The sequence below is a fragment of the Bos indicus x Bos taurus genome, chromosome 21 (assembly GCF_003369695.1).
Source record: "Bos indicus x Bos taurus breed Angus x Brahman F1 hybrid chromosome 21, Bos_hybrid_MaternalHap_v2.0, whole genome shotgun sequence".
Classification (NCBI taxonomy): Eukaryota; Metazoa; Chordata; class Mammalia; order Artiodactyla; family Bovidae; genus Bos; species Bos indicus x Bos taurus.
This window is the reverse complement of record NC_040096.1, coordinates 5,562,953-5,851,310: the sequence shown is the minus strand read 5'-3', so window position 1 is coordinate 5,851,310 and position 288,358 is coordinate 5,562,953. Positions and strand designations below refer to the sequence as shown.

Sequence of the window (288,358 nt, the reverse complement as noted above, 5' to 3'; positions counted from 1 at the left end):
CCCTCCAGGCACACAAGGCGGCAGGAAGCCGGGCTGGGTGGGGCCTCCTAGAGGCAGGGGTGGTGCAGGGGAGACAGGCTGACCTGGCTCCAAAGCTTGGCTCTGCCGCTTCCTAGAGGTGTGCTCCGTGCCAAGTGCTCTCAGGAAGGTGAGCCTCGGTGTGCTCCCGTCGACAGCGGGACCGCAGCACCCAGCTTCAGGGATGAGTGAGACTTGCGTGTGCCTGGGCTAGCAGCAGGGAGCCCTCCCCACACCCTCCTTGGTTGGTCCTGATTTTCCCTCCCCACCTTGCACGCTTTTGGCCTCCAGTGATGCCCACCATCATACTTACCAGAGATCCCCACACAGCTAAGAAGGGTGTACTCACGGGACTCTCCCTGGCCGATCGCCACCTACTTCTGGAAGCTCTCTCTCCTGCTTTTCCTTCTGAGAGCCGCCAGCCAGTGTCTACCAGTGTCCAGGCCCGGGAAGGGCGGGAAAGAGGAAAGGCTGGGGCAGGCGGGCAGGGCGGGAGTAGGCCACCTTCTCTTGGCCTCCCAGAACACCCCTGCAGCAGCTCTGAGGACAGGCTGGCGCTGCACACAGCACACTTTGCCTCTTCACTCCCAAGAGTCGGGCGGTCTTGACAGACTGGGAGAGCAAGCTCCTCAGGACCTGTGAGCTGGGCAGTGTCTTTGTGGGGATTAGACAGTCTCTGTCTGGGCAGCAGCAGCCTATGGGCATGGTTTGACAGGTGGGCTGCAGGCTTGGCCATGCCCCGGGGGTGGCTGACCAGCTCAACAGAGCGGAATCACACCCACCGAGTCCAGAACTCTGACCTTCCCCACCGTCACCTGTGCTCACCGCACGGTGCTGCTCGCCTGCAGCTCCGTCCAGCCCAGTGGGGTTTCATTTGACCCGGAATGCCTGCCCTCAGTTGAGGTTCTCAGTTCCCCCTGTGCTTGGCTTCTTGAGCTTCAGAGCTTGGCTGCAGCCAGGATGAATGGCTCCTCAGAGCTCAGTTCATCCCCACTCTCCGCAGGGCTGGGGGGTTCTGGAAGAGGTGTAAGTGCTCACTGCCACACCTCAGGCTCCCGCTGGAGAAACAGGAGTATTGCGGGCTCCACTGTGTGGCCTTGACCTCACAGCACGTTTACCCCCACCTGCCCTGGGCGATGCGTTCCCTCAGGGTGGGTTTGGTGGCCCTGCCACACCTCTCTGAGGAATGAGAGCTCATCCACGGTTCACAGGTGAGGAAACTGGGAGGCAAAGGAAGAGAAGGGGCAGGCTTGCCCCAGATCTCTAAGGGACCTTTGGCCTCTGTGCCCCCTGTTTCTTTCTCCACCTCCCACCCTGGGTCTCGCCACCGTGGATGTGAATGGAGCCCAGATTCTGAGCGTCCAGCATGCCTTCCAACAGAGGCTCCCGGTGATGTCCTGACCATCCTTCCGTGCATCTGCGAGGGCCACCTCTAGAGCCAGGTTGACTGGTGACCTAATATCTATGCGCTTCTATTTTCTCATCTGCAAAGTGCAGGTGGCTGTAATTGCACCCAAGCTCTTTGAGAGCTGGAGAGAAGATCCCAGCTGGCACACATGAAGACTTTAGAAGCAGCAGTTATGAGGCTCATGGGTTGCAGCATCCATCCTCAGGCAGGCATTTTCATAGCAAGGACTCCCTGGAATATTCCCTTTATAAGGGTTTCTCCTTAAATTGGTTCTCCCTCTTAATATGCCCTAGTGACTTCCTTTGCCTCATAGTCGAATATGTTTCCTCTCATAGAATCTACTAAGACTTTCATGGATCACCATCTTGTAAAATGAACCAGCGGATGAATAGATAAACAAAATGTGGTCTACTCATACAATGAATGCTATTCAACCTTCTAAACGAAGGAAGTTCTTACACATGTTACAACATGGATGAATCTCAAGGATGTTATGCTGAGTAAACTAAGCCAGTCACAAAAACATAAGTCCTGTATGATTCCACTTATAAAAACAGAATGTAGAATGGAAGTTTCCAGGGACTGAGGGCCAAGGGAATGGATATTTATTGTGTCAGTTCAGTTGCTCAGTCGTGTCCGACTCTTTGCGACCCCATAAACTGCAGCACGCCAGGCCTCCCTGTCCATCACCAGCTCCCGGAGTTCACTCAGACTCATGTCCATCAAGTTGGTGATGCCATCCAGCCATCTCATCCTCTGTCATCCCCTTTTCCTCCTGCCCCCAATCCCTCCCAGCATCAGAGTCTTTTCCAATGAGTCAACTCTTCACATGAGGTGGCCAAAGTACCGGAGTTTCAGCTTTAGCATCATTCCTTCCAAAGAACACCCTGGTCTGATCTCTCTTAGGATGGACTGGTTGGATCTCCTTGCAGTCCAAGGGACTCACAAGAGTCTTTTCCAACACCACAGTTCAAAAGCATCAATTCTTCTGTGCTCAGCTTTCTTTGCAGTCCAACTCTCACATCCATACATGACCACTGGAAAAACCATAGCCTTGACTAGACGGACCTTTGTTGGCAAAGTAATGTCTCTGCTTTTTAACAGTGGACACAAAAGAGTTTTGGTTTTGCAAGATGAGAAGAATTCTGTGGATGGGTGGTGGTGGTGGTCACACAATGATGCAAATGTACTTAAAACTACTGAACTATACACTTAAAAATTGTTAAGATGGTTACATAATAAATTTGACGTTAACTATATTTAAGCACAATAAAAAACTTTGTTACATATATTTAGCTGCAATCAAAAAATTTTAATGATTTCTATAATAAAAAGAAAGAATTGTCCCTCCCCCCTCAATCCTAAATTTGGTAACACATAAGTTTGGAGATTTAAGAAGCTCAACCAACTCCTGGAAAAACAAATACAAAGAAAGTCAAGCCAGGATACAACATAATCAATTTTTTGAAATCTAGTTTATTAAATAGAGAATCTAAAAAGCCAGAAAACAAAGAAACAAACAAACACGTTTTACATACAGGGAAACCAATGTCTGAATTATCACAGACTTCTCACCAGAAACTATGGAGACCAGAAGGTATTTAAAAGTTTTTAAAAGAAAAAATGGTTAACTCGGAAGTTTATGTCCAGTTAAAATATCTTTCAAGAATAAAGACAACATAGATGGGAATACCAGACCACCTGACCTGCCTCTTGAGAAATCTATATGCAGGTCAGGAAGCAACAGTTAGAACTGGACATGGAACAACAGACTGGTTCCAAATAGGAAAAGGAGTACATCAAGGCTGTATATTGTCACTCTGCTTATTTAACTTTTATGCAGAGTACATCATGAAAACGCTGGGCTGGAAGAGGCACAAGCTGGAATCAAGATTGCCGGGAGAAATATCAATAACCTGAGATATGCAGATGACACCACCCTTAAGGCAGAAAGTGAAGAGGAACTCAAAAGCCTCTTGATGAAAGTGAAAGAGGAGAGTGAAAAAGTTGGCTTAAAGCTCAACATTCAGAAAACGAAGATCATGGCATCTGGTCCCATCACTTCATGGGAAATAGATGGGGAAACAGTGGAAACAGTGTCAGACTTTATTTTTGGGGGCTCCAGAATCACTGCAGATGGTGATTGCAGCCATGAAATTAAAAGACGCTTACTCCTTGGAAGGAAAGTTATGACCAACCTAGATAGCATATTCAAAAACAGAGACATTACTTTGCCAACAAAGTTCCGTCCAGTCAAGGCTATGGTTTTTCCAGTAGTCATGTATGGATGTGAGAGTTGGACTGTGAAGAAAGCTGAGTGCCGAAGAATTGATGCTTTTGAACTGTGGTGTTGGAGAAGACTCCTGAGAGTCCCTTGGACTGCAAGGAGATCCAACCAGTCCATTCTAAAGGTGATCAGTCCTGGGTGTTCTTTGGAAGGAACGATGCTAAAGCTGAAACTCCAGTACTTTGGCCACCTCATGTGAAGAGTTGACCCATTGGAAAAGACTCTGATGCTGGGAGGGATTGGGGGCAGGAGGAAAAGGGCACGACAGAGGATGAGATGGCTGGATGGCATCACCGACTCGATGGACGTGAGTCTGAGTGAACCCCGGGAGCTGGTGATGGACAGGGAGGCCTGGCGTGCTGTGATTCATGGGGTCGCAAAGAGTCAGACATGACTGAGCGACTGAACTGAACTGAACTGAACTGAAAAACGTCTTAAGATAAAAGAAAATTAAGAGACTGTATTGCCTGCAAAAGTGTAATGTAAGAAGTGCTTTAAATTTTTTTTCAGAAAAAAAGTTCTTCAGGGACTTCCCTGGGGATCTAGTGGTTAAAGATCTGCCTGCCAGTGCAGGGGACACAAATCCAATCCCTGGTCCAGGAAGATCCCACATGCTGCAGATGTACAAAGCCGGCGTGCTGAGTAGCTACTAAGCCCATGCTCTGGAGCCCGCGAGCCTCATCTGTTGAGCCTAGATGCTGCGACTACTGAAGCTCGTGCACCTGGAGCCTGTGCTCCACGAGAGAAGACCCTGCAGGGAGAAGCCCACACACCACCAATGAAGAAAAGCCCCTGCTGGCCACAGGAGGAAAAGCCCACGCACAGCAAGGAAGACGAGCCTAGCTCTCCCCTGCCCGGCCCCCATGCCGGAAAACTTCTACAGGCGGAAAGGAAACAATACTAGATTTAAAAAATTGAATCTTTAGGAAGGAATAAATGTTTAAAAAATGATAAATATAAATACTTTTTTCCTCTTAATTTTTTAAAATAAAACTGTCTAAAGCAAAAAGTTATTATACTGTATGTGGGGCAATAGATGAAGAGATAGAACACACAGCAGCCACAGCATGAAAGAGAAAGAAGTGGCAAGTGAGCCTACTCAGCTGCAAGGTTTCTATATAAGTAGTACAATGTTAATAGGAAGTAAACTGCAAAGAGTTAAGAATGTATAAAGTAATCCCTAAGACAATATATGAAAACACAGAGATGTAGCAGAAAGCCAATAGATGAACTGAAAATAAAAAATTAAATACTTAACTCACAATTTTTTAAAAAAGAGAGGAGGAACAGATGAAAAAATTAAAGAGAAAAAGCCCTAAACAATTAAGGGGTAGATCTAAATCCCACCTCAACAATAAATGTAAACAAAAGAAACAGATGCTGAATAAAAGAGCAAAATCCAACTATATGCCATTTCTAAGAGATACAATTTACACAGAAAGACACAGATAGGTTGAGAGTATATGGATGAAAACAGATGTACTGATACCATGCAGCCAGCAAGCACAGTAAGATTGGCATTGTTGTATGAATATTGGGTACAACAGAATACAAGACAAATAGTATTATCAGAGATAAAGAAAGACACATCACAACAATGAAAGGGTGGGTTCATTGGAAACAATAATAATAGATTTGATTATGCCTAGTAACCAAGACTCAAAATATAAGGAGCAAAAATTATTAGAATTAAAGAGAAAATGAGATAATTCCACAAACAAAATAGAAAATCTAGACTAAAAAAAAATCAGTAAAGATATAAATGATATGAATAACGTATCAGCCTTTTTGATACAATTGATATTTTTACAACAATGTACTTTAAACTTCAATATACCTAAACTTTTTATTAAGTTCACATAGTTTACTCATTAAGATAGACCATGCGAGTGTGTGTTAAGTCACTTCAGTCATGTTCAACTCTGCAACGCTATGGACTGTAGCCCACCAGGATCCTCTGCCCATGGGATTCTTCAGGCAAGAATACTGGAATGGGTTGCCATGCCCTCTTCCAGGGGATCTTCCTGACCCAGGGATTGAACCTGCATTTCTTTATGTCTCCTATATTGGCAGGTGGGTTCTTCACCACTAGGGCCACCTGGGATCCCAGGCTTGGTCATAAAACAAAGCTAAATAAATTTACAAGGATTTAAATCACATGGAATATGTCTTCTGATGCCTATGGAACTAAATTAAAAATCAATATGAATAAGATACCTAGGAAAACCCTAAATATTTGGTAACAAATAACATACTTCCAAAAAATCCATGGGTCAGAGAGTAAATCACAATGAAAGTTTCAAAATACTTCAAACTGAATTTTCTTTTTTAGAAAGCTACTGATTAAAGTTTGAGATTCAGCTAAAACACAGTTTAGAGAAAAATTGGAGCTTTAAAGGAAAAAAAAAAGATCTTAATGATCTGAGATTTCACCTTAAAAAGCAGAAAAATAATATCAGAAAAAGTGAGTAGAAGGAAATACTAAAGAGTACAACTGAATGAAATAGAAAATGATAGAGAAAAAAGTTTAAAGTCAAAAAGTGCTTCACTAAGAATATCAACAAAATGGTAAATGCTAGCAAAATTTATGGGAGAAAGAGAGAACACAAATTACCAACATATGAATATCAGGAGTGAAAGAGGAGACATCACTACAAATCCTGCAGATATGCAAAGAATAATAAGGAAATGTTATGAACAGCATCATGCCCCAAAATTCAATCACTTGGATGAAATAGAGAAATTCTTTGAAAAATATGACTAATGAAAACTAACACAAGATGAAACAAAAATTCCAAATAGCCCTATGTTAAAGAAATTGAATTCTACCCATAAAGAAAACTCCAGGCTCATATGGTTTCACTAATTCTGTCAAACATTTAAGGAAGAAATAACCTTATGCAAACTTTTGAGAAAATAGGAGGAAACACTTCCAAACCCACACCTAACCCACGTAAGTTCATCTACAGAGTCAATGTAATCCCTATTAAAATTCCAGAAAGCTTATTTTAAAGAAATTGACAAGCCTCTTCTAAAATGTATATGGAAATGTCGTATCATTAAAAGAGCCAAAGAAATCTCGAGGAAAGGAGAACAAAATGTAGGACTTATCTTATCTGATTACATTTCTTTTGAAGCTATGGTAATCAAGATTATGTGTTACTTGCCCAAGGACCCACAGATAGATTCATGAAACAGAATAGAGTTCAAAGTAGACGCACATTCATCTAGTCAATTGATTTTTGACAAAGGTACCAAAGTAATGCAACAGGAAAAGAAAATCTTTTCAAAAATGGTGCTGGAATAATTGGAGATCTATCTAGGGGGAAAAAAATGAACCTTGATCCGTGTCTTCTAGCATACAGAGAAATTAATTTTAAATGGACCATAAATTATTACAGGCAAGGTGTGACAGAATATTCTCATGTCTTGAGAGAAGGTAAAAGTTTCTTAGACAAAGCATAAGGCAGAACAATGAAAGAAGAAACTGATAAATTAGACTTTTTAAAATTAAAGTCTTCTTCTGAAAAGATATGGCAAGGAAAGTAAACAGGAGACACAGAATTGGAGAAAGTATTTACAATATATATATCTGACAAGAACTAGAACACTTAAGGTACTCCTACAACTTAAGAATGGAAAGACAAGTTAACTTAAAATGGGGACACATGTATCCCACTGTTCATTGCAGTGCTATTTACAATAGCTAGAACATGGAAGCAACCTAGATGTCCATTGACAGACGAATGGATAAAGAAGTTGTGGTACATATACACAATGGAATATTACTCAACCATAAAAAGGAACACATTTGAGTCAGTTCTGATGAGGTGGATGAACCTAGAACCTGTTATACTGAGTGAAGTGAGTCAGAAAGAGAAATGTGAATATTGTATTCTAATGCATATATATGGAATCTAGAAAAAATGGTATTAAAGAATTTAATTACAGGGCGGCAATGGAGAAACAGACATAGAGAACAGACTTACGGACATGGGGAGAGGGGAGGAGAGGATGAGATGTATGGAAAGAGTAACATGGAAACTTACAGTACCATATGTAAAATATATAGCCAAAGGGAATTTGCTGTATGGCTCAGGAAACGCCAACAGAGGCTCTGTATCAATCTAGAGGGGTGGGATGATGGAGAAGGCAATGGCACCCCACTCCATTACTCTTGCCTGGAAAATCCCATGGACAGAGGATCCTGGCAGGCTGCAGTCCAGGGGGTCGCTAAGAGTTGGACACGACTGAGCGACTTCACTTTCACTTTTCACTTTCATACATTGGAGAAGGAAATGGCAACCCACTCCAGTGTTCTTGCCTGGAGAATCCCAGGGACAGGGGAGCCTGGTGGGCTGCCATCTATGGGGTCGAACAGAGTCAGACACGACTGAAGTGACTTAGCAGCAGCAGCAGCTGCAGAGGGATGGGATGGGGTAGGAGATGGGAGGGAGGTTTGAAAGGAAGGGGATATATGTATACCTATGGCTGATTCATCTTGAGGTTTGACAGAAAACAACAAAATTCTGTAAAGCAATCATTCTTCAATAAAAAAATAAATTAATAAAAAAATGGACAAATATGAACAAAAGGAAAACTAGATTCAAAATAACACCATAGAAAATAAAATTTAGAAAACAAAGTAAAAGTATTAATATAAAGAGCTACATTTAATACTAACAAATGAACAATACACCTACAGGGAAAAATAAACAAATCCACAATTATGGTAGATGTTGGCACACCTTCAAAAACTGAAATACCAACTAGACCAAAAACTACAAAAGGATATAGAATGAATAAAACAATTACAAGCTTGACATAACTTTGCATCCAACAAAGAAAAATCACATAGAATAGTTATAAAAAATTGATTGCACATCCGGTCAAAAATAAAGTCTCAACACATTCCAAATATCCAACATCATACAGACTATATTCCCTCTTCATGGTACAATAAAATTAGGAATCAGCATCAAAAAAGTTAGCTGAAAACATCTCATGCTTTTAAAATAAGACTCATAATTTTAAGTAAACCATGGATTAGAAAGGAATCATAATAGAATTATAATTTTTCAACAAAATGAAAATAAAACTATTAGCTATCAAAAAATATGAGATACAGCCAAGAGTTAAAGAGGAAATTTTACAGTTTGAATATACTTAGTAGAAAATAAGACCAAAAAAATTGAAATTAGAATAAAAAAGGGGCATAAATTAACAAAGTAAATAAGGGTGAGAGAAGCATAGATAATAAATAAAACCAAAGGTCCTTTGAAAAGACTAATAAGATTTTTAAAAAGTCATTTAAGTGGACTGATTGAAAAAGAAAGTAAAAAAATCTGGCAATTAGAAACAGAAATAACTACAGATACAGAAAATATTTTAATCAAGAAAGATATTATGAGTGATAGAATCTTTAAGATGTTTTTCTTTCTGGCTTACTTCACTCTGTATAATAGGTTCCAGTTTCATCCGTCTCATTAGAACTGATTCAAATGTATTCTTTTTAATGGCTGAGTAATACTCCATTGTGTATATGTACCGCAGAATATATAATGTATATGGGACACACACGGATTACAAAATGAAATTGCAGACCTTGTGAAAAGGATGATGGCAGGATAGATGATTCAGAATGGAATGATTTGAATATCAAAGGATAAGGAGAGGCCCTTGGGAAAATTGATGAAGGTCTATAATGTTTTGCAAAAACTCTGAAAATTGAAGATGAAAGAAAGACTGATTTATGACTCTCAGACAACTTTATCAAAAGAATTATGCCCAAAATAAAATAAAGTCTACCCTTAATTAAAAAAAAGATATTATGAACAACTATATGTTAAAGCTTTTGAAAAAATAAAGAAAATATAGACCTTAAATTGCCAAAATTGACCCAAATGATGGAAAGTTTAAATGAATCAATAACAATTAAGAAAATCAAGTGGTAATCCACAACTTCTTACTAATTTTTAGGGTATAATTTAATCAAGTTGTCAAAGAACAGATACCCTCTATTTGTACAAGTTATTTCACATGATCAGAGAAGGCAATGGCACCCCACTCCAGTACTCTTGCCTGGAAAATCCCATGGACGGAGGAGCCTGGCAGGCTGCAGTCCATGGAATCGCTAAGAATCGGACACGACTGAGCAACTTCACTTTCTCTTTTCACTTTCATGCATTGGAGAAGGAAATGGCAACCCACTCCAATGTTCTTGCCTGGAGAATCCCAGGGACAGGGGAGCCTGGTGGGCTGCCGTCTATGGGGTCGCACAGAGTCAGACACGACTGAAGTGACTTAGCATAGCATTTCACATGATAGAAAATGAGTAAATCTGTTCATTTATTTTTGAAGCAAATATAATGTGGAATAAAATAAGAACTAGATAACTTCCAAAAGAAGATAAAATTGCAGGCTAATCTCACTGAGGAATATAATTGTAAAAGTTCCAAAGAAAATATTAGCAATTATAATTCAGAAGTGCACTAAAATAATAGTTTGTCATGACCAAGTCAGGCTTTTATACTAGGAATGCAAAGACAGCTCTGCCAAAAGAATAAGTGTAGATATTAATATAATGTATCTTATTAGTATGTTAAACAAGAAAAATCATAAGATCTCTCAAAACATACAGAAAAACATTCGATAAAATTTAAAATCCATTCACGAAAAAGCCGATAGTACTAAACATTGGAAGAAATGTCTTGAAAATGAGAAATTGGTAGTTATCAAAACTTACTGCACACAACATAGCTAATAGTGAAACAGCACATTTAATAGTCAAAAAAAAAAAAAAGCCTATTAATGCCACTACTCTTTTGTATAGTACTGGTGTTCCTAAATGATGCAATAAGCTAAAACTAGAACTAGAACTAGAAAACTAAGAACTAGAAAATCATACAAAATTATAAATGATATAATCATCTACATAAAGAAAGAAAAGATCAACAGATAAAATAATAGGATTAGTAAAACAGTGAAGAGAGGTATAACAATACGTGCCTAATCTCTTCAGTCCTGTCCTACTCTTTTGACTCTAGGGACCCTAGCCTGCCAGGCTCCTCTATCTATGGGATTCCCCAGGCAAGAATACTGGAGTGGGTTGCCATGCCCTCCTCCAGGGGATCTTCCCAACCCAGGGATTAAAGCCACATCTCTTATGTCTCCTGCACTGGCAGGTGGGATCTTTACCATTAGTGCCACCTGAGAAGCCTGGTATAAGAATACAAAGGAAAATTATAAAAATCAATAATGTTACTTTAAATGCACAATAAATAACTAGAAATGTAAAATTTAAAATTTCACAATTGCAAGGACTTCCCTGATGGTCCAGGAGACCATCAGATGGAGAATCTGCCTTGCAGTGCATGTGCTGCAAGCTGATTCCTGGTCAGGGAACTAAGATCCCACAGGCCACAGAACAACTAAGCCTGAAGGCCACAACTTCTGAACCTGTGTGCTCTGGAGCCCATGCACCACAGTTAGAGAGTCTGTGCGCCACAGAGAAAGATCCCGCATGGTGCAGTGAAGATCCTGGGTGCCACAACTAAGACCCAACGCAGCCAAATAAATAAATAAAGATTTTAGAATAATAAGCAAATAAAATTTCACAACTGCAAAGCAGGTATATAACACCCAGAAATAAAGAAATATGTGCCAATCTCTTATGGAGATAGTTACAAAGCTCTGAAAGACATGAAAGAGAAAAACAGAGAGTTCATACATAGAAAGGTCACTGTTCGTACATAGAAAGGCTCAATATTAACAGAGATCTGGTCAATTTGTGCAGGCTTCCTGGTGAGAGGGGCTCGTGCCTGCCCATTGGTGGGTAAAGCTGTGTCCAGTGGACAGGGCTGCATCTAGGGGTGTGCCTAGAGGGGGCTGTGGGCTTAGAAAGTCTTTGGGCCACCTGTCTCCTGATGGGTGGAGCTGTGTTCCCTGCTGTGGGTTGTTTCGTATTCCAGCACTGGAGCCTACTGGCTACTGGGTGGGACCAGGTCTGGGTGCCAAAATTGTGATCCCTGGGAGAGCTCACTTCAATGAATATTTCCCGGTATACCCACCACCAGTGTCTTTGTCTCTACACTGAGCCACAGCCACCCTCTGCCTCCCCAGGTCCTCTCCAAGACCAGCAGGTAGGCCTGGCCCAGGCTCCTATGAAGTCACGGCTCTTGCCCTGGGTCCCAGGGCACACAAGACCTTGTGTATGCCCTTCAAGAGTGAAGTCTTTGTTTTCTGCAGTCCTATGGAGTTCCTGTGATCAAGTTCCCCCGGTATTCAAAGCTCAAAGCTCTGGGGATTCCTCTTCCCAATGCCAGTCCTCCAGGATAGGAAGCCAGACATAGAGCTCAGAATTCTCACTCTTGTGGGAGAACTTCTGCAATATAATAATTCTCTAGTATGTGGGTTGCCAACTCATGGAGTATGGGATTGACTGATTATATTACAAGTGTACCTGTCCTACCATCTCATTGGGTTTCTTCTTTATGTCTTTGGTTGTAGAATATCTTCTTTGATAGGCTCCAGTCTTTTTTCATTGGTTGTTGTTCCGCAGTTAGTTGTGATGTGGGTGCTCTCATAGGAGATGAGTTCAAGGCCCTTCTACTCTGCCATCTTGTCCCTCCTCTAAGATTCTAAAATTCACATAAAACAGTAAAGGAATTTGAATGACCAGATCAACTCTGAACATTGTCATCGAAGCAAACCTCACCCTACTGGACATTAAACCACTGTACAGTCAGTGTGGTGCTCATAGAGACACTGAAGAGTAGAGCAGCGGAATATAATGGAGAAGTCAGAAAGAGTGTGGGCATTTATCGGAAGGCAGTGTTTGACAGGAGCAGCCTCCTGACAGCTGGGGTATAGCCACTCATTTACAGAAAGACAAACTTCAGATGAATGCTGTGAAGGAAAGAAGGGCAGTGGCTGGAAGCAGATGTGGGAACAAGATATTTTTGTTACAGGGTGTGTGTGTGTTTTAATGACCTTTTAAGGGCAAAAAAGCCAGGTCCCAGGTGGGTGGCAGGATGTGAGCTTACTAGAGGGAAAGGATGATTTCTAGGCTAACTTTCTGGAGCACTTGGGAGAGGGTGGGAGGAGGGCAAGTTTTCACCTGGTCCAGGAAGAGGAGGCACTTTCTGTCTCTTTATTCACCACTGTTGCATGAACATTTTGTATAGCACCTGTCTACACTTTAGCACAAAGATAGGTAATTTCCATGGGAGACTTCTTGTCTGTGAAGGTCAAACTCAGGGAACTTACCAACTGCTGCCACTCAAGGACAAGGGCCACAGAGGAATCATCAGCTCCAAAATAAGAGAGGAAGGCTGCAAAAATGGAGATTATCACACGATGCATTAAAAGCCTGCCCAGTTAATAACCTGTCTACATGTGAAAAGTAACTCCACTCTCACATAGTAAAATGAAATGCATTCAGCAAGGGGCAAGGTACATTACTGGATTGGATTTAGCCTGGGGCAAGGACCCTTTAAAGTATGATTCTGCTGTAGGGGTAAGGTCTCAGACTAGCCCCACACATCTCTCCAATGATCATTCATTTTTTAAACTAAAATGAAACAAATATATAGAGTAAAAAAGACTGGGAAGACATCTGGTCTTCCTGCCTAAAGGGAGAATCAAGCTGGACCAAAGAGGTGGGGGACAGATGGGGGCTTTGGGGAGACAAGGGGAGATAAGTGATCCAGGGCAGTGTTTTGGCAAAAGTTTTAGTTTTGTTGTAGTTTCGAAGGATTCATTAACAAAAGAAACCATTTGCTGCACACACGATAAGTAATTTCAGTTATTTAATAGAGGATTATGTGACTTAATTTAAGTATACAGTCATTAAAAGAAAACAAATAGAAACCATTTGTGACAGGAGGGAAAGGGGCAGGGCACAACTTTTGAAAGAAGGACATAGCCCAAGGACACAACATCAACTGATTGGAATCCAATGGGACCAAGATGGCAGACAAGACGTGATCTTGATCCTCAATTAGCAAGTGAAATGACACACCCAGAGGGGCCATGACAGTTCTGAGGCACTGCTAAAAAACCAAGGAATGGGCAGTGGCCCAAATCCTGGAAATCTCCACCCCGCCCCACAATAGTTGAAATAATCCTCACATTGATTAACATATTAAATTACCTAACCTATAAAAACTAACCACGCCACATTTCAGGGCTGCATTTGCCCTCTGCTATGATGGCCTGCACTCTGTCTGTGGAGTGCTCTTCTCTCTGTATCTTAATAAATCCACTTCTTACTATCACTTTGTCTCTCACTGAATTTTTTGAGCAATGAGACATCAAGAACCTGAGCTTCATTAGATCCTGAAACCAGGTACTGTGGGTTTTGTCTGGTTTCAAGTCCCAGCCACATGGGTTCAAGTCCCAAGCAGGGTTTTGCTGGGTTTGAGTCCCAGGACATGAGTTTGAATCCCAATCTGTGATAAACAGTTTCATACTGTGAGAAATAACATCACCAAATTGGGCTGAAACCTACACCCAGACTTGAACAGTACAGGAACTCCCAAATGACAGCAATCTGGAGTCCCCAGTTGGGAAAGGGTCCCATGCAGTGTGTCCACTCCATGGATGAGATTTCAGTTTGCAGCTCTAGGAGCTCCGCTTACCATCCCAGGCCGAAAATTGGTATTATCATCAGTTTGTGTACAAAAACACAGCTCTGGTTTTCCTTTAACTTTTACAATGATGTTTGTTTCACCTGAGGGTTGGGAGGGGTGGCTGCCTAGGCCCCTAGGGGCTTAAGAAATCTCAAGACCCACTCCTTTTCTTATCTAAAGTGCTGCCTGACTTGCTGGAGACAATTGGTGCACTTGCAGGCAGGCATGTAGTTCAGGCAAGGTCAGAAGTCAGTCAGAGGCCTGCTCCCCTACTTCTGAAACCTGAACAAGACTGCTGCTGCTAAGTCACTTCAGTCGTGTCTGACTCTGTGCGACCCCACAGATGGCAGCCCACCAGGCTCCCCAGGTCCCTGGGATTCTCCAGGCAAGAACACTGGAGTGGGTTGCCATTTCCTTCTCCAATGCATGAAAGTGAAAAGTGAAAGAGAAGTCGCTCAGTTGTGCCTGACCCTCAGTGACCCCATGGACTGCAGACTTCCAGAATCCTCCATCCATGGGATTTTCCAGGAAAGAGTACTAGAGTGGGGTGCCATTGCCTTCTCCATGAACAAGACTACCTCCATTTTAATTTCTCTAACAGGCAGACATAAAGAATTGAGGTAGGGAGTGAGTGAAAGCAAAACCAAGTCCTAGAATAAGCCCCAGGGTCAAAAATCAGGCTGACCATATGAATTATTCTATCTGAACCGTGGGCAGAGAGACCGGAGATGGATAAGCAGGACAGGAACATGGAGGAGGCAGAGAGGAGATTCTGGGCTTCAGGGTGGGCAGAGGGCATGGGCCCAGGGCTTTCTTGTTTCCATCTGGCCAGCCAGACAGGCTTGGGTGAACCTAGTAGAGAGGCAGAGACTAAGAGGGGCATGCAGCGTCAAGTGAACGGAGAACTGAAGACACAACTTACTCTGTGGGCAAAAATCTGCGGTATCTGGAGCAAGATGACAAACCAGTGGCTGTTTGCAGTCCAGGAACTATTATAAAACCTAAGCATCTGTTAGGACTCAGAGTTAATTTGGCAGTGTCAACTGTGGCCCCATGGAGGCAGGAGGCGGGGTGTGTGTTTGAGTGTGAGTCAGGGTTTGAGTGTTGCTGGGATCCTCAGATGACATCCCCAAACCAAGACTCCTAGGCCTGCCTGTGGAAGACGTAATTGCTGTCCAGGAGGCTGAGTGTTCTCTGTGCTGGTCATGCGCTTTGGCCATTGTATCTGGGCTCTAATGACTACGAAAAAGTTTCAAAACACTCCCACTGTACAAAAGATCCCTGGTCTTTGGAGCTAGATTGTTTCAGACCTATAGGAGAGGTGTTGGTGCCCTGGAATGAGTTTTGTTTTCTTTGACAAAAAATCCAGCCACCATGGATTGTTTTTATGATTATCTCTTTAATTATCACAATTGGCAGATGTAAAAATTTTCCTCCAAGCAAACCGGGCCTAGAACTAGTGGGTGTGTCCCACCAGCCCCTGGCACCAGGTGTCGGGTGTCGGTTCTTGCATACCTGAGCACAGCCTGCCTGGCACAAGCAGAGCCCTGAGCCTGGGGTCTAATGATCAGCATGTGCTTTCTCTGCTCTTAGGTGCCCAGGAGCCCAGGGGATGTAAGCAGTGTCAGGCCATTCAGCTGAGGCCTGGGAGCACTGGCGCTGACAGGACTTCAGGTGCCCCAGTCACTGTGGGCAGAAGTTAGCCTCTGGCCTCCTGCAGGATGCCCAATCCGGCAGGCTCACTCTCCACTCAACAATGGACTACTGTCCCCAGCTGGTGGGCTGCTCGGCCATCTGCCCAGGTCAACGCCAGACGCGGAGTAGGAATCCCACAAGCCCCTCCAGCACTGCTGTCTCCTGAGCCCAGTTAGGGAGGTGGCCTAGGCCTCCAGGGGCCACACTGCATGACTGGCCCCACTTCCCAGGCCTCTTTCCCACCACGCACCAGAGATGACAGGGTTAGAACCCACCTCCCCTTAGTCATCAGCACTGGTTAATCTCAGGTGTCCTCGGATGTCCCCTCTACCTGTGTTTGTTTTTGTGTTTATCCCTACAAGCAGGCCACAGCATTTCCTGTGATGCTGAAAAAGGCAGGGCAGCCCACAGCCTGGATTTAACAACAACCAAGTAGAAGATGTCCAAGCTGGGTTTAGCAAAGGCCAGCGAATCAGAGATCAAATTGCCAACATTTGCTGCATCATAGAAAAAGCAAGGAAAGCCAGAAAGACATCTACCCCTGTTTCATTGACTACACTAAAGCCTTTGACTGTGTGGATCATAACAAACTGTGGAAAGCTCTTAAAGAGATGGGAATAGCAGACCATTTTACCTGTCTCCTGAGAAACCTGTGTGTGGGTCAAGAAGCAACAGTTAGAACCCTGTATGGAACAAATGATTGGTTCAGGATTGAGAAAGGAGTATGACAGGGCTGCCTGCTGTTACCCCGTTTATTTAACCTTTACGCTGAGCACATCATGAGCAATGCTGGGCTGGATGAGTTACAAGCTGGAATCAAGATAGGTGGGAGAAAGATTCACAACCTCAGACATGTGGATGATACCACTCTAATGGCAGAAAGCAAAGAGGATCTAAAGAGCCTCTTGATGAGGATGAAGGAGGAAAGTGAAAGAGCCGGCTTAAAAATAATATTAAAAAAAACTAATACCATCGCATCTGGCCCCATTACTTCATGGCAAATAGAAAGGGCAAAGGTAAAAGTAGACAGATTTCCTCTTTTGGGGTTCTAAAATCACTGTGGATGGTGACTGCAGCCATGAGATCAGAAGACGATTGCTTCTCAGCAGGAAAGTTATGACAAACCTAGTGTGTTGAAAAGCAGAGGCATTACTCTGCTGACAAAGGTCCTTATAGTCAAGGCTGTGGTCTTTTCAGTGTCACATACGGTTGTGAGAACTTGACCATAAAGAAGGCAGAGCACCAAAGAATTGATGCCTTTGACCTCTGGTGCTGGAGAAGACTTCTGAGTCCCTTGAACATCAAGGAGATCAAACCAGTCAATCTTAAGGGAAATCAACCCTGAATACTCATTGGAAGGACTGATGCTGAAGCTGAAAGTGAAAGTCGCTCAGTCATTTCTGACTCTTTGTGACCCCATGGGCTATACAGTCCTTGGAATTCTCCAGGCCAGGATACTGGAGTAGGTAGCCTTTCCCTTCTCCAGGGGATCTTTCCAAACCAGGGATCGAACCCAGGTCTCCTGCATTGCAAGTGGATTCTTTACCAGCTGAGCTACCAGGGAAGCCCAAGAATATGGGAGTGGATAGCCTATTCCTTCTCTAACAGATCTTCCTGACCCAGAAATCAACCCGGAGTCTCCTGCATTGCAGGAGGATTCTTCACCAGCTGAGCTACCAGGGAAGCTATGTTGGTTATCTCATTCAAACAGCCAACTCATTGGAAAAGTCCCTGATGCTGGGAAAGGTTGAGGGCTGAAGGAGAAGAGGATGTCAGAGGATGAGATGGCTGGATGGCATCACTGATATAATGGACATGAATTTGGGCAAACTTGAGTGATGGTGAGGGACAGGGAGGCCTGACATGCTGCAAAGTTCATGGGGTAGCAAAGAGTTGGACATAACTGTGCGAATGAACAACAACAATAAGTAGGAAACAAAACAAATGAAAAAGCTCTCATTTTAGAACCCAGTAACCAGTGTCTAGATAGTACCAGTGAACACAAAGGCACTCCTTGGTCAGCTAGCTTTGAACAGAAGGCAAAGTTGTCCTTACAGCTAGCACAGCTGGGCCAGTGCAGAGAGCCATGCCTGCCTGCCCCTTTGCAGAAAGTGAAAGTGAAAGTGAAGTCACTCAGTCGTGTCCGACTCTTTGTGACCCCGTGGACTGTAACCCACCAGGCTCCTCCGTCCATGGGATTCTCCAGGCAAGAATACTGGACTGGGTTGCCATTTTCTTCTCCAGGGGATCTTCCTAATCCAGGGATTGAATCCAGGTCTCCCGCATTGCAGGCAGAGGCTTTAACCTCTGAGCCACCAGGGAAGCCCACCCCTTTGCAGAATGGCTAGAGTGAGCAGCCATTTCGTCTGACGTTGGCAGCAATAGATCAGGTGCATTTCAGGGGCCCAGGAGGGTCTCCGATCCTTACTTGTCTCTGAAAACAGATAACTGGCACAGAGGACAGGACGAGGGAATAGAGGTTCGGCTCTGAGGTTAGAGGGCACCATTCCCAGCAGAGCCAGGCGGTGCTCAAGCTGCAGTTGCCACAGAGGTAGGTGCGGCTCAGACACCAGTGCCGGGCCCAGTGCAACCCCAGCAAGTCCTGGGCTTGGTTGGCTAGGGGCTCCTGTCGAGTGTGGCCCTCTGTGCACAACAGGCTAGGAGCTCCCTGCCACATCCAGCAAGCAGGACAGCAGTGAGCATCTTGGGGCCTGACTGCTCTCTTTTCCTACCACACAAAAGACCTATTGATTTCATTAGGCAGTTTCCACCCTTGAGTTTAATGAAGCTCTTTAAGGCCAATTCTCCAAGCTGTTTCTTGAGCAGAACTTAAGAATATGTGCTACAGCTTTCACCGGCTAATTACATGTGCACAAAGATCTGTGAGCTTGAAGCTTCCTGTGGCCCTTATAGTGAGTCCAGGGTATTTGTTTGTCCACCCTGGGTAACTAGTGGCTGAAGGCACCCAGAGGTCACTAAGAGCCTCCAGGGGTGAGAGGCCCATTTCCGCCGGATTGGGTGTTTATTAAGGATGTCAATTCAAGCTCCTGCTATTTTGAGGCAGTGGGTCCTTTATGAATAAAGACATTATACTCATTTATAGGGAGAGTAAACCAACCTGGGAAATAATGACTGGAGTTTCCAGGCTCTGGATGAACTTGGGATATCAGACCAGAAGGCATTATTTCCTGTCAACAATTTAAACTCAGATCCACCCAACCAGGAACATTGCGAGTAAACACATAGGGATTGGTAAAACATGGAACTGTGGGTGAAAGTGAGTTTATGGCTTCTCAGGCCAGGTATCAGATGTTCACTTCCCAGGCTGTGGGAAACCTGGTAAACAGCCACTGGGGAGAATCCTGCCCTTTTAATTGGAATGGTTCTTGATGTAGATATCTAATGTGAGGGAGATATGGATGACAGCTCTGTGACCTCTGGCCCTTAAGACTGAAATAATGGACAAGGCTCAATAGGTCAACCCACTGGGCCTTGAATCTTCTACATGAAGTGGCACCTTAATTAGTTTACAAACTTTTGGCATAACAAATGTTAGGTAGGTAGAATAGGAAAATGAGTTCAAAATGGCGGTGGCTAAAAGACAAGGAAGGTCAAAGGAAGGTCCAAGGACCGGAGTGAAGACTTCAGGCAGAACAAACAGCACTCCTGGCTAAGCCCAATTTGCATAGGGCAGGCCCAGGTGGAGGAAAAAAACATATAAAAGGAGGAGCCAAAGCGCTTTCTCACAGACTCTCTCTGCCGCATGCGTGCGCTCTTTCTCTCTCTCTCCCCCTCTCACTCTCTCTCTCTCTCCCTCCCCTGCGTGCTCCTCCATTCTCTTCTCTTCGAGTCTTGGATCCTCCTGCTATCTTCTAAATAAAATGGAGCTGTAACACTAATTTGCCTAAGAGCTGTAGCACGGTTTGTCCAAGACCCGAGAGCTGTGACGCGCTGAGGGCTTTAATGTCCGTTGCTCCAAATCTTTGTTGTGACGAGACAAAGAACCGAGGAACATATACTCGAGTGACAATAAAGAAATTTTAAATGTTATTAGAAGTGTTGTTTTCAAGTCAGATTCTAACAATGCTTAGAAACACTTTTCTGAAATGATATTTTCAGTCTGCTCTCTAAACTTCACTTCTCAGAGCCTGACACATAGGCAAAAAGCTCCTTAAAAAGCTCCTTTCTCTTCCCTGAGTCCCACCTTTACCCACCATGGCCAACACCCATTATACTTATACTTGCTCACTTGGGAGACTCTGGAAAATGCACATCCCAAAACTTGTCTCAAAATCTGTTAACCTGCATAAGACTGCAGGTAAAAGCAGAGCTTTTACAGTTTAGTTTGAAATTTGCTAGTGTTTAGTCTGTCCATGGGCTTTCCTGATGGCCCAGCAGATAAAAAATCTGCATGCAATCCAGGTTCAATCCCTGGGTGGGGGATATCCCCTGGAAGAGAAAATGGCAATCCATTCCAGTATTCTTGCCTGGAAAATCCCATCCCCAGAGGAGACAGTCCACAGGGTCGCAAAGAGTCAGACATGACTGAGCAACTAAGCATGCAGCAGTAGTCTTTCTGTGGAACTGGAAAAGGACAGAAAGAAATAATGGTATAAGAGAATGAATCAATGCACTGAAAAACAGAAAAAATAGATAAAATCAATGAAAGTCAATATGGTTCTTTGAAAAAGTCATTAAAATTAATTAACCTTTAGACAGATACCAAGAAAAAAGATGGAAGAAACAAACTACCAATGTGCAGCTGGGGTGGTGGTGGGGTTTAAAGACATCAGAAGGATGATAAAGAGATACTATGAACAACCCATGAACACAAATTTAGTAACGTAGATGAAATGGACCAATTTCTGAAAAGCCACAAACTACCAAAATTAAATCAAGAGGAGATAGATTATCTAAATAGTTATATGTATATACCAAAGAAATTTAATTTCTAGTTTAAAGACCTTCCAAAAAGGCAAACTCCAGGCCTGTAAAGGAGAAATAAGGGTAATTCCTCATAAACTCTTCCATAAAATAAAAAAGTGGAGCCCTTCACTTCTAATTCATTTTAGAAGGCCAGTGTTCAGTCCAATTCAGTTCAGTCACTCCGTCCTGCCCGACTCTTTGAGACCACATGAACTGCAGCACGCCAGACCTCCCTGTCCATCACCAATTCCTGGAGCTTGCTCAAACTTGTGTCCATCAAGTTGGTAATGCCATCCAACCATCTCATCCTCTGTCATCCCTTTCTCCTCCCGCCTTCAATCTTTCCCAGAATCAGGGTTGTTTCCAATGAGTTAGTTCTTCACATCAGGTGGCCAAAGTATTGGAGTTTCAGCTTCAGCACCAGTCCTTCCAATGAATATTCAGGACTGATTTCCTTTAGGATGGACTAGTTGGATCTCCTTGCAGTCCAAGGGACTCTCAAGAGTCTTCTCCAACACCACAGTTGAAAAGCGTCAATTCTTCACATTCAGCCCTCTTTATAGTCCAACTCTGACACCCATACATGACTACTGGAAAAACCATAGCTTGGAATAGGTGGACCTTTGTCAGCAAAGTAATGTCTCTGCTTTTAATATGCTGTCTAGGTGGGCCATAGCTTTTCTTCCAAGAAGCAGTGATTTTGGAGCCCCCCAAAATAAAGTCTCTCATTGTTTCCATTGTTTCCCCAATTATTTGCCATGAAGTGATAGGACCGGATGCCATGATCTTAGTGTTCTGAAAGTTGAGCTTTTAAGCCAACTTTTTCACTCTCCTCTTTCACTTTCATCAAGAGGCTCTTCAGTTCTTTTTCACTTTCTGCCATAAGGGTGGTGTCATCTGCATGTCTAAGGTTATTGATATTTCTCCTGGCAGTCTTGATTCCAGCTTGTGCTTCATTCAGCTCGGCATTTCACATGAGTACTCTGCATATAAGTTAAATAAGTAGGGTGACAATATACAGCCTTGAGGTACTCATTTCCCAATTTGGAACCAGTATATTGTTACATGTCCAGTTCTAACTGTTGCTTCTTCATCTGTATACAGATTTCTCAGAAGGTAGATAAGGTGGTCTGGAATTCCCATCTCTTTAAGAATTTCCACAGTTTGTGGTGATACACATAGTCAAAGGCTATGGTGTAGTCAGTAAAGCCAAAGTAGATGTTTTTCTGGAACTCTCTTGCTTTTTCTATGATCCAATGGATGTTGGCCATTTGATCTCTGGTTCCTCTGTCTTTTCTAAATCCAGCTTGAACATCTGGAAGTTCACAGTTCATGTACTGTTGAAGCCTGGATTGGAGAATTTTGAGCATTACTTTTCTAGTGTGTGAGATGAGTGCAGCTATGCAGTAGTTTGACCTTTCTTTGGGATTGGAATTAAAACTGTCCTTTTTCAGTCCTGTGGCCACTGCTGAGTTTTCCATATTGGATGGCATATTGAGTGCAGCATTTTCAGAGCATCATCTTTCACGATTTGAAAGAGCTCAGCTGGAATTCCATCATCTTCGCAAGCTTTGTTCGTAGTGATCCTTCCTAAGGCCCACTTGACATTGCATTCTAGGGTATCTGGCTCTAGGTGAGTGATCACAGCATTGTGGTTATCTGAGTCATGAAGATCTTTTTTTGTACAATTCTTCTGTGTATTCTTGCCACCTCTTCTTAATATCTTCTGCTTCTGTTAGGTCCACACAGTTTCTGTCCTTTTTTGTGCCTGCATGAAATGTTTTTGCATGAAATGTTCCCTTGGTATCTCTAATTTTCTTGAAGAGATCTCTAGTCTTTCCCATTCTATTGTTTTCCTCTATTTCCTTGCACTGATCACTGAGGAAGGCTTTCTTATCTCTCCTTGCTATTCTTTGGAACTCTGCATTCAAATGGGTGTATCTTTCCTTTTCTCTTTTGCCTTTCATTTATCTTCTTTTCTCAGCTATTTGTAAGGCTTCCTCAGACAACCATTTTGCCTTTTTGCATTTCTTTTTCTTGGGGATGTTCTTGATCCCTGTCTCCTGTACAATGTCATGAACTTCCGTCCATGGTTTATCAGGCACTCTATCAGATCTACTCCCTTAAATCTATTTCTCATTTCCACTGTATAATCATAAGGGATTTGATTTAAGTCATACTTGAATGGTCTAGTGGTTTTCCCTACTTTCTTCAATTTCAGTCTGAATTTGGCAACAAGAGTTCATGATCTAAGCCACAGTTGGCTCCTGGTCTTGTTTTTGCTGACTTCATCTTCAGCTGCAAAGAATATAATCAATCTGATTTCAATATTGCCCTTTTGGTGATGTCCATGTGTAGAGTCTTCCCTTGTGTTGTCGGAAGAGGGTGTTTGCTATGACCAGTGTGTTCTTGGCAAAACTGTGTTAGCCTTTGACCTGCTTCATTTTGTACTCCAGGGCCAATCTTGCCTGATACTCCAGTTATCTCTTGACTTCTACTTTTGCATTCCAGTCCTCTATAATGAAAAGGACATCTTCTTCTTCTTTTTTTTTGGTGTTAGTTCTAAAAAGTCTTGTAGGTCTTCATCAAACTGTTCAATTTCAGCTTCTTCAGCATTAATGCTTGGGGCATAGACTTGGATTACTGTGATATTGAATGATTTGCCTTAGAAACAAGCAGAGATGATTCTGTCGTTTTTGAGATTGCACCCAAGTACTGCATTTCGGACTCTTTCGTTGACTATGATGTCTACTCCATTTCTTCTAAGGGATTCTTGCCCACAGTAGTAGATGTAATGGTCATCTGAATTAAATTTGCCCATTCCAGTTCATTTTAGTTCACTGATTCCTAAAATGTCCATGTTCACTCTTGCCATCTCCTGTTTGACCACTTCCAGTTTACCTTGATTCATGGACGTAGCATTTAGGTTCCTATGCAGTATTTTCTTTACAACATTGGACTTTATTTCCATCACCAGTCACATCCACAATTGGACGTTGTTTTCACTTTGGCTTCATCTCTTCATCCTTTCTGGAGTTATATCTCCACTCTTCTCCAGTAGCATATTGGGTACCTACCAACCTGGGGAATTCATCTTTCAGTGTCATATCTTTTTGCCTTTTCATACTGTTCATGGGGTTCTCAAGGCAAGAATACTGAAGTGGTTTGCCATTCCCTTCTCCAGTGGACCATGTTTTGTCAGAACTCTTCACCATGTCCCATTTGTCTTGGGTGGCCCTATTCAGCATGGCTCATAGTTTCACTCAGTTAGACAAGCCTGTGGTCCATGGCATCATTTTGGTTAGTTTTCTGTGGTTGTGGTTTTCATTCTATTTGCCCTCTGATGAATAAGAATAAAAGGCTTATGGAAGCTTCCTGATAGGAGACACTGTGGGGGAAACTGGGTCTTGTTCTAATGGGAGGGGCCATACTGCGACGAACTGAGCGGCAGAAGCACGCCAGCTGCGACGGACCTCGCAGAAGCATGGTGCAGAGGAGCTATCCCACATCCGAGGCCAGGGGCTGCAGCTGGGAGGAGCTACCCAACGCCTGAGGCCAGGAGCTGCGGCCGAGAGGAGCAACCCCACATTCCAGGAGCGGTGGCTGCGCGGGCACAGGAGGGCCAAGAGAAGCTACTCCATGTTCAAGGTCAGGAGGGGCGGCAGTGAGCAGATATCCCTCCTCCAAGCTAAGAAGCAGCAGCTTTGCTGGAGCAGCCATGAAGAGATAACCCACATACAAGGTAAGAGAAACCCAAGTAAGATGGTAGGTGTTGCAAGAGGGCAACAGAGGGCAGACACACTGAAACCATACTCACAGAAAACTAGTCAACCTAATCACACTAGGACAACAGCCTTGTCTAACTCAATGAAACTAAGCCATGCCCCGTGGGGCCACCCAAGAGATCAGTGCTACTGGAGATCGATGGAGAAATAACTCCAGAAAGAATGAAGGGATGGAGCCAAAGCAAAAATAATACCCAGTTGTGGATGTGACTGGTGATAGAAGCAAGGTCCGATGCTATAAAGAGCAATATTGCATAGGAACCTGGAATGTCAGATGAATCAAGGCAAATTGGAAGTGGTCAAACAGGAGACGGCAAGAGTGAACGTCAACATTCTAGGAATCAGCGAACTAAAATGGACTGGAATGGGTGAATTTAACTCAGATGACCATTATATCTACTACTGTGGGCAGGAATCCCTCAGAAGAAATGGAGTAGCCATCATGGTCAACAAAAGAGTCTGAAATGCAGTACTTGGATGCAATCTCGAAAACGACAGAATGATCTCTGTTCATTTCCAAGGCAAACCATTCAATATCACAGTAATCCAAGTCTATGCCCCAACCAGTAATGCTGAAGAAGCTGAAGTTGAATGGTTTTCTATGAAGACCTACAAGACCTTTTAGAACTAACACCCCCAAAAGATGTCCTTTTCATTATAGGGGACTGGAATGCAAAAGTAGGAAGTCAAGAAACACCTGGAGTAACAGGAAAATTTGGCCTTAGAATATGGAATGAAGCAGGGCAAAGGCTAATAGAGTTTTGCCAAGAGAATGCACTGGTCATAGCAAACACCGTCTTCCAAAAACACAAGAGAAGACTCTACACATGGACATCACCAGATGGTCAACACTGAAATTAGATTGATTATATTCTTTGCAGCCAAAGATGGAGCAGCTCTATACAGTCAGCAAAAACAAGACCGGGAGCTGACTGTGGCTCAGACTATGAACACCTTACTGCCAAATTCAGACTTAAATTGAAGAAAGTAGGGAAAACCACTAGACCATCCAGGTATGACCTAAATCAAATCCCTTATGATTATACAGTGGAAGTGAGAAATAGATTTAAGGGCCTAGATCTGATAGATAGAGTGCCTGATGAACTTGGAATGGGGTCCATGACATTGTACAGGAGACAGGGATCAAGACCATCCCCATGGAAAAGAAATGCAAAAAAGCAAAATGGTTGTCTGAGGAGGGCTTACAAATAGCTGTGAAAAGAAGAGAAGTGAAAAACAAAGGAGAAAAGGAAAGATATAAGCATCTGAATGCAGAGTTCCAAAGGATAGCAAGAAGAGATAAGAAAGCCTTCCTCAGCAATCAATGCAAAGAAATAGAGGAAAACAACAGAATGGGAAAGACTAGAGATCTCTTCAAGAAAATTAGATACCAAGGAGACATTTCATGCAAAGATGGGCTCGATAAAGGACAGAAATGGTATGGACCTAACAGAAGCAGAAGATATTAAGAAGAGGTGGCAAGAATACACAGAAGAATTGTACAAAAAAGATCTTCATGACCAAGATAATCACAATGGTGTGATCACTCACCTAGAGCCAGATATCCTGGAATGTGATGTCAAGTGGGCCTTAGAAAGCACCACTATGAACAAAGCTAGTGGGGGTGATGGAATTCCAGTTGAGCCATTTCAAATCCTGAAAGATGATGCTGTGAAAGTGCTGCACTCAATATGCCAGCAAATTTGGAAAACTCAGCAGTGGCCACAGGACTGGAAAAGGTCAGTTTTCATTCCAATCCCAAAGAAAGGCAATGTCAAAGAATGCTCAAACTACCACACAATTGCACTCATGTCACACGCTACTAAAGTAATGCTCAAAATTCTCAAAGCCAGGCTTCAGCAATACATGAATCGTGAACTTCCAGATGTTCAAGCTGGTTTTAGAAAAGGCAGAGGAACCAGAGATCAAACTGCCACCATCTGCTGGATCATGGAAAAAGGAAAAGAGTTCCAGAAAAACATCTACTTCTGCTTTATTGACTACCCCAAAGCCTTTGACTGTGTGGATCACAATAAACTGTGGAAAATTCTGAAAGAGATGGGAATACCAGACCATCAGACCTGCCTCTTGAGAAACATATATGCAGGTCAGGAAGCAACAGTTAGAACTGGACATGGAACAACAGACTGGTTCCAAATAGGAAAAGGAATACATTAAGGCTGTATATTGTCACACTGCTTATTTAACTTATATGCAGAATACATCATGAAAAGCGCTGGGCTGGATGAAACACAAGCTGGAATCAAGATTGCCAGGAGAAATATCAGTAACCTCAGATATGCAAATGACACCACCCTTGTGGCAGAAAGTGAAAAGGAACTAAAAAGCCTCTTGATGAAAGTGAAAGAGGAGAGTGAAGAAGTGGCTTAAATCTCAACATTCAGAAAACAAAGATCATGGCATCTAGCCCCATCACTTCATGGGAAATAGATGGGGAAACAGTGGAAACAGTGTCAGACTTTATTTTGGGGGGCTCCAAAATCACTGCAGATGGTGATTTCAGCCATGAAATTAAAAGACGCTTACTCCTTGGAAGGAAAGTTATGACCAACCTAGATAGCATATTCAAAAGCACAGACATTACTTTGCCAACAAAGATCCGTTTAGTCAAGGGTATGGTTTTTCCAGTGGTCATGTGTGGATGTGAGTGTTGGACTATGAAGAAAGCTGAGCACTGAAGAATTAATGCTTTTGAACTGTGGTGATGGAGAAGACTCTTGAGAGTCCCTTGGACTGCAAGGAGATCCAACCAGTCCATTCTGAAGATCAGTCCTGGGTGTTGTTTGGAAGGAATGATGCTAAAGCTGAAACTCCAGTACTTTGGCCACCTCATGTGAAGAGTTGACTCATTGGAAAAGAGTCTGATGCTAGGAGGGACTGGGGGCAGGAGGAAAAGGGGACGACAGAGGATGAGATGGCTGGATGGCATCAGCGACTCAATGGACGTGAGTTTGAGTGAACTCTGGGAGTTGGTGATGGACAGGGAGGCCTGGCATGCTGCAATTCATGGGGTCACAAAGAGTCAGACATGACTGAGTGACTGAACTGAACTGATACTCAGTAAATCTTTAATCCAAATCTGTCAATGGATTGGTCTGTGTTCCTTCCTTGTTGTTTGGCCAAAGGCCACCAAAGACTCCCACACACTCACAGACAATTTGGCTCAGTTTCCCACTGGCCTCCAAAGTCAAATTACCTGGGGGTTCTCAGTCCCTTGCTAGATCCCCAGGTTGGGAAATCTGTTGCGGGTCCTAGAACTTTCTTAACAGAGAATTTATTTGGCATAATTATTCTGCAGTCTGTGGGTTGTCTGCTCGGTGGCTCCATGGTGGGGCTAATGGTGACCTCCTCCAACATGGCTTCTGCCACAGGCTTTGTGACCCAGGTCTGCTGCAGCCAGAGCCCCTGTCCCCATGGCAGGTCACTGCTGACCTGTGCCTCCACAGGAGACACTCAAACACTCAAAGGCAAGTCTGGCTCAGTCTCTGTGGGGCCTCTGGGTCCTGGTGTGCACAGACCATCCAAGTGTCTCTGCTGGCTATGGGGTTCGATTCTGTCGACTAAAAACAGATGTACGAGTTGAGAGTTGTGAGTTAAGTTTTACTTGGGCCAAAATGAGGGCCACAGCCTGGGAGGCAGCATCTCAGATAGCTCTGAGAGAGTGCTCCAAAGTGGCAATGGGGGAAAGTCAATATACACGGTTTTGGTGAAGGGGGAATTCAATGCTATGAAGCACTCATTTTACAAAAGGTTTTTGTTAGTCATGGGGATCTGAGGTCACCATTTAGGGATTTAGTGTTTCTCTAGATATGAAGAGATTGAGATCATAAAATCTGTTTCTAAAAACACCCAACTATCTAAAGACCTGTCCCACCAGATTCCCTGGAGCACAGAGGGCCTCACTCCACCCTGAACTCTCCTGTGGATGGTTGTTCAATATCGAGTTGCAATTTTGGAGTTCTCGCAGGAGAAGATGAGTGCATGTCCTACTCTGCCATCTTGTTTCTTTAATATTCATTAATAGTCCAAAATATTTTTAGTTTTTCAGTAAGAGGAAGCCAGTGTTTAGTAATTCTTTCAGTACTTTATTTTATTTGGGAATGACCTGGTTATTTGATAAACTTCCATCACTTAATTTAGCACTACTCAATTGTCAAATATATAATTTTAAAATATCTGGAGAGACTAAAATAAATAGACATTCCTAAAATATAATTATTCTTAATAGAGTTTATCTAAGGCTCTTATCCCCATTCTATTTTCTTTCCTTAAAAATTTTTGACATTGAGTTAATTTCCTTGCTGACAAATTTGCAACAGATATAATAAGATCTTATTTAGCTTATATTAAACCTAGGCACAATGAAAGTATTATACTGATTATTATATGGATAACTCTAAAACATGTCTATATTAATTAGACTAACAAACTTAAACAGACTATTTCCCAGTTCACTTGAATCTGAAATTCATTTAGCTTAATTCTTCTTGTATTTAGAATTGTTTGATTTGAAATGCTTTTTTCCCTTAGGCCAATTAAATTAGAGCTCATAGGCAAATTAATCTCAGCAGTTCTATCAAAGACAAAGAAAGACACATTTTGAGACATACATTCAGTTCAGTTCAGTCGCTCAGTCATGTCTGACTCTGTGACCCCATGGACTGCAGCACCCCAGGCCTCCCTGTCCATCACCAACTCCCGGAGTTTACTCAAACTCATGTTCATTGAGTTGGTGATGCCATCCAACCACCTCATCCTCTGTCGTCCCCTTCTCCTCCTGTCTTCAATCTTTCCCAGCATCAGGGTCTTTTCAAATGAGCCAGTTCTTCATATCAGGTGGCCAAAGTATTGGAATTTCAGCTTCAACATCAGTCCTTCCAATGACCATTTAGGACTGATTTCCTTTAGGATGGACTGGTTGGCTTTCCTTGCACTCCAAGGGACTATCAATAATCTTCTCCAACACCATAGTTCAAAAGAATCAATTCTTCAACATTCAGCTTTCTTTATAGTCCAACTCTCACATCCATACATGACTAATGGAAAAACCATAGCTTTGACTAGATGGACCTTTGTTGGCAAAGTAATGTCTCTGCTGTTTAATATGCTGTCTAGGTTGGTCATAACTTTTCTTCCAAGGAGTAAACGTCTTTTTATTTCATGGCTGCAGTTCCCATCTGCAGTGATTTTGCAGCCCTGATAAATAAAGTCTGCCACTGTTTCCACTGTTTCTCCATCTATTTCTCATGAAGTGATGGACCAGATGCCATGATCTTAGTTTTCTGAATGTTGAGCTTTTAGCCAACTTTTTCACTCTCCTCTTTCACTTTCATCGAGACTCTTTAGTTCTTCTTCACTTTCTGCTATAAGGGTGGTTTTATCTGCATATCTGAGGTTACTGATATTTCTCCCAGCAGTCTTGATTCCAGTTTGTGCTTCTTCCAGCCCAGCGTTTCTCATGATGTACTCTGCATAGAAATTAAATAAGCAGGGTGACAATATACAGCCTTGACATACTCCTTTTCCTATTTGGAACCTGTCTGTTGTTCCATGTCCAGTTCTAACTGTTGCTTCCTGACCTGCATTTCTCAAGAGGCAGGTCAGGTGGTCTGGTATTCCCATTTCTTTCAGAATTTTCCACAGTTTATTGTGATCCACACAGTCAAAGACTTTGGAATAGTCAATAAAGCAGAAATAGATATTTTTCTGGAACTCTTGCTTTTTCCATGATCCAGCGGATGTTGGCAATTTGATCTCTGGTTTTTCTGCCTTTTCTAAAACCAGCTTGAACATCTGGAAGTTTATGGTTCACATATTTTTGAAGCCTGGCTTGGAGAATTTTGAGCATTACTTTACTAGCGTGTGAGATGAGTGCAATTGTGTGGTAGTTTGAGCATTCTTTGGCATTGCCCTTCTTTGGGATTGGAATGAAAACTGATTTTTCCAGTCCTGTGGCCACTGCTGAGTTTTCCAAATTTGCTGGAATGTTGAGTGCAGCACTTTCAGAGCATCATCTTCTAGGATTTGAAATAGTTCAACTCTAATTCCATCATCTCCACTAGCTTTATTCAGAGAGACACAACAAGATATCTAGCTTCAATTCCTGTTTTTTTTTTTTTTTTCCATAAGTTTAGAGATGGTCTAGAAGTGTTCATGAGAGTTCTGGTCTTAAGGTATAAGGAGTGAAACTCAGGTTCTCCTATTTTTGTCCTTTAGTTGCTAAGTTGCATCCAATTCTTTGCAAGTTCAAGGCAAGAATACTGGAGTGGGTTGTCATTTCCTTCTCCAGGGGATCTTCCTGACCCAGGGATTGAACTCAAACCTCCAGGTTGGCAGGCAGATTTTTTACCACTGAATCACCTGAATTAGAACTTATTCTCTCAGAACTTTTTTTTCAAACCTTTCATAATAGCCCAGAATGGACTCATTCAATCCTTTGAATGTTGAATTATTGTTCAGTCTAAGGTTTTGGGGGAAAACTCTAGGTTAAGTTTGAGCACTTTTTGAGGTAAATCCTTGCATTCAATGTAAGCCTGAGATCCAAGATCCATTAAGGGATGTTTCCACCCTGCTTTCTTTATTCATTTCTTTTCTTCCTTTTCAGAAACTAACAGCTGTATTAATTGACACAGATCTGAAAACCCAGACTAATAGGACCAGATGGTTAACTCGAATTCCTCAGCAAATCTCAATAGGTCCTGACTCGGGTTGGGAAATTCGTTAGCCAGGACTAAGTTCTGCTCAGGTCCTGGGTGGGAACTATAGTAACTTCTGATTTTTTTTTTTTTTAATTCTCCTTTGCTGGAGAAAGGGGAACAGTAGGAAGATGAAGAACTGGAAAAGAAAAATAATTCAAATAATTCAAATAGAAGAGGATAACTTAGAGGGAAAGACAGAGTGCTAGCAGCCTTTTTTCTGTTTGTTTTGATACAGTCTCGATAAGTTTCAAGTGAAAGTGAAAGTCGCTCAGTCGTGTCTGACTCTTTGCAACCCCATGGACTATACAGTCCTTGGAATTCTCCAGGCCAGAATCCTGGAGTGGGTAGCTTTTCCCTTCTCTAAAGGATCTTCCCAACCCAGGGATCGAACCCAGGTCTCCTGCATTGCAGGCAGATTCTTTACCAGCTAAACCACCAGAGAAGCCCAAGAATACTGGACTGGGTAGCCTATTCCTTCTCCAGCAGATCTTCCTGTCTGAGGAATCAAACCGGGGTCTCCTGCATTGCAGGCAGATTCCTCACCAACTGAGCTATGAGGGAAGCATAGTCTCAAGAGAAGCTTCTAGATACCAATCAAAGCAAGCATTCCATTCAGTCTGTTTGATCTTACAGCCAGCTTGTTTAACTGTGTGCTCAAAATGTATCAATTTTAGAATATCAAAAAACCAGAATTTGGTCATTTTAAGCTGAGGTCTCCTTTAGTATAATTTCCCCAATTAAGTAGGTACTTACAAGCATAAGTTTTATTTATTTATAACCCTGGCTGGGGTATTATTTAGAGATGGGCTTTCTAATGCCCCTTATAAAAGCATCAGATCAGCCTCTTACTGAAACACTCAGCACAGACCACTCAGTTTCCTACAATTGAGAAACCTCAGTATCTTTCAACAAAGCCCCACCCAGTACACTGCCACTGGGTGAGTGTCACCCAGTATCTTTCAACCAGCCCCCACCCCTGCCACCCCAGCATCTTTCCACTGGGTGAGTGTGTGTGTTAGTCTCTCAGTTGTGTCTGACTCTTTGCAGCCCCATGGACTGTGGCCTGTCAGGCTTCTCTATCCATGGGATTTCTCAGGTAAGAAATACTGGAGTGGGTTGCCATTTCCTTCTCCAGGGGGTCTCCAGGAGACCCAGAATTGAACCTGGGTCTCCTGCATTGCAGGCACATTCTTTAGGTAACTTTCAACTGACCCTTCCCCCCAACACTCCCGCTAGAGTATCTTTCGGCAGGGAGGGGACAGATGCATGCTCTACCACCAAATAAAACTCAAGATCATAAACCAATATGGGAAACCTGAGAACCAGGAGAGACTTACCAAATTCACCAGGACTCTCTGAGGAGATGGATGGACACAGGGCCTCTACTGGTACCAAGACTCCAATTCCTCATAGAGTTCAAGTGAAAGAGAAAAGTCCACTCAGTCCCTTCTTGGTTGCCATAAAACCGTTTTTTTTTTTTTTTTTTTTTTTTAATGCACAATATGAGAGTTGCAAGTTAAGTTGCAAGGTAAGATATATGGGGCAAAATGAGGACTGCAACCCAGGAGACAACATCTCAGATAACTCTGAGAAACCGATCCAAAGAGGCAAGGGGGGAAGGTCAGTATATATGTGATTTTGGTGAAGGGAGAATACATGCAATCAAGTACATATTCTTCAAGAAGATTTCTACTAGTCTTGTGATATTTTTGAGATTCACAAGTAATACTCTTCACCATGAAAGATTCCAGTGCTTTTATAGATATGAGGAGATATAAGAATTGGGTTTATAAAATCAGTTCCTATCTATAGATTCAAGGGGTTAGAGCTAATAGACAGAGTGCCTGAAGATCTATGAATGGAGGTTTGTGACATTGTATAGGAGGCAGTGATCAAGACCATCCTCAAGAAAAAGAAATGCAAAAAGGCAAAATGGTTGTCTGAGGAGGCCCTACAAATAGCTGAGAAAAGGAGAAAAGCTAAAAGCAAAGGAGAAAAGGAAAGCTATACTCATCTGAATGCAGAGTTCCAAATAATAGCAAGGAGAGATAAGAAAACCCTTCCTCAGTGATCAATGCAAAGAAATAGAGGAAAAAATTGAATGGGAAAGACTAGAGATATCTTCAAGAAAATTAGATAAGTAAATAAAATACCAAGGGAACATTTCATGCAAAGATGGACACAATTAAGGACAGAAATGGTATGGACCTAACAGAAGCAGAAGATGTTAAGAAGAGGTGGCAAGAATACCCAAAAAATCACGCAAAAAAGATCTTCATGACCCAGATAACCACCGTGGTGTGGTCACTCACCTAGAGCCAGACATCCTGGAGTGTGAAGCCAAGTGGGCCTTAGGAAGCATCACTATGAACAAAGCTAGTGGAGGTGATGGAATTCCAGTTAAGCTATTTCAAGTCCTAAAAGATGATGCAGTGAAAGTGCTGCACTCAATATGCCAGCAAATTCGGAAAACTCAGCAGTGGCCACAGGACTGGAAAAGGTCAGTTTTTATTCCAATCCCAAAGAAAGGCAATGCCAAAGAATGCTCACACTACTGCACAATTGCATTCATCTTACACACTAGTAAAGTAATGCTCAAAATTCTCCAAGCCCAGCTTCAATAGTACATGAACCACGAATTTCCAGATGTTGGAATTTAGGTTTAGAAACTTGGATTTAGAAAACACATAGGAACCAGAGATCAAATTGCCAACATCCACTGGATCATCAAAAAAACATGAGAGTTCCAGAAAAACATCTTCTTCTGCTTCATTGACTACACCAAAGCCTTTGACTGTGTGGATCACCACAAACTGTGGAAAATTCTTAAAGAGATGGGAATTCCATACCACCTTATCTGCGTCCTGAGAAATCTGTATGCAGGTTAGGAAGCAACAGTTAGAACTGGACATGGAATAACAGACTGGTTCCAAATCGGAAAAGGAGTACATCAAGGCTGTATATTGTCACCCTGCTTATTTAACTTACAGGCAGAGTGCATCATGCGAAATGCTGGGCTGGATGAAGCACAAGCTGGAATCAAGATTGCTGGGAGAAACATCAATAACCTCAGATATGCAGATGATACCACCCTTATTGCAGAAAGCAAAGAACTGAAGAGCCTCTTGATGAAAGTGAAAGAGGAAAGTGAAAAAGTTGGCTTAAAGCTCAACATTCAGAAAACTAAGATCATGGCATCTGGTCCCATCACTTCATGGCAAATAGATGGGGAAATAATGGAAACAGTGAGAGACGATATTTTGGGGCTCCAAAATCGCTGCAAATGGTGACTGCAGCCATGACATTAAAGGATGCTTGCTCTTTGGAAGAAAAACTATGACAAACCTAGGCAGCATATTAAGCATTAGAGACATTACTTTGCCTGGTCTGGTCAAAGCTATAGTTTTTCCAGTAGTCATGTATGGATGTGAGAGTTGGACTATAAAGAAAGCTGAGTGCTGAAGAATTGATGCTTTTGAACTATGGTATTGAAGACTCTTGAGAGTCCCTTGGACTGCAAGGAAATCCAAGCAGTCAGTCCTAAAGGAAATGAGACCTTAATATTCATTGGAAGGACTAATGATGAAGTTGAAACCCCAATACTGATGCAAAGAACTGACTCATTAAAAAAGACCCTGATGCTGGGAAAGGTTGAAGGTCAGAGGAGAAGGGGTAAACAGAGGATGAGATGGTTGGAGGGCATCACCGACTTGATGGACATGAGTTTGAGCAAGCTCTGGGAGTTGGTGATGGACAGGGAAGCCTGGCGTGCTGCAGTCCACGGGGTCGCAAAGAGCAGTGCGTGACAGGGACTGGACTGAAATGAACCGAACTATCTGAAATGGTGTTCTGCCGGTTCCCCTCCCGCCCCCACCCAACACCCACCACCCCCCTCCTCGAGCAGAGTTCCTCAGAGTTCTCCACCCTGAACTGTTTTCAGGAGGTGCTGAAGAAATCAGCTGCAGCAGCCCATGATTTAATCCTTGTAGAGGTAGATGGCAAGCATCCATAGCAAGTGCCAGTTTGTAGCTGACAACACCATATCAGGAATTCAGCGTTGTTCTCTGCTGCTAGCAAATTGAGCAGTCAGCCTTGGTCCATGTAGGGAAGTCCTCAGGAAACCATAGATACAAACTGGAAGGGAGAAGTTAATATAGCAAGAATAGGGAAAATGGGCATTTGGGTTACTTCTTCATGTAATTCACTTGTGCCTCGGGGCCTGCTTTGGCCCAATCACATATATTACTTCCATTTGATGATGGAGTGTTGCTGCGCACAGTCACATTCAGCATTAGGGCTTGGTGTGTCACGTAACGCCCCATTTATGGTGGCAGCTCAGGTAATATGGCAACGTTATGGTTCATGGTGAAGCATTCAGTCCCCACTAAGACCCAGTAACAGACCAAGAGCTGTTTCAGAGCAGTCATCTGCAGGGGGTAGAAAGACTCCAAACTGGAGTCTCATTGTAGGTCGAGAACAAAGAGGTGTGTGTGTGTGTGTTGTGTGTGTGTGTGTGTGTGTGTGTGTGTGTGTGTGTATGTTGGAGAGTTGGGGGTGGATGGGTAGGTAGGAGGTCCTGAGGAGAGTCAGAAATCTTTCATGGCAACTGCCTCAGGTGAGGGTCCTTACAGTTTCCTCTGCCAGTGTAGGAGGATTACTCCTCTCAGATAGGGTTAACAAGGCAGCTTCACTGGGGGTAGAGAGGCTGTTTCTTATAGGCAAAGAAGACTCATCAGAATTTAGGGGCTCAAAGTTCCCAGGTTCATTAGGTGCCCCCCCACATCCCCATTCCAGCCTTCAGGAAACCATTCCTTCCCAATGGAGTAAACAGTAGATACTCTGCAAATCTAGAAATTCAATTTGCATTATTAGACAGTCACTCACTGGATGAGATTCTACCTTTGATTTTCAGCCATCTCAGCCCTGGGGCTACTGCAGATAAAGGGTCTCTTTCAGGGCAAACAGAGAAGCTTTCAGGTATTTATTCAGTACTTGAGCTGGGAATTTGATTCTTGAGCTCATACTTTTTTTTCCCTACTTTAACCAGCATTGATAGGAGCAACCAGCCAATCTCATATACTTATTAGTCTGACAAAAATGTTTGAAAGTATCATATACATAGTACTCAGATTCTTGCTTCTTTATAAGTGTTTGGTTAGGAATATACAATGGTGATATTTTATGTATCTCAGTTGGCCAGATTATGCCATAGGCATCTCTGCTTTCTTTACAAATATAGTCTTTAGTGTCCAGATTAGAGATCCAAACCCAGAAACCACAGAACCAATTCAGAAAATTTATTCCTAAGGTTTTTTTCCCTCTAGAATCACTCTCATTACCAAAATCTCTTTTAGTCAGAGTTCTCTGGAAAAACAGAACCCACAGGAGATATAATATATACATTACACTTGATTCTAGAACAATACAAGTTTGAACTGCATGGGTGTATGTATATGCAAATTTTAAAAATTAATTACATACTATAGTGTTGTATATTACATGATTCAATTGATTGAATTCATGAATGTGAAACAGCAAATATGAAGGGATAACTGTAAAATTACATGCCTCCCTAACTTCACTTTGTTCAAGGGTCAAATGTATATTATATATAAATTATAATTATATAATTATTAATAGAATTTATACATGTTATATTTCTTAGAATGAATAACCAACTTATTAGAATAATTCTTTTTGTATGTCTTATTATCTATAGTTATATGTAGATATGTAAAAATGATTTATTTGGAAAGACTGGTCTCCTTGGCCAGTCTTATATATGTGTGTGTGTGTGTGTGTATGAAAAAAGTCAAAATGTTAGTTGCTCAATTGTGTCCAACTCTTTGCAACCCCATGGACTGTAGCCCACCAGGCTTCTCTGTCCATGGAATTTTCTATGCACAAGAATACTGGAGTGAGTAGCTATTGCCTTCTCCAGGGGATCTTCCGAACCCAGGGTTCAAACCCAGGTCTCCTGTATTGCAGGCAGATTCTTTATCATCTGAGCCACTGGGAAGCCCCATAATATATATATGATTATAAATATAACTATAGAAATTTTATATAGTAGAAGTAAACTTCTATATATAAATATAAAATATAAATATGTATACAAAGAGATTTATTCTAAGAAATTGGCTCACACAGTTATGGGGCCTGGGAGGTCCAAAATCTGAAATGTGGATCTGCAAGCTTGTGGCCCAGAAGAGCCAGTGGTACAGATAAAGCCCAAAGGCAGGCTAATGGAGAATTTTCTCTTACTTAGGGTGGCTGGTCTTTTTGTTCTATTCATTTCTTTAACTTATTGGAGAGGGCCACCCACATTATAAAGGGCAATCTGCTTTACCCAAAGTTCACTGATTTAAATGTTAATCTCATCCCCAAAACCCTCAAGTTGATGGTGTAAAACTAGTTATTATAAGAATTAACAAGAAAAATCACATGATTATATCAATAAACATAGAAAAAAGGATCAAAGCATAATAGACAAACTGAGAACTGGAATGGACTTCTTCAATCGGATAAAGTGAAAGTGAAAGTCGCTCAGTCGAGTCCGACTCTTTGTGACCCCCATGGGCTATGCAGTCCATGGAATTTTCTAGGTCAGAATACTGGCATGGGTAGCCTTTCCCTTCTCCAGGGGATCTTCCCAACCCAGAGATCGAACCTAGGTCTCCTGCATTGCAGGCAGTTTCTTTACCAGCTGAGCCACAAGGGAATCTGATAAGGAGTGTATAACATACTAACTAACTAACATAATTCTTAGTAGTAAAAGATGGGAACTAGACAAGGATGTCTACTTTTACTGCTGTTATTCATACATGTAGGAACTCTTGCAAATGTAAAAAGTCAAGAAAAAAAAAGGACATTCAGATTTGAAAGGAGACAAAACTGTCTTTATTCAGATATTATTATTTTATACAGAAAATTCCAATCTCATTTTTAAAAACATCTTGGAATTAATAATTGAGTTTATCAAGCTTATAGCACCCAAGAGCAATATACAAAATCAATTGTGTTTCTGTATAATCATAATAGACAATTGAAAACTGATTTTTTAAAATAGTAACATTTACAATAACATTGATGAAATTCTTACATATAAATATAACAAACTGTATGAGGATATGTTTGCTGAAAAATACAAAATGTCAGTGAAAAAGATCAAAGACCTAAACAAATAGAATGACATACAGTGTTCACAGATTGAAAGGCTCACTTAAAATGTCAATCTCCCTAAATTGATTTATAGATTCAGTCTTAACAAGACTCTTTCTATATATAGACAAACTGAATCTAAAGTATGTATGCTAAAAATTAAAGAACTAGAATAGCCAAAACGGTTTTGGAAAAAAAAAAAAAAAGAGCAAAGTTAGAGGACTCATGTTACCTGATTTTTAAAATAAGTGATAAAACTCTGGTAATAAATACAGTGTAATAGTGTGGTAAAAGTATCAGTTCAGTTGCTCAGTCCTGTCCGACTCTTTATGACCCCATGGACTGCAGCACGTCAGGCTTCCCTGTCCATCACCAACTCTTGGAACTTGCTCAAACTCATGTCCATCATCCAACCATCTCATCCTCTGTCATCCCCTTCTCCTTTTGCCTTCAATCTTTCTCAGCATCAGGGTCTTTTCAAATGAGTCAGTTCTTCTCATCAGGTGGCCAAAGTATTGGAGCTTCAGCTTCAACATCAGTCCTTCCAATGAATATTCAGGACTAATTTCCTTTAAGATTGGCTGGTTGGATCTCCTTGCAGTCCAAGGGACTCTCAAGAGTCTTCTTCAACACCACAGTTCAAAAAAAGGTAAAAGTATGGAGACACCCCTCAATGAAACACAAAGAAAATCCAGAAATAGGCCAAACAAATATGGCCAACTGAATTTTGACAAAGTTTCAAAGGCAGCTCAGTCAGGAAAGAACAGGTTTTTCAATAAATAATTCTGAACAATGAACACCATATGCGAAAAAAAAAAAAAAAGAACCTCAATCTATATACACCTCACACCACATTAAAAATTAACTTAAATAGACTTAAATGCGTAGACCTAAATGTAAAACATAAAACTGTGAAACTCTTAGGAGAAAAATCTTCATGACCTATATTAGTCAAAGAGTTATTAGACATGACACCAAAAAGAAATGTTTTTCCATTAAAAAATTGATAAATTGACAGGTTCAATGCACGAGACAGTGTGCTCAGGGCTGGTGCACTGGGACGACCCTGAGGGATGGGATGGGGAGGGAGGTGGAAGAGGGGTTCATGATGGGGAACACATGTACACCCATGGCTGAGTCATATCAATGTATGGCAAAAACCACTACAATATTGTAAAGTAATTAGCCTCCAACTAAAATAAATAAATTAAAAATAATAATAATAAAATAAAAAATAAAAACCCTTGCCCTGCAAAGGATATTGTTAAAAGAATGAAAGAACAAGCCACAGACTGGGAGAAAATATTTGCAAATCACATATCATAGACCTTGTATCTAGAAACTAAAAAGAAGTCTCAACAATGAGAAAAATAATAATAATAAAATGAGCAAAACACTTTACCAAAGGAGATAGACCGCAAATGAACACATGAACAGATGCTCAGTATCATTAACTATTAGGGAAATGCCACAACACATCTATTAGAATGGCAAAAAGATAAATAAATGAAAGACCAAAGGCATGAACAGTAATGCCAGGTGTTGACAAGAGTAGGAAGCAACTTTTAACATATATTGTTAGTGGGAATGCAGATGGTTACAGTCACTCTGTAAAATAGTCAGGCAGTTTGTTATAAAAAACTATAGATGCGCAGAACAACTTGGATGAATCTCTCGGGCATCATGGTTAGTGAAAGCAGTCATTCTCAAAAAGTACCTACCCCGTGATTCTGTTTATATGACATTTTGGAAAAAGCAAAACTGCAGTGATGGAGAACAGATCAGGGTTGCCATGGACTAAAAGCAGAATAAGGATTTGACTGCAAAGGGGCCGCATAAGAGGTTTCTTAGGGGTGTGGAAATTGCTCTGTGTTCTGTCTGTGGCTGTGGTTATAAGAATCTCTGCATATATAAAAACTCAGAATTGTTCACAAAGAAAAGTTAATTTTATTATATATAAAGGATTAGATATACATATATATGTTTAAAGTTTTATATATCAGGTTTATATGTGTATGTATATATATCTGAAAGTCATTATGTAATATGAAGTAGTTACCAATGAGCTAGAAATTTTTAAAGTTAGGAACAAAGAAAAAAAATCGTTTTAGAATGCTTAATTATACGTCATTTATCGATGAATAGAGTCTGTACGTTTTACAGAATTGTTGTGGGAATTGGATTCCTAAAATTATAGCTGTCCCGTTTCTTGGGTATAATTAGATGTGGAGTAGTGTGCTACATTGTTTAAAAGAGGCGGTGGGGGAGAAATGTCAAAGCTTTTCTGTCTGGCTGAAATGATAGGCCAAACAGCACAGAAATGTCTTTGGTTTTGGAAATTGACATTTGGGCGCAGATTGTCCAATTATCTGGGCCATCAGCCTCAAGTCTGAGCTGTCCACACTGATGCTTTCTAGGCCCAAGGCCAAGGCCTCTAGGCCAGGAAACGCTTCACTGACATCAGGAGACCAAAACTGGAGAGGAAGAGAGGGAGGGGTCCTCCCAGGATCCATGGCTGCTTTGAAAGAGATATTTGACTCTTAAGGTTCGGGATTTGGCTTCACTAGTAGCTCAGCTGGTAAAGAATCTGCCTGCAATGCAGAAGACCCCTGTTCGATTCCTGGGCTGGGAAGATTCCCTGAAAAAGGGATAGGCTACCCACTCCAGTATTCTTGGGCTTTCCTTGTGGCTCAGCTGGTAAAGAATCCACCTGCAATGCGGGAGACCAGGGTTCGATCCTGGGGTTGGGAAGATGTCCTGGAGAAGAGAAAGGCTACCCATCCCAGTATTCTGGCCTGGAGAATTCCATGGACTGTATAGTCTGTTGGGTCGCAAAGAGTCGGACACTACTGAGACACTTTCACTTTCTTTCACTAAGGTTCAGGATAAAAAGTTTTACCTTTTCAAATTAGTTCATGATGATTCAGCATGTGGGAGTTAGTCGAAAATTTCAGTGTGTACTTGAAATGGAGACCAGGACTGTGGAACTGGAAGGCTTCTGAGTTGTTCTCTTTCCAACAGTATATCTCCTTCCCAACAGAGCCCAGTGTGAAATCCCTCCCAAACTGTGGAGCCCTCAGGTGAGAGGCCCCTTCAACACCAGCACCTCAGAGGAAAATCCAGCTGTGATTAGAGATGGTGCTCAATTTGGGACTTCAGTTTTTCAAAGAGGCTCCCATCTTCTTTACGATTGGATACAAATCTTACCTTCATAAAGTCTTCACTACCTAGAGGGAGATGACTTGCCAGGGTTTGGCTTTGTCACAACTTACTGGGTGATTTACAACTTGAACTCTGTGCCAACTTCTTACAGCAGCCCACGTGGACTGATATAAAGGGTTCTGGAAATCACTTACTGCCCTAAATATCTCATCCATTGGCCTCCAAGGGTACCCCAAATGCCTACAATATTTACTCTTTGAACCAAGTTATTAAAATGAAAATGTTAACCAGGATGGAGTAATCTATTGAGTCATCACCACCCAAGTGGTTGACTACTCCACCAAGGAGAAGAGCCCTGATGAGATGGGACTGCTTTCAGGGAAGAAAGCATTTGGACTCTAGGACTTGGAGGTGGTCCTACGTTTGAGGGAGCTGCATAAATGTACTGAAGGCCGGAGAGATGGGGAGCAGCAAGGGCACATCCACACATCATCATGCTCATTACTCCTTTCACAAATATGGTCCTTCTTTCCCAGAGCACCTGTCGGGTACCTGACGGTGCCTTTCCTAGTGTTGCTCACCCAGAACGAGTTAAGAGAACTGGTATGGTTTCCATCTCCTGGCAGCTGACACATCAGCACAGACTACCCTGTGCCAAATCGAAATATTAGAAACAGACATCAATTAATAAACTAGGGGTTTATGTTTTTACATTAATGAAAAGCAAATGGGCCAGCGTGTTTGGCAGAGGAATATGAGAGGAGGGAATTGTGGTGGTAAATCAACACCCTTTATCTAAATATTGGGGCAATTTCTTAGTGATAAGTATCCCAGAAATGTTTTAAAACTTGGGATGCAGAGTGCTCTGGTGAGCAGACAGGGAACAGGCATTCCAGTGCAGACATGGCTTTGGGAAAAGAGTGGAACAGGAACAAAATGTGAAAAGATAAAGTGCTTGAATATTTAAGTGCCAGGTGGCAAGATGAAGGCATGGATGACAAAAGCCAAAAAGGATGCAGGCAGTGTGGAACAGGCTCCTACTATGTCCCCTGGAAGCCCCTTGATCTGGGGGCAGCCATCTCAGCTCTCCAGCTCCTCAAAAACGATGGTCCTTGGAAGGACCCTCCTGGAAGATACTACTCTTAGTAGGCCTGGGATTCTAGACATCCTGGACTAAGAAGTGGACAAGCTTAGCAACAGAGTGTGGGGAAATTCTGCTGGTTCATGCTCAGAAACAGTCAGAATTCATTAACACCTAGTTGGCCCATCAACAGCATCTCTTCCCCAACTCCCTAACCCAACCCTTTGGGAGCATGGCCTGGCCTCTCTTGCTCCCTCAGGAACCTAACTTCTCTTTCTTTTCCAACTTATCTTTATGGGCCATTAAAAAAAAATCTATTATGTAAATCTCCAAATACCTTCAAAAGTAGAGAGGCTAGGTGAATGCACCTATATGGCGCTTCAGTAAGTCACAGATAAGCTTGTTATATCAACACACTGACTCTCCTCCTTACCCAGCTACCAGATTATTTCAAAGCAAATCCAAGACATCATACCATTTTGTTTATAAATAACAAAGTATGCATATCCAAAAAGTTAAAGACTCATTTTGAAAAAATAATAATAAGCTCAATATCATGACCACATCTATATTTTTAGCAAAAAGACTAAGAGCCATCATATATATGGGAAATCTCCTCACTGTGCACTCTGGAGTGGGGGATGCAAGAGCTACGGGTAAGGGCTCAAGCTCTGAGTTCCAGGATGGGGCCTTCCTAGAAATCTGAAACCTTGCCAGAATTCACTGTTAAAAACTTCAAGTTCCCTTGCTGGATTCTCTCTCCTTGCCTCCCACCTCTGCTTTACTTGGTCCTACTCTTGTTGCCCTCCAGCTCTACTTTAAGTCTAAAATAGAACAACAACAAAAAAACCTGCCTATGGGTGATGAATGCTCCCAGTCTCTATTTATTAGCCGTCAGGTCCTAGATCAAGACTTGGGGCAGTTTCTTTAGCCATGAAATGAGATACAGCACGACACGGTAGGGCCGTGGTGATCACTGAGGACAGTATTGGTCAAGCACCTGCTTCCCAGTGGGCGCTCAGAACCGTCCCTCTGACTTTGATTCTGGACTAGATGGCATGCTGATTTGTTGACTGAGCATCAGATGTCAGCTTGTTACATGCCCACCCAGGCAGTGCCCATCTCTGTGCCTATTGTTTACTCTCAACTTACCTGTACAATGACAACTGAGTTAAGTTTCGTATAGATAGCATATTGATTGGGTCATGAGTGTTAATCCATTCTGTTAATCTCTGGTGTATTTAGATCACTTGCCTTTAATGTGGTTGCTGAAGTATGAGGACTTAAATCTGCCATTTTACTGTTTTCTGTTTCTCGTTCCACTGTTTCCTTTTTCTTTCTTTCTTGTGAGTTTCTTAAACATTTTCTGGGGACTTTCTTGGTTCCAGTGGCTGTGACTCTGTGCTCCCAACGCAGGGGGCCAAGCCTTGATCCCTGGTCAGGGAACTAGATCCCACATACTACAGCTAAGTGTACACACGCTCAACTAAACATGTGCCGCAACTAAGACCCTGCACATCCACATAAATAAAGATTTTTAAAATGTTTCAGAGTTCTATTTTTACTTATCTGAAGTATCTTAAGTACATCTGTTTGTGTAGTTTCCTTAGGGAAAACTTAAGGCATTAAAATATGCATTCATAATTTACCAGTCCACTGGTATCACTATTTTAACACGAGTGAAAGTGGGAATCTTACCATTTGGGTCCCTTTACCATCCTCCCCACACTTTATCACATACTTGCCTTAAATATGTCCTTGACTTATATTAAGACCTCACTAATTGATGGTTCAATTTTTGTTTCAACCATCAAACTTCAATTTTAAAACTCAAGAGGAGAAGGAGAGTGTATTTTATTTTACTCCATATTACCCATTTCATCATTTCTTCCTTTCTGGGGTTCCAAGTTTCCTTCTGTTACCATTTTTTGTTTCTGTTTGAAGAAATGTCTTTAGTCATTCTCCTAGGATTGGTCTGTTAGTAACAAATTCTCCTTATTTTCCTTTATCCTAGAATGCCTTTACTATCTCTTCATGCCTGAAAGATACTTTTGCTGGATTTGGAATTCTGGGTTGACAATTCTTTTCTTTCAACACTTGAAAAATATGCCACTTCTTTCTAGACTTGTGATTTCTGGTGAGAAGTCAACTCTCATTCAAATATTTGTTAGCCTGTAGATAATGCGTTATTTTTCTCTATGCTTTTTCTATGTCCTTAGTTTTCAAAAGTTTGATTATGGTGTGTCTGAGCATGGATTTCTTTAATTTATCCTGTTTGGGAGTTGCTCAGCCTCTTAAATATAGGTTGATGCCTCTTTCCAAATCTGGAGAAATTTCAGGCATTATATCTTCAAACTTTTTCCAGCCCCATTCTTCTTTTTCTCTTGGGATTCTGATGAAACGAATGTTAGACTTTTTATTGCTGTTCTACAGATTCTTGAGGATCTCTTCATTTTATTCAGCCTATTTTTTGTCTTTTGTTCAAATTGGGTAATTTCTACTCATCTGTCTTCAAGTTTACAGATTCTTTCCTCTTCTTTGCTATCAAGTACATTAAGAATTTTTAAATTTTGGTTATTGTATTTTTCAGTTCTACAGTTTCCACTTGGATGTTTTTCTATTTTCTTGCTAGGACTTCTCAGTTTTTAATTTGTTTCAGAACTGCTTCCAATTACTTATTAGAGCATTTTTTATGATGTCTGCTTTAAAATTCTTGTCAGAAAATTCCAACATCTGAATCATTTCAGTTGATTATTTTTCAAGTTGTGATTCTGGTTCTTGGTATAATGAATGATTTTTTTAAAAATTATGCATGAAATTATGTATATGTACGACATCATGTATATGTATGATATTATAATTATTTATGACATTTGGGAATTATGTATCAGACTCTGAGTCCTATTAAATTCTTTCATTTTAGCAGGCAGTCATTTGTTTAGACTTAGCGTGCAAGTCAACTCTGCTTCTTTTGTGGGTTCTGTTCAGTCACTCAGTTGTGTCCAACTCTTTGTGACCCCATGGACTGTAGTACACCAGGCTTCCCTGTCCATCACCAACTCCTGGAGCTTACTCAAACTCATGTCCATCAAGTCGGGGATGCCATCCAACCATCTCATCCTCTGTCATCTCCTTCTCCTCCTGCCTTCAGTCTTTCCCAGCATCAGGGTTTTTTCAAATGAGTCAGCTCTTTGCATCAGGTGATCAAAGTATTGGCGTTTCAGCTTCAACATCAGTCCTTCCAATGAATATTCAGGACTGACTTCCTTTAGGATGGACTGGTTGCGTGTCCTTGCAGTCCAAGGGACTGTCAACAGTCTTCTCCAATACCACAGTTCAAAAGCATCAATTCTTTGGGGCTCAGCTTTCTTTACAGTCCAACTCTCACATCTATACATGGCTACTGGAAAAACCATTGTTTTGACTGTATGGACCTTTGTTGGCAAAGTAATGTCTCTGCTTTTTAATATGCTGTCTAGATTTGTCATAGCTTTTCTTCCAAGGAGCAAGCATCTTTTAATTTCATGGCTGCAGTTACCATTTGCAGTGATTTTGAAGCCTCCCAAAATAAAGTCTCTCACTGTTTCCATTATTTCCCCATCTATTTGCCATGAAGTGACAGGACTGTATGCCATGATCTAGTTTTCCGAATGTTGAGTTTTACACCAATTTTTTCACTTTCATCAAGAGGCTCTTTAGTTCTTCTTCAGTTTCTGCCATGAGGGTGTCATCTGCACATCTGAGGTTATTGATATTTCTCCCAGCAATCTTGATTTCAGCTTGTGCTTCATCCAGCCCAGCATTTCACATGATGTGCTCTGCATATAAGTTAAATAAGGAGGGTGACAGTATACAGCCTTGACATAGTCCTTTCCCAATTTGGAACCAGTCTGTTGTTCCATGTCCGGTTCTAACTGTTGCTTCTTGACCTACATACAGATTTCTTAGGAGGCAGTTACCTCTTCGTGGGTTACCTTTAGGCTAATCTGAAACTCAGGGTGATATTCTCTACTGTAGATCTCAAACTTTTTTGTCACGTTAATTCTGGTCAGTTTCATGTGTGGGAACTCACTGTTTTGTTATTCCTCAAACGTTGAGGTTCCTGGCCTGTCTGTCTTATTCTTTCCACTATTCAGAGGCTTCTTATGTTTGTTCTTTTACAGTAAAGATTTTTAGTTGTTCTTAAGAGAAGGATACGAAGAAATAAGCCTCCTCCATATTGCTTGGCTGGCTTACCACATTCAGAGGATTTTTCTGGGACCAGGTGAGGCTGGCACCATTCTTGGACTTTTCCAGGGTCAGAGAGCTGCTTTCTGATTTGAGATGGCTCCTGTTGAAGATTTAAGGTCCCTGAGAGTATTGGAGCCATCATGGAACACTTTCTGGATTCTACAAACATGGCTGAAAATTACTGCTGCCAGGGGCATCCTGGCTTGTCTGTGCTCACGGTGCCTGCCCCTCACTGTACCAGGGAATCAACCACAGTGTCCTCACACAGGACTTCTGGCCCCCTAACGCCACAGCTGTGCTGCAGAACAGTCCCAGTATCCTACTTCCGATTCCTGGAGACTGCAAAAGCCAGCAATGGGGAAAAGAAACCAGTTCCAGAACTGTCAACCCTGTGAGCACTTGTTGAGTTAAACTCCCCAGATTGTTAAAAGGTGAGGTGCATACAGCATTTCTTTATCTCTACCTTTGTTTCAGAGCAGAAAAATCACACCCAGTAGTGAAGTATTTGCTTTAAAAAGAAAAGGTCTTATAAGACTCCAATAATAATGTTTTCTCACAAAGGAAACCATTGCTATACGGCAATACTATCATTATAGGTAATCTTTTATCACCTCACCTTCTTCAAGTTGGTGAATCTAAAAGTTATTTCCCCAAACGGCCCATGTCAGATACCAAAAAAGCTGCAGAATTTAAATCCTATAATTCATAGATCCCGATACAATTACCTCCAGGTTGACCTATCAGAAAACCTCAAGTTTCCACAGAGGAAATGTCTGTTATGTCCCATCGACACCCTGCCTTAAAGATGTCACTCCAGGAGTGGGCTTTCTGAGCTCACTTCCTCAGCAGCACATCTCTTTGGTCTCTAGCCCTTATGGAAATACCTTTTCTTTTACTCTGTACGATCCCCAGGAATTCCCCAAAGTAACTATTCCTTCAGGGAACCTTTGCTTGTGGCTTAGATTATATGGAATTGCATAGGATCTCAATCCTTTGCACCCTCTTTTAAAGGAAGTTAGGTTATTATAAGTAGATGGTAATAGAAAATGTGTCCTTTAGTGCAGAATAAAATCAAGATCAGAAGACTTTTTAAAGTTATCATTAAAATCTAACCACCTCCTCAGGCTCTGCTTCATCCCTGGAATTTTCCTCTTGCATCTGAGAGTGAAGAGAAGGGGACTTTCAAAGGAAAAGCTCCTCATTTTGGTAGAAATGTTCCTATTGCTTGTTGATTCTATTCATTAACTTGTCCACATACTTGCTCCTCTTTTGATAAAGAGGAAATTCAATAGAGGTGAAGAAAATGTATAAACAGCAAATCAAGTCACATCACTGGTGGCTGAGCATCCACCACCTTCACCTCTCATTTTGGGTGCATCCGTAGTTCCCAAACTTTTATCTGTGGGCAAAACTTCTCATAAGTAGCCTTGATTTCTTTATGTAACTCATGGAAAACTGCAGAGTTTCCATCAACAGAAAAGGGAATTCCAGCCCCAGACTGCTAATAGGGGAAATTTGCCTTTATAATGACATAGAGCATGTAATCAGATGGCCATGGGTAAACCTGGGCAGCCAGACCCTAGGAATTCCTGCTTTCTGACTGTCGTCTTTTGAGGATGGTCTCCTGGGGCCTTTGAGCCAAGACAAGGAGCCTCCTAACTGCCCGTGACCCAGGTCAGGGAGGGTCCTGCCCAGGACCACAGCAGAGGGAGTGAGTGCACGGGGTGGCTGGCAGCAGTACCCTCAAAGGCAGGCAGCAGGCTGAGGGAATTCCTGGCCACTTGTGTGTGGCTACTAGAGCCGTCGGACTTTGGGATGAGTTGGACAATGCCAAGCATGAGGAGTTGAGGGAACCAAGACAATCTGTTCAGCTAGTGAGGGGCACCCATGTGCTGGTCTAAAGTGACCACTTAATAAGAGGCCCTTTCCAAAGCCATGCAAGCTCATGATTCAGCAGGAATTAGTAAGGAGCTTTGACAGTCACATGTCAACAGTGTAACAAAAATCAGAGATCCACATCATGGCTCAAAGCCACGCTAAACTCCTCAGACCAAGGAAACTTGCCACCTGAACTATATGGGGCACCACCTGCCTCTGGAGCCCAGGAAACGAAGGGTGAGAGGCATGAGCATGCATCGGGGACACAGAGGAAGTAGGGCCCAGTGGTTCCCAGAAGCCCTCCCGGGAGTGCACACTGTGCCTGCCCCTTGTGGGCTCCTTTTTGGGAAAGGTCAGTTCAGCCACTGGGAACAAGGACAAGCAATGCCTTGCCCTTGATTGAAGGGAGGAGCAGAAGCCCCATCATCTTCCCCTGAGTGCCTGTGCCCTGATTGCACACACTCCTGAGGACGGGTGCCCAGCTGTCCAGCCCAATGCTGGAACACTAAGCCAGATGACTTCCCAGGTGCTCGGAAGAGGCCGTGGCCTTACCAGCTGTCTCAGGATATGCATGACCTGTGTGGCACAGTCCCCTTCTCCTGTCCTGTGCCTGTGCTTGCATGGTCTGTGCTCATCTGTCCTCACCTCCTGGCTCTGTCCACTGTTGACCACCCTGGGATCCTCATCTCCCTCTGGCATGGGGCCATCTGGGCAGTCCACAGCCTCTGGGTTCCCCGGTTGGCTTCAGGAGTGGCAATAGGGACAAGGTACAGCCCTAAGTGTTTGGAATGTCACTGGAGGAGTGGGAAGGGGAGTGGGAAATGTGGTAGCTTCTCCTTGGAAAAACAAACACCCTCAACAAAAGCCCAGAGGCCTCAAGTCCCAGATTGATGCAGACACAGCTCCATCCACAGGGGGCTGATCTGCAGCCAAGAATGCTTCAGAAAATTACATTAAGTAGGGATGATGTGTGCACATTATGAGCGCCCCCAAAGGACTGGAAAAGTACAGTCCAGATGCTTCCAACTTGGGGTAGAGGGAGAAACCTGGAACACCCTTGGAAATGGGGGTCAGGAAGGAGTTAGGCCATCAGTTGGGCCAGCCCAGTGGCACTTGTTGGGGGTCCCAGAGGGTTGGTTCAATGGCAGGAGAGGAGTGGAGAGTAAGGGATAAGGGGACAGGGAGCTGCCAATTTTCAGGACTCCACTAGCCTTACCAGGCACAGAGGCAAATGCCCTCAAATGCCTTTCCCTACCTGGCTTCTTCCCCAGGGAGCGCAGAAAACTGGTACAAGTTTCTCAGGAACTTTTAATACTTCTGGGATATTCCCTAAGAATGATGTTCAGTGATGCTTATTAATCCCTAATCATCAGTAAACAAAGAGCTCATAGGCCCAGATTGGATTTTCTGAAATGTAGAGGATTTTTTTCCACAATTTTTGGAAATCCACAAGAATTCCTTTATCTTATCTCAAAGCATATTGGTTTGAGTGGATCTTTTCATTACAGATATCAAATCAAGCAGTTGGCTTCTGATGATATTTCCTCCACTGTCAGCCCACTCCTTTTTCCTCTGCAGCTTCACCCTACCCTCGTTTTTGAAGATTTCCCTGGGTAAAGTCATCCCAAGATTACTCATAAAGCGTCATTCTAGAATTTTACAGTAAGAAGTCTCTAAACTATCATTAAGTCACATGCCTTCATTTTAAAGGAAGAAATTAGGCCACAGGTCATGAATACAGGGCAAATAAATAATGCCTTGTCTCAACTAAACCACATTTTAGAAACCAGCACACAAGTCATATGCAACGTCAGACATTAGCATTGTCTTTAAAGATGTTATCACACCGATGACAAATTATAGTGAGTGAAGCATGGTGTAGCATTTGAGATGGGGGCAGGAAAGAACATGAACAAACTGTGGATGACTGTTGTTTGATGATGGAATTTGCAAGATGAAAATATCAAAGCTCAAGACTTGAAAAGCATAATATTCCACATGAAAGACTTTAAGTAGCAGAAGAATGTTCATGACTACAAAAAAGAGGGTAGAAATAGTACAGTGCAGTAGATTGCCAATGTTTGTTAAAAATTGATCAGAAATACAACAGTGAGGATTTCTAACTAATTATCAGAATGAGCCTTATCTCAACCAAATGAGATAAGTGATAAAAAACTGAGACGAGTGACATTTCATTCAACATGTCCCAGACGATCTAACAGAAAAATTCCATTTCCTTTTTATTTCAGGAAGCTATGGGAGGATGTGTTTCATAAAAAAAGAGAGAGTAAAGCAAAAATAGAACAACGTGTACTCCAGGAAATGAGATCCAATGAAGAGGAAGGTAAAGAGTATTTGTGGAATGATGATGAAGGGAACTCTGATGCCAAGGGCTATGCAGCAGCCTTAAGAACTGTCTGTGAAGACTGAAGGGAGATGGGGACTCTGGTGTGGGGCTCCATCATGCAGTGGTCCTAGGAAGCTGGCAGGCATCTGCATGTGAGAGCCCACTGTTATATACTCAGGAAATTTACAAGCCACTATTTTAAGTTATATAAACTGATATTTCACTAAATTATATTTTAAAACAAAGATAATAAATGCTAGAACTTCATCTCTTTCTAAATTACTACTTTTTCCTAATCTTTATGTTCCTGGGGTTACAGAGGGTTTAAGTATCTGGACGGTAAAAGTATACCATATGTGCCATTGTACATCTCTCCTCAGCTCTTTGTTCAGCGACGTCACATTAGTAGCTTGAAATTGGCCAGGGTGGAAGTATTTATACTATGGAAATCAGCAAAAGCTACAAATCGAGCTCTGACTTGTTATTCTGATGGTCCATACTTGAGAAAATAATGAAGAAATGATTGTCCGTCGTGCGTGCTAAGTCATTTCAGCTATTCTCCAGGCAAGAATACTGGAGTGGTTGGCATGCCCTCCTGCAGGGGATCGTCCCAACCCAGGGACTGAACCCATGTCTCCTGCATTGGCATGGGTTCTTTACCACTAGTGCCACTTAGGAAGCCCAAAGAAATAGTTAAGAATGTAGATTAAACTTTAAAGTGTGCTCTGTTCGAAGTTTGAAGCTATTGTAAATAGCAGGAAAGAAATGAGGAAGTATTTATTCTTCCAGCATTTGAAAATGAATATTTGACCAAAGAGGTTGCTCAAATCATATAGGAACAATACAAATGAGGTTTCCAAAAAATTCTTTATTTTTTCACTTTTGTCTTACTTAGTAACATAAATGGAAATATAACTAACAATCACCTAAGAACCGTACTCATTTGTTATGGATACAAGAGTTTGGCAAAAAGTAGGGAAAGAGTTCCGTGAAAATAGAATGGCTATGTGGAAACTACAATGAAGAGTACTGTATATTTTATTGTTAATTGTAAATCGTGTGCTATGATTTTTATGCTGGCTCAGATGCACCTTGGCCCAGGCCAAGAAAACTCTTACAGAGCCACCCTGAGAAGGAACCTGGGGCAGGAACAGGTCAGTCCACTGGCCCACATTCTTTGCACTAGTGTCACATGTGTTCGAGTGCACATAGCCTGCTGCGTGTACATAGATCTTTAGTGTGCACATAGATTGTTAGCATGCACATAGCCTGTGCTTATGTTTATAGAATTTTCATAGCAAGGCAGGCATCAGTCTTATTACCTTCCTCTTCCATTTACAGACATGGGAATCAAGATTCCAGGGCTCTATGTGTTGTACAAAGTCACACAGTGCCAGCTTGCCTCAGCTTGCAACTCTGCTCTATGCCCTACAGAGCTGCATACCTCCCTGGGATAAGGGGCTTGAAGCTCCGGAGGTGACTGGGATTGTGGGTGAGCCCACCACGTCTGCCCTGAAGGCTCTCTGTTCACCAAATGACATCACCTTCTGCATTGTGTGTTTGTGGTAATCCCATCCACCCGTGCTTTCCATGAGAAAAGAAAGCAGGGCCCTCTTAATTGTCCTGCTAAGTCGCTTCAGTCGTGTCCAACTCTGTGCAACCCCATAGATGGCAGCCCACCAGGCTCCCCTGTCCCTGGGATTCTCCAGGCAAGAACACTGGAGTGAGTTGCCATTTCCTTCTCCAATGCATGAAAGTGAAAAGTGAAAGTGAAGTCGCTCAGTCGTGTCCGACCCTCAGTGACCCCATGGACTGCAGCCTTCCAGGCTCCTCCATCCATGGGATTTTCCAGGCAAGAGTACTGGAGTGGGGTGCCATTGCCTTCCTCCTTTACTTAATTGTCCTACCTTCACCGTCTTCGAGAAACAGTCCCCATGTCTCAAGACCCTTCAAGCATGTATATTTCAGTGATTATTTCTGGAAATCAGGCCTTTGAAATTCCACTCCATTTATATGTGTCATCTATCTCAGTCATTTATTCTACATACAGTTTTCTGTCCATCCAGAGAAGAAGCTTCCAACCAGTCTGCTACATAGACACCACAACCTTCATGGAGACTTGCAGAACACCCAGGAGAGTGTGGGATTACAACCAGCAAGGTCAGTGAACACACAGGGGCAACACACAGAGGGGAAGTGTAGATGAACGAGTGTACATATATCTACCCATCCTCAGGATTGGATGGTCCAGACAGCCCCCAGCAAGCCTCATCTGGTTGTGCTCTTTAGAATCAGGGTAGAGTCACAAATCAACTCAGCCTTCCCTGAATCACATTAAAGTTCTGAAGCTTACAAGTCTGACCAGATAAAGCCCCCATCCTGTATTGTGTCCAGAAAGAATTATAGATTTTGTGCAGGATGCTTTTAATTTTTATCTGTGTCAGGGCAATGCTCATCTTGCTAAGCCATAAGTTGTGTGGGGACTGGTGGCAGGGCACCCTGGGCAGTCTTGATCAGGAGCACCGTCCAGTGAGCCAGGATGGTCCTTTTCTGTACTACACAGGTATCAAGAATCAGATTTCAATCCCTTTTTGCACCTAGAGGGTTGACTACTGGAGACAGCCGTGGTCTTCTCAGCCTCCTGGCACACACCTGAGTTCACTTCAGTGCTATTTACAGACCTGAGCAGTTTATGGGGTTCTCAAGACAAGAATACGGAAGTGGTTTGCCGTTCCCTTCTCCAGTGGATCACGTTTTGTCAGAAATCTCCACCATGACCGTTAGTCTTGGGTGGCCCTACGCAACATGGCTCACAGTTTCATTGAGTTAGAAAAATGAAATGCAAAATGCTGGGCTGGATGAAGCACAAGCTGGAATCAAGATTGCAGGGAAAAATATCAGTAACCTCAGATATGCAGATGACACCACCCTTATGGCAGAAAGTGAAGAGGAACTTAAGAGCCTTGAAAGAGGTGAGTGAAAAAGCTGACTCAAAACTCAACATTCAAAAAACAAAGATCATGGCATCCAGTCCCATCACTTCCTCGCAAATGGATGGGGAAACAATGGCTTCAAACAGAACACATTTTAACATTTAATCTACATTCTTAATCATTTCTTCCAGTTTATCTGAAAAGCCAGGTAGCTCAGGTTTGGTGGAAACCTGGAATCAGAGAGACCAAGTTTGGAGTGAGGGGGTTAAATGACTTTGGACCAACCATACTTAGAATACAGCTTGGCACACAGTGCTCAATGATTGCTAGCCACTTGTTTATTATTAATATTCAAATTTACATAATTTTATGTAAAAAGTTGACTTTTATTTGGGGTACAGCTCTATGAATTTTAACACAACAGTTAGTCATATACAAATGTACACAGGTAGTCATATACAGATATGAGAGTTGGACCATAATTGTTTTTAAATTGTGATGCTGAACAAGACTCTTGAGAGTCCCTTGGACTGCAAGGAGATTAACCCAGTCAATCCTAAAGAAAATCAACCCTGAATATTCATTGGAAGGACTGATGCTGATGCTCCAATACTTTGACTACCTGATGCAAAGAATTGACTCACTGAAAAAGACCCTGATGATGCAAAAGATTGAAGCCAGGAGGAGAAGGGGGAACAGAGTATGAGATGGTTGGAGGGCATCATCAACTCAATGGACATGAGTTTGAGCAAACTCCAGGAGACAGTGAAGGGCAGGTGTGTGTAGTCCATGGGGTCGCAAAGAGCTGGACATGACTTGGCAACTGAACAACAACAATTAGGATCCAGAGAGCTCCCTCATCCCGATCAACTCCTTCATGCTGCCCCTTTAGAATCAAATTCTCCCCCAGCCCAACTTCTGGAAACCATTGATTTGTTTTCCATCTCAATACGCTTGCCTTTTCTAGGATGTCATACAAAGGACTCAGACAGTAAATAACCTTTTGAGACTATTTCTTTTAGCATAATGCTGCTGAAACTCATCCATATCATATGTGTGTGTCGATAGTTCACACATTATGGCTGAATGGTATTCCATGGTGTATATTTCCATAGTTTGCTTGTTGAGTCATCCATCCAAAGACACTGCAGTCGTTTAACTTTGGGGCAATTATGAATATTTTGTCTATATGTGTTACTGAACAGGTTTCTGAACACTTTTTTGAATGTATTTCCATTTCTCTAGAATAAATACCTAGGACAGAAATTATTGGATCATATGGTAAGTATGTGATTGCATTTATAAAATACTGACACATTGTTTTCCAGCATAGCCACAGCCACACCATCTTGCATTCTCATCAGCAATGTAGGAGAGTGATTATTGCTGTTCATCCTCACCAGCAATTGGTATTGTCACTTTTTAAAAATTTTAGCCATTCTTATAGGTGTGGAGTGGTATCTTATGATGGTTCGAAATTGCATTTTTCTATTGATGTTGAACATCTTTTAAGTGCCTATTTGTTATCTTTACATCTTCTTTGGTGAAGTGTCCACTCAGATATTTTGCCTATTTTAAAAATCAGATACTTATTTTTCTACATTTGGTTAGGAGAAATTTTTTGTGTGTATTATAGATCTAAGTGCAAATATTTTTTCCTACTCTGTGGTTGGTCTTTTCATAGAGACTTTTACAAGCAAAAGATTTTAATTTCTGATGAAATCTGGTTTATGAAGTTTTTTCTTTTATTGATCCATATACTGGGGGCAGGAGGAAAAGGGGACGACAGAGGATGAGATGGCTGGATGGCATCACTGACTCGATGGACATGAGTCTGAGTGAACTCCAGGAGTTGGTGATGGACAGGGAGGCCTGGCGTGCTGCGATTCATGGGGTCGCAAAGAGTTGGACATGACTGAGCGACTGAACTGAACTGATACTGTTGATATCATATATTAGAACTTTTTGCCTGACCCAAGGTCATGAAGATGTTTTCCTATTTCCCCCTATAAGTTTATAGCTTTAAGTGGTCTATTTTGAATTAATGTTTTTATAATGTAATAAGCTTAGTTCAAGAATTGCTTTTAGTTTAAAAAAAATTGCTTTTAGTTTTTTGATTTGTTTTGGTTTTTGCTTGTGTATTTCCAATTGTTATATTGGCCAATATTAGCATGAATTTTGTACCCCTTCTTTATGTCAGTTTTCCTCTGTGAATCAAAGATCATTTTACTTACTTAAAATAGCAAGATATATGCAAAAGGACGTGGCCCCCTGCCTAGAATGTTGTTCATAGAAAAACAAAAAAATTTTGGTTTAAATAAATAAATTTATATTAAAAAATAAATAAATAAATCACGCACTGAAAAGAAAACTGCACAAGTCTAAAGATTAATATCTGTCATCTGAAACTAAATTCTGAAATCACAAGGTAAAATTTGCAGCACTAAACTAAAAATCACCAAAGACTAGTGATCACTGGCTCCAAGGTGGCCCCTCTGGAGACCCTCTTGGAGTAGAATGTCCCTGCCCTTTCATAGAAATGAGGTCAGTCCGTTGTCCACTCCAGTTAGTGGTCAATGGACTTTCTGTTAAAGTGTATTGACTTAAGCTGAGGTTGAAAACTGTCTTCATAAGCTGTGGAGTGTAGCATGTGTGGGTGTGTATGAAACCTACTCTTCTTGTGTAGACCCCCAGACTCTGCCAGTGCAGACCCCTCGTGGGAGCCATATGCATGTGAAGAATTTACCCTGGTGACTTTAAGACCATAGAACCCATCCAACAAAGGAGCTCATTTATTTTCTGACATGGTTAATGTCCTGATTTAATGGCCCTCTTATATCACACTCAGCACCCTAAATTATAGGGCAGCCCAGGCAATTACACTGCAGGATTTCAGATGCACCTCGCCCTAGAGCAGCAGCACGGTTGTCACAGCTGCCGCCAGGGCTCATGTGAGAGAGGCTGGAGGAAGCTTTCATCCCCTCGTGTGAGCAGCAAGCCTTGCCTCTCATTAAAGTAATTGTTTGCACCTCCTTGTTGCTCCAGATCACTGTCTCCTGAGATTTTTCAGCCACAGGAAATATTATTCTGAACATGTAACTGCTCATGTGAAAGTCTACAAATGTCTTTCTTGTTGTTATTACTAAAGAAACAGAGCCCATGTTTCTTGATTGTGTATTAAGGGGGAGAAAAATCCCATCTCCTTGGCATGCTCTGAAATGTTTCTGTTATAAAAGATCATTTTCCATAATGACCCTTTGAGATGAAAGTAGTTATGGCAAGGATTTCACACAGTTGAGTCCCCAAACTTGCTCCTAAATACTACCAGACTTAGAGTGAGGCTGATTAGGGAGGGTTAGCACCTAACAAAAATTTGGTCCGATGAGTTTAAGGGATTTTTTTACCTCCCTGGCATTAGCTGTTAGATTAATGTAAGGTAGAGTTTACCATATTTACCATGTGCCAAGGGCCCACATTTAAGAGAACTGGTGGCGACTTCTGGGCTGACACTTTCTAAGAAGCATCTTTTAGCTTTGATCTATTTATTCAGTAAATAAAGATTGACCTTCAAGCAAACTAAACAGCTGAACACATAAATTGTCTGGGAAATGAAATTTCACTTTTAAAAATAACACCACACTCCAAAGTTTAGATTCTGCTTCAGAAATATGGGAAACAAAATAATGTATGTTTCAGTAAAGAAAACTGGTTCTAAAAATTAGCTTTTATTTATAACAGGAAAAAATAACCTAAAATCCTCTAATTATATCAATTTGATTAGCTAAAAGATCAAGTTGGAAGAGGGTCCCTCAGGGGGGAGAAGAGAGGGTGGGTAAAAAGACTTTATTTTCTGTTCCAGACATTGTTTCATTCCTTTCTGAACCCTCAAACTCTCTGCCTGACTCTGAGAAGGGATACATTGCCACTTTGGGGGAAGAGACTCTTAAAAAGTAACAGAAATGCCACAGTAATCATGACTATGTCTTCCTTATGACATTCCCACTGTCACTGGCTATACGATCCACACTTTTATGTTATTTCCAAGTTAAGTGAATTGGTTGCTGAGAGCCCACGGTTTCCTCATGTGTAAAAGGGGAATAAAATTCGATTATTATAGAGCTGTTGTGATGACTAATTGATGTAACATGTGTAAAGCCTTCGGCAAACAATGCCTTGACATAGAATGAAGATTCAACAAAATTTAGCTAGTATCATTATTATTGTGTTCATTATCTGATGGATGATAGCTTGCTGTTTTTCAGTCAATAAGCCGTGTCTGACTCTTTGTGACCCTGTGGACTGCAGCACACCAGGCTTCCCTGTTTTGCATTGTCTACTGGAGTCTGCTCAAACTCATGTCCGTTTAGTCGATGATGCCATCCAACCATCTCATCCTCCATTATCCCCTTCTCCTTTTGCCCTCAATCTTTCCCAGCAACAGGGTCTTTTCAACTGAGTCAGCTCTTCACATTAGGTGGCCAAAGTATTGGAGTTTCAGTTTTATCATCAGCCCTTCCAGTGAACATTCAGGGTTGATTTCCTTTAGGATTGACTGGTTTGATCTCCTTGCTGTCCGAAAGACTCTCAAGCGTCTTCTCCAGCATCACTTACTTGATGGATGGTGTTTTGAGGTTGTTCAAAATGGGAAATGCTATACTGTTTCCTGAGCTGATGGCTGACCTAATCAGTGACAATACAAATATGCTGTCATTTTCTTTCTCTCTCATACACACACACACATACACATACCCTACATACAACTGGCTTTAATTATAAGTTATTAAGCATTAGAATACCTTGTTTCTTTCTGGTGCTTAATTATAAAACAATGGTAATTACTATAAAATAATAATTATTGTTACTATGTGGCACTGGAGTCAAGTACTGGTGGGATTTATAAGGGACATGAGTAAGCTGCCCTGAAATCCATATACAGCTGTGTTTTCTCTAAATAAAAGAAGCTGTGGAAAGAGAAACAAAAAGGCACAAAAGGCAAAGTACAAGGGAGAAAAAGCAGGTAATGTACTCTATCCCCTACTTAGAGCTGATCAGCCCAGGGGACTCGGGCCACTCCCACGAGCTCGCAGCAGAAGGGAGGCCCGGCTCACAGGGGCAACTTAGATCTTTAATGGAAAACAGCCCTCAGCCCCACTGGAACTGCAGCCCACTGTTGCTGATAGCATGTAATACAAAACACATTTGTCATTTTTCTTTATACCTAAATAAATAAATACCCGGGGGGGAGGGGAAGCTCACTCCATATTCGGGTTTGGTGATGTGTCTTGAACAAGAATGCACACCCAAGGGCTGGCACAGAAGATGTGGACAGCAATCAGCCAAATGAAACAACTGGAAAAGACCCACCACGATGGGACAGGGTGGAAAATGGCAAATGGTGTGGGCAATGGAACCAAATGAATCCCTTGAGAATTATATCATTTTCATCAGATTGAGTCATTGTGGGAAGATTTGGGGGAGCAAGTTAAAATCCATTACTTAAGGAAGCACTCAAGACTAAAGTCACAGTTTTATAGGTTGTGTGCAAATATTAATAAAACCCATGTCGGGTTTTACATACCAAGATTCTGAATGATTTAGAGTATGCCTTCTCTTGGAGATGTGCAGCAGAGAAGGGAGGTGCCTCAGACTGTGAAACTGTTGAAGAAGTTCTAGACTGCTGCAGTGGCACGTGGGAAAGATAAGGGATGGAGCGTGACCACTCTGAAGGCCCAAGGGTGGAGTGGGGAGCACTGCCCATCTGGTGGAGGTGAAGTTACTATGTTCTGGGTTGTTGGCTAGATTCTCAGTTTTCTTAGCTGAGAAATAGAGCTGAAAGTGATGGCCATTCACTTAATGATATAAGTAATGTCAGGCTGCTGCTGCTACTGCTGCTAAGTCACTTCAGTCGTGTCCAACTCTACACGACCCCAGAGATGGCAGCCCACCAGGCTTCCCCGTCCCTGGGATTCTCCAGGCTACATTGTACCAAAAGTGTGTCTGTCAGGGACTCTTAAGAGTTTCCCAGCTTAGGAGTGGGGACTCGAGTCACTTGGCTTCCTAAAATAGGAAATTCACAGACTTTGGAACATATTTATATCCTTTATGTCACATATATCTCTATCATTGTAATTTTTTTCTAACTCCTCACTGAGCCTATACAACCTCTCAAAATGACATGATTGAAGTTGTGTGTTTTCTTTCATTTAACTGAAAGCTCAACCATAACTGTGAAAACAAATTTAAATTATTTAGAAAAAAAGAATTTGAATTCTCAAAGTGTGGGGAGGCATGGCAGAAATGAAGAATTTTGCTCCATCTGCTTTTACTTGATCATGGACATGCAAGGCCAAATAATATTCATAGAGAAAAAGTTAACAGTGGTTACTCATCTATAAAGACAAATATTTTTCACAAATAAATGTAATCAGTCTTGCAAGGGCTAGTTTTAAAAACAAGTCTCAGGTCCAAAATGAAATAGAAAACGGGACTGTAGAATATTAGAAAATAAAAATAATGCATATATGTAGCAGAAACTATATGATAGAGCTAAAGCAACACTCTGAGGAAATTTCTTAGCCTTAAGTATTTAATTAATAGAAATTAGGGAGAGAGCAATAATACATTTGAGGATATTGCAGGGAGAGAAATAGGAAAAATAAAAGAACAAAAAAGTAAAAAAACTTTTTCCTCCTCTGCCTTAGTAAATTAAGCAATTAACCAAATCAAGGGAAAACCACAAAAAGAAAGAAAAATATGGAAATGAGAAAATTCTTAGCTACAAAGAAAAATTTTTAAATAATAAATGTTTACCTTGCTCAGTTCTACAAAAATAAATGTGAAAATCTATATGATTTTCTTAAAAAATATAAATTGGTAAAAATAGAAATCAGAAGAGATAGAAATAGAAACAAAACAATTTGCATAGTAGAAATTTTTTAAGTTATTAAAAAGTTACTTTCCAGAAAACCCCAAGTCCAGTTGGTACTGTAGATAAATTCTACCACATATCCAAAGTACAAATACCTTCAGTGACTTTTAAAATGTACAAGATTGTAAATAAAGAGGGAAAGTTTCCAAATTACTCTTTATTTCAGAATTTTTATTTTGATTTTAGGTTTATCTTTAGATTTACAAAACAGTTGCAAAGATAGTGCAGAGTTCTCACACATTCTTCTCCTAGATTCCCCTAATGTTAATGTCTTATATAACCAGAATATATTTCTCAAAACTAAGAAATTAACACTGGTATTAGAGTATTAACTAAACTACAAACTTTATTTGGATTTGACCTTTTTCTATTTCAGGATCCAGATCAAGATACTGTGTTGTAATTAGCAAATTAATTTTATGAGGCAAAAAAATTGTATAGTGATAACAAAATTTGACAAGGCCTCCTAAAGGAAAGATCTAGATCAACTTCACTAACAAAAGCTCCAAAGGGTTACAGTAATTCAGCCATGCTTTAGAAGAGACATGCATCAAAGCGAACTGGAGTTCATTCCAAGAATATGAGACTATTTCAGCTTAGATAATCTATTAATACAGCACAGTAGAGGTCAAAGGAGAAAAACTAAATTTATTTGTTCATAGCTTAAGAAAAGGCATTTATTAATTTCAACAAAACTCATAATTTAATGTCTTTACAAAACAAAAGGAGACAACTTACTTGCCATGATTTTACATACTTACACACATACACACAGCAATATTTTGCTTAATAATAAAGCATTAGAAGTATTTCTATTGATGTCATGGAAGAGATAAGGATGCTCACAATTACTACAACTATGAATAAATTAAACTAGAATTACTAGTCAATGTAATCAGATAACAGAAACAAAATGCATAAAAATTGGGAAAGAAGTAAATTTTTCATTATTTGCAGATGACAAAAGAGTATGCCTCAAGCACACACATACATATACACATAGACACACGGAGAATCAACTGAAAAACTACCATGAGGATTGTGGTTCAGTAACTCAGTTGCGGCTGACTTTGAGACCCCATGCACTGCAGCACTCCAGGCTTCCCTGTCCATCATCATTTCCTGGAGCTTGCTCAAACTCATGTTCATTGAGTCAGTGATGCCAACCAGCCATCTTGTCCTCTGTCATTCCCTTCTCCTTCTGCCTTCAATCTTTCCCAGCATCAGGGTCTTTTCTAATGAGGTAGCTCTTTGCATTCGCTTCGGCTTTGGCATCAGTCCTTCCAGTGAATATTCAGGGTTGATTTCCTTTAGGATGGACTGCAGTCCAAGGGACTCTCAAGAGTCTTCTCCAACACCACAGTTCAAAATTGTCAATTCTTTGACACTCAGCATTCTTTATGGTTCAACTTTCACAACCATACATCACTCTTAGAAAAATCATAGCTTTGTCTAGACAGATCTTTGTCAGAAAAGTGATGTCTCTGCTTTTTAATATGCTGTCTAGGTTTGTCAGAGCTTTTCTTCCAAGGAGCAAGTGTCTTTTAACTTCATAGCTGCAATCACCAACTGCAGTGATTTGGAACCCAAGAAAATAAAGTACGTCACTGTTTCCATTGTTCCCCATCTATCTGCCATGAAGTGATGGGACCAGATGCTATGATCTTCATTTTTTGAATGTTGAGTTTTAAACCAGATTTTTCACTCTCCTCTTTCACCTTCATCAGAGGCCCTTTAGTTGCTTTTTACGTTCTGCAATAAGGGTGGTGTCATCTGAATACAGGGCTTCCCTGGTGGCTCAGAGGTTAAAGCGTCTGCCTGCAATGTGGGAGACCTGAGTTCGATCCCTGGGTTGGGAAGATACCCTGGAGGAGGAAATGGCAACCCACTACAGTATTCTTGCCTGGAGAATCCCATGGACGGAGGAGCCTGGTGGGCTACAGTCCACGGGGTCGCAAAGAGTCGGACATGACTGAGCGACTTCACTCACTCACTCACTCATCTGAATACATGATGTTATTGATGTTTCTCCTAGGAATCTTGATTGCAGCTTGTGCTTCATTCAGCCCAGAATTTTGTATGATGTACTTTGCATATAAGTTAAATAAACAGGGTGACACTATACACCCTTGATGTCCTCCTTTCCCAATTTGGAACCAGTCTGTTGTTCCATGTCCAGTTCTAACTGTTGCTTCTTGATCGGCATACAGGTTTCTCAGAAGGCAGGTAAGGTAGTCTGGTATTCCCATCTCTTGAAGAATTTTCCACAGTTTATTGTGATCCACACAGTCAAAGGCTTTAGCCTAGTCAATGAAGCAAAAGTATATGTTTTTCAGGAATTCTCTTGTTTTTCCTGTGATCCAACAGATGTTGGCAATTTGATCTCTGGTTTCCCTGCCTTTTCTAAATCCAGCTTGAACATCTGGGAGTTCTCAATTCACATGCTGTTGAAGCCTAGCTTGGAGAATTTTCAGCATTAATTTGCTAGCATGTGAGTTGAGTCCAATTGTGAGGTAGTTTGAACATTCTTTGACATTGCCTTTCTTTGAGATTGGAATTAAAACTGACTTTTTCCAGTCCTGTGGCCACTGCTGAGTTTTCCAAATTTGCTGACATATTGAGTGCAGCACTTTCACAACATCGTCTTTTAGGATTTGAAATAGCTCAGCTGGAATTCTATCACCTCCACTAGCTTTGTTATAGAGATGCTTCCTAAGGCCCACTTGACTTTGTAATTTAATTGTCTGGCTCTAAGTGAGTGATCACACCATTGTGGTTATCTGTGTCATGAAGATCTTTTTTGTGTAGTTCTTCTGTGTTCTTAATATCTTTTGCTTCTGTTAGGTCCATACCGTTTCTGTCCTTTTTTGTACCCATCTTTGCATGAAATGTTCCCTTGGTATCTTTAATTTTCTTGAAGAGATATCTAGTCTTTCCCATTCTATTGTTTTCCTCCATTTCTTTTCATTGTTTACTTAAGAAGGCTTTCTCATCTCTCCTTGCTCTTCTTTGGAACTCTGAATTCAGATGGATATATCTTTCCTTTTCTCCTTTGCCTTTCGCTTCTCTCCTTTTCTTAGCTATTTTAAGGTCTCTTCAGACAACTACTTTGCCTTTTTGCATTTCTTTTTCTTGGTGATGGTTTTGATCAGCACCTCCTGTACAGTGTTACAAACCTCCATCCAGAGTTCTTCAGTCACTCTAGCAAATCTAATCCTTTGAATCTATTCATCACTTCCACCGTAAGGGACTTGATTTAGTTCATACCTGAATGGCCTAGTGGTTTTCCTTACTTTCTTCAATTAAAGTATGAATTTTGCAATAAGGAGTTCATGATCTGAGCCACAGTCAGCTCTCAGTCTTATTTTTGTTGAGTGTATAGAGCTTCTCTATATTCGGCTTCAAAGAATATAATCAATCTGATTTCAATATTGATCATCTGGTGATATCCATGTGTAGAGTCTTCTCTTGTGTTGTTGGAAGAGGGTGTTTGCTATGACCAGTGCGTTCTCTTGGCAAAACTCTGTTAGCCTTTGCCCTACTTCATTTTGTACTCTAAGGCCAAACTTGCTTATTAACTCCAGGGATTTCTTGACTTCCTACTTTTGCATTCCAGTCCCCTATGATGAAAAGGACATCTTTTTTTTTTTAATTTTTAAACTTTACAAATTGTATTAGTTTTGCCAAATATCAAAATGAATCCGCCACAGGTATACATGTGTTCCCCATCCTGAGCCCTCCTCCCTCCTCCCTCCCCATACCATCCCTCTTATTTTGGTGTTAGTTCTAGAAGATCTTGTAGTTCTTCATAGAGCCATTCAACTTCATCTTCTTTGGCATTACCAATCAGGGCACAGACTTGGATTACTGTGATACTGAATGGTTTGCCTTGGAAATGAACAGAGATCATTCTGTCATATTTGAGATTGCACTCCAGTACTGCATTTCAGACTCTTTTGTTGACTATGGGGGCTACTCCATTTCTTCTAAGGGATTGTTGCCCACAGTAGTAGATATAATGGTCATCTAAATTCATTTCACCCATTCTGGTCCATTTTAGTTAACTGACTCCTTAAATGTTGATTATAAACATTATGAAAAAATTTTAAGATAGCTAGCAACAAAATTATACAAAAATTAGTAGCTTTTATATGTTCAAGCAACAACTCATTAGAAAATATAGCATAAGTAAAGAGTTATAAGAAACAGAGAGAGGGAGACTGTCTGGGATTATATAAGAAATGTTCAGGTCTTATATTAAAAATCTTTAAATAATACAATGGATTTAAGGGAGACTTTAAAATAGGGGAAATTGCTTTATTGTTTGAGAGAAAAACTCAATGTTTAATGATGGCCTGTGTGTGCTCACTTGTTTCCTACTCTTTGTGACCGCCAGGCTCCTCTGTCTGTGGAATTTTCCAGCAAGAATACTGGAATGGGTTGGCATTTCCTTCTCCAGGGGATCTTTTGGACCCAGGGATGAAATGAAACCTGCATCTCCTGGGCCTCCTTCATTGGCAGGTGGATTCTTCACCACTGAATCACCTTGGAAGCCCTCAAAACACTAATAGGATCTCCTTTTTAAAAAATTATGCAAGTTAGTGCAATTTCACATAGGAAAAAATAGACATTTGATCATTCCATAAAAACTGTTAAAACTCAAGAGCAATGAGAGAGGATTTAATGCTACATGTTAAAATATTACAAAGCTGTAGTTTGGTCTTTCCCATCCATCCTCCCATCCATCCACTCACATCCTCTCACATCTTCTCATTCATCCTCCCATCTACCTTCCCACCATCTTTCCACCATCCTCCCACCACCCTCCATTCCACCCTCCCATTCATCTTCCCACTACCCTCCCACCTTTCTCCCACCACCCTCCCAACCACTTTCCCATCCATCCTCCCATCCATCCACTCACATCCTCTCACATCCTCTCATTCATCCTCCCATCTACCTTCCCACCATCCTTCCACCATCCTCCCACCACCCTCCCACCATCCTCCTACCATCCTCACATCCACCCTCCCATCCACCCCTCATCCACCCTCCCACCATCCTCTCACCCACCCTCCCATCTCTCCTCCTATCCACCCACACTCTCATCATCCCTCTCATCTACTTTGCTTCCCTCTGTTCTTGTCTTTCCTTCCATATAGTATTTATTGAGGGTCTACTGTGGGGTGCAGTAGACCCTGGTGATGCAATAATGAACATGGCACAGTGACCCTTTTTCTAGAGGGGTGCAGATAGGGAAGCCATATGGTGTCCCACTATCTTTCTTTGGATGAAATCTTACCCAGAATCACAATACAGAAAGCCAATAAGTCCTAGATACCCTAGAGCTCCAAAAGGTCAAGTTTATAAACCACAGAGCTGTATCCTCCCATTTTATGTATAAGAAAACAGGTTCATCCTACTCCATCCTACTCCACAGGGGTGGGAAGATGAAAGGGAGGGTGGATTGGAGGGTGGTGGGAGGGTGGTTGGAGGGTGGAGGGCGGGTGGTGGGAGGGTGGAGGGTGGGTGCTGGGAGGGTGGAGGGTGGGTGCTGGGAGGGTGGTGGGTGGTCTTTGTATACAAATAGACCAAAAGATCAAGGGAACTGTGTAATTAATGTAGTAACAGGCCAAATGCATATATGGGAATTTGGTATATGATCAAAACTACATTTCAAATCAGTAGGTAAAAAAGGTCAATGATTCAGAAATGGAGTTTGGGCATCAGGTCAGCAATCTACAAAACGTGATATGGAGATTTCTATCTCATTTTATTTAACCAAAGTCTTCTTTATGGATGAAAAATTTAAACACATACACAAGGTAAAACTGCAAAAATATTAGAATAAAACTCAGGAACATTTAAAAACACATGAATGGATAAAGAAAATGCAGTATACATTATATATATATAAATATATTTTTATATATATACAGTATATATATTCCATATATTGGAATACTATCTGGCCTTAAAAAAGAAAGAAATCCCACAATATGCAACAACATGGATAAACCTGGAGGACATTATGTTCAGGGAAATAAACCAGCCACAAGAAGACAAATAGGATATGATTTCACTTATATGAAGAATCAAAAATAATCAAGCTCATAGATGCAGAGTAGAATGGTGGTTGCCAGGGGCTGAGGGGAGGGGGACATGGGGAGTTGCTAATGAGCATGTTTAAAATTTCAGTTATATAAGATGAATAAGAGAGATCAGAGATCTGCTTTACAGCCTTGTGCCTGTAGATAACAATATGATATTGTGCACTTGAAAATCTGTTAAGTAGGTAGACCTAATGTTAAGTGTTCTTACCACAGTGTTAAATAAACTAAAAAATATAGTATAACATTTTAAAAAAGAAAATGTTATATATAATAAGAAAACAAACAAATAAATATCCTTGAGTGTTTTTGAAAGGCCTTTCTACACAAGACATAATAACCTGACATAATAAGAGTTATGAATTTGATCACATAATTCTGTTAAGGAAAAAAGAGCATAAGCAGAGTCAAAAATAAATGACAGCCTAAAGGGAAATGTTTGTCATAGATTAGATAGAAAAAGGGCTGATTTCCATCTCATCTTCCATGAGCTGTTGAGATTTAGTATGAAAAGACAATAAACAGAGAAAAAGTAAAGCTATTTCCATGTAAAAAGAAATGCCCAAAAAATGACGGCCCAACCTTAATTGTAATTAAAAATTTTATTTTAAAAAGCATAAAACTTTTACCTTTCAAATTGGCAGTTATAAAGAGTTTAATTTTTCATACTGCTGTGGTGAAGCAGACTGGCTTTTGCCAGCTTTGACAGGTGCAACTTCTTGGGAGGTAAATTTTGCACTATCTGCCTTTTGACTCAGTTGATATAGGATTTCATCCTTCATTACATTCACAGTGGTGTGTAAAGACATACACAGAAGAAGATTCTCAGCTACAATGTTTGATCCAAACAACCAAAATGGTCATCAGCTAGGAGACTGGTTAAGTAAATTATAGTATACCCCACCAATGGAATATTACACAGCTGTATAAATGAATAAGGAAATACAACTCCATTTTTATGAAAGAAAGAAAAAGCAAAACTAAATGAGATATTGTTTAGAGATTATTACATGTGGAGTAAAATGATTTTTATAAAGTAAGATAGTATACAAGATTTAGATAGAATCTGGTTTTAAGCTGTATTTGTGGGCTCCGGGGTTTCAGTTTTATTACTGGACTTAATACCCCATACTCTTTATATATTCTGTTGTATCTGTCAATTATGTAATAATAACTGTTTTTAATGAAAAAGGTGGCCCTAGGCAACAACACAGGCAGTAGTCACACACAGGTTCTGGGGTCAGAATCCTGGGTTAGCCCCTTCAGACTGGTGACCTTGGGCAACCCATGCCTCTATTTCCACATATGCAGAATGGGCTTAAATAATTGCATCCAATTCCTAAGACCATTGAGAGCATTAAAAGTATACATACAAGCACTGATCTGGTATCTTGCCATTAGTGTGTAAGCAAAGCAATAACCTGCAAAATCCATAGGGAAGTTGCAGAGAGCAGGGAGGCAGAAGTGAGTGAGTGGCCACTCCCTTTGGTGCAGAAGGCAGAAGAGGACTGTGCTTTGTCTTAGAAAATTACACTTATGCCTGGAGAGGAGAACTCCACTGGGAATTTAGGATGTAGGTAGACTTGCCTTTCATTGTACAGTTTGACTTCTTTTTCTCCATGTGTATGAATTTCCTTTTTAATTAAACAAATAAATCTAGTATTAGGCCAGTAATAAGCTGAAAGCTTTTCTGCTCTGGTGAGGAGGAATTCCACATGCCCACAGCCTTTCTCTCTGCCCACTGATGCTTAAGCTATCAATAATCAGAGAGCTTGATGTCATGCCAGTTCCTGGTGGTGTTGACAGGCTCCAGCTCAAAAGTCCCTTTATTAGACCTTGTCCCTCAGTAAAGCTTGCAAATTACTCTGATCTTAGTAGACAAAGCCATCCCTCATTCTCTGAATCTCTGAGCATCCTACACAATAACATGAGAATTGGTGAAAATTACCCCAGATAAAGCGTCCTTTAGAACATCAAAGTCCCCGATTTCCAGGCTGTAGGCTGCAGGTATGTGACAGGGCTGACAGGCCAGATGGACAGCAGAGATAAAGCAAAAAGTGAAATTCTCCAGGAAGGGAGCCTGTGTTGGATTTGGTGCTAGGTTTTCTGTGGAGGGGATTAATGTTATTTTCAGAGGCGTGAGCACACATTGCTTTTACCTTGAAATCCAGGTAATCAGCAGCAGATAACAATCAGAGAAGGAAGCCTTTAAACGCTCTGTGAGCCGCAAAGCCTTTCTCCTCTCAAGTTTGGTCAATTCTGAACAAGGGCGTTTCAAATTATGCACACATATTTTCCATGTTTTGTCTAAATTCTTTGTTTCTAACTTAATTTATGATGTGAGTGTCTTTCCCTCACCACCATCTTCACTGTGCTTTCAGGGGCAATGTTGCCTGCGGTATGGAGGATGGGCTCTGGCAAACTTACCACTTTACTTGGTCGACTTAAACGCCGTATGTAGAAATACAGCCCAGATGGAAACTTGCACACATTCTCCAAACTACGCACACATCTGATCTGAAACCAGCAACATGAGTTAGACGTTTAAATACCTTCTCTGAGGAGAGCGATGGTGTTTCACAACTCACAGAGAAGTTGCTTCATTTGACCACTGAGCTCTAGCTGTCTTTCTGGAAAGGAAGTATTTTACCATATAACAAAAAGAAATGTGAAACTTTTTATATTTAACAGCTGGACTATTGGCTTAACTCTGACTATTCTAGCATGAAGAGTTCTGTTCATAAAAATAAGCTCCACTCACTGAATTGGAACATGATCTTGTTTAACATAGATTATGGAAAACTAACAAGAAAGAAATAAATAACATAAAGTTATAAGGAAAATAAGGAAATAGTAACATAAAGTTCTGTTATAAAGTCAAAAGTAAAAAAAAAAATTTTAAGTTGAATTCAAAGTAACCTTGATATAAGCATAGCTTGTAAACATTATTGACCCACAATATTCCTGAGACAATATTTTCAAGGAAAGTAGAAAATAATTCAAATAACCCCAGTGCTATGATCTTTGGCTGAGGAAATTTAGTAATTTATAGATTTTATTGTTTAGATAAATGCTTCTTGAACCTGGAAGCAAAATGCCTGTGGCTTCATCTATGGGAAAATGCTGTGAAACAGAGTGGACCTCAAGCTGAAGGGTGTCTCTTGCAAGGAGCAGGTGTGTTGGAAGAGCATAAAGCATAGCAAATAAAATATTGATAGACTGATCCCCAAAGAACTGAATCCAAACTTACACTTTCAGTTGGGCACTGCCTCTTTGAGAGACTGGACTCCACTTTCATGATGGAGTTTTAGAACATTCTTGGAAAGACTAGTAAACAAGCCTCTCCTGCAAAGTTGGTCTCACTACATTTCTTAGGATAGCAAAATTCTTTTAAAACAAAAAATTATATTCCCTACAGTGATTTTTTTTCCACCAGATCTGAGTGATTTTAGAACTGTTTCATTCTTAAAGAACAAAGATTTGTCCTCCCAGAGCACAATCAAATTCCTGCACCACCAGCCCTGAGCTGCCCAGTTTCACTGTAGACAAGGCTGGATCTCTGGGGCAGAGGGGTCCCTGGAAGAGCTTGCTCCTCCCAGGATAGTGTTGGCTACTTGTGGAAGGGCAGTGTTTTTTTATTTTTTAAATTATTTATTTTAATTGGAGGCTAATTACTTTACAATATTATAGTGGTTCTGCCATACATTGACATGAACCAGCCGTGGGTGTACATGTGTTCCCCATCCTGAACTGCCCCCGCCACCTCCCTCCCCATCCCATCCCTCAGTGTCATCCCAGTGCACCAGCCCTGAGCACCGTCTCATGCATCAAACTTGGACTGGCAATCTGTTTCACATATGATAATATACATGTTTCAATGCTATTCTCTCAAATCATCCCACCCTCACTTTCTCCCACAGAGTCCAAAAGTCTGTTCTTTATATCTGTGTCTCTTCTGCTGTCTTGCACATAGGGTCATTGTTACCATCTTTCTTAATTACTTCACTCTGTATAATAGGCTCCAGTTTCATCTACCTGATTAGAACTGATTCAAATGCATTCTTTTTAATAGCTGAGGAATATTCCATTGTGTATACATACCACAGCTTTCTTATCCATTCATCTGCTGATGGACATCTAGGTTGCTTCCATGTCCTGGCTATTATAAACAGTGCTGCAATGAACATTGGGGTACACGTGTCTCTTTCAATTCTGGTTTTCTCGGTGTGTATGCCCAGCAGTAGGATTGCTGGATCATATGGCAGTTCTACTTCCAGTTTGTTAAGGAGTCTTCCACACTGTTCTCTATAGTGGCTGTACTAGTTTGCATTCCCACCAACAGTGTAAGAGGGTTTCCTTTTCTCCACACCCTCTCCAGCATGTATTGTTTGTAGACTTTTTGATAGCAGCCATTCTGACTGGTGTGAGATGGTACCTCACTGTGGTTTTGATTTGCATTTCTCTGATAATGAGTGATGTTGAACATCTTTTCAGGTGTTTGTTAGCCATTTCTATGTCTTCTTTGGAGAAATGTCTGTTTAGTTCTTTGGCCCATTTTTTGATTGGGTCATTTATTTTTCTGGAATTGAGCTGCAGGAGCTGCTTGTATATTTTTGAGATTAATTATTTGTCAGTTGCTTATTTGCTATTATTTTCTCCCATTCTGAAGGCTGTCTTTTCACCTTGCTTATAGTTTCCTTCATTGTGCAAAAGCTTTAAATTTAATTAGGTCCCATTTGCTTATTTTTGCTTTTATTTCCATTACTCTGGGAGGTGGGTCATAGAGGATCCTGCTGGGATTTGTGTCAGAGAGTGTTTTGCCTATGTTTTCTTCTAGGAGTTTTATAGTTTCTGGCCTTACATTTAGATCTTTAATCCATTTTGAGTTTATTTATTTATTTATTTATTTTTTTTTAGGGCTTCCCTGGTGGCTCAGAGGTTAAAGTGTCTGCCTGCAATGCGGGAGACCTGGGTTTGATTCCTGGGTCGGGAAGATCCCCTGGAGAAGGAAATGGCAACCCACTCCAGTATTCTTGCCTGGAGAATCCCATGGATGGAGGAGCCTTGTGGGCTACAGTCCACAGGGTCACAAAGAGTCGGACACTAGTTTCATTTTATTACAAATGGTTGACCAGTTTTCCCAGCACCACTTGTTAAAAAGATTGTCTTTTATCCATTGTATATTCTTGCCTCCTTTGTCAAAGATAAGGTGTCCATAGGTGCATGGATTTATCTCTGGGTGTTCTATTTTGTATCATTGATCTATATTTCTGTCTTTGTTCCAGTACCATACTGTCTTGATGACTGTAGCTTTGTAGTATATTCTGAAGTCAGACAGGTTGATTCCTCCAGTTCCATTCTTCTTTCTCAAGATTGCTTTGGCTATTCGAGGTTTGTATGGTATTTCCATACAAATTGTGCAATTATTTGTTCTAATTTTCTGAAAAATACTGTTGGTAGCTTAATAGGGATTGCATTGAATCTATAGATTGCTTTGGATAGTATACTCATTTTCACTATATTGATTCTTCCATTCCATGAACATGGTATATTTCTCCATCTATTTGTGTCTTCTTTGATTTCTTTCATCAGTGTTTTATAGTTTTCTATATATAGGTCTTTTGTTTCCTTAGGTAGATTTACTCCTAAGTGTTTTATTCTTTTCACTGCAATGGTGAATGGAATTGTTTCCTTAATTTCTCTTTCTGTTTTCTCATTGTTAGTGTACAGGAATTATACACTAATTCCTATAGTGTATTGTTAGTGTATAGGAATGCAAGGGATTTCTCTGTGTTAATTTTATATCCTGCAACTTTACTATATCACTGATTAGCTCTAGTAATTTTCTGGTGGAGTCTTTAGGGTTTTCTATCTAGAGGATCATGACATCTGCAAAGAGTGAGAGTTTTACTTCTTCTTTTCCAATCTGGATTCCTTTTATTTCTTTTTCTTCTCTGATTGCTGTAGCTAAAACTTCCAAAACTATGTTGCATAGTAGTGGTGGGGCAGTGTTTTTAAAGCACGGCTTTGTGGCCTCAGCTGATAACTGTGCAGTATGTGGCTCACTCCCTGTATGATGTGCTTCTCTGGAATCTGACCTACTGAAGGGCAAAACAGCCTTCAGACCTGGACAAGACCCACGCTTCACTTAACCATTGTCCCCAGATCATTTAGGACTGTTTTCCCAAGGTCATATGGAGTCGTTTCAGAGGGTTCCATCTACTGATCAAGACTTCTCCTTGAAGGAACTCAGGTCACAGCTGTCTGATTCCAGCACCTCAGGGAGGCCCTCTGACATCATGAAGAACAGGAGGAGAGAGAGGTGGGAGGGCCCAGAGGACAGCTGACTGTGACCTCGTGCTTCACAATGCTCTCAAGGAGCAGAAACCTGGACAGATACAAACCCATGATGGTATATTTCAGAAAGACGTCAAGAAATATAAGACTGCACTGGTTTTTTGGTTCATGGTTAGGTTCAGTTCAAGACCTTAACCAGAATAACTTCTTGTTTACCTAGGATACTTTAATCCAGCAGTGACAGACTTTATTTTCCTGGGCTCCAAAATCACTGCAGATGGTGACTGCACAAAATTAAAAGAGGCTTGCTCCTTGGAAGAAAAGTGATGACAAACCTAGATAGCATATTAGAAAGCAGAGACTTTACTTTGCCAACAAAGGTCTGTATAAAAGCTATGGTTTTTCCAGTAGTCATGTATGGATGTGAGAGTTGGACTATAAAGAAGGCTGAGCACTGAAGAATTGATGCCTTCAAATTGTGGTGCTAGAGAAGACTCTTGAGAGTCCCTTGGACTGCAAGGAGATCAAACCAGTCAATCCTAAAGGAAATCAGTCCTGAATATTCACTGGAAGAACTGAAGCTGAAACCCCAATACTTTGGCCACCTAATGCAAAGAGCCAACTCATTGGAAAAGACTCTGATGCTGGGAAAGATTGAGGGCAGGAGGAGAAGGGGGCAACAGAGGATGAAATGGTTGGATGGGATCATCAACTCAATGGACATGAGGTTGAGCAAACTCCAGGAGATAGTGAAGGACAGGGAAGCCTGGCGTGCTGCAGTCCACGGGGTTGCAAAGAATTCAGTCAACTTAGTGACTGAACAACAACATCTTAATCCAATATGTAAACAACAAAATTACATATTTTTCAACTGAGAAGTTGCTCACTTTCCTGAAGTAGACTTACTCAGAAAAGGATTCTTTCTATCACCTCCAGGAATTGATATTTTGGAATGATTTGCAATGACTCCCACTGTGGTTAAGGCATGTGTGAATTTCTTATTTTGAAATTGAGAAGGAGTCTCCTTGAATAGGTGAGCAGTGGCGGGGAGGGGGAAAGCACTGGGCAGGGCAGGAACCTGTCTTTTGAGTGGATTGCAGTATGATGTTTTATAACTAAGCAATGTTTCATACCATCTGCTGTGCATATTAATATATTTATTTTTTCAAATGATAATATAGGGAAATATAAACATCTTCAATTGCTCTAAAAGAAAAGCTGTGTGTAAATATATAGTATATACATAGGAAAATTATTCAGCCAAAAAGAAAGAAATCTTGCTATTTGAGACAACATGGATAGATCTTGAGGGCATTGTGTTAAATGAAGTAAGCCATACAGAGAAGATAAAGACTTATGATCTCAGTGATGTGTGGAATCTAAAAACAACAACAACCAAAAAGCCTGTACTCACAAATACAGAGAACCAATTGGTGGTATCCAGAGGCAGAAGGTAGTATGGGCAAAATAGATGAAGGTGGTCAAAAGTTACAAACTTCCAATAATAAAATAAATAAGTCCTGTAATGCACAGTATGGTGGCTATAGTTAAAAATACTGTATTGCATATTTGAAAGTGCATAAAATTTTAAAAAAAAGAAAGTACATAAAATAGTCAATCTTAAAAGTTCTCATCATAAGAAAAATAATCTGTGGCCACTGTCAAAAAATCTACAGACAATAAATGCTGGAGAGGATATGGAGAAAAAGGAACTCTCCTATACTGTTGATGGGAATGTATACTGATACAGCCACTATGGAGAACAGTATGGAGATTCTTTAAAGAGATAGAAATAAACCTACCATATAATCCCACAATCCAACTACTGGGCATATATCCCGAGAAAGCTACAATGCTAGGAGACGCATATAGCCCAGTGTTCACTGCAGCACTATTTACAATAGCCAGGACATAGAAGCAACCTAGACATCCATCTACAAATGAATGAACAAAGAAGATGCAGTACATATATAAAATGGAAATGTTACTCAGCCATAAAAAAGAATGAGGCTGAGTCAGTTCTAGTGAAGTAGATGAACCTAGAGCCTGTTACACAGATTGAGATAAGTCAGAAAGAGAAAAATATCATATATTAACACATATATATGGAATCTAGAAAATGGTATTAATGAATCTATTTGTCAGGAAGGAATGGAGACGCAGGTGTAGAGAATGGACTTGTGGTCACAGTGGGGGAAGGAGAGAGTGGGACTAAGGGAGAAAGTAGCATGGACATTTATATTACTACCATGTGTTAAATATCTAGCTGGAGAGAAGTTGCTGTATAACATAGGGAGTCCAGCCTGGGGCTCTATGATGACCTAGAGGGGGTCATTATATGTTAGAAACCAACACAACGTTGTAAAGCAATTGTCCTCCAATTAAAAAATAACAAATGTAAAAACAAGATTTGTAACTGTGTGTGATAAATGTTACAAAAATACAATTTTTAAAATTTCTAGTAAAAGGGAAACTGTTATTTATTGAGTTCACACTCACTAGGTACATGATCATCAACTCTACTCCTGCCCTGTACAGGCAGGAGCTATTCTCCCACAGCACAGATGGAGAAACTGAAGCTTGGGTCAAACAGGCCACCCAGCTGAGGAAGGTCCAAGCTGGGATGGAGGCTCAGACTGAGGCTCAGTCTGCTCCAAAGTTGGCATGCTTGCCACCCCTTGTGCCAACTTTGAGTGGACCAAATATTGGAAAAACAGGCTCGCTCAGAGACTGTCAGCGACATGGCCCTGACTTTCTTTGTTTTTGTTTTTACCCTCCTTGTTGCTGGGTATGTTAAAAAGTAAATAACTCGCCTAATGCATGACTTTAAATTGAATTGTGAACTGAACCTGGAACAAAACTAGCAATTTGTTTTAAAGTTTCTGAAACAATAAAGGGTAAAAATGCATGAATAAAAACAAGTGCACTCACAATTTCACTACCTTACTCTAATTAGTTCTATTTTTGTCTACTCTGTACTCATAATTTTACTACCTTATACTGCTGCTGCTGCTGCTGCTGCTGCTGCTGAGTCGCTTCAGTCGTGTCCGACTCTGTGTGACCCCATAGACGGCAGCCCACTAGGCTCCTCTGTCCCTGGGATTCTCCAGGCAAGAACACTGGAGTGGGTTGCCATCTCCTTCTCCAATGTATGAAAGTGAAAAGTGAAAGTGAAGTCGCTTAGTTGTGCCCGACTCTTAGCGACCCCATGGACTGCAGCCTACCAGGCTCCTCCATTCATGGGATTTTCCAGGAAAGAGTACTGGAGTGGGGTGCCATTGCCTTCTCCGTACCTTATACTAGCTACTTCTATTTTTGCCTACTCCCTTACATATACTTACATAATTGTAATCACATATATTTACCTTTGTTGTCTTCTTTTTCAAAAAACATTGTATCATGAATACTTCCCCTATTTCTAGCATTTACACAATTTTTAATCCCTGGATATCATAGTATAAATTTGACCTGTTGATATATATATATGTATATATTATTGTTAGTTTTTCCACTACTATAATAAATACCTTCAGACATACATTAATATTTTTTTGTTATCTTAAGATAAATTCCCAAAGGGGCTATTATTCAGACAGCATATAATGTGTTATAATCCCTGATATATATCACTAAGTTACTTCCTCAAAACTATACGACCAGTTCCTAGTGGCTACCAGCGGCAACCTCCACAAGCAATACCAGTTTTATTGCAACCTTAGGAACACAAACAGACCAACCTTCTAGATAATACTCACTGATTTCCATGATCACTAGCTATTTAAAATGTTATGTATCTTCTGAAATGACGACAGTGGGAAATAATAAAATATCAAAATAAATAGAAAACAGTTCAGCTGTGATTCTGATTATAGAATTTTAGAGCTCAAAAAGACCTTTGGAGGAGGGAAAGCAGGAGACACTTCACCCTCATCCTTTATTTAGTACATGAAAAATCTGAGACTCATTTGCCTGAAGTTACAAATCAGGTCAGTAACAAAACAGATGGGCAAACCAACTGAGGCCTGCTGGGCTTTTGATGAGAAGTCCAGAGCAAACAAGAGACTCCACCTCCTTCTCCTTCTCAGGCAAAAGCCCCAGAATGAGTCTGCCACTGCCTCTGAAGGGGAAGTTCCATTTCCTGGTGACTTCTGATGACTTGGATCTGTGTTAACGGGCATTTCAAAAGCCACTGCAAATAGTCTCTGAGTCCCAAGGAGCGATGTATTCTGGACCACTAACCATTTGGATCTCACCATGTCTCCTTCCTCCTCCACCCTTCTTTTCTGCTTTTAATAGGACCTTGAAACTCAGAAGGTCAGATCTAAGTCATTTAAAGAATGACTTTCAAATATATCTTTTAAGGGAAATGACTCTTGGTCTCCAGCCTCTCTCTGTCATCACACTCTAATGCATCTCAGGGAAATTAGCAACTTGATTCTTCCCCCAGCTGTCATTTCAAATAGAAATCTTTCTTATTTTCCATTCAAGAAGAAAGTACAGAAAACCTAGCAACAGGCATACGGGGTAATGGAACATGATGAGTCATATCCAGCCAGCTCTCAGTGTTGTTTACCTGCATGTTTCTCAGGGGTACAACGTGGGGATGATGAGAGGGGACATCTGGCGATAGTGCTGCCCACTCAGTATGCACGTGGGTGCTCGCTGTGCATGACGAAGGGAGCAGGGTGGCCCACAGAATGACCCCGGTGTCCCCAGAGCTACCCGTACAGTCCCTCTGCTGGATATACAGAACCAGCGTGTGGTGTCCATTTAACACAGAGCCTTTGGTGAACCCCGCCGTATATATATGGAGGTCTCTTCACAGAGGCTGTTGGAAAGGCATCTGCTGCTGCTGTTGCTGAGTCGCTTCAGTCATGTCTGACTCTGTGCGACCCCACAGACGGCAGTCCGCCAGGCTCCCCCGTCCCTGGGAAAGGCACCTACACCTGGCTAAATACACACTTTTCCAAACTCCGCCTTCACTCATGCGCACCGTGTGCCAGGCGCTATCCTAAGCACTTTGCTGATACCAGAGTAGAGTGAATCCTCTCAACAAAGCTACAGGGAGATTCTGCCACTCTCCCCAGATGGGGAAACCAAGGCACAAAGAGAAAGGATGGAAAGATGCAGATGAAAAGAGACCAGCGAGACACAGCGTGTCTTCTCAGATGATCAGCAGCACGAGTGCTAGAGTCAGGGTATCTCCGTGCTGTTCATCCTCTCAAGGGTGACTGCTGTATCCTGTCATGCAGGAGACTGTCTTTAGCCTCTAGGAAAGGCATGCTGAGGTCTTCAGGAGGAAAGAAGCATGATGTCTGCAGCTTAATTTCAAATGGTTTACAAGGACCCAGAGATAAAGCAAATGTGGCAAATGCTTATAGGCACGGGATCTGGGTGAGGAGTCACAGTTATTCCTTGTATTACTCTTTCACCTTTTTCGTATGTTTAAAATTTGTCATAATTCAAGTAGGAAAAAAAATGGATCTATCTATCTATACTTCTTTTGAAGCGTGCTGACTGATAAGAGACTCACAACCCAAATCTTTGAACATAACATTTTAGGGGCAGCCTATCATTTTAAAGATGAGAAAAGTGAATATATTTAAAAGTTATTAAAATATAGTATTATAAATATTTCCATTAAGTTTATTTATACTTTTAATGGTTTTCACATTTTTATAAATTTGGAAAAAATGAAAATGTAAAGTATCTAAATATTTTACTAATCATTTTTAAATGTTTATTAATTTTAATAAGTTAATACTGATAGATAATCATGCATTATAAATATAAATGATTAGTATATTCAGCCCATGTTACAAATTAGAGAACAGAAAGGTCCAGGACTTTACCAAAAGTATAAGTGGAACAGGGAAACTTGGGAGTTTAGTTTGAAACAACTCTAGTGGAGAAAAGTGGGAAAAGATATTAAAACCTAGAAAAAAGAGGTGGAGAGAGGGTAGCATGTGATGATTTTATTGAGTACTTCTACTTTATTTATACCAATCAGGCTACACCTGCTACAATATATAACTCTGGGAAGCCAGATCCAAAACAAATGGGCCAAAGCACATCTCAGCTGTCATTAGCCAAGCATTTTCCAGACAACTTTGTGACCTGATAAATGTGCTTTGGTGGGACCGATGCCATATGTGCCGGCACCAAGCATGGAGAGTGTCTACCTGGGGGACCAGGGTGGAGGTGGGAGGCCGTGGAACTGACAGCTATCAGTAAGTCCAGGTCCCCACATCTGTGGCTTCCATCCTCTTTCCAAACACCCACGGGTGCCACCCCAACCCCGACATCCTCTCCCATCCCCCAAACTGGTGACTGCGGGTCACCAGGAAGCCCCACCACTCATCAGTCCTGGTTCTTCTGCAAATGGACTCAAAAGGATGAGAAGCAAAGACATAATCATTAGAACTGTGAGTTTACCACAATACCTGGCACTCCAACAGCTTAAAATCTCCAGATCTTGCCCCAGTTCTGCATCTGAGAAACCAGCTATGGGTACCTCCTGGAATTGGGAGCAAGAGTGAACGTGAGGGCTTGTGGAGCTGCTCCAGAAAGGGTCTCCCTCTCCCAGCATTTTGCTGCCTGGCCCTGGACAGCAGGAACCAACTATTTAAGAGGCTTAAGTAAATACATCAGCAGATCTGGGCACTGATAAACACCTTTAAGCACTCTCACATTAAATGTATGGGTTTCTTAGGGCTCTTTATTTTAGATAAAACATGTTCCAATAAATTATATTTAAGCCATTCATATACATAAGTCATAGATTTAATTAGTATTGTAATATAGTACATTAAATAAAAATTTCTCAAAAGGTATGAATTAATATGTTTAGGAAAACCTAAGGCATTATTTCAACTCCCCTTGGATACTTTATAAAATTGTGTTCTACAGGTACCAAATACTATAGCACCCTCGACATATTTGTAGCAATTGACTTTTGACATTCTTAAATATTGATTTAGTTCTGTTTCATAATGCTGTTTGCTCGGGCTTTAGAGCTCCACACGAGCAATCAGAAGAATAATATAATGCAGGTCACGGAATCTGTTTGGGGTGTTATACTTAGAGTAACGCCAGCAAAACTTCCATGGCAACCCCGACCTCAGAGGTGGCTGGGAACCCACAGGCTCCTGTGAAGTTCTGCCCAGAGGGTTAAACGCTGACCCCACTGAGCGCTGCATTAGCGAGCTGGGGTCTTCCACTCCCCCCAGCTCCCTGCTTTGAGTTTTCCCAGTTACTACATGAATCAAATTACGGGCACCTCTGCTGGGTTTCCTGTGAAATAACAGATCTCACTGTAACCAAATATTACCATCTTGGAAAAACTGTATGCAAGCAGTGAGGACTCTTCATTCTCAGGCAACAGAGAAAAGCTTCTTTGTTTTGAGACTGAACACCTGGAACACGTTATCCAGGGGGGCCTCTCTGGGCCCACAGTGCGGAGGGGGCTCTCGAGGCCTAGTCACACCCCTGTCTGTGGAAGGCCAGTCCGCCCAAAGCTCCACGGGGCCTAGTTTCTGCAGGCTTTGCTGTGGGCTGCAGCCACATGGCAGAGGGAACCCTGCATCTGTATGGAAGGGCCGCGCAGGTGAGGACCGCATAGCTGAGAGGCAGCGTTCCACGGGGCAGAGCAGAAGGACTCGGGTTCAGGGATGGAGGGTGGGAACATACCCTCCTGCCCCCAGCCTGCTCTCGCCTTCCTGAAGCATCTACCAGATAAGAATGCTGGCTGTGTGTCCAAGAGAGCAGGCAGACGCTTGGCACAGCATCAGTCGGGGTGTGCAGCTGCAGACGGCTTCCCTTGAAAACCTATGAAACCCAGTGTTTCCACATTTGCTCCAAAACATTGACTTTCTGTAAGGAAACCTTGTGTTCCTTCTTTTATCTTTACGCCATGGCAGATCCAGCAGCCACGGAAAGAAATGTAACTTGGGACAGTTTGGAGGCGCAAGTTGAGGCAGGTGTGTAGGGTCAGGATGAGGAACTAACAGCCTCACGCCTCCTTGTCAAGAGAACAGGATGACTGCTCAGTGTGGAAGGCCGGGGGCCATCCAAAGGCAGATGCTGGTCCAAACACCATGTGACTTTTTGAAGGTAATATCCCACCTCTGTTAACATCTTTTAACCTTATGTTGATGAAACATAAGGTCTTTGCTGGCTCCTCACTTACAATGCCCAGATGGGATATGTAGTAGCCACTCCATGTCTTCTCAAACCCTCGTGTGTACGGTGGTGCCCTGAGATGCAGATCTTGAGTCAGTAGTGGAGTCAGGCCTGATGTAGCACTTTCCTAACAAGCTCCCAGGAGATGCTGGGGCTGCCAGTTCAGGCCTTATTGAGATAAAAAGGGACGTCCTAACGACAGTTACTTGCCTACAGAACAGGCAATTTCCCAGACCCACTGATTTCTCTTTGTCTCTAAGATAGTTGTATGAACATATCTTTTTTTCACCCCAGAAAAAAAAAAAAAAAACACAATAATGTCTGTGTGCTAATTCTTGTGTCATTAGTTCAATTATTTACATGTGAATGTGAAGAATAAGCAACTTGTAGGCCCTTTAGATGAGGAACTGGGGAAACAAATTAAGAAATGCACGCTTTTTACAAAAGAGTGGGAACTGCATGACCACTAAGCTATTGCAAATAGCAATAATCATTTTAAATACATTTTAACAAAAGCCATTAACTTTTGCTAATGACACAGATATGTTTTGAGAGGGATAGAAAACCAGGTAAAGCCACTCTTAAGACTCAACCCTTTGCACAAGACTGATTGGGAATCTGCACTTGACTGACACTTTAAAAACAAGTTCTTTTACTTAATGTTCATAAAGGATTCTATTGGTTTGCAGACAATTTCCTTAAAATGGTGGGAGTAGTATTAATTATTCCCTGCCCAGTGTTGTGTTTCCAGAGACCTGGTGTGCTTCTACTCATCGAAGCCAATCTCTCTAGCAGGATGCAATTCAGCTGCTTCACTTGGTTTTAAAGCAAGTTTAATTTACTTGATTAAAAGTATGCTATGTTCAGTGTGTCTCCAAAGGGCCAAGGAGAGACATTCATGAAGACATTTCCTTTGAAATAAAATATGCAGATTTTGTTTCCCAGCGTTTTCATGTCCATCTTGCTTGCTTTCTTAGTTTTCATGTAGTATCCAGTGTCACAGAGGTTGGCAGCGAAACGACAGGGAAATGCTTCTGATGGGGAACCCATTCTCTAGGCTCGTAGGCGTAACATATATTTTACAAGAACAATGAGAAATCAGTGGGATTCACTTTTCACCATTCCCCGCAGACAGAACTCTGCAGCAGAAGTGGGGGTAGGAGGTCAGTGGCGTGATATAAAGCGCTCAGCAGAGAGACAAGTCCTCCTATTTCTGAAACTTTCTATCACTACGATCTCTTTCACAATGTTCCTTTGCCTAGATTGCTCATACAAATCATAAAAATTCGTGAAGAAAAAGGAACTCTACTGACCAGAATTCATATACAATTTTTTGAATGGAATGTTTTCTATTTATTTATATGTTCACATATTTCAGAGGAAAATGTAAGACATACATTTTCACCATGATGTGCAGAAATTTCTTAAGCAAATATGTGATTAAACATTTTAAAATACAAGATTTGTTTATTTATAGCTTAAACCACACATTCAGTTTTATTTATCCAGAAGATTGAAGCTGCACTTTCTGGATCCTTTCTCTGATTTCCTGCTAAAATATATAATTAGGCAGGTTTTCAATGCACCTAATAGCTCTGAGGGGACTAAGCAGTGATCTTTTTGAGACTAAAAATATTGGTAGGAAGTGGTTCTCTTCTTTTTTTCCCCAAGTTCAATAGCTCGGCTATTCGCTTCCTGTTTCCAACAGCCAAGGTAATTAGACCATAATAAGAACTCTTTGCTTGAAGGATGACATCTGAAAGTTGAAACTATTTGCTGCACAAACCTTGACACAGGAGGAGGGGGCAGGGCACGTCTCCTCAGAGGGACAAAGTTCTGCTATTAGAGTTTACCCCCCAGATGATTTTTTTTGTGAAAAGACTCTTAAAGCCTAGGAGGGGAAGTGACATCTGTACTGTTTTTTATGGAATGATTGATGCTTCATTGTGGAGGAAACATCTCTGAAAGCTCCAGAAAGAGCCAGAACATGCAGAAAACCTGGTTACTCCATAAACTATCTTTCTTTCTAGGCAGAGCACACATACAGTGATATGCACACATCGGAGAAGCATATCTTGATGAATTTTTCACCTGGGTATATATCTGTGTAACCAGCACTGAGAATAAAAAGCTGCATCTTTGATCCCTGAAAGCTCTTAACTCCTTCCAGTCATCACCCAGCCCAAGAGAGCCTCCATCCTGATTTCCATCCCCTGGAAGGGTTTGGCCTGTCCTTGGATTTCACAGAACACACCTTTCTGTCTGGCCTCTTTCTCTCAAGGCTGTGTGTCCAGTCTGTCCATCCACATTGCCCTGGGTTCCGGCATCTTCATTTCAGAGTAGTTTTCCTTTGTGTGGATATATCACCCTTAATCCATGCTACCTTTTATGGTCATTTGTGTATGTCCCGGTTCTTAGGAGGAAAGCTGCTGTGAACACTCTTGTCCACATCTACTGGTGATGTGAACACTCTGGTTCATGTCTTTGGGTAAACGTAAGTACTTTTTTCCTTTTGGGCAAGAATGGAATTCCTGAGACATTCGGTATGTGTATCTTTGGTAAATTCTGCCAGATCGCTTTCCAGCAAGATTGTATCAGCCAGCTTTGTCACCAGGAGCCCATTGGACACATTTTGAACATCAATAAGGGGTGTAATCTCCTCAATTGCTCCCAAAAGGAGTCACCATGTTCCAGCAAAGGAAAGGGAGGAAAAACTAATTCAAAAACTGAAATCATTCCCAGGGAAGGAGCTGGCCTCAGTTTCCCTGGCTCTATCCAGGTGCCCTGTTTCCTACCCACTGTGGTCAGGGAAGGCAGCTCACAGCCTTAGGGCTTTTGGCCATGTGTGTGGCCAGGATTCTCCTGGGACAAACAAGGCTTTCTGGGATTAGGCTGCCTCTAGTACCATCCAGCCCAATGCATTGCCCTGAAGAGTGATACTCATGGGACTTGCTTGCTTGATCCAGTAAGCCTCCCGAGCCTTTCTCATTTGTACCAAATACCATATGTTCTCTTTTTCCAAAAATCTTTCTAATTATTGACCAAAAAGTAAATAGTGGGACTACTTAAGGAAGTCTGCCACCCCCGTGGCCAGCAGTCCCCCTACTCACAGTGGTCTTGCCACCCTTTCTGGGTCCTGCCTTCTCTAGGGACAGCACCGTATCCTCCCTACTTATGCTCAGACCCACAGGAGGCCCAGAAGGAGGTCTTTGGGCTCTGGGCTCTAACTAGGCCAGAATCCCAAAGGAAGTAGGAACCTAAGATGCCACTCTCAGGCAATTTTAGAAATAAAGGAGATAGAAAGCCATCGTCCTTACTGACAACTTTCCTGAACAACCACCACGATATCGTTTTTAAAATTTAATATTCTTGCTGCTTCCTCTGCAAATTGAGAATCTGCCACCAGCAGGGTCTGTGTGGGCTGCCAAAGGGTGAATCTGGAGGCCTTCTGACTGGTAAAGTTTAGAACCTCTGGGTCAAGGCGCCTTCCCCATCTCATGCCCCATTTCCTTGGCGCCACTGGCTAACTTTCTCCTGGGTTTCCCCTCAAAGCTTTTGTTCCTTCCTTTCAACTCTAGGTTGGTTGATTAGAGTCTCTGCTGGGGGTTTCACATGGGCCAGGATGTTCAGCAGGCCCCTGGCCTTGAAAGTTTCATTTGTAACTCAGAGTTTGGGTGTAACTCAAAGATGTAAATCAAAGGTTTGTAGTTTTGTGGTAGCATAAAGTTGAACCCCAGGCCCTTGAACCTTATGGGCTTGGTACAATATATGTTAGCTGGTGAGGGACACCAGCTCTCTATTCACCTCTTCTCAAAGGGGCATCTCAGTCTGCCCAGGCCAAGACCTCTGACTCCAACAGTCTACGTGTGGCAGCGGTGAGCTGGGGTGAGCAAGAGACGTTAGGGAGAGTTCATGGGCTGAAGCATTTCTCTTCTTTCTCTCTCATTTTCCCTTTTCATCAGGAGACTGTTTTGAAAGGTATGCCCTTCACCCTCCTCCTGTTGGGGGCCAACAGGGATGGATGGAGAAGCCCAGCTACAAGTGAAGAGGGCTGCACTGGACCTAATGGACTCTCAGCCTGGCGGACTGGCCCCAGGATCTAATAGTTAGCTGGGGGGTTCCTGTAGGTGAAGTTGATATAAGACCATTGTCCTTACTGACAACTCTTCTGAACAAACGGCATGATGTCGTTTAACAAATTTAATGTTCTTGCTTCTTCCTCTCCAAACTGAGAATCTGCCACCAACACCAGTCTGTGTGGGCTGCCGAAGAGTGAATCTGGGGTGACTGCTACAGAGCTCCTGACCAATTCACCCAGCAAGTGAAGGGGTATGAAAGCAGGACCCCAGACTCTTGGATACTCCTCCTTTGAGAAGCAGAGCTTAATGCCCCTCCACTTAATTGTGAGCTGGACTTAACACCTCCATTTTCACAAATAGAAGAAAGCAGAAGTGATGGAGTGTAACTCCAAGACTAAGTCCTAAAAGGCACTGTAGCTTCTTCCTTGTTTCTCTCTCTCTCTTTCTGTGTCTCTGTCTCCGATTCTTTCCCTCTTGGGTAACTAGCTTTGGGAAAAACCAGCTGTCATGTCATGAATATTCTTGGGTGGCCCAGTGGAAAGACCCACATGGTGAGGAACTGAGGCCTCCTGCCAACAGCCATGTGAGGTGCCATCTTGGAGCAAACTGTCCATCCCAGGCAAGCTTTCAGATGATGCAGACCCAGCCAACACCTCGGCAGCATCATCAGGAGAAACCCTGATCCAGCATCACCTCAGATTCCTGAGTAAGAAAATAAATAATTACTGTTCTAAGCCACTAAGTTTTGGAGCGATTTGTTACACTGAACAAATAACAAAAACAGAAGGGTTTTAGTACTAATAACCAGATATTTCTGATTATACCTTCTAGAAACACGACAGGAGGACATATCATTCCTCTGGGGAAGTTTTAGATATGCTTATATAATTGTCTTTGGCTTCCCTCGTGGCTCAGACAGTAAAGCGTCTGCCTGCAATGTGGGTGACTGGGGTTCGATCCTTGGGTTGGGAAGATCCCCCAGAGAAGGAAATGGCAATCCACCCTAGTATTCTTGCCTGGATAATCTCATGGACAGAGGAGCCTGGTAGGTCACAGTCCAGAGGGTCGCAAAGAGTCAGACAAGACTGAGCAACTTCACTCTCACTATGAAATGTGAGCAAGACTGATGTGGGTCACCTCCCTGAGGGCACTTCAAGAGCCAACACATTTTCTCCATCTTTCTCCATCAACGTTGCCTATCAGGGACCATGCTGAGGACCCACGATGGGGGTTATTGTTACAGAGCTCCTAGCCGACTGACTATAGACAGGTAGCAGAAGAAGAAATAGGTCTTTGTGGGTTTGAAGATACTTCTGGGGTGTTTGTTACTGTAGCAGGTCTAGAACCATACTGACTAAAACAGGCAATCCCTGCACAGGGATCCTCCACCCCTGTCTCCTTCTCTTCTTGCTCTTTGCAGGAGGAAGCCAACATCTCCATCAGAGTCAGCAGAATCACACCAGGAGCATGGGACTCCCACCGTCCAGACAGGGAACTGCGCTTCCTTACTTCCGAGTCAGCGCAGGCGTGGGTTGGGAGGCTGGGGACTGTCTCCGTGGCTCTGGTTGTTCAGAACCCAGCGGATGGGAACAGCTTGTGCTTGAGTTAGAGGAGTTGAAGGTGTTAAGGGCTCGTGTGATCCAGTTCTGAAAGTCACAAAGTCAGCCCTGATTGATTCTTTGCTTTCTTTTCCGGAACCATAAAGAATTTGGGGGAAATTACTCTCTGGCCACCCAGAAAACAAAGGCCAGCCCGGGTTTGTTTTGTTTTCTTTGCTTCCCAGATCAATCCCTGGTTCCCCAAGGAGCCAGCGTGGTTTGGCGCTTCCTTTGTGCCTGCCCGGTCAGCTCCTCTCCACACGTCCCCTGCCCAGTCCCTCCCAGTCCCCCCAACGGTCCTCCTGTCCTTCCCCACAGCCCGGCTCCGTCCCCCAGCCCTCAGGCTCCAGCCTCCTCGTTAGGAAGTGTTAGAAAGTTGCTGGAGTGAGAAATGAGCCTGTGAAAGCTCGTTGTCCTAATTAAACTTCGACGAGGAGAGTGACAAGAGGCGACGGGGAGGAAACGGGTGCCACCGGGGTCTCAGCCTGGGCCCGAGAAAGGGAGGCCTTTGTCCTCCAGAACAAAAGCTGCTGTTTGCATGTGTTAAACCCCATCAAACCGCATCAGACCCAGGTGCAAAAACCCGCATCCCAAACGCCATCCCGGCTTACGCCACCTTCCCGAGCATGGCCGGGGCCCCAGCCATCATTCTTAATCAGGACAGGACCCCACATCAAAGCTGCACCCCCTTCATGGACAGCTTCTGCTCCAAGATGCATTGTTATTCCGACTTCCTACACTCAGCCCCTGCCCGACGAATTAGGGCACAGAGCCCCCCGTGGCATGGCTGGTCCTTGCTGGCGTTGTTAATGAGGTAGAAAGGGCGGGTTTGTCCTAGCCTGCGACTAACATAATCACATAAAGCTGTTGCTTTGGAACAGACTGAGCTGCCCCCAGAGTCAATTTCCCTAAAAGCAGCGCAGAGCAGAGCTTCCTGGGAGAAGACACAAAGCTGCCCATTGTCTCTGTCACTTCCTCTCCACCCTCCCAGCACTGAAGCATCTCCTCCACTTGGAGCCACAGCCCTGTGCACAGGCTGTTTGCGGGTGTCCCGCCGCGGTTTCCAAAACCCCGTGAGAAGCAGTTTCTTGCTACAGTCATTGTTTCCAGACCGACCAAGCTGGCTGGGAAGGCGAAGCCGGGCCAGGGAGACTGTCTTCCTGGCCCTGGAAAGAGACAGGCTTGCAACACAGGACCCTGGCAGCTCCGGGGAAGCTGGATACACCCCCCATATCTGGGCAGCACCAGGTGGGGCAAGGCCGAGGAGGAGGCTCCCAAGAGGCTGAATTCCTAGATGAAGACAGAGTGTGGATCATCTAGCAAGTCCTCACAACTGTGCTAGGTCCCTGACAGTGAGCTTCCTGCCAGGAATCCAGGAAGCCATCTGGCCTCTGCTGACCTAACCAACCTCTTCCTAACCATCACCCAGTCCAAAGGGCATGGGCCACTCCCCAGAAGTAGTTGAGGCTGGGAGGAAGCTCCTTTCACCAACTGTCCTCAGATTCATCTCTGCCACCAGTCACGTGTGCCCACCTAGGTGGGAGTGGGCCGGGGAGCCCACCAAGAGGGACCAGTGAGATATGGGGAGAACCTGGGCAGAAGGCAGGATGGCACGATTGAGCTGCAGCTTCGCATGTTCCCAGCAGTGTGTTTGGAAGGGGGTGCTGCTGCATTCTCTGGGCCACCAAAGGACTCTGCAAGGTCACCAAGATTCTAGAGTGGTCAAGACACGGCCCTTCTCTTACTAGGCTGGGAGACCATCATGTGAACAACCCAAATATAATCTAAGGTGGAGTTTACTGAGGGTTATTTCAAAGGTTGAGAAGGGGTCCAGAATGAGGAGGAAACAGGAAGCTTTGGTGGAGGAAGGAGGAAGCCTTCCCAAGAGGGCTGCCCTCACTCAGCCTTGGTGGATGAGTGGAATCTTGCAGGGGAATGGAGCAAAGATGAAGTGATACTTTTACAAAATGGGGCAAAAGCATTCCAACTGAGTCCTTGGCATGCATGGAAACCCGAGCCTTCTCTAAGCTGCACCTGGCCTACTGTGTACTCCCATCTCCCCCTGCTCAGTGTGGTGCATGTGGTGGGCACTGGAGAATACTTGCTGATCCTGACAGCAACTAAGCCATAGCGTGGGGCCCCTGGAAGCCCAAAGGGCCCACTTACGCAGATCACTCTTGGATGCTGGCAAGAGTGAAATCACCCGATAGGTATTTTGTCGTGTGTTTCTTTTTAACTATATGAAAAAAAAAAAAAAAAAAAGGGTGGCTGTGAAAAACCCAACCCAAGAACCTCTTGGCTCAGGCTCAACTAGATGAAACTTTAAAAAATGATTTAATGTTTTGTTAGACTGTTGCATATTAAAGCAATGTAATGCCTTCTAAGAGATGAGAATCAGATCCTGGTAGTGATGACTCTGGCGAGTTTAAAGAGTTATAGCTCATTTCTCAAAGGAGCAACAATAAACATTTCACCCAATGTGTGCCGTGGCCTGGACCTCTCATGAAAGTATGTAAATACCCTTTTATATACATATTATGATGCTACCACCTTCTATTTCCCTTTCTGAGCCTCATATTTCCAAACAGCAATTTGTGAGGGACAGGAAGCTCCTGGGAGAAGGGAGTACTCAGGATTGCACAGGCTACAGAACTGGGCTGTGTGACTACAAAGTCACATTGCTCCCTGGTCAATGCCAGTTTCCAATAGCTCTCTGGCCAGAGTTGCCGGGCATCTGTGTTGGGTACAGTGCACCTCGAGCCATGCAGCTGTGGAGGCCTCTCTGTACAGAGACATTCATGGAAAATGATTGGGCACTCAGCCCACACCAGATGTGATGGGAAATCAAGCCCGAGGAGCCAGGATGTAGCTGGGGAGGGGACACAGAGGAACTGGGAAGCCGAGCAAGGTAACCACAGGAGGAAACCCCAAAATATGAAGATATTCCCACAGTTCCAGAAAATGGGGCTAACTTAAAATGCAGCTCCTTTCCTTGAAGTGGGCTTGGCAGGTTCAGTTGTTGAAAGACAAAGGGAAAAAAAAAAAGAAAACATGTTTTACATTTGTCTGGCTTGCATATCTGAGTTCCCTCCAGACCCCCTCACACGCTGAATTGATGTGTGTGATCACAACAAAAGGAATTTAGAGTAGTTCTTGCTATAGGGCCCAGAGCTCAGGAAGTTGTAATTGTAAAATACTGTTTCATATGAGCTCAGCAAACAGGTAGCAGAGTGCCAAATCCTCTTGGAAGTTACCGAAAGTCTTAGAGCTGTGGCCTCTCCGGCCACTGCTTTAGAGGGTCACCTGTGCCCCTTGCCCTCAGAGGTCACTTCAGCCCAGAAGAGGGAAGTGAAGTTGCATCTCCCCTAACTTTCTGGGTTTCTCTCTCCCCATCATATTCCAGGGCCTCAGCTTCTCACCTCTCTCAACCTGTGAGTCTGTACTACAGAGTGAAACCTCGCTCACACCCATGTATGAAAGGGGATTCCAACTTTACTGGATGGAGGGAAAGAATCAGATTTTCACAGGTCTTAAGCTAAAGTAAGCTTCTACTACGCAGATAACGGAACCATATTTAGGGGCAAAAGGTCCATATTGGACTCCTGTGAGTTCCTAAATTTTCTTGAGATTTCTTACCTCTGGGCTTTAAGCAAAAGTTGGTTCTCTGATTCCACAAAGCTTTTCACCTAATGCACTCATCCTTTCTTTTTTTTTTTTATTTTTTTAATTTTATTTTATTTTTAAACTTTACATAATTGTATTAGTTTTGCCAAATTCATCCTTTCTTTCTGCTTAAAAATGTCACTTCCCCAGGATGCAACTTCTGTGATCAGGAAGTGGTCCCTGTGGCAGAGGTTGCTAGTTGTCAACCAATACATATCCCTTTTTCTTCTTGACTAACAGACCCCTATATTATTGGGGACAACAATGAGCCCAGGGAAGAAAATTACATTTACCAGGTTTAAGATATCTAAGTCAAGGAGATATAAATGCCTTTTGGAGAGGGGTGGTGCTTCAGAGAAAATTCTTCAAAAGAGGGATAATTAAACCTGGAGGTAGGTTTTCTTCTTTGACTTTCCCACTTGGAATATAGTCATGATGGCTGGAGTTCCAGCAGCCCTCTTGGGACTAACTTGAGGATGTAATGTACAAGCTAAGATGGCTGAGCAGAGAAGGAAAGATAGAAGGCATCAGTCTCTCTGGTGATTGAGTGTGGAGCTGGCTTACCAGCTCTTGACTTCCCATCTTTGCATTTTTTTTAATTTGAAAATAAACCTCTATTTACTTTAAGTCACCTTGGTTTCCAGTCTCTGTCCCCAGCAGCTAAACTAAACTAAGTTCTCCTCTTTCTGCATTTCTCCCTACTGTTATTCACACTTGCAATTTCTTATTCTGAGACTGTCTTCTCCCTGTAAGAGCTATGAGATCAGCAGTGTGTCCGTTCTTTTCACCTCTGAAGCCTCATTGTCTGACTTTCAGCGTGGCACATAGTAGCAGCCTTATAAATATTTGTTAAATGAGAGGCCCCTGAAAAATGGCTCTGCCTGTGGATAGGCATCCTTGGAGCTGCTTTCCATAGAGTTAATCAAGCTTACAGGATATCAGGAGTCAAGGCTCATGAGAGGTCAGTGTTTAGAATAATTAGGGCTTAGAAGAGGGAAAATCACCTATTTATATTCATTTATAACAGTAAAATGGCTATTTTTGAGCACCTGCTATATGCACTGTATTGGTGTTTAACAAAAAATCTTACTGATCTTACTGATCCTCATTGTGACTATTGTGTAGACAGCCAGCATTTCTTACTCTAGTATATCCCCTTGGTCTCATGATCTATTGTTATGTAACAAACTTCCCCAAGACTCAGTGACTTAAAACATGATTCTAACTTTTGGGGGGCCCCCAAAAGTACAGAAGCAGAAGTTTCCAGATCTTACACATGACTTTGTTAAAGCACAGGCAGGACCAGCCCCGAGTTAGCATGGGAGTAACTGCACAAGTAAGTGCACCCTAGGAGGACCATTCATAGGAGCCATATTTGGGGATAAGCTTCCCCCGCAGTACCCCATGAGTCTGTGTGACAATCTTTATGTTACAGGTAAGGGGGCCTAGGCTGAGAGGAGTGAGGGGACTTGCCCTGGCCCTACACCACTGGCGGGGGGGGGATGATGGAACCCAGGGCAACCCACCTCCACAGCCCACTCTCTCTCCTCTTATTCACTCAGCCCCTTGGACACAGGGCTGCTCCTAAAGGCACATGCAAAGCCAAAGCACACGTTGTCAAGAGTTGCACACACACTAGGCTGAGGACAGATCTCTCCTCCATGTTTTAGATCTGTCATTTCCAGCAGTGATGGGGTTCTAGGGAAAACGTTGTCAAGATGAAAGGTGACTTGATGGGGGCTGACACGCAGACTCAGGGTCACTCACCCCCCAAAACCTACAGCCATTGGCTTCCTCTGTTCACTCCATCCCATCCTTTTAAGATTTCTGTCTGTGCGTCATTTCTCACAAATTAAAATATATTCCCACACGCACTTTACCTACCTCATTCTCTCCATCCTCAGCCAGGAATTCCCAGTGCAGTGTCTGCAGGCCCAACAGGAAGCAGGGCCCTGAGGGGCGAGGTGCTTAGAAAGGTGGAGATGAAAGCAGGACTCCAAGGCCGGAAGGAATCCCTAAAGTAAGGTCCCCACAGAGCTTGAATGTTTCCTGCATTGATTCTGCACAAATGTGTTTTTGGACACACAGTTCCCAGGGCTCCGAGGCCCTCTGGCCTCAGAGCTCAGCCTTTGGGGTAGGGCAGGAGAAAGAATGCAATCAGAGTTATGGCTTAATGAAGTGAACTGTGATGACCGTAAACAGACAGTTTGGGATTTGGTTTGTTATTTTGTACAAGGCATTACCTTTCGGTGGTAACTGGTGTTAGGGTCAAGCTTCAACATTCTCATGTCCCCAACAAAAAGACAGTGATGCCATTGTTACACTGTACTTTTCCACCTTAAAATGGGATTGGCTTTGTGGGTTGGGAAACTTACCAAAAATAAGTTCCTTCAGTCACAGAAGTTAACACAAAGGAAGTTGCTAGATCATTTGAAAGATGAGAGCGGATGTAGGTAAGTAAATGCTATTACAGACGAAGATATGTCAGACCACCTACACTCAAGCTTTTGTTATGTATAATGCCAATAAGAGTCAATAAACTCAGTACAACTGGAGGAGTAAAAGCAAGTTTGTCTATTAGTCCTTATACAAAGAGTAGAGATAAAATAGCAGTATGTGATCACTTCATGCTATAGTTTAAGAAAAGCAAATACCAAAGTATAACTTCCCCCTTGAGAACCAGCACCCCAGACAGAATGCCCAGCACGGGTTTACCAAGCAACCTGACAACGCAGCTTCGAGCGCCAGTTCAGGAGCCAGGAGACAGTAAGGACAGCGGCTCTCTCTCTCTCCTTCGGAAGGGGGTTCTGCTCTAAGCCGGTGGCCTTTATTCTGTGTTCCAACACATAGGCAAGACACCCCCAATAACACCCAAATCAGGCCTGTTTTCAGCACTTCCAGATTCTGCAGCTGTTCGAGGGATCTCTGAGGAGCTGCGCCATCTCTAAAGCACACACACGAGAATGCCTTACGGGGGAGATGCTGAGAAGTAGGAGGTCTGGAGGGTGATGGTGCTGGGTGATAACATTGGGCCACAGCTCACCAGACCTCGGCTCCAGGGTAGTGCACACAAGCCTCACACAGACTTGAAAGCTGGGACTCTCTGGTACCCTTGGCAGAGTTGAACAAATGCTGCCTGCTCTTATTTTATCCAAGTGGGGTGACGACATAAAGGTCTAAGTATCTACCTTTGATTTCCCTTTACAAAATCCTTCCCTGTACTCAGGAGTATCATCTCTTGCCTTTCCAGAATGGCATAATATCTTGAACTGATAAATATGCTGCCTGGACATATTTTCCCAACTAAATTACAAATTCTTGAGAGTAAAAGCAATATCCTACTTTTCTGTAGTCATGCTGCTGCTGCTGCTGCTGCTGCTAAGTCGAGGCAGTCGTGTCCAACTCTGTGTGACCCCATAGACTGCAGCCCACCAGGCTCCGCCGTCCCCGGGATTATCCAGGCAAGAACACTGGAGTGGGTTGCAGCTTCCTTCTCCAATGCATGAAAGTGAAAAGTGAAAGTGAAATCGCTCAGTCATGTCTGACTCCGCGACCCCATGGGCTGTAGCCTACCAGGCTCCTTTGTCCATGGGATTTTCCAGACAAGAGTACTGGAGTGGGGTGCCATTGCCTTCTCTGTAGTCATGAAACCCAATTAAAACACTTTATCAAAGTTTCAAACCTTTTGGTTTACCTGAAGTCCTCTTCACTCAGGACTGACTTTTGAGAAGACACACATCAAGCAGGTGCTTGGGCATGTATGCCTGTGAATCATGGATTTCCATGTGTGCAGAAGAAAACATCCTGACCTGGAATCAGCTAACTCTATGACTGTAGACAAACACTGCCCCTCCAAGTCCAGAGTTGATTGTCTGTAAAATAAAGAAAAGGGTTTTGGAGATCTGTACAGCCTCCACCAGATCTACAGTATAGGCCAACCACTGATAAAGTTATTTCATCAATACATGTACCAGGAAGGGATGGGAAGACATTGTATTACTCCAGTCCAAAGCCTCATTTTAATTTGTTCTAGAAACATAACTAGTCCTGATGCATTCATTGTAGACCTGCTAATAAACCATCCTACTGACAGCTGATCAATCTGCCAAGAATATAAAAGGCCATTTGCATTTTGATACTTTGGGGCCCCTTTGGGACCTCTGGTACCAAGCTGTCCTGGGTCCCTGACACCACCTGGTGGCTGCTGCGGGGTCTCTACAATTATGGACTTAGGTTCTGGAAATAGGACTCCAGATAATAAACCAACAACTTGAAAAGTATATATTCCAGGCAGAAACAAGTGCAGTCACAAAGGCCCTGGGGTGGAGATATGATGATGCTTTCGGAACTGAAAGATACCCTGCACAGCCAGCGCCTGGCAAATATGCGGTGTGGCATGGATATGGTGAAGAGCAAGAAGGCAGTTGCCCTCAGCCTTCCAGAGAGGGTGGAGTTGCTTCACCCTGGATGGGGTTAGAGTCAGAGGGGAAGGAGCATGTTCCTTCTATGCTGTGCTCCTTCTGTGTCTTGTGCAGTCAGGTCAACTTTAGACAGTGTTTCTTTCTAGTCTAGCCTTTGCTCAGGTATCTCCAGAAAGCTTCTCTTCCCTTAACCAATCTTCCATTCCATCCCACTGGGAACAAACTGACCCTGACCTTTGCCAGTGAATGCCTTATGGCACCAGAGAATCCTTCCTTGAGGAGATGAAGGGTGACCACACACCCGACCTGACCAGGCACCCTCACCTGGAAAGACCTGTTTCCAGAACAGCCCAGTAGCACCAGGACATCCATGCAGCAGTGGGCTACAAAACTGTCCCATTTTTCAGAGTTGGAAGCTGAAGTTAAGGAGACTTGCCCCAGGTCACACAGCCAGCAACTGCTGGAGCCAGGATGCCTGAGAGTAGTCATGTCACCTCTCTAACAAAATGAAAACAAATTATGGAAGCAATACATGGACTCAACATTCAGTGACTTGTTTTTTTTTTTGGCACCTCCACGATGTTGGCCACTTGGCTTGGCAATAGTGAAGAGACGAGACCACATCCCTTCCTACACAGAGCTCAGTTTAATTTAAAAAAAAGAGTAATATTGAATCAATGACTACACAAAGAATGCTTAATTATAATTGCATATACACAAAATCATGTTTATTATAATGTAGAAGGCAATGGCACCCCACTCCAGTACTCTTGCCTGGAAAATCCCATGGATGGAGGAGCCTGGTGGGCTGCAGTCCATGGGGTCACTAAGAGTCGGACACGACTGAGTGATTTCACTTTCACTTTTCACTTGCATGCATTGGAGAAGGAAATGGCAACCCACTCCAGTGTTCTTGCCTGGAGAATCCCAGGGATTGGGGAGCCTGGTGGGCTGCCATCTATGGGGTCGCACAGAGTCGGACATGATTGAAGTGACGCAGCAGCAGCAGCAGCAGCTACACCCTGAGTTGGAATATACACAATGCCTAGAGTTGATGTGCTTACCAAGAACCTGGAGGCCCTGTGCCCTCGTGCTCTGGCATCCCACTGCCTGCTTCGACCGTCCACTGCCCATGCGTGTTTGCCCCTTGCATGTTTCCACTTTAGCCATTCTGAGAAAACACCGTGTGGTGACCTCCTGCCCCCTGGGGAGGGGAGTCTCACGTCCTGGGCCTAGTAATGCCCATCTAAGCCCCTCAGTGGGCACAAGATCTAATCACTTGCCATCCTCAAACCCCTGAATTCAAGATGGATAAAAAGAGCAATTTACATTCCATGTAATAACAATATAACATCTTCACAGTATTACCCTGGTGTTTCTGGGCTTCTACCTTGTAAAAATGTACTGATTAACAACTCGGCAAAGCCATTCCCTTGGCAGCAGCTGTAAGCGCCTCTCTGAAGAGTGTGGGCAGACAGCTCCTGGCTGGGACAGTATTAGAATTTCTTTGGGCTCATGGTGGAATGTAAAGTCATCTTCAATCTGAAAGTAATAGAACTAGAAAGAGAAGAAGGACTCATTTCAGCTATCCTAACAAAATAGGCTTCAGGTTGGGGCACAGGAGAGACTTTTCACAAGAATCCAGATAGTGACCAACCAGAAAACCAGTAATGCTGAAGAAGCTGAAGCTGAACAGTTCTATGAAGACCTACAAGACCTTCTAGAACTAACACCAAAAAGATATTCCTTTCATCATAGGGGACCTGAATGCAAAAGTAGGAAGTCAAGAGATACCTGGAGTAACAGGCAAATTTGGCCTTGGAGTACAGAATGAAGCAGGGCAAAGGCTAACAGAGTTTTGCTAAGAGAATGCACTGGTCATAGCAAACATTCTCTTCCAACAACACAAGAGAAGACTCTACACATGGACATTACCAGATGGTCAATACTGAAATAAAATTTGTTATATTCTTAGAAGCCAAAGATGGGGAAGCTCTATACAGTCAGCAAACACAAGACCAGGAGCTGACTGGGCCTCAGATCATAACTCCTTATTGCAAAATTCAGACTTAAATTGAAGAAAGTAGGGATAACCACTAGACCATTCAGGTATGACCTAAATCAAATCCCTTACAATTATACAGTGAAAGTGAGAAATAGATTCAAGGGATTAGATCTAATAAACAGAGTGCCTGAAGAACTATGGATGGAGGTTCGTGACATTGTGCAGGAGGCAGTGATCAAGACCATCCACATGAAAAAGAAATGCAAAAAAGCGAAATGGCTATCTGAGGAGGCCTTACATATAGCTGAGAAAAGAAGAGAAGTGAAAGGCAAAAGAGAAAAGGAAAGATACACCCATCTGAAAGCAGAGTTCCAAAGAGAAGCATGGCGAGATAACAAAGCCTTCTTCAGTGATCAATGCAAAGAAATAGAGGAAAACAATAGAATGGGAAAAGCTAGAGATCTCTTCAAGAAAATTAGAAATACCCAGGGAACATTTCATGCAAAAATGGGCACAATAAAGGACAGAAATGGTATGGACCTAACAGAAGCAGAAGATATTAAGAAGAGTTGGCAGGAATACACAGAAGAACTGTACAAAAAGATCTTAATAAGCCAGATAATCATGATGGTGTGATCACTCACCTAGAGTCAGACACTCAGGAATGCAAAGTCAAGTGGGCCTTAGGAAACATCACTATGAACAAAGCTAGTGGAGGTGATGGAATTCCAGTTGAGCTATCCTAAAAGATGATGCTGTGAAAGTGCTGCACTCAATATTCCAGCAAATTGGGAAAACTCAGCAGTGGCCACAGGACTGGAAAAGGTCAGTTTTCATTCCAATCCCCAAAAAAGGCAATACCAAAGAATGTGAAACTACCACACAATTGCACTCATCTCACACGATAGTGAAGTAATGCTCAAAATTCTCCAAGCCAGGCTTCAACAGTACGTGAACCATGAACTTCCAGATGTTTAAGCTGGATTTAGAAAAGGCAGAGGAACCAGAGATCAAATTGCCAACATCCATTGCATCATCAACAAAGCACATGAGTTCCAGAAAAACATCTACTTCTCTTAATGACTATGCCAAAGCCTTTGACTGTGTGGATCACAACAAAGTCTGGAAAATTCTTCAAGAGATGGGAATACCAGACCACCTGACCTGCCTCCTGAGAAATCTGTATGCAGGTCAAGAAGCAACAGTTAGAACTGGACATGGAACAAGACCAGTTCCAATTCCGGAAAGGAGTACGTCAAGGCTGTATATTGTCACCCTGCTTATTTAACTTATATGCAGAGTACATCATGTGAAACGCCAGGCTGGATGAAGTACAAGTTGGAATCAAGACTGCCAGGAAAAATATCAATAACTTCAGGTACGCAGATGGCACCACCCTTATGGCATAAAGCGAAGAAGAACTAAAGAGCCTCTTGATGAAAGTGAAAGAGGAGAGTGAAAAAGTTGGCTTAAAACTCAACATTCAGAAAACTAAGATCATGGTACCTGGTCCCATCACTTCATGGCAAATAGATGGGGAAACAATGGAAACAGTGAGAGACTTTATTTTGGGGGGCTCCAAAATCACTGCAAATGGTGACTGCAGCCATGAAATTAAAAGATGCTTGCTCCTTGGAAGAAAAGCTATGACCAACTCAGCATATTAAAAAGCAGAGATGTTATTTGCCAACAAAGGTCTGTCTAGTCAAAGCTATGGTTTTTCAAGGAGTCATGGATGGGTGTGAGAATTGGACTACAAAGAAAGCTGAACACCAAAGAATTGATGCTTTTGAACTGTGGTGTTGCAGAAGACTGTTGAGAGTCCCTTGGACTGCAAGGAGATCCAACCAGCCCATCCTAAAGGAAAGCAGTGCTGAATGTTCATTAGAAGGACTGGTGCTGAAGCTGAAACTCCAGTCTTTGGCCACCTGATGCAAAGAACTGATTCATTTGAAAAAACCCTGATGCTGGGAACAATTGAAGCTAGGAGGAGAAGGGGATGACTGAGGATGAGATGGTTGGATGGCATCACTGACTCAGTGGACGTGAACTTGAGCAAGCTCTGGGAGTTGGTGACAGACAGGGAGGCCTGGTGTGCTGCAGTCCATGGAGTCGCAAAGAGTCGGACACTACTTAGCCAATGAACTGAACTGAGCTGAACTGAACTGCGATATCAGAGCCTGGTGGTGCTCTTCCACTATGCAAACAGGAAACTCCTGGGGCTCCAGTTAACATGCAAATTCTGATTCTTTAGGTCTAGGGTAGGGCCTGAGAGTCTGTGTTTCTCAAAAACTCCTAGGAGATGGTGATGTTGAAAACCTAGAGTGGCATTTTCTGAGATACTTGTCAGTAGCTTGTTAGTAGTACAGCCTCCTCAGCCCCGCCTCAAATCTATGGGTGGAGTCTTCACTTCAGCAACGTCCCAGGGGATTCCTGTGCCCCATACAGCATGTCAAGGCTGGTTTGCAGGCCGTCCCTGCGTACTGTGCCCGCAGTAGGCATCAACTCTCCCGTCACCACTCTCACGATGAGCTGAGACCCTTTCTCACATGGTGCTGCCAGTGCCCTGCGCATGCCTGAGGTCAGCTGGGAAAAGAGTCTTGTGGCTGCTCTGGGCTAGAGAGACGAAGAAGAATCAGCCCTCACATATGGCTAATGAAACAAGAGAGAGAAACAGGTCAGAGCAAAGTCTGATTGCAGAGGCCCCCACACCACAAAGATCTCTAAAAGGAGCCCAGGAAGGGTCTGCAAGGATGAGATGCTGCTACTGCTGCTAAGTCATTTCAGTCGTGTCCGACTCTGTGGGACCCCAGAGTCCCCCATCCCTGGGATTCTCCAGGCAAGAACACTGGAGTGGGTTGCCATTTCCTTCTCCAATGCACGATGGAGCATCTCATCTCCAATGAGATGAAGCACAGACATATGTGGAGGGGATGTGTTTCAGAGGGAGTAGACCTAGAGTCATCCAGAGAAGGGTCTCTGAATTCTGGAGCTGCCAAAAGTCACCTGTTGCATTGACCAGGGAGTAAACCAGGAAAGAGGTCCTGGAAGGGTTGAGCCCAAATGGGAGTTGCTTGTCCAGGGTTGAAGGCAGGGGCTGGGGTCTGTCTCCCCAGCAGGAGAGTCTCAGGGGGCATTAATGATGCAATTACCACACAACAGGCAGAGATGAGTCCTGTCACCTAAATCTCATTTAGGTGATCTCATTTAGGTGCCTCAATCTTTGAGGGAGGTCCTATGTCCCCTTCTGACAGATCAGGAAACAGTCCCAGAAGGTCTGAATAAGGAGGCTAGAAAATGCCTTAGCAGGAATTTGACCCAATCGCTCTGCTTGCAAGGCCCAGCTAGGCTCATACGTATATGTATTTTAGCATTAAAAAAACTCTATTTCCTATACTCTGTTGGCAAATTTTCATTAGAGAGTCCTTGACTGCCTTGCTTGTGTGAGGAACAGGAAGGGATGAGAACTGGTCGGTGGGGAGCTGAGAGTAGGCAGGACGGGGCTCTGTCAGATCAGTGATGAGCTGGGCAGTCGTGGTGTCTTCCTTTCCGTTTCACTGCAAGTGCTTGGCATGTCATGCCTGCTCTCTCGTTTACCACCCGCCCCCCCACCCCAATCTGGGCAGAAATCATGACTCCCATTTTCAGAAGAGGAACTGGAGTCCTGAAAAGCTCAGGTGCCAGGTCTGAGTGCTCCTTGGGCAAAGAGTCTCACCTAAATATGTCTGGTCTCAAAGACAGGAACCCTTCTAGGCTCATTAAGAGGTGAGTGGGCTTTTGTAGGCCATCCTGTGCCCTAATCTCCAGTTCTAGCATTGTGTCTATGATACCGCTGAAGTTTGGGGCACTCTAGTCTCAGCACCATTTCTTCGTAAGTTGGGGAAGTCCTGTTTCTCACAATAGAAAAAACTTCATGGGAACTTCCTACTTAACTTGGTCCCATCTAGTGGCCAACTGAAAGAGTGCAATGGAATCACTGGACATTGCTAGCAGGTGCAAAGCGTGGCATTTCCAGGGATAAAAGATGGGCTGAAATCATAATAACTTGCGTCCATGGAATTTATAAGATGCACATTTAAAACATGCAAAACCTATAATTCCAGTTTTGTTTGTAATATTTATGCTTATTAACTGTTGCTGGTGGGAAAAATACCTTATCCAACCAATCATCTTTTAACTGATAAACTGTATTTGATGATAATATGATAAGATGTAGATTTAATATATATAATAGAATTAATAGAATATAAATAATATATGTAAAATATAATATAAACCCAAAGCTTGCAGACATGCTTAATAGTGAAAAAACATTATAAATTTGGAAATGTTACAGAGCTAATCCCCTAGGGGTGCTTTCAGATCACCATACTGTCATACCAAAAAAAAAAAAAAAAAAAGAAAACTAGATTAAATACATATAAATATTTTTCCCATCTGTCATCACTAAACATATGCTAAAACATGATGCGCTTTCTGGAGACTTTCTGATCACAGGGGAACATCAAGACTGCCACTTGAGCAACTCTCAGACCACAAACACTAACACAGGAGGATCCTCAGGCCATCTCATGAGAATACAGATTTTAACAACCTCTCCCACCCTGTCTCCTCCAGGATTCAAGTAATGGTAAAAACCCAAGGTAAGATTCTTTGGTAATTGATGCTCCTTTGCAGGGAGCCGGTTGAAAGGCAGGAGGAAAGTCTTGTCACTGTGAGCCCATCCGTCTATAACTTGAGTGTGATTTGCCAAACACACTCAAATTAGTTTTCAAACATTTTGGGTTTGGCAAACTCTATCTTGTTAAGCCCCCTTTCCCGACATTTTTATACCCCTGTGGATTTCAAGGAAAATTTAATATATATGTTTCTGATTCAATTCAGCTTAACTCAGCACAATTGCTAGTGAGAGCCACTTTGTGTCCAAGAATCTTCCAGAACCCTTTTATAAGCCCCTTAGACAACTTTCCTTCCAACCAGGAAGCACGTTTTTTCGGGAGTAAATTGAACTCAAACTCCCAAATAATTCAAATTTTGTTCAAAACTTAGAATCCCTGAATTTCTAAGAGGGTTAGAAAGTTTACAAACAAATCTTCATGTCACTAAGGAAATCTGGTGGGGGTACTTAGAAGTGTGAGCATCATAAGTGAGACACAATGATTACAAGCTAGCTTCATTTATTCTATGCCAGGGTTAGTTTTGTCTTTTTAAAAATTTTTACTATAAACCTGAGCACAGAATGTTCAGGGCATTTGATCAAAGCCAAAAAAGTACAGATGGTGATAAGAAGTTTTTTTTTTTTTTTTTTTTAATATGCTGCTCTTTCTGTACAAACATGACATAATGATTCCAGTTGAGTTTTAGAAGTTTGTCATGGTAATGGGGCATGGTTTAAATAGTCAGCTGTATCACTTAGTAATGAGGTTCAGCCACATGTAACAGAAAGCCCAAATAGCAAGCTTAAGTCAAACAGGGATTTACCCTTTGATCACATGCAAGAAATCCAAGAAAGGAAATCCAGGCTATAAAGCCTAGTTCCAAGGTCCTCAAGGACTTGGGCTCTTGGCTCTTCCTGTTTGCCCGCTTCACTCCCCTCATCATACAGCTTCCGTTCTCAGCGTTGCTTTATGGTCACAAGATGACTGCTGGAGCCCCAGCCCTCATGTCTATGTTCTAGGCAGCAGGAAGGAAGAAGAGTCTCTCCGATGACTCAGTCCCCTTTAATGAGCTTCTTTAGATGCCCAAACCAAAACTTTTGGTTTATATCTAATTAACTACTTCTGTTTTCCAGAGAGGCTGGAAAATATGTATTATCAAAGCATATTGCTGCCCTCGATAATATAAAAGTTCCACCAGCAAGAAAGAAGAATTGGGCAGTCAACCAGTTGTCTCTACCTTACCCGTCATGCTCTCTCCTGCTCTTGTCACAACTCTTAACCACAGAAGTTACTGGTAGAAGCAGCACCAAGAATAAAATTCTGGCAGCCATGAACTGTCAGGCTAGGTGCGTGAGACCTAATCCTGGCCTGACCCACAAAGATTCTGATGTGTCTTCTTTGCTTTGACGTACTTAGTTCTGTCCTTCTGCCTGGTCTAGAACTGATCTATCCAAGATCAATGTTGGGTTGGCAGATCTTTCCCCAAGGCCAGAAAGGACTAGAGGGGTTAAAGGGGCTGGGTGACCCCTGGCCCATCTTCCTCAGGCTTCTGGTGTCATCACTGACGAAATCTCGCAGGAAAGCAGATGTGTTTGCATGGCCCCTGAGGAGAAAATAATGTGGTAGCATGGGGGTCTTGAGTTACAGGGAGCCTGAAAGGGAAGTAGTCCCCTACTCAAGTCTGAGAAACATTGAATAATCCACGTCATTGACCCTAGTGGGGAGGTACTTGCAGTGAAGTCTTCCCTCATCTCAGGGGCCCTCGTCAGCCCATTTTCTTAGCCAAGAAAACTGAAGTGAGGTCACCTGCACTGCAGGCCACACTTCTCCCCTCCTGTAGAGAACCACCTTCACCCAAGGAGCGGGTCTTTCACGGAAAGGCTTCTACACACTGAGGTCCCAGAGCCCAGCACTGACTCCCAGCTGCTGCGTGAGGTAAGTGCCTGTGGGAGGCAGCTCTGCGTTGGCTACCAGCTCTCAGGGTGCTGAGGGCTGTCAGAAGGGCCCTCCATGAGGCTTAGGAACCAGACTAGAAATGAGGTAAAACAAAATGGGGTTCCTTTACCCTCATTCTCATTATGAATTAATTTGCTACAGATTTAAATATCTCCCACAAGTTTTATGCATTTGAAAGTGAATTAAGATGAGCTTTTGGAGGGGATGGGACATCTAACAAATTTTATCTCAGTCTTTTCTCTTTATTTATGCTAATTTTTATGAAATATTCATCAAGCAAGCAGGCCCTCAGTATGAGATGTCCTGGACTTAGATAATTTGAGATGCCAAAAAGCCAAGCAGCGGACAGCAAGCAGCACCACCACATAACTGAATACAAAGTATAAATGTGATTTTATTTTTACAACAAAATCACAGCAGAGTGACTGTTGACCAGGGTACTTGGTGGAAGCCAGAGAGAATCCAGGGGGACTTGCTAACAAAGCCTACTGAGAGGAATCAATCTCCAGGAAGAATAGGACAACGAGGAGCCGGCATGCACACAGCACTTTACATATTATAAAGCACCATTTTCTTGCTCAAGCTTCCCTCAACTCTGTAAAGTAAGAAGGTTATTTTACAGAAAAAGAAACCAAAGCTCAGAGTGAAGTGTACAAGCCAGGGGCACACAGCTGGAATCAAGGTCAGGGTTGAGGTCAGAGCGGTCTGGCCTCTGAGGCCTTAGACAGTCAGGCAATCCCCCTGCTGCCCGACATCCAGCAGCTGACTGTGGGAGACAATGGTCCTTTCTCCTTTCCTGGCACCTATGGTCTCCACTTCTGAGGCCAGGAGCTAAGGGCTTGATTTCCATGCAAAGCACACCTGGAGAGATGCTGCTAGCATCTGCACCTGCGTCTCACTGTGCTCTCTGCTGCCCGTGACATGGGGCCCTAGAGACAGGTGCCGCCCTTGGCGAAAGAAGGGTGCCGAAGGAAGGTAAGAGAAATCCCTCCCCGCCACCCTGCACGACCCACCCACACACATCTGGCCCTGGTTCCTCCACTGCAGATGCCGTCTCAGGCAAGTATCTGCATGCTTCTATTTACTCACCTGTAAAATGGGGAGAAGAGCATTTGCTTTCATCCTTTCCACTGAGTGGCAAGACCAGGGAGCAGAGGGAGCCTGCTGGTCTCAACAGGTCTCAAGCCAGGCCCATCCTCCTGACCTGGGAGCCACCTGCCTTGGCTGAATACCCCACACCCATCCTAAGCTCCCAGGATCACGTGGGTGGATGTCAACAGGATGAGCCCCAGGGGAGGTGGTTGGTCCCCAAGGCCAGAGGCTGCCTGTCAGGAGGGTCTGCAGCACCCAAATGCTGGGTTCAGCATCCAGGTAGAGACCCCGGCTTCAGACGCTGCCCACAGGTTTCCAGGAGGATTGAGTAGGGGCCACGAGGACAGGGAGCCAAGGGTCTGGCAGGAGCAGCTAAGAAAAGAGACAGAATTGCTCTGGGACTCATCAGTGTCAGGAAGCACAGCACAGCACATCAGTGAGCCCGCTCAGGGAACCTATTGTCCCCTTGCCCTGCCTCACGTGTACATTGTAAGCCACAAGAGCACAGGAACCTTTCGTGCCCAGAAGGCAGGTGATCTGATGACAATTTTGGGAAAGTTTAAAAGCTTACTCCACAATCCCGAACACAAAGCAGCCCTGCAGTGAGGAAAGAGAGTGGGGACACAGATGCCACTGGGAGCCCCAAAACAAACAGAAGGAGCCTCAGGACAGTAAGGAGTGTCTCCATTGTGTGTCACTGGAGATTACTCACAGAAGGAAATGGACTGAGCGGCTGAGGCTTCTGGGGATGAAACCACTGCTTTTGTCCCCCAGGTCGTGCCCCACATCATCCTTCCAGAAACTTGAGGGAAGACATGCATGAGAAGCCGCTTCCAAGTCTCAGATGGGACCTGGAGCAAGTCTCCTCTGGCACCGTTGGGTGCTCTGAAGAGAGCTGGCAAGTTGAACAACCTATGGGACAAGCGCGTCCGCTCAAAACAAAGCTGCAAAGATCTCATGTGCTGTCTCTCTCTTTTTCTGTTTTTCTTTCTTTTTTTTTAATTGAAATATAATGTATGCATTTTAAAGAATCGAAACGGTTGCATTCCAGGGACTTAGGCTGGAGGCCCGCTGTGCGGCTGTGAAGGTCAGAGGCCGGCGGCCTGGGACGCCACAGCGCGGGGCAGGAAGGGCCAAAGGCTTTCCCCTCACCTTCTGCCCCTCGGTGTGCGACGCCCAGGGCCCGGGAGCTTCCAGCGCCGCACGGCGGGCGTCGGTCCCGCAAGCCAGGCCCCGGCGGCGGCCGGACCCCAGGCCGAGGCACGTGGGCGGCGACGCGGGGCCGCCGCGCTGGGTCCCCGACGCGGGGCGCGGAGCGAGGCCCCCAGCGGACCGGCCGGAGGGCGCGCCCTCCCGAGGAGGAGCGAGTGCGCCGAGCAGCGGCCGGCCAGGGGCGGCAGGTGCCACGGACGGGCTCGCTCGACCTCGGCGAGGGCGCCGGGACCGCGGCCCGAGTCCCTGCTCCCCGTCCCGGGACTTCCGGGGCCCGGCGGGGCTCAGGGGCGCTCCTCCAAGGGCGGCCTCCCAGGCGGGGAGCGCGCGGCGCGGTGGCCGGGCCGGGGGTGGCCGGGCTCCCTCAGGGGCGGCGGGCGGGGTGGGGTGAGGCGGGCCGGCCCCCTCCCCGCCCGCCCGCCCGCCCTTCCTCCCGTCCTGCAGCCAATTAGACAACCCCCTCGGGCGGGAGGCGTGGGGCGCTCCATAAAGCGGCGCGGAGCTGTCACCCTGCGAGCAGGCTGCGCACCGCCCAGGCCAGAGCAGGCGCCGAGGACTCGGGCGCCGCGGGCCGGGGAGCGCCGAGGAGCCATGGCCACCACCAACGGGGCTGTGGAGAACGGGCAGCCGGACAGGAAGGCGCCCGCCCTGCCGCGCCCCGTCCGCAACCTGGAGGTCCAGTTCACCAAGGTGAGACGGGCCCGCGTCCCACCCGACGGCAGCCTGGCTCTGCGCCGGGCTGCCCGGCCGGGCCGGGGGCGTGGACGAGGGGCCCGCAGGCCGGGAGCCCCGCCGCTGCGCTTGGGGCGTGCAAGGGCGTGGGGCGGCGGAGTGGGCCTGGGGCGGCGGAGTCCGCCCGGCGCTTCTGGGACCCGAGCCTCTGCGCCGGGCCCGGTCCTCCCGAAGCCGCGTTCAGCGCTGGACATCCCGGCGGAAGCCCGCGCCCCACCCGCGTCCGCCGCGCACCCCGAGAGGGACCCCGAGATCAGCACCCCCAGACGGACTCTCCGGCGCCGAACCCGCGCGAGGGAGGCTCTGCAGCGGCCGCGCCGTGCCAGGCTGCGGCCGCTGCGGCCCCGACGTGCCCTTGCAGGCCTGTTTTGAAGGCCAGCGGTGGGCCGCGGGGACCGGAGCGGTCGTCTCCCCGCAGACTCTGAGGCGAGGTCTCCAGGGCTGAAGGGGTCGGGCTTCGGGGTAGTCAGAGGGTGCCTGAAAACGCTGAGAGCCGCTCTGGGAGGTCAGGCTGCCCTGGGAAGCTTCCGGAAATGTCAGCGGGAGCAAGCGGAGAGAAGGGCACCTCCCGTGCTTAGCTCAGCTCGTCCCAGCTTACCAGCGGAGCCAGGGCTAGCGGGAAGGTGTCCCGGAGCCCCGAGACCCTGGTCTTGGCAGATCAGGGTCTCGGGTCTGGGCCTGGGAGACCGCGGGTTGCAGGGCTCCATCGTGCCGCGGAGTCCCGCACCTCACAGTCCTTTCTGCGCCGCGGGGCCGGCAGGCTGGAGCACGGCAAAGCGGCGGGATCACCTGCTTGGGGCAGAGAGGAAGATGGCGAGGCCTGAGCTGGGCACAGCTGGCAGCTCCGCGGCCAGCGCGGAGCGCGTCCTCTCCAGTACAGGGACACCCCGAGGCTGTTTGGAAGCTACTGGACTGGGTCTGGGGGCATTTCAGGGACGCAGGCCAGAAGTCACTGTGGGCTTCACTTTCCTCAAGTTTATCTCCTTTTATTTTTGCGTCTTATCCATTGCTATCACCCCCCGCCCCGACTTCAGCTGACACAGCACTTAGAAAATTCCTCCATCAATTTGCTTTCAAAAGTAGCAATTATGTGTCTCAAATAGTTTTAATCAAGCAGAGAAAGTTGCAGGCCACTATGTGTGGCCTTCAGATTCTGATCTCTTGGCACGTATGGTCGGCTGGACCTCTGATCACATGACATTAAAATTAACTGTTTCCAGAGGGCTCTGTAATCAACGGAGACAGACTGATGGAGACCATTTTTAATGTAGTTTCATAAGTAGGAGCAGCCTCAGAGTGCAAATTCTGGAAACACTGAAAATAGTAGCTAAATGTTTTTAGCCCCTAAAACTGTTGGTTGTCACCTGTTGTAGGTGGTGGTGGCATTTTGTTTTTCTTTTATAGCAACCAAAAATTATATATATTGTTTTCCTATTCCTTTTTACCTTTTATAGTGCTATCAGAGCAATGTTGCCACATATGGAAAGTTGCCTCTTTGTCTGCAATTCTTTCTGGCCCTTTGCAAGCGTAGATGCAGCCCTTACTTAGAGAGGTGGATCTTAGCACGTTCACAGAGTGACCAGTCAGTCTTTGTTGTCTGGCTGGGTGTCCGTCTTCTTAGTGGAATAGAACTGGGTTGTGACTAAGGCTCAGGGGACGGCATGAGATGGAGGGGGCTGGAAAGCCAGATCCTTAGCAGCTTCTGGCGATGAAGACTGGGGAAGCCCAACAGCAGGCCCCTGCGCCCTCTTTTCTGCTGGAGCCTCGCTGTCCCTGCTCCAGGCCCACCTCACGGAGGCCTCTTCCTAGCAGTTGTGGGGTCAGGGCGCCAGGGTGGCTGTGACTGAGGGTGGGAGCCCAGGCAAGCAATGCTTGCAGAGCCTCTGGCTGCAGAGGCAGCCCCCAGTGCGAGGAAAGAAACGGAGAATCAGAGCTACAGAATCGAGGCCCTCCTGGCTGTGGAGCGTGTGAGTGGTAACGGTCTGTCGTTTTTCAAACCCGACTCCTGGTGCTTCTTGCTAATGGAGGACATGCAGGAAATGGTGGGTCTGGGCCCCAGCCTTGGGGGGCCACGTCCCAGGGTAAGTCCAGTCTCTGTAAGGAAGAAGCGCCTTTGTTTGTTTGCATGTTTTAACACTGGGCTCTGTTCTCTGATTTTGGGGAGGGGAGAGTCCCCTAGAAGCCCCACATAGGTCTTAGAGGGTAGCAGCCCCTTTCACTTCAGAAGGACTTTCCTTAACAATTCTTACAGTAGCAGAAAAAAATTTTTTAAGATTTTCTGGCTCAATAAAATGCTAGTTTTTAATGATTGTTTTCTATGAAAAGTAAAATTCCCTCAAATCTCCTTTTCTGAAAACACTGCTTTTGAGTAGAGCTGGGGTCCAGTGGAAGTTTCTGTAAGCGGTGACTGCAGAACTCTCTTGTGTAACAACTACCCTCACCTCTCTGGGGCACCTGACTGCAACCACGGCTGTGGTTTTCCAACTCAGTCTGGATAGGACGCCATTCCATTCCTCCAATAAAGTGTGAATCCCATCCGCTCTGTGTAACGTAGTTTTATTCCTCTGAAAGTTTTGTTTCTTACCAGTTCACAAGTCAAGGAAAACAGGTTTTTTTAAGACCCACTTTCCTGATTTGGGGTTCAAAACAAGAAAGCCAGCATAATTGATAGGCCACACTCTCTGACCCCTTCCTCATTTGTGTTTTTGTTTTCTTTTAGTGCAGAGTAAAATCAACAGTAGAAACCACTTACAAGATTGCTTAGTAATGTAGTATAAAGCAAAAAATTTTGCTAAATTAGAAACATTGTGATGGGAAAATATGAGTAAAGTTGAGTAGTCTGAACTTTTTTTTTTTTTTTTTTTAAGTTGCTGGTTAGAAAGGATTATGGATCAATGTCACAAAACAACTGAGTAATTATTTTTTTGGAGGAACATGCTTGAAGCTGAAGTATAACAGACATCTGATCATTGCAACGTGTTTTTATCCCCTTATTTATATTCTCTTCTACTACCTGCTCATTTTCCCTCCCCCTTGGAATTGATATCAGGAAGGTCCTAGAATCAGCAGATTTCGCTGACAGTCTCTATTATCTAACCCACGAAATTTCATCTTCCGACAAATGGGCCTGTCTTCCTGGCTGCACTTTCCTCCCTGCGCTAACTTAACCCCTCTGCTCTACTCATTAATTTCTCACTGTTACCGAGTGATTGCTTGCTGGATGGCAAAATTGAACTCTCGGGTTTGGTTTCAGCGGGAAGAATAAGCCTGTAATTGTAGCCTGGCCTTTCCCACATGCTTCTCTGGGGGCCTGGCCTCAGGCTGAAGGCACTGAGCTTCCAGAAGTGGGATGGGCATGTCCCACAGTTGAAGGCCACTGTCAGCCTGGACCCACACGAGAAGGCAGGGACACTGCTCACCTGCCCAGCCAGGGCTGGCCCTCTGTGCTTTGTCCCCACCACTCTCAAATTTCCCTGCTTTCCAGGGAGAGTTATCAAAACAGCACCCCAGTGGCTTCCCAGAGAAGGCTTCCTTTCCCGTGAGCTTCAGAGTTTTTACAGGACAGCTGAGGACAGAGAACATAGTCAGGTCACATGCTGGATAAATCGGCCACCCTCTCACCCGTCCTCACCGGGGAACCAGGTATTCCAAATGAATGAAATTCACAGTCGTGGAAATTAGCCCTGTAGTCACAGTGATGGAAATTAGCCCTGTAGTGATGCAGTTCTCCCTTTAAATGAATCAAAGATAAGCATATAATAAATAGAATAGATGGATATAAAGACATGCATATAAATGTATGTGTATAAACATATGAATATAGATATGGAGGCTTCCCTGGTGGCTCAGCGGTAAAGAATCCACCTGCCAATACAGGAGACATGAGTCTCGGGTTCAATCCCTGAGTCAGGGAAGATCCCCTGGAGGAGGGCATGGCAACCCACTCCAATATTCTTGCCTGGAGAATCCCATGGACAGAGGAGCCTGGAGGGCTACAGTCCACGGGGTCACAAAGAGTCAGACACGACTGAGCAACTTAGCATGTACATAGATATGGAGATGGAATCTGATGAGCTAGTTCTCTATTTAGAAATCGTTGATGACATTTTACTCTATGGACATGCTTCAAAAGCATTTTAGCCATGTTCACTACTGGGGTCTCTGTGATGCCACGATGGGCTCTGACCACGAGGTGGTCCCTAGCGGGTACAACGGGAGATTCTGTCCTCTCACTGGGTGGCCAGGACCTCCGTACTGTGAGAAAATGATTTGTGTGGTATCTGTAGCCTCAGTTCCTAGTTCTTTCCCCCAAATCCTCTCTTTTAATATTTTTTAAGAACTTAGGGTAAGCTAAGAGTAAATAGTACACATATTTCAGTGCATAGACCATGAAATTCTTTTTAGTTTGTTCATAATGTCTTTTTTTTTTTTTTTAATATCTCTATTCTTGGCTGTGTTCTAGATAACCGAGTCTCAGAACTAAGTGATTTTTGTCAGTTGATTCTTTAGTTCTGGATATAAGTAGTTATTTGCAACATATGTTAATATAACCCGAACATTTCCTAACCCAGATATTTATCTTGCTATTCCAACACTGGCTTTTATTAAAGCCCAACATGAAAATAGACATTTTAAAGAGAATGGGGAGATGGCACTGATGTGCATTAATGAGGGCTAAAGGGTTATAGTGAGATCCTTTTATAAATCCAGTTCTTTGGTGGATCCAGCTGGGGGTTGCAGCAGGAAGGAGGGAGAAGGGAACGCTCACTGCTGACATGCTCTTCGGGGCAGGCAGATTGCTTGGCACTGCGTGTGTGCATGTGTGTGTTGGTTCCCTGAACTTGATGAGTGTGTAAAATTTAACTCATGTCCTTTTTGTAACTAACTCTTTTATTCTTCTGTGACTCCATCTTATTGTCTAAAAACATTTTAGAAAAAATTCTAAATTACTTCAGTTTTATTTTGACAATTTGTAGTTCTCTGGAAATGTATTAAAAAGTCAGAAGACTTGGATTCTGTTGATAATTCTGAGTGTGCTCCCAGTTAGGCATGTGACTGTCCCCCCCACTTCCAGGTCCCACCTGTAAAACGGCAGGCGGGCAGGTTGGCAGGAGGGAAAGAAAAGACGTGACCTAAGGTCCTCAGCATGTTGGAATTATATGATTTTGATTTAAGCCTAATGCATTACAATTTCCTTTCCTGGTTAGATATTCATCAACAATGAATGGAACGAATCCAAGAGTGGAAAAAAATTTGCCACGTATAACCCTTCAACTCTAGAGAAAATATGTGAAGTAGAAGAAGGAGATAAGGTGGGTGCCCTCCCCCTGGCCCAGTAATTCAATTACTGATCGCTAGAGGATAAGGAAGTGCTTCAGCTTAGCTGTAAGTCAGAGCTGGCCCACACTGAGGCCGAACCTAAGCAAACTGCTTCATAGACACATGGCCCAGAATGGGATCAATTAGGGACCCTGTGCTGTAGAGTCCTTCTCCTTTGATAGATGTTTTTCCATCTGTGAGGATGACTTCAGCCGTCCTTATCACGTGGCTAAAGGAAAGGTTTTTATCAATGATTTGAACCTGGAAGCATTAAAGAATCTTTCCTGAAAGCATTTCCGGCTGGCTGGTGTGTTTCACCAAATGCAACATTCTGGCAGGAGACACTTTTTAAAAAAAAGACTTGAAGGAGACCAAAGACTTGCTAAGTCATGCAGAAGTAATAATGTTATGCAACTGCCAGATTTTTTTTTTCTACCAGAAACTTAAATGATTGTGTAAAGCTATAGCCTATAACCCTATTTGATAGTGCGGGGTATATTGTGTAAGTTATGTGTTATATATGTAATATATTAATTTCATTATTATATATAAAGCTAAGAGACTCCTGAATATGTCCTTGATACATTTCAAACCATAAAATATCTTTTGAATATGTGTCATTGGGGAAAAGGTTGAAAGTACAGCTTTTGTAAGGAGGGAAGAGAAACGGAGCCGTCTTCTCAACCACTGGAGTACTTATCTGATGTTCATAAATATGTAGGTAGTGTGAACGACATGTGTAAAATAGGCTTGAGTTTGATTCTAGTAGCAGGATTTTTGTGACGGTGTGCCATGCACCGTGTTTGTACCTGTTCAGCCCCTCCCGTGTGCAGCACCCCATGAAAAGCTCTGTGTCTATAATACTAGCACCGAGGAGCTTATGTGAAGACGTCAGGGTGTAGGGGTGTGACATGATGCTGAGCAGGTCTCCCAGGTGTAGTACACAGGGGCCAGGGAGCAGTGAAATCCCCGCCACGGGCTCTGGCTCATCCCATGGTCTGAGTGACTGTTCCAAGCACCAGAAGACAGAGGCTTCCCCGTCCCTGCAGCTGGAGAATTCCTGGCCTCCACCCCAGAGCCTGGGACAAGGAATTCAAAGCCCTAATATCTCCCTTGCCAAAGTTTCTACTCCCCTCCAAGCCCATTTTGGATACACAGAATCTTGGTGCAGTGTCCCTCTTGACTGGTGCTGGGTGCCCACTGCTGGCTGCATCTCCCTAAGGAAGAGAGGCTCAGAGGGATCTGGGGGGTGAGCCCCTGATCATTACCAACCAAAGCCTCAAACCTCAATTTCTTGAGCATAAGAATGGATGTCAGGGAATTCCCTGGCAGTCCAGTAGTTAGGACTCTGAGCTTCCACTGCAGGGAAGGCAGGTTCAATCCCTAGTCAGGGAACTAAGATTTTCAGGCCACATGATGTGGCCAAGCAATATTAAAAAAATAAAAATTTTGAGAGAATGGGTGACATTACTCTAAATAGCTCTCGTTCTTTCCTAGTAAAGAAGATTTGCTTGTAATTTTTCTGTCAGTGTCCAGAAGATCCAGTTCTTTGTCTATAAAATGATCGCAGCTCCCAGGGGATAGCTGATAGTGTTGTTTAGCTGCTGAATCACGTCCAGCTCTTTTGTGATCCATGCTCCTTAGTCCATGGGATTTCCAGGCAAGAATACTAGGGTGGGTTACTATTTCCTTTTCCAGGGCATCTGTCTGACCCAGGGATTGAAATCGCATCTCCTGCATTTCAGGCAGAGCCACCAGGGAAGCCCCAGGGGTAGGTGAAGTGAGGCTGAGGGGAGAAGTCCCTGATGTGGACTTTTTCAATACCGTCAGTTCTGAGATCCAGAGGAGGACTCTTGCCCCCGTTCTTGGACCGCATGTGGTTCTCAGCTGGAGTAAAGTGCCAAGACAGACATTCCCCACCTCATTGGTGAGCTGTGGGAATGTGTTTGTGTCCAAACTTAGGTAGCAAGTAGATGCTCTCTTCCGACATAGGTCAGCAAGAAAAATGATTACAGTCAGTGGTCTTATGACTCTTTTAAATACTTTGTATAATCAGAAGGAAAGTTAATCCTTGGCCCTTGTAGAAAACTTGAAAGACTTAAAGCAAAAACAAAATCCCTTAAAAGTCCCTGACCATTGAAGTGATTAGAAACCTGGCGACTGCTCTGAGCTGCCCGCCCACCTCCGTCCTCTGTGCCGGGATGGAGGCCGGATTCTGCAGTTCCTGGACAGCCGAGCCCTCCGCGAAAGGTGACAGGCTCTCTCCGTTGTTCGGCCTTGCAGCCTGACGTGGACAAGGCGGTGGAGGCCGCACAAGCCGCCTTCCAGAGAGGCTCTCCGTGGCGCCGGCTGGACGCCCCGAGCCGCGGCCGGCTGCTGCAGCAGCTGGCGGACCTGGTGGAGCGGGACCGCGCCGTCCTGGCGGTGAGTACCCGGGACCCGCGCGGGGAGTGGGGCGTGGCCCGCTGGCCCCCGGGCCGCCCCTTCCCGGTGGGCAGGGACCGCGCCGTCCTGGCGATGAGTACCTGGGACCCGCCCCGGGGAGGGGGGCGTGGCCCGCTGGCCCCCGGGCCCGCCCCTTCCCGGCGCAGGAGAGAGGACTGGGGAGCGGGGTCGGGAGGGGGAAGGACCGCGCCGTCTGGGCGGTGAGTACCGGGGACCCGCCCCGGGGAGGGGGCCATGGCCCGCTGGCCCTCGGGCCCGCCCCTTCCCGGCGCAGGAGACAGGACTCGGGTGCCGGGTCTGGAGGTGGTGGGGCTGCGCTGCCCTTTGAGGCACGGCTCTCCAGCCCAAGGCCGGCGTCCGCACCCCTGGACTCAGACGATCCGTTCTGAGGTCAGACTTTTGCCCCTGCCGCTGTCTTCTCGGCCTGAGGAACTTCTGATCCACTAGTGGCTCCCAGACTCGAGATGCTCACAGACAGCCGGGCTGGGCCGTACCTTGGTCCTACCTGCACAGTTAGAGCTTAACTTGTTTTCTTATATCAACTCCTTTCCAAACTGAAATTTAACCTCATCCTAAGGGACAGTGTCTATGAAATTACAGTTGTAATGTGCTGGTGTGGTTTTTCTAATACTTATTAAATGCCACCCCTTGGCACAAAAAAAGTGTCCATATATAGCTTAAAAATCACCCGTTTCACCTTGAAATGGGCAGTGGTGAGTGTGTGTGGGGTGATGGTGAGGGGATAACTTAGCTACAGGAAACTTCAGAGTGTGAAAGACCTAGGTTCAAACTCCAGCTCTGCTGCTTTATCAGCTGTGTGACTTTGGACAAGTTGCCCAGCCTCCCTGAGTGTATGTTTCTTCACGGAAACATTGTTGATATCTGAGTGTTGTGAGAATGATCCACTTAAAATCCTTTGCAGTCCCCGTCATCCAGTAAGCACTAAACAGATGAAGTTATTAATAATGCCATCTGAGGACCAGGTTCTAAGCTCAGCTGTGTGTTCTGGTGATTTCTAGCACCGTAATTCCTCAGCTGCAAAATGTGTGTCTTTATTCATCCCATTGCGTGAGTTGGGCTGCTCTCATGAGATGGGCTGTGAAGACATTTAGGAGTAGCAAGTGCAGAATTTACTGGGATCCTCAGACCTTCCTTTGTGGCGGGTGATTGATCAGAGGAGATCCTGGGGCCCTGGCGCCTTCTCCTTTGCCGCCCGCACACACAGCTCTCATAGCTCAGACTCCCGTGTAACACTTGTCCCAGAACTGGAGGCCCAGTTGGTAGGAAAGGAAACCTCCTTTTTGGCCTCTGATTTGGAAAAACAGTTTTTTCCTTTCTTGATTTGATGTTGGGAATGAGTGGTCAGGTGGACACCCGCGTGGAGGTCAGCGCCAGCAAGGATGCTGAGATTCTCTTGGCCCTGCGTGTGTGTCATGGGTGGAGGCTGGAGAAACTCCGTTTCGGGTGCTGCTCTGGGGTGTGTTGCCCTGCGTGTGCGTCCACAAACACAGAGAGACCTGCAGCTTCCTTCCTCCGCCCCAGCTGGCCAGCCTGCAGTAGGGGAGAGAGATCCCCCCAGGGTCAGTGTCTCTCTCCACAGAGCCTCTGGTTCTTCCTGCAGCAAAAGCCAGTCTCAACTCTCAAGCTGCCAAACTGGCTTCTTCAAAAACATTTCTGTTTTCCCCCAGCATGAGCTCATCTGTCTGCAATGTCCGTAAGGATTCAGAGCAGGCGGGAGAGGATGTGCCCGGTACCCTCCCCTCCCTGTCCTTAAGCGTCAGTATCATCTTGGGGCGTGGTGGCTGCAAGGCCCCCCCTTTCACCTTCAGCCCTCTTGGCTGTCCTGGAAGGCTGCTGTGAGTGCACGTGGAGCAGGGTGCCTCTGCCATCAAGACTCACTGCCCACGAGAAGTAAGGTCCAGCTCTTCACCACACTGTGGAAGGGACAAGCGAGTGACCGGCAAATACAGTTTTTAGAACCCAGACTGCATCAAGAGAAAGCATGTCCTTGAGAGGGTTTTCCTGCCTTCTCCTGCACAAAATATCTCTTCCATCATGTTCCCTTGCCAGCTTGGTGGCTCTGATGGAGCTGGGCCTGAATACTTCGTGTTCAGTGTTTGGAGACCGTGGGCAGATCCAGCAGGCCTGGCGCTTTCTCCCTCACCGCGGTACCTGGACCCAGGCTCTCGTGTTCGGATGCTCATCTCGGGAGCCTCCAAAGAGGAGCTGTCGCTGTTTGCTCTCGTCTCAATCAGAGCCCCACTTCTGAGCCCTTCGTTTCAGCCTCAGCACTAGGGCATCGTGGGCACGTCCCTACCGCACTTTCCCTTCATTCTTTAGTATTTAAGGGTTAGCATGTGTTGATTTCTCAAAAGGTATATTTTTCTCCTAAAATGTTAAAAAGAAACTTAAAAGCAGCTGTGGTTCTCTCATGATCCAGCCACAATAATTGTTTAAAAGTCCCAGCGAGTAGCTAACTCTCTTCATCTCTCTGCTTCATGTCTGCATAATCACCTGAAAATTGGGTTTGATTTTTTTTTTTTAAGAGTTTCCTTTCTAAAGCTATCATGACCCAGTTTTGCTTGGAAAGATTCCATAACACCAACCTGGCAAATTCCTGTTATCACGAGAGTAAGCAAACGTGACTAAATTAATAATAAAAATAGTCAATGCTTGTTGAATGCTCACTCTGTCCCAGGCTTGTTGCAGGCACTTGATCTGTAGTATTTATCATCCTGTTTAAAAGATAAGAATGCTGTGGCCCAGAGAGGTTAGGTCATCTGTCCTAGTTTACCCAGCTGGAAGGTGAGCCAGGACTGGAGCTGGGCAGTGGCCCTGCATGTCCCCACAAAGCTCTGCCCAGCCCTTGCCTTTTTTCCCATCCCAGAAAAGCGCCAAGAACAAGCTCCAGGTTCTGCTGATAGACGACCAGATGCTGTGTGGAGCAGCTGGGACCTGGAGAATTTTGGCATTATTTACAATTGTTGAGTTCCCCCTGGGAAAAGAAAAGTTCCAACTTGGAATGTAAATCAATAGGAGGCAAAGGTACAGTGTACTGGCTGTCACATTGCCCTGACTGGGTCCCTGAGCAGCTTCCACCAGGGCTGAGACACACCGCAGACCTGGAGCAGCCCTGTCATCTCTAGCAATACACACTCCTGTCTCCTCACTGTCCCCAGATGAGGATTGCTGACCACCTGGTCCCAAAAGGGAAAATGATGACAATCGTCACAGCTCTTATTACCATCATTTGAACAGTGGATGTGACTGGTACCATGGGTAGACACTGCTATTAGTGCTTTATGAATGGGACTCCTCTAAGCCACACAGTACTCCTGTAAGGTAGATACCATTATTAGTGCTGTTTTACAGATGAGGGAACTGAGGCAGGATGACATTCAGGGACTTGCCACGGCCGCTCAGCTAAGAAAGGGTTGCCTCCTCTTCAGAGAATGCATGGTTCATTCCTGAAGCAAAGATAAAGTGGTCCCAGCCCTTCACCTAGCCAACCTACATGCCCTGGTGCAAAAGTCCAAGGCAGCGACCTGAAGAGCATCACTGACCTGACGGAAGTCAGAAGGCCTAGATTCAGTGCCAGCCATGCCCCTGCCCTCCTGATAACACAAATGAGTCCTGGGCTCCGTTAGCCTTGGCGTCTGCACCTTGAAGCAGGAGCAGAGCCATCCGTCGGAGACGAGGCGTCTGCGCCTGCGCACGGAGGGGCCTCTCTTCCTCTGTAAACCGCCATCTCGCCCCAGCGACTCTGCGACCAGAATCCTGCCCTGGGCTCTGTGTCAGGGTGGCTGCTTCCTGCAGCCACGGATGACGATGGGTGGCTGCAGCCCTGGACTCACCTGGGGCCGCTTGTCTGAGGGACACAGGGGTTCTCCCTGGTTGGAAACAGAAAAGAATCCGTACCATTGAGTGGCTGCGTGCTCGCCTGGGGAGCAGTCACCCCTCACCACCCAGGGAGAGCCCGCTCTCTTCCCAGCCGGCATCCGGCTGGCGGCCCAGCGCAGGACGGGCGAGGAGCGCGGAGTCGAGCCTCTGTGCTGCTTGTTGACTCTTCGGAGTCCGGCACGCTTTCCACAGCTGTGCTGGTCCTCGAGGCCGAGAAGAGAGAACCCGGGGCCCCTTCTCCTTTGTTAGGGGACCTAGCCCCCTTCCCAACCAACCTGAAGCTGGCACACCTTCTGCGAGCTTCCTCGAGCGCGCGGACTCGAGTGGCCAACGGCGCTCCCGAAGGACGACAGAAGGCCGTGCTAGAGCGCGTTTATTCCCTCCCAGAGAGGCGCCAGACCAGCCGCGTGCCGTCCTTCAGGGGACCCGTGGCCATGCTCTGGCCGATCCCCCAGGCTGAGGTGTTCTGAAAGAAAAGCAGTCCTTGACAGCCTGGGACAGGTCTTCTCTTGAACGTGCTGTCTTGCTTTCCGAGACTCGCGTGGCTGGGAGGTCCTGAAGGCAGCACTCCAGGACCCTGCTGTCTCTCCCTGCGCTGTCTTTACCAATCTGAGGGTCAAACGGAAAACCGTGTCTTAAAAACATATCGTCTTATGATTGCAGACCCTGGAAACGATGGACACAGGGAAGCCGTTCCTTCATGCCTTTTTCATCGACCTGGAAGGCTGTATCAAAACCCTTCGATACTTTGCTGGGTGGGCGGACAAAATACAGGGAAGGACCATCCCCACAGGTGAGCCAGCTCAGAACTCCCGGCCTGGTCTTCTTTCTCCTCCAGGCAGCCTCTTCAGAGTAGCCTCTGGTTTCTCTCCAGAGCATCCTTCCCACCCCCCCTGGCAAAAGAAACGGCACCGTGCGGATTCTTCCTCTAAGGAATTTTGCTTTTGAAATTGAGTTAGACATCACTTCTTTACGAAGCAGATAAAACTTAGAGTTGACACTTTGATGGGCCTCTGGGTTTGTTTCTTGTCTTTGTAATTATGTAGGATTCTTAAGCTCATCCATGTGAGATTAAGAGATTCTTAATGTCTCTTCCAGATGACAACGTTGTGTGTTTCACCAGGCACGAGCCCATCGGTGTATGTGGGGCCATCACTCCTGTAAGTATGGCAGCTTTTCTCGTGAGATCTGTAGATCCCACTCCACTGCACTTCGGTCTTTGGAACCGGTCTCTAATGGGTTTTGACTGCACTGGCACTAGAGGAGCATCGCAGTGTGGCATGGACCTTGATGCTTGGGGGCTGAGATGGATCCGACCTCATTCCTGCTCTCAAGGGGCCAATTCCAGGAATGCAGCAGAAGACACATGGATTCCAACCAGAGGGGTCAGGAATGGTCAGCTCCCCTTGGGCAGGAGGCTATCAACTGGGCCTTGAAGGATACGAAAGAGTTGTTACCCAGGATAAAGGGGTTTCTGAGTATAGGAATGGCCTGCAGGAGGGTGGAAAAGTGTCTGGCTACTTGGGGGCAGCAGCGGGATAGCTGGCGAGGTGGGAACTTAGGCAGGGACAGAGCGAGGATGAGGAGGTGGACCCGGCAGGTGGTGCGGCCCAGCGTCCAGCACCATGGTGCCCAGGGCCCAGGACTTTACTTTCTGGGTAGGGAGTGCCTGGCAGGTGCCAGGGTTGCTGTGATTCTGCCGTCTGTGGGAGGAAGACCCAGGCCACTGCGGCAGCTGAGGAGGCAGGCAGCAGTGTGGAGAGGCTTGGAGAAGCACTCTCTGGGGACAAGGAAGGGGTGATGCTTCAGTAATCAGGTTTGAGAGCCAGTCAATGGTCAGGACAGAGGTGCTCTTGCCCATCAAGTTGGGAGGGGGTCCCCTAAAGATGGATGTAGATTGAGAAAAGAAGAGGGCCCAGGGGAGCTCCATGGACTGCTAAGGAATCCCAGGAAGAAGCCTGAGCAGCCAGGGTCAGGGGCCCCCCAGGGACGTGATACATCTTCAGAAAGAGATTGCGGTTGATGCAGTCATCTCCTACCTGGAAATTCAAAACAACAGAGACACCTACTGTTAGATGTGCTCCCCAAGAGAGGTGCCGGGGGTGTCTTCAATGCAGCTAGGGCCAATGGAAAGGGAGCTGGGCACATGGGCTTGGGCCTTCCAGAAGCTGCAGTGAGAGAGAAGGGAGCTGGGAGGAGAGGCAGAGGCCAGGAGAAGGTGCAGGTTTGCTTGTTGGAGAGGACAGCTGATGGCATCTGGGTGCTCAGGAGTGGGGGTCTAGAAGACGAGCAGACCCCGGGGACCAGCGGGGCTGTGCCTGCTGTCATCAGCCAGCCTCACGGGCCCCTGGGACCTGGGGTGTTCTGTTTGGTGTACAGTGGTAGGAATTTCAGACAGAGCTGGGGGTGAAATCTAGCTGGCCGTTCATCAGCCCTGCTGGGGGAAAGGCATCCACGGAGCCTAAGGAGCCAACTGGGGGGAGTGGGCACAGGGATGAGGGTTGGCCAGAATCAAGCTCGGTGTGCTCTTGGAGATGCACTTAGGCAGCAGTGCAGTGAGGGAAACGAGCCTGGCTGTGAATCCGGCCTTTGTCTGACAGTTGTGACCTTGGTCCAGTGAGCTCACCCTCTGCGCCGCATCCCCCTTCTGTCGAGGGGAGTGGCAGTGTGACTGCCCCCACACAGGTGTCTCGGGATCAGATGAGTTCAGCGTTTGGAACTGCACCAGGCTCACAGTGGACGCCCAGTGGGTGAGGGTGCTTCTCAGGCCTGATGCCAGGGAGACTTTGGTGTCCCTGCCTCTGGTGAAAGGAGGACAAGAAAGTTTTCCAAGATGAATGTCACCAAACACCCATCAGGCAGGGGTTGGTCTGTGCTCTGTAGGAAGAGAGATAGGGTGGCATCTGAGTTGAGGAGAGGCAGGCCTCATTCCTTTGGGGCTTTTCCTAGATACTAACGTGCTGCTGGCATTGTTAACCTGCAGGAGGAGACGGTAGCACACCTAGAGCAAAATCCTCTTTGCGGTGACCACCTATTAGCATCTCCTAGGATGCAGTTCAGGAGATGCTGGGCAGGAATGCAGTTCTGATCATTGCATGCTGCTGTTGCTCCTGCTTAGCTGCTCCATTCATGTCTGATCTGTGTGACCCCATGGACTATATGAGGACCCCTCCAGGCTCCTCTGCCCATGGCAATCTCTAGGCTAGAATATTGGAGTGGGTAGCCATTCCCTTCTCCAGGGGATCTTGTGGACCCAGGGATCAAACCCAGGGCTCTCGTACTGCAGGCAGGTTCTTTACCCCTGAGCCACCAGGGAAGCCCCTGATCATTGCATACTCCTGCGTAACCTCCTATACCCCGCACCTAAACCATGCAAAGCAAGTGCTCCACGCAGGCATCCCTAGGCCTTGGGGACGGCGTCGTGCGCAGCCCCGGGGCCCCCAACCCCTCTGTGTTCTGCTGCAGTGGAACTTCCCTCTGCTGATGCTGGTGTGGAAGCTGGCTCCTGCTCTCTGCTGCGGGAACACCGTGGTCTTGAAGCCGGCGGAGCAGACCCCCCTCACGGCCCTCTATCTGGGCTCTCTGATCAAAGAGGTGAGACGTCCCAGGAGAAAATGCTCTATGTTATCAGGAACATTCCCACTCCTGGGAGCTGCGCCGCCGCCAGAGATGAGCCTGCCCTGCAGAGCCGGGCCGTGCGTGCCCACGCCCTCCAGCTCCCGGCTGAGTGGGACGGGAATGCCTCCTGGTTTCACTTGGCAGCTGCTCCTCCCTGCTCCTGCTTGTGGCTGCTGAACTAGAAGGGACTCCATTCCTCCACCTGATCCTAATGAGAATGCTTATTCTGATGACGAGCTCAAACCTGTGGTCTCGGGCCAAATGTTTTGTCTAGAGAATTTACAAGGGGGTCGCTTGAGAGGTAACTTCTCCAGACCCTGTCTGTGTGGTGTCCGTCCTTCTCCTGGAGCTGTGACCCCCACCAGCAGCCCCCCAGAGGGGCTACTACGAGCCCCAGCCTCCTCCCCAGTGCTGGCTCTCGGGCGCCTGTCCTCTCCCTGGCAGCCACCACTTGGGGAAATGAGCTGCCCAAAGGGCCACCTCCTTCTGGACACACCTGGCAATGTATTTCAGTCATTCTGTCCCCAAACTGTATGTTGCAAAGATTTTTTTAAAAGAAACAGGAAGAAAAGAGGGATGGGAGGAAAGGTCCATTCATTTCGTCTCTTAGCCAGGCCAATACAACCAGGACGTGAAACATTTACTGTTTAGATGTAAGGCTGCAGAGCCAGCAACTGATCAGTTTTCCACTCTCCTCTGACCCGTGATGTGGGACCTGATGACATCATATGATTAGACTTACAGATTCTAAAGTCACAATTGTTTAAAAAAGTGTTTAGGAAAACTGAAGACTCAAGCACCATGTCCTAAAATCTTCCATTTCTGAATTAATGTGTTTTATCATAACAAAGAGAATGGCATCCCCCAGTGGAAGAGCATTCCCCCCACCCTCCAGCTCATTTGCGCTGCTCTTGGTTAATAAAAAGCACCTAGCATGTGCAGAGTACCACATTAATGAAACGTTGCTCCCCACCTTCAGGATGTGCTAGCTCTCAGAGTGACCCAGGTTCAAGAGTCAGGGACTTTGAGGGAGTGAGACCATATTGCCATTTGGAACATTAATGGGACAGATTAAAAAAAAATAAGTTGAAGCCGAGGAAGTGTATTTTGCAGATGCCTCTGAGCCTGGGGGCTGTCACCAAGGTGTCCCTGCTCCCTCAACACACAGATACAGACACACAGAGAGAGACCCATACCGACTCACACACACACACACACACACACACACACACACACACACGCAGACACACACAGAATGGTGCTCTGCTGCAAAGGGCAACTGCTGTTTTGTTCAGAAGCCGTTCGGGGTAGGCAGCCCACCCGGAAGAGGGGTATAGGCCTCACCCTGTCCCACCCACTTGCTGGCTGACTGGGTCTGGCCCTGGAAAGTTTGTCGAACCTGGGCCCAAGCTTCCAGGTGAGGCTGCCACTCCACTCAGGGACCTCGCCCAGCCGTGGCTCTCCTAACCTCCTCCTCTGAACACCATCTCAATTTCCTCCCAGGTGGGATTCCCTCCGGGTGTGGTGAACATCGTGCCGGGATTTGGGCCCACAGTGGGAGCAGCAATTTCTTCTCATCCTCATATCAACAAGATAGCCTTCACTGGGTCCACAGAGGTAACTCCTTACCAGCCGGGGGGGCCACCGGCTGTCGCTGGGAATTTTTCCTTTAGAGGCTAAACTGTGATGCGTCCCTGTGCTAAATCTGACCCCACTTTAGTACATAGCAATAGTAAAAAAAAAAAAAGTTACTGGTCCAGTTTCCAAACTAAATAAATATCTAATTTATTTATTCAGAAGCCTCAGAAGAAAATACTGTTAGATAAGATAAAAATGTGAAATAGCCATAGGATAAACTGCATAATCAAGGTGAAAAAAAAAATAAGCGTAGGGTGACTAGCAATATTGTAGTACTGATCACACATTTGAAAGTGTCAACTTTTGATTCAGAAAGTCCATTTTGAAGTAGCTGCTTAGCAACTACTGTTTCCATGAGCATTCAAGGACGTACTTTCCATTATATTGTATCTATACTATATGATGCCATTACAATAAGGAAAGCTGGGCCATAATCTATTGCTAAAGCACACACACAAATAGTAAACTGCAGGAAAGTATATACCACATATACATACACACACACACACACACACACACACATATATATATACACACACATGTATATATGTTTCCTTGGAGAAAGAAACAGCAACCCACTCCACTATTCTTTCCTGCAGAATTCCATGGACAGAGGAGCCTGGTAAGGCTATAGTCCATGGGGTCACAAACAGTCAGACATGACTGAGTGACTAACACTACTATATGTGTGTGTGTGTGTGTGTGTGTGTATATATATATATATATATATACTATTAATAAAAAGGTATGTGTAGAGAAATAGAAATTGCCTGGAAAGACTCCCAAGAAATTCTTACTGTGGCCTCCTCGGTAAGTCCTGGGGCATTAACAGATGAGGGGAGATAAAATCTTTCCCCTTTAATTTATATGCATCTATATGTGGAATTATTTCTAATGAGAAAGCACTTCTGTACTTAAAAAATAGATGGATAAAATCTCCCAGGCAATAAGCGTGCCTATTTCTCCTAGTTTCCTCCAGCAGGGGTCCCCAGCCCCTCTTCTGTGGCTGGAGAACAGGACCCTCAAGACGGAGACAGAGGGGTGGGGGCAGAGAGGGGGCCCCCGCAGTGGCTCCCAGGTCTCCTGTCTTCTGCCCGACAAGGGGCGCATCCCTGCCCCCGCTGCCCTCTCTTGGGACCATGGGGCTGCCGGTGGGGCCATCTGGCTTGTCCCAGCGCACCGGCTCTGAGTGCCCTGCTTCATGCTGGCACCCTCCCCTCAGCCCGGGGGAGCCCAGCTCCGCCCCCTGCTGGCTGTCTGGCCCTAGGCCCCTGTGCGCCCTGGTCTCTGAGTCTGCCGGTCCTGAGCTGGTGGCCCCAGGACGAGGCGCTGCTGAGCCAGGCCCCCCTCCAGCGGTGTAGGGGTGACGGGCCCAGCTTACAGATTTGCCACGGTGAAACGGAGAAGCCGTTCTCTCCCTCCTCCCGGGGCACCCGGTCGTGGGGTGCATTTCCAGAGGATGGGCACCTTCCCGTCCTGCAGATCAGGTCCCCCGTTTCTCTAGCCCTTGGAGGTTCCTCAGATCAGACCAAAGGGCCGCGCAGAGCGGCCACCCCTCAGTCCCTCAGGCAAGACCAGCTGTTGCTGGCGGTAGGCGGCAGGCGAGGTCAGCTCAGCTGCTCACCGTGGGTGGCCGTGGGCGAGCCATGGGCCTGCGAGGCTCCAGCCCACTCCTGCAGGGAGCTGCTCAGAGCCTGGATTCCAGCCGGGTCACGGTCGGGTCCAGGAGGACACGCTGCGAGAGCCCAGGGCACGGAGGGGGCAGCACCACGGCCCAGGGCCTGCTCAGATCGTCCCGCCACTTCAGCTCTGTCTGAGGCTTCTCCTGTCTGGTTTTTATCCCGAAGGTTGGGAAGCTGGTTAAGGAGGCGGCCTCCCACAGCAACCTGAAGAGGGTGACGCTGGAGCTTGGTGGGAAAAACCCCTGCATCGTGTGTGCTGATGCTGACTGTGAGTCTCCCCACTTCCCGGAGTCGCAGAGGCTTCACTTGGTCCACAGCTTTCTCCTCACTTCCTTGCCTGAGTCAGAACCAGTTGAGGGAAACAGGCACACGCTTCGCGGGGACGTTTCTCCACCTCGGGTCATCACACTGTAAATAACAGGCAGATAGAGACCCAAAGGCCAGCTTCACTGGCGGTGGGAATGTGTAAAAATGTATAGCCACGAGGGCCGCCTGTTTCTGCCCTTCGAGGCTGAGTTTTCCTTCCCTGTCCCTGCAGAGCTGGGGCCGTGTCAAGTGGGTCTGGGTCTTCTTCAGAGCCCCTGTGTGTGGGGGGAGGGGAGGTCAGGAGGAGGGGACGGGCACCCCCACAGGCATTCATCACTCTGCCCTCTAACTCAGTGCTTCCTGCACTGCTTGCCGGCTCTGGAAGACTTGAGGGGTTCCTTTCTTCTTTGTCTCAAACCTGACAAATCAGAGGCCCGTGGCAGGGGCCCTCGGGAGTATCCTGCTGGCCTGGGTGCTGTCTTTCCCTTGACTGCCTCTTCCCTGGGAAAGCCTGCCTGTCCAGAAGCTTGTGTCTCACAATACAACATTAAAGTAAGCACTATTCTGGGTTGCCGTGTCCAGAAGAGGGAAGAAAGGGCCACGATGGGCCGTGGCTGACCTGCTGGCAGGGTCAGCTGCCCAAGGTGTGATTTCTCAAGGACACTAAAACGCCTTTGCCTTGATGAGCACCTCCGTGCCTGTCCACTGGTGCCTGGGATGCCTTTCAAGCAGTCCGAAGCCTCCCATTCCATGGTCAGATAGGGTTGGAATTGCACAATTCCCCAAGAAGAAGTGACCCTAGCGTCGTTTCTGGCCCAGGTGTAGATCACTGGTAGCAGTTCTCCTCCTCGCGGTGGGCTCCCGGCGAGGGAGAGGACTGGGCGAGGACTCAAGCACCCCCAAAGGAAGGGGAGCTGGGTGTGAAGATGGACTGCTCGTTTTCGCCTGGTTTGCAGCTTCCTATGGGAAGTAGGACCAGTGTTGCTAATGGTCTGTACAGCCACGTGGGGCAGTCCTGGGTGCTGCCCCACTGTGACCCACATGTGGAGCTTGAAGCTCCGGTCTCAGAGAGCAGGACTCCTGTTGTGCCCTCCTTTGACTCCAGACCTGGGCGCCCCTTCTGCCCATCAGCGCACTCTCTTCCCTCCCAACCGGGAAGCCTGCAGCAGAAACACGGACTCCTGTCTGAGTGTTGGCTTGACAAGGGTCATAAACACCCATCTCCTGTTCCTCGGCTGGGCAGTGCCCATCCACAAAATTCAATCCTGGCATAGCTGGCATCCCAGGCGTAGTATCAACAGTAACATGCCACCGTCTCCCAACACGGCAGCTGCCCGCCTCTGGGTGCTGTCAGGAAGTAAATGAGCTGTTTTGGAGCAGGGGTAGTTTGAAGCTGCCTAGGAGGAGGTGGGGTGCAGGCAGAGACAGAACCTTGTGACGCTGTCCTGCTGTGACAGTGACTGACACAGAAGCCCTTGCTGGGTAACGACGGCTCTTAAAGCCCAGAGCAGCCTTCCTCAGAGCTGCCCGGAGAGCAGTGCTGGCTGACGTGGAACCTCCACCCACGTCCAGGGGGGCCTGGCTCTTGCTTTATGCGAAGCGAAGCTGCCCTGGATTTGGGGGGCGGGCAGGTGGGCTGTAGAAGCCCCTCAGTGGATGTCAGTGGCCTCTCTCCCTGAGCACCCTGCTAGTTCAGCTTGAGTACCTGGTTTTATTTCAGTGTAGCTCTACAGTGCAGATCCAGCCTTCATCAGGCAGAATCAATACATTTTTTAAACCCTTTTAAGTCACGCGTAGTGTTGTGTTCCTTTCATAAGCTCCCCCTTGTCACTCAAGGTGGAAAATTTCGGCCCCTTGAAAAATTCTCACCAACTGGTCAACATCAATACTTACAAAAGGTTATTTTATACATCACTAGTCCCCAGAAAAGGAAGGGGAGGGATCCGTGGGCAAGGGAGATGGGGATATGAACAGTCTCCGTGCTCATTAGCACAGTAAAAATGCTGAGACATCCAGCAGTCAGGGACCTATTTAACCCAGAACTCTGTGGACCCGAAAACCCCCTTTCCCATCCTCTGCTTTGGGGAAATGCTGAGCAAAATTAATTTCTGCACCGCAGCCATCCCGAGGCCTGTTTTCCCGTGTGGGCAATTAGAGCTGCAGCTGTCGCCCGTCCAGCCCTAACGACTTAATCGCTTCCTCTCCCCGCCGCCCCTCCCTGCAGTGAGCTTGGCGGTGGAGTGCGCCCATCAGGGAGTGTTCTTCAACCAAGGCCAGTGCTGCACGGCCGCCTCCAGGGTGTTCGTGGAGGAGCAGGTCTATGACGAGTTTGTCAGGCGGAGCGTGGAGTATGCCAAGAAGCGGCCGGTTGGAGACCCCTTTGACGTCAGGACCGAACAGGGGCCCCAGGTAACTGAGGCGTCACGTCCTAAGTGCAAGTTGGGGGGTTAAGCAAGCAGGGCTCTGGCCCTGCGCAGCTCAGCTGTTCCCTGGCTTCAGGGTCCTTCTTGAAGCAAGGGCTCCGTTACCCGCTTGCCTGCCCACTGAGGGCTGTTGTTCCAATGCTGACTGACAGTTCAGTCCTGTCAGGCCTTGGTAGGGTTATGAAATCAGAGTGGACACGCAGACACTCGACTCTTCACGGCAGGTAATACTGAGCTCTGGGCCTTGGCAGAAGGGAGGCATTCCTGGTTCAGAAGCCCGTGTGCCTGCACCCCCCAGCCAGAGGCACCTCTTCTCTGAGCCGCAGTGTCCCCAGGAGAGAGCCGCAGGCAGAGGCTGCTTGCTTAGCTGGCCTCTCTGCAGAAGCGAGTTAGAAGCCTGGCTGAAAGGCAGCAGAGTGCAGGTGGAAGTGGCACCTGGAGTCAGAGGCCTAGCGGTCTCCCAGCCCATGGGAGTTACAGGACGAGGTGACCATCAGAATCCCAGCAGAGAGGCTCAGAGGATCGGGCTACATCTCTGAACAGCAGGAACATTTCTCTGGCAGCCTGGTTTGCGAAGCTAACAACAGGATGAAAATGATCATAACGCCGAGGTTTAATAACCTCAGGAAGAGGGCACATCCTGTATCACTTTCTAACTGTGCAGGGCAGCAGACGGATAAATATTTAAAAGAGGACAGCCTAACCATCACATGAATTATTGAAATGGAGCTCAACAGCAACCCACTTTACTTGTAGCCAAAGTCCTGCTCCAGCCAGGAAGTTTCAAATCACATGTCAGGACTCACCCATTTGCGTCTGTCCCAGGAACTAGCGACTCACCCACTGCGTTGGCCCTGTGTGCTTCCACGGGAAGCCGTGGAACTGAGGACAAGTTGGGCTCTGGAATTTTGTGAAAACCACAGGCTCCTGCCAAACCTCAGTTTCCTCATCTGGAAGACAGAGCTATTGATGCATATTAAGGAAATTTCAAGGCATCTAATAAGTTTTTATTCTTTAAGGGGAGAGGCAATAAACAGCAGGCTTCCTAAGCTAGGTGGAAGTGAATGTACGTGACTTCAAGCCACATCAGTTAGGTCTTGCTTGACCATCCTTGGGGGGGAAGCCTTGGCTGGGGAGTGGGGAGGACCACGTGGAAAAGGTGTGTGTCTGGCCGCAGCGCCCACCTCTGCCTTGGCCCAGCCCACATGCTGTGGCTCTGGTGCCACGTGATCCTGGTGAAGAGAAATATCTCTACTTGTGGCCAACGCTCCGCTTCCTGTCAGGCCTCAACCCCCAACCTAGTAGTGGCCAGTGAGACAAAGTCCAGTGGCCTTGGTTGGATTTCAGGTCTGCATACAGACATGGCCACAAGTCATTATCGAATCTGCTGTGATTGTGAAGCTAATCCAGAATCCGTGGGAAATATGTGAGCTGATCCATCCTAAGGAATCCCTTTTACCCCATCATTATTCGTAAGTCTCTTTCCAAGGTTTCAGGCTTGACTTCTGAAGCCAGATATACAAATCTCTTCCAAGAGAGCGGAGTGGTATTGATTTCATCAGTGCTTTTGATGCTGCTGAAAGTCCTATTGAAAACTCCCTTAAGCCATCTAACTTCAGCGTATTATTTAGGGATGCTGCTGAGTTTTTTTTTTTTTTTCCTCCCAAAGTGCTTTTTCATCTACGTTAATAAGATTTTACTCTTAGAGGATTTACAGCTGTCTAAATAGTCCTGTCTATCTCATGCTAGTAAAACAACTAGCTGACCAGCTCAGGGTCCACTACAGGCAGCCGGCATGCTCCAAAATTATTCAAGTTTATTTGGCAACCGAGCAAAGAGATGCACGGACTCACACAGGCCACCTGGTGCAGGGCAGGGTCCCAAGTCCTCCCGGCAGAGCTGCTCGCTGCCTTGGCTACCCTTGGGCCCTGCTTCTCTATCTCTGGTGGGCTCTGGCACAGCCCTCACTTCATAGCAGGTTCTTCTCCTGCACTGTGAGACGGAAGCTGACATTCATGGAGGATTATTAGATTTAAACAACGTATTCACACAGACTGACCAGGGAGAGTCAATCTGGATGGGTAGAGTTTCCAGGGAGACCTAGTGCTGGCTGCAGGATAGATGGTCTTGGAGGCAGAACATGGTCAGCGGCCACTGAAGATCTGTAGTTTGCTGAAGCCCCACAAATCTCTTGGTCTCCGAAGAGGAGGAAAGAGCAATCCTGGCTTTTAACCCAAGACTTGGTTCATCCAGAGAGAAATTACCAGATTACCAGGCCTGTTGTAATTTGAATTACTTTTTGAGATGGCCGTACATACACATGGGGGGCTTACCAGGTGGCAGAGTGGAAAAGAATCTCCCTGCCAATGCAAGAGACATAGGAAACATGGATTTGATCCCTGGATCAGGAAGATCCCCTGGAGGAAGAAATGGCAACCCACTCCAGTATTCTTGCCTGGAAAGTCCCATGGACAGAGGAGCCTGGCAGGTTACAGTCCATGGGATCACAGAGTCAGACACATCTGAGCACGCATACACATACACTTGGTCAAAAGCCAAAATACATATAAAGGTCAATAGTGAGAAAGCTCCCTTCCATTCATTCATAGACATGGTTATTACGCTTCCCTCCATGGGTATCCTGTGTACTTAGTTCTTAGGTGAAAAGTCTCAGAATTTTTGTATATACAACCAAAATTGAGTATGTATACAAGAATGTAATATGAATTCTGGTCTCCCCTGTTTTTACCCCAGATACCTGTACACAATATTGTTTTGCACCTTGATTTTTATCCACTAACAAGAAACTTGAAGAGCCTTCTGTGCCATGGCAAATCATAGGAACCTGCCTTGTTCTTTTCTATAAGTACATAGAATTCCACTGTATGAATCCAACAAAATTTTAGAAACATGTACTGATAAGTCTGTGGGTGTGTGCAATCACATACAGCACTGCGGAGTATGTCATTCTGCATGTGTGCAAGGAAATCCACAGGACAAACTGCCCAAGTGGGATTGCTGAGTGAGGGAACATTTGTAATTTCTATAAGTGTCACCAATTTACCTTCCAAAAGGGTGAACCAACTCGTGCTCCCACCAACCTTGCATGAGCCTGCCTGTTTCTCCAGCCTTACTAACAGAATACGTGTGGGGTTTTGCCCATCTGATAGTTCAAAATGATATCTCATTTGTTTTTAATGTACATATATCTCTTATGGGCTTCCCGGGTAGCTCAGCTGGTAAAGAACTTGCCTGCAATGTAGGAGACCTAGGTTCAATCCCTGGGATGAGAAGATCCCTGGAGGAGGGCATGGCAACCCACTCCAGTATTCTTGCCTGGAGAAAGTCCATGGACAGAGGAGCCTGGTGGGCTACAGTTTATGGTGTCTCAAAGAGTCGGACGCGACTGAGCTACTGAGCACAGCACAGAACAGCGCACAGCATGGCATATCTCTTATAAGAGTAAAGAGGAACATGTTAGTATTATATCTAAAGGTCATTTATGTTTCCTTTTCTATCAACCATGCCAGTGCTTTGCATATTTTTAACTTGTACTGCTGATCATTTTTTGTCACTTATAAGAATTCTTTGCATCCTAGAGAGATTAGCTTTATCTATTATGTGACTTGTCAGTTTTTTCCAGTTTGCTGTTTTGCCCTCTGACTTTGCTTATGATGCTTTTGCCTTCCTTTTTTACTTACTCAAGATTATTAATCTTTCCTTCTTGGCTTCTGCATTTCAAGTCATAGAAAGGCCATCAGCACTCCTGTTTCACCAAGGCATTCTCCCACGTGAGAGAATTTGAAGACTTTTTATGACTTCACCTTTCATGATTAAGTCTTTGATCTATTTGGAATCTATCCTAGTACAAAGTGTGAGGTATGGATCATGTTGGTATTTTAACACTGAATCCACATTTCATGAGATGACTGGTAAAGGGGCTTGCATGGTTTGTGCCCACTCTTTCAAAGAAAGCCAACCTGTGCCTCAGGGACAGAGTCATCCCAATGCACCATTCAGTTCAGTTCAGTCGCTCAATTCAGTTCAGTTCAGTTCAGTCACTCAGTCATGTCCGACTCTTTGCAACTCCATGAATTGCAGCACACCAGGCCTCCCTGTCCATCACTCAAACTCACGTCCATTGAGCCAGTGATGCCATCCAGCCATCTCATCCTCTGTCATCCCCTTCTTTTCCTGCCCCCAGTCCCTCCCAGCATCAGAGTCTTTTCCAATGAGTCAACTCTTCACATGAGGTGGCCAAAGTACTGGAGTTTCAGCTTTAGCATCATTCCTTCCAAAGAACACCCAGGACCAATCTCCTTTAGAATGGACTGGTTGGAACTCCTTGCAGTCCAACGGACCCTCAAGAGTCTTCTCCAACACCACAGTTCAAAAGCATCAATTCTTCTGTGCTCAGCTTTCTTCACACTCCAACTCTCACATCCATACATAACTACTGGAAAAACCATAGCCTTGACTAGACAGACCTTTGTTGGCAAAGTAATATCTCTGCTTTTGATTATGCCATCTAGGTTGGTCATAACTTTCCTTCCAAGGAGTAAGCGTCTTTTAATTTCATGGCTGCAATCACCATCTGCAGTGATTTTGGAACCCCAAAAAATAAAGTCTGACACTGTTTCCACTGTTTCCCCATCTATTTTCCATGAAGCGATGGGACCAGATGCCATGATCTTAGTTTTCTGAATGTTGAGCTTTAAGCCAACTTTTCAACTCTCCTCTTTCACTTTCATCAAGAGACTTTTTAGTTCCTCTTCACTTTCTGCCATAAGGGTGGTGTCATCTGCATATCTTAGGTTATTGATATTTCTGTTGGCAATCTTGATTCCAGCTTGTGCTTCTTCCAGCCCAGCATTTCTCATAATGTACTCTGCATATAAGTTAAATAAGCAGAGTGACAATATACAGCCTTGATGTACTCCTTTTCCTATTTGGAACCAGTTTGTTGTTCCATGTCCAGTTCTAACTGTGGCTTCCTGACCTGCATATAAGTATCTCAAGAGGCAGGTCAGGTGGTCTTGGATTCCCATCTGTTTCAGAATTTTCCACAGTTTATTGTGATCCACACAGTCAAAGGCTTCGGCATAGTCAATAAAGCAGAAATAGATGTTTTTCTGGAACTCTCTTGCTTTTTCCATGATCCAGCAGATGGTGGCAATCTTATCTCTGGTTCCTCTGCCTTTTCTAAAACCAGCTTGAACATCAGGAAGTTCACGATTCACGTATTGCTAAAGCCTGGCTTGGAGAATATTGAGCATTACTTTACTAGCGTGTAAGATGAGTGCAATTGTGTGGTAGTTGGAGCATCCTTTGGCATTGTCTTTCTTTGGGATTGGAATGAAAACTGACCTTTTCCAGTCCTGTGGCCACTGCTGAGTTTTCCCAATTTGCTGGCATATTGAGTGCAGCACTTTCAAAGCATCATCTTTCAGGATTTGAAATAGCTCAACTTGAACTCCATCACCTCTACTAGCTTTGTTCGTAGTGATGCTTTCTAAGGCCCACTTGACTTTACGTTCCAGGATTTCTAGCTCTAGGTGAGTGATCACACCATTGTGATTATCTTGGTCATGAAGATCTTTTTTGTACAGTTCTTCTGTGTATTCTTGCCACCTCTTCTTAATATCTTCTGCTTCTGTTAGGTCCATACCATTTCTGTCCTTTATTGAACTCCTTCTTTGCATGAAATGTTCCCTTGGTATCTCTAATTTTCTTGAAGAGATCTCTAGTCTTTCCCATTCTGTTGTTTTCCTCTATTTCTTTGCATTGTCGCTCAGTCATATCCAAGTCTTTGCGACCCCATGGACTGGAGCACACCAAGCCTCCCTGTCCATCACCAACTCCCGGAGCTTGGTCAAACTCATGTCCATCAAGTTGGTGATGCCATCCAACCATCTTATCCTCTGTCATCCCCTTCTTCTCCTACCTTCAGTCTTTCCAAACATCAGGGTCTTTTCCAATGAGTCAGTTCGTCACATCAGGTGGCCAAAGTATTGGAGTTTCAACTTCATCAGTCCTTCCAATGAATATTCAGGACCAGTTTCCTTTAGGATTGACTGGTTTGATCTCCTTGCAGTCCAAGGGACTCTCAACAGTCTTCTCCAGCACCACAGTTCAAAAGCATCAATTTTTTGGTACTCAGCTCTCTTTATGGTCCAACTCTCACATTCATATGTGACTACTGGAAAAACCATAGCTTTGACTAGATAGATCTTTGTTGATAAAATAGTGTCTCTGCTTTTTAATATGTATTATGGGTTTGTCATAGCTTTTCTTCTAAGGAGAAAGTGTCTTTTATTTACATGGCTGCAGTCACCATCTGCAGTGATTTCAGAACCCAAGAAAATAGTCTGTCACTGTTTCCATTGTTTCCTGTTATTTGCCATGAAGTGATGGGACCAGATGCCATGATCTTAGTTTTCTGAATGTTGAGTTTAAGCCAGTTTTTTCACTCTCTTCTTTCACTTTCATCAAGAAGCTCTTTAGTTCCTCTTCACTTTCTGCCATAAGGGTGGTGTCACCTGCATATCTGAGGTTATTGATATTTCTCCTGGCAATCTTGATTCCAGCTTGTGCTTTATCCAGCCCGGCATTTCACATGATGTACTCAGGATAGAATAAATAAGCAGGGTGACAATATACAGCCTTGATGTATTCCTTTCCCAATTTGGAAGCGGTCCATTGTTCCATGTCAGGTTCTAACTGTGACTTCTTGAACTGCATACAGGTTACTCAGAAGGCAGGTAAGGTGGTCTGGTAGTCCCATCTCTTGAAGAATTTTCAACAGTTTGTTGTGATCCACACGGTTAAAGGCTTTAGAGTAGTCAATGAAGCAGAAGTAGATGTGTTTTTGAATTCTCTTGCTTTTTCAATGATCCAACAGATGTTGGCAATTTGATCTCTCATTCCTCTGCCTTTTCTAAATCCAGCTTGAACATCTGGAAGTTCTCAGTTCACATACTGTGGAAGTCTCACTTGGAGAACTTGAGTATTGCTTTTCTAGCATGTGAGATGAGTACAATTGTGAGGTAGTTTGAACATTCTTTGGGATTGGAATGAAAACTGACCTTTTGCAGTCCTGTGGCCACTGCTGTTTTCCAAATTAGATGGCATATTGAATGCAGCACTTTCACAGCATCATCTTTGAGGATTTGAAATAGCTCAGCTGGAATTCCATCTCCTCCATTAGCTTTGTTCATAGTGATACTTCCTAAGGCCCCCTTGACTTTGAACTCCAGGATGTCTAGCTCTAGGTAAGTGATCAGACCATCATGGTTATCTGGGAATTATGATCTTTTTTGTACAGTTCTTCTGTGTATTCTTGCCACCTCTTCTTAATATCTTCTGCTTCTGTTAGGTCCATACCATTTCTGTCCTTTATTGAGCCCATCTTTGCATGAAGTGTTCCCTTGGTATCTCTAATTTTCTTGAAGAGATCTCTGGTCTTTCCCATTCTATTGTTTTCCTCTATTTCTTTGCATTGATCGCTGAGGAAGGCTTTCTTGTCTCTCCTTGCTGTTCTTTGGAACTCTGCATTCAGATGGGTACATCTTTCCTTTTCTCCTTAGGTTTGCTTATTTTTTTATTCAAATTTGCTTAATTTGAGCCACTTTTTTACCTGAAACTCACAGCTACAGCAAACCTGTCTAACAAAACTCTGTCTCTCCCAGCCAGAGCGAAAGGGATTTACAACAGAGTCATGGTAAGAACAAGATTCCCATGGACTTGGTAAGAAGGACCATTTTGAGTGGGGAGAGCACTTCCCCACCTTGAGTCTCCCAGAGAGGTGCCCTTTGCCAGCTGGTTGAGTATAGCATCCACAAGCTGGATATTTATAGGGTACCCTCCAGCCGAGGAGACCCCTTAATCAAAGTGGCAGAAAGTAGAGCTCTTCTGATGAGCTGGCTCCCCGCCAACCAGGAGCAGCCTGTCTACCCCCTTGAGCCTCTATTTTGTATCCACGGGTGATGAGTAAGGTCGTCAGCATTATTTCTCACTTCTCTGCCCTGTGGATGGAGAATTCCAGTAAGTGTTACACTCTGATCTGTGGTGCCCTAGGAGCAGTGTGCAGTTTTGCCAGATAAAATACAAGGCAACTAGTTCAAATGCTGAAGCTTAGGCTCCAATATTTGGCCACCTGATGCAAAAAGCCAACTCATAGGAAAAGACCCTGATGCTGGGATAGATTGAGGGCAGGAGGACAAGGGGGCAACAGACGGTGAGATGGTTGGATGGCATCACCGATTCAATGGACATGAGTTTGAGCAAACTCTGGGAGATGGTGAAGGACAGGGAAGCCTGGCATGCTGCAATCCATGGGGTCACAAACAGTCAGACACAACTTAGCAACTAAGCAATGACAACCCAGTTCAGATAAACAGTGGATACATTTTTAGCATAAGTATCTCCCAAATATTGTTTGGGATTTGCTTATACTTTAAAAATTGTTTCTTGTTTTTTTTAGGAATTCATATTTAATTGGGTATCCTGTGGTTTTATTTGCTAAATCTGACAACCCTAGAGAGATTCAAGAGTTAGAACCAAGAATATGACCACTTCAGATTTTGTTTCACCCATGGATTTGCTTAAGAGCATGGCTTCCCTGATGGCTAAGTGGGTAGAGAATCCGCCTGCAATGTAGGAGACACAGGAAATGTGGGTTCGATCCCTGGGTTGGGGAAATCCCCTGGAGAAGGAAATGGCAACCCACTTCAGTATTCTTGTCTGGAAAGTCCCATGGACAAGGGCGTCTAGCAGGCTGCAGTCCAGGGGGTCGCAAGTCCAGTTGGACTTGACTGAGCGACTAAGCACACAGCACCCATGGAGGGGGTCAGATGTATGAATACACTCATACCTGGAGAGGATGAGAACAGCCCATCTCTCCCCTGCCCCAGAGAACCTAGATTTGTGCATTGGAGCTACATTTGCATACAAGGCACATCTGGTCCATGAATTTTGTCTTGGCTAGAACATAATGAGGTCAGCCACCACATAGGAGGCTGTTGGACACATACGCTGGCAGCCAGCATCCAGAAAGAAGCCAAGCTTACTTCTCTCTGTTTTACAGATTGACCAGAAGCAGTTCGACAAAATCCTCGATCTGATCGAGAGCGGAAAGAAGGAGGGAGCCAAGCTGGAATGTGGGGGCTCCGCCATGGAAGACAGGGGGCTCTTCATCAAACCCACCGTCTTCTCAGAAGTTACGGACACCATGCGGATTGCCAAAGAGGAGGTCAGCAGGCTGTGAGGAAAACCATGTCCTATGCGAGCTGGGGCCCTGGGAGCGGGGAAAGGGGCTGGGCCTTTCAAAAAGAGCCTTCTCCAGGGCCAAGGGATCCCTGAAGCCTTTGGGAAGGGAGTGTTTTCCTTGCTCTGAGGTCTTTTCCCTCTCCTTTGGAGTCCTCTGGGCGGTCGTCCTGCCCTGGGACCCATGAACTGTGTAGAGCTTGTCCTGACCCCCACTTCCATGCTTTGCTCATCCTCTCTGGGAACAACAGTCCCTCTTCTGTGCTCTGACGTGTCCTCAGGTTAGCTGCGGGTGGAGAGCCTGTGCTCTTACCAGAAACTGAGCCAGGGATTCAGGGCCCAAAGCCTCATTCACTCCACCAGACCAAACCTAAATGGCAACTGTTCATCCCAAAGACCTGTCCTGACTAGAAGTCTCTTAGAAGTTGTCCATCGTGGGCATCCTTGGAGTGGTGGAAATTAGGGTAACTCCCGTAAGAGTGTAATTCTGTCTTTCGGGGCCACTGTTAAGCTAGCTGGAAGTGGTTCCCACCTGGGTCCCAGGTGCTCGGCCTCCAGGCTGTGGCATTTTGGGGGGCACATGAAAGAGGGAATCACTGCCAGAGTCTTGCTGGGATGAGCTGTTTATACACATTCTCCTTGAGATTTGGGGGAGTTACTAACTGTACTGTGATGGCATGAGACTCAGCTGTTTAACCTCTGTGAGAGAAGCTCATTGGGAACCGGGGAGGTATTTTGGCAGGCTGACACTGTCCTCCTGAGCTGTGGTGCTGAACACTGAATCCATTACAGGCTCCTTTCAAAATTACCTCTGAATGTTCGTAACTCTTTCCTTTTATTTGCTGTGTTGCAGATGGTGAGGAACACAGCCTCATTCCTTCCCCTGGGAATTATTAGGGAAACATTTCAGGGCATCTTCCTTGATAGAACACACAGCACAGAGGCCACGGCCCATAGTCTGTGCCTGCAAACACCCTTCACAGTAACTTTCCAGGGATGACTTTCAGAGTTGTTTGTGCGTCCCAACACACAGAGGCTCCTCTGAGGCTGGGACCTCTAGATGCCCTGACCACAGTGAGAGGGCTTCCACCCAACATAGTATTTTGGTGGTTATTTTTTACTTTTGTTTAGTTCAGTCTTTTCCTTCAGATTTCAACCATCGCACAGCTAAAAAGAATGCTTGAGTGCTGTCCTTCACTCTCTCCCATGGGTGTGAGCACTGGGTGTGTGAAAAGAGCATACATGAAGGAGGTGCCTGCTCAGGGCACACACGCTTCACTCCGCAGCCTCTCATTGCCATCCTTCCAATTAATCATAGATTTTTGGACCAGTGCAACCAATACTGAAGTTCAAAAATATTGAAGAAGTGATCAAAAGAGCAAACAGCCTTGAATATGGACTCACGGCAGCTGTGTTCACAAAAAACCTCGATAAAGCACTGAAGCTGGCCTCCGCGTTAGAGTCTGGAACTGTTTGGTAAGTAAAGCGTGAGTGCCCAGCCCCTGAGCTGCTGGCCAGCCAGTCTCCTTACCCTTCTGGTAAGTAAAGCGTGAGTGCCCAGCCCCCGAGCTGCTGGCCAGCCAGTCTCCTTACCCTTCTGTGAGCAGAGAGCTTTCCGACTTGCGTTATGCACCACACACGTCTGAGCATGTTGCCCCCTCCTTGTGACCACCTTCTGAGCAGGATGGTGTCATCATCTCTTCTCACAGCTGAGGGACTCGAGATGCAGAGAGACTGAGTGACTTGTCCGGGGTCACACAGCCAGCACACGGCAGAGCAGAGCTCAGAGCCAGCCATTCAGCTCTGATGAAGCCGGTGCTCTTGACCACTGCGTTGGACCTCCCCTTTATATTCTAAGAGCAGCACATGTTCTTGTGCAAAGTATGGATGAAAGTCTCTCTTTCATCTGCTGATGACACTATCCTCATTTTAAAGATAATCTTAGAAGATAAATGTGAATTGGAGGCCAAGAAGCAGGAGAACTTTGAAATGAATCCTGTCTCTTTTCAGAGCTGATTCTTATTCCCTCAGCAAAATTCGCTTCTTTTTCTCCCCTTGTCATTTCCTTCCTACCCCTGTGAGAGATTTATACTTAACAATATTCAAACTTTAGTTTCTGGTGGTGAGAGCAAGAAGGCAGAGATTGAAAACACAACTTTCCTGGTATAAAACCTGGACACAGACCATCGCTTCGGCAATGCTCTGCACCTGGCACCTAGTGCCCACAGCACTCAAGGGCCCGCCCAGTCCTCTCCCGGTGACCACGAGCGTCTCTCTCTTCTCTTTCCAGGATCAACTGCTACAATGCCATCTATGCACAGGCTCCGTTTGGTGGCTTCAAAATGTCAGGGAACGGCAGAGAACTGTAAGTGTTCTTGTCACTGCACGCCTGTCCGCAGGGCAGATGGAAGACTCACTAGGTCCACAGGGTAGTTGCGGGTGCTTGGTCCAGAGCCCTGCCCTGTGCTCGTGTGTGCCAGCCTGGGTCAGCTGTACCCGCAGGCTGGTGGTCCTTTCCCTCTGGGCTGGGCTGACCCCCTGTCTTCTGCCCCTCTCTCCCTGCCCCACCTGCACCGTCCTGCCCCAGGACTGACCCCCAGCCTCAGCAACCCCCAGCACCCAGCCCATTGGAGCTGTGCAGCAGCAGGTGCTTGAACCTCCGCATGAGGACAGGGCAGGGCTGGGAAAGCCCGAGGCAGGGAGGATGGGCACTCTCCGTGGTCAGAATGTGGCCCTCCTGCCCACTAGCAAGGTCTCAGGACAGACCCTGGGGTCTCGGGCGTTTCCCTGGAGGGGTCCTGCAGCACGCTGAGAGCAGCCTGTCACACTGCGCGCTCCTCCATGGTTTCCTTCTGTCTTGCCCTTTGGGAGGCCGTGCCCCATCCGCCTAGGCTGTGGTCTAATGTGTCAGGCCCAAGATAAAAGGCCCCGCCTCCTGATTTCTTCACATGAAGGGCCGGCAAATTTCAGGCAGACACACACGTGCAGTCCATCGCAGGTGGGTACTGCTGCCATCCCTATTTTTAGATGAGAAAACTCAGGGAAGTCCTGTGCCTTCCCAGGTCACACTGCCAGTAAGTGACAAAGCTGGGACTGGACTCTTTTTTTATTAATTTGTGTACTCACTTATTCATTAGCTGTGATGGGTCTTCACTGCTGCATGGCCTTTTCTCTAGCGGCGGCTGGCGGGAGCTGCTCTTCGTTGTGCTGTGCGGCTTCTGACTGCAGTGGCTTCCTTTGGGCATGAGGCTCCGGGGCACGCCCTTCGGTAATTAAGGTTCTAGAGCACAGGCTCAATAGTGTGTCATTGGGCTTGGTTGCTCTGTGGCATGTGGGATCTTCCCAGACCGGGGAAGCAACCTATGCCTCCTGCCTTGATAGGTGGCTTCTTTCTATCCCTGAACCACCAGGGAAGCCCCTGAGGGTGAACTCTTAAACCCCACACACTGCAAAGCCTTGTTTCCCTGGGCTCCCCTTATCTGTCTCCTCTGTGCTGAAGCCTCAGCCAGCAGCCCCCAAGGCCTCCTCTAGGGGCTAGGCACAGCCTCCACCCGCAGCAGAAACTTCAGTCCCCAGAGCAGGCGTCCTTGGGTGTCAGAGCTGCAGGAAGGGTGTGTGGGACCCACCTGATCCTAGGCAGCTGACTCCTACCCTCTGTCCTCTCCCTGCTTTCCTGGCCTGCATCCCCCCCTCCTCCGTGGTTCTGCCTGTCTGCTGCGGGACAGGCCCGGTGTCCCGTCCCTGCTTTCCTGGCCTGCATCCCCCCCTCCTCCGTGGTTCTGCCTGTCCGCTGCGGGACAGGCCCGGTGTCCTGTCCCTGCTCTCCTGGCCTGCATCCCCCCCTCCTCCGTGGTTCTGCCTGTCCGCTGCGGGACAGGCCCGGTGTCCTGTCCCTGCTCTCCTGGCCTGCATCCCCCCCTCCTCCGTGGTTCTGCCTGTCCGCTGCGGGACAGGCCCGGTGTCCTGTCCCTGCTCTCCTGGCCTGCATCCCCCCCTCCTCCGTGGTTCTGCCTGTCCGCTGCGGGACAGGCCCGGTGTCCCGTCCCTGCTTTCCTGGCCTGCATCCCCCCCTCCTCCGTGGTTCTGCCTGTCCGCTGCGGGACAGGCCCGGTGTCCTGTCCCTGCTTTCCTGGCCTGCATCCCCCCCTCCTCCGTGGTTCTGCCTGTCCCTGCTCTCCTGGCCTGCATCCCCCCCTCCTCCGTGGTTCTGCCTGTCCGCTGCGGGACAGGCCCGGTGTCCTGTCCCTGCTCTCCTGGCCTGCATCCCCCCCTCCTCCGTGGTTCTGCCTGTCCGCTGCGGGACAGGCCCGGTGTCCTGTCCCTGCTCTCCTGGCCTGCATCCCCCCCTCCTCCGTGGTTCTGCCTGTCCGCTGCGGGACAGGCCCGGTGTCCTGTCCCTGCTCTCCTGGCCTGCATCCCCCCCTCCTCCGTGGTTCTGCCTGTCCGCTGCGGGACAGGCCCTGTGTCCTGTCCCTGCTCTCCTGGCCTGCATCCCCCCCTCCTCCGTGGTTCTGCCTGTCCGCTGCGGGACAGGCCCGGTGTCCTGTCCCTGCTCTCCTGGCCTGCATCCCCCCCTCCTCCGTGGTTCTGCCTGTCTGCTGTGGGACAGGCCCGGTGTCCTGTCCCTGCTCTCCTGGCCTGCATCCCCCCCTCCTCCGTGGTTCTGCCTGTCCGCTGCGGGACAGGCCCGGTGTCTGCTGCACCCAGTCCATGTATCACCCTGCTGATTAGCTGCAACGGGGACTTTTGTGGATGTCTGTTTTTTTTGACCCTTGGCATATATTTTTCCCAAAGCTTTTGACAATGTACTTTTACATAATCCACAGGGAGCCCGGAAACTGGCTCAAAAACCAATCCCCACTTTCAGTTGTCTCTAATTAATGTCTTCACATTGCAGTAAGTTCCCCTTTTCCATGTGGAGCCCCATGTGGTGGATTCCACGGTTTTCCCCGTCCCCAGACTCCTGGCTCGGCAGGCTGTCCGCTGGCCACCCACGGGCCCCTCACGTCTCCCCCTGTGCAGATCTGGGAACGAAGCCTGCAGTTTCTCCTCCTCCTGGCTGTTTTTCTTAGTTCTTTGTTTAGCTTTACGATACAGTAAGGGAAAAAAACTCCACACTGTAGAGACATGTGGAAAGTCAGGGCTCCCCTCCCTTGACCCTCAATCTCGTTTGTTAGAAGTAACCACTGTTCCATCATCCATTGTGTTCCTTTTGTGCATTCATTCTTTGTTCACTGGCATATATTTACTGAGTACCTCTGATGCCCCGGGCACATGCTGGGTGCTGAGCACACAGTGGTGAACTCTATAATCAGCAGTACCAGCGCCCCAGTGTTCTGGTGAGGTTCAGTGGCAGAAAGACTGGGCTTATGGATGGTCTAGAGCCCCAAGGTGGTCAAAACTGGGTGAGAAGCAGTTTAGGAAATGCCACAGTGGGTCAAATAAAAGTGACAAAAACTTGAGCAGGGCAGTGAGTGCAGGAATAGAAAGAATGAAGTGGTTCCTGCACTTCCTTTTACAGTGAGTGCAGGAATAAAAAGAATGAAATGTTTCCTGCACTTCCTCGTACAGGAGTGATTTCATATTGGACTTACTCGTTATGTGCTGGTTCAGCATGATTCCATCACTTGGTTTGCTTTTCTTTATGAAGCTGACAAATTCACTACTTTGATTTTTACACTGTAACACTAGGTTCCGTTCAGTTCAGTCACTCAGTCGTGTCCGACTCTTTGCAACCCCATGAATCGCAGCATGCCAGGCCTCCCTGTCCATCACCAACTCCTGGAGTCCACCCAAACTCATGTCCATTGAGTCGGTGATGCCATCCAACCATCTCATCCTCTGTCGTCCCCTTCTCCTCCTGCCCTCAATCTTTCCCAACATCAGGGTCTTTTCAAATGAGTCAGCTCTTTGCATCAGGTGGCCAAAATACTGGTTTCAGCTTCAACATCAGTCCTTCCAATGAACACCCAGGACTGACCTCCTTTAGGATGCACTGGTTGGATCTCCTTGCAGTCCGAGGGACTCTCAAGAGTCTTCTCCAATACCACAGTTCAAAAGCATCAATTCTGTGCTCAGCTTTCTTTATAGTCCAACTCTCACATCCATACATGACCACTGGAAAAACCATAGCCTTGACTAGACGGACCTTTGTTGACAAAATAACGTCTCTGCTTTTTAATATGCTGTCTAGGTTGGTCATAACTTTCCTTCCAAAGAATAAGAGTCTTTTAATTTCATGGCTGCAGTCACCATCTGATTTTGGAGCCCCAGAAACTACAGTCAGCCACTGTTTCCCCATCTATCTGCCATGAAGTGATGGGACCAGATGCCATGATCTTAGATTTTTGAATGTTGAGCTTTAAGCCAACTTTTTCACTCTCCTCTTTCACTTTCATCAAGAGGCTCTTTAGTTCTTCTTCACTTTCTGTCATAAGGGTGGTGTCATCTGCATATCTGAGGTTATTGATATTTCTCCCGGCAATCTTGATTCCAGCTTTTGCTTCCTCCAGCCCAGCATTTCTCATAATGTACTCTGCATATAAGTTAAATAAGCAGGGTGACAATATACAGCCTTGATGTACTCCTTTTCCTATTTGGAATCAGTTTGTTGTTCCATGTCCAGTTCTAACTGTTGCTTCCTGACCTGCATATAGGTTTCTCAAGAGGCAGGTCACATGGTCTGGTATTCCTATCTCTTTCAGAATTTTCCACAGTTTATTGTGATCCACACAGTCAAAGGCTTTGGCATAGTCAATAAAGCAGAAATAGATGGGTTTTTTTTGGAACTCTCTTGCTTTTTCAATGATCCAGCAGATGTTGGCAATCTTATCTCTGGTTCCTCTGCCTTTTCTAAAACCAGCTTGAACATCTGGAATTTCACGGTTCATGTATTGCTGAAGCCTGGCTCAGAGAATTTTAAGCATTACTTTACTAGCATGTGAGATGAGTGCAATAGTGTGGTAGTTTGAGCATTCTTTGGCATTGCCTTTCTTTGGGATTGGAATGAAACTGACCTTTTCCAGTCCTGTGGCCACTGCTGAGTTTTCCAAATTTGCTGGCATATTGAGTGCAGCACTTTCACAGCATCATCTTTCAGGATTTGAAATAGCTCAATTGGAATTCTATCACCTCCACTAGCTTTGTTCATAGTGATGCTTCCTAAGGCCCACTTGACTTTGGACTCCAGGATGTCTAGCTCTAGGTGAGTGATCAGACCATCATGGTTATCTGGGTCATTATGATCTTTCTTGTATAGTTCTTCTGTGTATTCTTGCCACCTCTTCTTAATATCTTCTGCTTCTGTTAGGTCCATACCATTTCTGTCCTTTATCGAGCCCATCTTTGCATGAAATGTTCCCTTGGTATCTCTGATTTTCTTGAAGAGATCTCTAGTCTTTCCCATTCTATTGTTTTCCTCTATTTATTTGCATTGATCACTGAGGAAGGCTTTCTTATCTCTCCATGCTGTTCTTTGGAACTCTGCATTCAAATGGGTGCATCTTTCCTTTTCTCTTTTGCTTTTTGCTTCTCTTCTTTTCACAGCTATTTGTAAGGCTTCCTCAGACAGCCATTTTGCTTTTTTGCATTTCTTTTCCATGGGGATGGTCTCAATCCCTGTCTCCTGTACAATGTCATGAACGTCCGTCCATAGTTCATCCGGCACTCTATCAGATCTATCATATTTCAAGGTTTTGTACATTTTCTATGCATACAATGGATGTAAACGTGCATGGCTTTTTTCTGTTTTCAAATTATTTGAGAGGAAAATACTTGTGCTGTTATGAATATGCTTTGGCTATGCTGTCTTTTTCATTGGTGGGCTCCCATGACTAACTTTGGTGCTTTTCCAAGGAGTTTTGCTGCCTCAAACCTGCTGATATTCTTCCTGTGCATCAGTCCTTATGCACTTGTGGGAAATTGTTTTCAGAAGAAATTCCCCAAATCAGGTATCCGGCATAGGAAAAATAGGCCCCTCACTCTTTTGGTTTGCATTTCTTTAATGGTAAGGGATTGAGCACCTTAATTACACCTATTGGTAATCTTTATTTTTTTTTCTGCAGACTGACTGCATATCTTTTGTTGATTTTTCCATTTTTTAAAAAAATTGGTTTGTAAGACTTCTTTGTGCTTTAAGGTAAACAGCACTCTTGTTTCTCACAGTGTTGTAAATGTAATTTTTTCCAGTTTATAATTTGCCTTTGGGCTTTTAATGGAGTTTTCTGCTCTGTAAAAGTTGGATTTAACATTCTATATATGGCTTCTATGTTTTATTGTGTTTAGAAAAGAATTAAAAAATAATTCACCCATTATCATGGGTCCTTGAATTTGGTTTTAGGACACTACCAAAGAATCTCAATGACACATTAGCAATAAAATAATAATATTCCTTTCTACCATTTACTTTTTACCTAGCACATAGTAGGCAAATTTGTTCTATTTGAATCAATTCTAACTGTAAGGAGGTGATGGTATTCCCATTTTACAGATGATAATATTGAGGCTCAGTGAAGACAAAAAACTTGCCTAGATGGCATAGATCCAAGGCTGTAGTTATCCAACTTGAGCTGCATCAGAACCCAATGACTTGTTAATCCTCTGGCTGTTAAAACACAGATTTCTGGGTCCCACTCCTAGGTTCAATAGATGTATTAATTTTCTATTGCTGCTATAATAAATAATCACAAAATCTGGAGCTTAAACAACATGAATTTATTATCTTACGGCCCTGAAGGCTGAAAATCTGACATGCTCTCCCTTAGCTAAAATCAAGATGTCTGCAGGGCTACATTCCTTCCTGGAGACTCTAGGGAAAGAATCTATTTCCTTGCCTTCTCCAGCTTCCAGGGCCTCCCTCCCATATTCCTTGGCTGGCAGCCCCTTCCTTCATTTCAAAGCCAGTGGCGTTGCATTTCTCTAAGCTGTTCTGTAGTTTCACTGTCCTCTGAATCTCTTCTGTCTCCCTCTTCCTTCTTCAAGGGTCCTTGTGATTACTCTGGGTCCACCCAGATAATTCAGGATACACTCCCTATTTTAAAGTCAGCTAACTAGCAATTTTAATTCTGTCTGCAACCCTAATTCCCCTTCATCATATGATATGTTCGAAGCTTCAGTGACTTGTGATGAGGACACCTTGAGGCGGGCATTATTCTGCTTCCCACAGAAGGCCTGGGGGGCCTGAACCTCTGCATTTCTAGCAAGTTCTGAGGTGAGGCTGATCTGCTGGTCAGGGAGCCACACTTTGAAAAGCATTGGTTTAAGGGAAGAGATGGGATTCTGTCTTGCATGTTTCTAGCGGCAGAGACTCAGTAGCCCCCTCAACAGCTACCTCTTTTCCTAAACAGGTACACATTCTTATTTACATAATGGCAGAGCAAGGGTTGCAGAGACTTTTAAATTGATCCAAAGCCACCTCTCAATTCTTGGAAGGGGCCCTAAGCATGATTCATGGAGCCTGAGTCGGGTTACTGGGCTCTGCAGGACTTCAGGAAGGGACACATATCAGAAACATGGACTCAGAGGCCGTGGACTCCCTCGTGTCCACTCTGCTAACGTCCGTGTCCCTGCCCGGGCCTCATTCTTCTCACAGCTGGTCCCCAGCTGTGCTCTTCAAGACCAGCTCCAGGTCCTTCCTAGCCCTGCCTCTCACCGATGCTCTGGCCACAGCCCAGTCAATAGCTTTGGGCCTCTGTCTCTCTTGTCTCTTCCAGCAGCTCCAAATTGCCCACAGAAGTTATAAATCTGCAGAAGTTATCCATCTACTCCTCAGCTTGCCCATCCCTCACCACACAGGCTCTCTTCTTGCCCCCCTCCCCCACTGCCCATCCAGGGAATTCATCACTTTGTTTTAAATCCCCTTCATCCTTTGAAGGCAAATCCTTAGTCCTGAATATTTCAAAAGCATCACACACACACACACACACGCACACACAAAACTTGGCATTTAACCTTCAGTTACGCATCCAGATACTTAAACTTACTGATGGTCTTACAGCCCTTAGACTCTATTAAATCCTCATTTTTTGGCCTTTTGCTCAGACTCCAGACTGCCCAACAGAGTACTCGCCTTTGAAGCATTAGAACGAAGTTCATGCAGAGTGGCTAAGTGCCATTTTATATCTCACTCTTTTCTGTGATCACAGAGGTGAATATGCGCTGGCTGAATACACAGAAGTGAAAACTGTCACCATCAAACTTGATGACAAGGATTCCTGAAGGAGAAGCAGGTTCCTTCTTCAAACATCTGACAACTGAATGTGGCTGATCAAACTTACTGAAGAAAAATCTACATTCTGACCTTCCTGGGATAGTTTCTTCTGGAGACTTTAAATCTGCTGGATTTGAACGATTTTTGTTTTCCTCTTACATTCCTCTTTATTGACAGAAATGCTGTGTGTGAAATTGCAGTCCTGCCTGGGGTGGGACTAAGGGCCATCTCTGTTTTCTGCTTTCCCCCAGATCCCTGGGACGGTGAGGAGGTTCAGGGCACTGTCAACAGGAAGTGGTATTTGAAGTATCGAGCCATCACTTTAAAATGTTCTGTGGACTCTAACTCCAGTAAGGATTTGGAGAAAAAATTCCCTGTACGTTCTGCAAACAGGACTCTACCTGCGGGTTCCTCATGATTACCTGCCCACAGAACAAGCCCCACCGACTACTCAGTAGGAAGGAATAGCACTAAGTTAAAAAAAAATTTTTTTTTTAAAAACAAGGTTGGGAGGATCTGATGTGGGGGACTTTGGGGAAGCAAGTAGCATGGAAGGGTCATGAAGGCCCTGGTATGAATGGTCTTCAAGGACTGCATCTTGACATTGACCATGGGACTCAGCTTAAAACCAATACAGCCTTTGGAATATGACCAAATCAACAACTGTAAGAGCTTATCTAACGCATGTCATGGTCTACCTTAATCAAGGCAGGAAATGTCGCAAATGTCCCCATCACTGCTAAAGACCCAGTGCTCTGACAGTACAGATTCTAGGATCATTAAGTCCCAGATTTTACTAATTAAAGCCATAATGTGCTTTTCCCAGTTAGGCATTTCTACCACTTGCATTGATTTATGATAACCCTATATAGTTTTCCTTTTCTCCAGTTGGGTTATCAACATTTTAGATGAATAAGACATACACAACTGAAAAGACTGCTGTTGTAATACAGCTCTGGTTTTTTGAAGTCCTGTTTTGATATTAATTAGTGATAATTAACAAAGAACATCTGAACTTCATGGAGGAACTGGGTCTGCTACTAGAGTGGCTTAAGCACTGCACTGACAGGTTGAAAAGTGTTTTTTTCCTCTTTGTGTACCCAAAGGATGTGCAATTCCAAGTTTCAGCTTGGAAAACTGAAAGTGTCCCACGGAGCTTTAAAAAAACAAAGCCAAACTGCAATTGTGTTATTCAGATACTTTTACTATTACTAACTTGTACTTTTCTAATGGTGCTTACGTTTGAGAATTAAGTTATGTTTGAGAATTAAGTTGGGGGGGAGAATAATAAAATGGAGGTCTATGTCAAAACCAGTGTTATGTATAGAGAAAGTCTTATGTGAAGTGAGGTTATCATTCCTGTTGGAAATATGCAATATGCAATTCACCTTCTCTCAATCAATTAACAACACATCACTTAGACTACCAGTAACTTGTTAAATCAGGATTTGACTTCATATGCTGAATTTTCAGGATTTTATCTCAAGTAACTAAAGGCATTAACCTTGATAGTAATACATTAGAGGGTTCTTATTCTTTCATTGTACAATAATGCCTTTAATATGATGCTACATTATTTATAATTGGTAGAGTTAATGTATCTTTTTATAGTTGTAAGTAAACAGAGGTGATGTATTTAACCTTCTGTAATATACTGTATTTAGAAATGGAAATCTATCTAGTATTAGACTCCAGTTCTTTTAAGGTTTACTCCTGTGGTATGGTTTTAAAAAATCTATTGGCCTGGGAATTCTGACCCTAATTGCAGATTGTGTCCAACGATGCAATAACTATAAAATAAAATCAGATATTTGAAAAAAAAACTATGTTTTTTCATTTAAAGACCAGAAGACCCCTTTTAATTCTGTGACTGACCTTTCTCTTCCTTAGAACTTGGGTACAAAGTGACTTACAATAAAGTGGTTTCAATCACTTAAGGATAAAATTACATTTGCTCAATCAATCAAGTCCTGTGTTTAAGGACTTGAGTGTGAAACTCACTTTTATGGTTTTGGGGGTGGATGAGGCAGCAAGCTTGGCCTCAAAGGCTCTGCATCTTAGTTGGTGAAGTTAAAGCTGTCATTTGAGCTTACTGAGTCCCTTTTTATCATAAAGCGATGAGGATGTGAGTGTGGAAAATGTGGGGAAGGTTGCTTGGGGACTTAGGGAAACACTGTATCCTGCAACTGTGTGCACAAGCATTCATTTTTGTCATTTTTTTCTCTGAGGATCTCTGTGTTTGTGTTTAAATTATCCAGAGTTTCTAAGGCTTCAGACCAGTAAGCCTCAATCACTGAGTCGTACACTGACACTGAGGTTAGAGGAAGAATATTTCTGTACTTGGTTAGGTCCACCGTGTTCAACCATGCCTCTCGTTTTGAGTCCATTTCATTTCGGTCATGTAGAGGCGAAGTTCCACCCCTTCAGAGAAAACTTGAGGGAGCCTTGGATAAGATCCATCTTAATTTATGCCCTTGTGTATGTTTGAATGCATTTAGAAACCTTCCATTTCCCAACCAAAATGTGAGCAGAAAATTCAAGGAAAACAGCATTTCCTTTGTTTGTCACTACCATGACAGGAACCATTTTGAGGACATACACTGTGGCTGTGGTGTGTGTGTGTGTGCGTGTGTGTGTACAGTGCCTTTTGGGGTGGGGACAGTAAGTTGGCACATTCTCTAAAAGTGGACCCTTTGAAACACCCAAGCTTCTCCCAATGGCAGGCTGAGCCCTTTTGAAGTTCTTGCTCCTAGCCTGTCTTGAGCTTGAAGGTTGATAATAAGGGACATTTTTTAAGTGTCCCAGAAGAAATATCAGTGGAAACTGAATACCCAGCTGAAGGGAGGTGACTAGAAACTGAGGGCCTATTATACAGAGTGAAGTAAGTCAGAAAGAGAAAAACAAATATATATTAATGCATATATATGAAGTCTAGAAGGATGGTGGGAAGGATGCTGGGCAAGGTTGAAGGCAGGAGGAGAAGGGGACGACAGAGGATGAGATGGTTGGATGGCATCACCAACTCGATGGGCATGAGTTTGAGCAGACTCTGGAAGATGGTGAAGGATGGGAAAGCTTGCTGTGCTGCAGTCCATAGGCTCACAAAGATTCAGACACGACTGAGAGACTGAACGACAACAGAAAGTATGGTGCTGATGAACCTGTTTGTAGGGCAGCAGTGGAGACGCATAGAGAACAGACTTGCGGACACAGCTGGAAGAGGAGAGAACTGAGAGAGTAGCATTGAAACATATACTTTACATACATAAAATGAATAGCCAGTGGGAATTTGCTATATGACACAGGAAGCTCAGACCCTTTGGTCTGTGACAACCTAGAGGGGTGGGAATGGCTGGGAGATCGGAGGGAGGGGATGTGTGTATACAGCTGATTCATGTTGGTGTGTGGCAGAAACCAACCCAATGTTGTAAAGCAATTATCCTCCAATTAAAAAAAAAGAAACTAACACACCTTCAGAAGACAGAAAGGGTAGCTCAGGGAGGTAGCTTCCAATTGACCCTACCGTGAAAGTGAAAGTCGCTTGGTCCTGACCGACTCTTTGCAACCGCATGGACTGTATAGTCCATGGAATTCTCCAGGCCAGAATACTGGGGTGGGTAGCTGCTCCCTTCTCCAGGGGATCTTCCCAACCCAGCAATGGAACCCAGGTCTCCTGCATTGCAGGCGGATTCTTTACCGTCTGAGTCACCAGGGAAACCCCTCCCTGCCTCCATTACTTAGGATAAAACTTAGAAAGTGAAAGTGAAAGTCACTCAGTCCTGTCCGACTCGTTTTCTCCAGGCCAGAATACTGGAGTGGGTAGCCGTTCCCTTCTCCAGGGGATCTTCCCCACCCAGGGATAGCACTCGGGAATCCTGCGCTGCAGGTGGATTCTTTACCAGCATTCCAACATGAGACGTTGGTCAGTGGGGGTTAAGAAGCATAAAGAAATCTTAACTGACCTGTAACAATCGCCTCATGCAAACCTGTAAGTTACGCATGCCAAGGATAAGGTTAAATGCTGGGATACAACTAGCTCGAAACAGGCCACCCATGTGACAAGTTCTTTCTACCTTGGACACATTTCTAAGCGGATGGCAAGCTCATTTAAAACGGGCTTGTCCTCCCTCCGTGGGCCGCGTCTGCCCCCTGGTCGGCCGGTCACCCGGCGCGCGCTTCCTTGCGGTCCCGCTAGATGGCAGGACCAGGCACCTCGGGGTGGGGGTGGGCGCCGCGCCGCTATCGCCAGGCTCACTCGGCACCGTGGACGCCACGCCTTGCAAATTATTAGGGACTTTTCGGTAGCGACCATATTGCCGCCTTTTGCTTACTGGAATTAGAACCGCGGTGGTGAAGGCAGGATTGCAGAACTGCACCCTTCCTTTTGGAGGGGTGTGTGGTGCGGGAGAGCCGGCGGGGCAGCCTCTTGGGCGCAAAACTCAGCTGCCCCGTGGTCCCCTCTTCGAACAGGGACCCAAGGAACTCGTCCGTGGTGACCGCTCAGAGTGTCTGCGAGGTCGTGGAGGCGGGAGCTGGCTGCTGCTGGCCGGCTTTTGTGAAACGGCAGTGAGGGTGCTGGCGATTTGTCTCTGAGCCTTGGGATTAAACCCTGGGAATGTTCCAGTCATAGCCGTACACGGGAGGAACCTGGGGCGCGCAGGTCCCGCCAGGATGCAGAACCATCCGCTTTTTCCGAAGAAGTCTTCTCTTTCCCAGGTGGGCACGTGGAGCCCAGTCTAAAGCCTGCCCGCCCGCCTGGACGTACGTCATTATGATCTGTCTTTGGATAATGGCCTTACTTGTAGGTACATCTTTTTATTAGGTTGAAATATAAATTGCCTACACTCCAGCAGGTTTATCTACCACTGCCACCCCCAAAATAAATCCAGACAATTTAAAATGATTCACCAGTGATATCTTTGTCTGTAACCATAACTTAGTAAATCCATGTGGTGGAAGGGGTGAGGTTTGCAAACTATTGAAGTTTTACATTTCATACGTCTAGTCTGCTGTATGAAGAGTTGTACACAAACGAATATTCCTGTCTTTTGAGTATTTACTGCCTCCATAGACGAGTCCGGAGTTCACCAGCGGATCTCGCTGCTGAGCGGAACAGAGGGGCAGGGAAAGCTGGGCTGCTCAGCTCGCCGCTGAGACTGCCCTGCCGTAGGGCAGGGGACCCAGACCTGGAGGAGACCGGCGCTGGGGGCGCCTGCGGACCCCGTGGCCTCCGGGGTCTCGGTGAGGGAAGCCGGCGGGCGAGCGCAGGGGCTTCCCGCGCGCGCTCTGCGGAGGCCTCTCGGCGGCCGCCCCTCGCCCCGCGCGCCCCGCGCGCCGCCCGCCCCGCTCAGGATTGAGGAAGTGAGTCTGGCCCGGCCCGGCCCCCGGCGCGCGGCCGGAGCCTCCGCGGAGGAGGGCAGAGGGGTGGCCCCGAGCGCCGCCGTCTTCCCGGTCCCGCGCAGCCCGCGCCCCAGGCGCCCGCGGCCCTGCCCGCCGCCACCGCCCGCAGGTAAGCGCTGCCCCGCCGCGGCCGGCGCGGAGTCCCGGCCCCGCCGCCCAGGCCCCGCGCGGGAAGCGTCTCCCCCGCCCTCTCCGGCGCACAGGCCCTGCGTCTCCCGCCGCGCCCTCGGGCTGGAGTGTTTGGGGGGGACGCCCGGGCGGGGCACCCCGACCCCGCAGGCCGGAGCCCGGGCCGGGGGAGCGGGCGAAAGCCACAAAAGGAAGAGGCGCCGAGGCGTCCACACGATTCCTCCGCCCTTAGAGAAGCCCCTGCCTTCGAGCGGGAGCGGCCGCGCGGGCGCGCGTGTGCGCGGGGTGAGTGTGAGTGCAGGGCGGCGCGGGGGCGCGGCCCGGGACGGCCTGGCGGCGCGGGGCGCCCGGGCGCCGTCGCCCCCCGCCGAGTCCGGGATGGAACCCGCCGTCTCCCGGCGGCCTCTGAGGGCGACCTTCTGCGGCGGGGCCGCGAGGGATGAGTGCGATCGCGGCCGGGGAAGGCCGGGGACCCCAGGGGGACGGTGGCGACAGAGGCTCTGGGATCTCTGCGGTCCGCTCACCCTGCCCGTCCACCTTGAGAAGCCGGGGAGTTTTTCTCCCACAAGCATCGTAGATGTGAGGAAATAGAGCGTGCAGTTACGTGTTTAGCGAGCTTTTCACCAAATGCACTGTCTTTAGAGTTTGCCATTCACTCCCATTGTATCCAGATTGCCTGGGCGTTAAAGGGGCAGATGGCAACCCAATCCAGTTCTTGCCTGGAGAATCCCAAGGATGGAGGAGCCTGGTAGGCTACAGTCCACGGGGTCGCAAAGAGTAGGACACGACTGAGCGACTTCACTTAAAGGGGCAACTAGAATATGCACGATTTTGAAAAATGCTAAATTCAACTAATTTTGTGGTCTGATTTAGTTATCCTTGTGAATGTACTAAAAGAATAAAAAATTAAATTGAAAACATACAAACCTCACACCCAGTTTGTCCCTACAGAAGGTTTGTGGGCCTGCCAAACCTCTCCCTCTGCAGGCTTCCACACCTCAGGGATCGGCCCTAGTAGACTCAGATGAAACCCTGAGACATAAAAACCTGGGAGCTGTCTTCCCTCCCGTGTCCTCATCCCTTGAGTTCAGTTATTGGCAAGGACTGTTGAGTCGGCCTCTCAAAGGTAGTGTTCAGGTCCAGCCCCTTCTCCCTCGCCAGCATCTCTTTCCTACAATTGCAGCTCTCCTCTCCCCCATTCTCTATTTGGGAACCGGAGTATAGCCGGAGTAATTTATTGTTTAAAAAGGTAAATTAGAGAGTGTCAGTCCTCTACTCGGAATCCTCAATAGTTTCCTCTTATACTTGGCATGAAATCCCAAAGACCTCCTTCCCCTCACATCCCCCAGTTGATCTGGCCTCTGCCATCTCAGACCCCCTGGCTCACGCTGTCACCCTCTCCAAACCCAGCCTCATTCTCTCATCCGTCTGTGTGCTTCTTTTTAGTTACCACTGTCTGTGTTCCTACTTTATCTGTTTAATTACTCCTTTAATTCCTCCTGGAGGTCTCTTCTGCTGCTCCTGGTGTCAGAGACCCTACCTACCTTGCTCACTGCTTCTCCTTTACTCCCAGAGCTGTCCGGGAGGCACCAAACACATACAAGTAGAAAGACTGAGTGGTGAATTGACAACCTTAGCTTGTTCTTGGCTTAGGCTCTTGAAGGGCTTCTGTTCTCATCTGGGATTGAGAAGTACACATTTCTCCAATTTGTAGCTCTGTAATATTTTGATGTCCACAAATACATTAAACACATTTCGTAGGCAAGCCAAAATTCGTCAAGGGATGCCAACAGTGTCAAAAGGGTGTCTCAGAGATGTGCCAACCATCTCAACTAGGCTTTTGATTCAAAAAAGAGCTGGATGATAAGTATGTTTCTAACGTGCTTCACTTACAAGTGTCTTCCTGCTCTTTGGCACTGACGGCCCTCTTCAAACTTCTTAAAACGACAAGTGAGCAGAGTCAGGATGTTCCTTCCGTGGCAGAAAGTGTCTAGTAAGTACTTAACAGTGTCTTCCTCACCAATGGTAAGTTTCATTAACTGTTGAATCTCACTCCCTATGAAAAGGACCCAATAAAAATATTTGTAGAAGGAATATCAGGTTCCTTTTTTTCTTTTTCATCTTTGATGAGATTTTTTTAATTATTAAAATAATTATTATTGCAGGACACTTCTTGAAGCCCTCTTTAGGATATATATACTATTATGAAAAGAAAACATGTAACTTGAAACCATTATTTGTTTCATTGATCTGAACCCAAAAGAAGCAGGAAGAAGCTAAGATCTGTTAGAGGGCAAATACAGGGCAAAACTTGAGTTACTTCATTTTAAGATTGCTACCCTAAAGTCTAAACCAAAAACCAAGTTACAATTGAAAAATTGCTCCAGTCGCAAAATCCTCCATTGGTAAAATGATTTTCAAAAGGAAACTGAAAATAAAAAGGGGAACAAAACGGCTGGGCGAGGATTGGCCTAAAATATTCTTAAGACGTTTTTAACTTAAAAACGTTATATGGTAAGATATTTCTGATTCAGAAGAAACATCTAGCTTTTGGATTTTTGAGGTGTTGTTGGCTATAGTTGGTAGCTGATTTTGAGAGGTGCTTGAAAGCAGGTAATAGCTGGACACTTTGGTTTCTGACATTGCTGTGTGATTTGGAGCTTCTGTTTTAGAACAGGTATTCTGTTTTGCTGCTTCTCCCTGTCACCTCTCAAGTTGATTTTCCTGATCAGGTTTTGCATTTTATAAAGCTTTGATTGTCTCCAAAATTGTGTTCCTTCTTGGACTTTTCAGGCTCCCAGACTTCAAACATAGATTTCCCCAGTCATGGTTTCTCTGAACCTTTTGCTCTCTAGCTCAAGAAGGTGCAGGCGCACAGAAGCCTCAGGGCAAGGCCTCTGGTTGGGGCTTTCCCAGCCCCACCTCTCCCTGCTTGTAAGAATACAGATCACCTGGGCCAGGGGCCTGATTTTTTCAGGCCCTAAGATGCGAGAACTCTGGTGCTCTCACAGCCTTGTTCCACAGCTTGTTCAGTGCCTACCTTCTAGAACCTGTTTACTGGGGCAACAGTGGGTTGGCCCTCGATTTTCGGAGCTTGTTTTTTTTTAATTTTCAGCCATATAGCATGTGGGGTCTAAGTTCCCCAACCAGGGGTCGAACCCATGCCCCCTGCATTGAAAGCATGGAGTCTTAACCACTGGACTGCCAGAGAAGTCTCCTTCTGAGCTTGTTAATCAGAGGGCAGGTAGGAGACCCTGCTGGCTTCCCAGTTCTCCCATTATTATTGTTGCAAGGAAGAACCATCTCCAGTTCTGTGAAAAGTGACTTCAGAAACTTGACCTTGGTAGAAATCTCACACCAATGCTGAAGGGTTGCCTGGGGAGGAGGGTGCATGTCTGTTTTTAATAGATGATATTGTCTTAGGCATCATATATATTACCTTGTTTATTTTTTGTGTGTGGGGGGCTTTACCATCACCCTCCATTTCAGAGTTGTCTGTCTCAGAGAATAGCTGCTGATGACACCATACTTTTTATATCTGTACTATAGACTCCATGGGAATGCTGAGTGGGACACATGCGTTTCATGTGGTCATCCCTTCCCACCGTGCAGCTCACCCCAGGTCCTGCAGAGCCGGGCCTGATCTTGCCCTCCGGGTGCTTCTGGTCATTTAATCAGCAGGCTGGGTTGTCGTGTCAGGGACCCCAAGCTCAGTGGGAGCCCCGCATGTGAGAGCAGTGTCTTGCCTCATCACAGACTCCTTAGTCTTAGGAGATGTGTCTTAATCCAACTCAGAATTTCTCTGGGTACTTCTCAGCTGTGGATGGCTGCCCTGTGTGTTGCAGGATGTTCAGCAGTGTCCCTCCGGGCTGCTACCTGCTAAATGCCTGTAAGCACTCCCACCCCGCATTATAACAACCGAACATGCCTCTGGACGTTGCCAGATACCCCCAGGGTGGTGGGGACTGGTGGAACATGGGGGGTCCTTTCCGCCACCCCGCAGGACTCACTCTCACTTGGCTTCATAGCCAGCGCCTTCCAGACCCTTCTCTTTGGGACTGTTGCCTGCTTACCGCTTTGTCATTATGTCCCCAGTTCCAGGCTTCTGGAAGGGTCTGTTCTGGGCAAAGGGAAGCCTTGGCTCTGTTGGCGTGCGTCTGCCTCACCCCAACTGGAGGGTGAAAACCCCGAAGGCAGGAACCTCATTTCACTGTCTCAGTGTCCCTTTGCTGGTGACAGTGAGTGCGTGTTGATGTAACAGTGATTGAGCCCTTAACAGTAGGTGTTCTGCGATTGTCTGGGGTTTCTGAACTCTTCTCAGGCAGACAGAAGCCCAGCTGCCAGGTGTGGTGGGAGAGCTCTGTCTCTTCACTGCCCACATGTGACCCGCGGTGGCTCGAGAGATGGAATGTAAAGAGAAGTGTTGCAAAAATGGGGGAGGGAGATGACCAGTGCACATTGCCATGGCCTTGTAAATATAAGTGTTTGTGCAAGGGTTCGGGAAGGGACTTGATAGTTAAGAAAAGCCTTCTGACTTGATGTTTTTTCACCATCAGGAGAAGACAGTTTTCTGCTCAGCCATGACGGTGGGTCTGTGATATGCTCCACCCTGGACTCTAAGCCATGACCTAGTCTACCCCTCGGGCAGCAGCAGCAGCGGCTGTGACCACGGCGGAACTGACTTGGGAGAGCAGCTACCCTGAGGGTTGATGGCTGGAATGTCTCGGCTACCGCCCAGCATGTACTGGTGTGTGGGGCCAGCAGGGTCAGCTGTGTGTCCAGGACGCGCCATGGAGACCCAGGAGAACGGTACGGGCAGGGCTGGTCGTGTCTGCTTTGCATGCTCTGTGCACAAACCAGGGGTTCTCAACCAAAACACGTGAAGTGCCAGTTATTTGATGAGTTGTGCAGTTTTTCATTATAAAACATATTGTGGGAGTCTCACTTAAATTCTACACATTGAAGATGTCATGGGACAAAATTTACATGGACTTAAAATGTATGTGGATCTTAAAAATCAAGGCATCATTTCGTACTGGTTAAAAGGATTTTTTGAAATGGGGATTTGGTTTTGTGTTCTCAGTATAAAGCTACTACATGTTTATTACACAAAAATTGAAAAAAGAAAAAACAAGTAGAAAAATGTGTGAAATGATTGACCTAATTCTTACTCTCCTGCTGGATGTTTTGGGGCATTTGGGTTTCTTCTAGTTGCTGACTCAGACCTAAATCATTCCATGTCCACCTTTTTATACATGGTTTTGAGATTATTTCTTTAAGATTGATCTACAGAAGCAGGACAATTAGGTTTGAAGATTTTTAAGCCTCTTTATGTATTGCTGGGTTGTCCACCAGAGATGCGTCACTTTTATCCTTAATAGTATAGTATTGATATTGTTAACAATAAATATTTGTTAAACCCTAAGTACATACCAGGCACTGGTTTCAGTGCCTTAGGAAATAACCTCGTTTAATCCTCACAGCAACTTATAAATGGTACTTGTATCCCCATTTTATACCTGAGGAACATGAGAGTAAGAGAGATGTAGAAACTTGGTCGATGTCAACAACTTGGAATGGGCAGAACTGCCAATTGAACCTTCCTTAACCCTTAATCGTCAAAGTGTAGGCCGTCCTGCGGGCCGTCCTACGGGCTTTGAGAAGACCTGTATGTTTGCACCTCCGTCAAGTTAGTGATTCAGTGTGATACCTGACTCCGCAGACATTATGTTCAGTTACTGGAGTAATTTTTCTCCATCGAAAATGCCCAAAGTCTGACTAAGGTGGTGTTTCTGCAAGGTTTTTTTTACACATAAATTAGATTATGAAATGAGAAAAGAATTTGCTTCTTGACATTGTCCAGCACTAAATGTTCCCAGAGTGTTTGACTAGCATCTTTTGAAAAGTTTTGTGTGTGCGTGTGTGTGTGTTTTTCAGATGTTTGACTTTTTTCAGTTGCTTGTTAGGAAGGCCCTGCCTTACTACCATGAGATCAAGGTCCCCTGTCTGTGGCATGCTAGTCCTGATTGGGGTAGAGCTTCTCTCCAGGCTCCCTCAGCAGTCCCTCAGTATCCCATCTTCTCCCCTCAGCAATCCTGAGGAATGGGGCTGGGGCAGGGACTTTGGGTCCCTTTGTGGCTCGTTGGGTGGGTGACTGTGTCATCTGAGAAAGCTACAGCAGGGACTCTGCCCCACCCTCATCCTGGGCACAAGTCGGTGGTCTGAGTAAGCACATCTCTACCCTGGCCCCAGAAACGCTGGGCAGAGCCTGGAACTGCCCGCCCAGCCCCCCTGGAGCGGCGTCCTGTGGGGAGGTACAGGCGTGGGAGTTTTGAAAAGTTCTTGCCTCCCCACCGCGGCGATCCTGATGTGCAGCTGGGGGTGAGAAGCACCTGGTCTGGATGATTCGGCCCAGCGCGTTGGCGCGGCTTTTCTCACAGTGCGGTGTATACTCCAGTCCCCTGAGGACCTTGGTGAGCTGTAGATTCTCATCCCCTGGGTGTGGGACACCCCCGTCTCTAACAAGTGTCTCTAACAGGCTCCCAGGCCATGCCAACGGTCCACCGACGAAGTGGCAAGGCTGAGACCTTGGCTTTTCCAAGGTGCCCAGGGATCTAATTGACTCACAGAGGTCCTGGGGACCTGGGACAGAGAGGAACCAGCCTTGCCTCGGGGCCTGAGGTGGGTGATGTCCAGAAAGTGTTCGTGCACACCAAGAGGCCAAAGGTTGATACTCCCAGCCCCTGTTTCTCTCCCTTGAGGTCTGGGTCTGAACTGTGCTGCTCCTACGGCTGGGCCCCACTCCTGGACCGCCGTGGGCCCCCTCTCTGACCTCCATGGCCCCCCTCTCTGACTGCCATGGTCCCCCCCCCCAGACCACCATAGTCCCCCTCTCTGACCTCCGTGGCCCTCCTTCCCCGACCGCCATGGCCCCCCCTCCCCGACCACTGTGGTCCCCCCGCCGATGGCCATGGTCCCCCTCTCTGACCTCCGTGGCCCCCCCTCTCTGACTGCTGTGGTCCCCCCTCCCAGACCGCCGTGGTCCCCCTCTCTGACCTCCGTGGCCCCCCTCTGACTGCCATGGTCCCCCCTCCGAGACCACCGTGGTCCCCCCTCCCAGACTGCCATGGCCCCCCTTCCCCGACCACTGTGGTCCCCCCTGCCGATCGCCATGGTCCCGTTCTCTGACCTCCGTAGCCCCCCTCTCTGACCGCCGTGGTCCCCCCTCCCAGACCACCATGGTCCCCCCTCCCCGACCACTGTGGTCCCCCGCCCCCCGATCGCCATGGTCTCCCTCTCTGACCTCCGTGGCCCCCTGCCTCTGACTGCCGTGGTCCCCCTCCCTCATGGCCGTGGCCCCCCCTCCACGACTGCTATGATCCCCGAGCAGCACAGAGCAGGCTCAGAAAAGTCTTCTCTCCTCAGGGCGCGGTTTGCCAGTGGAATCTCAGGGCTCCACAACACCCCAGTTCGGATGGGCTTCAGGACATGCGCAAGGTTTGACTAGCCTGTTGGGAATTGTACATCCTGTCCTGGTGCTGTTCTCATGCCTACACTGGGGGGTCCCACAGCGGGGACCCAGGTCTTGTGAACCCTGGTGCTGAGGGATGTGTTTATGCAGCGAACAAAACATGTAAGCCATAGAGTTGAAGAAGAGAGCAAAGTGACCTAAAATACACTGGAAAATTCTCTCCTACAGCTCAGCATTGTGGGAATTATGAAGGACAAATGCATGTCCATTCTCCAAGAGTCAAAAGGTCCCATAATGGCAGGCAGCTGAAAAGCTGTGTGGAGGCCCTGCCCCAGGACCCAGGGGGAAGAAATGTGCCCTGTTCCACTGGCAACAGGCTGCTTCTGTGGCTTGGCCATCAGGCTTAGGGCCCCTCCTGGCCTCCTCCTCTACCACTCAGCTGGCCTGAGGGCAGTGACTGAGGACAGTGCCTGAGGGCGGTCAGTGAGGGCAGTGCGTGAGGGCAGTGAGTGAGGGCAGTGAGTGAGGGCTGTGAGTGAGGACAGTGAGTGAGGGCAGTGCCTGAGGGCCGTGAATGAGGGCCGTGAGTGAGGACAGTGAGTAAGGGCCCGTGAGTAAGGGCAGTGAGTGAGGACAGTGAGTGAGGGCAGTGCCTGAGGACAGGGCCTGAGGGCAGTGAGTGAGGGCAGTGAGTGAGGACAGTGAGTGAGGGCAGTGAATGAGGACAGTGTCTGAGGGCAGTGAGTGAGGACAGTGCCTGAGGGCAGTGAGTGAGGGCAGTGAGTGAGGACAGTGCCTGAGGGCAGTGACTGAGGGCAGTGAGTGAGGACAGTGCCTGAGGGCAGTGACTGAGGGCAGTGAGTGAGGACAGTGCCTGAGGACAGTGAGTGAGGGCAGTGCCTGAGGGCAGTGAGTGAGGACAGTGAGTGAGGGCAGTGCCTGAGGGCAGTGAGTGAGGACAGTGCCTGAGGACAGTGAGTGAGGGCAGTGAGTGAGGGCAGTGAGTGAGGACAGTGACTGAGGGCAGTGAGTGAGGACAGTGCCTGAGGGCAGTGACTGAGGGCAGTGAGTGAGGGCAGTGCCTGAAGACAGTGAGTGAGGGCAGTGACCGAGGGCAGTGAGTGAGGGCAGTGAGTGAGGGCAGTGAGTGAGGGCAGTGCCTGAGGGCAGTGACTGAGGGCAGTGACGGAGGGCAGTGCCTGAGGGCAGTGCGTGAGGACAGTGAGTGAGGGCAGTGCCTGAGGGCAGTGACTGAGGGCAGTGACTGAGGGCAGTGAGTGAGGGCAGTGCCTGAGGGCAGTGACTGAGGGCAGTGAGTGAGGGCAGTGCCTGAGGGCAGTGAGTGAGGGCAGTGCCTGAGGGCAGTGCCTGAGGGCAGTGCGTGAGGACAGTGCCTGAGGACAGTGACCGAGGGCAGTGACTGAGGACATTGACCGAGGGCAGTGACTGAGGGCCGTGACTGAGGGCAGTGGAGAACACTGTCTGCTTTCTTGCTGGGTCCGGGGGAGGACAGTGTCACCACGGGGACTTGTGTGGATGCTGGGATTGCAGAGTCCATTACCTTGGACTCTGGATAAGGAGCCACTACTAATTCTGTGCATGCTGGAGTGATGGGCACCCCCATGTCTGTCTTGCTTAGAGCCCCACAGGTGGTTAAATCTGTGTTTCCTCTTATTGAGTGAGCAGGTTTGGGGAGGCACTCCTGGGACTCACTCAGTGTGAGAAGGGCTCAAGAGGGGGCCCAAGGGCTGCCTGTGGGGCTCATTAGGCCAGTTTTTAGTTCTGGGTTTCCTCAGCTGCTTGGCTCAATGTCTCTGAACCCGGATCCAGACAGACGCAGAATCTCAGTCGGATATACCCGTCAGCATTTATTCTTGGCCCACTAACCCATGGGAGTCCTGGGGCCCTGCTGCATCCTGTACTCTGCAGCTCCGCTCCGCATGGGTCTTCTCCTCAGAGCCCAGCAGGCTGGCGTGGTACCTTCTTCCCTGCCGGTTGCAGAGGTGCAAGCAGTGAAAGTAGAGGCAAGCTGTGTCTCTTAAGGCTTTGGCTCAGACTGACACGCTGTTGCCGCCATGCTCCACCCTTGGCCGAAACAAGTCACGTAAAGAAGCCCAAGTGAAGAGCTGCCTCCATGAGGAGGCCACTCCCAGGCTATGGATGCAGGCAGAGGGCAAAAATTGGTGTCTGTCATTCCATCTACCACAATAGGGGGTGGTGGGCTCAATTCTTTAAAAAATATATCTTATCCATATATTTATATTTATTTAAGCAGCCAGCAGGGCTTCCCTTGTGGTTCAGCTGATACAGAATCCACCTGCAATGCAGGAGACCTGGGTTTGATCCCTGGGTTGGGAAGATTCCCCTGCAGAAGGGAAAGGCTACCCACTCCAGTATTCTGGCCTGGAGAATTCCATGGTCTATAGTTCATGGGGTCGCAAAGAGTTGGACACGACTGAGCAACTTCCACAAGCAGCCGGCAGAGCCCTTTTCTCCTGTGAACCTTGACAGGAAGCCCCAGCCCCACTAACAGCTAGCAGCGGGGTCGCTTTGATGGGCAGTTGTGGAGGGGTGGGAGTGGTGAATCTCACCGATGAAATGATCTTTGCCTTGAACCCAGAGCTCTGGGAGCCCTATTCTAAAACATTGCATGTTGGATTTCATTTTCGCAAAGCAGAAATATGTGCACCGAGACCACAGCCTGGGAGCAGGTGACACTCAAAGAGTAGTACAGTCCTCGGGGATTATAGCTTTTACTTATCTGTAGAGCTTATGTTTTCTACAATGAGCACGTGTTCTTTTGTTCTTGTTTTGCATTACTTTTGCAGCCAGGAGAATAATATTGCAATTTACTTAAAAAAATTGTTGCTTAAGTACAGAAATTTTGTGATTAGGATCCAACCTGCATACCTCCTCCGTCACTGGGTGCTGACTTCCAAGGTTAAATTTGCTTTAACTGGCCTCTCTCTCATTCACTTCTTTCTGAATTAAATGGGACAGTATTTGGCTTCAGGAATCTGCAGCTGTGCCTCTCACAGCACTTACCCTCTTAGTTCTGTCCCTGTTGGATGAGTTTTCTGCCCCACCTTCTCCCCAGTCCACCAACTTCACCCCAGGAAAGATCCTTGCAGACTTAATTCTCAGCACTGCCTGAGGAAAACTGTCAGAAATAGGAGCAGTGATACTCAAGTTATTCTCAATGTCGGGATAAAACCACCCTTTAAAAATCCTTGGAAGGTAGCATGCTTTGGAAATAATCTTACCATTATACCTCCAAGTAGAGTTAGGAAAGATCCAAACTTTAATAAAAATTAGTAAAAAAAAAAAACAACAAAAAACTAACTTTTTTACTTTTGGGGTTTTGGTAGTTGTCTATTGTGTGTGTGTACTGGGTGTGTTTGTTAGTGCTTCTACTTGTTTTGACTTGTGCAGCCCACCGTGTGCTTGTTCAGAATGGTTAACCCTTGCAGCGCCCATGAATATGCATGTGGTACCAGGCAGGCTATAGGCGCCTGTCCTGAGTTTGTGGAACACAGTTGTGCCCCAGAAAGGCTTGTCACAACTGTATTCACACCGTCAGCATTCCCCCAGCCTTGGATACAGAAGGCACACTTGGATGGGTCCTGAGTGCGTGAGCTGAGAGAGCGAGGGTCAGTGAGATCCCGGGCCAGGACTGCCGGGTGAGCCAGTTTGACAAACAGGTCATTAGACATTCTTCTACATCTGCCTCACACTAGTCAAAGTGGAAAAACCTGTCCTGTCAGCTGAGGTTAGGGCTCCCCGGAAGCAGAGAAGTGAGGAAACTTCCAGATAATTCTGGCCAAGAATGCTTGGTAAGACTCTTCAGGACCATGAGGCTGGGGGGCACTTGGACAGTCACCCGAGGGGGTCTCACCCTGCTCCTCTCCGTGAGCTGCCCTGAGCTCTGCTGCCTGCCGCTGAGCACTGTCCTCCACTGGGCCCAGCATGGACGGAAGAAGGAGAAGGAACATTCCAGAGGGCCCTCGAGTCCCAGGTTTTGACATAGCTACTTCCAATGTCCTTTTCTTCTTGCTTTGAGTTTTTCAAATCTGTGTTGAAAATAACTTCTTAATGGAAGAGCCAAGCAGATTTGTCTGCCTTCCAGAAATAGAAATAGCCTAAATAGGAAGTGCCTCTTGTGTGGCCTCATGCTTCCTCAGTGAGCCTTGGGAGGAAATCCTCCAAGGGGCAGATCCCTGGTTTGGGTGCCTTTCCGAGTAACTGCCCACGCACGCCTTGGAGCTCTTCCTGGACTCGGTGTCCTGTTCACGCCTGCTGGGAGGACAGGGCCTTGCCAGGAAGGGATCTGGCTGCAGGAGCAGCCCTGGGCCGCCAGGGAGCGGCCAGTGTCCAGTCAAGAGTCCTTCACTGGGAGGTGAAGGGGAAGGAGGCTGAGTGGCAGCCCAGGCCTTGGGAGAAGTGACAGCGGCGTCCATCTGTGTGGGAGCGGTTGACACAGCTGTGCTTCCTGCTGACGAAGACCTGCCTGCGGCGGAAGCTCTGGGTGTGATGGGGCTTTTACTATTAACCTGGATCTGAGGCTCAAATCCTCTGATTATTTGTTCAGACTATGCTTGCTTACTTCTAGCATCGGGGAGCTGACTCTCAGATATTCGTGTGGGCTGCTCTGGTGAGAAATCAGTGCTGCTGAGGCCAGTCCTGTCTCTGCTGCCTCTGGCTCCACTGCCTAGGCTGACTGGCATTCCTTAATCCCTTCCTTGAAATAACTAAGTATCTCGCCCTTGGACTCCATTTTAATCTGCGCTAACCATCCCACTGCTTTCAAGAGAGGTAGCCCATGACACATTTCCCTCGGGTGTCACCAAGCAGAACTCCTTAGTCTGTGGACTAACCATTCGGCCATGGCCACCTGGGCCCAAGGAGAGAACGGCCTCCCACCCTCCATGTCCCTGCTGCCGTGGGTTACTCGAGAAACCAAGCATCACACTCGGAGAGTTGGGGAACTCAGGTTTATTACGCCAGCCAGCCCAGAGGAGTTAACACTCCAAGCTCTGAGCCCTGAACAAAGGGGTTACAGAGTTTTTATGGACAGACTGCAGTGGACAACACTAGCTGTTAATAGGCTGGTTTAAACTAAGTGATTTCGCGTGTGTGGGAACAGCAGTCAAGATGAGCAAGGGGGTACCTGTCCTTTACACGGACAGGCATGATTCGGCAGGTTTGCAGGGGCTCGGCAATTGCCAAGAGCAGGACAAGGGTGAGTGAGATAAACTTCAGTTCCTAGGATTGTAAGCCCCGCTTTCTGAGATTACATGACCTACGTGATCTAGACTTTACAAGGGGCAGGCTGAGTTACAGAGGCAGGAGGAGAAGGAGAAGCTTATGCAAAATTTTAACTTTTGCTCTTCAGGTTGGCTCTCTGGGGCATCCCGTCCCCCCACCCCGTTCTCAGCGGGCAGAGCCTGAAGCTTACCCAGAGCATCTTCCCTGTCTCTCCAATTTTTGTTTGTGCTTTAACTTCTCTGTGTCTTGGTACTGCAGTCTCTGCTTGGTCTTCCACGTTGCTGATTTGTCCTCTGGCTCTGTCCATTATGCTCTGTAGCAAACCTTTTGTGTTTTATAGATCACCTCTTTCACTTTAATTTCCCAGCTTTTCAGCCAGTTCTTTGGTATGGATGCTGTGTCCCCTTGTATCTCCCTAAGACGTCATTCATATTTATTTTGAGGGCTTGTTCTTGCTATATAACACTGTTTCTAGGTGGAAATGGCCCCCCCAGATTCTGGAAAGCTAGAGCCCAAGATCCTGCTTAGGGGAGCTCAGGCACTGACTCCCAGATGAGAGTAGTGGTTGCCAATAGCAAGTTTAATCATCAGCCAGTCCAAAGTTTGCCCACACCCCCTTATCTCGGTGACTGGGTTATTTGTGTAGGTTTTCTCACTGAGCTGTAATGTAAGGGGAAAGCAAGAGGTGCAGGTTCTCAGATCTGGTAAGACCCTGCCTTGCCCAAGCATTGTCACTGTCAACTGCTCACTTCCCCTTGGAGACTCTGAGGCCCAAGGGAGAGCTGTAGTGGAATATGCCTCATCCTGTCCTGTCCTGGGTGGTGGTGGTGGTGGCGGGGGGCAGTCAACATGCTCCCAGGGGCATTAGGTCCTTGGCTCAATAGCAGGGAACTTAATCTAGCTTTGTGTGTGGGGGAGATGGGAGTGGGGAGGGGTCTCTTCTTGCCCATCTGCAGCTGCCTTGCTTGGAGGCGCGGTTATCAGAGTTGGGTGCTTCTCCTTTATGATGTTAATCTTCCTCAAATGTTTGTGGGTATGTGGTTGGATGTTGATCTTTGTATCTGGGATTCCCCAAAACTGTCTTTGAAGGCCATTTTTGTTAATTCAGGCTGCAGAGAGTTGGGCAGGGAGACTGTCGCAGGTTGCCCTAGGGATACCTGGGTGTATGTCTTCTGGGTGGGGGCTACACGAACCTCCCGAGTGTCAGCCACCACGACCACCAAGTGTGAGGTTTCACACTTCGTCTCTAGCACACAAGGGCCAGGAGCCTTGGCCCTGTACTGCCTGGCGCAGGCTGGAGAAGGGCTTCCTGTGGGTTTTCCCTCTGCGCAGTCCCCCGGTGGGTGGCTTGGGAGGCCTGACTTCCTGGATGCACTCCGTGCAGCCTTGCAGCACTCCTGAACCTTGCTCACCTCTTGCACAATGGTTTCTGGTCCTCTTAGGTCTCCTTGTTTTCTATGCTCACGTGGCTTGTTGAGTTTGTTCTGTATAGGAGTTTGTGGCTACAGTCAGGGCTCAGCCTACTCTCTGGATCTTGTCTTCCAGACTCTCCTTGGCATTTCCCAGGTGTGCAATTTGCACAAACTTAGGAGAAACTGAGTGATGGTGTTAAAACTGTGGACTTTGCAGTTGGAAGGAGCCAGGTTTAAATCCTGATCTTTCTGTACTCCAGTCCTCATCTGTAACACAGAAATGGTTAGAATCTGTTTGCTAAGTACGCATACTTGGTAAATCCTCAGTAAATCATATAGCCTCAGCTGGATCCTATTTCTGTTAGTGAAAATGATGATATTATTATACTGATAAAAATGAGGAGGTCCTTAAAAATGGGGATCTTTGATTTTGGGGGCTTGAAGCTATAAAAGGCATGGAATTTAAAACTTGACGAGTCCTCATTTTCAAAATGTGTTTATCACTGAAATGTGATGACCCCAATTTAATCTTCAAAATTGTTTTAATTAAAGTTTTAGTTGAAAGTATTTTCATTGACGTTGAAATCTTTCCTCACCTTATCTTCAGAATGCCAGAATGCTTTTTTTTTTCTTTTTAGCCAGATTACAAAATCTGTATGTCTCTTACTAAAGCTCGAAGTTCTAATATTCATGAGTATCCTAAATGTTCAGCCAAAAGCTATCCATAAGGAGTGCCTTGAACTCAGAGAAATAGTGATGGCTGAGTCAGGTTTTGGTGGGCAAAGGGCCACAGTAGCAGAACCCAGGCTTCTTGGCATGTTTGTGATTTCTGAGGAGTCGTGGCATTTCTTGCTTTAATAATCAGAACAGCACTCATAAAAATAAAGGGCCATATTGTTGTCTGGTGAGGGTTGTATTAACCGAAGAAGTTTGTACTACATTGGACATTTCCATAAAGGAATGTCCATTGAGTGGACATATCCATAGAGGAAAATAGTGAATATGACAATCACAGAGCAACTGTGTCCAACTCAGCCACAGGCTACAAACCTAGCCACAGAGGAGTGGGGCGCCCAGGAATGTAAACTCTTACTCAGACTGAAAATCTTCTCTGCATTTTTGTCTCAGGGCAAAAGGGTGAGGCTGCAGGCGTTTGCTTCTGTTAAGCATTATCTTTTAGGCAGATACATTTGTGGTGCTTGCTTTTAACTTTTCAGAGGCCGCTTTGTAATCACCCGTGGGGTTCCCTTCAAATCCACGTGTTAAATACATCAACTCATAACTCTGTGAGCTACAGAGAACCCCTTATCCTGGCTTTTTGCTTTTTTGTGTGTGCCTGCTTTGAGATTTAGAAGGCAGATGGCAGTCTCAGTTTTGAGGCAAATCAGCTGGAGTCAATTTTTGTTGTTTGAATTCGAGGGTGTGTATCTCTGCCTGAAGACATGCAGAGGAAAAGGCAGAGTGAATGACTTCATGTCTTTTTCCTTGCCAAGATCCTAAAACTTTAGTTGTTTGAATACAGTCATACTACTCAACAACCATAGTGACAATTTACAATTCTTTGGTTTTTACATCCTTCCAGAATGTCTTTGTATGTATACAAGCAAAACAAATGTAGACTCATATTTTCCCTCTTTTACACAGTGGGTAGCTGATCACACACACTGTTCTGCACTTTGCCTCTTTCTTTCACACATTCATCATCATTCTTTTGACAAATGCATAGCATCTATTGTATTGTACCTCAGTTTATGTATGTATTTATTGTATTTATTTACTGTATTATACCTCAGTAAGCAGTCCCCTCTAATGGACATTTGGGCTACTAATATTTAGGTATATAACAAATAATGCTGTTGATGTCTTTTCACACATATACAAGTGTATCTACACAGTAAATTCTCAAAGTAATGGGCTAAAGAACATGTGTGTGCGTGCGTGATAAGTCGCTTCAGTCGTGTCTGACTCTGTTCTACCCTATGGACTGTAGCCCGCCAGGCTCCCCCGTCCATGGGATTCTCCATCCATGGGATTCCCCAGGCAGGAATACTAGAGTGGGTTGCCGTGCCTTCCACCAGGGGATCTTCCTGACCCAGGGATGGAAACTGTGTCTCTTACATCTACCTGCATCGGCTGGTGGGTTCTTACCACCAGCACCACCTGAGAAACCCTGACAGGCCAGAGAACATATGCTTCCAGATCACCCTCCATGGGAGATTTTCCTGTTTGCCTCCACAGTGTATGCGCGTGCCTGTTTCCCCATAGGCCTGACTACAGTGTTACCAAATTTTTGGTTTTTCCTAATCTGCTATGTGAAAAAAGATGTCTCAGTATAGTTTTGATATGCATTTATCTTAAGATGAGTGAGACTTAGCATGTTTTAGTATGTGTGAGAGCTGGTTATATTTACTTTTTTTGAGCTCTCTCTTCATATCTTTTCCTTATCAACCTCTAGGACCTTTTTGGTCTTTCTTTATCTTTCCTAGGAGCTCTTTGCATTGACATTGTATGTAGTGGGTAACTAAATACCCTATCCAGTCTCACCTACAAGCTCTGAAGAATTGAAATGAGAACTTTGAATGTCCAAGGGGCTATCAGTAGAAATGTTTTGCTTTTTTCTTAATTATTGAATTAATATAAATTAAATGTACACTGTCTTGGGAAAGTAATGATAAATATACAGGGCCATATAAAGGAACCTTTAAGATTTAGGTTAAATAATTAGATTTAATGGAGAAGGAAATGGCAACCCACTCCAGTGCTCTTGCCTGGAGAATTCCATGGACAGAGGAGCCTGGTAGGCTGCTGTCCATTGGGTCGCACAGAGTTGGACATGACTGAAGAGACTTAGCATGCATGCATGCATTTAGGTTTAAGTAAATCTAATAAGGGCTAAATATCCAAAGTGTATAAAGAACTCATAGAATTCAATACAAAAATAAAACCTGATTTAAAAATGGACAGAGGACCTAAACAGACATTTTTCCAAAAAGACATACAGATGGCCAACAGGCACATGAAAATATGCTCAACATCACTGATCGTCAGGGAAATGCAAATCGAAACCACAATGAGATATCACCTCACACCTGTCAGAATGGCTATCATCAAAATGTCTACAAATAATAAATATTGGCTAGGATGTAGAGAAAAAGGAACCCTGATGCACTGTTGGTGAGAGTGTAAATTGGTATAAACACTATGGAAACAATATAGAGTTTCCTAAAAAATTGGAAATAGAACTGCCATATGATCCAGCCATTTCACTCCTGGGTTTATATCCAAAGAAAATGAATAGATTTATTCAAAATAGATTTATATCAAAAAGAAAATTCAAATAGATATATGTACCCCAATGTTCACTGCAACATTATTTACAATGACCAATATATGAAAACAATTTAAGTGTCCATCAACAGATGAATGGATAAAGAAGATGAGGTACATATATTATATTCTTGCCTTGAGAACCCTGTGAACAAAATGAAAAGGCAAAAAGAGACCACAGTTGTGGATGTGTCTGGTGGAGAAAGTAAAATCTGATACTGTAAAGAACAGTATTGCATAGGAACCTGGAATGTTAGGCCCATGAATCAAGGTAAATTGGACATGGTCAAACAGGAGATGGCAAGAGTAAACATTGACATTTTAGGAATCAGTGAACTAAAATGGACAGAAATGGGTGAATTTAACTCAGGTGACCATTATATCTACTTCTGTGGGCAAGAATCTCTTAGAAGAAATGGAGTAGCCCTCAAAGTCAACAAGAGTCTGAAATGCAGTATTTGGGTGCAACTTCAAAACCAACAGAATGATCTCAGTTTGTTTCCAAGGCAAACCATTCAACATCACAGTAATCCAAGTCTGTGCCCCAACCACTAATGCCGAAGAAGCTAAAGTTGAACAATTCTGTGAAGACCGACAAGACCTTCTAGATCTAATACACACAAAAAAAGATGTCCTTTTCATCATAGGAGACCGGAATGCAAAAGTAGGAAGTCAAGAGATACCTGGATTTAACAGGCAAGTTTGGCTTTGGAGTACAAAATGAAGCAGGGCAAAGGCTAACAGAGCTTTGCCAAGAGAACGCACTGGTCATAGCAAACACCTTCTTCCAACAACACAAGAGAAGATTCTACACATGACATCACCAGATGGTCAACACTAAAATCAGATTGATTATATTCTTTCAGCTAAAGATGGAGAAGCTTTATACAGTCAGTAAAAAACAAGACCAGGAGCTGACTGTAACTGAGACCATGACTTCTTCTAGCAAAATTCAGGCTCAAATTGAAAAAAGTAGGGAAGACCATTGGGTTTCCCTGGTGGCTCAGATAGTAAAGAATCCACCTGCAATTTGGGAGACCTGGGTTCAATCCCGGGGTTGGGAAAATCCCCTGGAGGAGGGTATGGCAATACACTCCAATATTCTTTTTTTTTTTAATACTACAGATTTACATATATTTTATTTATTTATTTTTCTGTTTGGGAGATGTCTTTTCTTACTTTAATTGGAGGCTAATTACTTTACAATATTATAGTGGTTTTGCCATATATTGACATGAATCCACCACGGGTGTACATGTGTTTCCCATCCTGAACCCCCCTCCCACATCCCTCCCCATCCCATCCCTCAGGGTCATCTCAGTGCACCAGCCCTGAGCACCCTGCCTCATGCATCGAACTTGGACTGGTGATCTGTTTCACATATAATAATATACATGTTTAAATGCTGTTCTCTCAAATCATCCCACCCTTGCCTTCTCCCACAGAGTCCAAAAGACTTCTTACATCTGTGTCTCTTTTGCTGTCTCGCATATAGACTCATCATTACCATCTTTCTAAATTCCATATATAAGCATTAATATACTGTATTGGTGTTTTTCTTTCTGACTTACTTTGCTCTGTATAATAGGCTCCAGTTTCATCCACCTCATTAGAACTGATTCAAATGCATTCTTTTTAATAGCTGAGTAATATTCCATTGTGTATATGTACCACAGCTTTCTTATCCACTCATCTGCTGGTGGACATCTAAGTTGCTTCCGTGTCCTGGCTATTGTAAACAGTGCTGCAGTGAACATTGGGGTACATGTGTCTCTTTCAATTCTGGTTTCCTCGGTGTGTATGCCCAGCAGTGGGATTGCTGGGTCATATGACAGTTCTATTTCAGTATTTTAAGGAATCTCCACACTGTTCTCCATAGTGGCTGTACTAGTTTGCATTCCCACCAACAGTGTAAGAGGGTTCCTTTTTCTCTGCACCCTCTCCAGCATTTATTGCTTGTAGACTTTTGGATCTCAGCCATTCTGACTGGCATGAGATGGTACCTCTTGGTGGTTTTGATTTGCATTTCTCTGATAATGAGTGATGTTGAGCATCTTTTCATTTGTTTGTTAGCCATCTGTATGTCTTCTTTGGAGAAATGTCTATTTAGTTCTTTGGCCCATTTTTTGATTGGATCGCTTATTTTTCTGGAATTGAGTTGTGGGAGTTGCTTGTATATTTTTGAGATTAATTCTTTGTCAGTTGCTTCATTTGCTATTATTTTCCCCCATTCTGAAGGCTGTCTTTTCACTTTGCTTATAGTTTCCTTTGTTGTGTAAAAGCTTTTAAGTTTAATTAGGTCCCATTTGTTTATTTTTGCTTTTATTTCCATTACTCTGGGAGGTGGGTCATAGAGAATCCTGCTATGATTTCTGTCAGAGAGTGTTTTGCCTATGTTTTCCTCTAGGAGTTTTATAGTTTCTGGTCTTATATTTAGATCTTTAATCCATTTTGAGTTTATTTTTGTGCATGGTGTTAGAAAGTGTTCTAGTTTCATTCTCTTACAAGTGGTTGACCAGTTTTCCCAGCACTACTTGTTGAAGAGATTATCTTTTCTCCATTGTATATTCTTGCCTCCTTTGTCAAAGATAAGGTGTCCATGGGTGCATGGGTTTATCTCTGGGATTTCTATTTTGTTCCATTGATCTATATTTCTGCTTTGTGCCAGTACCATACTGTCTTGATGACTGTAGCTTTGTAGTATAGTCTGAAGTCAGACAGGTTGATTCCTCCAGTTCCATTCTTCTTTCTCAAAATTGCTTTGGCTATTCTAGGTTTTTTTGTATTTCCATACAAGTTGTGAAATTATTTGTTCTAGTTCTCTGAAAAATACTGTTGGTAGCTTGATAGGGGTTGCATTGAATCTATAGATTGCTTTGGGTGGTATACTCATTTTCACCATATTGATTCTTCCAATCCATGAACATGGTATATTTCTCCATCTACTTGTGTCTTCTTTCTTTCATCAGTGTTTCATAGTTTTCTATATATAGGTCTTTTGTTTCTTTAGGTAGATTTCTTCCTAAGTATTTTATTCTTTTTGTTACAGTGGCTAATAGAATTGTTTCCTTAATTCCTCTTTCTATTTTCTCATTGTTAGTGTATAGGAATGCAAGGGATTTCTGTGTGTTAATTTCATATCCTGCAAATTTACTATATTCATTGATTATCTCTAATAATTTTCTGTGGTGTCTTTAGGGTTTTCCAAGTAGAGGATCATGTCATCTGCAAACAGTGAGAGTTTTACTTCTTCTTTTCCAATCTGGATTCCTTTTATTTCTGTTTCTGCTCTGATTGCTGTGACCAAAACTTCCAAAATTATGTTGAATAGTAGTGGTGAGAGTGGGCACCCTTGTCTTGTTCCTGGTTTTAGGGAAAATGCTTTCAGTTTTTCACCATTGAGGATAATGTTTGCTGTGGGTTTATTATATATGGCTTTTATTATTGTTGAGGTATGTTCCTTCTGTGCCTGCTTTCTGGAGGGTTTTTATCATAAATGGATGTTGAATTTTGTCAAAAGCTATCTCTGCATCTATTGAGATAATCAAATGGTTTTTATCTTTCAATTTGTTAATGTGGCGTATCACATTGATTGATTTGTGAATGTTGAAGAATTCTTGCATGCCTGAGATAAAACCCACTTGGTCATGATGTATGATCTTTTTAATATGTTGTTGGATTCTATTTGCTAGAATTTTGTTGAGGATTTTTGCATCTATGTTCATCAGTGATATTGGCCTGTAGTTTTCCTTTATTGTGGCATCTTTGTCTGGTGATGGTGGCCTCATAGAATGAGTTTGAAAGTTTACCTTCCTCTGCAATTTTCTGGAAGACTTTGAGTAGGATAGGTGTTAGCTCTCTCTAAATTTTTGGTAGAATTCAGCTGTGAAGCCATTTGGTCCTGGGCTTTTCTTTGTTGGAAGATTTCTGATTCCGGTTTTGATTTCTGTGCTTGTGATGGGTCTGTTAAGATTTTCCATTTCTTCCTGGTTCAATTTTGTGCCATAGACACTTGAAATTGGAGGTCTTGGTTCAGTGAAAGTGAAGTGAAGTCAGTCGCTCAGTCATGTCCAACTCTTTGTGACCCCATGGATGGTAGCCTATCAGGCTCTCTATCCATGGGATTTTCCAGGCAAGAGTGCTGGAGTGGATTGCCATTTCCTTCTCCAGGGGATCTTCCTGACCCAGGAATCAAACCTGGGTCTCCCACATTGCAGGCAGACGCTTTACCGTCTGATCCACCAGGGAAGCCCCTAGTTCAATTTTGGAAAGTATACTCTTCTAAGAATTCATCTATTTCTTCCAAGTTGTCCATTTTATTGACATATAGTTGCTGATAGTAGTCTCTTATGATTCTTTGTATTTCTGTGTTGTGATTTCTCCATTTTCATTTCTAATTTTGTTGATTTGATTCTTCTCCCTTTGTTTCTTGATAAATCTAGCTAATGGTTTGTCTATTTTATTTATCTTCTCTAAGAACCAGCTTTTAGCTTTGTTGATTTTTGCTATGGTCTCTTTTGTTTCTATTGCATTGGTTTCTGCCCTAATTTTTGTGATTTCTTTCCTTCTACTAACCCTGGGGTTCTTCATTTCTTCCTTTTCTAGTTGCTTTAGGTGTAGATTTAAGTTATTTATTTGATTTCTCTCCTGTTTCTTGAGGCAGGCTTGTATTGCTATGAACCTTCCCCTTAGCACTGCTTTTACTGAATCCCATAGGTTTTGGGTTGTTATGTTTTCGTTTTCATTCGTTTCTATGCATATTTTGATTTCTTCTGTGATTTGTTGGTTATTCAGAAGTGTGTTGTTTAGCCTCCATATGTTTGTATTTTTAACAGTTTTTTCCTGTAGTTGACATGTAATCATACAGCATTGTGATCAGAAAAGATGCTTGAGATATTTTCAATTTTTTGAATTTACCAAAGCTAGATTTATGGCCCAGGATGTGATCTGTCCTGGAGAAGGTTTCATGTGCACTTGACAAAAAGGTGAAATTCATTGTTTTAGGGTGAAATGTCCTGTAGATATCAATTAGGTCTAACTGGTCCATTGTATCATTTAAAGTTTGTGTTTTCTTGCTAATTTTCTGTTTAGTTGATCTATCCATAGCACACTCCAGTATTCTTGCCTGGAGAACCCCCATGGATGGGGGAGTCTGGCGTGCTACAGTCCACGGGGTTGCAAATAGTCGGACACGACTGAGTGACTGAGCACACAAACACAGGGAGAACCACTAGACCATTCAAGTATGACCTAAATCAAATCCTTTATGATTGTCTAGTGGAGGAGATGAATCAATTCAAAGGATTAGGTCTGGGAGAGAGAACGCCTGAAGAACTATGGATAGAGGTTCGTAATATTGTATATGAGGTAGTGACCAATACCATCATCAAGAGAATAAATGCAAGAAGGCAAAGTGGTTGTCTGAGGAGGCCTTACAAATAGCTGAGAAAAGGACAAAAGCAAAAGGCAAATGATAAAGGGAAAGATATTCCCAACTGAATGCAGAGTTCTAGAGAATAGGAAGGAGACATACTTCCTAAGTGAGCAATGCAAAGAAATAGAGGAAAACAATAGAATGGAAAAGACTAGAGATCTCTTCAGGAAAATTAGAAATACCAGGGGGACACTTCATGCAAAGATGGGCACAATAAAATTCAGAAATGGCAAGGACCTAACAGAAGCAGGAGATATTAAGAAGAGGTGGCAAGAATACAATGTACTAAAAAGGTCTTAATGACCCAGATAACCATGATGGTGTGCTCACTCACCCAGAAGCAGACATCCTAGAGTGTGAAGTCAAGTGGGCCTTAGGAAGCATTACTATGAACAAAGCTAGTGGAGGTGATGGAATTCCAGCTGAGCTATTTAAAATCCTAAATGATAATGCTGTTAAAGTGCTTCATGCAACATGCCAGTCCATTTGGAAAACTCAGCAGTGAACCACAGGACTGGAAAAGGTCAGTTTTCATTCCAGTACTAAAGAATGCATGTATGCTCAATTGCTCAGTGATGTCTAACTCTTTGTGACCCCATAGACTAGTCTGCCAGACTCTCCTGTCCATGGAATTTTCAAGGCAAGAATACTGCAGTGGATTGCCACTTCCTACTTCAGGGGATCTTCCCTACCCAGGGGTCAAACCTGCTTCTCTGTGTTTCCTGTGTTGCCAGACAGATTATTTTACCACTGATCCATGTTGGGAGCCCTAATCCCAAAGAAGGCCAATGCCAAAAAATGTTCAAATTGCCATACAATTGCATTCATTTCACATGTTAGCAAGATTATGCTCAAAATCCTTCAAACTAGGCTTCAGGAGTATGTGAGTTAAGAATTTCCAGTTGTACCAGCTGCATTTAGAAAAGGCAGAGGAACCAGAGATCAAATTGCCTACATCTGCTGGATCATAGGAAAAGGAAGGGAATTCCAGAAAAACATCTACTTCTGCTTCACTGACTATGCTAAAGCCTTTAACTGTGTAGATCACAACAAATTGTGGAAAATTCTCAAAGACATGAGAATACCAGACCAATTTACCTGTCTCCTGAGAAACCTGTATGCAGGACAAGAAGCAACACTTAGAACTACACATGGAAAAACAGACTGGTTCAAAACTGGGAAAGGAGTTAGTCAGGGCTATATGTTGTCACCCTGCTTATTTAACTTCTATGCAGAGTACATCATGCAAAATGCCAGGATGGATGAACCACAAGCTGGAATCAAGATTGCAGGGAGAAATATCAACAACCTATCATATGCAGATGACACCACTTTGATGGCAGAAAGTGAAGAGGAACTAAAGACCCTCTTGATAAGGGTAAAAGAGGAGAGTGAAAAAGCTACCTTAAAACTCAGCATTCAAGAAACAAAGATCATGGCATCTGGTCCCATCACTTCATGGCAAATAGATAGGGAAAAAATGGAAACAGTGACAAACTTTATTTTCTTGGGCTGCAAAATCACTGTGGACAGTGACTTCAGCCATGATGCTCGCTCCTTGGAAGAAAAGCTGGGAAAAACCTAGACAAACCGTATTAAAAGCAAAGACATTACTTTTTCTGACAAAACCTCAAAGCTGTGGTTTTCCAGTATTCATGTATGAATGTGAGAGTTGGACCATAAAGAAGGCTAGCCACTGAAGAATTGATGCTTTCAAACTGTGATGCTGGAGAAGACTCTTGAGAGTCCCTTGGACAGCAAGATCAAACCAGTCAATCCTAAAGGAAATCAATCCTGAATATTAATTGGAAGGACTGATGCTGAAGCTGATGCTCCAATACGTTGGCCACCTATGTGAAAAGCCAGCTCATTAGAAAAGACCCTGATGCTGGGAAAGATTGAGGGCAGGAGGAGAAGGAGGCAACAGAGGATGACATGGTTGGATGGTATCACTGACTCAATGGACATGAGTTTTAGTAAACTCAGGGAGATACTGGAGGACAGGGAATTCTGGCGTGCTGCAGTCCATGGGGTCACAGAGAGTTGGACATGACTTAGCAACTGAATAACAACAACATATATATACACACACAATGGAATATTACTCAACTATAATAAAGAATGAAATTTTGCTCTTTATAACCACATGGATGGACCTGAAAGGTATTATGCTAAGTGAAATAAGTCTAACAGAGAAAGACAGAAACTATGTTTTCACTTATATGTAGAGTCTTAAAAAATAAGCATGTGAATATAAAAAGACAGAAAGAGACTCATAGCTATAGAGAACAAGCTAGTGATTACCAGAGGGGAAAGAGACAGGGAAAGAGACAAGATCAAGGAAGGGAAGGAAGAAGTGCAAACTACTAGGTATAAAATAAATAAGGTACAAGGATACAATATATAGCACAGGGAATATAACATATTTTTAATAACTTTAGAGTATAATTTATAAAAGTATCAAACCACTATATTTACACCTGATGCTAATGTAATACTATAAGTCAACTATTTCTCTGTCTCTTTAGTCACTAAGTCGTGTCCTACTCTTGCGACCCCATGGACTGTAGCCTGCCAGGCTCCTCTGTCTATGGGATTCTCCAGGCAAGAATACTGGAGTGGGTTGCCATTTCTTTCTCCAGGGGATCTTTTCGACCCAGGGATTGAACCCACGTCTCCTCTACTGCAGGCAGATTCTTTACCAACTGAGCTACGAGCGAAGTCCAACTATACGAGGGAAGTCAACTATCATCCTCTTATATAGAGAGAAACATATCATCCTCATATATCATCCTCTTATATAGAGAGACAACATTGTAAATATATTGGTTCTCTACATGTTGATTTTATAATTCAGTGCAATTTCAATTAAAATACAAACAAGATTCTTTTAGAACATAAAGAGAGAAGTAAATTCTATGTAGAAAAATAAACATGAGAATAGCCAAGAAAATTCAAATGAGAAGGGGGTCAGTTGAAAGAAAGAGTACCAAATGTTAGAATTATTACAAAGCCATTGTAATGAAACGTGTTGGAGACTAGAGAGGGAAAGGACAAGAAAAGCAATGGGTTAGAGCCACAACTCAGCAAATAGGCCAAATGCACATTAGTTTTGCTTTACTATTTAGGATTTCAAATTTGTCCAGAAAAGAAAGTTTGCTTGGTAACAGGACAAACATAACATATTACTTCCTCACTTCCACACCAAAATCAGTGTCAGATGAATCAAATATTTAAACATAGAAATGAATACCACTAAAAGTCTAAGAAAATGATAATATAATTTGGAAGTGAGGAGGGACTTTTTCCTAAGCATGGTACAGAATCCAGATACCATAAAGGAGAACATTAATAAAATAATTACCTAACAATTAGAACTATTCTGCAGAAATAGAAGTGACAACCCACAAACAGGTCAAAACTGTTTTCAACATATACTGCAAAGAGCACTGGTAAATCAGTGATAGAAAGAATAGCCCAATTTCAAATGAACCAAAGAAGAGATTTAGAGAGTTTATTAATTCATTGAAAAAGATAGAAATGATGGATCAATGTGAAAAAATATTGAATGTCATTCATATGAGAAGAAATTGAAACCAAAACCAATTTTGAGATATGTTATTTTGCTTTGCAGATTGTAAACAATCAGGAATTTTGATATCATTTAAGACAGCAAAGATATGTTTTGCTCTGTTTTTCATATTTTATTTTAAACTAATATTGGGTTGATAAGTAAGGACATAATTGATGCAACTTTTGGAAAAGCAAATTGGTAATCTTTTTAAAAATCAAGGCCTACTATATCCTCTGTTTCTTCTACTGCTAGGAATTGAACTTGGGGAGACAGTTCAGGTTATGTGTGAGAAATGCACACATAAGGATATTCAGTGCAGCAGTGGAAGGGGTTACACAAAACTAGACCTGCCCTAAATATCCAGCAATGAAGACAAAGGGCTGCCATGACAACAGCTGTGCTGGGTCTCTGAGTGCCGACCCAGAACTTCCAAGTGAGAGAAGCAAGTTGTAGAACATAATCGTAGTATAATTCATTCATTAAAAAGGGAGAAGAGGAGAAATGAATATTTATGTGAGATCCAGGGAAATCACTCATGGCCTCTATATTCCAAGGAAACTCCAGCCTGGAATCTTAAAATCATAAAGCATCTTAGATCTTAAGTTTTTTGAAAGGACATCCACAAGAAATTCCATTTAAAGCACACGGCCAAACCTCTAAACTCCTTTGCCCAGATCTTTCCCAGAAGTTCACAAAATGCAGCCTCTGTCCTCAGTCTCTAATCTCGTTCTCTCAAGAGACCTCCCAGGCATTTCCCCCAGAGTCAGCTTGTCTTGTCTTGGTGAGAGTCTGTTTCCGTCTGCCTACCCTGCTTCTGCCCTTTCCAGTGCAGACACCGCAGCACCCTGCCCTGCACCAGTAAGGCCATCCAGATGCTACCTAGGAGGGTGAGGAGATGGAGGCAAGACATCTGCTTGCAGCTTTCCTCCCCACCATCAGTACTGCTGGACGCGCTGAGACCACAGATGGGCATGAGGAGGGTCCTTGGCAGTAACCCCTAGGTGGGCACAGGGGCTGGGATGAAGGGAGGGGCCTCTCCTTCTTCTGGGAACCAGTATCGCTTTCTGGTCAGACTCAAGCCAAGCACAAGTGCTGTACTTCCTTCTGCTTCACTGTGCCGAGCTCCCTCTTGGGGGCACAATTCAGATTTCTCACTTGCCCTCTGCTGAGCTAGTCTGCCTTCCCAGCTCTAGGATGGGGTGAGCAAACCCAGCACACAGAGTCACTGGAGGCTGGCATGTCCTGTGCCCTACCCCAGGGAGGGATAATGGGAGCTGCCCTGAGAATCACAGAGCAATAGGAGATGACCCCCCAGTATAGAGAACTCTTTCTCTTTCCTTGTTCCTGGTTCGTAGGACTCTGTTGTGTGGATGTTCCATAGTTTCTGTAGCTAGTTCTCTATAGATGGACATCTAGATTTTTTCCCCTGTAATAACAATACAATACTAGACATGATTTTGTATTTTTGTCTCATGCTGCTGCTGCTAAGTTGCTTCAGTCGTGTCCGACTCTGTGCGACCCCATAGACGGCAGCCCACCAGGCTCCCCTGTCCCTGGGATTCTCCAGGCAAGAACACTGGAGTGGGCTGCCATTTCCTTCTCCAATGCATGAAAGTGAAAAGTGAAAGTGAAGTCGCTCAGTCACGTCCGACCCTTAGCGACCCCATGGACTGCAGCCCACCAGGCTCCTCCGTCCATGGGATTTTCCAGGCAAGAGTACTAGAGTGGGTTGCCATGCCCCCCTCCAGAGGATCGTCCCAACCCACTGATCAAACCCAGGTCTCCTACATCGCAGGTGGATTCTTTACTGTCTGAGCTACCAGGGAAACCCAAATCAACCATACTTCAATTTTTTTTTAAAAAAAGTAAAATCTGGAAAGAATACAGCTCCACACTCTAGCTTTTCCAACATGTCTCATCAATGTGTGTCCCCAGGCTCTAGCTCAGCACATTGTAGGTATTAAATATTTATAAAATGAGTGAGCAATAAATTAATTTTCAGAAGAGGACCTCAATGTTGGAAAAAATTCATCTTTGTAGCTCTGTATTTCTGTGTCTCTTTTCAACTGCTGCTGAATTCGTGGATGAATTGGTTTCCATTTCCTCTCTGGTTTTTCATCTAATAAGACAGAATCACAATAAAGGACAGAAATGGTAAGGATCTAACAGAAAAAAAAGAAGAGATTAAGAAGAGGTGGCAAGAATATACAGAAGAACTATACAAAAAAAGATTTGTAATGACCCAAGTTGCCAAATTCAGACTTAAATGGAAGAAAGTAGGGAAAACCACTAGGCCATTCAGGTATGATCTAAAACAAATCCCTTACGATTATACAGTGGAAGTGACAAATAGATTCAAGGGATTAGATCTGATAGATGGAGGTGTGTAACGTTGTACAGGAGGCGGTGATCAAAGCCATCTCCAAGAAAAAGACATGCAAAAAGGCAAAGTGGTTGTTTGAAGAAGAATTACAAATAGCTGAGGAAAGAAGAAAAGCAAAAGGCAAAGGAGAAAATGAAAGATATACCCATCTGAATACAGAGTTCCAAAGACTAGCAAGGAGAGATAAGAAAGCCTGACTGGATGAAGCACAAACTGGAATCAAGATTGTTGGGAGAAATATCAATAACCTCAGATATGCAGATGACACCACCCTTATGGCAGAAGGTGAAGAGGAACTAAAGATCCTCTTGATAGAAGTGAAAGAGGAGAGTGAAAAAGCTGGCTTAAAATTCAACATTCAAAAACTAAGATCATGGCATCCGATTCCATCACTTCATGGGAAATAGATGAGGAAACAATGGAAACAGTGAGACTTTATTTTGTTTGGCTCCAAAATCACTGCAGATGGTGATTGCAGCCATGACATTAAAAGACCCTTGCTCCTTGGATGAAAAGTTATGACCCCCTAGACAGCATATTAAAAAGTAGAGACATTACTTTTCTGACAAAGGTCCATATAGTCAGACCTACGGTTTTTCCAGTAGTCGTGTATGGATATGAGAGTTGGATCACAAAAGGCTGAGCACCAAAAAATTGATGCCTTCAAACTGTGGTGTTGGAGAAGACTCTCGAGAGCCCCTTGGACAGCAAGGAGATCAAACCAGTCAATCCTAAAGGAAATCAATCCTGAACATTCATTGGAAGGACTAAAGCTGAAGTTCTAATACCTGGCCATCTGATATGAAGAGCTGAGTCATTAGAAAGGACCCTGATGCTGGGAAAGATTGAAGGAAGTAGAGGAAGGGGAGGACAGAGGATGAGATGGTTGGATGGCATCACTGACTCGATGGACATGAGAGTGAGCAAGATTTGGGAGATGGTGAAGGACAGGGAAGCCTGGCATGCTTCAGTTAATGGGGTCAAAAAGAGTCAGACACGACTGAGTGACTGAACAACAACAATCCATGATGGTGTGGTCACTCACATGGAGCCAGACATCCTGGAGTGTAAAGTCAGGTGGGCCTTAGGAGGCATTACTACAAACAAAGCTAATGGAGGTGATGGAATTCTAGCTCCACTATTTAAAATCTTAAAAGATGATGTTGTTAAAGTCCTGTGCTCACAGCAAATTTGGAAAATTCAGCAGTGGCCATAGGACTGGAAAATGTGTTTTCATTCTAATCCTAAAGAAGGGCAATGCCAAAGAATGTTCAAACTACCTTACAATTGAGCTCATTTAACATGCTAGCAAGGTAATGCTCAAAATTCTTCAAGCTAGGCTTCAGCTGTACATGAGCAGAGAACTCTCAGATGTAGAAGCTGAGCTTAGAAAAGGCAGAGGAACCAGAGATCAAATTGCCAGCATTCGTTGGCTCATGAAAAAAACAAGGGAATTCCAGAATAAATCTACTTCTGCTTCACTGACTATACCAAAGCCATTGACTGTGTGGATCATGACCAACTGGAAAATTCTTAAAGAGATGGGAATGCCAGACAACCTTACCTGTCTCCTGAGAAACCTGTATCAAGCCAAGAAACAACACTTAGAACTGGACATGGGACAATGGACTGGTTCAAAATTGAAAAAGGAGTTCATCAAAGCTATATGTTGTCACCATGTTTATTTAACTTCTGTGTGGAGTGTATCATGCAAAATACCAGGATGGATGAATCACAAGCTGGAATCAAGATAGTCAGGGAAAATATCAACAACCTCGGATATGCAGATGATACCATCCTAATGACAGAAAGCAAAGAGGATCTAAAGAGCTTCTTGATGAAGGTGAAAGAGAATGAAAAAACTGGATTAAATATCAACATTCAAGGAACAAAGATCATGGCATCCGGTCCTATCACTTCATGGCAATTAGATGGGGAAAAAATGAAAACAGTGGTAGATTTTATTTTCTTTGGCTCCAAAATCGCTGTGGCTGGTGACTGCAGCCATGAAATTAAAAGATGCTTATTCCTTGGAAGGAAAGTTATGAGACGCCTAGACAGTGTATTAAAAAGCAGAGACATCACTTTGTCAACAGTGGTCCACTTAGTCAAAGCTATGGCTTTTCCAGTGGTCATGTATGGACGTGAGAGTTGGACTGTGAAGAAGGCTGAGTGCCAAAAAACGGATGCTTTCGAATTGCGTTGCTGGAGAAGACTCTTGAAAGTCCCTTGAACAACAAAGAGATCAAACCAATCCTTAAGGAAATCAACCCTGAATATTCATTGGAAGGACTGATGCTGAAGCTGAAGCGCCAACACTTTGGCCACATAATATGAAGAGCTGACTCATTGGAAAAGACCCTGATGCTGGGAAAGATTGAGGGCAGGAGAAGGGGGCAACAGAGGATGACATGGTTGGATGGTATCACTGACTGTGTGGACATGAGTTTCAGCAAACTCCGGGAGATACTGGAGGACAGGGAACCCTGGTGTGCTGCAGTCCATGAAGTCACAGAGAGTCTGACACAACTGAGTGACTCAAGAATAACAACATGACAATCATCTTACCTTTTAGTTCCCACATGTTTCCCTGGCACATTATGTTCTGAACAATGGCCCCATGTTTGGTTGGGTGCACTCAGCCTGTGAAGTGAGGAGTCGGACTTTGATGACAGGGCCAAGGGTTCAAGTCCCTATCTGCTCTTAGAAGCGGGGTGGAGACGCTTTATCTAATCACTCAGAGCACTGGTCACCTGGTGAAAAGTGGTGGTAAGAACCCCTGTCTTGCGTGGGTGTTAGGAGGAAGGCGGATGTACGTAGAGTATTTCTCATAGCATCTGGCAGTTCTTATTAATCAGTATCAATTAATGATCTACTAAATGTTATCACAGATCATTTTATTTTCTCTTTTAAAGTCCATGACACCTTTGCCAATTACTGTCCCAGAAAATGTTCTTATTCTCTTTATTTCCAGGGCAACTGTGTCAGGACGTGCTGTACCCAAGAGCTGCTTTAGTTAAATAATCCCATCAAAGAACTACTTCATTAAATCTGAAAGGAGTTAATTTTGTGTTGGATCCATTTATCTTTGTTATCATTTTCCTTTTCTTAATTTCAAAATCAGTACAAACGATGAGAAAGAGGAAAAGATTTTGGAAAACACAGACTAAATTTTTATAAACAAAAATAATAGCCTGTGCTCATTAGAAATCTCCCTTTTTTCCCCCAAGCATTTTAATAAGACATCATCTACAAGCCTGGAATAAACTCTTTCACTTTCACTGTGTATTTTCAAATGATTCCAACCTATTTTCTGTGTTATATATTTTCCCATTTTTTTCCTGTCTGCTCCATATTCTACTCTTTTAGCTTAATATCATATAGGTAATGTTTTTTTTTACTTAGTTTTCCATGTAATCAGTATTAATGGTTGCATTAATTTTGAAGTATCCTCATTTTGAAGTATCCTGAGGTCCTACTGGGCCAGCTGGCTCAGATGATAAAGAATCTACCTGCAATGCAGGAGACCTGGGTTTGATACCTGGGTCCAGAAGATCCCCTAGAAAAGGTAATGGCAACCCACTCCAGTATTCTTGCCTGGAGAATTCCATGGACAGAGGAGCTTGGCAGGCTACAGTCCGTGGGGCCGCAAAGAGTTGAACACTGCTGAGTGGCTAACGCTACTACTACTTTAGGTGGCTCAGCCTGCTATCAAGTTGCCAAAGGCTGGGTGCCTTAAACAGCAGACATTTCTTTCTCACTCCACGGGCCAGGAAGTCCAGGATGAGGTGCTGGCAGGTTCTGTTCTCGGCAAGGACCCACCTCCTGGTTGTAGACGCCACCTTGTCACCGCGTCCTCATGTGGGAGAAAGGAGTGAGCTCTCTGTCTCTTCTGGGAGGGCACTGATCCATAACACTAGCTCATAACGCCCATAACACCAAGTGATGAGCCTTGGTGTCATTTCCCAGAGACCCACCTCCTTAGACTGGGCATCAGGATCAAAGCATGAACTTTAGAGGGACAAAGCATGCAGCCTGTCTCAAGTATGAAAGTGGAAAGGAAAGTCGTGGGGTTCTGTGGGCCCCAGGGCCACAGAGCCCTGCTCCATCACTCTCGCCCCTGCCACTTGCTGGCCTGTCACCATGGAGTGTCTTCATCCTGGCTTCCCTCATCTGTTTCCCTTGCTTGCTCTGCTCCCTGGGGTTAGAGGGGGAAGGGGTGAGGAGGGAGCTGGTTCTTATCATGGGGTGAAGGTGGGGGTGTGTCCAGGGGTCAGACTGGAGGGGTGGCTTACTTTATTTTGCCCACTGCTTCCCTGGTGGTGTGTGCAAGGGGTGTGCACAGTACACTGCTTTTACTCCCTGTTCTTCAGATGTGGCTGCTGTTTTTCGGTCTTTTTGTATCTTTTTGTCCATAATTTGCCCTAAGTGTGGCATGCATACAGGTACTTTTAGCCTCTTTATTTTCTTTGCATTTTGTAGCTTCGAGAGACATTGGTCTAGATGTAAGCATTGCAGAACTACAGTAAAGGGTCCCGGGTCCCAGCCTGTCTCAGTAAGGCTTCCCATGACAAATGTACCAGTTCCACCACACTCTGGCCAGCAGTAAATGTTAGAGCTTGTTAAATTTTTCACTGTATCGGGTAGACATAACATGATGTCTTATGAATAGTTGCATCTTTTATTACTAAAGATAATCACACTGTTATACGTGTGATTTCCCTCTGTCCAGCTTGCTCATAGGTATAACCACCCATGCCCCTTTTATTAGCAAAAATTCATTTCAAGTATCTGGTGAAAATATTCACAGAGAAGTTCCTATCAGTGCTGGGAGGCTTTGCTGGTGTAAGAAATGTGCAGCCTGCACTGCTGGAGATCTGCTCCGTGTGAGCCGTGAGCCAGGGCTCTGGCCAAGGCCACCTCTGTCTTTGCTTTCGTTTCTGATGCTGGTCCGATGGCCCAGCTTGATGGAGCTGAGCCCCAGCCATCTGGAGTCGGTGAGGAATTACTGCTGAGGGTCACCCCGGGGGTCATGTCGCCCTCTACACCCCCAACCTCTGCTTCTTCCCTGAAGAAGTAAAGGGTTGGATTTCACTGTAATGCGACCCAGAGATGAAAAGTGCTGCTGAGGCTAAAACCCTAGAGGGACAGCTGACAAAGAAAGAAGCATCCTTCTCACTGAAGGCTGGTGAGCCCAGGACTGCTGTGGATGGGCCCCTGCAGTGCCAGGAGGGTGTTCGCTCCAGGGAGGGACAGCCCCTGACCCCAGGATTTGACCACATAGGGATTCTATGGACAGTGGCACAGGAAAGCCATTGAACAATTATGACCAGGTCAGTCGCAGTCTAGAATTTACTCTTTATTCTGCAGTGAACTCTGAGTTGTTAGATATATTTTTACTTTTTGCTACTCCATTGATGCAGGTGAATGTAATTTTTTTTAAAGCATGTATTCATGTAAATGGTAGTGTCTTTTTTTTCTAGGATACACAGGGGATGCCAGAGATTTTTGAATCAAGAAAGAACATTTGTCTTCTGTCATGCATGCTTTCCTTGATGGGGATGAATTAAACAGTAGTATAATAAATGTATATATGTAAGAGACAAACTGATTTAGAACTGATAGAATTAAAGTCACTTTCATACTACCTCTCCATTGGCCTAGATTCACAGAAAAATAAAACAGCAGTAGAGAGAGAATTTTAGTCTGACTGTGGGTCAGGAGGAATGATTTAACAAATACTGTTCTAGAAGAAAAGGTAAGAATACCTCGTTAGGATATAAAGACAGAACAGATTCAGAATCAGCAGACAAAGGAGGACTAGGATGGGGAAGGCCACGATGAACTGTTAGTGTAAGTAGCTTGGCTTGTATCACCAGATATCATTCTGTAACATTTGTGAAATTCCGTTTCTTTACTTTCCCAAAATAAAAGAGAAGAATAATTCCTGCTCATTTTCCTATAGTCAAAATAATTTATTTTTCTAAATCCTGAATTACAGAAATAACATTTAGAGGTTGAGTTATTGGCAACTAAAAACATTTATCCTGTAAATGTCAGAATATGTAAAACATACAGTGTTACTGAAAGTTTTTTTTATTTTTTTTTGTAAATAGATTATTAACTTGAAAGTGACTACCAAAGCCTAAATGATGTTCTGGTTTCATATGTTTTAGACTATTTTTAACAAATACTTTTTCACATAATGAACTTTCATTTACTGCCCATGTCCAGCGTATTTAAATACCGGGTCTTATAAATATTAACATGTATCACCCACCAGAAGTATGTTCACTTGTCATCGTCACAGCTCATTGGAAATATTTCTTGCGTTCTCGAGTAAGTCTGTGTACTAAATCCGTAATGCTAATCATCCACTGCATTTATAGCTTTCCCTCACTACTTCCTACTTCTACTTAATGCCGGTTGTCTCTTTCCCAAAAACAAACAAGCAACACTAATCAAACCTTAAAAATAAAAAGCTATGCTAATGGCTTGCCCTTCTCCTTGTTTTTTTTTAAGTTATCTTCTTTGTTAAGCATATTAACTTTATCTTAAAAGCAAATAGGATGCCTGTTGATATATATATGGAATTTTCATTGTTATCTAGGAAAATAACTACACCCATTGTAATAGAGAACAAAAAGGATTTTAAAAAATTTTGACACTGAATCATTGTAATGTTCTACTATTAATTCCCTACTAGTTTTAGTTCTCTGCTACATTAATATTGTATTGAAATAGAATATGTTTGGGGATTGTATTTTGAATATGAATTTTAAATGTGTATGAATAAAATATTTAGAACTGTGATGATTTACTGTATTAAAGAATATAATTATGGAAATGTTTGATTAATAGGCAAAAATAATCGAATAATCTCAAATAGTATAAATAAATTATCTTGCTCTAAGTTTAAATCAAAGGTCACCAATTCTCAATATAAAACTCTAGTAGTATTTTTGTAAAAATAAAATTACTATTAAAGTACATATATTTACCTTTAACAAAAGACGTTTCATGGTGGGGGAAGAGGGTTTCTGCCTTACATGATGTATCTCTCTACTATTTAATTTTTTTTCAGTGAGAATGTGTTCTTTTATTACTTATTTGATTTCTTTAAAATTTTAAGTTAAGTCATATAATTCCATTGCAGAGACTTTAGGGAATAAAGAAAAATCTTTTCTAATCCTATCTAATTCCCCTCAGCCCATCAGTAATACTTATCATTAGCATTTTGGTCTTTTTCAATTTAAATAAACGTTAACCCTTCTCTTTACAACTTCGGGAAATTAAATGAAATTGGCAGATTAAATTAAATGCATATGCATTAACTGGTATTTTCCCATAAGGTCCTTCTAACAGTTTGTTTGGACCAGAAGTCCCAGCTCTTGTGTCAGTGACAGTGGACATGTGTTGTCCGTGTAACTTAAGAAAATCAGATTCAAAGTGAAAAAAACCACAGCATTAAAACAAATATATATGTAAATAGAACTGAGCAGAGTGTTTCTAATTATGTCATTTATTCCACGTACTTTGCATTATTTAAAAATCAAGTTAAAGTAAAACCACCCTTGTAATTTCATGCGCATCCCATGTCCTAGGCTCCACCTTAGCAGTGTTGCTTAACCTGGGTGTAAAGGTGAAGTTTCTCTTTATGTTCCTAAGGTGAACAGAAGAGGTTACTTTATTCCTAATCTGAAGAGAAGAAGTTACTTTATGCCTTTGCACACATCTGTCTTTTATGGAGCTAAGTGGGATATTTGCTTAATTCTGAAAGATGAGCAGTGATGTGACTAAGTGCCCCTTCTGAGGGATGATGCTGCCGTGTATTCTGCCTTCTGCCCCGACAAAGCCTTCTCCCTCCAGTGGCTTCCCTCCTCCCTGCCCGTGGCGCTCAAATGTCTCAGGGTCTCTGACTGTTAATAATTAATGAGGACTCTATTTTACATGGTAGTAAATTGTACATGTCTTTTACATGGTAGTATTTTACATGATACTGTATATACCAGTGCCACTTTCTCAAATAGATGGCTAGTGGGAAGATGCTATATAACACAGAGAGCCAAGCCTGGCACTCTGTGATGACCTAGAGAGGTGGGTGGGAGGGAGAAATAAGAGGGAGGGGATATATATATGTGTGTGTGTATATATATATTTTTAGTTATTACTGATTCACATTGTTATATGGCAGAAAACAACACGATATTGTAAAGCAATTATCTTCCAATTAAAAATAAATAAAAAGAAATGACATAAGATGGTAATTCTAGTTAAAAGAGATAAATGAGAGGAATAAAAATGTTAAATAAAAGGTAACTACAAATATAAAAAAATAAAGGTTAATGAGGATTGTTAGTGTGCGTTGAGATGTGAAGCTGCCTTGAAGTGTGTGTTCAGCCATGTCTGACTCTTTGTGGTCTCATGGACAGTAGCCCACCAGGCTCCTCTGTCCATGGGATTTTCCAAGCAAGAATACTGGAGTGGGGTGCCATTTCCTTTTCCAGGAAATCTTCCCAATATCCTGCATCTCTTGTGTCTCCTGCTCTGGCAGGCAGATTCCATACCACTAGCGCCACCTGGGAAGCTGCCTAATGTATAACCCTTTTCTGATTCCTCTTTCTGAAAATACAGAGCCCAAACCCCAGTAAACTCCATTTAAACATAACAGTCTTGCATTCATGTTTCAGGAAGGGTGCAGATTGTGAGTGATGCTCCTGAAATCCACTTAATGTGGGTTTTCAGAATGGTTGTCTTGGAAGTAGTCATGGCTTAGAGTGAGCTACAAAGACTCTGAATGGTATCAAGGACCTTCACTGTAAGCAGTTTGTCTTTCCCTGTCTCCCCAAGCAGGACTTTTCTGCACTGGTGGTGGAACTCGTTCAGTATGCCACATGGCAGGCCTTGCATTTAGGGTATGTTATTCTGATTTACTTCTCCCAAGATTGTGTTGTGAAAAGTTGAACATACAGTAAAACTGAAAGAATAGAACTATGTATGTCCATATACCCACCACCTAAATTCTACCATTAACACTTTCTGAAATTACTCTCATTTCTATCCATCTATCTGTTCTTCCGTCCATCTATCAATCTGTTATTATTAATGCATCTCAAATTAAGTTGGAAATATCTGTACTTTTCACCCTCAAATACTTTAGTATTCATTTTATTCACTATAGTTTAATATTGTTTATAATTTTTAGATAAAGTTTATATAAAGAAAATGTACATATCTTCATTGGACTATTTGATAAGTTTTGACAAAAGCCACCACCTGTATACTGAAAACGTCATCAAGATATAGAACCATGCCTAAACAATTTCCTCGTGCCCCTTTTCTGGTGAACTTCATGCGCACCCTCAGGAACCACTGTTCTGATTTTTTTCCCACCATAGATCAGAACAGCATATAAATGGGATCATTTTATGAAGTCATTCTTTCATTCAGCAGTGTGTTTTTAGATTACCATCAATCATTTCGTGGATCAGCAGTTTATTCCTTTTGATTGCTAAGTAGTCACTATATTATGGGAGTTATTTATTCAACTCCTTTTGATGGACACCTTTACAGTTTGAAAATACTATGAATGGCATTTAATATAAACATTATTGGATATATTTTAGACATATTTTCTTGGGTAAATACCTAAGAATAGAATAAGGAAGTCATAGGATAGGTGTGTATTTAGTTTCGTAAGAAACCAATAGACTTGTTTCCAAAGTGGTTGTACAATTTTAGATGCAACCAATAAGGTATGAGTGTTCTGGTTTCTCCATATCCTCACCAAGTATTACCAGTCTTTTTAAATTTCACTGACTTTTGTGGTGTTTAATTTTCATTTCCCTGATGACTAATGATATTGAGCTTTTTGAATCTCTTCTGCCATTCAAATCTTTGCTTGTTTTTAACTGGATTGTTTGTCCTTTATTACCAAGTTATAGGAGTTCTTCCTGTTTTCTGAATACCATCCGTTTTTTGGGTGTATGTTTTGCAAATATTTTCTTCCAGTATGTAACTTGCCTACTCATTGTCAAATGGTAAATAGTTTTTAAATGGTAGATCAACCTTCTGATGAGCGTAAGTTTTAAATTTTGTTGAAGTCTAATTAGTGATTTTTTCCTTTCATGTTTATTACTTTCTGTGTCCCATCTAAGAAAGCTTTGCCTACTCTCAAGTCATAAAAATGTCTTCCTGTGATATTTTTTTCCTAGAAACACTACAGTTTTAACCTTTATGTTTAAATCCATGATCCATTTCAAAGTAATTTTTGTGTGTGGTGAGAAGTAGGAGTCAGAGTCCCTTTTTATTCAATGATGTCCAGTTGTCCCAGCACGATTTATTGAAATAATTTTTGTTTTTCTCATTGTGTTGGCACCCTTATCAAAAATTAATTGGATGTACAAGTATGAGTCTATTTCCCAACAGAAAGTTGAGAAGCTATTCTGTTCTACAGATATATTTGTATATACTAGTAGCACACTGCTTTGATTATTATTATAGTTTTATGTAAGACTTGAAATCAAGTAGTGTAGATCCTCCAACTCTTGTTTTTCAAGATTGTTTGGGGTAACTGCTTTGAATTTTTGAACAAATTTGAGGACCAGGTTGTCAATTTTATCCCCCTCAAATCCTATTGGGATTATGGTTGGGATTACATTGAATCTACAGATAAAATTGGAGAGAATTGAGACTTAATAATATTGATTGTTTTAATCCACGAACATGAGATATCTTTCCATTTGTATAGGTCTTATTTAACTTCTTTCAGCAATGTTTATAGTTTTTATATATTATATATATATAGTTTTTATATATATATATTTTATATCTATACCCTATAGTTTATAGGATACAGATCTTATCCATCATTTTAAAGATTTATTTCTAAACATGTAAATTTTATCCTATTGTAAATAAATTTTGAAAAAAACTTTTTTCCAAATGTTAGCTGCTGTAATGTGATTTGCTTTTGTGATGTGAATGTTTGGAAGGCAACCTTCTTCATCATTTACATTTTAACATGAAAAAAAAGCCATTTTTTTTCATCTCTTCAAAGAGATGGGGTGGGGTTAGACCCAGCCTAAGAGCTGGTAAACCAAACACCAGTCATGGTTTGCCTCTTACAAGCTGGGTGAACTTGGCCAAGAATGATTTTTGAATTCTGTTCCCATTTCTGCTGCCACTTAACACAATCAAATGTAACTATTCATTCATTGCAGTCTTTTCTATGATAGAGACAGAACTTTAGACTCTGGTTCAGTAATACATTTGCAAATCTAGTAGGAATGGTTCAGTAATACATTTGCAAATCTAGTAGGAACCTTGAATTTTCTTCCCAGAGAAATGTGCACACACACACATACACGCACAATTTTCTGTGCAACTTTAGGATGTGCAGGAAGTCTCTGAAGCCTTCTGGGATCTACAGACTGCTAATTATGAAGCCATTCTAGAGCGGGAGCTCCAAGGGCTGACAGCTTTCACATCTGCGTCTTCAGACCCAGCAAGTATGGAGTGAGGGCTGCCATTCTAAATCCCATGCCTTTGTGGCATTTTCCAGGCAGAGAGGGTCTAGATTTCCACATGCTCAGGTTTTGACTTGCCTTTCTTCCTCCACGGGATACCGTATCCCTCTGAGGGACATAGCAGTGGGGCAGTTTGGTGTTGCTGTTGGTGAGGCCAGCCTGCCAGGCAGCTGCCCTGGGGGACCTGGACCCGCTCCCTGGGCATTGTCTCACTCCAGAATCTTCCAGCCTCCCCACGCCTTCACCTCTGGCTCCATGCAGGAAGTGCCTCCACAGGGGGCAGGTGCTGAAGTTGGCTGTGCTGGGTGACACTGGCAGCATTTCAGAGCAGCCCTCTCTGGCTTAAGCACATCCTGCTCTCCTCTCTGGTGGTTCCCATAAGCAGGACTGGCAGTGGAGGTGATGTGTGTGTGCCTCTGTTCACCCAGGTGCTGGGGACATGGGCAGCAAACTCTCCATGCCAGGCAGTGAGCCCATGGTGCAGAGCCCCAGGACGGAAGGCATTCATGCTGCATACAGGCGAGGAAACATCAGCAGAGCCCAGCATCTGCTCCGAGAAGCTTGTGACGAGAGCACATCCCAGCTGGAAAAGGTAAGGTCTATGCCAGCCCTTCTTGCCAGAACTGGGGACCCAGGTTGAGTGAAGGTTAACCACGAAAATTCTTTTCTTGTTATCATTATAATAATGGGGATATTTCCTGGGTTCTGAATACCTTGTTTCTCATGTAAACCTCCTGGTGTCAGTCCTTTCAAGTGGACTTCTCAGCTTGTCAGGTAAGTACGCTGGGCCATCATTCCCAGGGGCAGGAAGGGGTCACAGAAAGGAAAAGGACAAAATTGACAGTCGAGGTTTTAACCTAATATAGTCTTTTATACTTTTTTCCACTATAAAATAGCACATGTGCAAACTGAAAAATTTAAAAACATAAAAGTAAAGGAAAAAAGAACCAAAATTAATCATCCAAACAATCCCACTGGCATTTTTGGTATACTCTTTTCCGAGTTGCTGATTTGAACATTCATTTTTTGTTTTTATTGTTTCTAATATAGATAGAGTCTTATTTATGTATAGTTTTGCATACTGTTTTCTCTTATCTAATATTATATGAACCATTTTCTGTATGACTATAGGTTCCTTATGTGCCTCACCTTCAGTGGATACATGACATTTCATCTGGTAGAGACAGTCTCATTTATCTGGCTATTCCATTTGGTTAGATATTTGGATTGTTTCTAATTTTTTATTTCTATAAATAATACTATACTGAATGTTTTTTTGCCTAATTTTTTTCTTATTGTCAGCTATTTTCTTCACTTAGGTAGATTTGCAAAAATTGAGAATGTGGGTAAGAGCCTTTTAAAAATTTTGAAACATATAGCCAAACTTTTTCCAAAAGCTTATAGAGATCAACCCTCTTGCTGGCCTACAGCTTGGGAAGATCATTGCTATGTTCTGGTCCTTGTGGGAAATTCTTATTGGCTGTAAACCAGGAGAGCACTTTATTGATGTTTTGTGTGCAATACTTTGATTAGCACAGGTTTAAGGTCTTCATTTAATTAATAGTTGGAAATAGCTCAATTACTAAACCTCCAGCCTCTTCTCAAAGTTGTAAGAGAATTTTGGGGGGAAAATAGTCAAGTTCAATGTGCTTGATAATTATTGAGAAGAGAGCATTTTTGGAAAATTCTCCAAGCGAGGCTTCAGCAGTATGTGAACCAAGAACTTCCAGATGTACAAGCTGGATTTAGACAAGGCAGAGGAACCAGAGATCAAACTGGCAACATACGTTGGATCATAGAAAAGGCAAGATAATTCCAGAAAAACATCTACTTCTGCTTTATTGACTATGCCAAAGCCTTTGACTGTATGGATCACCACAAACTGGAAAATTCTTAAAAAGATGGGAATACCAGACCACCTGATCTGCCTCCTGAGAAATCAGTATGTAGGTCAAGAAGCAACAGTTAGCACTGGACATGGAACAACAGACTGGTTCAAAATCAGGAAAAGGAGTACATCAAGGCTGTATATTGTCACCCTGCTTATTTAAATTATATGCAGAGTACATCATGAGAAACACTGGGCTGGAAGAAGCACGGGCTGGAATCAAGATTGCCAGGAGAAATGTCAATAACCTCAGATAGGCAGATGATACCATGCTTATGGCTGAAAACAAAGAGGAACTGAAGAGCCTCTTGATGAATGTGAAAGTTGGCTTTAAACTCAACATTCAAAAAACTAAAGTTATGGCATCCAGTCCCATCACTTCATGGCAAATAGATGGGGAAACAATGGAGACAGTGACAGACTATTTTCTTGGGCTCCAAAATCACTGCAGATGGTGACTGTAGCCATGAAATTAAAAGACACTTGCTCCTTAGAAGAAAAGCTATGACCAACCTAGACAGCCTATTAAAAGGTAGAGACATTACTTTGCCAACAAAGGTAGATCTAGTCAAAGCTATGGTTTTTCCAGTAATCATGTATGGATTTGAGAGTTGGACCATAAAAAAAGCTGAGTGCTGAAGAACTGATGCTTTTGAACTGTGTTGTTGGAGAAGACTCTTGAGAATCCCTTGGACTGAAAGGAGATCAAACCATTCAATTCAAAAGGCAGTAAGTCCTGAATCATTCATTGGAAAGACTGATATTGAACCTGAAGCTCCAATACTGTGGCCGCCTGATGTGAAGAATTGACTCATTGGAAAAGACCTGATGCTGGGAAAGATTGAAGGCAGGAGAGGAGAAGGGGAGAACAGAGGATGAGATGGTTGGATGGCATGACCGACTCAATGGACATGAGTTTGAGCAAGGTCCAGGAGTTGGTGATGGACAGGGAAGTCTGACGTGCTGCAGTCCATGAGGTCACAAAGAGTCGGATGTAACTGAGTGACTGAACTGAACTGAGCATTTTTGATTCCTCCCATTATGAATTCACAGTATATGTGGTCAAAACCTCTCTTCTTATGGGAGAACTGGAGCAGGTCAAAGTTGTTGGCCCATCGTTTGTGGCCTGGGGATTGTAAGTGGGGACCGAAGAAGCAACAGTCCAAAGTGTTACCCACAGAGCAGTCGCACTGCCTGGGACCTTTTCCCAAATGGACCTCCAGACTGCCGTCACATAGAACTTCCCATTGAACCTGCATCTCTTGCATCTCCTGTGTTGGCAGGCAGTTTCCTTACCACTAGCACCACCTGGGAAGGCATGTTTAAGTCCAGATGTCAGCAAATTCAGTTTCATGATGTATATACTATTGCTGTCCTCTGCTGTTTCTTTTTTTTCTCTTTTAATGTGTATTGAAAGTAGACTAGATAATTCTCTAATAAATATTTGTATTGTTAATTTGTATACAATGAGGAGATATATGTATAACTATATAATATAATTTGTTAACAAATCTGAACCTGAGATGAAAGTGAAAACTTTTGGCAAAACAATGATGCTGTTCCAAAGAAACAGAATATGAGACACTTAGAAGGTAGAGTTTTCTAGAAGTAGCATTAAAAAACTAAACAAAAACAGGTAAACTTTTCTTAATTCTTAATTTTTTAAAGTATGATAGTATTATAACACATTTACAGAAGACTTGAAAAATGCAGAACAAAGTTACATATAGTTCTACTATGTATTACAATTTTTTTAACTAGATAAATTAAGGTTTTTAGTTGGAATTTCAAAATAAATCAAACCCTCAAAAGTTAATAGAATAACTGGACATGAAAGTAGAAGGATATAGTAGACCTGAAAAGCACTGTGAATCAATTCAACATTATTAAGATGTATACAATTCTCACACAACGCAGGGTACAAGTTCTACTCAAGTTGCCGTAGACTATAAACCAGGAGACACTGGAACGTATCCAGGGATGTAAAACAAAGGGCAAAACTTTCATGGTCAAAGGTATTGAAATCATACAGAGTCTGTTCTCTTATCACTGTGCAGTTATGTTAGAAATCAATATCAAAAGATATTTGAAAATAACCCACATATTTTCAAGTGTAATGTGACAGTTACTAAGAGACTTAGCCATTGAAAACCTCAAAAAGGTTAAAAGACTGAGAAAACACAGAAGGTGATTACAGAGAAGAAAGAATTTAAATGAGAAGCTAATATCAAAATGAGAAATTAGCATCAAGGATACTTTAAAAACTCCATGTATTTGGAAAATAAACGTCCACTTTTAAATGATGGGTGTAACCAAGAAACCATAACAAGGAAAATTAGAAAATATTTGTAACAGATTAAAAATTAAAGGAGAATTTATCAGAACCTGTTACATGTAGCTGAAGCCGCTCAATGCAACTAAATACAATGTGGAATCTTGAAAACACATAATGAACAGTGGAGGGTCTCCTGTGGAGGTGTGGGTCAGCAGTGGCTTGCCACGGGGACAGAGGCATTGGCAGCAGCAGTTCTGGGAGGTGCTCCTTGGCAAGCCAGCCCTCTTGGAAGTGGTTATTAACCCTGCCATAGACTGTAGACTCCAGGGCTGAGTCACCTCAGGCGAAACAGCTAATAGAGAGGGAGCCCCACCCATCAGCAGATTACAGTGTTACTGAGCAAGACCCTGCCCACCAGGACAAGACCCAGTTTTTTCCCATACCAGTCCTTCCCAACAGCTTCATCCACTAGAGGACAGACAAAAGAAGCAAAAAGAACTACAATCCTAGAGGCTCCAAAACATAAACCACAGCCACAGAAATTTAATCAAAATGAAAAGGCAGACGATTATCTCCCAGATGAAAGAACAAGATAAAACCTCAGAAAAACAACTACATGAAGTGGAGATAGGCAACATTCCAGAAAAAGAATTCAAAATAATAATAGCACAGATGATTTTAGTTCAGTCGCTCAGTTGTGTCCAACTCTTTGCGACCCCATAGACTGCAGCACACCAGGCATCCCTGTCCATCACTAACTCCCAGAGCTTGCTCAAACTCATGTCCATCAAGTCAGTGATGCCATCCAACCATCTCATCCTCTCTCCTCCTGCCTTCAATCTTTCCCAGCATAAAGATCTTTTCCAATAAGTCAGCTCTTCTCATCAGGTGGCCAAAGTATTGAAGTTTCAGCTTCAGCTTCAGCATCAGTCCTTCCAATGAATATCCAGGACTGATCTCCTTTAGGATGGACTGGTTGGATCTCCTTGCAGTCCAGGGGACTCTCAAGGTCTTCTCCAACACCACAGTTCAAAAGCATCAATTCTTTGGCGCTCAGCTTTCTTTATAGTCCAACTCTCACATCCATACATGACTCCTGGAAAAACCATAGCTTTCACTAGAAGGACCTTTTTTGGCCAAGTACTATGTCTGCTTTTTAATATGCTATCTAGGTTGGTCATAACTTTTCTTCCAAGGAGCAAGCGTCTTTTAATTTCATGGCTGCAGTCACCATCTACAGTGATTTTGGAGGCCCCCTAAAATAAAGTCTGTCCCATTGTTTCCCCATCTATTTGCCATGAAGTAAAGGGACCTGATGCCATGATCTTAGTTTTCTGAATGTTGAGTTTTAAGCCAACTTTTTCACTCTCCTCTTTCACTTTCATCAAGAGGCTCTTTAGTTCTCCTTTGCTTTCTGACGTAAGGGTGATGTCATCTGTGTATTTGAGTTTATTGATATTTCTCCTGGAAATCTTGATTCCAGCTTGTGCTTCATGCAGCCCAGCATTTCACGTAATATACTCTACATATAAGTTAAATAAGCAGAGTGACAATATACAGCCTTGCTTGACGTACTCCTTTTCCTGTTTGGAACCAGTCTGTTGTTCCATGTCCAGTGCTAACTGTTGCTTCTTGACCTACATACAGATTTCTCAGGAGGGAGGTCAGGTGGCCTGGTATTTCTATCTTTTTAAGAATTTTCCACAGTTTGTTGTGATCTATAAGTCAAAGGCTTTGGTGTAGTCAATAAAGCAGAAGTAGATGTTTTTCTGGAACTCTCTTGCTTTTTCAGTGATCCAACAGATGTTGGCAATTTGATCCAGTTGATTTAGGATCTTAGAAAAAGAATGGAGAAGATGCAAGAAATGTTTAACAAAGACTTAGAAGAACAAAGACCTAAAGGAACAAACAGAGATGAACAATACACTAGAAGGAATCAACAGCAGAATCACAGGTAGAATGGATAAGTGACCTGGAAGAGAGAGTGGTGGAAATTACTGCTGTAAAATAAAATATAGAAAAAAGAATGAAAAAAAAAATGAAGACAGCCTAAGAATGTTCTGGGAAAACTAAATGTACCAACATTCGCATGATAGGGGTCCCAGAAGGAGAAGAGAGAGAGAAAGGATCCAAGAAAGTATTTGAAGAGGTAAGAGCTGAAAACTTCCCTAACATGGGAAAAGAAATAGTCAACCAAGTCCAGGAAGCACAGAGTCCCGGGCAGGATAAACCCAAGGAGGAACACACTGAGACATATATTAAATAGTAATCAAACTGACAAAAATTAAAGACAAAGATAAAATATTAAAAGCAACAAGGGAAAAATGACAAATAACATACAAGGGAATTCTCATCTGGTTATCAGCTAATTTCTCAACAGAAACTCTTCAAGCCAGAAATGAATGGCACCATATATTTAAAGTGATGAAAGGGAAGAACCTACAACCAAGAATACTCTACCCAGCAACACTTCATTCAGATTTGATGTCAAAATCAGGTTGTACAGACAAGCAAAAGTTAAGAGAGGGCACCACCAAACCAGCTTTACAATAAATGCTGCAGGAACTTCTCTAGGCAGGAAACACAAAAGAAGGAAAATGCCTACAAAGAATAAACCCAAAGCAATTAAGAAAGTGGTAATAGGATCATACATATCAAACTTAACTGAAATATAAATAGACTAAATGCACCAAAAAGACATGGACTGGCTGGGTGGATGAAAACATGTGCGTATATGTACTTCCATGTACCACATCACTCTGCTTAATGCCTCAGATTGTAAGTATTTTATACTGTTAGGTTAATCATGTTTCCCTTATGGCTTGCAATTATAATTATCTTTTATTTTTTTTCTGACTATTAATTGTGAAAACTGATGAACATCTTTTACTATTGTGATTATATAACTATTAATAGTATTCTAATACAATTCTGAAAATATAAAGAAATATCATGTAAGAAAACAGGAAATTAACCTGTATACAATATTATTAACTAAAGCACAGATATTGGTCAAATTTCACAAAACAGTAAACTTTAATACTCTGTTTTATTTAACTAGAATATATTAAAGATTATCATTTCAACATATAATCAATGTAAAAATTATTGACAAGATTGTTTTTGTTTTTCAGTCAGTAAGTCATGTCTGACTCTTTGCAACCCCATGGACTGCAGCACACCAGGCTTCCCTGTCCTTCACTATCTCTCAGAGCTTGCTCAAACTCAAATCTCTTGGGTTGGTGATACTGTCTAGGTTATCTAACCATCTGCTGCCTCCTTCCTTTTGCCTTAAATCTTTCCAGCATCCGGGTCTTTTGGAATGAGTTGGCTCTTTGCATCAGGTGGCCAAAGTATTGGAGCTTCAGCTACATCATCAGTCCTTCCAGTGATTATTCAGGACTGATTTCCTTCAGGATTGACTGGTTTGATCTCTTTGCAGTCCAAGGGACTCTCAAGAGTCTTCTCCAGCACCACAATTTGAAAGCATCAATTCTTCAGCACTCAGCCTTCTTTATGGTCCAACTCTCACATCCATACATGACAACTGGAAAAACCATAGGTTTGACTATATGGACCTTTGTCAGCAAAACATGTCTCTGCTTTTTAATACACTGTCTAGATTTGTCATAGCTTTCCTTCCTAGGGACAAGTGTGTTTAAATTTTCTTTGCTGCAGTCAGTATCTACTGTGATTTTAGAGCCCCAGAAAATATTGACAAGATAGTTTACCGTTTTTGTAGTAAGTCTTTGAAATCACCTGAAAAAGACCCTGATGCTGGGAAAGACTGAAGGCAGGGGGAGAAGGGGACAACAGAGGAAGAGATAGTTGGATGGTATCACTGACTCGATGGACATGAGTTTGAGCAAGCTCCAGGAGTTGGTGTGAAAGGGAAGCTCGGGATGCTGCTTAGGGTCGCAAAGAGTCAGACATGACTGAGCAACTGAATGAACTTTGAAATCACATATGATTTTATATTTTCAGCACATCTCACTTTGCATGAGCCATGTTTCAAGCCTTAACAGCCACACGTGACTGGTCCTGCCGTCCTGGGCAGCACAGTCCCAGACTTGCCCGTGGGCTTGGTGAGCCTTTAGAGTCGATTCTCTTGGCAGTTCCCAACAGCACTCTTTGTGCTGATGTCTTGTCCCTGCTCTGTTTTGACCAGGGCCAGCTCCTGAGTATCTCTGCAGCCCATGGTGACCTGGAGACCGTCCGGTATCTTCTCACTGAGAGGCTGGTAGAGCTACCGACGGAGCCCACTGACGACAACCCCGCCGTGGTGGCAGCACAGTTTGGGCACACTGATGTCGTTCAGGAGCTACTCGAGTCTTTGCCAGGTAAAGAGGCTTTGCTTCTCTGGTGGCTCAGACGGTAAAGCACCCACCTGCAGTGCGGGAGACTTGAATTTGATCCCTGGGGTGGGAAGATCCCCTGGAGAAAGAAATGGCTACCACTCCAGTACTCTAGCCTGGAAAATCCCATGGACAGAGGAGCCTGGTGGGCTACCGTCCATGGGGTTGCAAAGAGTCGGACACGACTGAGCCACTTCACTCATTTTGCCAGGTAAGTCCCAGGGTGTGGGTTCTTCACCCCTGCTCAGGGACCCTCTTTTTGAAAAAATACTTATTTCCTCATTTGTTTGGCTTCATTGAGCCTTGGTTGTGGCATGAAGGATCCCTGTCGCTGCACGCAAGCTTCTACCCAGTTGTGGCACACCTGCTCAGCTGCCCCACAGCATGTGGAGTTAGTTCTCCAACCAGGGATTGAACCAGCATCCTCTGCATTGGAAGGCAGATTCTTAACCACTGGACCACCAGGGAAGTCCTTCGGGGACCCTCTTTTCCTAGGAACCAGACAGACATTGGGGGTGGGGTGCTTCACTCCAAAATGTTTATGTCCTCACACTGTTTACCAATCCAGATCCAGAAATCTGGGGGTATTCTTTAAAGCAGTTTTAGGTTTAAAGAAAAGTTGTTGAGCAAGTACCAAGAATTCTCATATGCCACCCTCTACAGTTTCCCTATTATTGATGTTTTGTATGAGAATGGTACAGTTGTTAAGATTGATGAACGAACCGATACTGATGTGTTATTACTAACGTGAGCGCACAGTTTGCACTCGGGTTGTATATTCTATGACTGTTAACAAATGTGTAATGACATATATGGACCATCACTGTATCACGCAGAATAATTTCACTGCCCTCCTGTTCCACCTGTTCATCTCTTTCTCAGCTCCTGGCAACCACTGGTCTCTTTACTGTCTTCATCAGTTTGGTTTGGTTCAGTTCATTTCAGTCGCTCAGTTGTATCTGACTCTTTGTGACCCCATGAATCACAGCACGCCAGGCCTCCCTGTCCATCACCATCTCCCAAAGTTCACTCAAACTCACGTCCATTGAGTTGGTGATGCCATCCAGCCATCTCATCCTCTGTCATCCCCTTCTCCTCCTGCCCCAATCCCTCCCAGCATCAGAGTCTTTTCCAATGAGTCAACTCTTCGCATGAGGTGGCCAAAGTATTGGAGTTTCAGCTTTAGCATCATTCCTTCCAAAGAAATCCCAGGGCTGATCTCCTTCAGAAGGGACTGGTTGGATCTCCTTGCAGTCCATGGGACTCAAGAGTCTTCTCCAACACCACAGTTCAAAAGCATCAATTCTTCAGCGCTCAGCTTTCTTCAGAGACCAACTCTCACATCCATACATGACCACTGGAAAAACCATAGTCTTGACAAGACGGACCTTTGTTGGCAAAGTAATGTCTCTGCTTTTGAAAATGCCGTCTAGGTTGCTCATAACTTTCCTTCCAAGGAGTAAGCATCTTTTAATTTCATGGCTGCAATCACCATCTGCAGTGATTTTAGAGCCCAAAACTATGCCTTTTCCAGAATGACATATAGTTGGGTTCATATGGTATGTAGCCTTTTCAGATAGACTGCTTCACTTAGCAGTATGCATTCCAGTTTCCTCCATGTCTTTTCATGACTTGAGAGCTCATACACACACACACACACACACACACGTATTTTATCACTGAATAATATTACATTGTCTGGATGTTCCTTGCTATGTTGCTTTCTTAATAACAAGTAATTTTTTCTCTGGTAGACTCAGAAATCCTGGTCTCCTTTGGTTTCCTGTAATGGCCTTGGATCTGTTACAGTTATTGCTACAGCTATAGGCTGAGGCATTGTCTTAGCAGTGGTCTTTGGGAGTTAGAATGTTGCAAGGGAGTTGGGCCAGCTTCATGGGTATGTGACAATGCAGTCTCACAGGGCCCCGTACTTAGAAGGGCCCCACACTTGGTTTGTGAGCATGCCTGCTAAGTCGCTTCCATTGTGTCCAACTCTCTGCAGTCCTATGACTGTAGTCTGCCAGGCTCCTCTTTCCGTGGGATTCTCCAGGCAAGAATACTGGAGTGGGTTGCCATGCCCTCCTCCAGGGGATCTTCCCAACCCAGGGACCAAACCCACGTCTTTAAGGTCTCCTGCACTGGCAAACATATTCTTTACCACTAGCGCCACCTGGGAAGCCCACTACACTCTGCATTACCCTCTTGAAATTTGTAATAGTTTTTAATCAAGGGACCCCATTTTAAGTTTTACATGGGACCCCACAAATTATGAAATGGCAGCCCACTCCAGGATCCTTGCCTGGAAAGTCCCACAGACAGAGGAGCCTGACGGGCATCAGGCTATGGGTTGCAACGGGTCGGACACAATGGAGCAACTAACACACACACACACACACACACACACACACATACATACCACAAACTATGCAGTAGTACTGTTAAGGGCTTCCCTGATAGTTCACTTGGTAAAGAATCTGCCTGCAATGCAGGAGACCCCAGTTTGATTCCTGAATTGGGAAGATCCCCTGGAGAAGGGATTGGCTACCCACGCCAGTATTCTTGGGCTTCCCTTATAGCTCAGCTGGTAAAGAATCTGCCTGCAATGCGGGAGACCTGGGTTCAATCCCTGGGTTGGGAAGATCTCCTGGAGAAGGGAAAGGCTACCCACTCCAGTATTCTGGCCTGGAGAATTCCATGGGCTGTATAGTCCATGGGGTTGCAAAGAGTCAGACATGACTGAATGACTTTCACTTTTCTTTTTTTTTTTTTTCACTGTTAAGGGAGTGTCTGACTGTGTCCTTTGAGGTAGCTTTGTGCTCAGATTTGGTTCCAAGCTGGCATGCCCTCATACGCCTGGAGGAAGAATGAGTTTTTGAATAGAAATCAGGGCACTGTTAGGGCCCATAGACACAGATTGGGTCAAGCAAGGTATAGGAAGACAGAGAGGAGCCCCTGAGGTGCCAGTGACTGATTCTTTCTCCTCAGGAATCCCCAAGAGTAGCTCTGTTCTTGCCCCAAAGAGTCTATGCCAGCTGACTCATTGGACAGCTTACATTTATTGAGCATTTGCCAAGTACTGGACACACTACAGAACCTGAAAGACACAGAGGCTTTTTAAAAAGGTGGTCCCAGCCCTTTAGTAGCTCCTGGTACAGCAGAGGAAATTGAGGCAGAAAAGAGTAACTGTGTGGTGTAACCATGCAGAGGTTGAAATGTCTACACAGTCGTTTGTGACCACACATCAGGGGATGGTCTTGTTTGCGTGTGCAGGCTGAGGTCTTCAGAAGGAGTTGACATCTCAACTGGGCTTTGCAGACTGAGTAGGGTTTACTTGGCAGACAAGCAAGGGAAGAGCCTGGTTTGCCTGCTTTGCAGAGCAGGGAGCTTGGCTGGACCTGAGTATGTTGGAGCTGGGCATGGTTTTCAGCAGCTCCCGGGGTGTCCTGTCTTTAATTCGACTTGGGACAGAGCTAGTGGGACTGAAAGAGTTCAGGGCACTGTGCTGAGCCCTGTTGGGATGCAGAGATGGGCAGAACAGTGTCTGGTCCTCTGGGGGTTCCCAGCCTGAAGGGAGGGTGGCCCTTGTCAGGAGTAAGGTAAGATAAGAGGCAGCTGGAGAACAAGGGTGGGTCCAAGAAGAGGAGGGAGGAGAGGTCCATGGTGGGCGGGTACATCACTGTGTAATTATGAACATCATTCGAAGGACATCATTATGTAATTTCTGGTCTTGTAGCTCAGCAGGGCTGACGAGAGAGAGGAGGTGGAAAGATGGAAACCAAAATGGGGCTCTTTGAGCTGGATTTGGGCCTCAAAGAATACACACAGGGGTTTCTATGGTTAAGATAGTACCCTTTGGTTGCGGGTAAAGCAGAACTTAAGGCTTGACTTTGCCATTTACCAACTGTCGGAGCTTCAGCAAGTTCCCCACTGTCCCTGAGCTTTGGTCTCCTCATATTAAAATGATGACTGTGAAATACAGGGCCTGCCTCCTGAGACTGACGCACTCCATCCTCAGCAGAAGTTAGCAGCATGACAACCACAATTCTCACAGCTGGATATCTGGTTGTAACTGAGTTAGGGGTAATTTGTTTTCTGCTCATGTACCTCCTCCTTTGAATTGTTCATTTTAGTCATCAATTGAGGGCAAAGAAGGGATATTTATTTAGCACCCGCTGCACCCCAGACATGATGCCAGGTACCTTGTGTACTGGGTTTTAATTCTTGCCTTCTCTACCTCACCCCATTTCCTGGTCAATTTCCTATGACACAGAGAGAGGCACTCTCTCCAGGCCCCAGAGCACTTTGGTTCCTGAGAACTCTCCACCTCTGGAAATGAGTGTTATGATGCAATTGGGAAGTGTCCACGTGGGGGATGAGATCATTTTTCCATGGCAGCCAGATCCAAAAGACCTTGCATTACTTTGAACTTGAAGATACTGTGGCATTTCAGCCTATGCTGTCCCTGTTCCTTCAGTGTGTTATTTCATCCTGGAATTAAGTAGGCAGTTCTTTTAGGGAGCAGTTCTCTTAAGTTTTGGGCTGATCTGTTTCTTCACCAAAGTGTTTTTTAACTTATGAAAGTGGTATATTTGTATTACAGATAATTCGGGAAAGCAGAAAGTGTTATTACTCTAAGAACATAATGACATACCACAATGAGTTATATCAGGCACTTGTCAGATGTTGTGACAGTTTATTGAATCAAGTACTTGACATACACAATGTCATTTAATCCTCACATTAAACTTGGAAGGCAGGGTGTTCCTCTTCCCGTTTTACTTATGGGTAAACTGAGCCACAGAGAGGATAAGAAATTTGCCCCAGATGACACAGCAGAAATATTTTAATCCTAAGTCACCTGTCTCCAAAACCTGTGTCCCTGTGTGTGACGCTGCTCCAGGGCTGCAGTCAGGGCTGGGGATGAGGCAGAGAATAAGGGCATCTCACCGTCCTACCACCTGGAGAGAATTCTGCAGCTCTGAGAGTAGGTAGTTCTAACTAGTCTTACTTCCACACACACATTTTTCATCACGATCTCACTGCATGTGCTGTCCTGAATGCTCCTTTTCCCCAGCGGGTGTTATTTGATGGGCAGGTGGGTTTATAGTGATGTGGGGAAATGTCATATGCAGTTCAGGGGGGCTGTTCCATAGACACTGTCAACTGGACATAAGCGACTTTCAGCGGGAAACAGGGCCGTGGCTGGAGGAGATTTCAGAGCAGCAACAACTGTCCCTTCAGCCACTCTCTGTCCCGTCATCCGTGCAGGTCCCTGCAGCCCCCAGCGGCTCTTGAACTGGATGCTGGCCTTGGCCTGCCAGCAGGGGCACCTGGCAGTGGTGAAGCTCCTGGTCCTGACCTACGGGGCTGACCCGGAGAGCTACGCAGTCAGGAAGAACGAGTTCCCTGTCATCGTACGCCTGCCGCTGTACGCGGCCATCAAGTCAGGTGGGTCCCAGTCAGGCCTCCTGCGAGAGCCTTTGTCCTGTAGAGACGCGGGCCCGCCCGTCACACTCGCCTTTGGCTCTCCGGTGGCCTGCGTGGAGTTTCGCAGCTCTGTTCTTGGCTTCTTCTTCAAAAGATCTGCATCCTCCTTCCTTCCGCCGACTCCCTCCTGCGAGGGGATTTCAGTGCCAGGGACCAACCACGGCAGATGCGACTCTCCTCGGAGGTGCTGCAGAGGGCAAGGCCCCACACAAGTGCTCTCACTGACAGGCACCTGTGGAGGCAAGGGAGGCAACAGAGACGTTCAGCAGTTTCACGCCCTTCTCATTTTCGTTTCACGTGCGTGTCTGGCCTTTTGGACAACCGTGACACGCTCTGTGTCCCGAATGCCCTGAGCACTCTGCTTTCTGTCCTGTAGGGAATGAAGATATTGCCATCTTCCTGATTCGGCATGGAGCCTTTTTCTGCTCCTACATTTTACTGGACAGTCCTGACCCCAGCAAACATCTCCTCAGGAAGTATTTTGTTGAAGCAAGCGCCTTGCCCAGCAGTTGTCCGGGAAAAATGGTGAGTAGTCTTTGTCTGTGGATGGATGGATAAGGAAGAGGTGGTGTTTACATACAGCAGACGATTCTTCAACCACGAGAAAGAAGGACATGGTTCCATCTGTAACAACGTGGATGGACTTTGAGGACATTATGCCAAGTGAAAGAAGTCAGAGAAAGATAAGCACTGTATGTTTTTACTTATAGGTGGAAACTAAAAAAGCCAAACTGTGGAAACAGTAGGACAAGGCCTGAGGGGTGGGGCACATGGGAAGATGTTGGTCATATAGCTGGAGTGTTGGTCACTTCAGCCGTATGATAAATAAGCCCGGAGATCTAAAGTGTAGCACTGTGATTGCAGCTAATAACACTGTATTATATACATGAAAGTTTCTAAGAGAATAAATCTTAAATGTTCTCACCACAAAAAGAAGTAGTAATTAAGTGGCATGGTACAGGTGTTAGCTAAGGCTACAGTAGTAATCGTTGTACAATATATAAATGTATTAGATCAACATGTCATAACTTACACAATGTCATATGTCAATTATAGCTCAATAAAACTGGGAAAAAACACATATGGGGAGTAGTTATAGTTAGTTTACCATTTTAATAACAAAAATAGGATTGCATTATTTACATTATCTTCAATTTGGCTTTTTAAATTGAGCACTCTATCACTGACTCCCCCTCGTTCAGTCAATGTAGCTGTATCTCATTCTTTTCCATATGTGCCTTAAATCTAGAGTGAATGTAGCTTAGTTGATTCAGCCCTTTTCCTGGTGGTGGACATTTGGATTATTTCTGGGTTTTGCCCTTGTGATATAGCCTGATTTCTAGGGTAATTCTTATGTAGATCAAAGTCCTGAAAGTGGACTGCTTTGGAATCACTTCCCCAAATGCTGTGGTGACTCAACACTCTCACCAGTGTGACATGGGGATTTCTATTCCCCACACCCTGGCCAGCACTGGATGTCCAGGGGCATTTTAATTTTCATCGCTCTCATGGGTAAAAATGGAATCTTCTTGTTTTAATGTCCATATTTCGTATCTTAATGATGTTGAGCATCTTTGCATATCCTCATAAATTATTTGTGTCTCCTCTTGTGTGAGTTGCCTGTTACAGTTTATTGATTATTTTTCTCAAGGATTACTCACCTTTTCCTTCTAATTTTGAAGCGTCTTATTGTATATTAGAGATTTTAAGCCTTTTTTGTTTATCATAGATGTTACCAATATTTTTCCCAATCCATTATATTTGTCTTTCGTCTGTTATCTTTTGAGATAACAAAGATATGTGAATATATAATCAAATATGCCTGTCTTTTCCTTTATGGCATTTAGGTTATATAAGAAAGTCATTTCCCCCTCACTTTTATGTAAATATTCTCCTAGAGTCTTTTATACATTTTGACTCTTTTATTTTTTACATTTTAGGTCTTAGTTTTCCCGGTATTTCTTTGTGTATGTGGTTTGAGGGAGGGAATCTAACTTTCCTTTCTTCAAATATTCCAGCACAATTTTTAAAGTAAACTTTGATTTTCCTTCGGGATTAAAATGTCACCATTGCCATTTCTTCCAATATATACTTATATACATTTTGGGATTCTCTGCACTGGTCTACTAGCCTTTAAATCTATTTCTGTTCAAATGCCACGCTGTTTTGATTACAGGCATTTTATTTAAACCTTACGACTGGTTAATGCAAGTTTTCTACTCCTTATTTGCTTTTTTCAAAAATACCCTAACTGTTGTCAGACATTTGTTTTTTCCCTTTTGTGCATTTCCCCCGGTAACTTCCATGGTGACTTGTGCTGCATTTAGGTCCTTTAACAGGATTTTATAGTTTTCCTGATAAAGGTTTCCTGAACCTATTTTGTTTATTTTTTATTGTTTTTGCCATTGTTTGAATGGCATGTATATCATTCTTTCCCATGTCCAACTTAGCATTGCTGATATGAAGGAAAGCTCTTCTATTTATTTGTTTTACCCAATCCGCTTACCAACTTCTCTTATTAATTTTACTAGTTTTCAGAGAAGTTCCTCAAAACGTTTAGGTATGTATCAAGTTATCTGCAAATTCAAAGCAGGTTTGTCTTGTCTTTTCTAATATTTATTTAACTTTATTTCATGGCTTATTATGTATTAGCAGAAATGTCAAAAGTTGAATCATCTGAAAAGAGCAGATGTATCTCTCTTGTTCCTGATTTTAAAGGTCTTGGCATCAGCATTTTTGGTAAATAGACTATTGCTATATATTTAGGTAGTTTCCATGTATTCCTCTTTGCTTAGGTTTTTATTAAGAAAAGTTGCTGAATTTTATTGGATCTATATTAGCAGCTGTGGATATACTCACATAGTTTTTCTACTTTAATTTGCCGTTCTAATGAATGATTGTAGGTGTTAACCCAATATTGAAATTTGTAATAAATGTTAATTGGTGTTATTATGGATGGATTTGACCTATTGATATTTTATTTACAGTGTTTGCTTCTATATTTATAGGTAATTGATCTATACTTTTCTATTTCTATTGTCTTTGAGATTTTGGTATGAGACAATGTTAGCTTTACAGAATGACTTGGAGAACTTCCCATTTTATTACAGTCTGGAGAAGTTTCATAGGAATTATTTATTGCTAATGGTTTATTAGATAAAGCAGGTCTTTGTTTTCAGACATCTTTTGAAATCATTGGTCAGTTCAGGTTCTCTGCTTTTGCTTATGTGCAGTTCAAGAGGTTATATTTTGGTAGAAAATCATCTATTTCCTTTAGAGTTTTGAATTTGCCATCATGGTATGTTACATTTACCTTTTTCAGTAATTATTTTCTTCTATGTCTGTAGTTATATTTCCATTCATGATATTGATTTATGATGTTGAACAGTTTTACTTTTTCTCCTTTAAATTTAATCAGGCTAGTCAGGGTTTTATATATTCTAGAGGTCCTCAAGGAACCACTAGATTTTATTTATTTTTCATGATTTATTTTGTTTGTTCCTTCATTCACTTTGGCTTTTCTCTGTACTGAAACCGTCTTGACATCATCTCTGAATATTTGGTTGATGGGCTCTGGTGGGAGGCTTCCTGGCTGTGCTCTAATCTGGGCTCCAGGCCTCACTGCTCTAGGACCTCCATCTGGTTCCTTACATCTCTTAGTCTTGGCTTCCTCATCTACTGATTTTTATCTAGTTATTCATATAGTTCTGAAAGTTTTTCATTTGTACTCCTGGTTTATGGCTTTATAACCCATTTGGACCTATTCATTATGTCAAATATCTGCCTTAACCCCGTCAAAGCTTCTCTCCTTAAAATTGGGTTTGTCTGCTCTGCACATGGCCACACTTCTCTTTTTTCCTTTGCATCCACCTTGTATAAGCTTTCCAAGCCTTTATATTCAGTTTTTTCTTTGTCTTAGGTGTATTTCTTATAAACAGCACTGTGGTTTTTTCACTTTAAATTATAATGATATTTTATTTTGCATAGTCACAGTATTTGACACTTCAAAAACAGATATACCACTGATAAATTACAAAAATGGATATACTTGTCAAAGTTACAACAGACATAATGTTTAGCTGAGAATCACTTCAATAGCATAAGGCTCTAAAGGTGCCGGATAAACCAATACTTGTTTGGAATAAGATGTGCAACTTTCTTAATGATGGGCTTACAGAAGAGGTCCTGGTTCCATGTGGTCAAGGTTAGTCATAAAACCTAAAGTTTTAGCACAATCATGCTTCAGACTAAATTTTAAATAGTTATGATAGCTTACACAATATGTGATGGACTGCTGCTGCTGCTGCTGCTGCTTAGTCGCTGCAGTCGCGTCCGACTCTGTGCGACCCCATGGACTGCAGCCTACTAGGCTCCCCCGTCCCTGGGATTCTCCAGGCAAGAACACTGGAGTGGGGTGCCATTTCCTTCTCCAGGTGATGGACTGCCTTCTGCAAAAAATTACAATTTGAAGACTTCTTTCAGGCATTACCAGTATCCAGTATGTGTACATTCTAAATAATTCTGAAAAGAGCAAACTTAATAGTTTCTGATATTCACATCTGACACCTCAAGTTTTATGACTGGCAAGTCTTAATGCTCCTGGACTTTGGGGTTTACAAGGCAGCAATATTTTAAATTTGTTTATGTAGGATGTGGGGAAAATTAGAATCAAATGGGCATACATTTCTTGACTATATAGTGCCATTAGCCCTCAATTAACTCTGTAGGGAATGGTTAAGCATCAAAAGCTAAAGCAATAGTTTTTTATGTTAAAATGTAAATAGCAGTTACTCCATACTAGTAACACTTGAAAGTTACTAAACTAAGTATTTCCCCTGTAGAGAAAACACACAGAAATGAGCTGCCAGAACAGAAACAAATTATGAAAAATGCTAATTACCTAAATGGATCCATGTCCACCCTTTGTGTCTATTTCATACATTCTTCCCACCCAGCCCACTCCAAAAAAACTTTAAGATTATTACATTCCAAAGTAATCTATTCCTGAAATATTTTTCAAGAGACAAACCTCCCTACAGTGTGAGTGAGTGAGTGAGTGAGTGAAGTCGCTCAGTCGTGTCCGACTCTTTGCGACCCCGTGGACTGTAGCCCACAAGGCTGCTCCGTCCATGGGATTCTCCAGGCAAGGATACCGGAGTGAGTTGCCATTTCCCCTACAGTGTATAAGCTACTTAAGTCTACACACCCTAGGATGATGCACTTCGATTGTCCTAGCTCTATAATTTGGGAATCTGCTCAGGTTTAATCTCCTTTTAGAACCTTTCCAAATAAACATAATTAGAATTTGTGATACTTAAATTCAAAGACAGTACAGATTATGTGACACCTTGTTTTTTTTGATTAAATGAAAACCACAGGATTCTGTGTGGCTAAAAACTAAATCTGAATTACTCATGTCTGGTGTTATGTAAATATATTTTAAAGTTCATTTTGTTGGACTTCTTTAACTACTTCAGGTTCTACAGGGCTCTTCTGAACATTTGCCACTGCAAACTTTATCCCCTGGGTTAATCCAGCTTGGGTAATATTAGCAACCTGTTCTGTGAAACTTCAAACCTTTCCAAAGGGAGAGACTGCCCTATTGCTACAGCTCTCTGAAGGAGAAAGAGTTACATGAAGCCCTGTCTCAAGTTCAAGCATGCTGGATTTGGAGCCAGTGGTCTTTTGAGATACAACTGAATGCCCTAGTTCAACTGACACAAACTGTGGGCCTGTTGCAGAAAAAGACACATCTAATTGAGATGGTGGAGAAGGTATCTGTTTCCATTGATTCAATTGAATTTCTTCATGAGAAACTTGATTAGTCATTTGATTTCCTTTCTTCCTATCCTGCTGAGAAACAGATCTGGTTTCTGATAGCTTGGTCATTTTGTTTTGTGCATCTTGAACAAATCTGTGGCAGCAAATATCCACAGGCTTGGCAAAGCCAGTCAACGTGTATATGATGTCAGCAGAAGGACTTTTCTTCAAAGAAGACTCATGGCCTTTTCCAAGCCCACGTTCATGAGCAATAGTAACCTCTGAAGGAACATGAATGCTAATATCAGTGCTTCTAGTAAACTAAGATCTTCTGCCTAATTGAGGTGCTGAAGCAATAATACCACAGTTAGGAAGAAATAGTCTGCTGTCCCTGCACTCTCTGAAGAGTTAGCTAGCTGCCTGTCTTCATCAGACTTAGAATTTGTATGGAATTCATCAGAGTGGTATGAGTCATTATCTGAAGACATTTCTCCATCTGACTCTGCCTGGGCTTTATTATCCATCACACTTGTGTTTTCCATGGTTTCAAGACAACTATCTGATTTCTAAAGATTTACTTTTAAGTTTGGTTTTAGAAAGTTAACTTTCATTTCAGAGTTTGTAAGATTTCTGAACTTTCATAGATTACCAGTATTTACAATGAATTTGGTCTGTATCACTTTTTTATTTAGAGATGAAAATTTACTCATTAAAAACTTTTCACCTGGGCCAAAGAGCCTTAGTTTTGAGAACTGATGCCAATGATGTCTTTGTGAGGTTTACTGATTTTTCTCTCAAGCTTTCTCTCTATTATAGGTACACCTAATCTCATGGCTTGCTTGGTGATCTGCAGCATCTCTGCAATGCACTGAAGGGTATCTTTTCCATCCTCTTCTGGATTGTGCATTACAGCTCTCAGTGTGTGATAACAGCCACTTGCTTCTGTATATCTTCAGTGCCATCTCATGCAGGACAAATTTGGCTAACCAAAGAGTGGGTTCAGGACCTATTTCTATTTTTCCCAGATCTACCAGACTTAGTTGTTGATACTGGTTTACTTTGTCAACTTTCATCATCGTAACAGGCCACGAAGTAGATGGTTAGAAAGCAGTAATGTAGCATCAGTGAGGATGTGCTCTTAAAACTGTCTCTTGAGCCAAGCCATAAAAATTATGTCATGACATGTAATTTGAAATAAATTCTACACCTACTAATTAGTGTTACTTCATCCTAGCTTCTATTTTGACACTAATATTTACGTCTGTCAAACATGATCTTAGTCAAAAGCATCAAGTCCAGAAGGAAAAGCACTTGGCATATAACAGGCAGTTGAGAAAAATGTCTGCCCTTCCCCCACCCACACATTTTACCAAAGTATAAGCTTCAGTAAATGGAGAAGGCAATGGCACCCCACTCCAGTACTCTTGCCTGGAAAATCCCATGGACAGAGGAGCCTGGTAGGCTGCAGTCCATGGGGTTGCTAAGAGTCAGACACGACTGAGCAACTTCACTTTCACTTTTCACTTTCATGCACTGGAGAAGGAAATGGCAACCCACTCCAGGAGAATCCCAGGGAGGGGGAGCCTGGTGGGCTGCCCTCTATGGGGTCGCACAGAGTCAGACACGGCTGAAGCGACTTAGCAGCAAGCTTCAGTAAATACTTAATTTTCCTCTCCACCACCCTCCACCCAACTTAAACAGAAAAAAACAAAAATGACAACAGAAAAAAAACCCAGACCTTTTTCAAAAAAAAGACAAGAACAGAAAGGAAAGCTCTTTGGGTGCTTCCCCTCCCCCACGCCTGGAGGAAGGGCAGCCAGTCAGATACCCCTCCTTCCACGATGCCTCCAGCCCCTCACGCAGCCCCACCCCCGCAACGGTCATCAGGCTACACGAACAGGAGGCTTTAGAAAAGCAGTGATTTACAGAGCAAATACAGCCTTACAGAAACTTTAACCTGCGCAAAGGAGAAGGATCTGGAAAGTCACTGCCAGGTTGCCGCTTCAGGCTTGGCCCTGAGGCTGGGCGGGGAGGAGCCCCAAGGCGTGCGTGGCTAGTCAGTGCCGCCTGTTCTGTCAGTCATTACTGCACAGTCAGAGCAGTCTGCACCAAACCTAGTGCCTGTAGTGACTGCCTGTATTTTCAGTTTTGTCTTTCTCTTTGGTGTATTTCTTGTAAACAGCAATGAGTTTTTAATCCCAACTGAGAGTATGTCTTTTGAAAGAGGAACACACCTAATTCACAATTTTGCAGGACCTGTCATATTGGTTTATGCCTTCCGTCTTTTGGATTATGCATGTGTGCTAAGTCCCTTCAATCATGGCTGACTCCTTGTAAACCTAGGGACTATAGCCCGCTGGGCTCCTTTGTCCATGGAATTCTCCAGGCAAGAATACTGGAGTGAGTTGCCATGCCCTTCTCCAGGGTATCTTCCCGACTCAGGGATTGAACCCTTGTTTCTTACATCTCCTGCATAGACAGGTGGGCTCTTTACCACTAGCACCACCTGGGAAGCCCCTTTTTGATTACATACATTTCTATTTCTTTTCTATTTCGCTGAAGTCCTTGACTATGTGGGTCACAGCAAACTGTGGAAAATTCTTGAAGAGAAGGGAGTACTAGACCACCTTACCTGCCTCCTGAGAAATCTGTATGCAGGTCACAAAGCAGTAGTTAGAAACGGACATGGAACAATGGACTGGTTCAAAATTGGGAAAGGAGTATGACAAGGCTGTATATTGTTGCTCTGCTTATTTAACATATACAGAGTACATCATTCAAAATGCTGGGCTGGATGTAGCTCAAGCTAGAATCAGGACTGCTGGAGGAAATATCAATAACCTCAGATATGCAGATGATACTGCTCTAATGGCAGAAAGTGAAGAGGAACTAAAGAACCTCTTCAGTTCAGTTCAGTTCAGTCGCTCAGTTGTGTCCGACTCTTTGCGACCCCATGAATCGCAGCACGCCAGGCCTCCCTGTCCATCACCAACTCCCAGAGTTCACTCAGACTCACGTCCATTGAGTCAGTGATGCCATCCAGCCATCTCATCCTCTGTCGTCCCCTTCTCCTCCTGCCCCCAATCCCTCCCAGCATCAGAGTCTTTTCCAATGAGTCAACTCTTTGCATGAGGTGGCCAAAATACTGGAGTTTCAGCTACAGCATCATCCCCTCCAAAGAAATCCCAGGGCTGAATGAAGGTGAAAGATAAGAGTTAAAAAGCTGGCTTGAAACCCAGCATTCAAAAATCGAAGATCATGGCATCCAGTCCCATCATTTCATGGCAAATAGAAGAGGAAAAAGTGGAAACAGTGACAGACTTTGTTTTCCTGGGCTCAGAAATCATTGTGGACATTGACTGCAGCCATGAAATTAAAAGATGCTTGCTCCTTGGAAGGAAAGCTATGACAACTCTAGACAGTGTATTAAAAAGCATAGATATCAGTTCTGGTTCAAGATGGTAGAGTAGAAGGATGTGCGCTTATCTCCTCCGATAAAAGCACCAAAATTGCAACCAGCTTTTGAACAACCATCAACAGGAGGTCACTGGAACCCACCAAAAAAGGATACCCCATGTCCAAAGACAAAGAAGAAGCCACACCAAGATGGTAGAAGGGACACAAACATGTTAAAATGAAACCCCATACCTGCTGAATGGGTGATCCACAAACTGGAGGACAAGAACACCAAAGTTCTCCCACTGCTGTCAAGGTTCTAAGCCCTGTGTCAGGCTTCCCAGACTGGGGATCCAACAAAGGGACTGGGAATCCCTATGAAATATGACCTTGAAGGCCAGTGGGACTGGACTGCAGGATTTCCATAGAACTGGGGGAAACAGAGACTCCAGTCTTGGAGGGCAAAATAAAATCTTGCATGCACCCAGACCCAGAAGAAAGGAGAAATGACCCATACAGGAGGCTGGACCAAAACTACCTGCTGGGGTGGGGTGTCTCCTAGGTCAGGAGGGGTTCACCACAGGGACAAGGGCACTGCAGCAGCAGTCCTGGAAGGTCCCCCTTGAAATAAACACTCTTGGAGGTCCCCATTAACTCTGCCATAGAGTTTGTAGACCCCAGGGCTGGGTCACCAGGCCAAACAACTATCAGGGATGGTGGTCAGCTCCATCCATCAGCAGATAATTGGATTAAAGCTTTACTGTGCAAGGCCTTGCCCACCAGAGCAAGACCTAGTTTTTCCCACCCTGGCCCTCCCATCAAGAAGCCGACAGAAGCCTCTTAGATTCATCTACCAGAGGGCAGACAGAAGAAACAAGAAGAACCACAGTCCCACAGCAGCTAGAATAAAAACCACCTTACAGAAAGTTAATCGGGATGAAATAGCATAGAATGATGTATGTCTCAGATGAAGGGACAATATAACCCACCCCCCCCCAAAAAAAGCAACTAACTGAAGTGGAGATATGCAGCCATTCAGACAAAGAATTCAGAATAATGATAGTGAAGGTTATCCAGATCTCAGAAACAGAATGAAGAAGATGCAAGAAGTGTTTGCCAAAGAGCTAGAAGAGCTAAAGAACATACAAAGATGAGCTAGAAGGAATCGATGGCAGAATAACTGAGGCAGAAGAACAGTTAAGTGACCTGGAGGACAGAATGGTGGAAATCACTGCTGCAGAACAAAATATAGGAGAAAGAATGAAAGAGAATGAAGACAGCGTAACAGACCTCTGAAAGTGTTACGTGTTAGTCGCTAAGTTGTGTCCAACTCTTTGCGATCACAAGGACTATTGCCCACCCATAGCTGAAGAAAACTTCCTGAACATGGGAAAGGAAATAGTCAGCCAAGTCCAGGAAGCACAGAGTCCCAGGAAAGAGAAACCCAAGGAAGAACACACTGAGAAACATGGTAATCAAGCTGACAAAAATTAAAGATGAACATAAAACATTAAAAGCAACAAAGAGAAAATGACAAATAGCATACAAGGGAACTCCCATCAGGTTATCAGTTGATTTCTCAACAGAAACTCTACAAGTCAGAAGGGAATGGCACGATACATTTAAAGTGATGAAAGGGAAGAACCTGCAACCAAGAAAGACTACCCAGCAAGACTCTCCTTCAGATTTGATGGAGAAATCTAAAGTTTTACAGACAAGCAAAATTGAAGAGAATTCAGCAACACCAAACCAACTTTACAACAAATGCTAAAAGAACTTCCCTAGGCAGAAAGCACAGGAGAGGGAAAAGACCTACAGAAAATAAGCCCAGAACAATTAAGAAAATGGTAATAGGATCATTCATATCGATAATTACCTTAAATGGAAATGGATTAAATGTACCAACCAAAAGACATAGACTGGCTGAGCGGATGGAAATATACATGTATGCACTTCTGCTGACCACAGCACTCTCCTTAACCGCCCCCCCTCCACTGCCAAATTGTGTGTGATTATTTTATATTGTTAGGTTAGTCATGTTCCCATTATGGCATGCAGTTATAATTATCTTTTACTTTTCGTCTGGCTATTGATTGTGAAACTGATAAACATCTTTTACTATTGTGATTATGTAACTATTATTCATTAAATACCATTGTATCATGATTGGTCAACAGAAAAGTAATAGAATTTTGTATCACCAAAATTACCACTTAATAGCAAAACCTGTAATCTCTTTTTAAAACCCAGATTCATATCAGAATTTTCTTGGAATTTTTTAAAAAAATACAAAGGCCCAGGTATTGCTTTTTTCCTCCAGAGTGCCAGATATATCTCTAATGAGGAGCCATGTTTAAAAACAACTGGACTATGATGATCTTTTATGCAGTTTGTTTCACTTTTTCTATTTCATATTAAGTACTCCCATTTCATTTTATGTTTTTCAATTTCTCCATCTCTCTTTTTTTATGTTCTTTCTCAAGTCTTTATAAAGCATTGCAGAAAAACTTTTGTATACATATATATAAATTGTATGTATAATATATATATTTTAGGAAACATGAATTTTTGCCTAACTAAAAAATTTATGACATTTTGATTCCACTTGTTTGCCTTAGTATGACTAAAATGCTAGATTTCTAAGTTAAAATAGATATAGAACAAGAAACAAAGGTTTACTGTATAGCACAGGGAACTATACTTAGTATCTTGTAATAACCTATAATGGAAAATAATCTCAAAAATAATATATGTGTATATGTATAAATGAGCCACCTTCCTGCGTACCTGAAACATTGTAAGTCAACTATTTTGTTGTTATTCACTCAGTCATATCTGACTGTGCAACCCCATAGATTGCAGTATGCCAGGCCTCCCTGTCCCCCACTATCTCCCAGAGTGTGCTCAAACCTATGTCCATTGAGTCAATGACGCCATCCAACCATCTCATCCTCTGCTGTCCCCTTCTCCTCTGCCTTCAGTCTTTCCCAGCATCAGGGTCTTTTCCAGAGTCAGTTCTTCATATCAGGTGGCCAAGGTGTTGGAGCTTCAGCTTCAGGATCAGTCCTTCCAATGGCTATTCAGGATTGATTTCCTTTAGGATTGATGAGTTTGATCTCCTCACTGTCCACGGGACTCTCAGGAGTCTTCTCCAGCACCACAGTTCAAAAGCATCAATTCTTCAGCCCTCAGCTTTCTTTATGGTCCAACTCTTACATCCATACATGACTAGCTTTGACCATATGGACGTTTGTCAACAAAGTGATGTCTCTGCTTTTTAATATTCTAAGTTTGTCGTAACTTTACTTCTAAGGAGCAAGCATCTTTTAATTTCATGGCTGCAGTCAATGTCCACAGTGATTTTGGAGCCCAAGAAAATAAAATCTGTCATTGTTTCCATTTTTTCCCCATCTATTTACCATGAAGTGATGGAACCAGATGCCATGATCTTAGTTTTTTTAATGTTGAGTTTTAAGCCAGCTTTTTCACTCTCCTCTTTCACCTTCATTAAGAGGCTCTTTAGTTCCTCTTCATTTTCTGCCATTAGGGCTTCCCTGATAGCTTAATTGGTAAAGAATCCGCTTGCAATGTAGGAGACCCCAGTTCGATTACTGGGTCAGGAAGCTCTGCTGGAGAAGGGATAAGCTACCCACTCCAGGATTCTTGGGCTTCCCTGGTGGTTCAGCTGGTAAAGAATTTGTCTGTAATGCAAGAGACCTGGGTTTGATCCCTGGGTTGGGAAGATCTTCTGGAGAAGGGAAGGGCTACCCACTCTAGTATTCTGGCCTGGAGAATTCCATGGACTGTATAGTCCATGGAGTAAAATAGACATGACTGAGTGACTTTCATTTTCACTTCACTTTCATTTGCATATCTGAGGTTATTGGTATTTCCTCCGGCAATCTTGATTCCAGCTTGTATATATGTGTATATGTGTATATATGTATATATATATGTGTTTATATGTGTGTGTGTGTGTATATATATATATATACACACACACATAAAGAAAGAAAAAAAAGTACAGACATCACTTTGCTTACAAAAGTCCATATAGTCAAAGCTATGGTTTTTCCAGTAGTCATGTACAGATGTGAAAGTTGGACCATAAGGAAGGCTGAGTGCCAAATAATTGATGCTTTCAAATTGTGGTGCTGGAGAAGACTCTTGAGAATCCCTTTGACTACAAGGAAATCAAACCAGTCAGTCCTAAAGAAAATCAACCCTGAATATTCATTGGAAAGACTGATGCTGAAGCTGAAACTCCAATACTTTGGCCACCTGATGCAAAGAGCCCCCACTGCTGGGAAAGATTGAGGGCAGGAGAAGAAGGGTGTGGCAGAGGATTAAATGGTTAAACAGCATCACTGACTCATTGGACATGAATTTTAGCAAACTGGGAGATAGTGGAGGACGCAGGAGCCTGGTGTGCTACAGAGCACGGGGTCACAAAGAGTCAGACATGACTCAGCGACTGAACAGCAACATTTCCTTTTTACCTTTTTCTTTTCTTAGTATTTATTTACTTATTTATTTGGCTGCTTAGGGTCTTAGTTGTGACACAAGAGATCTTTGGTCCTTATTTGTGGCATGGGGGATCTAGTTCCTTGACCAGGAACCAAACCCAGGCCCTCTGCATTGGGAGCTCAGAGTCTTAGCTACTGGAGCACCAGGGATCCCTTTTTACCTTTTTCTAATCATTTCTGATTTGCGAGTTTCTAGAGAACACTGATATTCTGTTTTCCACACCTTCTTACCTCTCTGTACCTTGGCTGGTCTCAGTTATAAACAGAGGTAGTTTTAGTATCTATCTTGGAAGCCAGCTGTGCACTTAGGCCAAGTCTCAATAAACATTAAACATCAGCTTCAGGTTGCAAAAGGAAATAATGATCATCTAACCCTTACATGTGTATAGTGTTTAGTGTTTTTCCTAGCACTTTCTTATCATATTTGAACCATATAACACTTCAGTAAGAACTGCAAGAAATAGAATTTGTTTACCAGATGGAAATATTGAGGTTTAGAGACATTGTGTTACTTGTCTGAGAACAGAAAATATTAAACAGAGATGCTGAGACCAGAATCTGAATCTCTATAACTTGGGGATTTTCTCATTTCACGATCCCTGCAGTGTACCCCTCAGGTCTTTCGTGTAGATCAGTGGTTCTTGCACTTCTCTGTAATTGGAGTCCCTGGTGGCTTTTAAAAATCACAATGTGCAGGCCACATTGTACACTACCTAAATCCGAATCTGTAGGACGAGACCTGAATCAGTACTTTTTAGAAAGTTCCCAAGTGACTCTAAGATGCACCTGGTAACTTTCATTTTTTTGGTTTAAGGTTAAAAGCAGAAATGGTTGAGATCTGTGTCTGTGATATTTTCAACCAGTAATTCCTGCTAATTTGCCAGGGCAGGGATAGAGCATGCACGTGATTATTGCACTCTGTAAATGAGAACGCAAAGACAAGACACAGTTGCTTTTCTTCTCCTTGGCTCTCTTGGGTAGCATAGGAAGAGAAAATGAAATTACAGTACAGCCTGAGTCATAAGGACTCTTTGTGCTTCCCCAAAGAGGGTGGTGTTTTTTAAATTATTATTATTCAAGTGAATTTCACACTCAAGTGCCTTGCATTAGGTGCATTTGGCTGCTTGGATCGCTGACCTATGACAGCACTTTCCTTCTGTGCTGCCAGCAGAAGAGACAGGGTTAGTGTGTGTGTGGGGGGGTCCAGCCTCAAGAATGATGACTCGGGAGCCAGAGGTAAGTGCCCTGACCTTCCCAGGTGTGCAGGGGGATTGAACTGGCATTTGGGGTTTAGAATATTGGACTAAGGCTTTGGCATCAAAAGGGTACTTGGCTGCTATGTGTACACAGCCTGAAAACTCCCTGTCTTCCTGGCCATTCATGGCAGTGACCTTGCTAAAGCAGTCATCTTGTTTTCTTCTGTTTTTGTGCTTTGCCTTCCCCACCAGCTAGTTGGTATTTTTTAATGGAATTGCTGCCTCTGTGGAAGCCATGGCTGGTTGAGGTTCCCCACGCCTCTGTGTCAGGCCCAGCCTAGTTCTCAGGCTGCCAGAATCTATTTCTGCCGGCAATCGGGAAGGGCCGAGAAGCCCACATTGATTTTCCATTGTCAGCGGGCAGTTAAGGTTTTGATGGTGTTTGGAAAGGAAAGTCTAGGAGCCTGCATCACATGGTCTAGATGCATTTTTCAAAGAGCAAAAGTGAAGCCAAGTCAAATCTGACCAAAATCATTCCTAGCTCTGGCTCCCCGGTGCCCCTCTGGAAAGTCGCCCAAACCCTTGCCTGGATGTTTAATGAGCTGGCCTGTGTTCGTGGTGACCATTCTGTCAGTGTTTGCTTTGTTGCCATGAGAAATAACACTTTGGTGTTGGCATGGCCAGAAAGAAACAAATGCCAGGAGGCCAAGGCAGGGCCTGGACTTGGCACGGTGTTTGTCCCATTCAGCAGTGAGAAGCTGGAGGGCTTGCTGGGCTGGTTTGAGTGCTGGAGTAAGTGGATTAGAACTGAAATTTTTTTAACTACCCAGTTGGGAACTTACTAATTTTCTTTAGAAGTCTCTAATAATGTCAGATTTGATAGTGAACCTAGAGAGGATCATTCATTGCACTTACTACACTGTCATTATTACTGCTGGCACTTTGGAGCAGCTCTGGCTTATGATGCACCCTGCACATTTCTGGTGGCCGGCCATCCAGATGCTGGTGTCTGTGCCCGAGCACAAAGGGCCTGGCTGCACTGGGGAGCTGAGGCCGCCCTTCTCAGGCATCAGGGCGGTCTGGAGGGTCCCAGGACGCACACGCGGGCGCTCGAAGGGGCACCCCCGCTGCAGGGCCAGCTGCTCAGCTCTGCTCCAGCCGCTGTGAACAGCTGACCGAGGGCCGCTGGTGCTGGGGGAGGTGAGGCTTCTGGGGCGCATCCTTGCCCCAGTTAGGCCTGGGGTTTGGTGTCAGGGTCTTACCCGAGAACTGTGAACTCTCCAGGGCATCTCTGCATTTGTACCGCGCGCCTTTTCGGCTCCTCGCAGCCTCCTTGGGCGGGGCGGGCGGTGTGGCCCGCCCAGCGGGTGCGCAGCAGCGCGGGGGCAGCCTGAATATGCACGGTTCTGCCTCTTCACCACTGGCTAGTCTGCCTCTTCACCACCTCACCTGCCCTGTGAGAGTTACTAAATATGAGATCAAACTCAGAACGGTCATGGCCTCTGAAGTAAGCTCCGCTTTTCCGTGCCCTGGAATTCAGCCGATGATCCTGCACATGTCTGTTTTCTCTAGTTTCCGAATGCCACAGCTTTCTCCACCCTCATGCCCTGTTCATATGCTTTCCCTATGGAATAAACTTGCCACTGTGATGCCGTCCGCACGGTGAGTGCTTCCTAGAACTGGAGAACAGACAGTGAGGGTCACAGAGAACAGGTGAGCCAGGGAACCCTGTAACCTTCCAGGCAGGTGTTCATGCTGGGCGTCCCTAATGGAACGTCCCTAATGGATCATCAAACATAACACAAACCAGCAGTTATACAAACCACTTGCATTTAATTTACAGTGGAGAAAATGATTCATAGAGATACAGAAATACTATTATTTGGAATATGTGACAAACTAGAAAACACAATTGGAGAAGGAAATGGCAGCCCACTCCAGTGTTCTTACCTGGAGAATCCCAGGGATGGCGGAGCCTGATGGGCTGCCGTCTGTGGGGTCACATAGAGTTGGACACGACTGAAGTGACTTAGCAGCAGCAGCAGCAGCAGAAAACACAATAAGGAAAGAATAAGAGAAGAAAAAAAATGTCATTGAAACTATTGGATATCAGCATTGTTGTTCAGTCCCTGAGTCATGTCCAACTCTGAGACCCCATGGACTGCAGCCTGCCAGGCTTCCCTGTTCTTCACTGTCTCCCGGAGCTTGCTCAAACTCATGTCCATTGAGTCAGTGATGCCATCCACCCATCTCACCCTCTGTTGCCCCCTTCTCCTTCTGCTCTCAATCTTTTTCAGCATCATGGTCTTTTCCAATGAGTTGTCTCTTCTCATCAGGTGGCCATAGACAAGTACATTCATAATTATGCAGATTAATTCCAGACAGGTAAAAGTTAAGCATTGGAAACTCGTTAGAATATATTTTAAAAGCACATTTATTCCAGTTATAAAAGAAAATGATTACATTTCAAAACTTTAAAGGTATGTCAAGATGTATAGTCACAAATAAGATAAATGATATATATTAAAATCAATTATAGTAAAATGTAGTAATATAGTAAGATATATTTTTACTATAGTACACTAGTATAGTAAAATATAACTTTTAAAGAAATATTAAAAAGAAAAACATTAGAAGGTACTTGAGAAAAAAGAACCGACAGAAACTGAAATCCAAAAGAATTGATACAGGTATATGTCAATTGATAATTGAGTTTAATTCAGTCCGTGTTTATAGATCATCTCTGAGATGCTTAGTACTCTGCAGTGCCCAAGCCAGAGCCGTGGTCATATTGCATACAAATGGCCTTGGGTAAGAAGTTCTGAGAAATGAATGGTTAATTTACATAAGAGAAAACACAGACAGTAAATCGTGGCATGGAAGCACATACAACTTTATTGGAAACTACAGAAAATGCTGTCACATACCTGTTAAACTCACAAAAATAAATATAAATGCTGAGTAAGACACTTGGCAGCGTCAAAGAGAAAGGGACACCAAAGCCTTGCTGCTGGCGATATAAATTGGTTCCATATGTGGGGAAAGTAATTGGCATCATGTGACAAAAGCTATAAAGTGCTTTTCTCGCAGAGAACAGCTCTGAATTTGGTATTTCCTTTATGAAAGATACCTCTAGGACATAACTCAAAAGGAAAAAAAAAGTAATTGCCACAACTGCACTGCTCAAAGCACGATTATTTATAAGAAAGTAGGAGAAAACCCCCACTACCCAGCAGCAGGGGAACTGCAGCGGGTGTGCTTTACCCAAAGGTGGACACTGCCCAGCAGGGACAGTGCCCTGCCCGCGCTCTGCACCACGCCGCCCCGCCAGCTCGCCACACCTCAGCCCCAGGCCCGGGAAGGGCTCCCCTAGCCCACAGGCTGGGTCACATCCCTCTTCCTTCTCCTAGAGCTCCCTTCCCTCTTATTCATAGCACTTAAAATTTGGGGTTGTCTGTTTGGGTGATATTCTTGTTTAATGTCAATTCCCCCATTTAACTGGAAGTTTCTCCAAAGCAAGAATTTGCTCACCCTGTATTTGCCTCTCAGTGTAGGGCCTGGAACAGGGTGAGTAGATGGTTGCTTAGATGGATGGATGGAACATAGGTAGGTGGGTAGATGGATGGGTGGGCTCCCTGGACGGATGCATGGATGGACAGGTAAATAGACGGATGGATAAATTTTTACACATGTAGCAACCTTCTGTTTGCAAAGGACTTCATGGCTAACAAAGTACTTTGCAAAACATTCTACTTTAATCATCTATACAAATCTATGAGGTAGAAATTGTCTTTATTTAAAAATTGAGGAAACAGAGTTCTCTCAAACAGTAACTTGAATAGGGTAGTAATTGCAGAGATAGTATTTTTATTTCCTTCTTTTTTTCTTTCTCTCAAATTGCTATTGGCAAAATTCTTAAGTTGGAAGGAAGATTTTTTGGTAAATTTCCTGTTTTTAAAAGGAATGACCGAAATACTACAGGGAGAAAAGCACAATGTTGATTTAAAAGCAGACCTTGTTTACCTATTTGAAGAATTTTAGTGAAGAAAAAATAATAAATTTTAATATGTTTTGGCATTTAGATGATTCAAAGAGGACCACTTTTCTTTAACAAAATGTGCTTGATGGTTTTCCAGAAGTTACCACTGTGCTTTTTTCTTGGTATAGATCCTGCTTGGTTGGAGAACTGAAACCTTTGAGTTCAGTTGTTGATTTCCATTAGAGAAAATTTTGTTCCAGTTTTTGCATCCATAGGTCTACATGTAGTTGACTTAGAATTTTAATGGCTCTTGAAGAATAATTGGTTTTACTCATAAAATGAAGTGAGTCTTCTGTTAAGGAACCATGTATGTAACACAGAGACAATTAGTTCTTTGAAAGACTGGATTGAAAAAGAGCTATATTGAATTAGGAGCCTTTGGAGAGTGAGCCTTTAGTTATTTTCCGTGTTTGTCTCATATACATTATTTTGTTTTTTCTCTCACTGTATCACTTTGAGAACTTTTTATTTTAGAAGTAAATCTTGCATTTCAATATCATTATTTGTTTTTTTAGCTCTGGCTGAGGACATCTCCCATAACTTAAACATTATTTTCCAGTGGTTGATAGATTGTCATTTTTATTCTTAGATTATTAAGGTACTTTTATTTTTAATTTAGTCATTGGTTATCAACTTTATTATTTTCAAATTATTTTAAAATTGGTTTTATTTGCAACTTCCTTGTTTTTATTTCATTTTGGTTTTTCTATTTTTACTCTAATTTCATTTCCCCACTTTCTTTTAGCTTTCCATTCTAAGCAGGGCAGGGCTAGTTTGTGACGCTTTACTTTTTCCTTTTGATAACCGTTATCAGAGTTTTTGTCCCCATTACTTGTGATGCTTTTGTTGGTCTAAAAATATATTCTACTCGTGTGAATTGGTTTTTCTCTCCTGTGGTGGTGTTAGTTGTTCAGTCATGTCCAGCTCTTTGCAATCCCATGGACTGTAGCCCACCAGGCTCCTCTGTCCCTGAATTCTCCAGGCAAGAATACTGGAATGGGTTGCCATTCCCTTCTCCAGGGGTCTTCCCCACCCAGGAATGGAACCTGGGTCTCCTGCTTTGCAGGCAGATTCTTTACCATCTGAGCCACCAGGGAAGCTATTTTTGCTCCTACCCAAGCATTATTTGAAAGGACATTGTTAGTGTCCAAATAATTGGATACCTTTCAATTCTGATTTCATCATTGATTTTTACCTTTACTTTGCCTTTGTTCAGCAATAAGATATGCGGGAGGCTTGCCTTTTCCCTTTTTTCCTTTTACTTTTGTTTCTTACTCAGAATGTTAGCAATTTATGTGCAAGTTCATACTGATTTGAGAAAAGAGTTTGGTCTCCTGGCCCCTACTCCCATTCTTATGTGTAATTTATAATTCTCTATTCATTTTTTTGCATATGAGACCTATCATATTCTGCTAATATTTTTCTAAAATTTTCATGAGTTTGTTTTTCATGAATTTGTCCTGGGTTGGAACCCAGAGATTTAGCATGATGTATTTTGGGGCTTTACCATCATTGAGGCACCTTGATTATCTCTCCTAATGCCTTTGAAATCATGTCAGCTATTTCATGGCCTTGTGACTGAACGCCGTCAGTGGGAAGAGAACATTAGGCTCCTGATGTGAACTGTGATCCTGGTTCTCTTACCTTCAAACAATTTCCTCACTGAGGCTGTTAATATGCAAATTGTACCTGAGCTTACAGGGTTACTATGAGGGTCATTTGAAAAAGTTCTGTGTATGCCTTGCAAAGAGTTACCAGGAAGGTATTATCATGCCATCACAGCTCAACTTCCAGAAGGTTCTCCTACAGGGTTCAGGTTTGAGTGTGCCCTACTAGGCATCAGACTGTTCCGTGTTGACTGTTTAAAATGCCACTGCAGGATTGTTTATAAGTTATTTTTGTGCTTACGTTTTGCATTGATCTGGCTTCCTTGGTTATGTTTCCCTTTTTTTTTCCTTTGTCTGAAATTTTATTGGCAGCTAACCACCACTAATTCTGACATTTACAATATTTTTAGCAGGAAGGCTTTTGTCAGAACTGATTTCATTTTTCTTTTCTCTCACTAAGTCATTTAATTTAATAACTGAGTCATTTAATTAATCTTTCTTCTGAGTTTAGGCTATCCTCCCCTTTCTCTTCTCTCCTTTCCCTTACCGGCTTTGTTATCCTCAGGTCATTTTCAAATTTCTCCTTTTTCATCATAGAGTCCTCCTAGGCTTTTCCCTAAATTAATAACTGGTTTCACTGTCCTTTCCCTACATTTTTATTGTGTTTCTAATCTGCTTATCTCAAGATAAGCAGTGTCTTTTAAGAATCTCTGCTTATTCCATTTCCTTTCTTAATCTGTGGGCTTCTGTTGATGAAATGTTCTGGATTCTCAGGTCTTGACTTCTCCCGTCATCACTTAACTTGTTACCTTCTGTATCAGTGCCACTGTAACAAAGGAGCAAACATGAGTTGGCTTAGAATAACAGGAATGTATTGTCGCAAGTTCTCTAGGCTGCACATCTGACTCAGGGTGTTGACAGGACCTGTGCTCCTTGTCACAGCTCCAGCGGAAGACCCTTCCCTGCCACTTCCCAGCATCCAGTGGCTACTGTCAGTCCTTGGTGTTCCTTGGCGTGTAGACCCATCACTCTAGTTTCATGCCATCCCCCAACCCTGACTTCTCTTCTTTTCTCTGCACCTGTCCACCTCTGTGTCTCACCTCCCCTTTCCATAAGGACACCAGTCACACTAGGGCCCACCCTAGTGACCTCATTTTAACTTGATTACCTCCATAAAGACCCTGTTTCCAAACAAACTCAAATAAGCTTATTTTCAGGTACCTGAAAAGAAGCGTATCTTTTGCCGGGACACAGCTCCTCCCATGACACCATCCTGTGGCTGTTACTCCGCTGTCCTTGGCCTAGTCCGCCTCCGTGGTGGTCTCACACACACAGGCAGACAGGCAGTCAAGTCCAGGCTCCTGCTCCTCCCTCCACTCTCAACGCCCCTTCTCTCCTGAGAGCCTGTTCCTGCTAGGTGCGCAGACTTGAGCAGGCACTTGGGAGCCTTGCACAGAGGGTTCTCCAGGCCGTGGCTGGGGGTGCAGTCAGTCAGTCCTCACTTGCCATGGCCCTCACCTGCACAGGGAGACTGGGCCAGAGCTGCTGTCTCCAGCACGCTGATCCAGCTGACTCCCCATCACACAGAGCCTCCTCTGACAGTCTGGGCTCCAGAAGACACTTGCAGGCTTGAAATTTACTGCTAACTTGTTGGCCTCCACGCACAGACCCCCTTTTGCAGTCACTGATGTCATTCAGGAGGCCTAGGATTTGTCTTCAGATTCTGCAGCTGACTGATGCTCTGGACACCTTCGTTCTTAGGTTTCTTTTGGCTTGTTCTTCAGACCTTTTTGTGAGTCTCTTCCTTTCTGATTACATCCATTGGGTTTGCACTCCTTTAGCTGTCTGGTGCCCTGACTACTCCTTCGCAGTCAGAAGGTAGTTCTTGTCTTACTGTCTATTTCAACAAAGAACCATCACCCAGGAATGTGCTTACTCACAAAAAGGAAGTCTTAGGTTCTATGTAGTCCAAAGAAAGAAAGAAAGTGAAGTCGCTCAGTCATGTCCAACTCTTCGGGACACCATGGACTGTAGCCTACCAGGCTCATCTGTCAATTGGATTTTCCAGGCAAGGGTACTGGAGTGGGTTGCCATTTCCTGCTCCAGGGGATCTTCCCGACCCAGGGATTGAACCCAGGTCTCCAGCATTGCAGGTGGATTCTTTACCATCTGAGCCACTAGGGAAGCCCTATGTAGTCTAAGGGTCCATGAATACATTTTAGAACATTCTATGCATTCTCCCCCATTTTGACTCATGGGGGAGAATTTTAACTCAATTAGTCTTGACTGAAAAGACTAATTGCACTGACTGCCTTTTTTGTGTCATGCCTTGCTGTCATTGAGTTCCCATCTGTCCCCTCAAGGGACAGTGAGATGAGAATATGAGGAGAAGGGATGCAGATTCTGCTTTGTGGGTTCCACGGAGACCTAAGAAGGGGGCAGCATTGGAGCTTGCTCTGCTGGGGCTGTGCTCAAGATTGCAGAGGCACGTCCTCCCAGCGCTGGAGCAGAGTTCTCTGTGTCCGCTCAGGGCCCAGTTGCCAGCCCCTCAGCTCTTCAGGTTAAAGCCAGCCTAAAAGCATTATCAATTTCAGCCCTTCATAAACCATTATATTCTTCAACCATAAGGGTTGCGCCAACATAAAAGCATGAAAGAAGGCATGCTCTCAGTCTTGGACTCAATCTCTGTGACATTTGTCTATGGAAGCTTCAGGCAGCAGTGTGCAAAGGCAGGCAATTGCCTTCCTGGACCACAGCTTCCATCACAGGACAAGACCTCCTTATGCAGAGGTCCTCCTAAACATCACTGTCTGTACTGAGCCTAGTGTCCTGGTCTTCCTTAAACTGGTCATAGTTACCATCACGGCCTTGGAAAACAAGTTTCTTAAGTCACCTACATTGCCTTCTGGGAGATCAGTATTTCCTTTACTTAGGTCCAGAATTGAAAGGACTCATGCTTAAGAACAAACATAGCACTTTGTCTGTCTGCTTCTTCCAGGGTGATGTGGCCTTAACCATGGTGCTGTTGAATTTTGGGATCTCTACAGCCAGCTATCTTTGACTTTGCAGTTCAGCGTGCATGGGTTTAATGATACATTTGCTAGGTTGTCTCCCTCAGAACCTGGTTTATTGTAGTCCTGCCTGCACTAAACACAAATAAGTAATGAGGGCTGCCCAGCTAGGTTTCTATGCGTCCTTTTTCCTTCCTTCTTCCTCACTGCCGCTTTGGAAATACTTGTACACCCTGTAATGTTTGTGCACCAAAAGGAAAGTAACTTTTGAAGGTGAAAGTTCTCAGACTATTCCAAGACCAGGTAGAAACCTTACATGTTTTTCCAGCCACCATCCAGCCCAGAAGTCTTTTCACAAGCATGTCTGAATTCTGAATGTGTCCGTGTCATCATGTTTTCAGACTTCTGCTTTTTACTGCTTCTCTCAGGGCTTGAGCTTGAGTTTCAGATTTCAACCCTGCAGAAACTGTGGTGGGCATTAGACCTAAAAAAGCTCAATTTTAGGAACTGGGAGGATCTGCTTCCTCCCCTTCCTCATGTCCAGGTTACTGAGTGCCACACACAGCCACTCACTTCTTATTGATGATTTACTTCTGATAAATAATGCCTCCAAAGAAGCAGAGAGGCTTCCCCGCGGGTGTTCATTCCTGGCTTTGTGGTTAACATCATATGCTCTTAGTCCATGAAAACCAAGAAACTGGTGAGTTAGGATGTCCAGATGCATGGTCAGTACACACAGCTCTTCCTTTGAGCCATAAACTCCCTGGGCCTTGGTTCCATCTGCAGCATCCAGAGCCACAGTGCCTGGCAGGCTGGCCTGCGCTTGGCAGTGCTCAAGTAAGTGCTGACTGTGAGGCAGGATGGCATCCTTGTTGCCTAACTGGGGGCCATAACACAGACCCTCGCTGAAGGACTTGCAGGTTCAGGAGGCTTTAAATGACTCAAAGGATGAGGGCTCTGAACTCCAGGAGAAAGAAAACAGACCAGGGAGCACCCTGTCCCCTTTGTCGTGGTGGCAGGACAGAGTGCAAAGGCAGAGGCCAGACTGCCTGCAAAATCTGGGGTCCCTGAGTAACCCTGTGAAACCCAGGATCAAAAGCGACCTCTCTCTCCTGTAAACTTGTGCAAGACTCTCTTGGCTCCAGGCCCACCATCCTGGTGCTTCCAACAGCTCCAGAGAACCTTGGTGGCCCTGTGGCAGGTTGGTCAGTTGGTTACTGACAGCAAGGCCATGATCCCTTGGCCCCACAACCTTTCTATGAATTCTAGTGTTGGGTTCACTTTCTGAATCCTGTGGTTCATTTATGAACAGGTAGTTTCTGGTGCCAAGAATACACAGAAGAACTACACAAAAAAGATCTTCATGACCCAGATAATCATGATGGTGTGACCACTCACCTAGAGCCAGACAGCCTGGAATGCAAAGCAAAGTGGGCCTTAGGAAGCATCACTATGAACAAAGATAGTAGAGGTGAGAGAATTCCAGTTGAGCTATTTCAAATTCTAAAAGATGACGCTGTGAAAGTGCTGCACTCAATATGCCAGCAAATTTGGAAAACTCAGCAGTGGCCACAGGACTGGAAAAGGTCAGTTTTCATTCCAATCCCAAAAAAAGGCAATGCCAAAGAATGCTCAAATTACCACACAACTGCACTCAACTCACATGCTAGCAAAGTAATGCCTAAAATTCTCAAGCGAGGCTTCAAAAGTATGTGAACCATGAACTTCCACATGTTCAAGCTGGATTTAGAAAAGGCAGAGGAACCACAGATCAAATTGCCAACATCTGTTGGATCATCAAAAAAGCAAGAGTTCCGGAAAAAACACCTACTTCTGCTTTATTGACTATGCCACAGCCTTTGACTGTGTGGATCACAACAAACTGTGAAAAAGTCTTCAAGAGATGGGAATACCAGACCATCTTATCTGCCTCCTAAGAAATCTGTATGAAGGTCAATAAGCAACAGTTAGAACCGGACATGGAACAACAGCCTGGTTCCAAATCGGGAAAGGAGTACGTCAAGGCTGTATATTGTCACCCTGCTTATTTAACTTATATGCAGAGTACATCATGAGAAACACTGGACTGGAAGAAGCACAAGCTGTAATCAAGATTGCCGGGAGAAATATCAATAGCCTCAGATGTGCAGATGACACCACCCTTATGGCAGAAAGCAAAGACTAAAGAGCCTCTTAATGAATGTGAAAGAGGAGAGTGAAAAGCTGGCTTAAAACTCAACATTCAAAAATGAAGATCATGGCATCTGGTCCCATCACTTCATGGCAAATAGATGGGGAAATAATGGAAACAGTGAGAGACTTTATTTTTGGGGGCTCCAAAATCACTGCAGATGGTGATTGCAGCCGTGAAATTAAAAGACGCTTACTCCTTGAAAGAAAAGCTATGACCAACCTAGACACCATAATAAGAAACAGACACATTACTTTGTTGACAAAGGTCCGTCTATTCAAAGCTATGGTTTTTTCAGTAGTCGTGTATGGATGTGAGAGTTAGACTATAAAGAAAGCTGAGCACCGAAGAATTGATGCTTTTGAAATGTGGTGTTGGAAAAGACTCTTGAGAGTCCCATGGACAGCAAAGAGGTTCAACCAGTCCATCCCAAAGGAAATCAGACCTGAATATTTTTTGGAAGGACTGATGCTAAAGCTGAAACTCCAATACTTTGGCCACTTGATGCAAAGAACTGACTCATTGGAAAACATCCTGATGCTGGGCAAGATGGAAGGCAGGAGGAGAAGGGGATGACAGAGGATGAGACTGTTGGATGGCATCACGAACTCAATGGACATGAGTTTGAGTAAGCTCCAGGAGTTGGTGATGGACAGGGAAGCCTGGTGTGCTGCAGTCCATGGGATTGCAAAGAGTTGGACCGACTGTTTGGTTGTTTAACCCAGGGTCAAACTACCACATGCTCAATGGACAACTGACCAACTGAACTAAACTGAACTGAGTTTCTGGGCTTTAGTTGAAAGTTTTCCTTTAGTCTTGAATCCTCAGTTCTAGGAGGTGGCCCATTCCCCGATTTCTTCTACCTTCTACCAAGAACAAATTATTAACCCCACAAGCCATCTGCCAAAAGGAACCCAGAGGGTGGGCAGAGGTCTTGGGAGAAACAGTGGGCCAGAAATTTGGGGGGTGTTTGGGGAAGACTGTGGAGGTGCAGGGCTGTCCGGGGCAGGAGTTGAGGTGTTCTCTGCAGACAGACTGCAGTGGGGGAGGCTGTGGGGTTTGAGCAGACCTTGATAGTTTAGAGTGGTGGATACGGCTAGAGGCGGTAGTAGATGGATTGTTGGTCGCAGTGGCTTGACTCTTTTCAGCACACAAACATTTCTTGAGTGCCTGCTGCACGCTAGGCACAGTGCTGAGCTTCAGAGGTGGTTATATGAGGCCTAGCACTGGAGATGCCTGCAGTCCAGCTTCTGGAAGGCCACACTGCCTCCTGGGGCAGAGGAGATGGAGACGACCCTTGGGCTGACTTAGCGCAGCACGGAATCCACAGGCGATTTCCTTAAAAGGGAGTTGAGCCCGACAGTGCCTGAAAAAGTGCTCACCCCCACTCAGCTTGCACAAGGCCCCACATGCGGTGAGTTAGGCAAACACAGGGCTCGAGTCCCTGAGGCAGAGTCCCTGCTCCTTGTGCAGTTCTAGGCTGCAGCTCCAGGATCAGAGAGGCTGACACAGAGGAGATGCAGGAGGGAGGTTGCCATCATCGGGACACAAAGTCTCAGCTGGTTCCCCGAGGATGTCTGATTGATTTGTGTCGTAATTGGTTCATGTCAATTTTGCCTGTTGTTTTATTTATTTTTGATGGCCCTTCCAAAGTTTTATTTATAAAACTTTCAATCGACACCTAAGGTTTGTTATTTAAAAGCAAACCCAGTCTCTTTTTTACTTTGCGTTTGACTGCCGTATCAGTTCAGGTGACCTGAATGGACATACAGGGCCATGCAGAGTAGAGAAAGTCAGACTGTGATCTGGACACCTTGGATCAACAATGGATGCTAAAACGACAAGATGAACTGATGTAGGAACAGAAAGCATTCACTAGTCTCCGAATATCACCCTCTCAGATCGCTAATCACAAAGAGTACAGTGTGACTTTGTGGCACAGAGGTAAAGAGTCTGCCTGCCAGTGGAGGAGATGCAAGAGACTTGGAGTCGATCCCTGGGTTGGGAAGATCCCCTGGAGGAGGAAATGGCAACCCCCTCCAGTATTCTTGCCCTGGAAATTCAATGGACAGAGGAGCCTGGCGGGCTCCAGTCCATGGGGTCCCAAAGAGTCAGAAATGACTGAGCATGCTCACACACGCACACACACAAAATGTGGCATTACAAAGGACAGATCCCTTAACCAAAGGATCAGACTTGGCATCACCATTAGTGAAATAACATGGCATCAGGTGCCCTCTTGTGGAGTTCAGTTAGTAGGAATGAACATTGAGATTCTTGCCAAAAATGTTTCACTTGAATCTAAACATTAGGAAACAAAATTCAGATTATGGGATATTCTACAAAACAACTAGAATGACTTGAAAACTTACAGTGTCAAAGTTTAAAAGGACAGCAAAAGTCATGAGGATTCTTCTAGATTCAAGAAAAGTAATGAGACGTGACAACTAAATGCAGTGTGTGATTTTTGATGAGATCCTGGATCAAGATGCAGAATAGTTATAAAAGACATTTCTGGAATATTTGAACATGGAGTATGGATTTGATAATGTTGTACTGATTTCATTTCTTCCAAGGTAACGTTGGTGTGAATGAAGTGCCATGGTTACTTTCAGATGACTCAGCAAAAAATGAGAAGTGTGTGTTTGTGTGGAGGGAAGAAAGAAGAAAAAGAAATGTGGCAACGTATTAACAGTTGGTGAATCTAGATGAAGTGCATATGAATGGATATGCATTGAACTGGTTAAACCTTTCTGCAGTTTTGAAAGTTTTCAAGATAAATAATTATGGGGGAAACAATAATGATAATAAAAACAGGCCTACAGCTCAAGCTTGACTTGTCTAAAATAAAACTGAGACTAAAACTCCATTCTGTTGACCTGAAATCCAGTGTACGACCGCCTCTCTCCATCCAGGTGAATGGAGAGGGACAGGCAGGCAGAGACAGAGCCCCCATCTCCTTGGTTCAAAACCCAGAGCTTTGAGAAGGCACAGCCGACCCAGCCTTTCCAGTCCTGGCAAGTTAGCCAAGGAGACAAAGACGAGGCGCACACGCCACCTTGTGACCAGATAAGGGAGTCTACTGCTGCCAATTTTAAAAGTGAACTTACCTCACGTTATTGGTATCTTTCCCAGTTGCAACATTTTCCCTTTAGTGAAGCACTAATTCTTGTTTCTCCAATTTTCTGATATGGATTTCCAGCTGCTTTAGAGAAACTAGCCAAAAGAGCCGATTTCCTTTCCCCAGAAACCACATTCTTGGATGATCAAGAAGAGCAAAGCCCTGCTCATGAACACTTCACCAGATCCCACTTACCACCATGTGCCAGCAAGCTGCTGGCCTTTCTGACCCAACCAAATGAGGAAAGCAAAGGAGATTTATTCAGTGCTTTCGGCAGCGAGTCAGCCACTGTCGCTCACCTTTTGTCAGAGGAGTGGAGAGGCTTTATCACGGACAAGGGCAAGCCGTCAGGTGTGCCCTGTCTGGAGGCTGTTGGGTGGGCAAGCTGGAGGTGGTGACCTAGAAGGGGGCATCCTTCATAACTGGTTGGGGGAGCATGTTTGACTTTCCCTAATTAGTCACAGCAGTTGTCTTAGCCTAGGGCTAGAGAACCTTTCTCACCTGAAAGAAAGGATCATATAATTTATATTTTATTTCTTTAAATAGAATGAGTCAAGCTCTAGGTCAAGTTCAGTCTCTTCCTTCCCAGAGTATGTTCCTTAGACCAGCAGCTCTGGCATCACCTGGGAGCTTGAAGGAAATGCCAAATGCCAGGCCCCACCCCTGACTCACTACAACGCCTAGTCCAGGAAGTTACAGGGTAACTTCTGTAACGGTTGGCCCCAAACCTCCGGGACTCGACTGAGAAGTAACCGCTTCTCTGGCTTTGTCCCTCCTTCCAGTTTAGATGAGGGGTTATTAGTGTCCTGGTAGGCTGTGGTTGCAGGTAGGCTGCAGGTTGTGGGTCAAAGTCTTCTTTGCGCATGTGGTCTGGCCGTTGCCTGTGTGTTGTGGCTCACTCTGGAAGCGGTGCATCCACAAAGCACCGTACTCGGTGTGAGCACGTGCAGGCACTTCTTGTCCTAATCACGGGGAAGAGTGCCCTGAAGGGAGAAGACGCAGGTTTGGGTCTCCGCCTTCTTCTGCAGGCTGGGGAGGGTCCTCCAAGTTGGGGTGGCCTCTTCTGCACAAAGCAGGGGCCATTCCTGCTGTGTGTCCCGCCCGGCTGTGATCAGCCCTCTCAGAGGTGACGCGAAGCCCACGTGCTCCCTCTCGTGTCTGGAGAGCACGTTGCTGTGTCTGCAGAGATCCCCTCGAGGATACAGGTGCCCCCAAGTGACAGTGTGCTCCCAGTGCTCCCGATCTCTCAGGACTCTGCTGAGACGAGCAGACAGACTCACACTTGGATAAACCATTGCTTTATTCCAAGTCTGCGTGAGCCCTGGGTTTATCACTGGCGTGTGCTTTGCCCATTTCTCCAACACCCAGGCTCTGCGTGTGAAGTGGTCCCACCTCAAGCTGCCCTGGGTGGATCTGGACTGGCTCATCGACATCTCCTGCCAGATCACAGAGCTGGATCTTTCTGCCAACTGCCTTGCGTCCCTCCCCTCAGTCGTCCCCTGGGGCCTCATCAACCTCCGGAAGCTGAACCTCTCAGACAACCACCTGGGGGAGCTGCCCAGCGTGCAGTCATCAGATGAAATCATCTGTTCCAGGTGGGCTCCTGCCCCGCGGCCCCAGTGGGGGGCCCTCACCCTGTGAGCCTGGCTGCCCCCACACCCTCTGCCTGCAGCGTCTGCTTCCTGCAGGCGTGCTCCCTGATTGTAGCTGGTGCTTTGGAAAACAGATTTTCAGCTAAAATGAGAGAAGGAAGTTGTCCGTGCCTTTAGCAAGCTCTTGGGCACAAGGTCCCGGCCTGCTGTCCACGTGAACACAGAGAGTTCTGACAGGGTGGTTTGTCTGACCCACGTGTCCACTGCTCTTTGCAGCTATGCAGGCCTGCCAGCCCACAATGCCCAGTCTTGGTCCTTGCAGGCAGGCATCAGAGGAAGGGGGCTGGTGGAAGCAATGGGGCCCAGACACCCCGGCTTTTGGCCTACCTCCCAAGGAAAGTGAGCAGGGCCTCCAAGAAGCAGTTAACTGCACAGGACTCTGGCCATGGTCTGACAGTGTGGGCAGCTCCTGTCTCTTTTTCTGGGAGGCCTTGGGAAGACACCCAAGCCCCCTGCTGAGGCTGCACGGGGAGGGGAAGGACCTTCTCTTCCCTGATGTACTGATGATCATGCCTGTAAGCCCTGGTTCCATATGGGATGTGAGCTGATTTCAAAAGCTAAGGCTCTAAGTGAAGTGAGGAAAAGAATGTTGATAAGAGCATAGGGTCAGCAGTAACTCTTGGGAAAGAAGCCCCGTACAAAAAATTAAACAAGTGCCATGGAGTGGGGGGTCCTTAAGTGGGGCACCCCCGAGAGTCCAAAGGTCACAAAGCACGGCTCTCTGGACTTGCAGTAGCTTCAGGACACCAGCTTGTTCTGTTATCACATACGTGAAAAAGGTTACATCCCTACTGGTGCGTGAGACCCGGGCCAACCAAAGAGCTCTGGTCTTCTTTCTACACTCAACACAGTGACAGCAACACAATTAACAAAAGTCACGTTGGTGTTTCCATGCTTCCTTATCCTCGTGCCAGGAGAAGACACGTGTTTACAGAGAAATACGCAGCCACGGCTTGCTTCCGATGCCTTGACTTCCTTCTTTCCCAACTACAGGCTACTTGAAATTGACATTTCCAGCAACAAGTTGTCCCACCTCCCACCAGGATTCCTGCATCTCTCAAAACTTCAAAAACTGACGGCTTCAAAAAACTATTTGGAAAAATTGTTTGAAGAAGAGAGTGGTATGTTTCATCATCAGTAACCTGATGTACTTTGACATTTTCTTCTTGATTGGGATATATTTTTTACTAATTCATCCCTCTTATTTTCTCCTAGCCACGAACTGGATTGGTTTACGGAAGCTACAGGAGCTCGATGTTTCTGACAACAAACTGACAGAACTCCCTGCACTTTTCCTCCATTCTTTCAAATCGCTCAGTTGTCTAAACGTCTCCAGAAATAACCTGAAGGCGTTTCCAGATGCCTGGGCTTGCCCTTTGGTTAGTAACTTGCCAGAAACCGTGAAGGAAGCGGTCAGTCCCACAGCGCTGAGGGTGCACCGTGCTCCTCCCCTCGCTGTGCAGAGTTGTCCCATGTTATAGATGAGCGTGTCTGTCACTCAGCATCTGCAGCTGAGGGTCTCAGGCAGGTAACTCACCTGAGAGCCAGCCCCTCCGGCTTTGGGTTTGAGATCGGCACCATAGCACCTACGAGACTTTCCACAGCTACAGCCTGCAAATGGGATGGCCCGGGTCGAGTTCTATCCAAAAACGCGAGGCCATTCCTTAGGACAACCATAAAATAAGAATGAAGGAGAGAAGGCGTAGTCTGCCTGCATAGCACTCCCCTTCAAACGGTGGTTTTGTTTCTTGGCAAGTTTGCTTGTTAAAACAGATGGGACAGCATAAAGTATATTTGTGTTTTCTTGCTGTTATTTTTAACAGAAAATATGGAAATTCTCCATTCCTAACATTAATATTTCTAGTTTAAATATATATGCGTGTGGGGTGTAGGCTCCTCTGCAGAACACTGTCCTGAATCGTCCCGTTATTTTCAAGGACAATGGGCCAGGTGTCCTGGGGGAAGGGAGAAGACCACGAGCCACCTTGGTCTCCCCAGGAAACCTTTCCCACCCGTTCCTTGGAGCAAGGACAGGAAAACAGGGCAAGGAGAGTCTGCATGCGTGTGTGCTCAGTCGCTTCAGTCGAGTCTGACTCTTTTTGACCCCATCGACTGTAGCCCACCAGGCTCCTCTGTCCATGAAGACTTCCTGGCAAGAATATTGGAGTGGGTTCTTTACCGCTGAGCCACTAGGGAAGCCCAGGAATAGTCTGTAGCCTCTTAATTAGCTGAATTGTATTTATTACAGAGGTTTTTGTAATGGTCTTATTTTTAACATTAAATTTGGAAAGTCTTTCTCATAGAAACCCCTGCCTTTAAAAAGCTGATTAATTCTCTTTATTGTCATACTCCTAGAAATGTTGCAAAGCATCCAAAAATGCCCTGGAGTCTCTACCAGACAAAATGGCTGTGTTTTGGAAGAACCACTTGAAGGATGTGGACTTCTCAGAAAACGCACTGAAAGAAGTTCCCCTGGGACTTTTCCAGCTTGATGTGAGTCAAGTAATAGCACCTTATTTCTCATTTTCAGCTTTTGTAAGAAAACCACTCCACATTGCAGTTCTTTGTACTTCTTCAGAGCTTTTGAGACAAAGAAAAAATAAGTTGACAGAAAAGTTTAACCGTCAAGATCATGCATGGTTGTGTGCAAAGATTGAGAGGAAATGCGCAAAATGACCCAGCTCTGGGAGGAAGTGGGATGGTGGGTTTTTATTTCCAGGATTTTCTTTAATGTTGACAGTAAGCACAGCCCAGCAGCCCCTTGGACCTTCTGTGGCTTTGTTCCTTCCCAGCGCACGAGTGGGCCCTCCAGGCCCGCTGGCGCACAAGGCTCGGGCGGCACTGCCGTCGCGTCCCTGCTCCCTGCCCGGAAGCGGAAGAACTGGAATTGCTGGGCGTGAACTCAGGAAATGCCCTGTGCCAGAGCCCTGGCTGTGTGTGTCCCAGCAGGGCTGTTCCCAGACCTGTCTGCTTTTCCTGCTCCGGTGGGAACCTCTGAAAGTGCAGCATGGGTCCTATTCACCACTTGGTGCCCAGTGGGAACCTCTGAAAGCGCAGCATGGGTCCTAGTCACCACTTGGTGCCCAGTGGGAGCCTCTGAAAGCAGAGCGTGAGTCCTAGTCACCACTTGGTGCGCAGAGCCAGGCCTGGGTGGGGAACTCTCCATCACCCCAGAGGAGTCCGTGTCAAGCTGGCAGAGGTTCCGTGACCCGGGCGGGTCACCCTCAGTGTTGCTGCCGCTACCCGACCCCTGTCCAGGGTGTCACCTGGGCCAGCCCAGGGAGCCATCATGCTCTGCCCACCCTTCCTGCCCTGGCACTGTGGCCTCCAGGGCCTCAGACTTTTGCTATACCCAGGATGGGTCCACAAGTAATTGTCACTCTTAAGAAGTGTCAATTCATTCCTTTCATTCTGGAATAATTGCCTCACCTTGATCTGAAGGGAAGGATCTATTAACTGTCCCATTTGCCCTTTCTGCTATGATGTCAGGAGTCTGAAGACTCTGTGAGGCCTCTCACTGTTGGAATCCCTGTGAGAGTGAATTGGTTATAGCCGTTTGGTTTCCCTTCTGTTCCTCCACCCCTGTGGTGTCTACATCACCTTTGCCCTCTCTCCCTCTGCCGTAGGCCCTCATGTTCTTGAAGTTACAGGGAAACCAGCTGGTGGCACTCCCACCTCAAGAGAAGTGGACCTGCAGACAGCTCAAAACCCTGGATCTCTCCAGAAATCACTTTGGCAAGTAAGCAGGGGTCTCTGTCCCCGGTGAGCTCTCAGATGTGTGTGTGAGCCCAGTCACAGACCCGTGGGATGGCATCCCTGCGGGCTCGCTGAACGGCCATGACAAAGTCTGTTGACCAGGCAGCTGAAACAATAGGCGTGGATCCTCCCCCAGTTCCGGAAGCTGGAAGCCTGAGAGGGATGTAGCAGCAGGGCCGGTGTCTCCCGGGGCCTCTCCTCGGCACGCAGACAGCGGACCCTGTGTCGACGCAGTCTCCCCCGTGCCGTCTGTGTCCTGATCGCCTCTTCTTGTAAGGACACCAGGCAGACTGGATCCAGGCCCACGTTCATGACCTCATCTTAACTGGACAACCTACTTAAAGGCCGTGTCTCCAAATACCTCACATTCTCAGATGCTGGGGGTTAGGACTTCAACATGAGAATGGGTGGGACACCATTCAGCCCAGCACAGTACCCTACAGTTGCCAATATTTAAAGACTCCTGGAGACTCTCCCTGTATCAGCCTCAGTTGTCCTTCTGTTCAAAAGTTTTTGCCAGTCACTAGCCAGTATGTGTAGACTGAATAAAACGTACCCTCCAAGGTCTCCTTAGGAAGCCCAGCTTCCTTGTTCACTGGCTGAGGGCCACCACTGCGGCATCTCAGTGGGACTCACCCCTCTGAGAGAGCTCCCCCAGTGCAGAGAAAAGCAGCAGCCCCTGGAGCGGGCCTTCCTGCCAGGCTTGCCCTGCCTGAGACGGAAAAGCTCAGGAGTGGAAACCACCAGTCCTGCTGGCATTACGTTGTCTTCTCTGCTTTTTTTTTTTTTTTTCCCCAAAAGACTTGTGAGCACAGCTGGTGCAGTTAGCAGACAGTGGCTGTCCACGCTTGCACATCGGCTGCAGGGGCCCCAGCACCCTTCTGGGGGTATTTTCTCCCTTCTTTCTGCGTGCCATTGCATAGTCACAGCCCAAGAAGAAATGTCTTTGCCGTGCTTTCCTCAAACCTGGATGTTTCTCCCCCCTACAGAAATGAAGACGTCCTTAAAACAAAGCGCATTTCCTTTTTCACCACCAGAGGCCGCCAGCGTTCGGGGACGGAGGCAGGTGTGTGTGTTGCGGCCGGGAGGTGAGAGGGCTGGGGGGAGCCCTGCAGGGAGACGGCTCCAGTGGGCTCTCGCCTGCAGTGCCCGGTGGAATGCCAGAGACGCCTGTGCTTGATCCGGGCTCCTGACTGTGCCCGTGGCTCGTGTCACCCAGATGGCCAATCTGTGTCCCACACCCCGCTTTCCTGTTTGCAGCCCAGTAAGTCTAGCAGCTCCTGCGTGTGGATGGCCTGCTGTGTGAGAACTGCCTTAGATACCTTGCATGTGTCAGTCTCTCTGTAACCATCACAGCATGACGTGGGTTGTGACTTTCCATCTTGCCAATGAGGAAACTGAGCCTCCGGAGTGTCTTTAATTCAGGCTTCCATAGCACAGCACCACTGACTGGGTGGCTTAACCAACGGAAATAGATTTTCTCTCGGTTTTGGAGGCTGGAAGTCCAAGGTCAGGGTGCACAGTGAGTTTCTGGTGAAGGCTCTCTTTCTGGCCTACAGACAGCTGCCTTCTTGCTCTGTCCTCCTATGGCAGAGAGAGCCCACCGATGTCTCTTCTTATAAGGACAGTAACACCATTGTGGGGCCACCCTCATGAGCTCATCTAAACTTGGTCACCTTCCAAAGACTTCGTCTCCTAATGCCATTGCGCTGGGGGTCAGGGCCCCCACTCACGGATGTGAGGGACCCGATTCAGTCTGAGCACAGGGGTAACTGATGTGGGCAGGGGCTGCTGAGCGGGAGAGCCAGGCCAGCGCCGTGAGTGTCGGCCCTGGGCCTGGGGGCATTGCTCTCCTGCCTCCACACCACGGCTTCCTGTGAGGCGCCCGTGGAAACACCACGGTCCTGGGTCCTGCAGGCTGTCCTAGCTACACTGAGGCTCTAGAGGAGCTCAAGGTCTTCCTCCAGACTCATCAGAAACAGAACCTTTTCTAGAGGGTTGGGACCGGCCACATGACAAGGCCAGTTCCGCAGAGAACGTTTCTAGGAACATAGTTCTTTTAGTTCTTGATTTCTGTAGGGTACAGCGAGAGGTGTGGACTGTCCCTCTCGTTCAGTCACCAGCCCTCTTTTTTAATCTGAAAGTCAGGAGTTCTAAAGCCGTCAACACTCACAGATATATCCCTGTGGATACTATCCAATGGAACCAATATTTAGGTTATTTTAGGCGTAATGTAACTTTTTTCTTCAGCTTGATTGATCTATCTTGACAACTGCTTTTTAAGTGTAGGTGGTGTCAGGTGGGAATAAGAATGCCACAGAGGCCAAGACACATTTACAGGAGGTGAACTAAACAGTCGACCTACTTGTTGCCCTTTTTTGCTGATTATATATGATTGAAAAAAGAATGTATCATAGTGAAACAGAGAAGAGTCCAAAAATAGAAATTTAGTATGACACAAGTGGCATTTCAATTCAGTGGGCAAAAGAATGTTTTATTGTTTTAATAAATAGTGCTTATATAACTGCTTGTCCAGCTGAAAGAAGGGAAAACACAGCATGAGGTGCCCACCTTACATCAGTTACAAATATCTCCATGCAGATGGAGATAAGCTCCATGCAGCTTGAAGCATAAAAGAAAAAAGAAAATAACATTTAAGAGCATAAATATATAATTTGAGTGTAGGCAGATGGAAATCCAAGAGTAATTTTTTAAAAAGCAAAATCTTTAGCATTGTAAAAAAATGGGAAAACTTTGTTCAATAAAAGGCATCGTAAGCAAAGGCATAATGCAAACAGACCGAGAGGAAATATTTGCAACAAAAATTGTTGCAACATAAACTGGCTTAAGTCCCTAATATACAAAGACAGCTTACAAATTGACTTTTTTTTTTAAAGTCAACCCAATAGGCAGAAACTGGGCAATGGATATAAACAGTTCACAGGAAAGGAAGTCCAGATGGCCCAGGAAGAAACAGAAAGGCCTCGAACCTCGCTACTAGGGAAATGCAATTTGGAATTTCATAACTGATCCTTTTCAAAACAAAGAGCCTTAGGACTTTGGAAATTGAGTCCAGACCTGAGGATTTCACTTGGAAGGAAGGAAAAGCAAGCATTTTTTGTCTCATGGAACCCAAACAGGCTGACAGGCAGGAGAAGGGCTGCTGGTGGACCTCAGCTGCACTCCCACTGAGGCAGGCCAAGCCTCGGGAGTTGGAGTGGACTAGGAGGGTGTCTCTAGTCCAGAAACGCAGACCGTGCCGGTGCCTCAGGAGGTGGACCAGCACTCCCCGGGGACCAGCCGCTTTTTCATGAAACCACCAGAGTGCAAGACCAGAGGCGCACGGGGCCCAGCGGGGCAGAAACACGCACCATGCCCTGAAAAGTGGCCCTGCGGTGGCCAGTAGGGGCGTGGCTGGAGCTGGGGAGGACCCAGCCCTTGGGAGGCTCCCTGGCAGGGGTGGGGGCGCTGTGCTGTCCGCACGCAACAAGAGCCCTGTGATTTTGTGATTTTATCTGGAGAGTTGAGGCCCGTGCCTGGGAGAAAGGGAGAGATGCTTTTCCTAGGAGGGTTGTTCTCTCGGGCTGTTGACCTGGGGTAAGGCATCATCTTTACTTGTTTGAAGATGGATAGAAAACTCCAAGTAGATTTATGTACATTCAAGTAGTCACATTGGCGCAGTGGTCTTGTCCAAAAATAATTTGGATGGCCATTTTTGCAGTAAAATTCAGACCAGCTGAGTCATAAATAACGTTTGAATAAGTAATTACAGTTCATAAATACCTCGAGCTGTGCTCTCTGCCCAGCCCGGTTTTCAGAGTTTCCATTCTGGGCCAAGAGGTCTGTGACAGGTGTTGTCTCTGTTTAGAGGACAAGTCCCTATTCCATCTGTCTGTTTCTTAAAGAGGCTTCTTAAACACCAAGGTGAAACTAAATATGGAAACTGCAGAGGCCATGTGTTTAGAACGTGTTCTCTGGGAAGAAAGTGGGTCTTTCTTGATGGTTTTTTTTTTTTTTCATGCAAATTAGGGCAGGGTGAAGTTGATCATTCTTGTTCATTTAAAAAAAATCAACACTTTTTGAACATTTTTCTTATAGAACAAGGATTAAGAACAAAGCTGTCCTTAGGAGTCTGTTGCACATTTATTTCTGTAGGGGCCACTGTGTTGAATCCCATTCATGTGGTATTAGCTGGGCAAACTATCCAGGCGCCAATATCAGTATTCTGTTATCGTCTCTCCCAGAACATTCTCTGATGCCAGGTTACCCTGTTACCATTGAGACTGCGTCTACATGTGTGGAGAAAAGCCAGAGTTAAGGGAGGAGCTGTGATCCAGGGCAGAGGCATCGTTTCAGCCCCACAAAAGAATTCCAGCTTCTCTATCTTGTGTGTCTGGCAGAGACCTGGCTGAGACCTGGCTGAGAGGGCTTTGAGGCAGTTGTTTTATCTTGAATTTGAGCTGAAAGGGACCCTCAAGGGGGTGCTCACCTGCCCCCATTCTCCCTGCCTCAGGAGAGAGGAGAAGGCGCTTCAGAGATTCTGTTGCAATCCGACCCTCTGATTCCTATCAGTTTCCAAGCTTTCCCCACGTTCTTTCTCAACTCATACACTCTGGTGCGGTAGAAACAGCAAATTTGCTGTAATTTTAATAGGAACCTCAAAACCAGCATAATTACTGAAATCACTTAAATGTACTAGAGAGTTGACTTGTTCCTTGGAAGCATAAAAACCAAGTCCACATTATTATTTTTCAGTTAACTGGCTTTTTTTCAATTAAAGTAATAAATGCATTAATATACGGTAAACAGAATTTCTGAACTGCACCCAAGGGTGTGGAGTGAATGGTCAGTCTTCCAGTGTTACCAAACTGAACTCGGGTCCACTCACCCGTGTCCAGCAAAGACCACGTAGCGACGCCGGGTCGTGGCGAAGGCAAGTGCAGCGTTTCTTGCAGGTGCCTGTCTAGGCAAGCAAGCTGTCCAGGCAGCTAGTGCTCATGGGCTTGAACTCCCCAAAGGTTCTCAGGGAAAGGTTTCTAAAGACAGGGCGAGGGAGGGGGATTGCGGGGGGTGGGAGCAGCTCACGGACATTCACCTGACTGATTGGTGGTGAGGCCGTCGGGAGTCAGCATCCACTTTGTGGTTCCGACCAGTCTGGGGTCTACGTGCTTGTCTACAGCACGCAGTTAACTGCTTCCACCTGCCGGAGGTCTCAGACTGCAAAACAGCTTGAAATATTCATGACTCAGAATATTCTCTATAGCCCTTGAGGAGGAACTAAAGCTCCTTGACTTTGTTTAATGGATGAATTATTATTATTTTGGCTTGCTTGGCTGTTTTCCTTTGTTTCTGTACTTTCTCAACTTCTCTGATGAAAAGTACTCTTTTGAGCTGGGGAAGCCTAGAAGGCCCCAGTTTTTCTACAGACAAGAGGCGAGCAGAGGACGTGGGGTTGGGGTGGGCTATTCTGGGAAAGCCCCATAGGGTCCTGCTCAGTTACACCAGTGATCTTCTCCAGAGAGAACTACGGAACTTAACGTGTCTGTGGTAGCAATTGCATTTGTGTCTGACATGCACTGTAACACATATGTAATGTATGTATTTGTAGTGTATATACACATGGTGATAACATGTAACATGTATACATATTAATGTGTGTGGTATATGTGTGCATGTATATAACATGTGCATGCACATAACTTCATGTAACAAAAGTAAGCATGTAGGCATGTGTGTTGTGTACACATGCACATAGCATCATATAGCGTGCATAATTATGCACACATGCATATAACATATCTAAGTGCATGGGGGGCTGCTTTTTCACATGTCTGTACACTTTTTATGGTACACAAATTTAGGCTTCTGGATATCTGCTTCCACACCTTGCTTTTTTGATTTACCAGTATCTCTTGTGTATCTCCTCATACCTATACATGTAGACCCACCCCGTGCTTTGTAATAATTGTATAGAATCCCATTATTCATTTAACCAACTCCTTGTGGGTGGACATACAAGCTGTCTTCTACCTTTGTTACTGCAAACTGTGCCACTGAGCGTCCTTGTTCTCACATCTTTGCCACACATGCTAGGATGTCCGTAGGACCATTTCCTAGAGTTGGAATCCCTGGGTTGGTGAGATGAGCACCTCATTCTGATAGATTTGTCAAGATACCCTCTAGAGGTTATACCAGTGCATGCACCCACCTGGCCTCCATGCTGTCATGGCCCAGAATTCTCTTCCAATGTACAGTCTGCTTCGCCATTTCTTTGCAGCGTGTGTACTTGAATTTCCCGCCTTCCTAAGTGAGTCTTTGGAAGTCCTCTGTCTGAACGACAACCACCTGGATGCAGTCCCGCCCTCAGTTTGCCTACTGAAGAGCTTATCAGAACTCTACTTGGGGAAGTAAGTACACAGCCAGTGCCGCTGCACCGGCCCTTCAGCCCAGGAAGCAGAATGTCCTTGTGTGAACCATCCAAGGACACAGGAGCCAGGGAGACACTATCTACATACCAAGAAGCAGCAGTTGGATTTTCAGAGCCCGACTTAGTCCAAGAGGTAGGGGAGGGGGAGGTAGGGGTGGCTGTGCAAGGACGTCTTCCTTGCTATTTCACTCATTTGTAATGGGAAGAGCGGCTCAATCATCCATCCTTTCATTCACTGAGTACCTACTGCCCAATAGTGCTGAAGGATTCAGACAGTGTGCAAAATAATTCAGGCTACGTTGCCTTGTCTCAAAGAGGTAGCGATCATCTTTATGACAGTGTAATTAATTGAAGAGATGGGGAAGTTGGGGGAGGGACCCTGTTCTAACCCATGGGGATTTGCAGAAGACAGAGCTGCCATTGTAGCACTGGCTTCCCAGGGGAAAAGGCTTTGGAAAAGCATGCGTGTTCAGTTGCACAGTCTGATTCTTTGCAGCTCCATGGACTGTTGCCTGCCAGGTTCCTCTGTCCATGGAATTTTCTAGGCGAGAATACTGGAGTGGCTTGCCTTTTCCTGCTCCAGGGGATCTTCCCAACCCAGGGATTGAACCTGCGTTTCTTGCATCTCCTGCATTGGCAGGCAGGTTCTTTACCACTAGTGCCACTTGGAAAGTCTTTGGAATTAGTATTTAAATGAAACACTTGAAATCAGGGCCCAAGATATTTGGTTTGGGGTACAGATTGTCAGTGGCCCCCACAGGCCCTGGAGGCTGACAGGCTGCTGTGTGCGTGTTCTCCTGCGGTGTGTGTGCGCGTGTTCTCCCGCGGTGTGTGCGTGTGTTCTCCCGTGGTGCGTGCGCATGTTCTCCCACGGTGTGTGCGTGTGTTCTCCTGCGGTGTGTGTGCGTGTTCTCCCGCAGTGTGTGCGTGTGTTCTCCCGCAGTGTGTGCGTGTGTTCTCCTGCGGTGTGTGTGCGTGTTCTCCCGTGGTGTGTGTGTGTGTTCTCCTGTGGTGTGTGTTCTCCCATGGTGTGTATGTGTGTTCTCCTGTGGTGTGTGTGTGCTCCCATGGTGTGTTTATGCCCTCAGCAATCCTAGCCTCCGAGAGCTCCCTCCTGAGCTGGGGCAGCTGGGGAACCTCTGGCAGTTGGACATTGAAGACCTGAATATCGTCAACGTGCCTGCAGAGATCAGAAAAGAAGGTAGGGCTTCCTCAGCATCACAAGCCCCGCCTCCCAGGGAAAGATGCTCAAGTCTAGCTGCTAAGGACCTGGAGTAGACACTCCTGGGGACCCGTGGAGCCTCCATCCAGCTCCCACATTTGGGAAGATGCTGCCAAGTTCTCCAGAACTAGGATGCTGTCTTTAGGTCCCTGACTTTTAGATTTCACTTTTGGGGTGAATTGTATCACACCTTCTCTCCATAGACCCAAAAGTCTTCTCAGTTCATCCCATTAGAATACACAGAAGGTGCTCCTTCATTCAGGACTTTGTTTCTCAAGAACTGTGAGTGTGTTCCCTGCTCTGTGTCAGCAGCAGCATCTCCTTTGCTCCGCTGTGGTTTTGCACAGGCCCCAAAGCAATGCTGTCTTACCTGCGTGCTCAGCTGCGGAAAGCAGAGAAGTGCAAGCAGATGAAGATGATCATCGTGGGTCCGCCGCGTCAGGGCAAGTCCACCCTCCTGGAGATCTTACAGACGGGGAGGGCCCCCCAGGTGGTACACAGCGAGGCCACCATCAGGACCACCAAGTGGGAGCTGCAGAGGCCGGCTGGCTCGAGAGCCAAGGTCAAGGATGATTGGCGTGCAGAGTCCCTGTGGGAGGGAGGGTGCGCTCAGGGCCCCTGCTTCCTCCTCTCCAGAGAGCCCAGGACTTTCTCTGCCCAGTGTCTGAGTCCCAGGATATTTGCAAGAGTCGTCATGTACTGTTTCAAACCAGCTCCTGCCAAGGACAGTGAATCATCTCTTAAATGTCCTTGTATTTTTTCTCTTACAGCTGAGCTGAGGTTCCAGGCCAGTGGTTCCAGGCCTGGCTGACAGTTAGACTTCTTTGATGAGCTTTTAAAGATCACAGTGCCCAGGCCTCATCAGCTCTAACCCCAAGGACTGTGATTCAGACAGCCTGGGACAGGGCCCTTCCCCATGGTGGAGAATGAACTACCACTATAGAAGTGAGACACACCAGTACCTGCCCCTAGCAGGAAGGCTGAGAAGGCAGCCCCGGAACAAAGGCCCTGTCCTCCTTGACACCCGCTTTCATCCCAAGTTCTGAAAAGTCCAGTTTCTAAACCCTATTTTAAATGAGTCCTTCAATGAACCTGTTAATCATCCTGTTTTCCATTCAGTATGAGACAGATGAAAGCAAGAATTGTCTTACACTTGAATCAGAGAAGGGAGCCTGTTTTATCCCAGCCCAAGGGATGGGCACGTGCCAGTGATGCCTCCCTTACCTGTTGCTGTGTTTATGGTATACACGTGGCCACACAGGGACACAGACACAAGGAGTTTATTTGTGGAAAATAAACTCAGCAGCCTTGAGGCCAGAGGCTGCGTGATGTTCCCCATGGCCTGGAAACCAATTTTGTTGCAGAGTCTTTCATACAAAATCACTTCGCAAGTCAAGGAAATCCAATTTGAGTCATTAGGCATTTAAGCTGAATGTCTATTTTTTTATAACTTAAAAAATCTCTTTCATTGGAAGATAATTGCTTTACAATGTTTTGGTTTCTGCCATATGTCAATCAGTCATAACTGTGTGTGTGTGTGTATATATATATATATATATATATATCCTCTCCCACTTGAGCCTCCCTCCACCACCCCTCTAGGTCACACAGAATACCAAGTTGGGCTCCTTGTGTTATGGAAAGTCCCCAAAAATCTAGCAATAAAACTACCATGAAAAGTGAAAATGAAGGTCGCTAAGTCGTGTCCAACTCTTTGAGACCCTATGGACCATACAGTCCATGGAATTCTCCAGGCCAAAATACTTTCCCTTCTCTAGGGGATCTTCCCAACCCAGGGATCGAGCCCAGGTCTTCCACATTGCAGGTGGATTCTTTACCAGCTGAGCCATGAGGGAAGCCCATCCCAGCAATCCCACTACTGGACCTATACCCTGAGGAAACCACCATTCAAAAAGATACATATACCCCAAAGTTCACTGCAGCACTGTTTACAATAGCCAGGGCATGGATGCAACCTAGATGTCCGTCAGCAGATGAATGGATAAAGAACTTGTGACACATATACACAATGGACTATTACTTAGCCCATAAAAAGGAATGAATCTGAGTCAGTTGTAGTGAGGTGGGTGAATGTAGATACGGACTCGGAAACTAGTTCTCTGGAGAGTGGAGATCTTCCCACTAGGGCCGGAACAGCAGAATAATTAACACCAGCACGTCCCCCTTCCCAAGAAAACCCCAGAAGTGAACCTAGGTAACGCATGTCCAAAGGTTTTTGAAAGTAACCAGAATCTCTGGATTCTCTCCTACTTTTTTGAGCTGTTATTCTGTGTCGCTTTTTTCCAGCTGTTCTTCAGCAAATAGCTGTCTTGAGGTTTGAGGAGTGACCGCCCCCCGCCCCCCACCACTTCCTTTCTGCCATCATTCACGTTTCCGCCTACCCTTTTCAGTGAAGGACAACCACCTGATCTTGTGAATGCTCAGTTCTGTAACTCTCTGTGTGGCCGGGCCTTAAGCCAGCTTAGAACAGCTGTCCATTTTCATCTTTTTTACCGAAAAAGCCGGTCAGCACGCTGTTTTGGAGGCCAACCTGCATCATGGTGGGAATGATTCTTTGCCACCAAGAAGCGCAGCTCGGGCCAGACTCTGACCTCATAGCGCTATACAGAAACCTCCATTCACACAGCCTTCCCCCGAAGCCCCGCAGCTGACCTGTTAGCGTGCTCCGTCAGGGCCCTGTGCCACCGCCCTCTGGCCGGTGCGTCTGCGTGGCTTTGCCCGCGCTCAGACGGAGCGTCAGTCTTGCTATGATTGCTGCCAGAAGCCTCAGGCTCCTCTGACAGGCGTCCCCTCACCTCCCGCACCTCAGACGGATACAGACAGCACCCTCCTGTGCTCCACAGATGCCCCCGCCCGAGGGAGCCAGCCATCCATCCCCCACTGCTCCCGCAGCAGGAGATAGAACCCCCCAGAGCCCACCTCTGTCCCTGCTGCTGGACCCCCTTCTGTCCCTCAGACGGCTGGTCACTGAGACACACAGTAGAGTGGGCGGTGATTTTCTGCAGCTGCGCCTTTTCCAGACCCCCGTGTGCGACGTGCTGAGGGATCAGTTCTCTCAGAGGGACTGGCTAACGCCCTGGTTGCTAAAGTGTCTCCCTGTCGCTGCCCTGTTGCTCAAGTAGGTTGAGTCTGTGGAGTTCACCGTCTGGGACATCGGCGGCCCCGCCAGCATGGCCACGGTCAACCAGTGCTTCTTCACGGACAAGGCCCTGTACGTGGTGGTCTGGAACCTGGCTCTGGGGGAGGAGGCCGTGGCCAGCCTTCAGTTCTGGCTGCTCAACATCGAGGTGAGGGGGCCCCTGCCCTCCAGCCTTCAGTCCTCAGGACGTCGCAGGTGCCCAAGCACTTCTCAGGGGTGGGGTGGGGCACAGAAGACGGGTAGGGAGACCCAGGGTGCGCTTAGCTGCACTGTCACGGAGGCCCTAGGATCACAGATCGCCGTGAAACACAGCCTTCTGTCCCTCCTCCGCTACATGGTTGATGGTGCCCTTGTCCTTTGCTGCTTCCTTCGGTGTAAGAGCCCCGCATCTTGGACCCAGGAGGGGAACAGGGCTCTCCTCCTGCAGTGGAAAGTTGATGTGGGCCAGGAGGTGGGGTGCGGTCTGAAGGAATCAGAGGTAGAGACCCCAGGGAAGAGTCGAGGGCCCTCACACACCCCCGGCGTGCAGCAGGCCCTCGAAGTTTACAGAGAGGAGTTCAGGGGCGCCGGCTGAGGGTTGTGGGCGTCCGGGGTTGACACACCCACCGCCCAGGGGACTGTTCCCATCCTCAGCCCAGACTCTCTCTTGCAGGCCAAGGCCCCAAATGCTGTGGTGCTGGTGGTGGGAACACATCTGGACTTAATTGAAACCAAATTCCGCGTGGAGAGGATCGCCACTCTGCGCGCCTACGTGCTGGCCCTCTGCCGCTCGCCCTCTGGGTCCAGGGCCACCGGCTTCCCGGACATCACGTGTAAACACCTGCAGTGAGTGTCCCACGGCATCCTGTGCACCCAGCCTCTCGGGGCTGTGGCTGCCCGCCCCTCACTGTCCGTCTCTCCAGAGACAGCTGCTCTGCCCACAGGGGGCTCCCGAAGGGGGGCTTTGATCCTCTGGAGCCCCGTCCAGGGTGAAGTGTGGCAGCTTCAGCCTGAGCAAGATGAGGCGCTGCCCGAGGACCTGCAGGGCAGGGCCTGGAGACGCTGTCTGAACTTCCCGTCTGGGTCTCCCCACCGCCACGCTCAGCACTGTGTGCGCGGCCCCAGTGGCACCAGCAGACAGGAGCTCACACACCACCCAGCACACTGTTGGTCTCTGAGCAACAACAGCCCCCAGGCGTGGCCCTGGGCCGCCTCTTGGGTCCGAGTGGTCTTGAGGGCTGGGATGGGCAAGGGTGCCGCGGAGGGGTGACATGGGCACACTGGAAAGACTGAGGCGCCACACCATGGTCCCCCAGCTCTGCGCCCTGCACCGCGTCAGGCCTCAGTATGTCTCTGTGTCTGTCTGTCATGAGCTTTCTCAACTTGCCGGTATTTGGGATGGAACCTTTGGGAAAACAGAGACCCTGCCGTGCTGATCAGAGAGGGGGGTCTGGTGAGTGTGCACGCTTCGTTTTTGTACCCACAGCGAACTCTCCTGTAAGAGCTTGGAAGGTCAGGAAGGGCTGCGGCAGCTCATTTTCCAGGTCACGTGCAACATGAAGGACGTGGGCAGCACCATCGGCTGTCAGCGACTTGCAGGGAGGCTGGTAAGTACCTCTCATCCCCTGGAAGTGGGGAAGCTGGTGGGTTCCCCTCATCTCCAGGAAGCAGGGAAGCTGGTGGGTATGCCTCATTCCCAGGAAGCTAGTGGGTACCCCTCATTCCCAGGAAGCAGGAGGCTGGTGGGTTCCCCTCACCCCCTGGAAGCCAGAAGGGCCCGCTCTCTGCCTGTCAGGGGGTCTGCACCTCCCTCTCCCCCCTGCCCTGAGGCACATTGCTGTGCACGCTGTGGATCAGGCCCTGAGGCCCCTCTGTGAGCGGTTTCTAGAGGTGGGGGGCCGTGGCAGAGACAGCCCACCTGCCCGGTCTTCAGGAGGCGGGCGGGCGGCCCCAAGCCCCGAGGGCCCAGCCTTGCCCTCCCGCCCCAGATCCCCAGGAGCTACTTGAGCCTCCAGGAGGCTGTGCTAGCAGAGAAGCAGCACCGCAGCCTGAGTGACGATGTGCAGTACCTGACAGACCGGCAGCTAGAGCAGCTGGTGGACCAGATGCCCTGCAGCGACATCCAGGACTACGAGGACCTGCAGTCTGGTGGGCAGCAGCGAGGGTGGGCCGGGCGGGCGGGCCGCAAGGGCTCAGCTGGGTGCCAGCAGGCACAGCCATGGGCGGGGTCCTGGGGAGGGGCACCCAGACTTTTCATTGCTCTGCGTGTGTTTTCAAATGACGGCAAAGACTTCAGCTATCGATTTGGGGTGGCAAATCCATTTTAACGTGTATGCAGATTTGCACAGATGGAATGCATGAATTATGGAGGTCAGTACGTTGGCCTCTTGAGAACCTGTGAGGAGGTAGCTGACTGCTGCAAAGGGCCCCATGTGTTGGGAGCTTCCTAAGAAGAATCTGTGGCCTGGCCCCCCTAGGAGGAGGTCACCCAGAGCCCCTTCTGCCCTTTGTTTGACACTGCCCTCTCCTCTCCTCCCCGGGCAGCCATCAGCTTCCTCATTGAAACGGGCTCCCTGCTGCACTTCCCGGACACCAGCCACGGCCTGAGGAACCTCTACTTCCTCGACCCCATCTGGCTGTCCGAGTGTCTGCAGAGGATCTTCAACATCAAGGGCTCTCGGTCAGTGGCCAAGAATGGGGTGATCAGAGCCGAGGACCTTCGGCTGCTGCTGGTTGGTACGGGCTTCACGAAGCAGACAGAAGAGCAGTACTTCCAGTTCCTGGCCAAATTTGAGATCGCCCTGCCCGTCGCCAATGACAGGTGAGGCGACGGACTGGGCCGAGCCGGCTGTTCCCCGCAGGAGGGAATTAAGGCCGGGGCCCCTGGTGGCCTGACAAGGTTTCCAAGGATGGGACCTCACAGCAGCTGCCTGCCTGGGCTGGGGCAGGGTGGTCGGGCTCAGCCGGTCCCGGCTGGCTGCTTCTCCCTGTGCCTTGGGTGTCTCTGTTCAGAGGGTTCAAAGAAACCCATTTATTGGGAAGGCGTAGGAAAACATGTAAGCATGGCAGTGGCCTTAAAAGTAGCTTTGGGGAGTTCATGCTTTGGGCAGTTGATTGGTTGATCAGGGCCGAGGACCTTTGGCTGCTGCTGGTTGGCACGGGCTTCATGAAGTGTGCATGCTAACCATCTAGCCCAGTTTCAAAATGCAGGAAGGGCAAGGACTCGAGGGGCATGTGGGTTCAATCTAACAAAGCTCTGGCTTCGTTCTCAGGGCCTCCTTTCTCTACTTCAGTTTCAGCCGTTTCCTGGGTCTGATGCTGATGTTGACCATGAGGCAGTAGCCAGGATGCCAAATCTCCAGACCCTTTTGATGTCTGTCTTGGAACACAGCACCACCGGCCCCTTAACCCCAGAGCTCCAGGGGAACACCCTCTGGACTCTCAGGGGGCTGGCCTGGCCCCTGTGTGGCCAGCCGAACAATTCCATCAGCACCAACTGGGTCTCTTGGGAGCCAACTCTAGGCCATCTCTGCCTGAGCTCCCACCCACATTTCCACTTGGTCTAATGACTGTGGGAGGGGCCTCAGTCCTTCCTGCTTTAGCCCCACGGGGACCAAGAGTGAGTCCTAAAAAGAGAAACCCTAAAGAGGAATTCAGAATCCACATGACCCCTCACATCCTGGCCAGGGTGTGTCCTTGACTTTGGCCCTTGGTAAAGCAGCCTGTGAGTTTACAGCATTGGCGGAATTTGACAGTTTTGTGATTATTTTATCAACAGGTTAGAGGAATGCGGAAATACTCTCACTCTGTAAAAGCAACTGCCTCTTTTTTTCCTCATATGTAAAATAGAAATAATACAATCACCTACTAGTATTATAGTCAATGTGAGGATTAAATCAGAGAGTACATATAAACTATGAAACGTTATCTCTTGCACCTTTGAGCTTCCAGGACATCAAGGATTATCAGTGCTGTTATTGTTACTATCTTTGCGTTAAGTACTCATAGTCAGTGGTGTCTAGTTCCATCTAAAGTCAGGAGTGTCTGAGCATTATATCTACCTCTAAGTGTAGATATAATGGGTCCCTTGTACCCCAGAGACAAGGAGTTTCAGCTGTTTGCACCATAAGCTTTTATATGATCAACAAAAACAAAGGCATTTGCTGCTCCTTTTAGAGCATGGCTTTCAACCTGCAGTCCCTGGGAAAACCTTCCGAGGTTTCTAAACCTCTCTCTACACTTCAGAGTTTTTGTGCTTCTTCCAGGCAGGGATGCACTGGCTCTCAGCACTTGGGGAAGGCTCCGGCCCAACTGCTGAGACAGCCTCAGGGATGTATCATGGACTGGCTCCGCCGTAGTGCAAACCCCATGCAGTGCCCAGGTCTTTGTGGCTTTCTAGTCGGCAGGCACATGAAGAACTCCCCTCTTAGTTCCCCAAGCCCACACCTTTGGCAGCCCTGCCCTGTTAGCGGTTGCTCTCAAGCCAGTGCCAGTGGTTTCGCCCAGGGCTCTGCTCACGTTGAGAGGGGCTTCCTTTGCCCATCAGTTTAAACCTCTTAACTTGCCATGCTGACTTTTAAGTCATCTGTACCTTCAAAAATATTGAACACCTGCTGTGTGTGCCGCATGCTGGGGCACCTGGGTACAGAGCATGCCCCCTCCCTCAGGGCACGCCGGCCACATAGAAAGAATCGGGAAGTCCCAGGGCACAGCCAAGGAGGGGGTCCCATGCACCCAAGCTGAACATGACGTAGGCAGAAGAAGCAGGCTAGATCTCACTGGGCGCTGACAATGGCCTCCTGTTTGAGGTCAGAGAGATAAAGAAGGACTTCTCAGAACTGAAAGGCATGTGCCAGAGAATTCCTGGCTGTGGACAGAGGCATTCCAGCTGGGGTCGTTGACAAGGTCCTTTGGGCCAAGACCTATAATGGCTGCAAAGGACCGAAACCTCACCATCTGTCCCCCTTGGACCTCACCATCTGTCCCCTTGGACCTCACCTACACAGCCACTGTCTGTCCTCTAACCCTGCAAGGCTGGCATCCCCATTCTTCCGCCATCAAGGAAGCAAAATGGCAATGGGATAGGGCCGTGTGCTGAAGACACCCTGGGTACTCCACCCCCAGGCTGTCTTTGAATTTTCCTCCTACAGTATTTTCAGGGATTCCTTTCAGAAAGTCCTAAAGACATTTTATAGGACCTAAACTGATGGAATTTTAGAGGATTAGGAGAACTGAAGGCAAGGCTTTAAGGATACACCCAAGGCTCTGCCCAAGGCTACCTTAGCTCCTCCAGCACACACAGAAGATGCTGGTTTTCAGGGAATTATTGGAGGGACCTCCCTCGTTTCAGCTCATTGCAAATGATCACAGTCGTGAACAGCTCACTGACACTGTGATGAGTAAGAGTGCTCTTATAAAACATCATTCTTTTGCACAAAGAGCCTCATTAGAAATGTCAAGGTAATTGTGTTGTCTCAACTGGCCAAGAACAATAAGTAGCTTCTAAAGCCAAAGACGTTTCTCTGACCCCGATATCTTGTGCTTGGAACTGTGCAGCTGTATTTGTTTTTCCTTCACCATCGAAGTTAATTTTAAGTGACTCCCCAATCGCAACCCGGTTTACAGAGAACCAACTGTGATTTGTTGTGTCTGTGTTTATGACCACAGATGTTTTCACGTCTTCCCTCGCCATGTTCTAGTCTCTATCTTAGAGACTTCAACAAACTGATTCGCTATGCCTATCTTCGTTTTCTCTTGGAGTATTTATGCTTACCATATAAACTACCCCCTCTTTCTAAAAATGGTTCCAAAGGCCCTGGGAGGAAGGCACCCGGCAACCTGAGCTGTTTCAGCAGATCCCGCCCCAGGCCAGGCTGTCTGCAGGGGTCAGAGCCCCACAGCAGAGCTCAGGCCCCAGTTCACCAGCCCCCTTTGGTGTTTCAGCTATCTCCTGCCACATCTCCTTCCATCCAAACCGGGCCTGGACACCCACGGCATGCGGCACCCCACAGCCAACACCATTCAGAGAGTGTTTAAGATGAGCTTCGTCCCGGTTGGCTTCTGGCAGCGGTTTATAGCCCGGATGCTGATCAGCTTGGCTGAGATGGACCTCCAGGTATTGTGTTTTCTGCATAGAGCACTATTTGCTTGCAGGCCAAGCACCTGCGGCCATGCCCTGGTGGGAGTCGGGGGAGGGAGATACCCTTTGCTGGAGGAGCCTGACTGAAGACCTTTCCTGCAGCAGAACTGCTGGCTTAGGGTCCGGACCCTGGTACAGCACGGCTGCCTCCTATCCTGTGGGCCACAGACCCACGCGAGTCATTCTGTGAATGCCAAATCAGCACCCAGTTGGCTTGGGCAGACTATCCCATGAGGAGCAGTGGTTTCAGTCTTACCGACGTCCACATTCCCTGGCTCCGTGGCTGTGGACCGGGACTCACAATCTGCTTATCCAGACACTGACCTTGAGTATGCTGCTGCTCAGGGGTGAGGCCGGGAGAATCATGGTTTTGCCATTCAGGCTGTGACTGAACTCCCCTGGGGACCTCTTAATAGGCACAGACCAACAAGTCAGAATCTGTGGGTGTGGCACACAGGGATCATATTTTTTAAAGCTCTCCAGGTGGTTGATTTCGCTGTCCAGTCAAGCTTGAGAACCACTGGCATAGAGCTTTAACTTGGTCTGGGAGGAGTAAACACCTAATGGAAGGAGTTCTTTTCTGTGGGTTCACCAGGGTTGTTGGAGGAGGGCTTGGCTATCAGTCAACATTCATTTCATGCAGGGCAGTAATATAGAAGTGGCAGTTGGCTAGAGCAGTAGTTCTCAAAGTGGGGTTCCTAGGCCAGCAGAATCAGCCTCACTTGGGAATTTGTTAGAAGTACAGATTCTCAAACTTCTATACTGAAAGTCACTCAGTCATGAGGCTACTCTGTCCATGGAATTCTCCAGGCAAGAATACTGGAGTGGGTAGCCTTTCCCTTCTCCAGGGGATCTTCTCAATCCAGGGATTGAACCCAGGTTTCCCACATGGCAGGTGGATTCTTTACCAGCTGAGCCACAAGGAAAGCCCAGGAATACTGGACTGGGTAGCCTTTACCTTCTCCAGCAGATCTTCCCGACCCAGGAATTGAACCAGGTGGATTCTTTAGCAACTGAGCTCTTAGGGTAGCCCTCAAGCCTGCTCCAAACCCCCTGCATTAGAAGCACCAGTATAGAACTCAGGGCTCTGTTTCTCAGCCTTCCAGAGAATTCCAACCTACTTCACCTTGTGAGAACCCCTGACATAAGCCAGAATTGTTGAAAAATGGTCAGTAAACTCAGTGTGAGTTTGCCTTTGACATGTTCGAGTTATAAGGCCCTTATGGAATTAAACTTCCTGCCTATTAAATAGAGATAGTCTTTGATCTTCCCATTTTACTGAAATGTTCAAAAGTAAATGCAAGAGCCTGAAAGTACCAAAACCTCTCACAGATTGTGTTAGCAAGAAAGAGGCTTGTTAGCAACCCAGTTGGGTGTGCTGACAGGGGAAGGAGTGGGCGCAGGGCCGGCTCTCCCAGTGTTCCCGCTGTCACCCTCCCTCCCTTTGAACTCTGCTTCCTGCCGTGTTCTAAGTGGGAGGTCACACACCCCGCCACCCCCCGCCAAGCTCGGCGTCGTGTGAGGCCTGAGCTCCTAAGGGTGCTCAGTGGCTGGCCGGGTGAGGGCCCTTCAAAGCAGCATCCCTCACTCAGAATTAGGAAAAGAAGCTTTGCTGGAATTCAGTCTCAGAAGTAATCAAAGGTATGCAGATTCAAGCATGGAAAATATACTACTTTTCACCTATCAAACTAGCAGAGAGCTGACAGCTAGCCCAGCAGTCAGGGAAGTTTGCACGTCATGGTGAGTGGATGTACAGTTTAGTCACCCTGGAAGCGATTCGTCACTAGGAATCCAGAGCCTGAAGACGTTCAAGCCCTTTGACCCAGTAATCCTACAGCTATAAATCTGAACTATAGCAGTCATTTGAAATCAGAGAAAGCTCTGTGGTTTTTTCATGTTCATTTGGCTTATCTGTAATAGCAAAAGACTGGAACCAATCTAAAAGTCCAAAGAAGAGAATGACTCAACAAATTACTTAATAAAATATTGAGATTTAGAAAAATGAATTTTATGAGTTTCTAATCAGACAGGAAAAGCAAAGTTTTTAAAAGTACACACAATTAGAAATTTATAAATGCAAAGTTACAAAATATGGCCTCAGCTGTTTTATAAACATTACAGATAGATAGGAAAAAACCTAGAATAAGATATACCAAAATTTTCATGACCTGTGTGTTAAACTGGTATTTTATTTTCTCTCATATTTCTCTGTATTTTCCACATTTTCTAAGGTAATTTTTTGCTTATAAAATCAGGGAGGGAAAAGAAAGGCCTGTTTTCTGTGTTTTAGGGAAAATGTGTTCCCAGAGTATCCTAGAGACTCCTTTAGATGATGCAGCATTTCGTTTGGCAGCAAGATGAGGATGTGGAGGGCGGGGGACGGGAAGACGGGCGGTGTCCTTTGTCCAGACGGGGCCAGACGGGCCTCCTCACAGCTCTGCCCAGGGCCAGCACGGAGCCCAGAATACTCAAGCAGGGTCTTTTCTCTTTCAGCTGTTTGAAAACAGGAAGAATACTAAGAGCAGGCACAGGAAAGTCACCATTTATAGTTTTACAGGAAACCAGAGAAATCGTTGCAGCACATTCAGAGTGAAAAGGAACCAGACCATCTATTGGCAGGAGGGGCTCCTGGTCACGTTTGATGGGGGCTACCTCAGGTAGGTGCATGAGGGGCTCACCTGACTAGGCCTCCATGGCGTGCTGGGAATGGCCCCCAGAGGAGCCGCCACTGGACGCCTGTCCGCTTGGCGTGCAGAGGCCCGTTCTCAAGGGCAGCGTATATACACAGAAGCTTGCTGGAAGTAGAAAGGGCCCCCGCTAGCAAATGTCTGAGAGGGTCCCCGTTTCCTCATACCTCCTCCTCTCTCCTGACAGGACAGGAAAGGCCAGGGAGGGTGTGGGGACCGAGCCCGGCGGGAGGGCAGTGGGCGGCCCCCGAGCTCAGGGTCAGAGCACCCAGCACCCCGGTCACTGAGGGGGCTCCTTAGGGCCTCGCAGCTGTCCTGTGCACCTCCGCCTCGTCCTAAGAGAGCGCGCCCCAGGGGAAGACACTGTTCCCCAGACCACATCTCGTGATACCTAACAGTACATTTTTCCTGTGCTCTTTTTTTTCTTTTTTTGGTGGTGGGGAAGAGAAAGAGGGAGAGAAAAAGTTGGCTCAACAGGTTAATAACTGATTTTTAATCAGGTTTAATTTGATATACACAGGATTATTTCATACTTTGAGTTTTTCAAAATATTTGTCAGCTCTGTGAGAAGAGAGGGGGAGAGGGGAAAGTGACTATTGTGAGGGCTTGGTCTGGGCCATGCTTGGTGCCTGGGGCTTTCAGGTAACAGTCGCACTTAAAGCGCACAGTCATCACTCGATGGACGAAAGCCCTGTGGCTCAGATGGGAAACCCTTTCCCAGGGTCACATCAAAGGCTCAGAGCTCAGCCTGAGCACCCCTTACGGCAAGATCCTCGTGTCCACCTCACCATTTGGGGGCAGCAGGGGGACAAGGCAGGGCCATACACACAAGTACACGGACTCAGGACCTCCCCACCCCCAGGGGAGCAGTCTCCTGGGAGTTGTACCCTCACCCTGGAGGCAGAGAGCTTATCCCAGGGCCCTTCACAGCCAATTGCAATGAACCTCTTTTGGTTTCTGGGTTGCAGTGTAGAATCCTCGGATGTGAACTGGAAAAAGAAAAAAAGCGGAGGAATAAAAATCATGTGCCAATCAGAAATAAGGGACTTCTCGGCAATGGCTTTTATCACAGACCATGTCAATTCCTTGATCGATCAGTGGTTTCCCGGTAAGAAAGCGTTCTTGAACCAGGCCTTGGCTCATGGTAGTATTTCTTTATAAATTGGGGTGGAGCCCATTTGGAGAACAGAAATCCCGCTGGGATTCAGCCCTAGGAAACCAGAGGGGTCCTAGCAGCCCTCTGGTGGAGCTCTGAGCCCTGGGGGTCCAGCTGCAGGCATAGCCGGGGGCGCCATGGCTGAGATGGGGCCCTGGAGGCAGTACTTGGGCCCTGGCGCCCAGCGTGTAGGAAGAATGCCCCAGGTACCACATGTGGTCTAGGAGGACCTTCGATAGGCGCCTCACATGGTCTTGTTTACGTGGTAAGGACAAAGCTGCTGAAATCCAGAGGGGAGCCCGAAACCGCCCTTGCGCAGGGGTGGGAGGGAAGCTTCCACAAACACCTGCCAAGAGCCCCCATTCTCCTTCCATGCCTACCCCAAACCCCCAAGTCCCAGCAGTGATCAGCCACCCACGCAGCCCTTTCCAGCCCCTTTGATCAGTTTCTTCACTGACAGTCCACCCAAAGAAAATACTTTTTGAAGTAGAGCCATTGAGGTCCTCTGTTTGTTTTGTTACTGAACTGGAGACAAATCCACTGCGGGGTATCCCGCACGGAGGAGGCCGTTTGAGCAAAACCAGGCCACTTCTTCCCTGTGAGCGCTGGAAGGCTAGAGACTGAGAGAGCGGAGAGTGGGTCTAAGATCTGAGCACCCCCTCTGGCCTGCCAGTCCAGTCCTCTGGCCTCCTGAGCTGGCTGCCCAGGAGAGCATCAGAGCAAACAAGAGACAGGGCTGGGCATGCTCTGGACACCAGGGTCTGGTGTCCTTTGCGTGTTGACGGGAAAGGTGACCTACAAGGAGAAAAGGCATTGATAGGGGCCTACGAGAAGGTAATTTTAGTCATTTGAGTGTGGCGTAGCTCAGACCCGGCCTGCAGTGTCCTGCACAGGGATCCCCAGACTCTCAGCACCTCCTCGGCCAGCTAGCTCAGGGTCTGCACCCTTGGCGACTGTCCAGGGCATCCCTGGCCCCTCCCTGCAAGTGTCTTTTAGGATTGAGGATAGTGCCCTCCAAAAAGGAACCAGAGTGTGACAGTCACATTTCAGCCTCTCCTGGGGGTTCAGGCCAGGGAAGGCAGACCCCTCTCTTGTGAAAGGCCCACCCAGCCGGGGGTGCAGGTGCTTGTCAGGGGCCCGCTTGCAGCTGCCTTCGGGTGAGCTGATGCCCACTCTGTCCCTGTTTAGCCCTGACGGCCACGGAAAGTGACGGGACCCCACTGATGGAGCAGTATGTGCCCTGCCCTGTCTGCGAGGCCTCCTGGGCTCAGCACAGCAACCCCAGCGAGAGGTCAGAGGACGTGCAGTACTTCGACATGGAGGACTGCGTGCTGACAGCCATTGAGCGGGACTTCATCTCCTGCCCCAGGCACCCTGACCTCCTGGTGCCTCTCCAGGAACTGGTCCCCGAGCTGTTCATGACCGACTTCCCAGCCAGGTAGGCCTCCATGCTGACACATAGACCTACTGCTTCCCATCCAGCCCCGGGTGGCATCTAGGTTCCTGGCCTAGGCTGCCTAAAGGGAGCCAGGCTGTCACTCTCTGTCTGTGAGGCACACAGGCCCAGCCAGCAGGCAGACCACTTGGAGGGCAAAGTCACCTTGGGGGCCCCACCCCATCTCACCCTTACGTTAGCTGGCACTCTTTCCTGTTGAGCTGACCCTCTTCTCTGACTCCTACTTTGCCGCCAGATCAAGGAATAGAAGACAAAGATTCATTGGTGTCCAAGAAGGAAGCACTCCCAGACCTACCACCTCCTTTTCCTTTCTTGGCAAATGATGACTCCTTACTGCTGCTCTGGTGCTGAGCATTTAGATCCCCTGAATCTATCCCTAAAGATGAGTCTATCTATACTAATCTAAGATAATAACTGGGGAGATAATGCTGGAGAAAAGAGAGAACACTTTGTGGTCCCGTCCTATAGGAAACCATCACAGAATCCAAGTAGTCATGGAAACCAGAAGCCATGATTTGGTCTCCCTGGAAAGAATTTGACCTTGTTGGTTAGCAGTGTTTTTGGAGTGTTTTGGAATTGTTTTCTTATTCAAAGAATTGCTTTATCTGATTTCTTTAAAGAAAATTAAACTTGGGGGTGTAAGAATATTTGTATCATCATTTTTTCCAAATTGTTTCCCTGACCCCAGAAAATGGATGTAGAATACTCTGATACTGCAGAACTGTGGCTCCAAAACATGCTTCTGGATGAGTCTATTAAACTAAGAAATCACTTCCTACATTGGAGAAATTCCCCCATGGTTCTTTTTCATATTCCCCAGTTACCTCATTGGTGGAAATGAAAATTAAATACTACTCTTCTGCGAAATAACTTCCTTTTATTCCTAGATCTTTAACATGGGGGTCATCACTTCTCAGAGACCACATACAGAGTTTTATATATGTATGAATCAAATTTCATGATGGGGTGCCCAATTAAACAGCCCCAAATTTTAGTGTTTTTATTTATTTGCTGAACCTTTTTATGTTTTATGCCCCCACTGAATCTGGACTCTGGAATCTACTGTGTGGAATCTGGAAAGCCAGGTTGGTTGTTCCTGTTGGTTTGGATCTAATTACAAGCTGTAGCATGGTTCTTAAACCAAAGTACTTGGCTGGGAGTTGAAAAACCCAAGAATCTGAACAGGGTTCACAATCCAGCAGAGACTTTCTGGAAACTTTGGCTGATGTCCCACCAGGACCTCAAAGCATCACGCTCCCCAGCTGGGAGTTTGGGCAGGTGCAGGCAGGGAGAGTCTGGCTCCACAGAGCCTCGTCCTGTGTCCCTGTTCAGGAGTCCTGACAGAAGGCCCTGAGGGATCTCCAGCATTCCCACTGTTCCCTGTCTCAGGAGGCTCCCAAGGGCCACACTTCCTGAGCAGGTGTTTTGGGGTGGGCATTTGGAGAATAGCCCGGTTCCTCCTCAGCTGCGGGTCCGCCGCGAGTACAGTTGCATCTGCCTGGAGTGCGATGTGGTCAGGCTCTGCAGAGATTCAGCTGCTGCACAGTCTCTTCCTGGAAGGCGTGTGCAAGACTGCATGATGATGAGGGGCAGAAGGGGTCAGTCTGTTCGGTCAGGAGAGCTCCGGTGGAGGCACCTGGTGGAGGTAGCTGAGGAGAAAGACCTGGGGACCTCTGCAGGGCCGGGGGGACCCTGAGATGGGAGGACATTCGGGTGCTCGCCTGCCACCCTCCCCTCCTCCCTCCCCCATCTACCTTCCGTCCCTCCCAGGAGTGACTTGCAGTACTTCCAACAGAAGTCTCCCTTTGACCTAGGATTATAACATACAAACAGGTGGGAAGGTCTAAATCCCTGCCTTTGGGTGAAATCCCAGCCATCAGTTGTCAGGACACTAGACACACTGACCAGAAGCTCTACATGGCCAATCACTGGCTTACTAGTAAGAAATGAGACAGCTAACCTAGCAATAAATATATGCAATTTCCAATAGATACTAGCTCTCAAAGCATTTTCCTTCTGGAGGAAAAGGTCCACAGGAATTCTTTTTCTGTGTCCACCACCTTTGGAAGCTCCATCCTATACCAGTCAACATTCACACCTCTGAGACCATTCCTGTTATGAATCCACTTTCCAGAGGAGACCAAGGCTTGTTGAGGCTAAGTGACCTACCCAGAGCTGGCATTTATCCCAGATCTGTCTGACCCCCCACCAGGTGGCTTTGAACCCTGACTTTGCTCAGTGGGAACTGATAGCCAAGCACATTCTTCCACCCACCCAGCCCAGGACCCGCCTCTAACTTTGGTGGGCATCTCTGGGGGAACATGGGGCAGGAGGGAGGTCTGTTCTGACCCCCAGTACACACACACGGTGTTTCTGGCAGACTCTTCTTGGACAACAGCAAGCTGGAGCACAGCGAGGATGAGAGCGCTGTCCTGGGCCAAGGTGGGAGTGGCACCGTCATCTACCGGGCCAGGTACCAAGGCCAGCCTGTGGCTGTGAAGCGATTCCAGATCAAGAAATTCAAGAACTATGCAAATGCCCCTGCAGGTAAACAGGGCCCTGGGTTGTTTCTTTTCAGACCTGTCTTCCCTCGGTCCAAACCTGTACCACCTCAGATGCCCGAGGCCACACAGGCAGCGGAAGATGGGGATGATGCCAGTGTGGGCCCCAGGGGTGGTCCTGCTTTCTGCCTGGTGAGATGTGGGCCAGGACTGAGGATCAGGAGGAGCACGGCCTAGAAATTGCTTTCGGAGGTGACTTTCTTGTCTGACATGAGCCCCCAAGAGCATGGGCCAGCCTTACAATTTCTATCCATTGCATGTCGAGCACAGTGCCCACATGATGGGCACACAGGCAGACCTCAAGTGGACCCCTCACCCTGGGGACTCACCCCACCCCCCATGCAGTTACCAAGGGAAGGATAGTGGCTAAGTCTCAATCCCAGTCCAGATGAATGGATTGGGGAGCCATCGTGGGTAGCTTTTCCCTCACCCCCTCCCCTCCCGCCCTTGTCCACTGACTGTGTGCAGCTCAGAGGTGCTCCAGAGCCACCTGCCACCACCTAATGCCCATCAAAGGCGAGCACGTGGGGGCCTTCTACCTTCCAGCCACTGGGGTTGCATTTCTCTTGGCCCCTGGCTTAGCATGGTTATCGTCATGATCACAGAAGGAATTTACACCCTTGGTAGAAAATTAGAATCGTGGAACAATGTGAAGAACCAGATTAGAAAGGAAGAGGCAAAACTGTAGACGTGGGAAGAGAATGGAAATCTAAGAGACTATTAACAAGTGTCAGAGCCAGCAAGAGTTTGATACAGTTGCTAGATGTGAGCTCAACATCAAATTTGGCAACAATGACCCATTAGACAATGCCTTCCGTGGCAGCCATTAAGCCACAAGATATTGAGAAATAATTAATAGATATCACTCAATTTAGTTCTCATCTAAATTCCAGCAGTGTGTGTGAGAGATAGAGGCAGAGAGAGAAAGAGAGAGAAATCTGACTAATTCTAAAATTCATATGGGAACTTTGCTGGTGGTCCAGTGGTTAAGACTTTGTGTTTCCACTGTAGGGGGCAGGGGTTCGATCCCCAGCCAGGGAACTAAGATCCTGTGTGCCGTGCAGCAGGGCCAAATAAATAAATTAAAATTGAAAGAAAAAGAAAATGCATATGAAATGACAAACACCCAAGAACAGCCAGGAAAACTCCACAATGGAAGACAAAGAGGAGAGGCTTGCCCAGCAAACGTCCTGACTTACCAGGCTCCAAGCATTAGGGTGGGGTACTCCTGGGCACGGCTGGGCCTGTCGGGAACAGAGAGAGCCTGCATATGTGCGAGAGGCTGGCACACGTCGGGAGTCAAGAGAAAGGCTGGCTGTTCATTAAACTGGGGCAGAGACTTCAGCCATAGTCAAAAATACTTGATTAATGGTTTAAAGGCCCAATGTGAAAAACAACTTTTACACTTAAAAACAAATTTGTCTGGCTCACACATCCATCTGGCACAATCGATCCATTTTAACTGCCAAGATTTTCTTTCTGCTGTTTAAACTTCCATGTCCAGTGATTCCTGATTTTAGAATCTGAACAGGGGAGGGACAGATCAGGACCCAAGAGGACAAGCAGTACCAGGTGGATACTGCTCAGTGACCCAGGGCTGGCCACAGCCTGGTGGGTGACCGATGGGTGGAAAAGGCCCCTCAGGGGGACTCAGGCAAACGCCTTCCATGTGGGGTGATTGTGAGGCAGTGGGAGAACGTTACAGCACAGCCCACCGTTGCCCCTAGATGCTCCTTCTTTGGCCTGAGATGGCCTGTCACAGGCCCGTGACCGCCCTGTGGTTTTTCTTCTGGCCGACACGAGGGCGGTAGTCCGGTCTGCCTTCATGGCCCCGGCCTCTAGGGGTAAGGTGAGCAGCAGTGACCAAGCCCCCAGAATCCTTGCAGCTGAGCAGTGGGGGCTTGGTTACTTGCTAGGCTCTGGGTGGCCCTCAGGGCTGCAGTTTTGGAATAAGATGCACCTGAGAGCCTTAGGTGGTGAACAGCAGGCTGGGGGGAAGGCAGCAGGGTGGGTGATGAGGGTGGGGGTGTGCAGCCCTCCACGAAAGAGTCTGGAACACCGAGTGTAGCAGCTGACAAGTATGGTGCCCGAGGAAGGGGCTTGATACCAGCCCAGATGCCTCAGGAGTGCCCCCATTTGGTGCCTGATTCTGGGTGACGATACTGCAGCCCCCAGAGGTACAAGTCCTGGCCCCAGCCAGCCCCGGGAGTCCCCGAGAGGTGGCTCTGAGCCTGGCGAGGCCCCCACCCTGGGTGGCGCTGACAGCCGAGCTCTCCCCGCAGATACCATGCTGAGGCACCTGCGGGCCACTGACGCCATGAGGAATTTCTCGGAGTTCCGGCAGGAGGCCAGCATGCTGCACGCCCTGCAGCACCCCTGCATCGTGTCCCTCATCGGCATCAGCATCCACCCGCTCTGCTTCGCCCTGGAGCTTGCCCCACTGGGCAGCCTCAACACCGTGCTGTCCGAGAACGCCAGAGGTAAGCGCTGCACCTGGAGTCTTCCCCCAGGGGCCCACAGCAGGCAGCACAGGGCCCAGGGAGCCAGCCAGGGCCGGGCATGGCTGCCGGAGTCTTGTGCGCCATGCCCGGTGGAAACAGGAGAGCATCTGCAGGCCTCAGTGCCAGGCAGTGGCGTTGGCACCGCTGGAGGAGCTTGCCGCTTGGAGTCAGACAGAACCATGTTCTGAGTCCAGGTTCTCTGCCATGATCTGGGAAGTTGCTTCATTTACTCACCCATCAAAGGAGGTAATAGCCCCCCTTGGAGGGCAGTGAGACCGTCAAAGGAGGCAGCCCCGGCAGCCCCAAGCAGCAGAGCCTGGGAAGCCTGCGGCCGCTCAAGTCTCTCTCTGCCCACAGGGCTCCGTGTCCATCCACCATGGTTAAACATCCGAGGCCCTGCGGTCAGTTTTAGCCTACATTATTTTTCAACAAAACTTCAGAACACTTTCCCTAAGAAGTGAGTAACTAAATTCCAAAGAACTGATAGAGGGAAAGAGCTGTCTTTTAACTCAGGAAGAAGAAATGCAATTAAAATTAATCAATTAAAATTAATTATTTCTCTTTCAACAGAAGAGATTTTTTTTAATGGAGTTCTTATACCTGCAACTCACTCCTTGACATTATAGTAGCAATCTTGGCCTGAGATGAGCTCTAGGAATTTTGAATCCTGGCTTTTTTTTTTTTTAAGTAAAACCACCAACCACTGCAGGCATGAGATACTGTGAATGAAGCACTCACAACAAGCATCTCTAACATAAATAATCCTAAGAAGGTTGTCCTCTGTCTCTTCTGGCACCCAGCCTAGAGAACAATGAGAATGCATGTGTAGACTATAAAATACTGGGGAAGACAGAGGTAAGAAAATAAGAATTGTTATGATAATAGTTTGATATTTTTTCTTTGCCAAGATTCCTCCTTTATGCCCTTGGGACACATGCTCACCCAAAAAATAGCCTACCAGATAGCCTCTGGCCTGGCCTACCTGCACAAGAAGAACATCATCTTCTGTGACCTGAAGTCCGACAACATCCTGGTCTGGTCTCTGGACATTAAGGAGCACATCAACATCAAGCTGTCCGATTACGGCATCTCCCGGCAGTCGTTCCACGAGGGTGCCCTTGGCGTGGAGGGCACTCCCGGCTACCAGGCCCCGGAGATCCGGCCTCGCATCGTGTATGACGAGAAGGTACGGCCCACCCACAGCAGTCCCCTGGCCCAGGATGGCCTGGTCCTGGGGCACCTGCAGCTCTGGGCTCTACACACCCTCAAGCACACATCTCTCCTCTCCCGTGCTAGACCGGGAGGCCCTGGAATGAACCAGAAGGGCACAGAGGCCTGTGTCCACCTGGAAACGTCAAGGGTGACATCTCCTTAGCTGCAGAACAGTTACCGAACCTCAGAATTCTCAAACCTCAGTTCAGAAACACAGTAGAGGCTGTGCACAGTGGACAAAAAGTCCAAGACAGAGACGCGTCCAGACTTGGGTCCCACTTCTGCCAGGCAGATATGCAAAAGGGGGACAGAGGACCAGCCTCGCAGTGGCTTATGAGCAACAGACAGATAAGGCTGCTAAAGGCCCCTGGTCAGATCAAAAGGCAGCGTCACTGAAGCCAGGAGGAGAGAGTGATTCCGGCAGGTCCAGCAGAGCCTCCTAGACAGCCGTGTGGCCAACCTTGACTGGGACAGGGCCTTCTTCCCTGAGGACTGTTGGGTAGGTGCAGGTACACAGACAACTCCAAATTCTCTTGCAGTGCTCACCTTGCATCTAGGGCTGGCCCTGGCTAATTAGTGATCCAGCAGTGAAACTCCTCTTATCTATAATTTCTCATTATTTGGTGACTTGCAGATGAGTCATTGACTGATGGCTCCACAAATGACCCAAGCATGTTAACCCAGCACCGTGGCTATTAACCAAGATAGAAAAGGCAAATCAGGGTGACAAAAATAAGCTTCTGAGTAGCAGGCGGCAAAGCACCTCATAACTAAATTTATAACAGAACCTTCACATTGAAAACGCTCAGGTCTGTCTTAGCCATTTTCCTGCTAAAAGGTTATTTCTTGACCCTTATGGAGACCTGTGTCACGCTCTCCTTTAGGGGACTTTTCATGACATTTAGATGAATCAAGATCTTGTGATCTGGGAGACTTTCCCCTTTTTTGTGATTTGCATGTACTCCTACTATCAAGCGTGTTAAACCAAGGGTTTGCATTTTCCTGCCTTGTTTTGATAAAGGGAAAGTACCATGGCATCCTTCAAACCCTTATGCAGTGCTTGACACCAGGTTTTCATCATGTGTTCAGTGTGTGGATGGAAGGAAGGAAGTTTTGGAAGATGGGTAAATGGACAGGACAGTCAAAGGGCTGCATTTATGGATACATTGAAGGATGGACAGATAAATGTGCAGAAGGGAAAGTGATCATGTGTGTGGGTAGATGTATGGTTGGATGGAAAGGTGGGAGGGAGGAAGGAAGGGAAAACAGGACTGGAAGATAGATGGATTAGGGGACAGAGTCATGGAAGGTCAGATGGTTGGTGGAATGTTTGGACAGGTGGAGAGAGGTGGATGGATGGGTGAATTGATGATTGCCTTTGTTTGGGCAGAACCCACGTTTTCCTTCTCTAATGTGTCTCCCTGCTCCCTCTCTGTCAGGACCAGCTTGCAAGATCTGCTGGGCCCAGGCAGGGTGTCTGATTTGGCTTGCCTCTCTGCCCAGGTAGACATGTTCTCCTATGGGATGGTGCTCTACGAGTTGCTGTCAGGACAGCGGCCCGCACTGGGCCAGCACCAGCTCCAGATCTCCAAGAAGCTGTCCAAGGGCATCCGCCCAGTTCTGGGTCAGCCGGAGGAAGTGCAGTTCCACCGACTGCAGGCGCTTATGATGGAGTGCTGGGATACGAAGCCCGAGAAGGTACCTGGGGTCCTCGCAGCTCCAGCAGCTGGTGGAGGCTGTGGGTGACCAGAGCGCACCTGTGTGCTTGCCTGCCCACTCTTCACTGAGGGTCTAAAACAAATGGGCTCTTCTCTGCTCTTTTACAAAGATATATGTATTACTCTGACACACCCAGTTCATTTTATTTGTGTGGTATCACTCTCAGGAAAAGCAAAGTTTCTTTTCCTCCCCAACTTTTATGTTACATCATTATGCACATAAAACAAACCAACCCCTTTATAGCAGTATAGCCCCCAGGCAAGAGCAGTGCAAATGTTCATATCTCTTTTTAAAGGAATGGGAAGAAAGTTTGCTCATGAGAAACAGGAGTCATATTATCATTTTGAAGCTATCATTTTGTTTTTGGAAGAGATCAGTGGTTTCAGGATTAAAACTCATTTATCAAGTTAGATTTGGTTATTGAGAGTAAATGAGGTTTGAGAAAAATTCTTTCTACAACTGTGTGTCCCTGGACAAAAGGGTTGGAATATCAGAGCTTATGCTCACCTGACCACCTGGTTTTGAATTGCCATGGACAATGGTGACCTAGACGCCTGGGAGGGTTTATTTCTGGTATCTGAAGCTGTTTTGGCTTCTTATTTCGGTTGGGTCCTGAATAAGCAGATTCTACTTCTTCCTGGTTTAAGACCCTTAGTTTTGAGGACAGGGTGGGCACTCATTTGGTTGTAAGTGACCCTCACTCATGTCTCTGTGGGCCTGTCTCCCTCAGCGACCACTGGCCCTGGCGGTGGTGAGCCAGATGAAGGACCCGACCTTTGCGACCTTCATGTACCAACTGCCCTGTGGGAAGCAGACGTCCTTCTTCTCATCCCAGGGCCAGGAGTACATGGTGGTGTTCTGGGAAGGCAAGGAGGAGTCCAGGTAACATCCGAGGCTTGCCATAACCTGCTGCTGTCAGAGTGGGGGGCAGCGGTGGATGGGGAGCAGTCGTGGATGACCATGGTGAGAGGTGTTTAATGAATGGTGAGTTGAAATCCTGATGGCGTCTGCTCAAGAGAGAAAGCAGTCCACATGCATACAGACAAGCACATGTGGGTTTGTGAATAAGAGAAGCAGAGAAAATGTGGTGTCTGCCTGGGACATGAGGGGCAGGGGTCAAGGGAGGGTTATGTTTTAAGGTGGGAGTTACTTGCAGCTCGATGGCAGAGACAGTAAATGATGCTGGGGGCCAGGAAGAGAGAACGGTGCTAGTGGAGGTGCTGAGTAGAGAGGAGGGAAGGAGCCCCCGGGCAAGCAGAAAGGGTGCCCAAATCCCACCCAACTCCCAGGCACGTCTCTTCTTCGTGATGGGGTGCGAAGGACAAGGGCCTGGGGGAGAGGATTTCATATTCATTCAAGGAGAAGGACACCGAGGCCAGGGATTTGGAAAGATAGCATCAGAGACTTTGCAGAAAAGCACATCCTGTGTGAGATGCTTCAGTCCTGGCCTCTCCCACCTACCTAGTGTGACACCTGCAGAAGCAGGAAAGACTTTCATGGCATGATCTAGGAAGCCTAGTGCAAATATGTGCAGGTGTGCAAATCTGGTAAGGCTTAGATGAAGCAAAGCTTTAGATGCAATGAAATAAATGAGAAGGACTTTGCCATTTTACTTAGGTCAGTGTTGGTATGGTTTTCATCAGGGTTTATGCCACTGTGATGGAGCGTTCTGACCTAAGACATGCTCTGAGAAACCATGCCCTAAGGAAAAAAGAAAAGTATATATGTAAACAGTGTATACATAAATACCTATATCTATGTAAAATGCATGTGTGTGTGTGTGTATACACACAGTAATTATAATGGTGGTGGTAGTGTTGCTGTTTTAAGGCATTGCTTATAACTATAGGGTAAAGTTAGTGAATAATTATATTGACGCCATGCTTTGCAAATTGTGATATTTATCATGTAAAATATAAAAAATAGGTTAAATAAAACTTCTGTAGTTCTGAATTTAAATTGGGTAGATTTGTGAGTATTTTACCTTTAAGAAAAATGAACTCATATTTCCTAGCTCTGCCCATTGAAAAGGCCTAGAAACAATGACTGGCCAAATGCCAGTGAGACCCCGCAGGATGCAGAGGGTCCGAGGGAACCAAAGCTTACTGGAGAAGTGCCTGACTCCAGTGAGACCCCGCAGGATGCAGAGGGTCCGAGGGAACCAAAGCTTACTGGAGAAGTGCCTGACTCCAGATCTAGGGGAGGAAGTGGGCCTGAAACACTGGACACTGACAACAAGGATGCCATCAGAGATGGTGAGGCTAGGTCAAACGGACTCAGGACCCAACCTGAAGAGGTTCCCATGGGCCCAAGATAGGGCAACCAGCCTCAGCAAGAATAAGCATCTGCAATAAACTGAGACACATCAAATTGTTTAAGTTCACAAGTTTCTAATGCTACTTAATAAAAAGTAGTAATTAAAAAGATTTTTTAATTAAAAAAACTCCTCATTTATCATCATTTGAGGCTCCTAGAGAGCAAACTTAATATTCCGAAAACTAGTCTGTCTGGAATGTGAGCTATTCCCCAGGGTAGCCAGCAAAAGAGATGTTAGGAGGAAGTTTCTCTTTTTAGGGTAAATGAAGCTAGTAAATGGAGCAAGATACTAGAATTAGAATGGCAGTATTTTGTAATCCCTGTTGCAGTAACGGACGTCGGCAGTGACCATTAACGATCACAGAGGGAGCCAGATCCCAACACTGTGGGCCTCGCCTTCTAGCCCAAGAAATCAGATGAAATCTAATCGAGACTCAAGATGGGGAGCAGGGGAATAAGGTGAATGATGCCCTGGGCTGCAGGAATTCCACAGGGCACCGCCCGTGTCTTCAGCAGGTGACCTGCTCGGAGAGAACAAGAAAGGGAAGGGAAGCCTATCAAAAGACTTGGAGACATAAAAATCAGCAGAAATGCAGGCTTTCTTTCACTACTGATTCAAGTAAACTGTGAAAGCAATGATGACAGAATTGGGGAAGTTGGAGCTCTGGGCATTCATGACAGTAAGGAGTTAGCATCTCTTCTTAGGTGTGGTCATGCCCTGTGGTTAGGTTTTTAATTTTTTTTCTAATAATTTTTTAGAGATAAATACAGATAAATGTTAGATAAAAAGATGATTTGGGGGACTTGCTTCATAAGAATCTGGGGAGAGAAAAAAATGGATGGGGGGCAGAGATAAACTGACACGGCCGGAGAGTGATCGTTCCTGAAGCTGGATGATGCGCGCGTGGGCTGTGATACGCACACTGCAAAAGAAGAAAGGAGGGAGGAGTTGAGAGGGGGGAGCTGGGCGCTCTGGTTTGCAGGACAGCACAAGGCAAGAGACATAAAAGACACAGGTTCGATCCCTGGGTGTGGAAGATCCCATGGAGAAGGGAATGCCAACTCGCTCCAGTGTTCTTGCCTGGGAAATCCCATGGACAGAGGAGCCTGGCAGGCTACAGTCCATGGGGTCACAAAGAGTCAGACACAACTAAAGTGACTTAGCACACACAGTTTTCAAACTCCTTTCATGGGCACAGACAGCGTCCTGATGCCACAAATGCTTTTGGGGAGTGTCACACTCTCAGAAGACCAGGAAATACAGGCATACTGCCTGTCGTGAAAATAAAGCCCTCTTACTGTTAAAGGATATAAATGTATACATAAAACAAACTGAAGTGCTCATCAGATATATAAATATAAAAACAAATCCCATTTTCCCATCAATATTTATTTTCTCAGCAGACTCTCAAAAATCTTTTAAACAAATAGAGAAAATTAGAAATTATTATCTGTTGTTTCAGAGACTTTTACACATCAGTGGGAAAAAATACTAAAATCTCAGTCATAAAATAGGCAAGGAATATTTTTAACATTAGAACTTTCTAATAATCAAAGAAATGTAAATTCAATCTGCAAGATTCCTTTTTCTTATCCTACTGGCAAACTTTGTTTTCAAACATAATAATGGAAACTGCTGAAGGTTGGTCATACCTTACTAGTGAGTATGTAAATTTGCACATGTGTCTGAAAAACAATTTGTCGATATGTTTTAAATGGCCTTGAGATACTCATGCCCTTTGACCCAGCATTTGCTCACCTGGGAGCGGCGGAGCCTGGTGGGCTGCCGTCTATGGGGTCACACACAGTTGGACACAGCTGAAGCGACTTAGCAGCAGCAGCAGCAGAGCCTTTACCAGGGGTGCTGTGCTTGGCACTGCTTCTGGCATCGGCTTTGCCCCACCTCCCCGCTCCCCGCCGCCCCACGATGGTGCTTTCTTTACCGTCTCAGTGTTACAGACTCACCCACAATATTGGAGACAACACTGCCCAAAGCGGTAAAAGCTCATCTCCAGTGGGAAGGGAAAGGCCCCTGTGATGTGGGGAGGTTTTAAAAGCTCACCAGCAGCCTGAAGAAGGGACACGCTCACTGAAGCCAGAGCACAAAGGGCAGTGGTCCTGGAAAGTGAGAGTGGAGGGGAAAATGAGACCATCCTGAATTAGGGAGGACAAGGGCACCAACTCAATGGACGTGAGCTTGAGCAAACGCTGGGAGATGGTGAAGGACAGGGAGGCCGGGTGTGCTGCAGTCCACGGAGTGGCAAAGACTCAGTTAGCAATTGGGCAACAACAAAGGGGAAAGAAGGAAGTGGTACATGCAGAACACAGGACACGCGTGAAATCTTGTTGGAGGGAATAGGGGAGTGTTATCCTGTAAGTTTCTCTGTGTTTTAATTTCTTCCAAGTTAAATGTAGTTATTTATTTTTTATATTCTCAGTGCATAGAAAAAAGACTGGAGAAAAGGGGAGGTGGAATATAACTTTGAAGAAAGTGTTCATTTGCTGATTTTTCATTCAACTCTATCATCTACAAATACACGTTATCAGACAACTGTGGCAACGGTTTCCAAAATTTGATGGCAGAAAAGTTTTACATTGAGAACTGCTAGCCACTCATTTGACTTATTCCCTTGGACTGCAGGACAGATCTGCAGGGATTGGGTGAAGAACCCACCCCTGCCCCATCTGCAGCCTCCCCTGCAGCAGTGAGCACATTGGGTGTTTGTCAAGGGTGGCGGGGAGACAGACGGCAGTGTGGGGGGACATAGGGGTGGGTGGGTGAGAGAAAGGCCACCCTTGAAACAGCAGCTTGTGAGTTCTCAGGGCACTTATGCTTTTTCGAGGCCCATCCCCCTCGTTGCCCCCCGCCCCTCCGCCTACTCTGCAGCTCATTCACCGTGTCTCTAGAGGACCTGATATACTCTGCTGGGGGCGGGGAGAGGACATGCCCAGGGAGGGGGCAGGGAGTGACTGTGGTGCACGTACAGCCTCCTGGTGTCCCTTCATGCAACTTTATGAGCCATCAAAGATCACAGAGAGAGGATCACTGGGAATGGCCTTTCTCAGCCTAAATGTTCAAGCATCACCAGGCAGGTAAACCAGGCTCTGCCGCAGCCTTGAGCCCCTCAGAACTTGCAGAATTGGGCCCTGGGCTGGAAGGGTAAGCAAGGCCCACAGCTGATGCCCTCCTCCAAGGCTGCTGCTCCAGGCCTGCCCTCCGGAGGGGGGCCCGTGCTGACTGCACCGTTTTGCCGCTTGTAGGAACTACACGGTGGTGAACACGGAGAAGGGCCTTCTGGAAGTGCAGCACATGAGCTGTGCGGGAATGAAGCTGAGCTGCCAACTCAAGATCCAGAACTCGCTGTGGACGGCCACCGAGGTAACCGCGCCCCTGTAGGGCTCTAATCGATGAGGGTAACTCCCGCCCCTGGGGGTCAGGTTTAGCAACAAAACAGGCAGGACACCCAGGCACGTTTCGAACTTCAGATATAACCCCACCCCACACTTTTCACAGGGCCGGCTCACCCGCCTAGTTCCTGACTGGTGGCTGGGATGTGGCTTTGATGTGTCAAGTGCACAGTCCCAGCAAGAGGGATTCACCCCGGTAGGCTGGTGAAGTGACTGGGTTTCTTATAACAACGCCTGCCTAACAGCAAATCCACTCAGCTCTGAGGCCTCTTGCTTTCGTGTAAAGAGGTCAGCAGAAGGCACAAGGAACTGTCTTTTGAGACCTCCAGAGAGGAATGCCACAAAAACAAATGACCTGAAGCTACTGGGCGGGAGGATATGAATTGGTGCCACCTTGCCAGATGGCAAGTGTAGTTCAAATATGCATCACAAATCTCAACAATATTCATGCCTTTGCAAGCCTTAGTAATTTCAGTTTTAAGAATTTGCTCTAAGGAAAACACCAAGACATACAAACACAGAAACACTCAGACAAGACAGGAGGGTAGGAATACTTATTCCAGTGTAAGTCACAGTAGTGAAAATGAACAAAATAAACATCTGAGCGCATATAAGCCAAATTCTGGTGCACTCAAGTGATGGACATGCCCCATTCCCTAACAGACCAGGGAGGAAAGGGCCTCTGCCCACGTTCGTCGTCCTGGGAGGAGAAAAGCAGAGAAGCAGCACAGCAGTGTGGTCCCAGAGTTGTTGGGGATGCAGACACACACCAGTACACAGAGAAAACTGGAAGTCTGGGCCGCAAATTTCAAAGGTGGCTTTCCCTGAAAATTGGATTGTGGTGTGGACGACTTTATGTTTTTCTTTAGACTATTCTGTAGTTTTCAGAGTTTCTAGAAAGAGCAGAAGTATGTAACCAGCCACCAGAAGGCCTCAATAAATGTTACTTCTTTAGGGGTGAAGGGCCTCCTGAGGCCGCGTGCACCCCAGGAGCTGGCAGGCCCGTTGCAGCCAGCTCTCATGCTAGCCGTCTCCTCTGCAGGACCAGAAGATCTACATCTACAGCCTCAAGGGCATGTGTCCACTGAACACACCCCAGCGGGCTTTGGACACCCCGGCCATCGTCACCTGCTTCTTGGCAGTACCTATTATAAAAAAGGTGAGATAAGGAGGTGGGTGCACAGGTTTCTGTTTCTCCGTCACCTGTTCCACTGGGCTGGTAGGGAAGGGAGCAGAGCCATGCTCTTCTGGACCACCAGGCCTAGGTCACAGTCGGCCGTAGAGACAGGAGGCCCGGGCCATCCTCAATGCCTCTGGGTTTCCGAGAAGCTAAGTGTTGGCTGCTCAGTCATGTCCAGCTCTTTGTGACCCTGTGGACTCTAGCCCACCAGGCTCCTCTGTCCTTGGGATTCTCCAGGCAAGAATACTGGAGTGGGTTGCCATTTCCTCCTCCAGGGGATTGTCCTGACCCAGGGACTGAACCTGGGCCTCCTGCATTGCAAGCAGACTCTTAACCATCTGAGCCACCAGGGAAGCTAGTGACCAGTAAAACTAAGGGCTAAGCGCAGGCAAGTGCCACAGCTCCAGTTGGAGTGAGCTGCTTTTCTGGTACAGCTGGCGTCCAGGAGCAGTTGCACGTGTGCCCTCTGAGAACCTGGCCCGGCACCTCCATGGCCACTCAGTCCCCAGGCCCTGGCAGGCCCCCACCCCTGTTGGGCAGCCGTATCCCTGCCCCCTCCAGCTCTTCCTGCTTTGGGAGACACATCATCCAGCCCAGACCTCAGTCCCTGTGTGTCCAGTCTGGCCCCAAAGACTCACCACCTCAGCTTCTAGCTCCTGCCTTTCTCAAGTGAATTGCGAGTGGTGCCCACCCCAGCCAGGACCCCGAGCGCTGCTGCAGCTGAGATGAGACCCAGCCCACAGGCGGCCCTGCCGCACCCCTCCCCACCCAGCACCACGTGCCCAGCAGGCCCTTCCCTCCAGAAGCGATCTGGCTGCTCACACCTCTTCCTCTTCATTTATGAAGATCAGGGCCATGACCCCCCACTCTGAGAGGCTGAGCCGCCCTTTCCCCAGCTCCTCGGTGACGTGCCCAAGGCTTCTCCAGCCTCTGGAACGCCTTTGTGGGCCCTGAGGCACTTGTTTGTGAGCTCCCCACTCGAAGGGCCGTTATTGGTGCGGCTTTGTTAAAACGAGTTGACTATCATCGTCTGATTCCAGTTTTCCCTTCTGCAAAGTGGACATAAAAGAGATGGTAAGGAGGATCTCTGGACACAGCGTACCTAAAGCCCTGGGCTAGCACACTGGGTAAAGAGAGCATTGTTGCTACTTCCTGACAGTCGTGAACTACATACACTCTCCTCTCCACCCCTCTATGGTTTCATTTCTTAAGAAAAAAAAAACCTGAAATCAATCTTAGAGTCAGTTATGACTGTGGCCCCACAGGCGCGGCTGGGCAGCTCAGGACCCAGTTGCACTGAACCACGGAGCACGACACAAAGTGTTGCTTAAGGCCATGGCTGGCCAGAGCCCCGAGCCGGGGCCCCGCTGCCCGCGCGGCTGGCAGGAACAAAGCCGGCTCTGTGCAGAGCCTCCCCATCGGCGTGTCTGCACCCTCCGAGGACGTGCTGCCCCTTGGCCGCAGAGGGCAGACCCTGAATTCTTGCACGTGCATGTCCACACCCAGCCGGGACGTGGGACTCGCCGCCTGGCGGGGGCCTGGAGCTGGGACTCAGAGAGAGACCTTGCTCCTATTTGCTTTGGCTCTTTTCTGTCCTGGAATCCTGAAGATGGATTTTGATAAGCGTTCTGAGGGCTGTTGATCTCGGGGCTGGTTCACTCATCGCCTTGGACAGCCTGCCTTCCCAGCTCCCGACAAGGAGGCTTTCTGCTGCTCGCCCTCGCTGGCTCAAGGCCGGGGCCGCTGCCCTTTCCCGGCTCTGGCTTTGTGCTCCTGAACCCTTCCCACCCCTCTCCCGGCCCACCTGGGCATCGAGCCTGCTCAGCTGCTCTCTGCTCCCAGCTTTGCACAGACGCTCCAAGGCGCCCGGGGCCAGGCCCAGCGTTCAGCAGCGCCTCTGCCTGGTGACCTCTAGTGGTCGTAGAACATGTGCTTCATGGCAGGGCAGGCGCACCCCAAGGCCCCTCTCGGTGTCAGCTGGACCACAGGTGTTTCAGAGTAGATGTGGGAAGCAGGGCCTGCGGCGTGGTGGCCAAGAGGTGCCTCCGTTAGAGGACTGAGCTGGAAGTGATTTCTTCAAGACTTAGCTCAGCAGGCACCCATTGGTACCTGAGCAGAAAACTGGGGCGAGTCCCCGAGGTGGCTAGGAGTCAGCCCTTCCCTGTGCGGGCCACCCTGGGGGCAGGGCTGGATGCACAGACCCAGGCCTGCTCTTGTGGAGCTGCGAGCAGGAGTCCCGGCCCCGTGGGGCACCCACAGCCAGCGTGAGTTTATGCAGCAGAGTTCAGGGGAAGGAAGGCACCACTGCCGCCTCAGAAGAGGCCTGGGGACCGAGGGGAAGGCCACTCCCTCCTCCTGGCCCGGCAAGAGGTCCAGGCTCATCGAGGGTCCTAGCAGCACATGGCCCTCGCTCCCAGGGACTCCTGCTCCCAGGAAGGAGGGCGGAGGCAGCTCTTCTGGGCCTGAGCCACGCCTCCTTTGGGAGCACACCCGGAAGATCCTGCTGGCAGCCCGGCCTTCGTTAGAAGCCGGGAGGTGCTAGCAGAAAGCGCGTGCTCACAGGGTGCCTGCAGGGATGGGTTCGGCACATGCTGTCTCTCTCCTGGGATGCCTGAGCTGCAAGGGCATCAAACACCCTGTCTTCCCTCCTCAGAACTCCCACCTGGTGCTAGCAGGCCTGGCGGACGGCCTGGTGGCGGTGTTCCCGGCGGCGTGGGGTGCCCCGGACTACGGCTGCTCCTACCTGTGCTCGCACACAGCCAACAGGGCCAAGTTCAGCATCCCCGACGAGGACGCCCGGCAGAACCCTTACCCCGTGACGGCCATGGAGGTGGTCAACTGCGGGTCCGAGGTCTGGTACAGCAACGGGCCAGGCCTGCTGGTCATTGACTGTGCGGCCCTGGAGATCCGCCGGCGGCTGGAGCCCTACGCGGCGCCCTCGGTGGTCACGTCGGTGGTGTGCGGCTCGGAGTGCCGTGGCGAGGAGGTGGTGTGGTGCCTGGACGATAGGGCCAACTGCCTGGTGCTGTACCACTCGGCGACCTACCAGCTGTGCGCCCGCTACTTCTGCGGGGACCCCAGCCCCCTAGGGGACGTGTTTCCCGTGTGCCCGATGGGCCCACCGCCCCTGGACAGCCCCACAGCCAGCAGGAGGGAGCCCGCGAGGGGATCCATCGCCGACGTGAGCTTCATGTTCAGCGAGGAGCTGGGCACACAGATCCTCACCCACCAGGACTCGCTGACCGACTACTGTTCCCTATCCTCCTGCTCCGCGGCCTCGCCGCACCCGGCGCCGATGGCCCTGTCCAGCCTGCCCTGCTCCCCGGCCAGCTCTGCCAGCTTGCCCTTCTCCTCTGACTGCGAGGACACCAGCCAGCTGCCCAAGCCCGCCGTGGGCTCCGACAGGTCGGTGCATGACCTGAGCCCAGTGGACGGCGAGGCGTTCAGCCAGCACCTGCAGGCTGTGAAGATCCTCGCCGTGAAAGACGTCATCTGGGTCCCCAGGTAGGTGTCCTGGAGGGGCGTCACCCTGCGCCCTCTCTGCTCTTGCTTTGGGGCCAGAGTGCAGGGAACCTTCAAGTACAGTCAGGTGCATCAGGGGCTGCCTTTCTCTCCTGGAACTGGAGGGCTCCCTTTAGCAAACCTAAGAAGGGTTGCACAGAAGCCTGTCGGCCCACCAGAGCTCAGGGCACCAAAGAGGAGAGCCGTGGTCGGGTTTCCGACCAGCAAAGGGCTTCTCACCCAGCTCTGGGGCCCTCTCAGTAACCCGATCCATTTGCTGAAGCTGAGTCTGTTTCCCTGCCTTTCTGCACACCCGCTCCGTTTCCCCTTGGAGAGGACAGCCCTGGACAAACGGTTCCCCTGCGGGGTTTTGGTTTCTTAGGCGCGGTGGAGATATCATCGTCATTAGCCTGGAGAAGGAGGCAGGAACTCAGCGGGGCCGCGTGATTGCTGTCTTGAAAGCCCGAGAGCTGACTCCGCACGGGTAAGACAGAGGGCAGCTATGTGGGAGCCAGGCTGTAGCTTAGGGAATCGAGGCCCCGCTGCCACCTCCCCACGTGATGGCCATGGCCCTTCCGTCCTCTACCCAAAACCCATAGCATCCACCCCTGTCAGCAGAGGCAGAGGGGGAGCAACACAGAGTCTGCAGGAGGCAGCTCCCAGGGGATCAGCAAATGCCAGCTGAGCTGGGCATCAGTCACAGTCACGGCTTTCTTTTCTGGGGGGCACCTATGGACTACCTGCCCCACCTGAGGGAGCCTGCAGAGCCCCAGCTCAGCTGCAGTGGCAATGGGGATCCAGGTGGTCCCCCACTCTTCCTGCCAAGCAGGGGAGCCCTCCTGAGGAGCCTCTCCTCCCACCGGGCACCAGGTGGAGCCACGCTGCCAGGCCACACCAGCCTTCATCATGTCCATGCCCGCCATGCCTGTTCCTGGGCTCAGCTGTACTTGCCCACTGTCAGGAGGCAGGCCAGACGCCACCATAGGATGCCTGTTGGACCCAGCCCACCTGGCTGCACTGACGCAAGGCTGGTCCAGCCAGTGTTCCCGGGGCTGTCAGGCAGCCCGCGGCATCCACACCCCTCACTGGGCTGAGTCCCATGCGCTTCTCTCCCTTATGGAGAAATTGCATTCGGCCCGCTTTCCCCGGAGCAGACTGATGATGGAGATGTACATGGCCCCTGGGCCAGTGGCCCTTGCCCTACCCGTGGTTCTGGAGACCGGAGCTAGGTTTGCTCCTGAGCGCTGGCTGAGTGTGGGGGCAGTGGTCCCCATGTCCCAGGTCAGGCTCCCAGGGGAGCAGGTGTGTCCATAGAGCCCAGGCCTGTTGACCTCAGAGTGTCCACCATCAGTGCCCTTGACTTTTCCCCTGCCGTTGTTTTTCCCCCAAAGACAGGTTTACCAAGAGCAGGCACCCTCACTGCAGGAAGAAAGCAACCCAGGCAGCCAGCAAAATGAAGGCCGTAGCCTGAGCCCACCAGCATTCTGAGATGCGTCTGAGACATTTACTGCTGCTCAGTCACTCAGTCGTGCTGAGACATTTAGTCCCTTGGCAAAGAGCTACTGAGTGCCCGAGACATGCAAGGCCCATGAGAGCAGATTTCCGTACACATCCCAGTTTACATGGTGGCCTTGGTGCCGTCAGGCCGCATGGGCAGAGGGAGGAGAGGCTGGCAGTGTCTGCTCAGAGCAGGGCACATGGCTTGCAGAGGCCCGGAAGGAAATGTGTAGGGTGTGCCCGGGTCATGCAGAACTTGCTTTTAAAAATGTACATAGTTTGGACTTGGTACAGGTTTTCTGTCTAGTATATTCCCCTATATTTCCTAAGCGTGTGTAAACATAATAATAGAGAAGAATCATGCCTGGACTGAGTGGCAAGGGAATTGAGTTAAAGCTTAAAACCTGTCACAGACCATTGATAAGCAAGAACTGTTAGATAGAATTGATCATTCCAGCCTCTCTCAGCATCTGCGGGGGCTCTGATTGTAGGACACCTACAGATACAAAAGTCCAAGGATGCTCAAGTCCTTGTATATAAAATGATAGTCAGCCCTGGGATTCCCAGGTGGCTCAGTGGGAAAAGAATCTGCCTGCTAATGCAGAAGGCATAGGTTCAATCCCTAGGTCAGGAAGATCCCCTGGAGGAGGAAATAGCAACCCACTCCAATATTCTTGCCTGGAGAATCCCATGGACAGAGGAGCCTGGTGGGCTACAGTCCATGTGGTCACAAAGAGTCGGACACGAATGAGCAATTAAGCACACACAAGGACGCACAGTCAACCCTCCATATCCAATGATGCCAAACTCGTAGACACGGAAGGCTGACCATTTTTTCTGGACATGTTGGGGTCTGAGGTATGTTAGGGAGGATACCTGCTCTGAGGTGAAGCTGAAATGATGCCCCTTTTTAGGCTTTAGAAAGACTGCCCACATGCTAGGCCACCAGACAGAGAGGCACGTCTCTGGTGCCAGACTGGGGTGCACAGATGCCCCCTTAGCCAGGCTCTGTCCTCTGAGAAGGTGCAGGGTGAGGGTTGCTGCCCTGACCAAGCAGGAACTCCCGTGGGTTTTCTCAGACCCCTTCTCTCCACAGGGTTCTCACGGAGGCTGCAGTGGTGGCAAAGGACACGGTTGTGTGCGGCTTTGAGAATGAAAATCTGGAGTGGTGCCTGGCTGTCTGGAGGGGCTGGGGCACGCAGGAGTTTGACATTTTCTACCAGTCCTACGAGGAGCTGGGCCGGTTGGAGGCCTGCGTGCGGAAGAGGAGGTGATTCCTGCGGGGCGAGCGTTCACTGAACGCGTCCAGCGTGGGCCTGCAGCCTGAGCCCTCTGCCTGCAGCCCGCAGCCCTCTGAGGACCCGGCAGGCAGGCTGGGTTGTCCTCCGAACCACTTGCTGCTAAGAAGTGCTGAGATGACCCCACCACACCGGGGGTTTAAGGGTTCTCCTGTTCCAGGGCACAGTCCCCTGGGTACCCACCCCCTGCCCCCCAGTGCTGGTTTTACAGCCCAAGGGAAGGCAGTGGGCAGAACTGATTGGGCCCCTGCCCCCTCCGTCCACTCTCAGGGCTGGGCCTGGCTGGCCTCGTGGGCCTCCCCACTTTCACCTCCAGGCCTGGGGTGGAATTACACTAGGGCCCTCAGTCGGGGAGCAGCTCAGGGCAGGGAGGGATGAGGGCTGTGACCCCTGCCCCTTCCCCTGGCAGCTCCCCGGCTCTCAGCACGTTTCTCAAGCTCCCGGGTCCCTGGGGCCTGGGGCCCCGCTTGGGCAGGCGGAGATCAGATGTCTCCCGCTCGGGAAAGCCTGTGTGTGAAAAGCCTCAGAAGGACCCCAAGAGGAGCACTGCCCGGCGTGGGGATGAATGGGTTCCTTTAAGTGACGGGCTGGGAAGCCAAGAGCCGCACAGGGCGGAGCACGCCTCAGCCGCTGCATTCTTCTCCTGCCGACAGAAGGCAGGAGAGACTCCATCCATCAGCAGGACTTGAGAAAGGGCCTGTGTTTACAGCTTTGTGAAATAAACTCAGATGCAGCTGCAGCATAAGCCCTGTTTGTTTGCACATAATAAGCTTTTCTATTACTTTAACATATTAAGTCATATCTCCATGATTAGACCTCTTATTGTGAAATCACATCGTATCACATTGTATCAAATTATCTATTTGCTAAATAGTACAGCAGAATTTAAAAAAGTGAAATTGTCAAAGGGGGATGTATGGGTATGACAGCAAGAACTTTCATAAAGGATGCACACACTTGTGTGTACACACGCATGCATTCACGTTCACATCATCGCCAAGAGTAACTGTTTGAGGCTGCTTAACCCAGAACAGGAGTGGGAACCTGAGATCATCCTCCAGTGCAAACTGTTGACTTTTTTCTGAAATTAAATTATAAAATTCAAACTTTAGGTTTTGTGGGGTATGTAGGCAAATGTGATTCCTTTTATCTGATAATAAACAGACTCTCAAGAATGAAGTTACGGCTTCTGTCTGTGGAGCGCACACATTAACAGTCCTAGCGTGTCCCACCCACCCGGCCCACTTGCTGTCCTGGTAGGAGGGACGTGCCCTCCGGGCTCATGTGCCCCCAGCAGTTTCTGTGGGCAGAGATGGGCTCCGTCAGTCTCCCCTCTTGCTTTCCGTGGCCTCAGGGGGACTGGAGTCTGAGCCTCCAGCCCTCATCCCTGCCGTTCACCCCCGGCAGGGACTCGGAGATTACTGCTCCCCCGTCCTGCTGTCTCCACACCGCCTGGCTGCCTAGTTAACTTCTCAAATGCAAACCAGGCCCTGTGCCTCCTCTGTCCCAAACCCGTGCTCCACCTCACTTGCGGCCGGACTGCTCTGTGGCCCTCAGGAGCCCCGGCTCGGGTCCCAGCCTTCCCCGCCGCCCTCGCCCAGCCCCAGGATGGTGACAAGCTGCAGTGAGCTCGGCCTGTGTTCTCGAGAGCCAGCTGGGGGGGGGGGTCGTCTCCACCAAAGTTAGAAATCATACGGAAGTGGTTCATTAACCTGAATACTTTAAACTTAAAAACTTAAATGGAAAAATTTCTACAAACTAAAAAAATAAGCAGTCAATTGAGGGGAAATATTAGTAATAAATAGGAGACAAAAATAGTTGGTTTATCCTTTAAGCAAAAAGTTTCTAGCTGCTGCTGAAAAAGAGAAAACTCAACAGGAAAATGGGTAGAGGACATAAACAAGACTCAGCCTGACCCAACAGTAAGGCAAGAGTTGTGGAGACAACGATGAAATGCTGTTTATGGGCTTGCCCAGGGACACTGTGGAGACGCCTGAGTAGGGCTTGAGGAGAATCCGTGAGGGCCCAATTGGCAGGAGCCTTTGTGGCCCTCCCCCGCCTCCTTGGTCCTCACTGGAGCACCAGGGCAGGTCCCCCCCCCCACTGGGGGAGGGGTGCAGGGAGGCCCTGGGCAGTGAAGGGGGAACCGCCTGCCACATCAGCCCCAGCTACCTCCCTTTGGGCTCTTTGTCATGTCATAGACAAGGAAAGTGCTTTGTTGTATAAGCATTTTCCTGCTCTCTGTTAACCCGGAGCCAAGTGCAATTCAGATGTATTTGCTACTGGCCAAAGCAAAGCCCCGAGACCTAACAGGTGATGCTCTGGAGCTGACCCTAACAAGCATCTGTTCAAGTTTGGGCAGAGACCTGAGTAACGGCGGACTGGAACATTCTGTGGCTGGCCATGCCGAAGCTTACTTCTGCATTGTGAGCACTGGGCACGACTTGGCCTGTAGATCTTGTCCCTAGAGCGACCACAGGTACAGAGGGAGGTCTGGGGCTTTAACCTCCTTCCCAAAGGCCCAAACTAAGGGTGTGACATCTATAAGTTTAAACCCTCCACCCCAGACAAGCTACCCTAGTCCTGTGGCTCTGGTTTCTCCTCTGTGAGATGGCCATGACACGTCTTAACCCACCAGGGTTGGTTGGGGACCAAGAGAGACAGATACGTGACAATCCAGCCTCAGCCCTGACCCAGGGCCTGGACTGTCTCCTGGCCCCGGTCAGGACCACCATCCCACCTGATTGGGTGGGTACCCAGG

General features: G+C 45.7%; 2 protein-coding genes and 1 pseudogene across 7 annotated transcripts; 2 read left to right on the top strand and 1 right to left on the bottom strand.

The window, feature by feature from the left end:
* The first annotated feature begins 106,962 nt into the window (after nucleotides 1-106,962).
* ALDH1A3 (aldehyde dehydrogenase 1 family member A3) lies at nucleotides 106,963-149,818 on the top strand. Of its 2 annotated transcripts, XM_027521405.1 has the most exons (13): nucleotides 106,963-107,151; nucleotides 112,401-112,505; nucleotides 114,796-114,936; nucleotides 119,521-119,650; nucleotides 119,956-120,017; nucleotides 122,323-122,451; nucleotides 123,979-124,092; nucleotides 125,961-126,063; nucleotides 128,326-128,510; nucleotides 137,610-137,774; nucleotides 139,107-139,264; nucleotides 140,079-140,153; nucleotides 147,931-149,818. In XM_027521405.1, exons 1-13 carry the CDS (start codon nucleotides 107,053-107,055, stop codon nucleotides 148,001-148,003), a joined length of 1,539 nt encoding a protein of 512 aa, XP_027377206.1. In that variant the 5' UTR covers nucleotides 106,963-107,052; the 3' UTR covers nucleotides 148,004-149,818. The 2 variants fall into 2 exon arrangements, with proteins under 2 accessions (XP_027377206.1, XP_027377207.1); XM_027521406.1 differs by lacking the exons at nucleotides 122,323-122,451; nucleotides 123,979-124,092 and having other exon boundaries at nucleotides 106,965-107,151.
* A 2,446-nt stretch (nucleotides 149,819-152,264) lies between these two features.
* On the top strand, nucleotides 152,265-286,342 carry LRRK1 (leucine rich repeat kinase 1). 5 transcript variants are annotated; one of them, XM_027520670.1, is made up of 34 exons: nucleotides 152,265-152,796; nucleotides 158,081-158,333; nucleotides 194,347-194,510; nucleotides 202,250-202,421; nucleotides 207,705-207,884; nucleotides 208,300-208,448; nucleotides 238,139-238,365; nucleotides 239,416-239,543; nucleotides 239,638-239,801; nucleotides 240,778-240,915; nucleotides 242,049-242,161; nucleotides 243,168-243,244; nucleotides 248,456-248,585; nucleotides 249,694-249,806; nucleotides 250,175-250,389; nucleotides 252,971-253,135; nucleotides 253,640-253,812; nucleotides 254,453-254,573; nucleotides 254,955-255,114; nucleotides 255,511-255,787; nucleotides 258,910-259,081; nucleotides 261,599-261,762; nucleotides 262,761-262,900; nucleotides 264,137-264,386; nucleotides 266,785-266,951; nucleotides 269,248-269,445; nucleotides 270,375-270,652; nucleotides 272,182-272,376; nucleotides 273,128-273,279; nucleotides 277,975-278,092; nucleotides 279,164-279,280; nucleotides 281,955-282,805; nucleotides 283,185-283,286; nucleotides 285,396-286,342. In XM_027520670.1, the coding sequence occupies exons 2-34, from the start codon at nucleotides 158,234-158,236 to the stop codon at nucleotides 285,571-285,573; spliced, it is 6,048 nt and encodes a 2,015-aa protein (XP_027376471.1). In that variant the 5' UTR covers nucleotides 152,265-152,796; nucleotides 158,081-158,233; the 3' UTR covers nucleotides 285,574-286,342. The 5 variants fall into 5 exon arrangements, with proteins under 5 accessions (XP_027376471.1, XP_027376474.1, XP_027376470.1 ...); XM_027520669.1 differs by lacking the exon at nucleotides 152,265-152,796 and adding an exon at nucleotides 153,449-153,504; XM_027520671.1 differs by lacking the exon at nucleotides 152,265-152,796 and adding an exon at nucleotides 153,674-153,809.
* LOC113879791 lies at nucleotides 213,032-224,021 on the bottom strand (annotated as a pseudogene).
* Nucleotides 286,343-288,358: the final 2,016 nt, after the last annotated feature.

Excerpts from the sequence above, each read along its gene's own strand:
- LRRK1 (XM_027520670.1), top strand. The coding sequence starts at position 158,234 with ATGGCTGGAATGTCTCGGCTACCGCCCAGCATGTACTGGTGTGTGGGG. Across the intron at positions 253,136-253,639 it reads TCTGGCTGCTCAACATCGAG|GCCAAGGCCCCAAATGCTGT; the intron begins GTGAGGGGGCCC and ends TCTCTCTTGCAG. Across the intron at positions 278,093-279,163 it reads CGCTGTGGACGGCCACCGAG|GACCAGAAGATCTACATCTA; the intron begins GTAACCGCGCCC and ends TCTCCTCTGCAG.
- ALDH1A3 (XM_027521405.1), top strand. The coding sequence starts at position 107,053 with ATGGCCACCACCAACGGGGCTGTGGAGAACGGGCAGCCGGACAGGAAG. Across the intron at positions 122,452-123,978 it reads TGGGCTCTCTGATCAAAGAG|GTGGGATTCCCTCCGGGTGT; the intron begins GTGAGACGTCCC and ends ATTTCCTCCCAG. Across the intron at positions 124,093-125,960 it reads CCTTCACTGGGTCCACAGAG|GTTGGGAAGCTGGTTAAGGA; the intron begins GTAACTCCTTAC and ends TTTATCCCGAAG.